Genomic DNA, 257,589 nt, shown 5'->3' with positions numbered 1-257,589 from the left:
GACAAATGACCGATTTATGTGGATCATCATATGATACATGATCCTTATTTAGACCCCCCAATTGTACCCCTCCGGCCGGGGTCGTGGTAGTAGTCTTAGTACATGTGTATATCGCCTAAGAAACTATAATGGCTGTGTATTATCGTACATGTGTGTCCAGTAACTACACTTCTATTGAAGAAACCGCCACCCTCCTCCTAAAAAAAAACAAATAAAAAAGGCAAAATATGCCGATGAATAGCTTTTCGTTGTTTTCACGGAATTTAATTGGACCCTAATTACCGAGCCAGAAAACGGTATTTTTTCGGCATTTTGATACTGACAACGTTTTATTTTGGTGGGTTAATTTTTGGCGATCTCATGCCAGGCACCAAATCAACTAAAATATGACCACAGCCGAAATATCCCAAAGTGTGGTAATCATTTTGAATTACTACGATATGGAACGGGGTTACAACAAGTTCGCATATCCGGCAACATCAGCATAATGTTATAATAGACAGTTGGATCTACAAAGATTTTTTCGATGTGAAATTCTGATAAACTTATAACACGATTGACTGTCGTATAACTTAAGACCGTCATTGACATTTTAATATATCACCATGTTCGTCCACACTTTGTTGTATTATTTCCCGAAATATCGACTTCTGTCCTGAACAATACACACAAGTAAAACTCCTCTCCATATTGCATAATTATCTGGAATGAGAAAGAAATAACAAGTTTGATAATTCTGCAAAACGCCGTACAGTATTTTATGAGATTGTTGCAAAATGCCGTACAAATTTTAACAATATGCCGTACACCGACTTTTTGATTGTTTTGACAATATCTCAGTTAAAACACCGCAGATAGGTCTCAAAATGTCTTCTGTCAATAAAAAGCACAAACTGATTAATTTTGACACAGATTATATGACACAACATGTTCACCAGTGACATTTCGATTGCTTTAGGCGATATATTTTTTTCGTCAAAACGACATTTGGATTGTAATCAAGGCTCTATCGTTAATACATAGTAAAGGTGAAACTCTTATATATACACACAAATAATATTAACTTGCAAGAACAATAGTTTATAGGGGAAATCTATGAAACCTTACCATCAACAAAGACGCCCGCTTCAACTTTATCGCTTCAGCTAATGCAATATCCGGTGGCGATGCATTGGAGATGATACACAGTGATTAAGTACTTTTTTTTCGAAAACCAAACAAAGATAATTCTGGATAAGTACATGTACATTATAGCACTGCCTGTCTATAACTTACTTAATATCACACTGTTGTAAGTGATTGACAGCTATGTATACTAATTGTGGTGACGCTGACATGGGCTATTGTTAACTGACTGGGTTGTCAATACTCCACTGGGCCTCAAGCACACTACATGTGGTAAGGCCCTGGGGAGTCCACACGGTATATCGGTATCATAAACTGTCATGATGTGACCATATACATATTGGAGAAGTATCATCCGATAAAACAGGCAGAATGGCGGGCCGAAATAGACACGAACAAATAACGTGTGTCTGTGTGATGTTGGTGTGTCTGTGTGTGATACATGTTTCAGGTGAAGCATTAGATACCGATATTTACAAAGTGTATTCTAAGGGGAAAACTGCTTACAAGAAAGAGAAGTGGAGCTCGTGTGTTAAATATATAGGAACAACAATCAGTGTCTATAATCGTTACAAACAAACACTTCTAGAGTGTGCTGTCAAATGTAAACAGGACCATCTTTATACAGATGTGCGGAGCGAGTCCCCGATGGACTATATCCTAAAAGGGAGTCTATTATCAAAACGAGACTGTTTCGTCCCGTGTCAACAAGCTACCACCACCAATATAAAGGACGGTAGACACAAATCTTATTTTCCTAAAGAATTCGAACGTATGAAACCATACTACTACCTTCAATACTGCCTAAATAAGGTAATATAATCATATATTCATACGTCAAAGTAATATCATTATATATAAGAACCAAATAAGTTAATATCATTATAAATTTATACCTTCAAATGTAATATCATCATACCAAATAAGGTAATGTAATTAGTAAATCACATGTTTATATTTACAGTATACCTAAAAAGGTAATATGATTATATATAGATACCAAATAAGGTAATACCATTATATATAAATGCTAAATAATTACATGATTATACATAAGTACTAAATAATTAAGGCAATATTCTTCTATGATTATGAAATAAAATACGGTAATATGATTAAAATGTATACATAAATACCAAAATCAGGAAAGATAATTATATAAATACCAAATAAGGAAATATGGTTATATAGATATCACACCAGGGTATTTATAATAATAGACATTTGTCTGTAAAACATTCAGCTTGGACAGTAGAACACTTCAGTACCATAAAACTTATATATTGATCAGAAATTACATTATCTCTCTCCCCCTAACGTATATAATTTGTTTTCGTCACAGAATATATCAAATGTTACGTTAACTCTGTATCGTACGTGAATACCTACACTTTATCTGACGTTAATACAGGTGTGACAGGTAACTCAAATTGTTCACGTACGCGTTAACAAATTGTAAAAGGCATTGGAATAAATGACAGCTCCGTCTCACACCAGCAGGTAACAACAGTGTGATAGACTATACAGTTGGAAGTTCGTTTCGGATTTGTGATATCGATGCGAAATTTAATGCGAAATTCTGCAGAACATCGCGACCTAAGATCATACATAGGTATACCATATATAGGTATAACATATATAGATATAACATATAGATATAACATATATAGATATAACATATATAGGTATAATATATAACATATATAGGTATAACATATATAGGTACAACATATATTGGTATAACATATATAGGTATAATATATATAGGTATACCATATATAGGTATAACATATATATATACAACATATACAGGTATAACATATATAGGTATAACATATATAGGTATAACATATATAGGTATACCATATATAGGTATAACATATATTGGTATAACATATATAGATATAACATATATAGATATAGCATATATAGGTATAACATATATATATATATATATAACATATAGGTATAGCATATATAGGTATAACTTATATAGGTATAATATATATAGATATAACATATACAGGTATAACATATATAGGTATACCATATATAGGTATAATATATAACATATATAGATATAACATATATAGGTATAACATATATAGGTATACCATATACAGGTATAATATATAACATATATAGGTATACCATATATAGGTATAATATATAACATATATAGGTATAACATATATAGGTATAACATATATAGGTATACCATATACAGGTATAACATATATAGATATAACATATATAGATACAACATATATAGGTATAATATATAACATATATAGGTATAATATATAACATATATAGGTATAACTTATATAGGTATAATATATATAGATATAACATATATAGGTATACCATATATAGGTACAACATATAGGTATAACATATATAGGTATAGCATATGTAGGTATAACTTATATAGGTATAACATATATAGGTATAACAAGGTATAACATATATAGGTATAACATATATAGGAATAATATATAACATATATAGGTATAACTTATATAGGTATACTATATATAGGTATAACATATATAGATACAACATATATAGGTATAACAAGGTATAACATATATAGATATAGCATATATAGGTATACCATATATAGGTATACCATATATAGGTATAATATATAGGTATAACATATATAGGTATAACATATATAGGTATAACATATATAGATACAACATATATAGGTATAACATATATAGGTATAACATATATAGGTATAACATAATTATATAGATATAACATATATAGATATAGCATATATAGGTATACCATATATAGGTATAATATATAACATATATAGATATAACATATATAGGTATAACATATATAGGTATAACATATATAGGTATACCATATACAGGTATAACATATATAGATATAACATATATAGGTATACCATATATAGATACAACATATATAGATATAACATATACAGGTATAACATATACAGGTATAACATATACAGGTATAATATATATAGGTATGACATATATAGGTATAACATATATAGGTATAACATATATAGGTATACCATATACAGGTATAACATATATAGATATAACATATATAGATACAACATATATAGGTATAATATATAACATATATAGGTATAATATATATAGGTATAACATATATAGGTAAAACAAGGTTTAATATGTTTAATCATGTTACAAATATTATCCCTACTTATGTTAAAGAAATCCTCTTGATCTCCTATCTTATGTTTCAGAACTGCTCTCCTAACCCTAACTTAGAGAATTCGTCTGATAACTTATGTTACACAGACATAAACCCCGTACAGCACTCCATGCTATACCACACATACACGTTTGAGCTGTCAATCTGTCAATAACCAAAACAGATAACCTTCGTACTGTTGTTCAAAGCCTGGTTAGCTTCGACTCTAACATTCCCCCGTGTAAAATATGAGTTCTATGAACATCTTATTTTAGTGTTTACTTCCTCGATGTGATAACGTTTGGCGATATAAACCTGGCTAATCCCTTACCATCATACACATCCTACTGTTGACAAGCTAACTATGTAGTTATTCTAATGATCATATATGTGAACGACACTATCAGACAACCGAGAGTTAGGTGTGTAATAAGTGCGTCTGCAGCCTGTGGCCATTCTCCATATACTTACACAACATGCGTTAATATTATATGCAAAACGTCTCTTGATCATGATCCATCATGTGGGAAAACAATGTATCTACCGTAACAATGTATCTACCGTAACAAAACAATGTATCTATCGTAACAATGTATCTACCGTAACAAAACAATGTATCTACCGTAACAAAACAATGTATCTATCGTAACAATGTATCTACCGAAACAAAACAATGTATCTACCGTAACAAAACAATGTATCTACCGTAACAAAACAATGTATCTATCGTAACAATGTATCTACCGTAACAAAACAATGTATCTACCGTAACAAAACAATGTATCTATCGTAACAATGTATCTACCGAAACAAAACAATGTATCTACCGTAACAAAACAATGTATCTACCGTAACAAAACAATGTATCTATCGTAACAATGTATCTACCGTAACAAAACAATGTATCTACCGTAACAAAACAATGTATCTACCGTAACAAAACAATGTATCTACCGTAACAAAGTATCTACCGTAACAAAGTATCTACCGTAACAAACAATGTATCTACCGTAACAAAACAAAGTATCTACAATTTATTTATCTATAAATGTAATCATCACAAGCAAAATTACACCTCCCTGTTGTAAGTATACATGTATCTTTATACCCGAACTTTTCACCCTTTTCAAATTGAAGACAGAAACTCATTAATACATCGTAAATGGGTAGGATATATTCAAATGAAAAAGAAAACAACATCAACATGATAAAAACCTGATAAAACCCCAAAAAAGGGCTGAGTGGAGAGTAGATGATTTACGACAATAACATGCTATCCATCCGCCCAAGTGAAATGTTTCACGTGAGTACCATATTTTATTTGTAACAAAGAAAAAAACAACAGAGAACACAGACAAGCAAATAAACAGCAATTCTTACTAAAAAATTATTAAAACGAGGACAAAAACAACAAACAATACCAAAATAATAACGAAACCATAATTGCAACTCGAAAACGAGGACAAACTGTAAACAAAAATAAAGATTGTGCATGGAGACTCCTGTAAGGTACATAGAGAATAAGACCATATTCTCCGGAAGAGTAAGCATCTTCCGCTTCATCCACGATACCTGCCATACAAATCTAGGTCACGGCGACACCCGCTATACAAATCTAGGTCACGGCGACACCCGCTATACAAATCTAGGTCACGACGACACCCGCCATACAAATCTAGGTTACGGCGACACCCGCGATACAAATCAGTTCATATCCGGGTTAAGAAACATTCTTAAAATGAGAACTAGCATGGTAACAACGGAATCACTGGGCAAATCATCAGGCATCAAACATGTCTGACTTAACGTCGTACAAGGAAATATGTTTCTGTAAAGAGATCATGATGTCGACCAGGAATTAATTTCCCGATGTTCTGGAAAAACATGGATATTATACAACTAATGTACAATCATTTGGTAATTGATTTAAAGGTTTATGCGTTAACAATCTGTACTCAGTAACGAGTCGTTATTTTAATTGACAGGTTACACAGGTCTACAATGCAGCCTCAGCGGCGTACACGTTCCTGGTGAGGAACCCTGGGTATGATGACGTCCTGTCTACGTTAGGAGTATATCAATACGAACATAACATTCCAGACTACGCCATCATGGACTTGGAGGAGCGACCCTATATGGTAACTTAGTCATAAATGATGTACTTAATACTGTAAACGTGGAAATGTATGCTTTCTTATTGAAAACCATGGGATAAGGAACATCCTGAAGTAAAGGAACAGTAATGAAACCGGTTAAGACAGTTGCAAATTAAATAAACTGTTTGTAGTTTTTGTGACTTTAGATTTCTATACAGTCCATATACTGATATAATGTTTTTTGTGTTCGTATAAATCTTTCTGAAATAAGTCAGTATACTGACAATAGGTACACGTCTATTGTGACAGTTAGTACCTTATACGACATACTCATTTCAGAAATAAGGCAAACTATGTACAAAGGTCGACATGCCCTTATTACTTTGAACAAAAACATTGAGTTAGGCATCTTCAAAATCAAAGGTGTTCACCTTAGCTTTCTGATGTGTAGAGATCAAACGTGAAATCAACACCTGGAATTTCGAAGATGGGAGTCAAGGAGGGCATGTTGAAGCATGTCAGAGAAAACATACTTATTTAAAACACTTGCATGTGGCTTTCGTGTTAAACATAACACAACGGTCAATTTGGTTCCAGTTCAAATTAGATTCATGAAAATAAATCCTCTTCCATTCAATGAAGCACGATTCTGAGAATGAAGCACGATTCTGAAATAAAATGCAAATAAATATAAAACCCTTAGATATAAAGTTGGTTAGGTGGACGAAATGGATCAAATACATATAAAACCCTTATGCCCCTGTCAAACTTGACCGGATTGGTGTACCGGACAACAACGGATAGAAATTTTTGTTATCCGGTGGTATACGGTGGCAAAGTTGTCAGTCCGGTAGAAAAATCCAAACTGACGACGTACTTGCACCGAATATGGAACGGATAAAACGTACCAATAACGAACATGTAACGTACGGCTACCGTACTACCAACCGGGTGTCTCCGAATGAGTAACGAACAACAAACGAACATGAACCGGTGAATCAGGACGTGTACAGGATGCATTCCGGACAAACCGAACAACTAACGGACATTAACGCGCGCGTGCAGAAAAAAACAAGATATATGCATTTCTCCGGCGATCAGTTGTCAAAAGTGCTGACTGTCTCTCCGGGCTCAGCCATGACCTCGACCAATAACGTCTTCGCTGTTGCCTGCGGTGCCTTCTTCTCCTGTGGAAAAGGTACTGGTGAAGGTCCATCTGATCATTGTTCATATGCATTTCTGCCTGCAGCAAGGCGGCCCCAAACTGCACAGAAACTTTAGTCTGACATTCCATGCTGACAACTGTCTGTGAATCTAATTTGGAAGCTTCCAAGAACCTTTTTATATGCCTGCGATAATTAATCAGTTTCTGTCGGTAATCAGTTCCTCCCCCTGTAGGTATCCTGTAGGTATTCTGTATTCATCCGTTCTGTGCGTGTTATCCGTTTTCAATCCGTTTGTCTATTCGTCGTGTCCGGTGTTAATCCTGCAAGCATCCTGTGTTTGTCCGTTATGTGTCCGTTATGTGTTCGTTATGTGTCCGCTGAAGGTCCGGTTTATGCGTGGCGTATGCGTTCAAGTTCCATCAACGGACTGGGTAACGCATGCCCCCCGTACACCTACCGCATATAAACGAACAATGACAGGATATATACAGGACAAAACGGACATGCACAGGACAGCCAACGAATATTCTTATCCGTTACTGTCCGTTTCAAGTTTTGTGCATGCACAAAACTTTCCAACGGATACCACCGGTCGCACCGTACATCACCTGATATGAAACGAATGAACCGAACATAAAACGGACATGAAACGGATATTGACGAACATCACCGGATATCTAAAAATGTTATCCGTTTCACGTCCGGTGGCCCAATCCGGTAAAGTGTGACAGGGGCATTAGGTATAAAGTTGGTTATGTTGACGAAATGGATCATATAAAAATAAAACCCTTAGATATAATGTTGGTTAGGTTGACGTAATGGATCAAATAAATATAAAACCCTTAGATATAAAGTTGGTTAGGTTGACGTAATGGATCAATTTCTATTCCAAACATTGATATAATCAGAAACACCGAAGGGAGGGAGAAACGGCCTATCGATACAGAAAATGGGGCGATGTCATCAAACATATGGAATCGGCACTGAAGGAGTATTACCAGGAGGAGGAGAAATGTCACGTTCAGTGTGACCTGGGTTACACCAGTAATTCGTCTGGACTTACACAGATCATTGTAGGTACTGTACACATTTCCTCATTACATGTGTAACAAACGATGTAAAATCTATCAAACATTCAATCAGAATTTTATAGTTATTTTTACCTTTAATGGAATCACTAAAAATGTAAAGGTCTAAACGTGAATGTGAACATGAAAACCTTATTGAATGATAATAAGGTTACCAATTAAAACTACCTTTAGATATTGTACGTCAAAATATGTTTTTACGTCGTCTTTTTGGTCTTTAACAAACAAAATGACAATGAAAGCAATTGTAGAAGTAACATATGTTTCTTTATAATAGAGCCTAATTAACATTATATAGATGGAATATCCGCCGTCCTTGAATGTCAGCGAGACTGTCACGCCTCTCTAAGTCAGCTGTATGGCCACACGTACCCAGACTACCTCACAGACCACTACCTATATCTACAGACCGCGTACGTCCAAAGTAAGCATCATTTTCTTATCATATTTGAAGCTGATATCTTGCTGATAAAAGTGTTAAAGTCCGCCGAATGAAGTTGGAGAGTTATTGACCTTAGTCTGTTTTTTCTTTTTTTCTTTTTGTGTTTTCGGAGGAGAACATCCATGATGCCTTCCGTCTGACTAAAACAGTTTGAAACATAACGTTTGCTCGTTTTTTCCGCATTGAAATAAAACTTCATGAAAAATATTGTTAAAGAACAGAATGTTCGAAAGTCAAATTAACAAGGATATTCTCAATAAAATGGTAGTCATATTGTGACTTTTGATTCGCCCAAATGTAGATATTTTTCGATTTTGATGAAAATGGGTGTGCACATGCGGTAAATATAGTATGACACCAGATATTCCAAAGTCGTCATTTGTCGGTTACTGATGATCTTAAATATTATGAGCCTTAATTGCTTTTTTGTATTATTATTTTCCTAAAAACATTATGGCTTCTTATTTCAGTAAGCCTCATTAACAATTGTTGGGGAAGGTTTGGGGACTTGTTTATGATATATCTCGTATCCTTATATAGAACTATCCTCAGAATTATTGATAAACTTACTCAATGGTAAATACACGTGGTAGATATCACCAAAGACACAGTAATTTGCCAACATTAATATACCTAAGAAAATCAACATCAGTAGTTTTCTTCTTAATTTTCTGTAATGTATATGATACCAGAACTATCAAACGAATTAAGCAAAGCAGTAAATATATAAATCGAAATTGGTCATAAAAGTTCTGTATTTTTCTACTACCAACTTTAGCTGATGACTTCTCCAATGCCATCGAAGCTGCAAAAACATACCTTACCTTCAAGCCAGACGACGAAACTATAATACGATTGAAAAATAACTACTTAGGGAATATTCAGAAGAGTGATTCTGAATTCATGCCTAGAAAGGTATTGCTTTTACTACATTTGCACTCTGTTCTTGCTCGGCGATATCCAACTGTTTGCTGGATTTGAGATCCTATCATGGTTTTTGTTGTCACTTGCTCATCTCGGGAGAAACATAGCTTTGGACATATCATTTGCTACTAAGGGTCTGGGATTCATTAGCCGTTTGCCGATATTTAATCTAACTTTCATACCCCAATGAAACTAAAAAAAATGACACCATTGCTTAAATGTAACGGAAATTAATCTGTTTTCATTAATCACAGATTGTTAATTATTTTCTATTGGTGTGTGACACAGGACGCCGTCCGCTATATCGAAACGAGGAAACATATTACACATTTACTGGAGGAGTTCTTGGAGAGTGATCATGGTAAAACTAAATACCACAGGAAAGATGGCGACGGAGTGGAGTATACTGAGGTTAGTTTATATTGGGTAGGATTACATCTGTCTACGTACGTGATCCTATACCCTACGGCCATAATAACTTAGTGATGCTAATAGATTCGTAAATATAGATGAACCAGAATATATCAAGGTATACCATACACAAGTTTGATGTTGATAGGACTTGTCAGAGGGCTTTATATTTTGAGACCTAGGAGGGGGCAGGAAAACGAAAGACATGTCGCAATCTGTATTGGGAGATACAAGAGTCCATTAAACCAGCACATTTTAATCCTCAATCATGTTGGATTTCAAACAACGAAATGATACATTTATGTATTTATTCTGAACAGTGATTGTTAATTCGTTCATTTTCTCATGAGATAGACTGCGTACTAAGTAATCGAATATCATTACTTTTTAGGAAATACATTCTACGAAACCTGAACCCAGTGTTTTAGACGAAATTGATCACTTATCAAGGCTGTATGATCTTCAATTGTTTAACACATCTCGTATTCTGGAAAACTTGTTCAAGACATTACGTACGTATGTTAAGTTGTGTGGAGGTAATGGTTTTACATTGTATTTTCTTACATATTTATATTGTTATAGATAATTATGTCAATTCATCAATGTGAAAAAGGTTGTTGTATTGTTGTTGTTGATAATAATGGTGATGATGGTGCTGTTTTAATTCTTTAAACGTCATATTCTAACCACTACCGTTTCTATAAAGTGCCATAAGAGGACAACATTTATTTACTAAAACATGGTATACATTTAAGGATTGAGAAGAATCACAGTTACGAATTCATGTCGTTATAACGTATGCAACTTTACCGTTACCTCATACAGAACTAAATAATGTCATTATGACGTAACTATACCGTTACCTCATACAGAACTAAATAATGTCATTATAACGTAACTATACCCTTACATCATACAGAACTAAATACAGGTCATTATAACGTAACTATACCGTTACCTCATACAGAACTAAATAATGTCATTATAACGTAACTATACCGTTACCACATACAGAACTAAATACATGTCATTATAACGTAACTATACCGTTACCTCATACATAACTAAATACATGTCATTATGACGTAACTATACCGTTACCTCATACAGAACTAAATAATGTCATTATAACGTAACTATACCCTTACATCATACAGAACTAAATACATGTCATTATAACGTAACTATACCCTTACCTCATACAGAACTAAATACTGTCATTATAACGTAACTATACCCTTACCTCATACAGAACTAAATAATGTCATTATAACGTAACTATACCCTTACCTCATACAGAACTAAATAATGTCATTATAACGTAACTATACCGTTACCTCATACAGAACTAAATACATGTCATTATAACGTAACTATACCGTTACCTCATACAGAACTAAATAATGTCATTATAACGTAACTATACCGTTACCTCATACAGAACTAAATACATGTCATTATAACGTAACTATACCGTTACCTCATACAGAACTAAATACATGTCATTATAACGTATGTAACTATACCGTTACCTCATACAGAACTAAATAATGTCATTATAACGTAACTATACCGTTACCTCATACAGAACTAAATAATGTCATTATAACGTAACTATACCGTTACCTCATACAGAACTAAATAATGTCATTATAACGTAACTATACCGTTAACTCATACAGAACTAAATAATGTCATTATAACGTAACTATACTGTTACCTCATACAGAACTAAATAATGTCATTATAACGTAACTATACCGTTACCTCATACCGAACTAAATAATGTCATTATAACGTAACTATACCGTTACCTCATACAGAACTAAATACATGTCATTATAACGTAACTATACCGTTATCTCATACAGAACTAAATACAGGTCATTATAACGTAACTATACCCTTACCTCATACAGAACTAAATAATGTCATTATAACGTAACTATACCCTTACCTCATATAGAACTAAATACATGTCATTATAACGTAACTATGCCCTTACCTCATACAGAACTAAATAATGTCATTATAACGTAACTATACCCTTACCTCATTCAGAACTAAATGATGTCATTATAACTTATGTAACTATACCGTTACCTCATACAGAACTAAATACATGTCATTATAACGTAACTATACCGTTACCTCGTACAGAACTAAATACATGTCATTATAACGTAACTATACCGTTACCTCATATAGAACTAAATAATGTCATTATAACGTAACTATACCGTTACCTCATACAGAACTAAATAATGTCACTATAACGTAACTATACCGTTACCTCATACAGAATGAAATACAGGTCATTATAACGTAACTATACCCTTACCTCATACAGAACTAAATAATGTCATTATAACGTAACTATACCCTTACATCATACAGAACTAAATAATGTCATTATAACGTAACTATACCGTTACCTCATACAGAACTAAATAATGTCATTATAACGTAACTATACCGTGACCTCATACAGAACTAAATACAGGTCATTATAACGTAACTATACCGTTACCTCGTACAGAACTAAATACTTTTATTTTACATGTGATGTAGGCTTTAATGTGACAATATCGGGTGAAGCATTAAAACACGATAAACGCGTGGTTATGGACGGTGTTACTACCAAAGAGGAGTGTGATGACGTCATGCGGATATCACAGGTAAGTATATATAGCGAGACCCAGCATCCTCGAAACTCGAGGGGTAGCGTCCACTTTCGCTCTCTGCAACTCCTGGAATATAGGTTATGGTAAAAGAATTACGGCTACCCTGTGGATAAAACAAAATCTGAAGGTCGCCATACTGTTAAATGAACTGGCATTGAACTTGATTGTCGCTGCACTGTGGTTTTCAACAGAAATAAGCTAAGCGAGTGTTCAGGATTTATTACTGACACTAATCAAATAGATAGTCGTGTGGTTTTAATTTTGCCAGAAAAGTATTTCAGTTGTACAGAGAGTGACAAAAACCTGACCCCTGGAGTATGGATGTCTAGAATTCACACAAATATAGCTTCTAATAGAGCTGATGGTCAATGTGGTTTAATATGAAAAAGTACCTGCTTGAGGAGTCAAAGCTGTGAAAATAATATATCTAATGTATGATTTGATTTTAAACTCAAAATCAGTAAATCATTTTTATGTCAATTATCTTCGGTTAGGAAGATACAAAAGTCCTTAATCTTTTGTGTTAATAAAACATTTCATGAATGAAAATGTTTCAGAAAGGAATAAAAAATGCCGGTTATCATGACCATTATCCAACAGCTGTCCGACCTAACGTTGGGAAAGAATTGTTTACAGGAATCGACATAATGGAATGCTGGAATGTAAGTATGGTCTTAAGGCGGACATGTGAATTAAAAATACCCAGTATTGTTAGACACTGATATCTTTAGACGGACATGTAAAGTAATAATACCAAGTATTGTTAGACACTAATGTCGTCAGACAGACATATAAAGTAAAAATACCCAGTATTGTTAGACACTGATGTCTTTAGACGGACATGTAAAGTACAAATACCCAGTATTGTTAGACACTGATATCTTTAGACGGACATGTAAAGTAAAAATACCCAGTATTGTTAGACACTAATGTCTTCAGACGGACATATAAAGTAAAACTACCCAGTATTGTTGGACACTGATGTCTTTAGACGGACATGTAAAGTACAAATACCAAGTATTGTTGGACACTGATGTCTTCAGACGGACCAGTACTGTTTATCCACTGTAAGTCAGTCTCCTTTGTCTTCAGATGGACCTTTAAAGCCATGGTATATACATAGTTTTTATAGCAGACTCATTATTAAGAACGTTCTTTTACTTTGACCAAAATCTGTATACGTTTTCCCATTGAAGTTTACAAAAAATCCAGGTGAAGAAAGAGGTGCCAGTTTACGTTTCTAAGAGCTTTGTGTATTGGAAGGAGAATTTTTTTCAGTCACCTGTAGATAGAATGATATTCAAAACATCAATTACGTTTGGTATCAGAATATTTGGATATAAAGTTGGGGAGATTGAAGATGAAAATGAGGCTTACCAACAAGGGGCTGCGAAATGGTCCAAATTGACAATATTACTTTTCCAAACTTGCGGAATACTTCCCGATAGATTTAAAGTAAGGAGTTTCTTTAGGTTATTGGTTCTCTACCGGGAACCTGGGAGGGAGGGGAGGGGGAATATAGGGTTGCGTTGTAGCCATCCGTCCATCCATCCATCCCTCATTTCGTTCGTTCTTTCTTATCCTGTCCACGTTCCGTTTTATGCACTACTTGCTGCCGGAACTTCAGATTTGGTTTAGTTTATAACAAACTTCGTCATTTTACCATCTAGAATTTGTTTTTAACGTCTGTTTCTGATTTCTTTTCAATACTGAATACTGTACTTTTATGGTATACTTAACACATGATTGTGTTGATATCCATTGTGTGCAGTAAAATACATTCATAAAGAATAAAGGGGATTCCTTGTAAGCACAGTTCATAATACATATACATTGTATTATGGATTTTGGATAAAGAAAAGCATGTTTAACTCGTTAGATGAATATCGGTACCCACTTACTAAGCGTTGTTGAAACTTCTCCCGTTTTTCTTATTAGTTTTGAATAATGCACAACCTTCGTTTGCATTGTGTTAAAGAGGTCATGGTAAATGATAATGATTTGATGCCTCCACTAGGGATCGAACCACAGAAATATAATTGTACTTATCCAATGAGTTACCTATTTGACTGAATATCGCATAAATCAAATGTTTTCTTTAAATGTCGTCTATTTTCACTATTTTATTCTTTTTTTCATTTTCTGATTTTAGGTCGTTAAATACCCAATCAATAAAATATCAAACAATGTGTTACCTGTATAACGTAATCATTTTTACAAATAAAACTGTATATATTGATCCACCTTTAGGCTTCTTTTGCTTTCAGTTAGTATTCCAGAAACAGCTCAAAGAAAAAGACGTTGACCTCCTCACGAGATTAGCAGAAAAGGCCCGCCTACTTGTGAAACGCTGGTTCAATGAAACAGACACAGTCTACCACGACTACACACAGTTTACTTGTAGAAAAGCACTTGATGGTACATATACTCCACAGGGGCTTGACACGTTCCTAAGACCCAGAATAAGAAAAATAACCCCATGGTCAGATCCCTAGATATACTGAAAAAAAATAAGCTCAAGGTGCGGCTCAAAGATCAGACCCAGAAAAAACCATATGGTCCGGTCCCTAGATCTAATGGAAAAAACTGATCCAGAAACCGGACCCTGGTGATTTAGGGATCAGATTATAGGATTATTTTTTTCTAAATTCTCGGCCATAGGAATGTGCGAAGCCCCTGTGGTCCTTTATTCATTGGTACACTGTTACTAGATGATGTCACGACACCTTTTTATCATTCATCCGGGCCCTTTCAGCACCCCGTCTACTAAGTTCGTGGACACAACCTTTCATTAGTTTTATATTTACTTATAAATTGTATTAAAATATCAATTGTATCTCTCAGTAATGTTACAGAAATATTTCAATGGGCCTTATTCACCTCATTTTAGACAAAGTTTATATCAATACTTATAGTTTAAAATTGTTGTATTGTTCCCCTGTTATAATTGTAGTAACGTTTTGTATTTGTTTGTAAAGGTAAGCAGACGAATCGTACAAGTGAGGACCTCAGCCACCCTATTCACGGTGACAGCTGTGACTTTAACCCAGACTTAGGAGTATGTTCTAAGGAAACTGCTGCATACCCTTGGCGCACGTATAGGTATAATATAGACAATACAAGTTCAAAGGTTCAATGTGTACCAAACTTTACCTACAGAATATTTTTATTCGTGTAATTTTATGCATTAATAGGTATAATATGGACAATATAAGTTTAAAGGTTTAATGTGTACCAAACTTTACCTACAGAATATTTTTATTCGTGTAATTTTATGTATTAATAGGTATAATATGGACAATACAAATTTAAAGGTTTAATGTGTACCAAACTTTACCTACAGAATACTTTTATCCATGTAATTTTATGTATTAATCGGTAATAGACACAAGACGATCACTGACAAAGGGGAGATAATTTACATTTAAACACTACACAACATAATACAACACACCGTTCATACCAAATTAAGAAGTATGATTGTACAGTGTATTTTGTTATAGAGAGAAGGCGTTGCTATGTATTAACTTTTTTATTTCAACTTTATTTATAAACCGTAAACGCTGTATTCAATAAAACTTATTTCATGATCGTATTACATCAACATGTTTCCTTTCTTTCAGTGTCGTGGTTTATTTTAATGATAATTTCGAGGGTGGAAAATTTTTCTTCGCCAATGCAGACAAATCCGAACAGGTAAAGTGAATGTTGATTAAATGAAGCTTACGATAACAATGGAATAATTAGTTACATCAATATGAAGATTATTTTGCATGTCTTTGCCATAACGTCTATACCAGTATGTTTATTTTCTTCGTGATTAAAAATGTCTAGTTATCATATTGGTGCACATTGACGTTACTTTTGTCAGAATTAATTTTTGTATATCTAGTTGACAGAATATAGAGTAGAACTCGCTAAACTACAGATGTTGTATATAAAATGTGACTTAAATACGAAGCTAACATTATTGACCCTAAACTATCCATTCAACCATACTTGGAAAACGCCTTAGGTTTCTGGATATGTGAGCATTCATTTTTAAGAAATGAGATAGTTTTTTCAGTCCCCCAATTTTGAATTTCCTTTCTAATACTCGAGAAAACATCTGTTTCCTTAGCTCACGATGGTGACATTCACTCTCAATTCAAGATTTTCACGATAGATGTTAAATGTCAAAGGATCCGTTCTTTCAAGATGCATATATGTTCAAGGCTCGTCAGTAACCCTGATGATTTAGGATGTCCAAGCCTCGATCTTGAAATATGAGTTGTTAGTAATTCAGACCCAAATTGTCCTTTTATTCAGTTCTAGTAGATGAGTAACATATGGTAACATAGGACTTATTGTACCTGTCCAAAAGGTAATACATGTACGTACAGGATTGTATCGAAAACAAATGATATGGTATTGTATGGACTGTCGGATCGCTTATCAAGTGTAGCGTATGGTAGTGTAATGCATTCATTGGTATCCGAGGATAGTTTACCTTATATGGCTTTGAAATATATCTTTATACATTAATATTAATCTTACACTTTTGTTACGAAATTCCCTTATACAATTATTTATTGATACTTTGTTATTAATCAGCTGTATACAATGTTAGTAACCATTTTATTGTTTTATTTAATCGACAGGTATCTATTGTTCCAAAGTGTGGGCGTATGGTGGCCTTTCCGAGTGACCATATACACGGGGTGAAGGCCATCACTAAAGGACAACGTTGTGCGGCCACCATCTGGTTCACGGCCACAAAGTCCCATAAACGACACAAACCCACGTTTTCGGGCATCATCCAATAAACTATATGTACAGTTCAGCAGTCCTCTTGTTTCATCTACTTAAAGCCGGAATGCAAACATAGTATTAAATATACCATAATATATGTACTCATTTAAATGGCAAGACAAACATACGAAGGATGATTGATATGTTGTGAGCCTCGTATTTGAGGAGGTACTCAAGGATGTTCTTTTTAAGTCCTACTATTCTCTGACTATATAGGGCTGTGTACCCAAGGACTGGTCTCATTTGGTTAGTTTATATCGATGAGGTAGCTCTCTAAAGTAAACAAGACAAGCGGCTTTTGCAAAATGGACAAAATCGGTGAAAAAGCAGTGATCCAATACTTGCATAAAAAGGTTTTACACCTAAGGATATCCATAATGATATGCAAGCAACAATAGGGAAAGATGACCCTTCATATGCTATAGTGAAGGAGGATGGCGGAATTTAAGCGCGGCCGACATGCAGAGCCTTGAGGATGACTCCCGTCCTGGAAGGCCAGTCAATATTGCAACCCAAGAAATGGTCAATAAAGTTCAAGATATTGTTATGACTGACAGACGAGTCACACAAAGATATATAGCCAGTAGATTTGGCATTTCACAGGAAAGAGAACATTCCATTCTGACCGAGGATCTTGCAATGAGAAAGCTTTCGGCCAGAGGGTGCTGAGACTTCCGACAGTTGATCAGAAGCACACCAGACGCACATTATCGCGCGTTTATCTTAACATTTTTGAGGAAGATCCTGCCAACTTCGTTCCGATGTTTGTCACTATGGATGTAACATGGGTGCATAATTTTACCCCAGAGGCCAGCAACAATCAAAACAATGGAAGCACCCTTGCTCTCCACACCAAAGAAGACAAAGACTGTTCCATCAGCTGAGAAGGTTATAGCCTCGGTTATCTGGGATACAGATGGTATTCTGCTGATAGATTATCCCCAAAAGGGACAAACAATCAATAGCACATACAATGCTTCACTTCCGAGGCAGTTACGGGAAAACATTGAAATTAAGTGCCGCGGAAAGTTCACTAAAGGTGTATTATTCTATCAGGACAATGCTCCTGTTCACAAGTCTGTCATTGCTATGGCTGCCGTTCACGATTGTGGCTTTAAATTGATTGAGCATCCACCTCATTCACCTGATCTTGCTCCATCAGATTTTCATCTATTTCCAAAACTTAAAACAGCTATTTTCAGGCACCCACTTTCAGTCCGATGATGACGTCATACATGCATGGATTCTGAATAGCCAAGAAAAGGAGTTCTATAAAAGTGGCAACGAGGCCCTTAAACACCGCTGGCAAAAGTGTATAGATACTGTACTAAAGATAGGGACCGCGGTGGCCGAGTGGCTTAGGTGTCCAGACACTTTATCACTAGCCCTCCACCTCTGGGTTGCGAGTTCGAAACCTACGTGGGGCAGTTGCCAGGTACTGACCGTAGGCCGGTGGTTTTTCTCCGGGTACACCGGCTTTCCTCCACCTCCAAAACCTGGCACGTCCTGACCCTGGCTGTTAATAGGACGTTAAACAAAATAAACCAAACCAAGGTATAGATACTGAAGGGGATTATGTGGGAAAATAATGCGATATGTCCGGCAAAATTCAAATCTTTCAACATCAAGCTCACAACATATCAATCAGCCCTAATATTTAAACTAGTCTGGGTCGCATTTTCAAAACACGAACATTTAATGCTACGATATTATATATAATCAAAACTATGACACACTAATATCACCGTAAATCACCTGTTTTCCTGGCAGAACAGCGATACCCACTATTATTACCGTAAATCACCTGTTTTCTAGACAAAACAGTGACACCCACTATTATTACCATAAATCACCTGTTTTCTAAACAAAACAGTGATACATACTATTACCGTAAATCACCTGTTTTCTAGGCAGGACAATGAAACACACTATTATTACCGTAAATTACCTGTTTTGTAGGCAGAACAGTGATACACACATTTATTACCGTAAATCACCTGTTTACTAGGCAGAACAGTGATACACACTATTACCGTAAATCACCTGTTTTCAAGACAAAACTGATGCACACTATTATTACCGTAAATCACCTGTTTTCTAGACAGAACAGCGTTACACACTATTATTATCGTAAATCACCTGTTTTCTAGACAGAACAGTGACACACACTATTATTATCGTAAATCGCATGTTTTCTATACAGAACAGTGATACACACTATTGCCGTAAATCATCTGTTTTCTAGGCAGAACAGTGATACACACTATTACCGTAAGTCAACTGTTTACTTGGCAGAACAGTTATGCACACTATTTCCGTAAATCACCTGTTTTCTATATAGAACAGTGATACACACTATTATTACAGTAAATCACCCGTTTTTCGAGTAGGTAATTGGTACACACTATTATTACCGTAAATCACATGTTTCGTAGGCAGAACAGTGATACACACTATTACCGTAAATCACCTGTTTTCTATACAGAACAGTGATACACACTATTATTACCGTAAATCACCTGTTTTCCGAGCGGCTAACTGATACACACTATTATCAATACAGTAGTGGGTTTAGAATTAAGAATAAATCAAAAATTTAATAACTTAGTTACAATAAACTGTGTGAAACTTTCAAGGATGTATACATTATGTTTTTGTTTTGGATGGTTTAAAGAGGTGTATTAAAGTAATGACAATAATTACCCATTTGTTTGCTGGGTTTATAGCTCCATGAACAGCTAGAGTCATATTGAGGCTGGAGTCTCTGTGTAGTAGTTAATGACTCCCTCAATGAACAACGTGTGAAGCCCGTCACACGCCATCCAGAGCAAATTAGGGTAAATTGTCTCTCCAAATGGCACAACTACGACACAGAACGGCCCATTTCTCGGTTTCTGAGAAACACAAACCGACATGGTTAGGGTGTGTCTAACCATGTACTTCTGATCTTCACCTCACATTACGCGGCCAGCGCTCACTGACTCAGGTGTAGCGTCCTCCTTGACTAAATACTATGAAGTCATATTTAGCAGTTCATTTGTGTATCAAGCATTTGATGTTAAATATAATTACTGAAGAATCTATTATTTCATGACCAGCTCTGGTGTTCAACTTAGAAAGTACAAAGTATACACATGTGTCTTGAGATGTCTGTAGACTAGACCCCTTAAACAGATTGGTGACACATAACAAACATACCCACAGCAGTGTAATACATATCCATTTAATCTTACAATACTGATTATACATATTCATGCCCATATTATTGTATATGTACTCTGACAAGTCTATGTATACACAAGATATACAACATGGATATGGTTCATACCATTAAATTAATAACTTACTAATGAAAAATTTAAGCACCGACATAAATCAAAATCTGACAACAACTCTAACATCTAGAGTAAATGGTGCCATTTTTTAATGTCAATATTTACATGTACTTTATAATATAAGTAACAACACATTGCAAAATACATACAGCTGTACCTGTATGGCAAAATAACAACCAGAATGTCTGATCAGTATAATGTCTGGAAAACTATACATGTCTATACCATAGTAATGGTATCTTAATTAAGAATGTAAAAACTTCCATTTACACCAAACACTAACCCTAAAATTACATAATCGTTAAAAATCATTATAAAACCAGAATAAAGCTATTTATAAATTGATGTAGCATTGGTGATTGTGATTTTTTTAATGATATAGGTACAATGTATTAATTAGAGGGGTAAAAATGTGTATATCATAAATTATGTCCATATATATTTATACGTATTTATAGTGTAACATATAGTAACACAAATGATAAATAAATAAAAAAAGTTAAGGATGACAATTTCAAGAGCCATTCCCTGACTGGCCTCAAACTCACGATCTATGGCACCTAAAAATATAATCGACTGACCAGAAATACCCACAGCTTATAACACAGGCCACATCTACATTCTTAAAAAGAATGACATGATCATAGTGACAAATCGTCTATCATATATATTTGTGTATATATACATGTATAGAAAAAATAACAAAGTTCAACAACCAACTTACAAGCAGCTTTCACCCTTTTCCCGACTCTTCAGGTAAGAAATATAGACATGTATATATATATATACATTCTCTGTATATTTCACTACATAAAGCACAGCATGTACTTCAATCTCCACAAATCATAATTAATTTTATAAAATTAATTGAATGATATCCATAAATTTTATTAACTATCAATTTATACACTATCAAAATTGTTAAGTGTGTGAAAATTTAATGGAAGGCTTAAGATTATGTATAATAGATATAAACGATAAACAAGGACATTGTCGTCATGCAAGATCCCCCGCCCCTGAAAATATTGTATAAACTTAAAATGAGAGTAGGAAACATGCATAAAAACATAAAACACATGACATAGCATTTATAATTATTACATGTATTTGTGTTCAGTCATCAAGTTCCTGTGAAAGTAGTCAACATAATTAGTAACCAGTCTACCAAGCAAGTATCTTCAAACTATGATAATTCCTTCAAAAAATATATTGTGTGGAAAGCAATCGGCCATCTCTTCTATCCTCTTTTTCTCATATTTTACCTTTTGACATTTCATATTGAATTGATATAAATTCACTACCTGTTTTAGTTCTTCTGTCTCAATAATGAACACAAGTGATGAAGAAGAAACCACAAATGTCATTGGATACATTCCTTGATTAATTTCTCAGAAATTATAATTACATGTACTTTCTACAAAACAGCAGTAACATACTTGAACTGTAAAAATCCAAAATGGTGCCTGTTTTCCAATCAGTCTGAAAATTTGACATGCACAACTAAATGTAGGGACCAAGCTATAAAGTTTGGGAACATCCATTTGGTAATTTCTGAGAAATAGTGGTAACAAACTTCAACTGTCAAAACTGAAAATTGTGGCCTATCGGCCATTTTTTCCCTCTAACAGTTACCAACCGGAACCTACACATAAAATCTTAGAAATATCTGTTAATTACATAAGCATTTTAAGAAACTTCTATTGTCAAAATCCAAAAAGGTTGTTATCCAGTCATTCTCAAAATATAACATGAACGACTACAGGAACCAAGCAGAACCTACATATGGAATTTAAAAAAGATCCATTTAAATATTTGGTTAAGAATTTAATTTCATTGAAATTATGGTTACAAGGATAGTTTATGAATGGATAGCCACAGAGAAGTGTGACTTGAACAACCTACCATCTGATGAAAGTATGCAAAATATCAAAAATTCTTATACATTATAATCATTAAAGTTGATAAAAATATTGATAAAAATATACAGTGTGAACTATATAGTGTAGAAATGAAATAACAATCTCCATATATGGAGAGAAAAACAAAACATGACCTAGCTGTAAAACACTAGTAAATATACTAGTACATGTATATCATGGTGTTTTTCTAAGTTTAACATAAGGGTATATAACTTCAACAAAATACCAGGGATCTTGAAAAATACTTCTTTTTTTCCAAAGTTAATTATTACCAATTGATAAGAGATATTCACTGTGCAGCAAATCAGGTTTTTTTGTTGTTGTTTGTGACTTCACTATTTATAAAGTTGACTGTAAATGAATAACAAAATGTCTCCGTCTACACAATTCTACTGGCATTGTAGTCACTGACCATTGATTGTATACGGAAGCATATCTTAAACTGAAGCATAACTCTTCACTAAACATCAAACTGGTCATCTTCTAGAGAACACCAAAGAAATGTTAGGTAGGAGCTATGTAGGTCATTTGTGTCTGAGTAAAGTAGGTCGACGGTTTATCAGACCTCTCCACCAGATACATCTCTCTCACCGTTTTTCTGTCGTCAGTCTCTCTGTCGTCAGTATGTGTCACCAGGTGTCTCTGTAGGTTACAGGGCTGACTAAACCTCTTATCACAGATATCACATTTATACTTCTGGTCTATGGAGTGGGTTTTCATGTGTGTTTTCAGATTATTAGGCCGTTTAAACCCCCTGCTACAAACGTGACAGACATATGGTTTTGCTTCAGAATGTTTTCTCAGATGTGATGTCAGGTTGGATGTCTGTTTAAAGCCCTGGCCACAAACACCACACACGTATGGCTTCTCTCCTGTATGTCCCCGTATGTGTATCTTCAAGTCACGCGAGTCATTAAATTCTTTACCACAGAGATCACATTTGTATGGTTTTTCCCCTGTATGCATCCTCATGTGGATTTTTAGGTACTGAGACCGACTAAATCCCTTTTCACAAATACCACATATGAAAGCCTTCTCTCCTGTGTGTGACATTGAGTGTGAACTCAGGTCACCTGACGTAGAGAAACTCTTTTCACAAACATCACACTTGAAATCTTTCTCTTTCGTGTGCGTTTTGATATGTGTCTTTAAGTTGGATCTGTGATTAAATGCCTTACCACAGATATCACACTTGTAAGGCTTATCACCAGAGTGTGTCCTCAGATGGGTCTGTAGATTCTGAATCAGGCTGAAGTTTTTACCACAAACGTCACATTTGTAGGGTTTTTCTCCTGTATGTATTCTGCGATGTTTCTGACGCTGACTCGCCTGACTGAACCCCTTACCACAGAATTCACAACTGTATGGCTTCTCTCCTGTATGTGTCCTGTTGTGTCTCTGAAGGACATCAGCTCGACTAAATTCCTTACCACACGTTTCACATTTGTATGGTTTCTCGCCAGTATGAGTCCTGATGTGCGAGTGTAGACTAGAACTTGTGGTAAAACCTTTGCCACATACTTCACACCCATACATCTCTATCCCCTTATGTGTAGCGTTGTGCTTCTGAAGATTTCCCGACTCACTAAACACCTTACCACAGACATCACATTTGAACGGCTTCTCCCCTGTGTGTTGTCGGTAGTGTGTTCTCATGTGTTGTGACAGGACAAAGTCCTTACCACAGATATCACATTCAAAGGGCCGCTCTCCTGTATGGGTCCTGGTGTGTCGCAGTAGATTCGCAGTCTGGTTAAACCCCTTACCACAGACATCACATTTGTATGGCTTCTCTCCTGTATGTGTCCTGATGTGTTCCTGTAAGTGAGTAGACCTACTCAAACCTTTACCACAGATATCACATTTGTATGGTTTCTCTCCCGTATGTTTACTTACGTGTATCTGCAGTTTGTTCTCCTTGTTAAACCCCAGGCCACAGATCGGGCATTTGTACGGTTTCTCTTTCATACGTTTGTTGGGACTTTTCTGTTGGTTAGAGGTGTCACTAAACTCGTTACCATTAACACTGTCTGTAAACAGGTTTGGTATTTCCTCTGTACATGTTGGAGTTCCAAACAACTTGACATTTTCCTCTACTTCCTTTATGGCTCTTTCATACAGGTCTGACACATCCATTATGCTGCTTTAGGTTGAAGTCGATATGATTTCCTTTCTGTCAACTTTCTATCATACTGGACCCTTGGTGTTCCCTGTTGGTAGAGGTAGTATTGATATAATTTATATGTCTCTGACATTTTATATACAAAACAAATCAAATTTGATATAAAACAAGAGATCTCGGAGTGATCTTGGCAACCCCCACTGAATGAACATTATAGGTAATATGTAAGACTGATCTTTTCTCAACTCTTCCCTTCTTTCGTTTTATTACTCAATAAAATGGGGGACCAACAAGTGAAATCTTAGAGGAGTCTACATAAAAGTTTCTGTGAACAAGAAATAGATAGCAGTCTGTCTGTTGGCCATTTTGTTTTCAAATCAAACTCAAAATTAAATGGGCACATCTAGGGACCAAGTGTTGCAATACAATCACGTACTACATAAAATTTGAATTTTCAATATATATACTGTACTATTAAATGTTTGTGCCCACTGATAAGATATTTATATCTGAAACCAAGTTCATAGGATTGTGAAATATTTGATATACAACTCGGACTATTTTCTCTGTTCAGAATTTTTTTTTATAAAGATGCTCTATAGTGTACGCATACCTTGTTTTAACCCCGTGAAGTTTAAATAGAAATCTTTTTTGAAATGAAACAGAGGAATTTCAAGGAATGCTGATAATATCTAGAAATCTGAGCCCTAGTGTTGATAGAATCCCCTATCTCACCCAAAGAGGTGACCGAATGCTGTTCTTTTACCCTGCCAACATGGCTTCTCTATGCCCGAGATGTTTCTGTTACCTCAAAGCAGAACTCTGCCTTCTCTGCCATAGGGCAAGTCACAGGTGAATCTCATCACAGGAAAAGTTTAAGAAGACCTGTCCAGAAAGAAAACATATAATTAAAACATTTGTAACTATGTGAATACATTTTACATGGTTTCATCATATTTATACATAAGAACTATTGGATATTTCCATATATCTAAATAGAACTTAACATGATCTCTAGTAGACTACATTATATATAGCTAGGAAATGGAGGATTACTTGCTCGATCCCTAGTGGACTAAAGAATTGGAGCTTACTAAATGGATCCCTGGCAGGCTAGGAGCTTACTAACTTGATCTTTAATTTTGATAAAAAGAATTGGAGCTCACTACTTGGATCCCTGGTAGACTAAAGACTACTAGTTGGATCCTTGGTTGACTAAGGATAACTAGATGGATCCCCCTGATGGACGTCTGATGGTCTATAGGGATTACTAGATGGATCTCTGATGAACTAAGGACTACTAGATCGATCCCTGATGAATGTCTGGTGGACTAAGGACTAGTAGATGGACCCCTGATGGACAAAGGATTACTAGATGGATCCCTGGTGGATGTCTGATGGACTTAGAACAACTACATGGATCCCTGGTGGACTATTATAGGACTAATAGATGGATGGCTGGTGGCCTAAGGACTACCAGATGGATCCTTGATGGACTAAGGAAAATATTACTCAATGGATCCCTGATGGACTAAGGATTACTAGTTGGATCCTTGGACTAACGACCACTAGATTAATCTCAGATGGACTAGGGATTACTAGATGGATCTCTGATGGACTAGGGATTACTAGATGGATTCCTGGTGGACTAATGAATGCTAGATGGATCCCTGGTGGAATAAGGACTACTAGATGGATCCCTGGTGGACTAAGGACTACCAGATTGATCCTTGATGTACTAAGGATTACTCAATGGATCCTTGGTGGACTAGGGATTACTAGATGGATCCCTGGTGGACTAGGGATTACTAGATGGATCCCTGGTGGACTAGGACTATACTAGATTATAGACAAGGAAATGACTAATGAGGGCCGACTGGTTGGACACTGATGGCTTAAAGGATAACTGATCATGAGGCAGCCACTTTATGAAACTTCAGCTGCTTGCAAAACCATTTTTTTAGCTTCATATCGCCGCATGTGGACATGGATCTGTTCTGTATATCATACCCAGCGTCAGGGCGACTGTGATACCAGACTTTGGCCAGAAGAGGACTTTCCGAGATAGAGCGGAGCTACTGTGTCCACAAATTATATTGGCTACTAAATAAAAAGACGGAATGTGAAGGCTGTTTTACTCCCCCTTTTATTTACTAGTTGGATCTGTGGTGACTACTACATGTAGTAGGGAATGTTGGGAACTTTCCGGTTTGATCATTGGGAATAGGGGCCTAGCAGTTGGATCACTGTTGAACTGGGGTTAACATCATTTTTTAAATGAGTTAAATATGATCTATGTGTAAATATCTAATTAACAGTTACTCTATATGCTCCTTACGAAAATCCGTTTGTGTCCGAACTGATTATCATACCAGAATTTATCGTCCACCTCACTTGTTGTTATTTTTGTTGTAACGCCATATGCACGTGTTTTCTGTACGCGACCACGTGGTATTGGTCGGTAAGACTAGACGGGTGGCAAAACATCTACCATCTCTGTATGTACAATTCTGCAGGTACCATCATCGTCTTGCTGCGAAATGAGATGTCGAGATATCTCTTTTGTTGTCAACATTTCAGGGTACATACTAATGACAGCTCTGCATTAGTTGCTTCTCCCGTAAAATGATCATATCCAATTCATCCAAAATACAAGTTCAAAATGTTATATTAATTAATCGAGAAACATTATGTATGTTACGAAAATATGTAGAATTTTCCCTTCAAAATGTGTTACTTTTCTTAAGTTATATCTCTGTGCCACAATTGTCCGTAATTTAGCACTTTCCTATTTTTAAACAAGGGGGATAACTCTATTTCCATTTACAAATTACTTCCGGATTCAGGAAGCAATCGGCTGAAGCTGACAAAAGGTAAGGGAGCTACAATGTATACTTCAGTATATAACTCAGTAATTTGTAACTGGAACATTATTGATGATGACCTTTAACATATAAGTCTTATAGTGGACTGAACGTGAATACATCGCCCATTGAATGGTAGAGTAGAAACCGTAAAAAAATCAAGGGTTCGTGTTGACAGCCATAGAACGAATTTTGGATACAGAACTCAGCTGCCTACACTGCTCTCCGGCACGCGATCATCTGTCCGTCCGTCGTCCAGAGCTACGTTATTGCAGTGATTACCGCGCTAGGCCTACAGGCTACACGGAATGTTTGGGAAAACCACCAAATTGCGTATAATCCGCAAACGTGCCTATTATACGCCAATTGAGATACTACAGTACACCTTAGTGAAAATAGCCAAAACAATTTTAGCCTTAACTTTAAAAAATCGTCCAAGTTAAGAGTCAAGAAAAAAGTTGCATATTATAAAACAGGACAACATTATCACTGTAGTGCTATTCTTGCAAAGTTAGGCGAAAACATCCAATAGCAAAAGTTGCTAAAATATCATTTTTAGCTCACCTGCCCGAAGGGCAAGTGAGCTTATGCCATGGTGCGGCGTCCGTCCTTGACCTTCATTCAAGGTCACATGGGTCAAATAGGCTATAATCTTCAAACGACTTCTTCTCAATAACCAAGAGGCCCAGGGACTAGATATTGGGCCTGTAGCATGCTGGGATGAAGGGCTACCAAGTTTGTTCAAATAAATGACCTTGACCTTCATTCAAGGTCACATGGGTCAAATAGGCTATAATCTTCAAACGACTTCTTCTCAATAACCAAGAGGCCCAGGGACTAGATATTGGGCCTGTAGCATGCTGGGATGAAGGGCTACCAAGTTTGTTCAAATGAATGACCTTGACCTTCATTCAAGGTCACATGGGTCAAATAGGCTATAATCTTCAAACAACTTCTTCTCAATAACCAAGAGGCCCAGGGACTAGATATTGGGCCTGTAGCATGCTGGGGTGAAGGGATACCAAGTTTGTTCAAATAAATGACCTTGACCATCATTCAAGGTCACATGGGTCAAATAGGCTATAATCTTCAAACGACTTCTTCTCAATTACCAAGAGGCCCAGGGACTTGATATTGGGCCTGTAGCATGCTGGGGTAAAGGGCTACCAAAGTTGTTAAAATAAATGATGTTGACCTACATTCAAGGTCACATGGGTCAAATAGGCTATAATCTTCAAACGACTTCTTCTCCATAACCAAGAGGCCCAGGGACTTGATATTAGGCCTGTAGCATGCTGGGGTGAAAGGCTACCAAGTTTGTTCAAATGAATGACCTTGACCTTCATTCAAGGTCACATGGGTCAAATAGGCTATAATCTTCAAACAACTTCTTCTCAATAACCAAGAGGCCCAGGGACTAGATATTGGGCCTGTAGCATGCTGGGGTGAAAGGCTACCAAGTTTGTTCAAATGAATGACATTGACCTTCATTCAAGGTCACATGGGTCAAATAGGCTATAATCTTCAAACAACTTCTTCTCAATAACCAAGAGGCCCAGGGACTTGGTATTGGGCCTGTAGCATGCTGGGATGAAGGGCTACCAAGTTTGTTCAAATAAATGACCTTGACTATCATTAAAGGTCACATGGGTCAAATAGGCTATAATCTTCAAACGACTTCTTTTCAATAACCAAGAGGCCCAGGGACTTGATATTGGGCCTGTAGCATACTGGGGTAAAAGGCTACCAAGTTTGTTCAAATGAATGACCTTGACCTTCATTCAAGGTCACATGGGTCAAATAGGCTATAATCTTCAAACAACTTCTTTTCAATAACCAAGAGGCTCTGGGACTTGATATTGGGCCTGTAGCATGCTGGGATGAAGGGCTACCAAGTTTGTTAAAATAAATGATGTTGACCTACATTCAAGGTCACATGGGTCAAATAGGCTATAATCTTCAAACGACTTCTTCTCAATAACCAAGAGGCCCAGGGACTTGATATTGGGCCTGTAGCATGCTGGGGTGAAGGGCTACCAAGTTTGTTCAAATAGATGACCTTGACCTTCATTCAAGGTCACATGGGTCAAATAGGCTATAATATTCAAACAACTTCTTCTCAATAACCAAGAGGCCCAGGGACTTGATATTGGGCCTGTCTGTAGCATGCTTGGAGTCAAGAGTCGCCAAGAACTGATCTTAGGCCAATGGTATGCTGGAATGAAGGACTAGAATATATATTGACATGAATTAACCTGGCTTACTCTGATATTTAAATAAAGTTGTTATCAGCATAGTATCTGTAGAAATGACCTCAATCAACTGCAATTTTGTGTAGAGGCAGGTGAGCGATACAGGCCCATTGGGCCTCTTGTTTCTTTTAACAAGACAACTTTATCGTTTAGAAGCTATGAGCTATTTCTAGCACATGCATATTCTACTGATATTTGATATCTAATAAATTTGTTGATTAAAGCAGAGATCTATATACTAGTATATAGGTCTCTGATTAAAGTGTTTTTATTATGATAGAGGCAGGCATTAAAAGTGTAAATTATTTAAGATGAATTATTATTATTATTATTTTTTAAATTGGGTTACCTAAGGGTAGGCAAAAACTGTCAACCAGCAAAAATATTGTAGTGTCATTATCTGTCGTACCAAGACAATCATTTAAACTGCTGTTAAATTCATAATTGAAACAGAATACACTTGGGATTACACTTTAATAATATTATACTTTTAATAGAGCTTTTATTAAATAAACATAATTTTCAAAATGATATATTTCTTACAGTAGCAAATTTAGTTGGTAGGTTTTTTTTTTTTGAAAAATGAAATGACCGTCATTGTGATCATATTTGTAAGTCAAATTTATTTTGTCATGAAACATCATAAAAATGCAAAAATAAAAATTATAATTTGCATGCTGGAAACTACCAAAAATTGATGAATACTTTCGATAGAGTAACATCAAGTTTCTAAATAGACCACATTTTCATGATCAGTAAACATCTTTTAGTAAAATATTTTTTACCTGGTCGTAAGGTACGGTGGTGGCAGTTCATTTACTGAATAATTACTGGTATTATAACAAGGTTGTTCCATACAAAATTTATTGTATTATGCTCATTGAAACTATTTCTACCTTCCATAATTTCAGCTTGTGAAACAGATGACAATGAGATGTGATGATTGAAACCTGTTACCATGGTGAACACACCAATACCACACAGCCTGCGGTCCGAGGCAAAGAAAGCAGCCAAAATATTACGTAGTTTTACTGTTCCATCAGCAAATATTGGCCCAGATAAACTCATTCCAGGTAATTATAGCAAATATTGGCCCAGATAAACTCATTCTTGGTAACTAAAGCAAATATTTGCCCTGACAAAGTCATTCCAGGTAATTATAGAAAATTTGGAATGAATTAACTAAAGAGTCATTAAGACCATTGGTTGTGAGCTTTGTTAGTATCTTATTGGTCTTAATTTCAGCAGATCACTTTCATCAAAAGTACACATGTACAGCATGGTTCAGTTTTTGTACTCCATCTTCAACACTTATCTACCCCAAAGAAGTGCTTTATGGTAGCACATTCCTCAACTTTCAGCTGGTATCCTGCTGAAGGCTAAGGGTCTGGCCATCCTGACTGTGGTAAAGGCTGGGTTCCTGGTCACAGCGCGGGGAGGAAGTGGCATTGTCATTGCTAAGGTCGGAGATGACCTGGACGCAGGTAAGATGAAGGTCAAATCGTTAAGTATCAATCTCTTTGTCTTTTTATGACAAAATCTGACCCCAATTCTATCCTGAAGAGCTTGGATGACCTGCACCAGTTTAGACAGAATATTCTTTGTCTATATTGAAAATGGCCTGACTTTAAATTGATGGACAAGGAGCAAAAACAGTGTACAATGTATACCCGAAACGTCAAACTAAAAAGTATGATAATGAATGATGTAAATAAGTGTGATGATGGATGGACAAGACATTGCATATATATCCTGTTAACCGTTTTACAGCAGATTTTCATTATATTTTTACACAAACCCAAACTGTTCACCTATTCATATAATATTATACCCTGGGTATATATATATATATATATATATATTTATATGTAATTAAAAATATATAATGTCCTTGTGATGGATATACATAGTAATAATAATAAAAAACACAAACTAGAAATTCACACTAGCACTTTCACATGCTTTGAGAGCAAGCTCTTCAGGTGTAATGAAAGGATTTATTTGTGACGTCATCACTGTGTGTGTTTTTTATTATTATTACTATATATATGTATATATACACCTACAGGGATTTCACAGGAAAATCTTTTATATATAATTCAATAATCTTTGTTTTACTGTAACACTACTGATATCTCCTACAGAATGGTCAGCACCGTCGGCCCTGGGTATAGCTGGCCTCGGCGGGGGATTTGAAGTTGGTGCTGAGGTGTGTTCTATCTATACAATGTGATAATGGAACTCTGTATGAGAGTATTAGCACAAGGATCCCTACAACATTTTCATGTCTACAAGTTGTAATTTAGCAAATATATCGGAGTTAAATATGAATATTTTATTGGCTTCTGGCTTAGATAATAAAAAAACCCATCAGGAATTCAAGCCAAAGGTATATGTTTTAAACCATAAATGAGTTGATATCCATAGAGTGCTTTTCATTATCAACTAGTGTACATAATATCCGATGAACAATAAGTGAGATGTGGGTATTTCTCCTCACAGATCTATTCCACACTATACTTGTATGTGTTACCTGATTGTTATTGTTTATATTTACTGATTGTTATTGTTTATATTTATTGTTTATTTGAAGGTCACCGACTTTGTCATCATCCTCAACTCACGTACATCTGTTGATGCTTTCTCCAAGGGAGGTAATTTGACCCTTGGAGGTAATTTCTCAATAGCAGCTGGACCACTAGGGCGTAACCTTGAGGCGGACATAGCTCTTAGGAGCCCGGCAGCTATCTACACCTACTCCAAAACAAAGGGACTGTTCGCTGGCATTTCCATAGAAGGAAGTGCACTTATCGAGAGGAAAGATGCCAATAAAAAGTACACTTCTCATTATATACAATAAGTATCACAGTATCGGATACTCATCATATACAATAAGTATCACAGTATCGGATACTCATCATATACAATAAGTATCACAGTATCGGATACTCGTCATATACAATAAGTATCACAGTATCGGATACTCGTCATATACAATAAGTATCACAGTATCGGATACTCATCATATACAATAAGTATCACTGTGACAGATACTCATCATATACAATAAGTATCACAGTATCGGATACTCATCATATACAATAAGTATCACAGTGATCAGGATACTCATCATATACAATAAGTATCACAGTATCGGATACTCATCATATACAATAAGTATCACAGTATCGGATACTCATCATATACAATAAGTATCACAGTATCGGATACTCATCATATACAATAAGTATCACAGTATCGGATACTCATCATATACAATAAGTATCACAGTATTGGATACTCATCATATACAATAAGTATCAAAGTATTGGATACTCATCATATACAATAAGTATCACAGTATTGGATACTCATCATATACAATAAGTATCACTGTGACAGATACTCATCATATACAATAAGTATCACAGTATCGGATACTCATCATATACAATAAGTATCACTGTGACCGATACTCATCATATACAATAAGTATCACTGTGACAGATACTCATCATATACAATAAGTATCACTGTGACAGATACTCATCATATACAATAAGTATCACAGTATCCGATACTCATCATATACAATAAGTATCACTGTGACAGATACTGATCATATACAATAAGTATCACAGTATCGGATACTCATCATATACAATAAGTATCACTGTGACAGATACTCATCATATACAATAAGTATCACTGTGACAGATACTCATCATATACAATAAGTAGCACAGTATCGGATACTCATCATATACAATAAGTATCCAGTATCAGATACCCGTCATATACAATAAGTATCACAGTATCGGATACTCGTCATATACAATAAGTATCACAGTATCGGATACTCATCATATACAATAAGTATCACTGACAGATACTCATCATATACAATAAGTATCACTGTGACAGATACTCATCATATACAATAAGTATCCAGTATCAGATACTCATCATATACAATAAGTATCACTGTGACAGATACTCGTCATATACAATAAGTATCACAGTATCGGATACTCATCATATACAATAAGTATCACTGTGACAGATACTCATCATATACAATAAGTATCACAGTATCGGATACTCATCATATACAATAAGTATCACAGTATCGGATACTCATCATATACAATAAGTATCACAGTATCGGGTACTCATCATATACAATAAGTATCACAGTATCGGATACTCATCATATACAATAAGTATCACTGTGACAGATACTCATCATATAGAATAAGTATGACAGTATCGGATACTCATCATATACAATAAATATCACAGTATCGGATACTCGTCATATACAATAAGTATCACTGTGACAGATACTCATCATATACAATAAGTATCACAGTATTGGATACTCATCATATACAATAAGTATGACAGTATCGGATACTCATCATATACATTAAGTATCACAGTATCGGATACTCATCATATACAATAAGTATCACTGTGACAGATACTCATCATATACAATAAGTATCACAGTATCGGATACTCATCATATACAATAAGTATCACAGTATCGGATACTCATCATATACAATAAGTATCACTGTGACAGATACTCATCATATACAATAAGTATCACTGTGACAGATACTCATCATATACAATAAGTATCACAGTATCGGATACTCATCATATACAATAAGTATCACTGTGACAGATACTCATCATATACAATAAGTATCACAGTAACAGATACTCATCATATACAATAAGTATCACAGTATCGGATACTCATCATATACAATAAGTATCACTGTGACAGATACTCATCATATACAATAAGTATCACAGTATCGGATACTCGTCATATACAATAAGTATCACAGTATCGGATACTCGTCATATACAATAAGTATCACAGTATCGGATACTCGTCATATACAATAAGTATCACAGTAATGGATACTCATCATATACAATAAGTATCACAGTATCGGATACTCATCATATACAATAAGTATCACAGTATCGGATACTCATCATATACAATAAGTATCACTGTGACGGATACTCATCATATACAATAAGTATCCAGTATCGGATACTCATCATATACAATAAGTATCACAGTATCGGATACCCGTCATATACAATAAGTATCACTGTGACAGATACTCATCATATACAATAAGTATCACTGTGACAGATACTCGTCATATACAATAAGTATCACAGTATCCGATACTCATCATATACAATAAGTATCATAGTATCAGATACTCATCATATACAATAAGTATCACTGTGACAGATACTCATCATATACAATAAGTATCACAGTATCGGATACCCGTCATATACAATAAGTATCACAGTATCGGATACTCATCATATACAATAAGTATCACTGTGACAGATACTCATCATATACAATAAGTATCACTGTGACAGATACTCGTCATATACAATAAGTATCACAGTATCCGATACTCATCATATACAATAAGTATCACAGTATCAGATACTCATCATATACAATAAGTATCACTGTGACAGATACTCATCATATACAATAAGTATCACAGTATCGGATACCCGTCATATACAATAAGTATCACAGTATCGGATACTCATCATATACAATAAGTATCACAGTATCGGATACTCATCATATACAATAAGTATCACAGTGACAGATACTCATCATATACAATAAGTATCACAGTATCGGATACTCATCATATACAATAAGTATCACAGTATCGGATACTCATCATATACAATAAGTATCACAGTATCGGATACTCGTCATATACAATAAGTATCACTGTGACAGATACTCATCATATACAATAAGTATCACAGTATCGGATACTCGTCATATACAATAAGTATCACTGTGACAGATACTCATCATATACAATAAGTATCACAGTATCGGATACCCGTCATATACAATAAGTATCACAGTATCGGATACTCATCATATACAATAAGTATCACAGTATCGGATACTCGTCATATACAATAAGTATCACAGTATCAGATACTCATCATATACAATAAGTATCACAATATCGGATACTCATCATATACAATAAGTATCACAGTATCGGATACCCATCATATACAATAAGCAGCACTGTGACAGATACTCATCATATACAATAAGTATCACAGTATCGGATACTCATCATATACAATAAGTATCACAGTGACAGATACTCATCATATACAATAAGAATCACAGTATCGGATACTCGTCATATACAATAAGTATCACAGTATCGGATACTCATCATATACAATAAGTATCACTGTGACAGATACTCATCATATACAATAAATATCACAGTAACAGATACTCATCATATACAATAAGTATCACATTATCGGATACTCATCATATACAATAAGTATCACTGTGACAGATACTCATCATATACAATAAGTATCACAGTATCGGATACTCATCATATACAATAAGTATCACAGTATCGGATACTCATCATATACAATAAGTATCACAGTATCGGATACTCGTCATATACAATAAGTATCACTGTGACAGATACTCATCATATACAATAAGTATCACAGTATCGGATACTCATCATATACAATAAGTATCACTGTGACAGATACTCATCATATACAATAAGTATCACAGTATCGGATACTCATCATATACAATAAGTATCACAGTATCGGATACTCATCATATACAATAAGTATCACAGTATCGGATACTCATCATATACAATAAGTATCACAGTGACAGATACTCATCATATACAATAAGTATCACAGTATCGGATACTCATCATATACAATAAGTATCACAGTATCGGATACTCATCATATACAATAAGTATCACAGTATCGGATACTCGTCATATACAATAAGTATCACTGTGACAGATACTCATATACAATAAGTATCACAGTATCGGATACTCGTCATATACAATAAGTATCACTGTGACAGATACTCATCATATACAATAAGTATCACAGTATCGGATACCCGTCATATACAATAAGTATCACAGTATCGGATACTCATCATATACAATAAGTATCACAGTATCGGATACTCGTCATATACAATAAGTATCACAGTATCAGATACTCATCATATACAATAAGTATCACATTATCGGATACTCATCATATACAATAAGTATCACAGTATCGGATACCCATCATATACAATAAGCAGCACTGTGACAGATACTCATCATATACAATAAGTATCACAGTATCGGATACTCATCATATACAATAAGTATCACAGTGACAGATACTCATCATATACAATAAGTATCACAGTATCGGATACTCGTCATATACAATAAGTATCACAGTATCGGATACTCATCATATACAATAAGTATCACTGTGACAGATACTCATCATATACAATAAGTATCACAGTAACAGATACTCATCATATACAATAAGTATCACTGTGACAGATACTCATCATATACAATAAGTATCACAGTATCGGATACTCATCATATACAATAAGTATCACAGTATCGGATACTCATCATATACAATAAGTATCACAGTATCGGATACTCATCATATACAATAAGTATCACAGTATCGGATACTCATCATATACAATAAGTAATCAGTATCGGATACTCATCATATACAATAAGTATCACTGTGACAGATACTCATCATATACAATAAGTATCACTGTGACAGATACTCATCATATACAATAAGTATCACAGTATCGGATACTCATCATATACAATAAGTATCACAGTATCGGATACTCATCATATACAATAAGTATCACAGTATCGGATACTCGTCATATACAATAAGTATCACAGTATCGGATACTCATCATATACAATAAGTATCACAGTATCGGATACTCATCATATACAATAAGTATCACTGTGACAGATACTCATCATATACAATAAGTATCACAGTATCGGATACTCATCATATACAATAAGTATCACAGTATCGGATACTCATCATATACAATAAGCAGCACTGTGACAGATACTCATCATATACAATAAGTATCACAGTATCGGATACTCATCGTATACAATAAGTATCACAGTATCGGATACTCATCATATACAATAAGTATCACAGTATCGGATACTCATCATATACAATAAGTATCACAGTATCGGATACTCATCATATACAATAAGTATCACTGTGACAGATACTCATCATATACAATAAGTATCACTGTGACAGATACTCATCATATACAATAAGTATCACAGTATCGGATACTCATCATATACAATAAGTATCACTGTGACAGATACTCATCATATACAATAAGTATCACAGTAACAGATACTCATCATATACAATAAGTATCACAGTATCGGATACTCATCATATACAATAAGTATCACTGTGACAGATACTCATCATATACAATAAGTATCACATTATCGGATACTCATCATATACAATAAGTATCACTGTGACAGATACTCATCATATACAATAAGTATCACAGTATCGGATACTCATCATATACAATAAGTATCACAGTATCGGATACTCATCATATACAATAAGTATCACAGTATCGGATACTCGTCATATACAATAAGTATCACTGTGACAGATACTCATCATATACAATAAGTATCACAGTATCGGATACTCATCATATACAATAAGTATCACTGTGACAGATACTCATCATATACAATAAGTATCACAGTATCGGATACTCATCATATACAATAAGTATCACAGTATCGGATACTCATCATATACAATAAGTATCACAGTATCGGATACTCATCATATACAATAAGTATCACAGTGACAGATACTCATCATATACAATAAGTATCACAGTATCGGATACTCATCATATACAATAAGTATCACAGTATCGGATACTCATCATATACAATAAGTATCACAGTATCGGATACTCGTCATATACAATAAGTATCACTGTGACAGATACTCATATACAATAAGTATCACAGTATCGGATACTCGTCATATACAATAAGTATCACTGTGACAGATACTCATCATATACAATAAGTATCACATTATCGGATACTCATCATATACAATAAGTATCACTGTGACAGATACTCATCATATACAATAAGTATCACAGTATCGGATACTCATCATATACAATAAGTATCACAGTATCGGATACTCATCATATACAATAAGTATCACAGTATCGGATACTCGTCATATACAATAAGTATCACTGTGACAGATACTCATCATATACAATAAGTATCACAGTATCGGATACTCATCATATACAATAAGTATCACTGTGACAGATACTCATCATATACAATAAGTATCACAGTATCGGATACTCATCATATACAATAAGTATCACAGTATCGGATACTCATCATATACAATAAGTATCACAGTATCGGATACTCATCATATACAATAAGTATCACAGTGACAGATACTCATCATATACAATAAGTATCACAGTATCGGATACTCATCATATACAATAAGTATCACAGTATCGGATACTCATCATATACAATAAGTATCACAGTATCGGATACTCATCATATACAATAAGTATCACTGTGACAGATACTCATCATATACAATAAGTATCACAGTATCGGATACTCGTCATATACAATAAGTATCACAGTATCGGATACTCGTCATATACAATAAGTATCACAGTATCGGATACTCGTCATATACAATAAGTATCACAGTATTGGATACTCATCATATATAATAAGTATCACTGTGACAGATACTCATCATATACAATAAGTATCACTGTGACAGATACAGTAAATGTACATATTTTAGTGGTAATCTTATTCTAGCACTTTCCGCTCTGCGAGCATTCCACTAAATTAATATTGCACTAATAACATTTTATTTGTGCTTTTTCTACAGAGAATAAGAGAATGCACTAATTTTGCATTGCACTGATTTGATATAATTTGGAAATGCCCAAAAATACATGTGCACGAAAATTAATATGTTTACAGTAGTCTATTGTGAAATGATGGTTACTGCACAGTTCCTTATTTTTAGGGGACTGTATTTTTGCTTTTGCTGAAAAAAGAATGAAATTTTATTTTGTGTATGTGAAATTTCCTGTCACAGAATCTTGTCTAGATTAAATATTTTAGTAATTTTAGTTATATAATTTACAACTGTGCAGATTTAAGACTTGAATTTTTCAAATTTCAGATTTTATAAACAGGATGTCCGGGCTTACCAGATCCTGTCGGGTGAATTTCCTCGTCCAGATGAATGCAGCGCACTGTACGAAACGCTTGAGATGCACAGGAAGCGGGCTGAGAAACAGATGATAGATCTTGCTAAAAAGATGGCCACCAAACAAGCTCATAGCATGGGAGAGAAACTCAAGGAACGTTTCTCTGTACGTAACTTATCCTATCAATTAAAAACAATTACAGTTTAATTTAGCTGGTTCTGGTTAGTTGAAAATTCAACAAGTTTTGGACGTCAAAATATTTAATATAGGTTTCACAAACATGAGCTAGGTCAAGGATGGCTAGATGTACTTACATTATGCAAACAGTATTTATGTACTGTAGGTTTTCAATCTTTCTTTGCTTTTAAACTCAAGTCTATATATATAATGGTGCAGCGTTTTTGTGTGTCAGCACACCTAAATATTATTTTAAAGTAAAAGAGATTGGGTAACATCAGGAAAAAATGCCTTTTGATACAAAAACTTTAAATTAGACACAAATTAAATTTTCCATCAATAAACCTTCCAAAATTGACACAAAGTAGGGGGTATAGGATTATTTCAGATGGTTATTTTAATGAATGGTGAAATAGCTAGGGTGGGCTTATGACAGGACACAGGTTTACTGTTGATAACAGTATCCCAACCACAGCGATGCTGGTAGAGCAAAAGAATCGTACCTGCTGTCCCATAGCAACTGGATTTGGTATCTTATCTTTTCTATTCTTTCTAAACAATTTTCTTCTTCCTAATGTCAACATTAATGCTTTATTTTCTTACTCCTGGTTTCACCTTGAAACCCATCTTCATGTGACCCTGACTGTTGAGGTCTCCCTTGACACCTGTCCTCATATGACCCTGGCTGTTGGTGTCCCCCCTAGACACCTGTCCTCATATGACCCTGACTGTTGGTGTCCCCCTAGACACCTGTCCTCATATGACCCTGACTGTTGGTGTCTCCCTAGACACCCGTCCTCAAATGACCCTGACTGTTTGTGTCTCCCTAGACACCTGTCCTCATATGACCCTGACTGTTGGTGTCTCCCAGACACCTGTCCTCATAGGACCCTGACTGTTTGTGTTTCCCTTGACCTCTGTCCTCATAGGACCCTGACTGTTGGTGTCTCCCTGACACCCGTCCTCATATGACCCTGACTGTTTGTGTTTCCCTTGACCCCTGTCCTCATAGGACCCTCGCTGTTGGTGTCGTCCCTGACACCTGTCCTCATATGACCCTGACTGTTGGTGTCTCCCAGACACCTGTCCTCATAGGACCCTGACTGTTTGTGTCCCCTTAGACACCCGTCCTCATATGACCCTGACTGTTGGTGTCCCCCTAGACACCCGTCCTCATATGACCCTGACTGTTTGTGTCTCCCTAGACACCTGTCCTCATATGACCCTGACTGTTGGTGTCTCCCAGACACCTGTCCTCATAGGACCCTGACTGTTTGTGTTTCCCTTGACCTCTGTCCTCATAGGACCCTGACTGTTGGTGTCTCCCTGACACCCGTCCTCATATGACCCTGACTGTTTGTGTTTCCCTTGACCCCTGTCCTCATAGGACCCTCGCTGTTGGTGTCGTCCCTGACACCTGTCCTCATATGACCCTGACTGTTGGTGTCTCCCAGACACCTGTCCTCATAGGACCCTGACTGTTTGTGTCTCCCTAGACACCTGTCCTCATATGACCCTTGCTGTTGGTGTCGTCCCTGACACCTGTCCCCATATGACCCTATCTATTGGTGTTTCCCTTGACACCTGTAATCATATAACCTTCAAATGCCTCCTCTGTTTCTCTGCAAATACCTGAATATTTTCTGTTTTTATCTTTTGTTTTAACTGTTTTAATAGTGCCAGCACATGCTGTGAGTCAGTTATTTCTATGAAGCGAAGCGTTAATTTTTTCTTCAGTTATTCCAGTCTTTGTTTTCAGTATCATTTAGTTACCTCTGGATGAAAACACTAACAGTTTTTTTGAGGTCACCTTAGACAAAATCTCAAGTGACCTATTCTGATTATTTTTTGTCCGTTGTCGTCCATCTTGCATCGTGCATGGTGGTCGTGCGTCGCCCGTCCATAAACATTTTACATGGCTTTCATGGTCAAAGGTCATAATTGTGCATTATATGGTACTCACCCCAGGGGTCTGAGGGGCAGGTCTAATAAGGGTCAAATTGACTAAAATTTCAAAAAAACTTCTTCTCAACTCTAAGATATGGTAGAATCAATTACTCTTCACAGACAGAAAGGTCTTAAGGTCCTTTACCAAAATTGTGAAGTTCATGACCCTGGGGTCTCCAAGTTTAAAATAGTTTATATAGTAAAAACACATTTTTGAGCATTGACTGCTGTCATTAAGTGTGATCGTATCCTGTTAGACTTTTTACTTAGGACGCTAATATATATCATGGAATGAAATCAGTAAATGGAAGCCTTACTGGTGTATAAGTAAATGTTATGGAATAGTTAGATGTATGTTAAAGTAATATTATATAAAGCAGAGCAGATCTATCTTTTCTTTAAAACATATATTATGTATAGTTATGTAGAAATCTGTTTCAGGATGTGTGTTAAAGTAAAATTACATAAAGTAGAGCAAACATATCTTTTCTGTAAAACATACATACATTGTATTGATATTGTAGAGCACAAGAAGAGAGAAGCCCGAATCTCCGAGACCTCGATCACATTCTGACTATGGTTTACATGGTTCTGATAATCCTATGTCTAAGTACAGCTTTGCCCGCGTCATATCAGGATAGCAGTGACGAGGATGTCTCTGATCCAAACGATCGGTACAGTCTGCCCAAGTCTCGATCTAGACACAGTGTTGGTGAGGGCGACTATACAGAGTCTAAGTACAGCCTGCCAAAATCATCTGACCCTATGGACAAATACAGCATGCCCCAGTCAAGGTCAAGGTCGCAGTATAACCTCTATGGTGGTTCTGAACTCTCCAGTCTTGACCCCATGTCTAAGTTTGACACTCCATCTGTTATGCCTCGAGCACAGTCCTGTCGATCTGTTCATACAGTTACCCAGCACACGTCGTCCACAGGAGGGTCAAGGACAGTTGTAAAACGCACAGTCCAGAGTCGCACCACTCGGACTTCTGTGACAGGTCAGTTCAATGCTAAACAATGTGCACACAGTAAAACTAACAGGTTATCTTGTTTTTTTAGCTAATAGAACTCCGCTAAATCATGATTGTGATAATTTCAGTTTTTGCATTGATTACTTACGATCTCATTGAAATCAGACTTGTAAATTCCTCTCCTCTATGATCCTCTATGATCCTCTATGGTCCTCTATGATCCTCTGTGATCCTCTGTGATCCTCTGTGGTCCTCTATGGTCCTCTATGGTCCTCTATGGTCCTCTATGATCCTCTATTATCCTCTATGATCCTCTATGGTCCTCTATGATCCTCTATGGTCCTCTATGATCCTCTATGGTCCTCTATGATCCTCTATGGTCCTCTATGATCCTCTATGGTACACTATGATCCTCTATGATCCTCTATGATCCTCTATGATCCTCTATGATCCTCTATGGTCCTCTATGGTCCTCTATGATCCTCTATGATCCTCTATGGTCCTCTATGGTACACTATGATCCTCTATGATCCTCTATGATCCTCTATGATCCTCTATGGTACACTATGATCCTCTATGATCCTCTATGATCCTCTCTATGATCCTCTATGATCCTCTATGGTACACTATGATCCTCTATGGTCCTCTATGATCCTCTATGGTACACTATGATCCTCTATGGTCCTCTATGATCCTCTATGATCCTCTATGATCCTCTATGGTACACTATGATCCTCTATGGTACACTATGATCCTCTATGGTACACTTTCAATACAAAATTATACCTGATGGAAAGAAGATGAGTAAAACAGTAGGGTGTATATCTAGGTCAGGAGGAAGGAAGGAGGGATGTAAAACAGTAGGGTGTACATCTAGGTTAGGAGGAAGGAAGGAGGGATGTAAAACAGTAGGGTGTATATCAAGGAAAGGAGGATGGGAGGAGGGATGTAAAACAGTAGGGTGTATATCTAGGTTAGGAGGAAGGAAGGAGGGATGTAAAACAGTAGGGTGTACATCAAGGAAAGAGAGGATTGGACGAGGGGCATAACATAGTAGCTATAGAGTGTACATATTATATATGAACTCTTTACTGTTGGATTGTTCTATAAATGTCTTTCATATCCTTGTCGTTTGAAAACCAGGATCTAAAAGCCCAGATGACCCTTGGGGAAAAGTGGAAGTTACTCCAAGAAAGGCCATTGCCAGTTTTGCATATGAAGCACAGCTTCCTTGTGACATTTCCTTCAGAAAAGGTAATAAACAATATTTACTTTTGTCAGTGAGTGTAGAGACACTAGTCTAATGAACATTTATTGAGTATTGTCAGTGAGTGTTCTGTCACTTGTCTGATGAACATTTATTGAATATTGTCAGTGATTGTAGTCATTTGTCTAATGAACATTTATTGAATATTGTCAGTGAGTGTTCTGTCACTTGTCTGATGAACATTTATTGAATATTGTCAGTGATTGTAGTCACTTGTCTAATGAACATTTATTGAATATTGTCAGTGAGTGTAGAGTCACTTGTCTAATTAACATTTATTGAATATTGTCAGTGATTGTAGTCATTTGTCTAATGAACATTTATTGAATATTATCAGTGAGTGTTCAGCCACTTGTCTGATGAACATTTATTGAATATTGTCAGTGAGTATTCAGCCACTTGTCTAATGAACATTTATTGAATATTGTCAGTGAGTGTTCAGCCACTGTGTATGTCCTCTTATTCTATTGACTTCCCTCTGCAACATATTACATATATAATGTTCAATTTGTTCAACAAATGTGATGACACTTGAATGAGATGTGAAATGCATAGTTAGGAAGTAATATTACATGTTGACACTTGATGTTATAGCGTTTTAATATTACATGTTGACACTTGATGTTGTGGTGTTTTAATATTACATGTTGACACTTGATGTTGTGGTGTTTTAATATTACATGTTGACACTTGATGTTATGGCGTTTTAATATTACATGTTGACACTTGATGTTATGGCGTTTTAATATTACATGTTGACACTTGATGTTGTGGTGTTTTAATATTACATGTTGACACTTGATGTTATGGCGTTTTAATATTACATGTTGACACTTGATGTTATGGCGTTTTAATATTACATGTTGACACTTGATGTTATGGCGTTTTAATATTACATGTTGACACTTGATGTTATGGCGTTTTAATATTACATGTTGACACTTGATGTTATGGCGTTTTAATATTACATGTTGACACTTGATGTTACGGCGTTTTAATATTACATGTTGACACTTGATGTTATGGCGTTTTAATATTACATGTTGACACTTGATGTTATGGCGTTACATAAGATTCCTAATTATACCTTCCTATTGAGTATTTACTTGAATAAACACAATTGATGATGATGCATTTCAGGAGAGGAAATCCTCATTTTAACTCAGACACAGTCTACCAATGACTGGTGGGAAGGAACGTGTAGGGGGCGTACTGGACTATTCCCAGCCAACTACATCACGATCAAGTAACTGGAGCGGACTGGGCTCTTCCCAGCCGACTACATCACGATCAAGTAACTAGAGCGGACTGGGCTCTTCCCAGCCAACTACATCACGATCAAGTAACTGGAGCGGACTGGGCTCTTCCCAGCCAACAACATCACGATCAAGTAACTAGAGCGGACTGGGCCGTTCCCCGCCAACTACATCACGGTCGAGTATCAGTACGTAAATTCATACCGTTTTAATGCTGGGAAGTACTGCGATGTTCCCCGCCAACTACATTACAGTCAATTAGTAACAGTACGAACAACAATACTATTTACATGTAAGGGCAGACTGGACTTTTCTCCTCCAACTACATCATCAGTGCATTCTGATCTGAGTTACTTCCCTTTGTTCCACCTGATAGCAATACATTTACTAGGATGGTCCCTTCCATTATCCTATATCTACATGTATTGGTTGTCCACTTCTTCATTGTGATACATTCCATATGTGCTTTCAAATATAATGTTTGTATTCTGTTTAATGAATAATCAGTTTGATATTACAAATTTTATATACTAGATTGGAGGGAAGTGTATTTGAACCTATCCTCATTTTCAGATGTTTGGATATGTGTTATAGACTTGAACTTGTCTAAACGGAATACAAATTTAACATTTGTGAAATTCCTTCAAATTGTGATAAAGCATTTAATATGTGCCTTCTTACATGTTTTATTTTACAATACAATGTAGACATCAGACTTTTCTATCTGGTGTATTAAATACATTATAGGGATGCCATGGGTTGTCTCCCTTATGTATTTAATGGTTTTTATCATGGATGGATTTTCGTCCGTTGTATTTTTTCACATAAATTTTGGCCGTTATCACTTGAATGTATAAAATGTTATGATGTCTATATTCCACTAATGATATTATATTCACTGATAATAATGCTTCAGAAATAATCATAACTACAATATACAAAATAACCTTACAAAGTAAAATCCATTGGATCATTTAGTATTTGTATATTAATAGCCCCTAAAACTGGGGGACTATACAATATGTTATTAATCCCCTAAAACTATACAATATGTTAATAGCCCCTAAAACTGGGGGACTATACAATATGTTATTAGTCCCTAAAACTGGGGGACTATACAATATGTTATTAGTCCCCTAAAACTGGGGGACTATACAATATGTTATTAGTCCCTAAAACTGGGGGACTATACAATATGTTATTAGTCCCTAAAACTGGGGGACTATACAATATGTTATTAGTCCCCTAAAACTGGGGGACTATACAATATGTTATTAGTCCCTAAAACTGGGGGACTATACAATATGTTATTAGTCCCCTAAAACTGGGGGACTATACAATATGTTATTAGTCCCCTAAAACTTGTGGACTATACAATATGTTATTAATCCCCTAAAACTGGGGGACTATACAATATGTTATTAGTCCCTAAAACTGGGGGACTATACAATATGTTATTAGTCCCCTAAAACTGGGGGACTATACAATATGTTATTAGTCCCTAAAACTGGGGGACTATACAATATGTTATTAGTCCCCTAAAACTGGGGGACTATACAATATGTTATTAGTCCCCTAAAACTGGGGGACTATACAATATGTTATTAGTCCCCTAAAACTGGGGGACTATACAATCTGTTATTAGCCCCCTAAAACTGGGGGACTATACAATATGTTATTAGCCCCTAAAACTTGTGGACTATACAATATGTTATTAGTCCCCTAAAACTGGGGGACTATACAATATGTTATTGGCCCCTAAAACTGGGGGACTATACAATATGTTATTAATCCCCTAAAACTGGGGGACTATACAATATGTTATTAGTCCCTAAAACTGGGGGACTATACAATATGTTATTAGTCCCTAAAACTGGGGGACTATACAATATGTTATTAGTCCCTAAAACTGGGGGACTATACAATATGGTATTAGTCCCTAAAACTGGGGGACTATACAATATGTTATTAATCCCCTAAAACTGGGGGACTATACAATATGTTATTAATCCCTAAAACTGGGGGACTATACAATATGGTATTAGTCCCTAAAACTGGGGGACTATACAATATGTTATTAGTCCCTAAAACTGGGGGACTATACAATATGTTATTTTCCTCTGTGTCTGTCACTTATGAGATCATTTCTGTGGGTTACCTGTTATGTCTACAAATAATGAGCTTCGATTTGTAGGTTTTTTGTAGTAACATGTTAAAGATCAGGTTTTAATTTACGTTGATAATTTCTCTTTTTGACTGAGTGGTAGGGTACTTTGTTTATGCTGGGGCTGCTTGTCAAAAATTAGCAAAAAATGTTTAGAAAACTGACATTTCAAATGGACTGAAACAATGAGATAAATTATTGCCTCTTACATTTTTGTAGATGGTTAAAATTGTTCCTCAGGGATAATGTCTTTATGACAAGGTTTATAGTGTGGCTTATTGTTGTTGTAACAATGGAATATTGTGTATTGTACATAGCTAATGCACCAGAACTTTCTCAGGTAGTTTAGAGTTTAAGTTTAGATTTGAAATAAAAAGTACCTGTTAGTAAATATATGTTAATATTGTAACTCAAACTACAGCAACAGCAATATAATATCTACACGTTGTCCATGACAACCTGTTGACCTATCCTAACTACAGCAAACTAGAGGTTGTCCATGACTACCTGTTGACCTGTCCTAACTACAGCAAACTAGATGTTGCCAATAGCTACCTGTTGACCAGTCCTAACTACAACAAACTAGATGTTTCCATGACTGCCAGTTGACCTGTCCTAACTACAACAAACTAGATGTTGTCCATGACTACCTGTTGACCTGTCCTAACTTCAACAAACTAGATGTTGTCCATGACTACCTGTTGACTAGCTGAGATGTCATAGCTAAGGACAACAAAGTTTTTTATGAGTAGCGTCAGCCAAGGTGTTGTCTTTTCATACCACCATGTCCTAACTACTACGTACCTAAAACTAGATGTTGCCATACAGTTTATTTACCTGAATATACTGACCTATTAAATTAATTGAAGGTTGTCTACCTACTTACCTGGTTAATGACATATTTAAAATAATTTATGGTAGGTTGATGACCTGCTTACCTGTGGTTGTACACCTATTACTTATTGTTGATTTGTTGAAACATTACTGTGCCATTCTATGTATTTGTTATTTTGCTGATTAAATGATGAATTTGAATTGTTTTGTGTTTTTCTTTTAATAAAATCTGTGAGGACGTAATAAGATTACCCTAATTACTGGTTTGAATGTTAGACTCAGTCATGTGATTCAACAGCACCTCAGGGAATGGTAGGTACCTATATGTACAGTAGGACAAAGTACTAGTCCTGAACATCCTACCTACATGTACATTAGGACAAAGTACTAGTCCGGAACATCCTACCTATATGTACATTAGGACAAAGTACTAGTCCAGAATATCCTACCTACATGTACAGTAGGACAAAGTACTAGTCCGGAATATCCTACATGAACAGTAGGACAAAGTACTAGTCCGGAATATCCTACATGTACAGTAGGACAAAGTACTAGTCCGGAACATCCTACATGTACAGTAGGACAAAGTACTAGTACGGAATATCCTATCTACATGTACAGTAGGACAAAGTACTAGTCCAGAATATCCTATCTACATGTACAGTAGGACAAAGTACTAGTCTGGAATATCCTACATGTACAGTAGGACAAAATACTAGTCCAGAATATCCTACCTACATGTAGAGTAGGACAAAATACTAGTCCAGAATATCCTACCTATACAGTAGGACAAAGTACTAGTCCGGAATATCCTACCTACATGTACAGTAGGACAAAGTACCAGTCCGGAATATCCTACATGTACAGTGGGACAAAGTACTAGTCCGGAATATCCTATATGTACAGTAGGACAAAGTACTAGTCCGGAATATCCTACCTACATGTACAGTAGGACAAAGTACTAGTCCGGAATATCCTACATGTACAGTAAGACAAAGTACTAGTCCAGAATATCCTACCTACATGAACAGTAGGACAAAGTACTAGTCCAGAATATCCTACCTACATGTACAGTAGGACCAAGTACTAGTCCGGAATATCCTACCTACATGTACAGTAGGACAAAGTACTATTCCGGAATATCCTACCTACATGTACAGTAGGACAAAGTACTATTCCGGAATATCCTACCTACATATACAGTAGGACAAAGTACTAGTCCGGAATATCCTACCTACATGTACAGTAGAACAAAGTACTAGTCCAGAATATCCTACCTACATGTACAGTAGAACAAAGTACTAGTAAGGAATATCCTACCTACATGTACAGTAGGACAAAGTACTAGTCCAGAATATCCTACCTACATGTACAGTAGGACAAAGTACTAGTCCGGAATATCCTACATGTACAGTAGGACAAAGTACTAGTCCGGAATATCCTACCTACATGTACAGTAGGACAAAGTACTAGTCCAGAATATCCTACCTACATGTACAGTAGGACAAAGTACTATTCCGGAATATCCTACCTACATGTACAGTAGGACAAAGTACTATTCCGGAATATCCTACATGTACAGTAGGACAAAGTACCAGTCCGGAATATCCTACATGTACATGTACAGTAGGACAAAGTACTAGTCTGGAATATCCTACATGTACAGTAGGACAAAGTACTAGTCTGGAATATCCTACCTACATGTACAGTAGGACAAAATACTAGTCCGGAATATCCTACCTACATGTACAGTAGGACAAAATACTAGTCCAGAATATCCTATCTACATGTACAGTAGGACAAAGTACTAGTCCGGAATATCCTACATGTACATGTACAGTAGGACAAAGTACTAGTCTGGAATATCCTACATGTACAGTAGGACAAAGTACTAGTCTGGAATATCCTACATACATGTACAGTAGGACAAAGTACTAGTCCGGAATATCCTACCTACATGTACAGTAGGACAAAGTACTAGTCCGGAACATCCTACCTACATGTACATTAGGACAAAGTACTAGTCCGGAATATCCTACATGTACAGTAAGACAAAGTACTAGTCCAGAATATCCTACATACATGTACAGTAGGACAAAGTACTAGTCCGGAACATCCTACCTACATGTACATTAGGACAAAGTACTAGTCCGGAATATCCTACCTACATGTACAGTAGGACAAAGTACTAGTCCAGAACATCCTACCTACATGTACATTAGGACAAAGTACTAGTCCGGAATATCCTACATACATGTACAGTAGGACAAAGTACAAGTCCGGAATATCCTACCTACATGTACAGTAGGACAAAGTACTAGTCCGGAATATCCTACCTACATGTACAGTAGGACAAAGTACTAGTCCAGAATATCCTACCTACATGTACAGTAGGACAAAGTACTAGTCCGGAACATCCTACATACATGTACAGTAGGACAAAGTACTAGTCCAGAATATCCTACCTACATGTACAGTAGGACAAAGTACTAGTCCGGAATATCCTACCTACATGTACAGTAGGACAAAGTACTAGTCCGGAATATCCTACATGTACAGTAGGACAAAGTACTAGTCCGGAATATCCTACATACATGTACAGTAGGACAAAGTACTAGTCCGGAATATCCTACCTACATGTACAGTAGGACAAAATACTAGTCCGGAATATCCTACCTACATGTACAGTAGGACAAAGTACTAGTCCGGAACATCCTACATACATGTACAGTAGGACAAAGTACTAGTCCGGAATATCCTACATACATGTACAGTAGAACAAAGTACTAGTCCGGAATATCCTACATACATGTACAGTAGGACAAAGTACTAGTCCGGAATATCCTACATGTACAGTAGGACAAAGTACTAGTCCGGAATATCCTACATGTACAATAGGACAAAGTACTAGTCCGGAATATCCTACATGTACAGTAGGACAAAGTACAAGTCCGGAATATCCTACCTACATGTACAGTAGGACAAAGTACTAGTCCGGAACATCCTACATACATGTACAGTAGGACAAAGTACTAGTCCGGAATATCCTACCTACATGTACAGTAGGACAAAGTATTAGTCCGAATATCCTACCTACATGTACAGTAGGACAAAGTACTAGTCCGGAATATCCTACCTACATGTACAGTAGGACAAAGTACTAGTCTGGAATATCCTACATGTACAGTAGGACAAAATACTAGTCCAGAATATCCTACCTACATGTACAGTAGGACAAAATACTAGTCCAGAATATCCTACCTATATGTACAGTAGGACAAAGTACTAGTCCGGAATATCCTACCTACATGTACAGTAGGACAAAGTACTAGTCCGGAATATCCTACATGTACAATAGGACAAAGTACTAGTCCGGAATATCCTACCTACATGTACAGTAGGACAAAGTACTATTCCGGAATATCCTACCTACATGTACAGTAGGACAAAGTACTAGTCCAGAATATCCTACCTACATGTACAGTAGGACAAAGTACTAGTCCGGAATATCCTACATGTACAATAGGACAAAGTACTAGTCCGGAATATCCTACCTAAATGTACAGTAGGACAAAGTACTATTCCGGAATATCCTACCTACATGTACAGTAGGACAAAGTACTAGTCCGGAATATCCTACATGTACAGTAGGACAAAGTACTAGTCCGGAATATCCTACATGTACAGTAGGACAAAGTACTAGTCCGGAATATCCTACATGTACAGTAGGACAAAGAACTAGTCCGGAACATCCTACCTACATGTACAGTAGGACAAAGTACTAGTCCGGAATATCCTACATGTACAGTAGGACAAAGTACTAGTCCGGAATATCCTACATGTACAGTAGGACAAAGAACTAGTCCGGAACATCCTACCTACATGTACAGTAGGACAAAGTACTAGTCCGGAATATCCTACATGTACAGTAGGACAAAGTACTAGTCCGGAACATCCTACCTACATGAACAGTAGGACAAAGTACTAGTCCGGAACATCCTACATACATGTACAGTAGGACAAAGTACTAGTCCGGAATATCCTACCTACATGTACAGTAGGACAAAGTACTAGTCCGGAATATCCTACATGTACAGTAGGACAAAGAACTAGTCCGGAACATCCTACCTACATGTACAGTAGGACAAAGTACTAGTCCGGAACATCCTACATACTTGTACAGTAGGACAAAGTACTAGTCCGGAATATCCTACATGTACAGTAGGACAAAGAACTAGTCCGGAATATCCTACCTACATGTACAGTAGGACAAAGTACTAGTCCGGAACATCCTACATACTTGTACAGTAGGACAAAGTACTAGTCCGGAACATCCTACATACATGTACAGTAGGACAAAGTACTAGTCCGGAATATCCTACCTACATGTACAGTAGGACAAATTACTAGTCCGGAATATCCTACCTACATGTACAGTAGGACAAAGTACTAGTCCGGAATATCCTACATACATGTACAGTAGAACAAAGTACTAGTCCGGAATATCCTACATGTACAGTAGGACAAAGTACTAGTCCGGAATATCCTACATACATGTACAGTAGGACAAAGTACTAGTCCGGAATATCCTACATACATGTACAGTAGGACAAAGTACTAGTCCGGAATATCCTACCTACATGTACAGTAGGACAAAGTACTAGTCCGGAATATCCTACCTACATGTACAGTAGGACAAAGTACTAGTCCGGAATATCCTACCTACATGTACAGTAGGACAAAGTACTAGTCCGGAATATCCTACCTACATGTACAGTAGGACAAAGTACTAGTCCAGAATATCCTACCTACATGTACAGTAGGACAAAGTACTAGTCCGGAATATCCTACCTACATGTACAGTAGGACAAAGTACTAGTACGGAATATCCTACCTACATGTACAGTAGGACAAAGTACTAGTCCGGAATATCCTACCTACATGTACAGTAGGACAAAGTACTAGTCCGGAATATCCTACCTACATGTACAGTAGGACAAAGTACTAGTCCGGAATATCCTACCTACATGTACAGTAGGACAAAGTACTAGTCCGGAATATCCTACCTACATGTACAGTAGGACAAAGTACTAGTCCAGAATATCCTACATGTACAGTAGAACAAAGTACTAGTCCGGAATATCCTACCTACATGTACAGTAGGACAAAGTACTAGTACGGAATATCCTACATGTACAGTAGGACAAAGAACTAGTCCGGAACATCCTACCTACATGTACAGTAGGACAAAGTACTAGTCCGGAATATCCTACCTACATGTACAGTAAGACAAAGCACTAGTCCGGAATATCCTACCTACATGTACAGTAGGACAAAGTACTAGTCCAGAATATCCCACCTACATGTACAGTAGGACAAATTACTAGTCCGGAATATCCTACATGTACAGTAGGACAAAGTACTGGTCCGGAATATCCTACCTACATGTACAGTAGAACAAAGTACTAGTCCAGAATATCCTACCTACATGTACAGTAGGACAAAGTACTAGTCCGGAATATCCTACATGTACAGTAAGACAAAGTACTAGTCCGGAATATCCTACCTACATGTACAGTAAGACAAAGTACTAGTCCGGAATATCCTACCTACATGTACAGTAAGACAAAGTACTAGTCCGGAATATCCTACCTACATGTACAGTAGGACAAAGTACTAGTCCGGAATATCCTACCTACATGTACAGTAGGACAAAGTACTAGTCCGGAATATCCTACATGTACAGTAGGACAAAGTACTAGTCCGGAATATCCTACATGAACAGTAGGACAAAGTACTAGTCCGGAATATCCTACATGTACAGTAAGACAAAGTACTAGTCCGGAATATCCTACCTACATGTACAGTAGGACAAAGTACTAGTCCGGAATATCCTACCTACATGTACAGTAGGACAAAGTACTAGTCCAGAATATCCTACCTACATGTACAGTAGGACAAAGTACTAGTCCGGAATATCCTACCTACATGTACAGTAGGACAAAGTACTAGTCCAGAATATCCTACCTACATGTACAGTAGGACAAAGTACTAGTCTGGAATATCCTACCTACATGTACAGTAGAACAAAGTAATGTAATTTATTCGGAGTCGGAATTATTTGAACTAAACAAGTACATACATACAAATAGCTCTTTTTCCTAATTACTGAAAGACAAAAAGCACATTAAGTCGAATGTGCCAAGAAGCGTCGTCTTCGAAGAGCATTATATTGTATAGAGTTATGTTTACTCGACTTTTGTTAAAGGAGCATGACTGCTTTAAATGATCCCTGTTTTCCATTGGGAATATGGTTACAACGAATTGTTTCCTTTCTACTTCGTCATCAAGAAGTTGTAATAAAAAATGTATAAACTGATTCATCGACGAGGATGATTGTCTTCAGTAGAAAAGTACACCATCTACACAGCCTCTGTATACAGGACAAGTGAAGTGGCTTGATTATGTATGTTATGGGTTAAAATCTAACACGTAAATGTTTAAATCTAAATCTTTTATTCATTCTTTAATTCTTCGCCATATATAGACAATCCACAAAACAAGCTGTTCATATTGGAGTAAAATCTTGACAATGTTACTAATTTCATTTCGAAACATTTTTATAATCATTATCACTGACATACTGTAGGTCCGTGATGTCATAGCTTTATCAAGATCTGATCCGTTAAGATAGGAACACGTACATTGATCTGTTACAGCGAATTCAGATCCTTTATACTGCCCTGACACATTAATATAGAGATGATTAAAACAGGAATCATTTCCACGTGGTACAGGCGGATGATATAAGTGCCATGACGACGGTGAGTATACTACAGAAGGACAAGACTTTCCCGCCACCCGTCACAACCTCTGTGTTGATTCTGGATTTCCTATTATCACAGGTACACACCCCGGATATCCTCGGCTCGGACACCTCCGTGCAGTTATCATCGCTCAGTTGGTCAATCAGACACACAGTCTGGAATGGATTTGAAACATTTCCAGTATTTCCACAGAGTGGACATACGGTAGCATCGACTCCGTCCGGTGATGTCCAGTTCTGAAGGCCACATGAGGTGGCTAACTTCAGAAGGTTAAGTGAGGTCCCCTCGTATGCAATGCTTTGTAATGGGTTCCTTTCGTCCCATTCAAATGTATTGTCACCCAGCCTTTTGAGCCCCACAATGACGTCCCTGCCCTGTCCATACACGGTGGGCGTGGTCGAGCAGTTGTTACGGGGCCATACGCCCTCTATCGTGATGTTGGTACTGATGGGGCGACCATCTGATCTAAAAACACAGCTGACGGCAAATATTGAATCGACCCTATCTGGAGCCACCGTGGTGTTTAGGATCTCCTGACCGTACACGACTACACCGGAAATTGACAGGAGTTCCGTCATACTGTAGTATCGCCAGAACCGAACGAAACAGCAGTCACCACGTCCCAACAAACATCAATAGGCACAACGCTATAAACCACACTGGCCTCATCATTACAAATTGTCCCTATACCAAGTCCTGACACTGCTTCTAGTCTAGTTAGGCTTAACTCCTACTGAGTATACCTGTTCCCATGAAGGACTTCTGTGGAAAATATAAGAGGTGTTCAATTTTACTCAGACTGACCACATCCAGGACAAGCCCTTAGGTTGCTCTCTCCAGACCATGGCGAGTGGCCTCTAAGAAGGGTTGTATAGGTCGGCACATCAACTTTGTTTAAAATGTTATTTGCACATTTATCCCTCACCAAGACTACCTCCCGACGGTACAGTGATGTCCCTAGACAGAGTAACACCGTTTTGGTATAAAGGTTCCGTTTGGTGGATGAGAAAATGAAGCCATTACTGTGCCAACAGCCAGAAAATACTTCTGTACGTGTTTGGTTTATTTAGCGCAGTTAGTGTTCCGTAAGCCATGTTGGTTTAAAAATATGTCATCTCAAAGTTAAAAATGAAATTAGACTGAAATGGCTTGGAATTATGTCTTTTCGAATCCTGACAGCATGGAAAAACGTTAACGGGTAAAATATGTGTGACTTTTGGTGATAAAAATAGTTTCATATTCAAATGCAGTTCAAAAATTTTGTGCATCATTTTGAATGGAAGCTGACCTGGCTTTGAAAATCTTGGATCTGAACGTTGATCTACAAACACTATATCGGTGTCACCAATGGAAAAGCCTGTAGAAAATTAAGTTGTATTAAATACGACACCTTATAAGGATTATCGGTATGACCGAGTTTACTCGCTAATCCTCCTTATGTTCTGAAAGGATTTTGACCAGCTGGCATAATCACGCTTAATAGCTGAAGTAGAAACTATGTGTACTTATAAATACAAATTATATTTGGTATTAGTATACACTTGTATAATCAGTACAATGATTTTTGAAAATGATGGTAAAATTCCTGTACTTCCGGTGGAGTTCCAATCGTTGTATGATTACATGATTACTTCCGGCGGAGGTCCAATCGATGTATGGCAGCATGCCTACTTCCGATGGACTTCTAATTGCTGTATGGTAATATACCTACTTCCGGTGGAGTTTTAATTGTGGTGACATGTCCATTTCCGGTGGAGTTCTAATTGTTGTATGGTAACATGCCTACTTCCGATGGACTTCTAATTGCTGTATGGTAACATACCTACTTCCGTCGGAGTGTTGATTCGGTGACATGTCTACTTCCGGTGGAGTTATAATTGCTGTCTGAGAAATACGACACTCATTTGTATTTGTGTACAGAGATCGGCTGGGCAATTAACAAAATTTGCCAGCAGAAAAATAGACTGTAACAGCTCCAAGTCTTGATGGTATAACAAAGAAATCCCATTGGGGAGGTTCTTGAGTGTCTGGCTCTCGACGGAGCCTCGTTTTGAACAGTTAAGAGGCTCATATCCCACGGATTGAGAATTTCTGAATTTTAAATGTGGGGTCTTATTATTAATCCGTTTACTTGATGGAATATCTTTCCTCTATATCGGCGTACAATGAGGTATAGAATTAGAAATACTGTATTTTCCGGTTCATTTAGCTAATGGTTATATGGGTAGGATATCTTGCTCTTCATTATGAACGCTCCTCTCAGTGGAAGTGATGGAAAAGTGTGTTCCATTCTGGCAGATGATTCATCCAGTCATCTGTCGGTAATATATTATTACTTTGTCTACCTCCATTCTGGGCGACCTCAAACAGACGGATTTTCATATTACGTCTATCACATTTGCATTATCTTTTCAATACACCTACATGAATCCGTCGTAAATGTAATATTGTATACTGGATATCCATCGCCCCCCACACTATCATTGAGAACAACCTCTCACCAGTCCGTCATAAGAACCACTTCTAGGTCCTAGTGATCCCACTCAAAGACAATGTGTTAGACGTATACATGTACTCTACATATCAGAAATCCAGGGCGGGTGTAAGAACCAGGCAGGGCATGTTTCATGGAGACATGATTAGCTCATTTATATAACATATTGCACTGAATAGCCATGTCGTTTCGCTCACAAGTATCTAAAGTACAGAATAGTATCATTGGTTTTACCAGATTTGACTTTATAATATCAACGTGGAAACTTCGTACAGTATACAGCTGATAATGTGGACCACAACTCTTGTACGCTTGACGGCAAAGGTACCTTTCACGACATGGGGATTATTGCTTGCACAACACCTGGAATACGGACACGAACAGTAAGTGAAAGGTGTAATGTTCAACAAGATGAAATCAAGAGCAAAGGCGACTCAACATCAAGTTTTACCAGCCACCATCAAACAAGTTCACAACGATGAAATACGGTGATCTGAAAGACCTTGTTGACAACTTAGCAAGACTTGATGCATCATCGTCTTTGCTTTGGCTGCTCCGATGTCCAATGCCCGGTTGGTCAGGAATCAGGAGTGCGAGTGACCCGTCGTGTATTTACAGTACAATGTTATTTGTGTGCGAGCATGCAAAAAGATACGACGTTTCGCCTGTTCTCACCTTTGACCAGCCACTGTTTTGGAAGGCCACCATGATAGCAGCAAATGAACCTCAGGGGAGCCCATTGCAGTCTTTAATTCTTCGACTTGGCTCATTTCACACCGAGTTTTCTCGGGTGCATCGGGCACGTTATGAGTGGATCAGGATTACGGGAACTGATTGAACTAGTGTATGCACCAAATGCAGTAAATCATATTATGAGTGGAAAGGCAGTCAGTCGTGCAGTAAGGGCACACTTCCTGGTAGATACAGCACTCCATGCCCTGCTGATGTCGAAATGTTTTGGAATATCGCTGCCTTAAACAGATTTCAACTGTGAAGAGAACGACGAGCTAGCACAGGTTTTTGATAATAGGACACATGCCTCTGACGAAGATGAACGAATTGAAGTTCTTGGAAAGATTGACTACTCTGACAGGTCTTCTTCTCGCTGGTGATATTCCGGTCGAGACATTTTGCAATCACGAGGATTTGAAAGCTCTCGTAGAGAATATCAAAGTCAGAAGAGAATCTTTGAAAGATAGCAGAACATCAAAGCTGTGGAATAGATAATCAAAAATGGTGTCTATCATGAAGGTTTTTATTAGAGCAGAGCGTACAGGGAACTGTACACTACACTTGCAATCACTTCAGGACATGCTACCTTACTTCGCCGCCACCGGACACAACCTATATGCTAAGTCAGCATACGTTTACCTCATGCGGATGCAGAACCTTCAAGTGGAACACCCAGATGTGTATATTATGTTCCTTGAAGGGCACCATGTTCTACGGAGAAGCGACCGCTTCTGGGCTGGACTATCTTCAGACAGATGATAGAACAAGTGTTGATGAGGAGCCTAAAAATGCCGGGTGGTCTCACCAGAGGTAGAGGGATGACCGACTCTCAGCGAGCGAAGTGGCTGATGTCGATGCCTGCCTGTGCAGACATCACCAACGCCATTCAAGAATTGACACAAGTTGGATTTCACATAAGCGACCAACACAAGGAAGCTTCGACAGCACGACTGGAGCGTGACAAAAAAGACATCACAGCAATCATCGGATTCCTCCGCGAACGCAGTCCTTTTACTGAGGACCACGCTCTACGAAACATAGAGACTGGAGCCATCGCTTACAAATGCACAATTTTAGACTCTGCAGAGGAAATAGGATCTCAGGTGATCAAAGCAATGTCATGAAAGGTAATTCACGAGTACAGATTAAAAAAAGCCAATCAGGTGGTAACTATGGACTCAAACATGGGTGTCAAGGTGGAAAACGACACTATACAGGTCGATCCCCAACTGCTTTTTCAACGTTTGATCACAGCTGCATTATTTGACTCTGATGATGTGTCAAACCTTTTTAAGTTCGAACTCTGCAGTGTGCCATCCTCTCTCTTTGATGTAAATTTTACTGTTATGTCAGTGTGTCAAATTTTATTGACAAGAACACTATTTGTTGAAAGGAAAACTAATGTGTACTTGAAAGCCTTAAAATGTTAATATGTTATCATAGACATGTATTGAAGTAAAGAAAACCAGAACTAATGTAGGAAAACATGCTTCAAAAGGGATAAAATCAGAGAATTGGTTAAAATTTTGTGAAAATCACGTCAAGGGAGATAAACATTTAAATTATGAGGTATTATTTGTCAAATTTACTGAAAACATTGTTAAGATATTAGTTTGACTTATTTCAAATGCAACTGTATTACATCTAAATGTTTTCTGTATTCATAGGTGGAGCTGCATCTAAACATCTACCCTTACCCTCTGGAAAATGATCATTCATAATGTGCTATATGGCTTTGAAAAATGTAAAATGCATCCACTTTCAAACAATATAAAGCTAAACTATTTTGTTAATGTATAATTTAAATGTTTTACAGGGGAAATAAATTAAAAAAACTGTAAGAAATGTATGTTTAGATAGTAAGAAAATGAACGATTTAGTTAATTCAAGTGAAAATTATTGCAACTTGAAGGTAAGGGGAGATAACCATTAAATTTTGAGCTAATTATCAGTTGAATTAATCAAAAACATTTCTGAAGTTTAAAATTAGTATCTTGCAAATGAAAACATATAACTGTGTAATATTTCTTTTATCAATAGGAGGAACAGCAATAAAATGTTTACCCCTTCCCCCTTAGAGTGGTAGTTATGTATGATGTGGTATTGGGTAAGGTTTATCACATTTATTTTGCATTTCCCGTTGAACTAGAGCTTAAAACTTTTGATATGACATACATAAAATGTTATAGAAAAATAAAAATCAGTTGGAAATTCTGTTGCAATTTTGTCAATGTTTGGTGGGTTTTTTTCAGCTAAATTGACTGAACTATTTGTATAAACAACTGCTCCTACCCTGTGCTATAGACACGTGTGAGCACAACAGCTTGGCTATTTAATCCATGCTACATATTACTATAAATTAACTCTATAGAAAATTTAAGAAACTACATGTCCAAACTAGGGATATTTATCCCGCTTAGAACAGCATGCTTATGTAGTCCTCTAAAACGTGTAAAGATGTGCTGTACATTCTAGAATACGTCCAAATAACCTAGACGGTATGAGAGAGGGACAAACACGAACCAACACAGGCTTGGCACGAATTCCCCAACCACGGTCGGGGACTTGACAAATCCTTTTGTGTCTACTAACTGTACCACCAAGAAAAAAACGTTTCTAGCTGAATTGCTACTTTTTGTGCATAAAAAATTTCGATATTGTAATAATTATTCGTACAGTAGTGCAGTAAATATTCTGATGACAAAACCCACGACATGGTACAACATAGTAGGCCAACTTTTAACAGTATTTAAAAAATATAATTTTCGTATTCTCCCGCATCATATGTATTTCACGGCAAACGAAGCTTAATTGACAGAGGTCATTTGAGCGTTTGTCTGTAAGGAAAACATTTCAAGCGTCCTGCTCACATAAGCGTCTACCGGATGTGCTCGTCTGCCCATCGGAAATACCTCCGAGGTAGAAATACATATCTCTCGGAAACATTCCTAGTCTAACTAGGTATAATTCGTCATTGCCGAGTTGTTGGTAAGTGAAGGAAGGATGGCTAAATAATTCTGTATTGGTTTGTTAATTAGATCTAGTGGGATGATTGCCATTCGGGTGTATAGGGCCTACTCCATTTTTGAAAACATTGAGCTGAGGCTATATCACAGACATCGAGCACAGGGCATGTCTACTGTTACCTGTAGTTTTAAATAGAGAAAAATAGTCAGAAATACCTAAATATGTCAATATATAAAGGTATTTATGATTATTTTTTAATATAAAACTAGACATGCCCCTGTGCACCGAGACAGGTGGAAAACTCCACAGGAACAGCAGAGCCACCTGGGCATATCTACAGTTGAGTGTAAACTAACCTTTTGTGGCTTTACACCTAGTGCACTAGACTTCTAGTAGTGCATTACGTTTAAACTACAGGTAAACTAGTAGTGCACTATACCCTAAGAGGTGATGAACAGCAAAACCCCCATACAGGTTATGGGCAGTACCCAAGGCTACCTGTGATTTTTACCTGTACTATATGCATAAGGCTATCTAGCAGTTATATTCGAAGAGTTATTAAAAAGGTTTTAGAAATTTAGTTTGATATTATATTTCAACCTTTCTATTCTTGTGAATTATACTTTTGGTACTTTATATTTTGTATTGATTAATCAGTTATATATTTTACATGTTCAATTCCAGTAATTTTGTTTTCATCACATGAAAATGTATATAACAAACATTTGAAAAACAATTATCGTTACTTGAACATTTTCAATTTGATACATTTATTTATATTGTAGCTTAATTTCATATTAAATTAGGCAGCATATTCATAATTTTATTTTTGATGTGATATTATGCTTATTAAAACCTTATTCAGCTCATAATATATGTTGTACATTTTATGTGTATACATTCAATGCTTAAAGTCAGAAATCTGAACACATAAATAAATTAACAAACATTGATTTAACATGTAAAGAAAGTGATTCTTTGAATGTACTGGTAATTAAGTGATCATAACATGTACAGTTCTACATCTAAAAATTTCAAGTTTACAAAAGGTTTATGTTACTTGGAATACACCTTCCATCTTCCTTTACTGCAATAGTTGAAATTTCTGTATCCATGTGCAGGTATCTAATACTTTGAAGATCTAACATATTGGATCTGATTCCAGGTACATGTATCAGTTACAGGTAACACAGAATGAGATAATGGCCTGAGGGAACATTAAATGTCATTTTTGTTATGAAATACATATACTGGCAAGCTTGGGGAGGGGGAGGGCAACAGATTTAAGCTTATATATAGCTCACATACATGTTCATGTATCTGCATGGAGCTGTACTTGTCATACAACACTTGAATTATACATCACTTGTATTTGTAATTTCATAATTTTCTTCTTTAAAGTTACCTGCTAACAAATATATTATATACACATGTAGATCATGTGGACCTTAAGCCAAAGTTTTTCTGCAGTTCACGCTAACATGTTTTTTGCAATATTGTGTTTAAAAAACAAAATTTTGGGATATATTTTGATCAGCATTTAAGTGTTTCCCTATTGCATTAAGAAAATGATTAATTGTTCTTTATCTTAAAATGTATAACTGATGGGGATTTTACCTCTTTTTGTAATTAAAGAAAATCAGCATATAAACTATATTTATTGAATATCTTTGTTATGAAGAAAAATGTATATAAAAATTAATTATTTTTTTGATGATTCGCCAAAAAAAAAACCACTACGTATTTTTGAAAAACATCCACAGGTAGATATGATATATGTGTAGTGTTAGATGCTTATTACAGGTAGGTAAGGCAGAGGAGCCTTGCACAGCATCATCATGCTATAAATGGACCCCTGTGGGGTAATTGGGGATCTGACAAAACTATAGCCAGGTGTTAAATCAGGTACACATTAAGACTGATCCTCATCTGATACATATACATGTATAAATAGGTAAGGTGTAATGGAGGTCCATAAGGTGGTGGTAAGGTGGGGGTAAGGTGGGGTTTGGGCCCTAGGGCCCAGGTGGCCATGGCAACAGGCATGTCCTGAGAGAATCAATTATATATACAGGTAGGTACCTGTACATAACATGTGTTTAGTTTAGTTTAGTTTAGTTTATTTTGTGTAGATATTATATGTCTCTTACAAAACATAAAGGAGTTTCATGATTATGTACTATGAAATGATTTCATGGTTGAATTAACAGATAGTGAAGTAACAATACATTGAATTTAAAAATATTTTTGTCTGATAAAATAACAAATATTAAAATATATGTACATAACAGTGTACTTGGGGGAAAAAAATCTACAAACAGTCACCAAGGCCTAAGGTAGAATTAATCATCAATATAAAATGTATATTAATTACATCTAAAAAAATAAATGAAAAGCATCAACATTTAGAAATCAGAAAGATAAACCTTAATTTTACACAGATGAAATCTTAAAAAAAAATAATGATAAAAAACCCACTACAAATCCAATTAATAGAGTTTTAATTCCTCTTGTGCAACATATCATTTAAGAACTGCAGCCAATTTTATTTAGAGTTAATATTAGATAAAATTTCATCAACATTTAAATATACCTGGTAAAGTCAGGATGACAGATATAAGACAGTCAATTTACACAGGTCCTTAAATGACCTTAGCTGTTAATATGACGTTAAACAAAATAAACCAAACCAAACCAAACTGTATATTTAACAACTACAGGTATCTAACACAGGTGTCCAGTGGCACTGTCCATTACCTGTATAGGGGGATTTGTGGTCACACCTGACTGGGTGTAGTGCACTATGAGTTTACCTGTAGCTTAAATGTAGTGCACTACTAGTCTAAATGTAGTGCACTTCTAGTTTAAATGTAGTGCACTAGGAGTGCACTAGGGTGTAAAGGTTAGCTTACACTCAACTGTATTAATATATATATATATATATAGCTATTTCTGGCTATTTAAAACTAAAAATTATATAAGACTAGACAAATCTAGACATGTTCCAGTGGTAGAACTAATCCAAAGGGTTCTGGTATTATTGTTAATATCGCCTTTAAAGCTGCATATAGGCACAGGCGTCTGCTTCATGTAAGTATTGATTGAAAACAGTTAGACAATTAGGACTTGACCACTAGGACTTGACCACTAAAGGCCTTGGTACTGTCAGAGATGTGACTATATATAAATGTAGGAATACTACTGTGTCCAGCAGGGTGCTGTTTTAGTGGTGGAAATTATTGTCAACACAAAGTCAAGTTTTAGACTTTACTAACAATATCTGACTATCTGTATTAGAACTTGAGTTTTGGTGTTTACATTAGTGTTTTAACTTACCATGTACATTGTTTTTTTATTAACTAACAGGAAATTTAAATAAGATGGGAAATGCAGGTTCCTCAGGCCCTGCAGACATGGAGTCCACAGAGGCAAAGTATATACAACAGACTGTGAAGGACAACTGTGTGGTCATCTTTTCAAAGTCATACTGCCCTTACTGTGATGATGCTGAGAAAATCTTTAAAAGACTCAATGTTGGAGCCACAAAAATTGAACTGGATGACAGAAGAGATGGAGCCAAAATACAGAATATACTTGGGCACATGACAGGTGCATTTACTGTAAGTAACAGTCAGAAAATCTAGAGATTATGTTGACTAAATGTTAATTGAGCCATGATGACCTGTATTCAAGGGCACAAAGGTTAAATTGAATGAGTAAAATGTGGAGAATTAGCTTCTTGACATTGTTGGGTGCTCCATTCATCTGTTGTCTTTAACTCATCTTTCTAAGTAGAATCCTACATCCGTTTATCTGTTGTCTCCTTCTCCTTTTTCTAATTAGAATCCTACATCCATTTATTTGTTGTCTCTAACTCCTTTTTCTAAGTAGAATCCTACATCCATTTATTTGTTGTCTCCAACTCCTTTTGTAATTTTATTGATCCTAGTATAAGTGTTCATTTTGATTTAATTTCTATATATTTATCTGATTACAGGTGCCTAGAGTGTTTGTGAATGGCAGCTGTATTGGTGGAGCTTCAGAAACCACACAGCTGCTAAAGAACGGAAAATTGCAACAACTTATTAATCAATGTGGAAATTAAATAACTGATGTGAACTAACAATGTAAACATTATAATTACATATAAAATCCTTTATAATTGATTAGTCCCCTACCAGGGGGGCTATAGGTTTTGCCTGCGTCCGTCCGGTTAAAGTTTTGGTTAAAGTTTTATAATGGCACACCATTCACTTAACAATGGTATTAGGATGCCGATTCTTTGCATAGAGAGTCTTTGGCATTACTTTGTATGGTTAAAACTGAAAAAAAGAATACCTGAATATCTTTTAGGGGCAGGAAACGTTGTTTATTCAACCCAATAGAGTTGAATTTACACATTATTTGGAATGAATTTATTTTCATAAAATGATCATGTTTCAGTTTTTGCTTAACTTTTTTACTCAAATTTGGCTAAAGTTTAGACTTGAGGGCGCCGGTAGGGGACATGTATTGGTTTAGCAATTAATACTCACAGAATGCTTGTTCAACTAGATAATTTTTGATGTGGTCCCTCAAATCACTGGGGTTGCCGTCATTTAAAAACTATTGTCTTGTTGGATAAATGAATGTAGGTTTCTTCTTTGTCGCAGGTTTGCGTGTGATGTCACTAAAATGTAGTTTGTAGGATTTCTTAAACTATTAATGATTGATAACTTAGTATAAAGTATGAATTTTTGCCTACCAGTATATGGAAAGTCACTCTCACAATAACCATATGTAGGGGAACTGGTCTGGACTGAACTTCGATGGCTAGCTGGTAGCTCCAATGGGTAGAGTTTCCGTCTATTGTTCAGAGGTCCTGGGTTTGAGTCCCAGTCTGGTTGTTTCATTTTTCCTCTTCTGTTACACATATTCTTCAGAATATTCCCAGTGAGAAATACAACATGTACCTGTAGGTCATTTGTATCTCAGTGATAGATCTGGTATTAAATAGTCATGTAGTAGATCCATATAAAATGGTCATGAATTGAATGTATAAATTATTTTTGTATTGTGCAATAAATTAACCTATTTTTTTTCAACTATTGTAGTATTTTACATATATGATGAAACTGCAGATTATCTCTTCTTGTGGTGACATTAATCGTGAGTCAAGATGTGGGTATTTGTGTCCAAGTACTGCTGTCAGTGTTTAATCACTGATTTGTACTGAAGGGCAACAGTGTTTACAATTTTCTATCGGAGTAGCAGTATATAACTAGACCCTATAGTACTCTTAAGAAGTAGAAAATGTCACTTGATCATGAATGGATGATGAACAAAAGTGATAGTAATAAGTTAATAACTTAATAGTCTTGGATCCAGGAGCTGAACAGGAACACTTATACCGAGATGTAATGAATAACTGTTCTATTGAGTGAAAACTACAAGTTTGTATTGATCACATGTTTCTAGGATTCGGGTTAGCTTGTTTGACGTCCTATTAACAGCCAGGGTCATTTAAGAACGTGCCAGGTTTTGGAGGTGGAGGAAAGCCGAAGTACCCAGAGGAAAAGCACTGCCCTTCAGTCAGTACCAGGCAACTGCCCCACGTGAGTTTCGAACTTGCAACTCGGAGCCTAAAGATGCATACATGTACTGATAGTTGTAAATTATATACTATAAATAATCAAGATCAAACAACACTTTTTCACTTCCGAGGTTTTAATGCAACATGGATTCATAAGCATATAACAAAAAAGCTATACATGGCAGTACTTGATAAAATAAAACAAATCACCCCCTACTGGATATACATGTATAAAAATCTAAAATGATGCTTCAAACTCACAAAGGCTTCAGATATGTTTAATATAACTTGTGTAGACATTCATCAACCTTTACTTACGTTTATAATATGTTCCACATCCCTTCATTTTCTAATCTTCATAGATAATTGCAATGTTTGTCGCTTGTAATACATAGGAGTTTATGATATGGATTAATGTAGAAATATTTAAAAACAAGTTTTAACTATAGAAAATAATGTAAATATTTTAAAACAAGAAATATTATGACGTACATATACATATTGTGTAATTTTGTTACATAAGTCGCATTAAAACAGCCTCCGACTATAACATAAAGCATGCAGTCAATGATAGCCAAGTTAATAACAGAAGGCTTGGTACATGTCAAGTAGAATATGGTTTAGTGCTGGCTACCTACCTGTAGTGTCTACCTGCTTGTATTGAACACCTGTTGTCTAATTTGTACCTGACATGTAGTTTTATGTTAATGTTTACTGTCAACAAAAAACCTCCCGATAATCAGGGCTGTATATCATAAGCTTTACTGCCAGTGCAGAATATTGGTTTATACCAAGAATCAGGGCTGTATATTGTTAGCTTTACTGCCAGTGCTGAATATTGGTTTGTTCTATATCTCTTTAATAAATATAGATCACACAGTTCTATCACATTACTATTTTAGATAGTATTTAATATATTACGTGTGATACATACAGTACAATAAAACTGGAAGTTTTTTCTGGGATCATTGAAAATCAGCCATGGGTTTTTATATTGTTTACAGTTTGACAATGGTGTCTTAATTATTCACAGCAACATTACCGCAAATGATTGATATAGTGAATTGATCCTAGGCTGTATTGGACAATTTTGTTTGAAGGCTTTGAACAATACAATATATCCTAAAAGTGTTACCAGGGACCTAGAAATAACTTATAACAACTGTACAATTTGAAATGGATACAAATGAATTGGCCAAAATAAAATGAACTAAATGAAAATTTGGAAAATTGGCCTCATGGTTTAAACCTCCCTAATCACTGATGTATTTAACATGTTGTACCAGTAAAAAAACATGCCTTACGATCATTAATGAAGACTGAATGCACCGAAGGGTAGTAACTCAATGATATAGAAACGAGGATTTCTACTCGGGTTATAATAACATTTACAACTACTATATATATCGGACGAGTATAGAAGACTATAAGGGCTATTGCACTTTTTGTGTAGAATAGGAATTTTAAAAACAATTCTTTATAAAATCTCTATATACACCACAATCCATGGGATCCTATATACTAATTTATACACTATTTATGTGTGATATGCATGTAATAAAGAAAAATGAATCCAAATTTTGTATAGGATTGGTGCATTATAACACAGTTCTGTAAAATACATTATGTGTAGCACAACTATGTGTTACATATCTGTAAACAAAACATGCTGATGGTGTAAAATTACACCTGATAATATATTGGTGTAGATACGACTACACTGATGGAACAACTCAAGTTACATACAAGTATATATATACTGTTACAACCAATTTGTTCAGTTAACTCCCAATTAATTCTGAATATAAGCATTTGAAAAGAACCTTTCAGAATGAGAAATGTTAAATGCTGACAATAAAGACATTTATATCAGGAATTTATCTGAGTTGTCTTATAAAACAATCCTGGAGAAAAGATATCTGATATTAAGCATTCAAGGTATGCTCCTAATAGAAGGGAAATAAAGGGAAATAACTCTGCATTATTTGGGCCCCCAGACCTGATGTATATAACGGACACACTCAAGATAATGATACTCCATACAAAATCTCGCATTTTGGTGTAACATAAAAATAAAATTGTCCTTGTGTACAAACATTGACGGTTTTCATGATCGACAATTTATGTAGGAACCATAAAAATACAGCAACTTCACTTGAAATTTAATTTTCGTGGACTATTGATGAAAATTTGTACCATGAAACTGTTAAAATAGATTGAAACAATGAAAGATATAATGCCCATAAAGATTTGTGTGACACTCCACCATCCTAAGGTTAAAGAGTATTAGAGATATGATGGTAATGTGTGGACTGATAGATTTGGAGTAATTGTTTGATACAGAAGAACCCGTAGGGACTTGCAAACTATGTAAAAAATATCTTTCATTTAAACATTAACACTTCATCTGTTCTATAAGGAAAATGTAATACGATTATAATATATAAGGGATCATTGGATATATTCAAAGGAATACTTTGGTAATAACATATATGATCTTAAATAGTAAAGGTATATACTTAATGAACAGTAATAAATTTTGATAAATATATTTGGTTTCCTCATGTTCCATCAGCATTGTCAGTGATACACAATGAGACAAGACAATGCACGGCTAGAACTGGTGATATACTGTAGTACATCATGTTTTTGGAATGTTGACAACTTTGGAATGTCAACAACTTTTAACTAAATGAAAATAACTATACATATATATACATATACATCTTTATGAAGTAACATTTAAAGTTTGGTCATATGAAGCAACAATAAGATATTTGATAAAATTTGTAATAATAAAACTTAAAAACAACAATAAGTCTATGTATTATAATCAACAATGGTCCGTTTCCATGGTAAACAGGAATCACATAAGGTTTTCTGGAATTCACTTCAGACTCTAACATTCTCTTTGTTAAATTGTTTTACTTGCAACACTTTTTCTTCTCCACATCATCATCCTTTAGTTGTAGAGCTTTCTCCAACTCCTCGTCCTCCTTATCCTTCAGCAGGCTGTAAATAAAAGGGATCAATAACACACAAGGGATCAATAACACACAAGTTCTACAGGAAAAGCAACATCATACAAGTAGCTAAAATATATTTTATCGTAAAATTGTCAAAGTTAGTTCCTCTCAGCAAACCTGTTTTGAAAACTTGCAGTACTATTCAGAGTTTCATTTTGTATATGAATCATATTAATCAGGGTTTCCATACATGGGCTACAGTGGTATACAATCTCTGAATCCGTATATCATCTAAACATGTGTTCATGACTGATAACGGCTTTTAAATCTCCTAGCAAAAAAATATGTTAATTCCCAAAATGAAGAAATTTTCCTTAAACTACTACTAACAGTATATTTTCCTAATTTATGCTGGAAAAAACAACTAAAACTTTGATTAAAATGCTCCTTAACTAATTTTATAAATGATTGATTCGTGAACACATGCGATAGGTTTAGTATGTTTGTTATTTGACCTCTGACTCTGTTGTACTTACTCAGCCATGGCAGCCATACTCTTGTATGTTATATGTTTGTTATTTGACCTCTGACCATGTTGTACTTACTCAGCCATGGCAGCCATACTCTTGTATGTTATATGTTTATTATTTGACCTCTGACCTTGTTGTACTTACTCAGCCATGGCAGCCATACTCTTGTATGTTATATGTTTGTTATTTGACCTCTGACCTTGTTGTACTTACTCAGCCATGGCAGCCATACTCTTGTATGTTATATGTTTGTTATTTGACCTCTGACCTTGTTGTACTTACTCGGCCATGGCAGCCATACTCTCCTGTATGTTATATGTTTGTTATTTGACCTCTGACCTTGTTGTACTTACTCAGCCATGGCAGTCATACTCTTGTATGTTATATGTTTGTTATTTGACCTCTGACCTCTGTTGTACTTACTCAGCCATGGCAGCCATACTCTCCTGTATATTCATCCCAGACTGGGCACTGCACTCAAAATACAAGGCTTCATATTCCTGGAAAGGACGGCATATATCATTCTGTCAGCTAAAGTTTAAAGTTTTAAGAATGGAAAAGTGCATAGAGCCTGGCCTATCAACCAAAGTTACATTATGTACAATTACATATGCTTCTGACAAGTTAAATGTGGAAACATTTTGCTTATAGTTTCATTTGCCTATAGTATCAAAACATGCTACACAGAATAGCATTAGCTAGTAGGAAAGTGTCCCTTTAATTGTCATTAAAAATTGAAAATAGTTGCTAGAAAGGCTTAAGACACCGGAAAGATGGATACAGATAATTGCAATGATATATACGGATTAGATAAAAGAAATTGATGAAAATCTGGATTTTTATTAGAACAGCTGACGGAGGATTCTGTTAACGCACAAAGTTTCCAACATGGTTAACTCACCATGGAGAGCTTTTTGCCATCGTTCATCCGTACAACTCTGTGATCATCACCCTCTGCTAAGTCTGCTTTGTTTCCCAGTATTTCAATCACTGCATTTTCATCCACATGATCCTGAAACAAAAAAAAAACAAAAACCCTTCAGTATTTCGATAGGACAAGTGTTGTAACTGTAATACAACACTCAATAACTCTATTTCTGGTCAATCTTTAAATGGCATTATTGTAAACTTTCTAGTAGTTCTCAGTTTTGAGATGCAACACTCGTGCGTTATACAATGGATATGTATTATTAAATTCTGATATCATGACCAACATTCACACTGTCTAGGACTTCACACTCGACAGCAATGATGACTGACATCAACTCAGCTGACATCCAGCCTCACCACAAAACATTCACACAATCCTAGGACTTCACACTTGACAGCGTTGATGACAGATATCAGCTCAGCTGACATCCAGCTGTAGTGAACTGTGAGGTTGGTTGGGGACTCGCTGATTTACATTCCAGATATTATAGTTAGGCAATGAACAATAAACACGTCTTCCCTGTTCCAAATCTTTCTGTATTCTAACAATTATAATCTTTTATCACAAGAGATTTACAAAAGGGGAAATAACTCTGATACATACTGGAGTTTTATTATCTCCCTTAGACCACAAAACATTCACACTGTCCTAGGACTTCACACTTGACAGCTTACCTTTATACTGGTCATCCAGTTCCTGACGTTGATGAACGAGGCCTCAGATGTCACGTCGTACATCACAACCACCCCATCAGCCTTACGGAAATACTGTTTGGTGATACTGCGAAATCTGCAGATACAAATGTGAGAGATGTTGTACCTAGCTAAATTACCTCTGGTATACAACTGCTGATCTTATTATTATTACAACATATTAAATATATAATTATAAACTGATATTTATCACTCTTGATAGCTAAGATGGTACACATGAGGGGTCTAACTGTGGGAGGAGAGTACCCTGAGAAAACCCACGTGGCTGGAGAGGTGTGGAATCGAAGCCTGGTATTATGACATGGAGATTGAAGTACAGTCAAACCTGCTCTAACGACCGCCTGTAGATAACGACCACCTGTCTATAACAACCCGATTTTAAGTGTCCCCCATAATATTTTACTATATAATGACCCCCTGTATAGCGACCACCTGTCTAATGTGACTAACGACCAGTGATTTCGGAACGGCAGTCGCTCGTTTGTTTTCTATAGCGACCAATTTCTGTCTGCTATCTTCCGCTCTCAGCTGTACTGTATTATATTCTGGAGAGAGACATGAGGTGAGTAAGGACTTTTAAAGATCTGTTTTCAGCCCATGTATTGTTTTTATGATGTATTGGAGGCTGACCTTTCCTGCCCGGCAGTGTCCCACAACTGTAGCACGATGACCGTATCCTTTAGCTGGATCGTCTTCACCTGGAAATCCACACCTGTACAAAACACATGTATTTTAAGCTACATCGTATCGAAAATATAAGTATTGTTATAGCGATCCAGATCACAGATGGTTTTAATTATATTCAAATATAGTGAAATGAGCAAGTGTTACTGTGTTCAATCCCAAATTTGACTACAACAAACATTTTTTTTTATCTTTGATGATATCTGAAAGACATCTTTTTTTAACAATTTAAATTCTGGCAAATCTAATTTACTGTACCTGTTGTAATATTGGACCATACTTACCTATGGTGGCACTGAAGGAAGGGTTGAACGAGTTGTTACAGAAACGATGGATGAAGCTACTCTTTCCAACACCAGAGTCCCCTACAAACACGACCTTGAACACTCGCTGTGAGGTCAACACAGGCTCGATGGTCTACAATCATACAGACTAGTTTTTATTACCTTTCCTAACAAAAGACATATACATACTCGGAAAATTCTACAAAGGTACACCGAGTTAATATTGTAATTTGTTCTCCCCACAATCAATGGGTAGCTATAGGGATTCAATTGAGGCAATATACATTTTATCATAATTTTATTGTTCCAAGGAAAATATCTATCTTACTAAGGGTAAAACAAAACTATCAGGAAATATCAAACTGATTTTCATGATTGATAGTTTCAAAGTTTATTAAATTTCTCAGATTTTTTTCAAAATAACACTTGGTCTAAAAGCTTGTCAACATAGCGTTATAACTGACAACAGAAGTAATTTCACGTATATGTAGACCTGATTCAGAAATGCTATACTAATTTTTGTGATTAATAAATATTTCAAAATTAATTGAATTGCATTTTTTCAAAAAATATCACAAATCCTTGATTATAAAACATAAATTGATCAGTTTTCTGTGACGGTATATGTAGTCAGTTGTCTCCCCTTAGTTTCATACCTCTCCATCAGATTCCACAGCACCGACAGGCTGTCCTCGTGGACCATTGGTCACGTCCTGGTCGGGGCTCCTACAAATCATATACAGTCCAGGTTATGGTCAATTCTTAGGTTAAGGTCAGAATAATTAAAACCACAGTACTTAGTCAAATGTACGTTTCCTTCCATTAGTGTCCGACAGGGTTTAAACAGTCTGGATTTTGTTATATTACTGCATACAAGAAATAGCTCAAACAAATGAATTCGCGCAGTTAAAAAGAGTTCATCCTTTAGAACTGTGTAACAGTGAACATTATTGATACAGCAATCCAAAATTACCTAATGAATTCTACACTCTGCCATTAATTGTTAAATAATTCTATTGCTGATTTGTTGTATACGACTAGTAATTATATATATAGTAGCATGTTACAGTATTAGTGGTTAGTAGAGTATATATTGATAAGAAGGTAAATCTACAGTTGTAGTATAGACAGAAGCATCTCTCACCTTCACCTAGCGTGGTGACAAGCCATGCTGACTGACGTCCCAATCTCCTGAACCACCTACAGTAATGTGATTGTATACATTTAGAAAACCATACCACCACCATCCATCACCATAGTTACTACAGATTATATAAATGTATTCTGTTAGGGTTGACCTGTTTAGTGGTACATCATTCGTATCTACTTGGTCACCAAGACAGTACCTTCTAATATAGTACATGTCCTATTTTGCATTCATCTCTGTCAAACTGAATTGTCCATTCCATGTTCTGATGAGATTTCATGCAAAGAGGACAAAGATTGTATTAAAGTGCAATAAGATGATTTATCACATTCAGGATGACCTCCCACAGACAGTAAATATACACGTGTAAAATAGCCACATATACGAGACAAATGTCCGAGTGATAGTGTCTGATTATACAGGCTGCACCAGGCCTTATACACAGCCAGTTACAAAGCATTGACATGCGTACACTTGTCAAGGAGCAAAATGCTACTTGCTCTTTTGATCGTGTTCCAGAATCGGCCGCCTCATCGCCATCGTCAACGATGTCACCCAGCTCACCGCGAAATGTGACCTCTTCTCCCTCCCATGTATCCACATTGATTCCACGGGCAAAGGGGACACTGGGTAAAATATAAGACAGACTCGAGAGAATGGATTTCTTTTTCTTTTTTTGAGTAACACCTGGTTTTTCTTCACTCATAGTTTCAACTCTTGTTTCAGAAATTTGTGTTGTAATAGCATCTGCTTCATTTTGTTCTTCAAGGCCTTGTTTAACCAAATGTAGCTTCTGATTTAGACTCTGAACTCCCGATTCTGTGCTGACGTTTGATTCCTCGACACTACTGTGAGAGGTTACAGTGTGTGGTGGTGTGTAGATAGTGCCATCACTATCCTGGAAATGGACAGACTTGTTTCCTCTTCTGTCCACAATCTTACCATGGGATTCGTCGGGTATAGAGTCGACACGGGATGAGAGACTCCCATCAAACTCTCCTGCTTTGGCTGTCAGCCGAGGAGATCTGAACATAGACTCTGATGACAGGTCCTGGCCTGTAGGTGTACGGCCCTGCAGTCCAGACGTTGTAAGCGTGCCATATAGAGGCTTTGATTTGCTGTGTGGCATGAAGCTGTAGTACTTTGGCTCTGGGTAAGACAAGACTGTACTCTCTAAGGCTTCTCGTGTCTCTTCCATCCTAGTCTGCTCATCACAACCCTCAAATTTGTTGGTGTAGATGATCATTGTTGTAGAAAACGTATCATCTTCCTCATCAGTACCTGGAACATCAGAACTGTTATCTGGCTTTCTTTTAGATGAAGCCACTTCAGTCTTTCCTTGTTGGTCTTTGATGGAAATGTCTATGGAAATTCCTTCATCTGTGGACTTTGTTACATTCTTATCCCCATTAGTTTTACCTTTGTCTGCACTACCCGGGGTAGTCTGGTCTTGTTCACCGACGTCTGATAATATGTCTGTACCTCCCCCCTGGACCACCTCGTCTGTGATAATTTCTGACAAAACTTCTGTGTCCCTGCCCATGATCAACTTGGTCTGCTCACTGACATCTGGTAAATCCTTCCCTGTACCTTTGACATCTGGATAACATAATATGTCACCATGAACAGTTTCTGATGTATCAATTTCTGTAGTAGCTCTGATACTTGAATCACTTTCCACCACTACATCCTTATCAGCACCTGCTGTCTGTAGATCTTCAACAACAGGTGCTGTTGCTTGGAGATACTCAACCACGGGTGCTGCTATCTGCAAATCCTCAACAATGGGTGCCGCTGTCTGAAGGTCCTCAACGACAGGTGCTGCTATCTGTAGATCCTCAGCAACAGGTGCTGCTATCTGTAGATCCTCAGCAACAGGTGCTGCTATCTGTAGATCCTCAGCAACAGGTGCTGCTATCTGTAGATCCTCAGCAACAGGTGATGCTATCTGTAGATCCTCAACAACAGGTGTTGTTATTTGCAGATCCTCAGCAACAAGTGCTGTTGTCTGTAGATCCTCAACGACAGTTGCTGTTGTTTGTAGATTCTCAACAACAGGTGCTGTTGTCTGTAGATTCTCAACAATGGGTGCTGTTGTCTGTAGATCCTCAACAACAGGTGCTGTTGTCTGTAGATTCTCAACAACAGGTGCTGTTGTCTGTAGATTCTCAACAACAGATGCTGTTGTCTGTAGATCCTCAACGACAAGTGCTGTTGTCTGTAGATTCTCAACAACAGATGCTGTTGCCTGTAGATCCTCAACGACAAGTGCTGTTGTCTGTAGATTCCCAACGACGGGTGCTGTTGTCTGTAGATTCTCAACAGATGCTGTTGTCCGTAGATTCTCAACGACAAGTGCTGTTGTCTGTAGATTCTCAACGACAAGTGCTGTTGTCTGTAGATTCTCAACAACAGATGCTGTTGCCTGTAGATCCTCAACGACAAGTGCTGTTGTCTGTAGATCCTCAACGACAAGTGCTGTTGTCTGTAGATTCTCAACAGATGCTGTTGTCTGTAGATCCTCAACGACGGGTGCTGCTATCTGAAGATCCTCAACAACAGGTGTTACTGTCTGCAGATCTTCAGCAATGAGCACTCTTGTTTGTAGATCCTCAGCAATGGTGGCTGCTGTCTGCAGATCCTTGGTAACGATTACTGATGTTTGTAAATTTTCAGCAAAGGATGCTGCTGTCTGCAGATCAACAGTAATGTTTGCTGCGGTCTGCATATCAATAGGAACAGGTGCTACTGTTTGCTGATCTTCAGGAATGGGTGCTGTCGTTTTTAGATCTACAGCAGCAGATGCAGCTGTCTGCAGGTCCTCAGTAACGGGTGTTGCTTTCTGCAAATCTTCAGCAACAGGTGCTGTTGTTTTAATATCCGAAACAATTGGTGCTGCTGTCTGCAGATTCTCAGCAACAAGTGCTGCTGTTTGCAGATCCTTGGCAACATGTACTGTTGTTTGTAGAGCCTCAGTAACGACAGCTGTTGTTTGTAGAACCTCAGTAATGGGAGCTGTTGTTTGCAGAACTTCGGTAACGGGAACTGTTGTTTGTAGAACCTCAGTTACGGGAGCTGTTGTCTGTAGAACCTCAGTAACGGGAGCTGTTGTTTGTAGAACCTCAGTTACGGGAGCTGTTGTTTGTAGAACCTCGATAACAGGAGCTGTTGTTTGTAGAGCCTCAGTAACGACAGCTGTTGTTTGTAGAACCTCAGTAATGGGAGCTGTTGTTTGCAGAACTTCGGTAACGGGAACTGTTGTTTGTAGAACCTCAGTTACGGGAGCTGTTGTCTGTAGAACCTCAGTAACGGGAGCTGTTGTTTGTAGAACCTCAGTTACGGGAGCTGTTGTTTGTTGAACATCAGTTACGGAAGCTGTTGTCTGTAGAACCTCAGTAATGGGAGCTGTTGTTTGTAGAACCTCAGTTATGGCAGCTGTTGTCTGTAGAACCTCAGTAACGGGAGCTGTTGTTTGTAGAACCTCAGTAACGGGAGCTGTTGTCTTTAGAACCTCAGTAACGGGATCTGTTGTTTGAAGAACCTCAGTTACGGGAGCGGTTGTTTGTTCAACCTCAGTAACGGGAGCTGTTGTTTGTTGAACATCAGTTACGGGAGCTGTTATTTGTAGAACCTCGGTAACGGGATCTGTTGTTTGTAGAACCTCAGTTATGGGAACTGTTGTTTGTAAAACCTTAGTAACGGGAGCTGTTGTCTGTACACCATCAGTAACGGAAGCTCCTGTTTGTGAAACTTCAGTTACAAGAGCTGTTGTTTGTAGAACCTCAGTAACGGGAGCTGTTGTCTGTAGAACCTCAGTAACGGAAGCTGTTGTTTGTAGAACCTCAGAAACGGAAGCTGTTGTTTGTAGAACCTCAGTAACGGAAACTGCTGTTTGTAAAACCTCAGTAACGGGAGCTGTTGTCTGTAGAACCTCAGTAACGGGAGCTACTGTTTGTAGAACATCGGTAACAGGAGCTGTTGTTTGAAGAACCTCGGTAACGGGAGCTCTTGTTTGTAGACCCTCAGTAACGGAAGCTGTTGTTTGTAAAACCTCAGTAACGGGAGCTGTTGTTTGCAGAACCTCAGTTACGGGAGCTGATGTTTGTAGAACATCAGTAACGGGAGCTGTTGTATGTAGAACCTCAGTTATGGGAGCTGTTGTTTGTAGAACCTCAGTTACGGGAGCTGTTGTTTGTAGAACCTCAGTCAAAGAAGCTGTTGTTTGTAGAACCTCGGTAACGGGAGCTGTTGTTTTTAGAACCTCAGTAACAGGAGCTGTTGTTTGTAGAACCTCAGTTACGGGAGCTGTTGTTTGTAGAACCTCAGTTACGGGAGCTGTTGTTTGTACAACCTCAGTTACGGCTGTTGTTTTTAGAACCTCGGTAACGGGAGCTGTTGTTTGTACAACCTCAGTAACGGGAGCTGTTGTCTGTGGAACCTCAGTAACTGGAGCTGTTGTCTGTAGAACCTCGGTAACGGGAGCTGTTGTTTGTACAACCTCAGTAACGGAAGCTGTTGTCTGTGGAACCTCAGTAACGGAAGCTGTTGTCTGTAGAACCTCGGTAACGGGAGCTGTTGTTTGTACAACCTCAGTAACGGAAGCTGTTGTCTGTGGAACCTCAGTAACTGGAGCTGTTGTCTGTAGAACCTCGGTAACGGGAGCTGTTGTTTGTACAACCTCAGTAACGGAAGCTGTTGTCTGTGGAACCTCAGTAACTGGAGCTGTTGTTTTTAGAACCTCAGTAACTGGAGCTGTTGTTTTTAGAACCTCAGTAACAGGAGCTGTTGTTTGTAGAACCTCAGTAACGGAAGCTGTTGTTTGTAGAGCCTCAGTAACGGGAGCTGTTGTTTGTAGAACCTCGGTAACGGGAGCTGTTGTTTGTACAACCTCGGTAACGGAAGCTGTTGTTTGTAGAACCTCAGTAACTGGAGCTGTTGTCTGTAGAACCTCAGTCACAGAAGCTGTTGTCTGTAGAACCTCAGTAACGGAAGCTGTTGTTTGTAGAACCTCAGTAACGGGAGCTGTTGTTTGTAGAACCTCGGTAACGGGAGCTGTTGTTTGTAGAACCTCAGTAACTGGAGCTGTTGTTGGTAGAACCTTAGTAACGGAAGCTGTTGTTTTTTGGACCTCAGTAACGGAAACTGTTGTCTGTTGAACCTCAGTAACGGGAGCTGTTTGTAGAACCTCAGTAATGGGAGCTGTTGTTTGTAGAACCTCAGTTACGGCAGCTGTTGTTTGCAGAACCTCAGTTACGGGAGCTGTTCTTTGTAGAACCTCAGTTACAGGAGCTGTTGTCTGTAGAACCTCAGTAATGGGAGCTGTTGTTTGTAGAACCTCAGTAACGGAAGCTGTTGTTTGTAGAACCTTAGTAACGGGAGCTGTTGTTTGGAGAACCTCAGTTACGGGAGCTGATGGTTGTAAAACCTCAGTAACGGGAGCTGTTGTTTGTAGAACCTCAGTTACGGGAGCTGTTGTTTGTAGAACCTCAGTCACAGAAGCTGTTGTCTGTAGAACCTCAGTAACGGGAGCTGTTGTTTGTAGAACCTCAGTTACGGGAGCTGTTGTTTGTAGAACCTCAGTCACAGAAGCTGTTGTTTGTAGAACCTCAGTTACGGGAGCTGTTGTTTGTAGAACCTCAGTTACGGGAGCAGTTGTTTGTAGAACCTCAGTAACGGGAGCTGTTGTTTGTAGAACCTCAGTTACGGGAGCTGTTGTTTGTAGAACCTCGGTAACGGGAGCCTTTGTTTGTAGAACCTCAGTTACAGAAGCTGTTGTTTGTAAAACCTCAGTAATGGGAGCTGTTGTCTGTAGAACCTCAGTAATGGGAGCTGTTGTTTGTAGAACCTCAGTTACGGGAGCTGTTGTTTTTAGAACCTCAGTAACGGAAGCTGTTGTCTGTGGAACCTCAGTAACGGAAGCTGTTGTCTGTGGAACCTCAGTAACGGAAGCTGTTGTCTGTGGAACCTCAGTAACGGAAGCTGTTGTCTGTGGAACCTCAGTAACGGAAGCTGTTGTCTGTGGAACCTCAGTAACGGAAGCCGTTGTTTGCAGAACCTCAGTAACAGGAGCTGTTGTTTGTAGAACCTCGGTAACGGGAGCTCTTGTTTGTAGAACCTCGGTAACGGGAGCGGTTGTTTGTAGAACCTCAGTAACGGGAGCTGTTGTTTGTAGAACCTCAGTAACATGTGTAGCTGTCTGCACATCCACGGGAACGGGTGCTGCTGACTGCATAACTTCAGCAATTGTCAGCTGAGTTGTTGCTGTGTCTTTTGTTTCTTTTGAAGTTTGATTCATTGAAACAATAACGGTTTCATTTTGAGCATTCAAGGTCTGATTGGTCACTTTTGATTCCTGAAGCTCAACCTTCTTTTCGTTACTGCCAATCTCTTCAGGTTTTAAATCATTGCTTATCAAGCCTGCCTCTGTTGCTCCATTATTTACTTGATCTACCATGTGGATGCTTTGTTTGACCAGATCATTGATGTCCACTTGATCATCTATGACCGAGTCCTTGTAGTTGAGCTCCACAGTTGTATCAATTTCCACATCCTCTTTTTCCTTTTCTCCTTCATTCTCCTTCTCTTTTGAATATAACACCAATATTTCTTTGTCTAAAGTTTCTGATTCTTTCCCATATTTCTCCTTTTCCACACTTCCTTGAACTTTCTGAGATACATTCTGTGAATCTCCCTGTTCCTGAGACTTCATCAAGACATGTGTCACAGTTTGGGGTACATTCTGTAAATCTCCCTGTTCCTGGGACTTCACCACGACACGTGTCACTCCCTGTTCCTGAGACTTCATCAAGACACGTGTCACAGTTTGAGATACATTCTGTGAATCTCCCTGTTCCTGAGTCTTCTCCAGGACATTTGTCACAGTTTGAGATGCATTCTGTGAATCTCCCTGTTCCTGGGACTTCATCAAGACACGTGTCACCGTTTGAGGTACATTCTGTAAATCTCCCTGTTCCTGGGACTTCATCAAGACACGTGTCACAGTTTGGGGTACATTCTGTGAATCTCCCTGTTCCTGAGTCTTCACCAAGACATTTGTCACAGTTTGGGGTACATTCTGTGAGTCTCCCTGTTCCTGAGACTTCATCATGACACGTGTCACAGTTTGAGATGCATTCTGTAAATCTCCTTGTTCCTGAGACTTCTCCAAGACATTTGTCACAGTTTGAGACACATTCTGTGAATCTCCCTGTTCCTGAGACTTCATCAAGACACGTGTCACAGTTTGAGATGCATTCTGTAAATCTCCCTGTTCCTGAGACTTCATCAAGACACGTGTCACTCCTTGTTCGTGAGACTTCTCCACGACACGTGTCACAGTTCGAGACACATTCTCATTAGCTTCAACAGTTGTCAATACAGTTCCCTCAGATTTTTTATCAGTTATTTCTTTCGCCTTGACCAACCCATTTCCAGATTTATCCATTGGTTTCCTTTCCAATGTCACCCTTTGTTTCACCTCTATAAGTTCCTCAGTTTTTTCAACAAATTTCTCCTTTGATTCCGCCCCCAGTGTTTGCTTAGTTTTTCCCTGTTCTGCTGCTAATTGGTCAGATTTTCCTTTTGTCTCCAACTCCTTGGGTTTTTCCTGGATTATTTTTCTAACCAATGTCACCTTTGGTTTCATCACCATAAGCTCCTCAGTTTTTTCAATAAAATGCTCCTTTAATTCTACCTGTAGTTTTTGTTCAGTTTCCTGATCTCTGGCGGACTTTTCCACTTCAGAAGTACTATCTATGTTAGATCTGGGTAAGCTAGGAGAGAAACAGTAAGGTGTTAGAAACAACAAGGACATTTTGTTAATGATGTTAGTAACATTCAGGGAGTTTTGATTGCGATCTGTATAACGTTTTAACATATCTCCAAAACGTTCAGCTTCGTTAGCCTTTCAGATTTTCAGTTAATAAATAATTACTTCCATCTTAAATCTATTATGTTCTGTCTGTCTAGTATTTCTGACCAATAGGTAATTATTTTTAGAATTCGGTAATTAGTTTTTTTATTTCTTAGATTTAACAATGAAATACATTAAACATACAAGTATTTTTTTTTCTGTACCGTGGTGATCTTTTATACTTGTTTTGTGATGAGCAGTGTAAACGTACACTGACGGTGATGTAGTATCTTTGATCACATTATTAAGTGTTACTTTGAAAAGTCAAGGTTAAATTTCTATTTGTATATGATTTCATTATTAAAGGTACCCTGCCGCAAAATGAGTTTTAACATAAAAGAATATCCTACTCTTCATTTTCCAATTCAATATAAATTAACAAATTAAGAAAAGTTTAAAAATATTAAAACATCATAAATATATTCATATGCCTATTTCCGATTATCCCAAAATAGTAAGTTCTGTTCAATAATTAAATCAAAGTCACTCCGGTAATCTATACGGTCCTCAAAATGTCTTATCCATAATTTTCTCAAGATCGATGTCTAAATTTTCCAATATTTTTTAAGATATCCAGATATCCAGATATTCAGAGTTCCCCAGATATCCATGTTACACAAGAATCCCGGTTTCCTATGATATCCACATTTCCCATGTTTGCATTAGTCAAAGTTGGCTGACAAGGTAACACTACACGTTAAATTGTTATCCAGAACAAAGATTATTATCATTATTTATTCAGGTTAAATTCTAAATATATATGTTTCTAATATTTACTGGTTTCTATTGTTTGTATTTGGATTTACAAGATATGCAGGTTCAACAGAAATTTTGGCTAAAAAACCTCAACTATTATCTCATTGTTAAACAGTTAATTATTACTAACTACCATTAACCAAACAATCATGCAGCAAGTTAAGTTATCACATAACTGACATGTTCTGTCATCGGGTAATATGTCAGTATGATAAGACATGTGTAGTGAGACCAATATATCACACACCATTGTTTCGTGATAGAAACTTTGTTCTTTAATCAGCCAGTCTCATAGGTAAATAGATTTGAGAGTTTTCCTTTATTTTCCCTCAAACATGAGTTATGTGATAAATAGTATCTTACGTGAGAGCCAATACCATACTGAGTTTATTTAACTCATTAAATAATTGACTGTGATGTCATATCAAATTATTGAACTCGTTTAATAAGTTCAGTATGACATGGACATTCATGTAAGATGTCCACTCTGATTCCAGTTAAGTCCACAACCTTCATCTGATATAATTATATTGATGATCCAATAGTTGTTTTCTTTCCCTTCATTTTTGTGAGGGTTTGTGAAATTATTGTATCTATTGTAATTTTTACCCAGCAATTAGAGCACAAAGAAAATGTTTATCATTAACACCTGATAAAATTTTGTAAGTCGTTTTCCTTACTCAATCAAAGAACACAATATAATTTCAGATCAAGGTGGCTCTCCCTCACCCCAGGTATTCTCCAACACTTCCAAAATGCCCCATCACCTATCCTGAAAAATGACATACCTGTCGTCTGCTCCTGGCTGGCCTGCTGTCATTTCAGGGAGCAGCCTCCGTTTGGGTTTGCGTACTTTACGACTCCTTCCTGTCGACATGTCATTCTCGTCTGTGTCGCCCTCAGTCACTTGTGTTGCCTTGGTTACCAATTACCTTTTGTGATTCACTATTTTGACCATTTTGATGATAAGACAAATTTCTAGATTCTACTAAGTCTGATAATTCACTACGATTACTACTTAAAATCTGACCATCATGGTCATCGTCAACTTCTATATCGTCGTCCTCCTCTACATCTGGTGTGTCCTCAGATACCGACTCCCCAAATGGTGGCCCCCTAAAACGAAAACATAGTATCAACGAGGCTGGCAAAGTAGCAAAACTCTTGCCCTAAAATTATCCTATATAACGATTAATATACATAATAATATACAACTGTGAAAAAGTACAGTAAGACTGACCATATACAATATAACATTACCCTCACAGTAACTTCTATCCCCCTACACAATGTGGGCATACATTGCCCACCCCGAAAGCTAATAGTTACAGTTACCTTGACCATGACCAAAAAAACCTTAAAACTTTAAGTTGTCAGAGATACGATGGTCCTTTATTATTGTGTCAAGTTTGATCAAAATCCCTCTGGGAACAAAGTAAAGCCACTAAATTTCTGACAAACTTTAGTGCTATGTATATACAATGTACATATATGTACAAGAAAGACAGAGGGGAACCCTATAGCCCCCTTGGTTTCTTAATTAGGGGACTAAAGTAGTTCTCTAATCTGGGCCATCTCACCTGCTGCTGGGGAAGTAATTGCCGAGGATGGAGCCCTGTTTGGAAAGTTGGTCCCGGCGCCGGGACGCTGGCGGCTTTGATCCTGCTTCTGTTTCAAGAATCTGCATGAAACACAACATGTGATGTAAGACTAGTGTAACTTTCTACATGTGTGGTGGCTATCCTCAACTAATGCTGAAGAATTCTTTATACTATCACTAAACTACTACATTTGCCTTTGGAACACAAACAGGACTTAATAATCAGATCGATAAAGAAATTGATGAAATGCTATCTAGATTATCTGTTGTGGTAAAGACGCGGAACGTTATATACTGTTTCTTTGTGACTACATAAATCTACCATATTTATCCATCAATAAGCCAATGTAGTACTGTACTAGTAGTATTTTTTTAATTGGTCAAACCAAACATCTATTGCAGTTCAATAAAGATACAGAACATTGTCCTGTAATAAGCCCACTCCCAACTGTGTTCTGTTGAGTCAGACCTGTATGGGCTTATTTCAAGATGAATATGGTATATTCTACTATAAATTTAATTGTTATTTATAACTGTCAATACATTTGAATTCTCAGATTTAATGACCATATTTAACTATTGCAGACATTTTCACCTCAGATTTGCATCTTGAAGCTGTGGATTAAGTGTTTACATTAAGCAACCCATTCAAATCTATACTACATATGATAAACAACACCTATTCCAGGAATACTAATTCATATGATAAACAACACCTACTCCAGGAGTACCACTTCATATGATAAACAACACCTATTCCTTAAATACTACTTCATATGATAGCCAATACCTTTTCTAGGAATACTACTTTATATGATAAACAACACCTACTCCATGAGTACCACTTCACATGACAAACAACACCTATTCCAGTAGTACTACTTCATATGATAAACAACACCTATTCTAGGAATACTACTTCATATGATAAACAACACCTATTCCAGTAGTACTACTTCATATGATAAACAACACCTATTCTATGAATACTACTTCATATGATAAACAACATCTATCCCAGTAGTACTACTTCATATGACAAACAACACCTATTCCAGTAGTACTACTTCATATTATAAACAACACCTATATATTCCAGTAGTACTACTTCATATGATAAACAACACCTATATATTCCAGTAGTACTACTTCATATGATAAACAACACCTATTCCAGCAGTACTACTTCATATGATAAACAACACCTTTATATTCCAGTAGTACTACTTCATATGATAAACAACACCTATATATTCCAGTAGTACTACTTCATATGATAAACAACACCTATATATTCCAGTAGTACTACTTACTATGATAAACAACACCTATTCCAGTAGTACTACTTACTATGATAAACAACACCTATTCTATGAATACTACTTCATATGATAAACAACACCTATTCCAGTAGAACTACTTCATATGATAAACAACACCTATTTTAGGAATACTACTTCAAATGATAAACAACACCTATTTTAGGAATACCACTTCATATAATAAACAACACCTATTCCAGTAGTACTACTTCAAATGATAAACAACACCTATGCCTGGAATATTACTTCATATGATAAACAACACCTATTTTAGGAATACTACTTCATATGATAAACAACACCTATGCCTGGAATACTACTTCATAACAACACCTATTCCTGGAATACTACTTCATATAATAAACACCTATTCCAGGAATGTCTTGAGGTGTTTTAGTCTATAACTAACAAAATATTGGAATAATACCAGGCAAGATAAACTAAAACAAAGGTTTAATCTGTAACAATGAATGCAAAACAAAGGTTTAATCTGTAACAATGAATGCAAAACAAAGGTTAAATTTAGCACTTGATCTAATCTAAACTAAACCATGTACTTAGCCATGTATAACATTTTAAGAGAAAGAAAAAGATTGTGTTAAATTGGTTCATCAAAAATCTGACAGCGTCTCTTGGTATGCTGTGAAGGTCAAACAATTGACACAGAAAAATGTGAAGTAGGGAAGTACATGACCTAGTTTTGCTTAGATTGCAAATAAACATAACCTGAAATAGCTGGAAGCATGCAATTCTGGTGCTATCAGCTTTATAACACTGTCCTTACCAACATTATAGACAATTTTTTAAGGTTAACAAAAACAAGAGGCCCAGAGGGCCTGTATCGCTCCACTGGTTGGATTTGACCAAAAGTCAAAATATGTTCATGCCAATTTGTTAATAGCTTTATTTGTTGATGTCAAACAATGCTATATATGTATATGGTTATATGGTCAAGAGGAAACCCACAAACAAATTCCGGACTCCCTAGGAAAGACCCCAGCCGCACCATCTTTACAATTGTGAATTCCTTCCCCAAACGGATGCTACCAGTCAAATACAATGTATGAGCGATATCTATTGCTTAGTTTCAGAGAAGAAGTCATTTATATCAATTTAGCTGAATTGACCCCTTTTGGACCAGCCCTCAGCTCCCTGGGGGTCAGCCACTTCATTTGTACAATTTTGAATGCCTACCCCAAAGGGATGCTACCATTCAAATATGAGCAATATCTATCATATGGCTTAGTTTCAGAGATGAAGTTGTTTATATCAATCTAGTCAAATACCCCTTTTTGAATCTCTGCCCCATAACGATGCTACCAGTCAAATTTTGTTTGATTCCAATCAGCGGTTATGAAAAAGAAGTCAATTGTTGACGGACGGACGACAGATGACGGACACCACGGTATGGCACATAAGCTCACCTTGGTCCTTTGGACCAGATGAGCTAACAACCTGATAATTTGTAATCTTACACAATTACAGAGTTTCGTTAGTTATCTACGGAAAATCTATTACTTTGAAATTTTATAAGAAGATATTATGATAGATTAATGACAGAGTTTGAATTTGAATTATATACATCTTTTTGATACCTCTATGCATTTGAACAATTGATAATAATTGAAATTTCAGGAGAATAAGTTATATAGTATTAACCCATACCTAGTAAGGCATGTTGATAAGTAACTTTTACCTAAATCCTTAGTTTTAGGTCTGTAGATATGTATAAATCCTTAGTTTTAGGTCTGTAGATATGTATAAATCCTTAGTTTTAGGTATGTAGATAGGTATAAATCAATTGTAATTATTAATCAATACAGTCTATTGTTCTAACAACAAGTAACATGTGACAACAGCCAAGCCCCCTCCACATATCTATCGAAAAACTTAATCTTTACACTATCTAAAATATTCCCTGTTTTAAGAAAAAGTTTCCAAGCAAGAAAGCACATCTCTATTGAAATCATTAGGACTTTGTTATAACCACTATTTCCTCTGTCAGCACCATTTTCAAGGTATCAGACATTGTAATTTATTTTCTATTCTCGAAAAAATCAAAACACATAAACCCTTTACAATGGTCAGAGGCTACTGGTCTGGAATGTATAGATTCAGTAATACCTGATAACACGGGAATACCAGTAGATATTTATATCGGTCGGGTTTGGAGTACAATTTCTGCATGTGCAAGAAGCTTGGCTGTAAATATGGGTATACAACAAAATAAAACAAGCATGCAAAACTTCTTAACAAAGAACCATAGATATCCCAACTAAGTCAGTTCAGACAGGAGACGAGTGGGTAGGGACAGAGGGGATCAGAAATACCTGATGGAGGTCGTCACTCATAGAGGAACCGTTTAGATCCTCCTGGTTTAGGATTGGTCAAAATACAAACACACAATATCGTCAGTCAAGTTACAGAAAATACCAACACTTCCAGAAATCAAACATTTTCAATTCAACATATTGAATAAACAAGTATTTTCTTTGAAAGAAATCACTTGAATCAATTGAACTTAACAAAATGAAATTTGATAAATAACTCTCATAATTTCTTTTTTATCATGAACAGCCTGCCCTTGATAAGAACAGATTGTAGGCCATAAAATCCTCCAGGAAATGTTGTGTCGCCATGGAAACACTGTTTAGTGTTAGTGTAATGAGAACCTAATGATTGGTTAATTCACTTTTAGAGAGGAAACACCACAGACACTTCATTAAGAAATAGTGTATTAAATGTAGTCGAATTATAGAAAGATTACAAAATGTGTGAAATATCAATACTAGCCAATATTGGTAGACAGTAAGTTTGTGCAACCAAAGTAAAGAATATCCAGGTTTATAATAGAGGTTCTTCAGGGTTAACGATGTAGTCAGTTACCGCTACAAACGTGAGAAGTGTAGGATGCTAAGCTGATGTATATACCACCTAGATACTGTGTTAGTTAGATACATCTGTGTCCTAGATGTTAATCAAGCTTTCTAAGTTTTCAGCTCAGTGTTCTGTTTCATTTCCTTTAAAGATCTGACAACATTTTATTTAATCTTTATGTGTTTCTTGTCCTCAGATGAATAATAATGCAGATTTGTATAGTCTCATTACTTTTATGAGATCCTAAAATTATCAACTGCAAGATATTAAAGAGTATAATGATATAAATGGACTAGTTATGAGACATTACATGGTAGTGGGTATTCCATGAATGCTTTAATGATCAACAATTATCTCTAATTTTTTATTTTTTTTTTTCACTTTATTTATTTTTTTTGTAAAATGTGGGATCATTGTTAAAACTATACATATGTTTGGGTTTTAAATAACACACGGAAGACAAGAAACAGTATAATGTGAAAACATTTTCCTTAGAAAATAAAACACTTCAATTAGTACCCAGTAAAATGAAGTTAATAAATTGTCCCTGTGTATGATTAACGTGTTTAAGTGTGGTATTAAATCTGCCAATACAATAGATTGCATGTTTACAGTGCCAGTTATACACAAAGCTTGATAATATTTCTTTGAAAAGCTAAATAATTCATGAATAACAGACCCAAAATTTTGAAAAAAAACAAGTTAATTTTTTTCTGATGACTACTTAAAGCCTTTGAGGATAACAATAGTTAATGGCTGGACACAAATCACAATGTAATTGGGTGTTATCAGTAGGTAAGGGCCAGCATTGTGATCTATTACTGGGATTTGCGAGCTCTCCTGTCTGAAGGTGACAAAGTGGTCTGTACCCGCCTTGTCTCCGCTTCATCCTTGTCATCTCGAAGCTGTTGGTTAATGTCCCTGTAGAGAGAAACATGTTGTTAAATATTCAACGGCTTTGTATTGTATAATATACAATGGACTGTATTGTATAATAAACAATGGCTTGTATTGTATAATGTGCAATTGGTTGTATTTTATAATATGCAATGGATTTGTATTGTACATGTATAATATACAATGACTTGTATTGTATAATATACAAAGGATTTGTATCGTATAATAATATACAATAGCATATATAGTATAATATACAATGACTTGAATTGTATAATATACAATAGCTTGTATTGTATAATATACAGTGCGTACAATAGTTTTAATTGTATTGTAAAATATACAATGACTTATATACTGTATGTATATCTACAAATTTATTTGTTGTTATCAGAGACATATATAGAGAGATTGGCAGCTCTCTATTTGCCCTTATGTCTACATGGTGGCCCCTGACCTTCCCACAATCCTTTGCGGTCGCTCGGTTCAGTCTTCACTAGATGCCATAGTGGAGAAAACTTGAAAACCAGACACATAATTATTGATAATTTCTATTTGAAATCATCACCAAGATCCAATGATGTGCTTTAATTTTATTAATATCAAAGTGCAGAAGTGTCATCAATATGAAATATATCACAATTTGCTGTCCAAGTGTTTGTATTTTGAGTATGAAAGTCAAGCACACCCATTTTGAGTATGAAAGTCAAGCACACCGCAGGAAAGATCGGCAGGAATCTCCAATTTTCGAAAAGTCCCTATGGGGTTTTCGAGAATACGGATAAATGACAACAATGTGCATGATAAACAAGACCACATTCCATAAGTATGATAGTTTATGGTTAATGTGGTAACTTTTGTAGTGGCCAAAATAAAACAATGTGCTTTTTGTGTGTATTTAAAATGACGATGTTTTGGTCTGACGTAATGGCGGATTAACCAGAACATGTCGAATAAGTTCCAGTACATCGATACACACATGCGCAAAGCCCGATTTACCTGTGCTCGCATGTGTTTGATAGGGGACAGAGCGCTCTCGATAAGGGATATGCTTGAGTGGTCACGAATAAAGGGAGCCACCACTTGTACGGGAAAATAGCGATGTTACTTATCTCTCTATATATGTCTCTGTTGTTATCAAGTAGCACTACAGATCAAAATTTAGTGTCAAACAAAATTTCAATTTTTAAAGACAAATAAATAAGCATTAATTACATGAAATTTAGTGTTAATTTTACGATTACGATATTATGATATTATCAATAAAAATAATTTACATTGATTTCTATAGTGAAACAGTCTGGCCATTGAAATTAGAGGATGAGTCTATTGAGACAAGAAAATTTACCTCAGAGAATCCAGCTGTTTAACAAGGCTCTCTCTCTCCAGTGCAATGCCCTCTGTCACTTTCAGAGCTGACCTGTAACAGAATCTCCTTGTTGTAATCAAGGTAAAACAACTTCTTTATAAATAAGTCTGACTGCTTAACTACAGCCCTGAAAGTATGGTAGGGAGTGAGAGCGCAGCATAATCTTAAATATTTAGTTGCATCCCCTACTAGAGTTCGGGATGACAGAATCAAATACAGTAAACATCTACACATCATGCAGTTTTACAACTACAGTCTCAGAGCCCAAATCTACAAACCAGTTTTATAATTACAGCCTTGGAGCCAAAGTCTATAAACCAGTTTTATGATTACAGCCTCGGTGCCCAAATCTACAAACCAGTTTTATAATTACAGCCTCGGAGCCAAAATCTATAAACCAGTTTTATAATTACAGCCTCGGTGCCCAAATCTACAAACCAGTTTTATAATTACAGCCTCGGAGCCAAAATCTATAAACCAGTTTTATAATTACAGCCTCGGTGCCCAAATCTACAAACCAGTTTTACAACTAGTCTCCGAGCCTTAAATCTACAAACCAGTTTTATAATTACAGCCTCGGTGCCCAAATCTACAAACCAGTTTTATAATTACAGCCTCGGAGCCAAAATCTATAAACCAGTTTTATAATTACAGCCTCGGTGCCCAAATCTACAAACCAGTTTTATAATTACAGCCTCGGAGCCAAAATCTATAAACCAGTTTTATAATTACAGCCTCGGTGCCCAAATCTACAAACCAGTTTTATAATTACAGCCTCGGAGCCAAAATCTATAAACCAGTTTTATAATTACAGCCTCGGTGCCCAAATCTACAAACCAGTTTTATAATTACAGCCTTGGAGCCAAAATCTATAAACCAGTTTTATAATTACAGCCTCGGTGCCCAAATCTACAAAAAAGTTTTATAATTACAGCCTCGGAGCCCAAATCTATAAACCAGTTTTATAATTACAGTCTCAGAGCCCAAATCTACAAACCAGTTTTATAATTACAGCCTCGGTGCCCAAATCTACAAACCAGTTTTATAATTACAGCCTCGGAGCCCAAATCTATAAACCAGTTTTATAATTACAGCCTCTGTACCCTGCAATTCTATAAACCATGCAGCTTTATAATTACATTCTTGGAGACCAAATCTACAAACCAGTTTTACAGTGACAGCCTCTGAGCCCAAATCTACAAAATATTTTGATAATTGCAGCCTTAGTGACCAAATCTATAAACCAGTTTTATAATTACAGACTCGGTGCCCAATTCTACAAACCAGTTTTAAGATTATACAAGTACGAAGTAACTAATAGGCTGAAACATGGGGTCCCCATCCCATGTCTGGAGAAATAGAATCCCTGAGCCAAGAAACTCAAAAATTATCAATCATGAATTTAGAAAAAAGCTACTAAAATAATAGATATAAAAAAAAAGATTAATAAATCGCACAAGAATGCCAGTAGTACTCAGATAGATATTGTGTTATCAAACATAACTATGTAATTATTATAGAACATCACCATTTTAACAATTACATGTATTTTTTTTTTTTAATTTTGTTCTAAGGATAATACCGTGAACACAAGGAAAGTGACCTACCGCGCCCTTTCTCGTTTCTCGTCCTTGGACTGGTTACGGAGCTGGTCTATATAGGATTTAGATTCCTCCAGTCCGTCCTCAGACTTACTCAGTTGAATCTGGAGGTCCTCCTTCTCCTACAAAACAGTAAAACAACAAAAGGTATTCTGGGCCTGTAGTCTCTCCTCGGTTTTCAGTAGTAAGATTATTTGCCCTACACTTGGACTAATGAATGGTTTCTGGTGACAGAATTGCTTCCTCAGTTATCAGATTTCATTATTCTACATCAACAGAACCATATTGGGCACTTCCATATTGATGTATGTATACTTACCCTTTGAAGTTTTTCATTTTCCTGTTTTGTTTCACTTTCAGCCATATTCAACTTTGAAAGTTTTTCTTCCATCTGAAAATAAACTTTCAAAGTGTAAGGTGTCTGACCACACACAACGTTAACATTAACCAATGTACTAGCTACTGGTAAACCTGTCCCTATTGGCATGTCTCCAAAATGACATCATGATGTATAAAACAAAGTATAAAGTATATAAAGTATATAAAGTGCAGATTTGATCTGTGATTCCTGGAGTGGTCATGTACTTAACTAAATGGCCTATGGTCCTTGACCTATATAGGTACTTATGAACTTTGACCTACCTCCTGTTGTTTAAGAAAGTCCTGGTGGTGTCAGAATAGCCTTTCACCTTAGGATATTTTGACTTTTGTCCTAAAAGTACAATGACTTTGACCTACCTCCTGGTGTTTAAGAAAGTCCTGTTGGTGTCAGACTAGCCTTTGACCTTAGGGTATTTTAACCTTGGTCCTAAGAGTATACACTGACTTTGACCTACCTCCTGGTGTTTAAGCAACAGTTCTTGGAGTTGTCTGTCCTTTTCTTTAATCTCTGTCTCCATACTGTCTTTGATTTGTTGTTCCTTCAATTGTTCCTGAAACAGAGATGAACGGTAACAATTGATCTATCGATCTCGCTAATTACTGGTGATCTGTGTTGTCAGCCAAACCATACACTCTCTCGCTGATTACTGGTGATCTGTGTTGTCAGCCAAACCATACACTCTCTCGCTGATTACTGGTGATCTGTGTTGACAGCCAAACCATACACTCTCTCGCTGATTACTGGTGATCTGTGTTGACAGCCAAACCATACACTCTCTCGCTGATTACTGGTGATCTGTGTTGTCAGCCAAACCATACACTCTCTCGCTGATTACTGGTGATCTGTGTTGACAGCCAAACCATACACTCTCTCGCTGATTACTGGTGATCTGTGTTGACAGCCAAACCATACACTCTCTCGCTGATTACTGGTGATCTGTGTTGACAGCCAAACCATACACTCTATCGCTGATTACTGGTGATCTGTGTTGACAGCCAAACTATACAAACTATTAAAGGTCAGTTCAGGAGTTCAAAACGGAATTGTCAAGATAGTGCTGGAATGGCGAGGTGGCACTGCCATCACAGCTGGGATAAAATAAGAAATGGCGGTACAGTTATCCATAAGGACTTTTTCTGTGATGCGTTTTCATGATGAGATATATATAGACATAAAGAAGATCTGATGCGATGTTCTGATTGAACGATGGCTAATTACACCTTCAGTATTTATTTTATCGTCAGCTGATAGACAAACAGACTCCACCTCTTTTAATAATAACCAGCCACCCAAGATGGACATCAGAACAGGCCACCCTGACGGAACTCTGCCATACAATGTAGAAACCTGTTTATTTCCATTTTACTGTCATTGTTATTCCAGGCATATAAGAAACAGTTTTATCAGCTGTTAAAATTAACCTATTTAAGTATACTTCTTATTAAAGAAAATCTTCTATAAACTGTGGGAATCCTATTTACTGATATTTTACTGTCATTATTATTCCAGACATACAACAGATGGTTCTATTTCCAGATAAAATTAACTTCTCAAAGAAAATTTCTGATCAAAGAAACCCTTCCAAACAATCTGGAAATGGTTTTATTCACATTTAACTGTCATTATTATTCCAGACATACAAGAGATGTGTATAAGCAGATAAAAATAACGCTGTCAAGCTTATTTGGATGCACTCCAACAAAGAATATCAAGTAATTACTTATCAAATATAGATCAAATTTTACAAACATTAATACGTGTCTAGCATCTGCAACATCAGTGACACACATTATAGTATCTGTCTGGTCAGTGACACACTTTGTAGTGTCAATATCTGTGTGGTCAGTGACACACAGGACTGTAGTGTCAATATCTGTCTGGTCAGTGACACACAGGACTGTAGTGTCTATATCTGTCTGGTCAGACGTCACACAGGACTGTAGTGTCTATATCTGTCTGGTCAGTGACACACAGGACTGTAGTGTCTATATCTGTCTGGTCAGTGACACACAGGACTGTAGTGTCTATATCTGTCTGGTCAGTGACACACAGGGCTGTAGTGTGTATATCTGTCTGGTCAGTGACACACAGGACTGTAGTGTCTATATCTGTCTGGTCAGTGACACACAGGACTGTAGTGTCTATATCTGTCTGGTCAGTGACACACAGGACTGTAGTGTCTATATCTGTCTGGTCAGTGACACACAGGACTGTAGTGTCTATATCTGTCTTGTCAGTGTTACACAGGACTGTAGTGTCCATATCTGTCTGGTCAGTGACACACAGGACTGTAGTGTCTATATCTGTCTGGTCAGTGACACACAGGACTGTAGTGTCTATATCTGTGTGGTCAGTGACACAGGACTGTAGTGTCTATATCTGTGTGGTCAGTGACACACAGGACTGTAGTGTCTATATCTGTCTGGTCAGTGACACACAGGACTGTAGTGTCTATATCTGTCTGGTCAGTGACACACAGGACTGTAATGTCTATATCTGTCTGGTCAGACGTCACACAGGACTGTAGTGTCTATATCTGTCTGGTCAGTGACACATAAGACTGTAGTGTCTATATCTGTCTGGTCAGTGACACACAGGACTGTAGTGTCTATATCTGTCTGGTCAGACGTCACACAGGACTGTAGTGTCTATATCTGTCTGGTCAGTGACACACAGGACTGTAGTGTCTATATCTGTCTGGTCAGTGACACACAGGACTGTAGTGTCTATATCTGTCTGGTCAGTGACGTCACACAGGACTGTAGTGTCTATATCTGTCTGGTCAGTGACACATAGGACTGTAGTGTCTATATCTGTCTGGTCAGTGACACACAGGACTGTAGTGTCTATATCTGTGTGGTCAGTGACACACAGGACTGTAGTGTCTATATCTGTCTGGTCAGTGACACACAGGACTGTAGTGTCTATATCTGTGTGGTCAGTGACACACAGGACTGTAGTGTCTATATCTGTGTGGTCAGTGACACACAGGACTGTAGTGTCTATATCTGTCGGTCAGTGACACACAGGACTGTAGTGTCTATATCTGTGTGGTCAGTGACACACAGGACTGTAGTGTCTATATCTGTCTGGTCAGTGACACACAGGACTGTAGTGTCTATATCTGTCTGGTCAGTGACACACAGGACTGTAGTGTCTATATCTGTCTGGTCAGTGACACACAGGACTGTAGTGTCTATATCTGTCTGGTCAGTGACACACAGGACTGTAGTGTCTATATCTGTCTGGTCAGTGACACACAGGACTGTAGTGTCTATATCTGTCTGGTCAGTGACACACAGGACTGTAGTGTGTATATCTGTCTGGTCAGTGACACACAGGACTGTAGTGTCTATATCTGTCTGGTCAGTGACACACAGGACTGTAGTGTCTATATCTGTCTGGTCAGTGACACACAGGACTGTAGTGTCTATATCTGTCTGGTCAGTGACACACAGGACTGTAGTGTGTATATCTGTCTGGTCAGTGACACACAGGACTGTAGTGTCTATATCTGTGTGGTCAGTGACACACAGGGCTGTAGTGTCTATATCTGTCTGGTCAGTGACACACAGGACTGTAGTGTCTATATCTGTCTGGTCAGTGACACACAGGACTGTAGTGTCTATATCTGTCTGGTCAGTGACACACAGGACTGTAGTGTCTATATCTGTGTGGTCAGTGACACACAGGACTGTAGTGTCTATATCTGTCTGGTCAGTGACACACAGGACTGTAGTGTCTATATCTGTGTGGTCAGTGACACACAGGACTGTAGTGTCTATATCTGTGTGGTCAGTGACACACAGGACTGTAGTGTCTATATCTGTCTGGTCAGTGACACACAGGACTGTAGTGTCTATATCTGTGTGGTCAGTGACACACAGGACTGTAGTGTCTATATCTGTGTGGTCAGTGACACACAGGACTGTAGTGTCTATATCTGTGTGGTCAGTGACACACAGGACTGTAGTGTCTATATCTGTCTGGTCAGTGACACACAGGACTGTAGTGTCTATATCTGTGTGGTCAGTGACACACAGGACTGTAGTGTCTATATCTGTGTGGTCAGTGACACACAGGACTGTAGTGTCTATATCTGTGTGGTCAGTGACACACAGGACTGTAGTGTCTATATCTGTCTGGTCAGTGACACACAGGACTGTAGTGTCTATATCTGTCTGGTCAGTGACACACAGGACTGTAGTGTCTATATCTGTCTGGTCAGTGACACACAGGACTGTAGTGTCTATATCTGTCTGGTCAGTGACACACAGGACTGTAGTGTCTATATCTGTCTGGTCAGTGACACACAGGACTGTAGTGTCTATATCTGTCTGGTCAGTGACACACAGGACTGTAGTGTCTATATCTGTGTGGTCAGTGACACACAGGACTGTAGTGTCTATATCTGTGTGGTCAGTGACACACAGGACTGTAGTGTCTATATCTGTCTGGTCAGTGACACACAGGACTGTAGTGTCTATATCTGTCTGGTCAGTGACACACAGGACTGTAGTGTCTATATCTGTCTGGTCAGTGACACACAGGACTGTAGTGTCTATATCTGTCTGGTCAGTGACACACAGGAACTGTAGTGTGTATATCTGTCTGGTCAGTGACACACAGGACTGTAGTGTCTATATCTGTCTGGTCAGTGACACACAGGACTGTAGTGTCTATATCTGTCTGGTCAGTGACACACAGGACTGTAGTGTCTATATCTGTCTGGTCAGTGACACACAGGACTGTAGTGTCTATATCTGTCTGGTCAGTGACACACAGGACTGTAGTGTCTATATCTGTCTGGTCAGTGACACACAGGACTGTAGTGTCTATATCTGTCTGGTCAGTGACACACAGGACTGTAGTGTCTATATCTGTGTGGTCAGTGACACACAGGACTGTAGTGTCTATATCTGTGCTGGTCAGTGACACACAGGACTGTAGTGTCTATATCTGTCTGGTCAGTGACACACAGGACTGTAGTGTCTATATCTGTGTGGTCAGTGACACACAGGACTGTAGTGTCTATATCTGTCTGGTCAGTGAACACAGGACTGTAGTGTCTATATCTGTGTGGTCAGTGACACACAGGACTGTAGTGTCTATATCTGTCTGGTCAGTGACACACAGGACTGTAGTGTCTATATCTGTCTGGTCAGTGACACACACGACTGTAGTGTCTATATATGTCAGTGACACACAGGACTGTAGTGTCTATATCTGTGTGGTCAGTGACACACATGACTTTAGTGTCTATATCTGTCTGGTCAGTGACACACAGGACTGTAGTGTCTATATATGTCAGTGACACACAGGACTGTAGTGTCTATATCTGTGTGGTCAGTGACACACATGACTTTAGTGTCTATATCTGTCTGGTCAGTGACACACAGGACTGTAGTGTCTATATCTGTCTGGTCAGTGACACACAGGACTGTAGTGTCTATATCTGTCTGGTCAGTGACACACAGGACTGTAGTGTCTATATCTGTCTGGTCAGTGACACACAGGACTGTAGTGTCTATATCTGTCTGGTCAGTGACACACAGGACTGTAGTGTCTATATCTGTCTGGTCAGTGACACACAGGACTGTAGTGTCTATATCTGTCTGGTCAGTGACACACAGGACTGTAGTGTCTATATCTGTCTGGTCAGTGACACACAGGACTGTAGTGTCTATATCTGTCTGGTCAGTGACACACAGGACTGTAGTGTCTATATCTGTGTGGTCAGTGACACACAGGACTGTAGTGTCTATATCTGTCTGGTCAGTGACACACAGGACTGTAGTGTCTATATCTGTCTGGTCAGTGACACACAGGACTGTAGTGTCTATATCTGTCTGGTCAGTGACACACAGGACTGTAGTGTCTATATCTGTCTGGTCAGTGACACACAGGACTGTAGTGTGTATATCTGTCTGGTCAGTGACACACAGGACTGTAGTGTCTATATCTGTGCTGGTCAGTGACACACAGGACTGTAGTGTCTATATCTGTCTGGTCAGTGACACACAGGACTGTAGTGTCTATATCTGTCTGGTCAGTGACACACAGGACTGTAGTGTCTATATCTGTGCTGGTCAGTGACACACAGGACTGTAGTGTCTATATCTGTCTGGTCAGTGACACACAGGACTGTAGTGTCTATATCTGTCTGGTCAGTGACACACAGGACTGTAGTGTCTATATCTGTGTGGTCAGTGACACACAGGACTGTAGTGTCTATATCTGTCTGGTCAGTGACACACAGGACTGTAGTGTCTATATCTGTCTGGTCAGTGACACACAGGACTGTAGTGTCTATATCTGTGTGGTCAGTGACACACAGGACTGTAGTGTCTATATCTGTGTGGTCAGTGACACACATGACTGTAGTGTCTATATCTGTCTGGTCAGTGACACACAGGACTGTAGTGTCTATATCTGTCTGGTCAGTGACACACAGGACTGTAGTGTCTATATCTGTCTGGTCAGTGACACACAGGACTGTAGTGTCTATATCTGTGTGGTCAGTGACACACAGGACTGTAGTGTCTATATCTGTGTGGTCAGTGACACACAGGACTGTAGTGTCTATATCTGTCTGGTCAGTGACACACAGGACTGTAGTGTCTATATCTGTGTGGTCAGTGACACACAGGACTGTAGTGTCTATATCTGTTGGGTCAGTGACACACAGGACTGTAGTGTCTATATCTGTCTGGTCAGTGACACACAGGACTGTAGTGTCTATATCTGTCTGGTCAGTGACACACAGGACTGTAGTGTCTATATCTGTGTGGTCAGTGACACACAGGACTGTAGTGTGTCAATATCTGTGTGGTCAGTGACACACAGGACTGTAGTGTCTATATCTGTGTGGTCAGTGACACACAGGACTGTAGTGTCTATATCTGTCTGGTCAGTGACACACAGGACTGTAGTGTCTATATCTGTGTGGTCAGTGACACACAGGACTGTAGTGTCTATATCTGTCTGGTCAGTGACACACAGGACTGTAGTGTCTATATCTGTGTGGTCAGTGACACACAGGACTGTAGTGTCTATATCTGTCTGGTCAGTGACACACAGGACTGTAGTGTCTATATCTGTCTGGTCAGTGACACACAGGACTGTAGTGTCTATATCTGTCTGGTCAGTGACACACAGGACTGTAGTGTCTATATCTGTGTGGTCAGTGACACACAGGACTGTAGTGTCTATATCTGTCTGGTCAGTGACACACAGGACTGTAGTGTCTATATCTGTGTGGTCAGTGACACACAGGACTGTAGTGTATATATCTGTGTGGTCAGTGACACACAGGACTGTAGTGTCTATATCTGTCTGGTCAGTGACACACAGGACTGTAGTGTCTTTATCTGTGTGGTCAGTGACACACAGGACGGTAGTGTCTATATCTGTGTGGTCAGTGACACACAGGACTGTAGTGTCTATATCTGTGTGGTCAGTGACACACAGGACGGTAGTGTCTATATCTGTCTGGTCAGTGACACACAGGACTGTAGTGTATATATCTGTCTGGTCAGTGACACACAGGACTGTAGTGTCTATATCTGTGTGGTCAGTGACACACAGGACTGTAGTGTCTATATCTGTTGGTCAGTGACACACAGACTGTAGTGGCATATATCTGTCTGGTCAGTGACACACAGGACTGTAGTGTCTATATCTGTGTGGTCAGTGACACACAGGACTGTAGTGTCTATATCTGTGTGGTCAGTGACACACAGGACTGTAGTGTCTATATCTGTGTGGTCAGTGACACACAGGACTGTAGTGTCTATATCTGTGTGGTCAGTGACACACAGGACTGTAGTGTCTATATCTGTCTGGTCAGTGACACACAGGACTGTAGTGTCTATATCTGTCAGTGACACACAGGACTGTAGTGTCTATATCTGTGTGGTCAGTGACACACATGACTTTAGTGTCTATATCTGTCTGGTCAGTGACACACAGGACTGTAGTGTCTATATCTGTGTCAGTGACACACAGGACTGTAGTGTCTATATCTGTCTGGTCAGTGACACACAGGACTGTAGTGTCTATATCTGTCTGGTCAGTGACACACAGGACTGTAGTGTCTATATCTGTCTGGTCAGTGACACACAGGACTGTAGTGTCTATATCTGTCTGGTCAGTGACACACAGGACTGTAGTGTCTATATCTGTCTGGTCAGTGACACACAGGACTGTAGTGTCTATATCTGTGTGGTCAGTGACACACAGGACTGTAGTGTCTATATCTGTCTGGTCAGTGACACACAGGACTGTAGTGTCTATATCTGTCTGGTCAGTGACACACAGGACTGTAGTGTCTATATCTGTCTGGTCAGTGACACACAGGACTGTAGTGTCTATATCTGTTGGTCAGTGACACACAGGACTGTAGTGTCATATCTGTGTGGTCAGTGACACACAGGACTGTAGTGTCTATATCTGTCTGGTCAGTGACACACAGGACTGTAGTGTCTATATCTGTGTGGTCAGTGACACACAGGACTGTAGTGTCTATCTGTGACAGGACTGAGTGTCTATATCTGTCTGGTCAGTGACACACAGGACTGTAGTGTCTATATCTGTGCTGGATCAGTGACACACAGGACTGTAGTGTCTATATCTGTCTGGTCAGTGACACACAGGACTGTAGTGTCTATATCTGTCTGGTCAGTGACACACAGGACTGTAGTGTCTATATCTGTCTGGTCAGTGACACACAGGACTGTAGTGTCTATATCTGTCTGGTCAGTGACATACTTTGTAGTGTCTATATCTGTGTGGTCAGTGACACACAGGACTGTAGTGTCTATATCTGTCTGGTCAGTGACATACAGGACTGTAGTGTCTATATCTGTCTGGTCAGTGACACACAGGACTGTAGTGTCTATATCTGTGTGGTCAGTGACACACAGGACTGTAGTGTCTATATCTGTCTGGTCAGTGACACACAGGACTGTAGTGTCTATATCTGTCTGGTCCGTGACACACAGGACTGTAGTGTCTATATCTGTGTGGTCAGTGACACACAGGACTGTAGTGTCTATATCTGTCTGGTCAGTGACACACAGGACTGTAGTGTCTATATCTGTCTGGTCAGTGACACACAGGACTGTAGTGTCTATATCTGTGTGGTCAGTGACACACAGGACTGTAGTGTCTATATCTGTCTGGTCAGTGACACACAGGACTGTAGTGTCTATATCTGTCTGGTCAGTGACACACAGGACTGTAGTGTCTATATCTGTGTGGTCAGTGACACACAGGACTGTAGTGTCTATATCTGTCTGGTCAGTGACACACAGGACTGTAGTGTGTATATCTGTCTGGTCAGTGACACACAGGACTGTAGTGTCTATATCTGTCTGGTCAGTGACACACAGGACTGTAGTGTCTATATCTGTCTGGTCAGTGACACACAGGACTGTAGTGTCTATATCTGTCTGGTCAGTGACACACAGGACTGTAGTGTCTATATCTGTGTGGTCAGTGACACACAGGACTGTAGTGTCTATATCTGTCTGGTCAGTGACACACAGGGCTGTAGTGTCTATATCTGTGCTGGTCAGTGACACACAGGACTGTAGTGTCTATATCTGTGTGGTCAGTGACCACAGGACTGTAGTGTCTATATCTGTCTGGTCAGTGAACACAGACTGTAGTGTCTATATCTGTCTGGTCAGTGACACACAGGACTGTAGTGTGTATATCTGTCTGGTCAGTGACACACAGGACTGTAGTGTCTATATCTGTCTGGTCAGTGACACACAGGACTGTAGTGTCTATATCTGTGTGGTCAGTGACACACAGGACTGTAGTGTCTATATCTGTGTGGTCAGTGACACACAGGACTGTAGTGTCTATATCTGTCTGGTCAGTGACACACAGGACTGTAGTGTCTATATCTGTGTGGTCAGTGACACACAGGACTGTAGTGTCTATATCTGTCTGGTCAGTGACACACAGGACTGTAGTGTCTATATCTGTCTGGCATGACACACAGGACTGTTTGGTTATATCTGTGTGGGGCAGGGACACACAGGGCTGTGTGTCTATATCGTTTGGTCAGTGACACACAGGACGTAGTGTTTATCGGCTGGTCAGTGACCAACAGGACTGTAGTAGTGTCATATTGTGTGGTCAGGGACACACAGGACTGAGTGGTTATATTGTGTGGTAGTGCAACAGGACGTGTGTTAATCTGTTGGTCGTGACACACAGGGGTAGGTTTATTGTGTGGTCAGGACACAAGGAGTAGTGTCTAATCGCTGGCCCTGACCAAAACAGGAGTAGTGTCTTATCTGTGTGGTCGTGACACACAGGACGGTAGTGTCTATATCGTGTGGTCGTGACACACAGGACTGTGTGTGTATATCTGGGTGGTCAGGACACACAGGACGTAGTGTCTATATCTTCTGTCAGTGACACACAGGACTGAGTGTCTAATCTGTGTGTCAGTGACACACAGGACGTAGGTCTTTCTGCTGGTCTGGTCAGTGACACACAGGACTGTAGTGTCTATATCTGTGCTGGTCAGTGACACACAGGACTGTAGTGTCTATATCTGTCTGGTCAGTGACACACAGGACTGTAGTGTCCTATATCTGTGTGGTCAGTGACACACAGGACTGTAGTGTCTATATCTGTGTGGTCAGTGACACAAAAGACTGTAGTGTCTATATCTGTGTGGTCAGTGACACACAGGACTGTAGTGTCTATATCTGTCGTGGTCAGTGACACACAGGACTGTAGTGTCTATATGTCTGGTCAGTGACACACAGGACTGTAGTGTCTATATCTGTGCTGGTCAGTGACACACAGGACTGTAGTGTCTATATCTGTTGGTCAGTGACACACAGGACTGTAGTGTGTATATCTGTCTGGTCAGTGACACACAGGACTGTAGTGTCTATATCTGTCTGGTCAGTGACACACAGGACTGTAGTGTGTATATCTGTCTGGTCAGTGACACACAGGACTGTAGTGTCTATATCTGTCTGGTCAGTGACACACAGGACTGTAGTGTCTATATCTGTCTGGTCAGTGACACACAGGACTGTAGTGTCTATATCTGTCTGGTCAGTGACACACAGGACTGTAGTGTGTATATCTGTCTGGTCAGTGACACACAGGACTGTAGTGTCTATATCTGTGTGGTCAGTGACACACAGGACTGTAGTGTCTATATCTGTGTGGTCAGTGACACACAGGACTGTAGTGTCTATATCTGTGTGGTCAGTGACACACAGGACTTGTAGTGTCTATATCTGTCTGGTCAGTGACACACAGGACTGTAGTGTCTATATCTGTCTGGTCAGTGACACACAGGACTGTAGTGTCTATATCTGTGTGGTCAGTGACACACAGGACTGTAGTGTCTATATCTGTGTGGTCAGTGACACACAGGACTGTAGTGTCTATATCTGTGTGGTCAGTGACACACAGGACTGTAGTGTCTATATATGTCTGGTCAGTGACACACAGGACTGTAGTGTCTATATATGTCAGTGACACACAGGACTGTAGTGTCTATATCTGTGTGGTCAGTGACACACATGACTTTAGTGTCTATATCTGTCTGGTCAGTGACACACAGGACTGTAGTGTCTATATATGTCAGTGACACACAGGACTGTAGTGTCTATATCTGTGTGGTCAGTGACACACATGACTTTAGTGTCTATATCTGTCTGGTCAGTGACACACAGGACTGTAGTGTCTATATCTGTCTGGTCAGTGACACACAGGACTGTAGTGTCTATATCTGTCTGGTCAGTGACACACAGGACTGTAGTGTCTATATCTGTCTGGTCAGTGACACACAGGACTGTAGTGTCTATATCTGTCTGGTCAGTGACACACAGGACTGTAGTGTCTATATCTGTCTGGTCAGTGACACACAGGACTGTAGTGTCTATATCTGTCTGGTCAGTGACACACAGGACTGTTGTGTCTTTATCTGTGTGGTCAGTGACACACAGGACTGTAGTGTCTATATCTGTCTGGTCAGTGACACACTTTGTAGTGTCAATATCTGTCTGGTCAGTGACACACAGGACTGTAGTGTGTATATCTGTGTGGTCAGTGACACACAGGACTGTAGTGTCTATATCTGTGTGGTCAGTGACACACAGGACTGTAGTGTCTATCTGTCTGGTCAGTGACACACAGGACTGTAGTGTCTATATCTGTGTGGTCAGTGACACACAGGACTGTAGTGTCTATATCTGTGTGGTCAGTGACACACAGGACTGTAGTGTCTATATCTGTCTGGTCAGTGACACACAGGACTGTAGTGTCTATATCTGTTCGGTCAGTTACACACAGGACTGTAGTGTCTATATCTGTCTGGTCAGTGACACACATGACTGTAGTGTCTATATCTGTGTGGTCAGTGACACACAGGACTGTAGTGTCTATATCTGTCTGATCACTTACACATGTGACTGTATATTGTAATTATTTAACCAGTATATATGAGTGTTGACTGTTAAATGACAGTGCCTTAATGTCCCCAGTACAATCTTGTTCCCTGGCCTGTTTAACAGATCCAGTTAAAGGCAACTATATATAAGTATTTAGTATGGCGATAAGCTATAAATTTGGCAGTTATAATCAGAACTGAAAGCTTGCTAATAGAGATTTAATGTGCAAGCTAATTATGAGGGCATTAGAGTCAGGTTGGTTAAATACAGGTACCCTGGCCAGGTATTACTGCTGGACATACAGGCCTCGATTCTGGAGAACAGGGCAACCAGGTAAGGCTGGATCACCGACAATGGTCTGGAGTCTCATTAATCTTCTTGTAATACTTTCTTACGATAAAGGAAATCTGGGCAGGTTGTTTTCGAATTTACCCGGCTAATCTTTCTTAACATATGCGACTGACATTTTCAGTTCAACTATAATAGCTAGCCACAATTATTTTTTAACAGCCTCATAAATCCAGCCACCAATTATACTGTAGTGTCCAACCATTATCGATAAGGGGGCAGAATTAGCCGGACTATCAAGGCTCCATAGCATGTGTCACAGAATTAATTCATCACAAAAGTAACTTTTAACCAAATAATTTCAATATTATGATAAATAACCCCTGGATCTCTACTAGTGATAAGTGACTTTTTTGGGGGATATATAACAATCCACATTTAAATCTTAGTTAAGGTATTTCCCTTTCCAATCGGTCATAAAATTGACCATAGCGATAACAACAACATGCTGCTTTATCAAACAATATTCTGGACAGGAATATTGTGACAGGAATGAGTGAGGTTCTTGTTACTTAGAGGTAATATTTACTTTTTCTTTATACATGATGTTTGGATTGGAGTTACACATCAATGACCATCAGAAACCTGTATAAGTCCTAGCTGGGTTTATTATGTGACATTACATGCATTATAAATCTGTATAAATGCTGGGTTTATTTTAAGTTAAATATGTAATGTTACATGCATTATAAATTTGTATAAGTGCTGGGTTTATTTTAAGTTAAATATGTAATGTTACATGCATTATAAATTTGTATAAGTGCTGGGTTTATTTTAAGTTAAATATGTAATGTTACATGCATTATAAATCTGTATAAATGCTGGGTTTATTTTAAGTTAAATATGTGACTGATTACATACCTCTGTTAAGATGCGTTCTTTCTCCTGTTTAATCTGTAATTCCATTTCTTCATACAACTTTCTCACTTCTTCATCATGTGCCAAAGATTTACTGCAAGCAAAAAATTAACCGGTATTAATATGTTGATAAAAGTAAAAAAAGCACCTCTATATGTCTGTATTCTAACACACAGAGTTCAGTTTCCAAACATTCAGTACTCACACAGATAAAATGTAAACATTCCATTAGTTAAGGCAGGAAACTCCCTGTCCACACTGGTGTGGTGTACATAATGTGCACATTTTTAACTGTCCCTCTATACATGCATATCAACAATCACTGCATAGGAGATGATAAGAAATGACAGCCCTATACATGTATATATCAAATACATGTACATCACTGTATGGTTATCATGTATCTATCACTGTATGGGAGATGGTACACAGAGAAATGACAGTAAAGTCATATACATGTATATCACTGTATGGGAGATGGTACACAGAGACATGACAGTAAAGTCATATACATGTATATCACTGTATGGGAGATGGTACACAGAGAAATGACAGTAAAGTCCTGTACATGTATATCACTGTATGGGAGATGATACATGTATATCACTGTATGGGAGATGGTACACAGAGAAATGACAGTAAAGTCATATACATGTATATCACTGTATGGGAGATGATACATGTATATCACTGTATGGGAGACGATACATGTATATCACTGTATGGGAGACGATACATGTATATCACTGTATGGGAGACGATACATGTATATCACTGTATGGGAGATGATACATGTATATCACTGTATGGGAGATGATACATGTATATATCACTGTATGGGAGATGATACATGTATCTATCACTGTATGGGAGATGATACACAGAGACATGACAGTAGTCCTGTACATGTATATCACTGTATGGGAGATGATAAGAAATGTCAGCCTCCATGTATATATTGTTAACAATTGCATAATTTCTGATCGTTTGAAAATAAAGCCGTTTTTCGGCGCAATGATATATGGTTAACATTTAGAAGTGATGCGGCGTTGAACCAGTATTGCGGAGGACAGACTCGATTCCTCGGAAACACTTAAGTTTCTAGCGACTGCATTTACGTTATTTTTGGAGAAATATCAGCTCTTAAATTCTAAATGAAAGTCATCTTTACAGTAGGTTAAAACGATTCCAAGGATATTTCTTTCAAAACCGATTCCAGTCTAACCCGTCGTATCAGAGTCGCTAACTTAGCAGACGATGTTCAATTTCACAGGGGCTCGATTTTGGAGTAAGGCAGGCCTTACCCTACATGTCAACACTGCCGATTTTTCACAAGATTGTTTTTATAAATTATGGACTTTTAATGTTGTCGTGTTAAGCATTTCTGAAAATGCGGCAACGAGCCCCTGTGTGTGTGACGAGATTGACAATTTGATTTCTTCGTATAGATCAAGAATAGAGCTTATGATAATTTTGTATCGACTTCATTTTTTTTATTATTAAATTACTCTCATAACTTATTTTGAATTTTTTTTTGTGGTGGTTTATGTAGATAAATGCCAGCATTCGAAAGCTCCCTGACCGAATGTAACTGGCGGCCATTTTAACCTACAACACCTGAAGCTGTATTCCTACACTGACTGAATCACTGTAAATTGTAGTATACAGTCTCATGAATACGATTTGGTTTACTAACGACATATAGGCAAATGCAACACAGAATGTAAATATAGAGAAATGACAGTAGTCCTGTACACTGTGTGGGAGATAGTACATGTACAGTAAAACTCGGATAAGTCGAAGTCGACGGGACCAAGCAAAATATTCGACTTATCCGATGGTTCGACTTATCCGTCTTTGTATACGGTGACAAAATACCCGACTATCATCGGTTGTATGCAGAACAAGTGCTTGCATAACATAGTCAAAAATAAGCAATAAATAATAACAAAGAAATTAATTAATGGTACATGATAACAATTATTCCTTTATCTGATAAACAATATTGTGTACAGTTATAATTACAGATCAAAACAAAGTTCATGCGTAAAATCATCTTTGACATAGACGCACGATCGATTTACACACGGAAGTCGTACAATGACAACATAATATTCTATGAAAACGTTACATACATTATAAGAATATAAATGTATATCTTGTACTCATATTATTTATGCTAAAATCCATTTACATGTATATTATTCTACAATTTAAACAATAAACAGTCCGGGAAAATTGATCGACCGTACACGTGCTGATTTTGTATCAAAGGTGAAGGCCGCGGTCAGTGTTTATCGGCTGCATAGCATATTGCCACAATCTTTTGAACAGAATAAAAACATCCCGCATATCATTGTTACTATTGGATCTTCGTATTCAGAATTTAGGCATATATAAATAAATCAATGACATACAGGTATTTTTTCTTTGTATTTTTCGATGGAAGATAATGTAGTTTATCGTTTACTTTTTCCTTATTTTTTTCGGCGGTCATGTGTATCAAAACAGTAAACAGAACACATATTGGTTTGTAGACTAAAACGTGCACATTTTATTCTTAGTTATGTATACCTGAGCGTTTTACTTCACCTGTGCACCTGTATAAACAATGGGATGGTGTGGGACCGACAGCCGGAAACTAACAATAGGCTCTGGTAACACCGTTACGGGTGATCGGTTACACTCGGTCATTGAGACGAGGCCAGCAAATTTTACCTGAGACGGTATGACGCCTCGATGTTCGACACAAAAATGGAAATTTTGGTATAGTTTAGAAGGAAGGGACCACAAAATATATTCGACACAACCGCAGTATTCGATTCAACAGTGTTCGAATCATCCGTGCTTAATTTACTAAGATAAAGAAGGGAAAAAATCGGGACCGAACGAAATGTTCGACTCATCCGATGTATTCGATTCAACCGTGTTCGACACAAGTGAGTTTTACTGTATATCACTGTATGGGAGACGATACATGTATATCACTGTACGGGAGATGGTACATGTATATCACTGTATGGGAGATGGTACATGTATCTATCACTGTATGGGAGATGGTACATGTATATCACTGTATGGGAGATGGTACATGTATATCACTGTACGGGAGATGATACATGTATATCACTGTATGGGAGATGATACACAGAGAAATGACAGTAAAGTCCTGTACATGTATCTATCACTGTATGGGAGATGATACACAGAGAAATGACAGTAAAGTCCTGTACATGTATATCACTGTATGGGAGATGGTACATGTATCTATCACTGTATGGGAGATGATACACAGAGAAATGACAGTAAAGTCCTGTACATGTATATCACTGTATGGGAGATGATACATGTATATCACTGTATGGGAGATGGTACATGTATCTATCACTGTATGGGAGATGATACACAGAGAAATGACAGTAAAGTCCTGTACATATATATCACTGTATGGGAGATGGTACATGTATATCACTGTATGGGAGACGATACATGTATATGACTGTATGGGAGATGATACATGTATATGACTGTATGGGAGATGGTACATGTATATCACTGTATGGGAGATGATACAGAAAAATGACAGTAAAGTCCTGTACATATGATGGTTAAGTCCTGTATATCACTCTATCGGAGATGATACAGAGATATGACAGTCTTGCATGTACACAGAAACTTGATACAAGTGTCAAACCAACAGTTGATGTATATATGTATTATAGTACCATGGGTAGCTACACCCAGGAAGAGAAAACTAGCTACACCCAGGAAGAGAAAACTAGTCAAGTGGTTTCATTGTTTTTTATGTTATATGTACAGGTAATTAATCCCATTTTAGTATATATCAATGTAAAGAGAAATGTTTAACCTTTCTAACCAGCATTCACAAAAACGAATTCAGCATTGGTTAGTGATATAAAGGGTTTATAGTAGGAAGTCATGAAATTAGCCTTCAAAAGAGAACAGAAATTCATTGTTACAAGCTACTAAAATGTTAGTGACGTAAAATCTTACTGATCATGACATATACGGCAGGGTACATTATACTAGTAACACCTATTCACCAATTATACATTATACTATAGATATATAATTAGATAATGATGTTAATGGACATTATATTGTAGGTATATGACCTAACATACATTATATTGTAGGTATATGACCAGTAACATACAGTATATTGTAGGTATATGACCTAACATACAGTATATTGTAACATTACCAAACATCAGCAGGCAGGGACAAGTGTATCTGTAAGGATTTCAACACGGAGCTAAATAAACTCACAATCATAAGTAACTGGACAATAAATATGACTACTTATATAGGTTAATCTGCTTCCTGTATATCACAAGGTCTGGCTCGAGGACATAAAATGTTGACAAGGTTGCTCCTATCTGGCTCGAGGACATAAAATGTTGACATGGGTGCTCCTATCTGTTTAATTACAGTCTTAGGGGATCTATCAGAGCATCCAATTAACATGTCATGAGGATGTCACCAACTTTAATTATATATAATTAAAACAATAATTACAAATAATTTCATGTCTTGTCTGTCCCGCTTTGTTACTCATAAGTTTTAAGCTAACTTCAAAATTCACTTAAACTTTCAGAATTGTTTTCCAAAACAAACCAAATACTTTTCCCATAATAGTATTGGACTAGCACTCTGTAATAGATATATACATAACAGACATGTGTAAATATTGATGCATAAAGATCAACTTTCGCAAAATCGCTTATTCTCAAAAATCGCTTATTCTCAAAACTCATCAGAATGTCGATCATTTTACCCCAAAAATCATTCTGTCTGAAAAGCGAGAGGAAAACAATGCGATAATATATGATAGAATTCAATCCTATTTGGCTATAAACTAATTTGTAAACTAATCAGAGAAGCAATCAAGATTTTATCAGAATTTCTCAAAATCTGTAGTTTTTAAAAACTATAATTCATGTAATTTGTAGGGTATGTTGAAATATCCATACATTTGTACTACGTACAATGCAACTAAATTCAAGGTTTGGTTGAAATAATGTTGACACTTTTTGAGAATCTGAGCTAAACACAAAATTTCCAGCATCTCTTATTTCCAGAGTCACTGGACCATAAATTCAGGATGATATTCCATAAATGAAGGCAGTATTAAGATGTTCACTATATGATCTAACTATATCGATATACCCAGTTTAAAAACTTTGGCCATACTTTTTTTGAGATACATATCTAACTGTACAAAATGTAGAACTTTAAAGTGAAATGTAGACACTGTCAGGAAAAGTAACACGATAGTCTCACTTCTCGACTCCATTTCAGGTGAGATAAAAATACCTATTCATAAATCTGTTCATGATATTCATTAATGATTTCATGACAATATACCACTCAACCGATTTTCCTTATAGGTACATGTTACCTTAGATTATTACAGTACAGATAATTATCACTTTACCATTAAATATATACACAAAGTAAACATGTTCTACATCAATGATACCGCAATAATATCCTGTGTAAAGGTATTCATTTTTATGATGTGTATTGGGTGACATGCTTGCGACATGCATACCTAATTGGACCTGTAACAGGTGCTTGTTTACATCATGCTGTCCATTAATGATGAATCACTATCATTACATCACTGGCAGACTACACAGGCTAACATCAGCGACCAGGTCATACACCGTCATAACATTACATGATTCACCTGTCAATGTCCCATCAGGCTATACATACACCAGCTACGTGATTCTATACCTTGTCAGGCTGACAAATTATTTTACAAGCTGAATTCCTGTAAACATGCAATCAACCCATTTTTTTGTCTAAAATAGTATCTCTTTAAAGTGATCATTTACGGGAACCATATCAATCGGCCTAAATCGATCAAGATGAATGTTTACATTCTTTCCTGATGTTTATTGTGTGTGGAGTTAAAATATTAATGTTTCAGCAAATTCATAATTAAAACTCTTGAAACCTTCAATTGGATGTAATTATTCATTTTTCAACATAAATGCTACAAAAATGATCGCTGTACTGTTCAATCTCTAATTCATATCCAGGGATGTTTGGGGAACAGTGGGTGAAGGTCATTTATAATCCCAGGACGCTACTGGACCATACTTTAGATTTCCAGAAGTAATCTTTTCCCCCCCCAGGGAATTACATAGAAAATCTATGGAATACCATGGATTTTCCATTAAAAACCATGGAAAATATTCCATGTCCTTTTTTTCCATGTGGTTCCCTGGAACAAAATGGAAATACATGAAAAACATCGGGAATTATACATGGATTTTCAGGGAAAGATAAACTTAGACATTTTCATGACAGAAAATTACACGGAAAAAATAACTTAAGAGAATTTCCAACATGGAAATACATGAAAAAGTTTTTTTGAGTACATAAAAGTTTGACTTAGAATATTTTCAGAGACTGGCTTACTCGCCCATGCTATATCATGACCTCTGAGGCCATTTGGTTATTGAGAAGAATGTATATAGGGAAAGGATCACTATGGAAGAACTATTTCAAAGAAACATGATTTGCATGCAAATTTTGTTGCTAATTTTCCCTATTGGGGCCTTTGGTTATGAGAAGACTTTTGATCAAAGGAAAATTTGCACAAATTTTATCTTTTGGGGCACTGCTCCCAATCAAAAATCATATCCCTCGATCCCCTGGCCATTTTTTACAGCAATCTTTCTTTACTTATATAAAATCTGGTCAGGTGTATCAGAGTACTGCTTTAAAGTTGACCAAATCTGATTAAAATCCTCAGTAATGTTTTAGAGGAGTCTAGTAGTTCATTTACCATTTTAAGTCATGCTGCTCCTGACTCAAGGATTGCAAACTTTCACTTCTTCACAAATTAAAAATTATCCTGCCCCAAAGATGCTTCAGTAAATAATGACCAGCAGACATATGTACAAGAATTTGAAGCATACAACATAGAAAAGCAGTATATTCAAACTTCTACTGACATCCTATTGTACAAGGGTAACGACCTGAAGGTGTCAGAGAGGTAATTAACACCTTAACAGTGTACAAGGGTAACGACCTGAAGGTGTCAGAGAGGTAATTAACACCTTAACAGTGTACAAGGGTAGCGTCCTGAAGGTGTCAGAGGTAATTAACACCTTAACAGTGTACAAGGGTAACGACCTGAAGGTGTCAGAGGTAATTAACACCCAGTGTACAAGGGTAGCGACCTGAAGGTGTCAGAGAGGTAATTAACACCTTAACAGTGTACAAGGGTAGCGACCTGAAGGTGTCAGAGAGGTAATTAACACCTTAACAGTGTACAAGGGTAGCGTCCTGAAGGTGTCAGAGGTAATTAACACCTTAACAGTGTACAAGGGTAACGACCTGAAGGTGTCAGAGGTAATTAACACCCAGTGTACAAGGGTAGCGACCTGAAGGTGTCAGAGAGGTAATTAACACCTTAACAGTGTACAAGGGTAGCGACCTGAAGGTGTCAGAGAGGTAATTAACACCTTAACAGTGTACAAGGGTAGCGACCTGAAGGTGTCAGAGAGGTAATTAACACCTTAACAGTGTACAAGGGTAACGACCTGAAGGTGTCAGAGAGGTAATTAACACCTTAACAGTGTACAAGGGTAGCGACCTGAAGGTGTCAGAGAGGTAATTAACACCTTAACAGTGTACAAGGGTCTAACGACCTGAAGGTGTCAGAGAGGTAATTAACACCTTAACAGTGTACAAGGGTAGCGACCTGAAGGTGTCAGAGGTAATTAACACCTTAACAGTGTACAAGGGTAGCGACCTGAAGGTGTCAGAGGTAATTAACACCTTAACAGTGTACAAGGGTAGCGACCTGAGGGTGTCAGAGGTAATTAACACCTTAACAGTGTACAAGGGTAACGACCTAAAGGTGTCAGAGAGGTAATTAACGTACACCTTAACAGTGTACAAGGGTAGCGACCTGAGGGTGTCAGAGAGGTAATTAACGTACACCTTAACACTGTACAAGGGTATAACGACCTGAGGGTGTCAGAGGTAATTAACACCTTAACAGTGTACAAGGGTAGCGACCTGAAGGTGTCAGAGAGGTAATTAACACCTTAACAGTGTACAAGGGTACCGACCTGAGGGTGTCAGAGAGGTAATTAACGTACACCTTAACACTGTACAAGGGTATAACGACCTGAGGGTGTCAGAGGTAATTAACACCTTCACAGTGTACAAGGGTAGCGACCTGAAGGTGTCAGAGAGGTAATTAACACCTTAACAGTGTACAAGGGTAGCAACCTGAGGGTGTCAGAGGTAATTAACACCTTAACATTGTACAAGGGTAGCGACCTGAAGGTGTCAGAGAGGTAATTAACACCTTAACAGTGTACAAGGGTAGCAACCTGAGGGTGTCAGAGGTAATTAACACCTTAACATTGTACAAGGGTAGCGACCTGGAGGTGTCAGAGAGGTAATTAACACCTTAACAGTGTAAAAGGGTAGCGACCTGAAGGTGTCAGAGAGGTAATTAACACCTTAACAGTGTACAAGGGTAGCGACCTGAGGGTGTCAGAGGTAATTAACACCTTAACAGTATACAAGGGTAACGACCTGAAGGTATCAGAGAGGTAATTAACACCTTAACATTGTACAAGGGTAACGACCTGAAGGTGTCAGAGAGGTAATTAACACCTTAACACTGTACAAGGGTAGCGACCTGAAGGTGTCAGATAGGTAATTTACACCTTAACAGTATACAAGGATAGCGACCTGAAGGTGTTAGAGAGGTAATTAACACCTTAACAGTGTACAAGGGTAGTGACCTGAAGGTGTCAGAGAGGTAATTAACACCTTAACAGGGTACAAGGGTAGCGACCTGAAGGTGTCAGAGAGGTAATTAACACCTTAACAGTGTACAAGGGTAGCGACCTGAAGGTGTCAGAGGTAATTAACACCTTAACAGTGTACAAGGGTAACGACCTGAAGGTGTCAGAGGTAATTAACACCTTAACAGTGTACAAGGGTTACGACCTGAAGGTGTCAGAGGTAATTAACACCTTAACAGTGTACAAGGGTAGCGACCTGAAGGTGTCAGAGAGGTAATTAACACCTTAACAGTATACAAGGGTAGCGACCTGAAGGTGTCAGAGAGGTAATTAACACCTTAACAGTGTACAAGGGTAGCGACCTGAAGGTGTCAGAGGTAATTAACACCTTAACAGTGTACAAGGGTATAACGACCTGAAGGTGTCAGGGTAATTAACACCTTAACACTGTACAAGGGTAACGACCTGAAGGTGTCAGAGAGGTAATTAACACCTTAACAGTGTACAAGGGTAACGACCTGAAGGTGTCAGAGAGGTAATTAACACCTTAACACTGTACAAGGGTAACGACCTGAAGGTGTCAGAAAGGTAATTAACACCTTAACAGTGTACAAGGGTAACGACCTGAAGGTGTCAGAGAGGTAATTAACACCTTAACAGTGTACAAGGGTAGCGACCTGAAGGTGTCAGAGAGGTAATTAACACCTTAACAGTGTACAAGGGTATAACGACCTGAAGGTGTCAAAGGTAATTAACACCTTAACGGTGTACAAGGGTAGCGACCTGAAGGTGTCAGAGAGGTAATTAACACCTTAACAGTGAACAAGGGTATAACGACCTGAGGGTGTCAGAGAGGTAATTAACACCTTAACAGTATACAAGGGTAGCGACCTGAAGGTGTCAGAGAGGTAATTAACACCCAGTGTACAAGGGTAGCGACCTGAAGGTGTCAGAGGTAATTAACACCTTAACAGTGTACAAGGGTAACGACCTGAAGGTGTCAGAGAGGTAATTAACACCTTAACAGTGTACAAGTATAACGACCTGAAGGTGTCAGAGGTAATTAACACCTTAACAGTGTACAAGGGTAACGACCTGAAGGTGTCAGAGGTAATTAACACCTTAACAGTGTACAAGGGTAACGACCTGAAGGTGTCAGAGGTAATTAACACCTTAACAGTGTACAAGGGTAGCGACCTGAAGGTGTCAGAGAGGTAATTAACACCTTAACAGTATACAAGGGTAGCGACCTGAAGGTGTCAGAGAGGTAATTAACACCTTAACAGTGTACAAGGGTAGCGACCTGAAGGTGTCAGAGGTAATTAACACCTTAACAGTGTACAAGGGTATAACGACCTGAAGGTGTCAGGGTAATTAACACCTTAACACTGTACAAGGGTAACGACCTGAAGGTGTCAGAGAGGTAATTAACACCTTAACAGTGTACAAGGGTAACGACCTGAAGGTGTCAGAGAGGTAATTAACACCTTAACACTGTACAAGGGTAACGACCTGAAGGTGTCAGAAAGGTAATTAACACCTTAACAGTGTACAAGGGTAACGACCTGAAGGTGTCAGAGAGGTAATTAACACCTTAACAGTGTACAAGGGTAGCGACCTGAAGGTGTCAGAGAGGTAATTAACACCTTAACAGTGTACAAGGGTATAACGACCTGAAGGTGTCAAAGGTAATTAACACCTTAACGGTGTACAAGGGTAGCGACCTGAAGGTGTCAGAGAGGTAATTAACACCTTAACAGTGTACAAGGGTATAACGACCTGAGGGTGTCAGAGAGGTAATTAACACCTTAACAGTATACAAGGGTAGCGACCTGAAGGTGTCAGAGAGGTAATTAACACCCAGTGTACAAGGGTAACGACCTGAAGGTGTCAGAGAAGTAATTAACACCTTAACAGTGTACAAGGGTAGCGACCTGAAGGTGTCAGGGTAATTAACACCTTAACACTGTACAAGGGTAACGACCTGAAGGTGTCAGAGAGGTAATTAACACCTTAACAGTATACAAGGGTAGCGACCTGAAGGTGTCAGAGAGGTAATTAACACCTTAACAGTGTACAAGGGTAGCGACCTGAAGGTGTCAGAGGTAATTAACACCTTAACAGTGTACAAGGGTAACGACCTGAAGGTGTCAGAGAGGTAATTAACACCTTAACAGTGTACAAGTATAACGACCTGAAGGTGTCAGAGGTAATTAACACCTTAACAGTGTACAAGGGTAACGACCTGAAGGTGTCAGAGAGGTAATTAACACCTTAACAGTGTACAAGGGTACCGACCTGAAGGTGTCAGAGAGGTAATTAACACCTTAACAGTGTACAAGGGTAGCGACCTGAAGGTGTCAGAGAGGTAATTAACACCTTAACAGTGTACAAGGGTAGCGACCTGAAGGTGTCAGAGGTAATTAACACCTTAACAGTGTACAAGGGTAACGACCTGAAGGTGTCAGAGAGGTAATTAACACCTTAACAGTGTACAAGGGTAACGACCTGAAGGTGTCAGAGAGGTAATTAACACCTTTACAGTGTACAAGGGTAGCGTCCTGAAGGTGTCAGAGGTAATTAACACCTTAACAGTGTACAAGGGTAACGACCTGAAGGTGTCAGAGGTAATTAACACCCAGTGTACAAGGGTAGCGACCTGAAGGTGTCAGAGAGGTAATTAACACCTTAACAGTGTACAAGGGTAGCGACCTGAAGGTGTCAGAGAGGTAATTAACACCTTAACAGTGTACAAGGGTAGCGACCTGAAGGTGTCAGAGAGGTAATTAACACCTTAACAGTGTACAAGGGTAACGACCTGAAGGTGTCAGAGAGGTAATTAACACCTTAACAGTGTACAAGGGTATAACGACCTGAGGGTGTCAGAGGTAATTAACACCTTCACAGTGTACAAGGGTAGCGACCTGAAGGTGTCAGAGAGGTAATTAACACCTTAACAGTGTACAAGGGTAGCAACCTGAGGGTGTCAGAGGTAATTAACACCTTAACATTGTACAAGGGTAGCGACCTGAAGGTGTCAGAGAGGTAATTAACACCTTAACAGTGTACAAGGGTAGCAACCTGAGGGTGTCAGAGGTAATTAACACCTGAACATTGTACAAGGGTAGCGACCTGAAGGTGTCAGAGAGGTAATTAACACCTTAACAGTGTACAAGGGTAGCGACCTGAAGGTGTCAGAGAGGTAATTAACACCTTAACAGTGTACAAGGGTAGCGACCTGAGGGTGTCAGAGGTAATTAACACCTTAACAGTATACAAGGGTAACGACCTGAAGGTGTCAGAGAGGTAATTAACACCTTAACATTGTACAAGGGTAACGACCTGAAGGTGTCAGAGAGGTAATTAACACCTTAACACTGTACAAGGGTAGCGACCTGAAGGTGTCAGAGAGGTAATTAACACCTTAACAGTATACAAGGATAGCGACCTGAAGGTGTTAGAGAGGTAATTAACACCTTAACAGTGTACAAGGGTAGTGACCTGAAGGTGTCAGAGAGGTAATTAACACCTTAACAGGGTACAAGGGTAGCGACCTGAAGGTGTCAGAGAGGTAATTAACACCTTAACAGTGTACAAGGGTAGCGACCTGAAGGTGTCAGAGGTAATTAACACCTTAACAGTGTACAAGGGTAACGACCTGAAGGTGTCAGAGGTAATTAACACCTTAACAGTGTACAAGGGTAACGACCTGAAGGTGTCAGAGGTAATTAACACCTTAACAGTGTACAAGGGTAGCGACCTGAAGGTGTCAGAGAGGTAATTAACACCTTAACAGTATACAAGGGTAGCGACCTGAAGGTGTCAGAGGTAATTAACACCTTAACAGTGTACTAGGGTAACGACCTGAAGGTGTCAGAGGTAATTAACACCTTAACAGTGTACAAGGGTATAACAACCTGAAGGTGTCAAAGAGGTAATTAACACCTTAAAACTGTACAGGGGTAGCGACCTGAAGGTGTCAGAGGTAATTAACACCTTAACACTGTACAAGGGTAATGACCTGAAGGTGTCAGAGAGGTAATTAACACCTTAACACTGTACAAGGGTAGCGACCTGAAGGTGTCAGAGGTAATTAACACCTTAACAGTGTACAAGGGTAACGACCTGAAGGTGTCAGAGAGGTAATTAACACCTTAACAGTGTACAAGGGTAGCGACCTGAAGGTGTCAGAGAGGTAATTAACACCTTAACAGTGTACAAGGGTATAACGACCTGAAGGTGTCAAAGGTAATTAACACCTTAACGGTGTACAAGGGTAGCGACCTGAAGGTGTCAGAGAGGTAATTAACACCTTAACAGTGTACAAGGGTATAACGACATGAGGGTGTCAGAGGTAATTAACACCTTAACAGTATACAAGGGTAGCGACCTGAAGGTGTCAGAGAGGTAATTAACACCCAGTGTACAAGGGTAACGACCTGAAGGTGTCAGAGAGGTAATTAACACCTTAACAGTGTACAAGGGTAGCGACCTGAAGGTGTCAGGGTAATTAACACCTTAACACTGTACAAGGGTAACGACCTGAAGGTGTCAGAGAGGTAATTAACACCTTAACAGTATACAAGGGTAGCGACCTGAAGGTGTCAGAGAGGTAATTAACACCTTAACAGTGTACAAGGGTAGCGACCTGAAGGTGTCAGAGGTAATTAACACCTTAACAGTGTACAAGGGTAACGACCTGAAGGTGTCAGAGAGGTAATTAACACCTTAACAGTGTACAAGTATAACGACCTGAAGGTGTCAGAGGTAATTAACACCTTAACAGTGTACAAGGGTAACGACCTGAAGGTGTCAGAGAGGTAATTAACACCTTAACAGTGTACAAGGGTACCGACCTGAAGGTGTCAGAGAGGTAATTAACACCTTAACAGTGTACTAGGGTAGCGACCTGAAGGTGTCAGAGAGGTAATTAACACCTTAACAGTGTACAAGGGTAGCGACCTGAAGGTGTCAGAGGTAATTAACACCTTAACAGTGTACAAGGGTAACGACCTGAAGGTGTCAAAGAGGTAATTAACACCTTAACAGTGTACAAGGGTAACGACCTGAAGGTGTCAGAGGTAATTAACACCTTAACAGTGTACAAGGTTATAACGACCTGAAGGTGTCAGAGGTAATTAACACCTTAACACTGTACAAGGGTAGCGACCTGAAGGTGTCAGAGAGGTAATTAACACCTTAACTGTGTACAAGGGTAACGACCTGAAGGTGTCAGAGAGGTAATTAACACCTTAACAGTGTACAAGGGTCTAACGACCTGAAGGTGTCAGAGAGGTAATTAACACCTTAACAGTGTACAAGGGTAGCGACCTGAAGGTGTCAGAGGTAATTAACACCTTAACAGTGTACAAGGGTAGCGACCTGAAGGTGTCAGAGGTAATTAACACCTTAACAGTGTACAAGGGTAGCGACCTGAGGGTGTCAGAGGTAATTAACACCTTAACAGTGTACAAGGGTAACGACCTAAAGGTGTCAGAGAGGTAATTAACGTACACCTTAACAGTGTACAAGGGTAGCGACCTGAGGGTGTCAGAGAGGTAATTAACGTACACCTTAACACTGTACAAGGGTATAACGACCTGAGGGTGTCAGAGGTAATTAACACCTTAACAGTGTACAAGGGTAGCGACCTGAAGGTGTCAGAGAGGTAATTAACACCTTAACAGTGTACAAGGGTACCGACCTGAGGGTGTCAGAGAGGTAATTAACGTACACCTTAACACTGTACAAGGGTATAACGACCTGAGGGTGTCAGAGGTAATTAACACCTTCACAGTGTACAAGGGTAGCGACCTGAAGGTGTCAGAGAGGTAATTAACACCTTAACAGTGTACAAGGGTAGCAACCTGAGGGTGTCAGAGGTAATTAACACCTTAACATTGTACAAGGGTAGCGACCTGAAGGTGTCAGAGAGGTAATTAACACCTTAACAGTGTACAAGGGTAGCAACCTGAGGGTGTCAGAGGTAATTAACACCTTAACATTGTACAAGGGTAGCGACCTGGAGGTGTCAGAGAGGTAATTAACACCTTAACAGTGTAAAAGGGTAGCGACCTGAAGGTGTCAGAGAGGTAATTAACACCTTAACAGTGTACAAGGGTAGCGACCTGAGGGTGTCAGAGGTAATTAACACCTTAACAGTATACAAGGGTAACGACCTGAAGGTATCAGAGAGGTAATTAACACCTTAACATTGTACAAGGGTAACGACCTGAAGGTGTCAGAGAGGTAATTAACACCTTAACACTGTACAAGGGTAGCGACCTGAAGGTGTCAGATAGGTAATTTACACCTTAACAGTATACAAGGATAGCGACCTGAAGGTGTTAGAGAGGTAATTAACACCTTAACAGTGTACAAGGGTAGTGACCTGAAGGTGTCAGAGAGGTAATTAACACCTTAACAGGGTACAAGGGTAGCGACCTGAAGGTGTCAGAGAGGTAATTAACACCTTAACAGTGTACAAGGGTAGCGACCTGAAGGTGTCAGAGGTAATTAACACCTTAACAGTGTACAAGGGTAACGACCTGAAGGTGTCAGAGGTAATTAACACCTTAACAGTGTACAAGGGTAACGACCTGAAGGTGTCAGAGGTAATTAACACCTTAACAGTGTACAAGGGTAGCGACCTGAAGGTGTCAGAGAGGTAATTAACACCTTAACAGTATACAAGGGTAGCGACCTGAAGGTGTCAGAGAGGTAATTAACACCTTAACAGTGTACAAGGGTAGCGACCTGAAGGTGTCAGAGGTAATTAACACCTTAACAGTGTACAAGGGTATAACGACCTGAAGGTGTCAGGGTAATTAACACCTTAACACTGTACAAGGGTAACGACCTGAAGGTGTCAGAGAGGTAATTAACACCTTAACAGTGTACAAGGGTAACGACCTGAAGGTGTCAGAGAGGTAATTAACACCTTAACACTGTACAAGGGTAACGACCTGAAGGTGTCAGAAAGGTAATTAACACCTTAACAGTGTACAAGGGTAACGACCTGAAGGTGTCAGAGAGGTAATTAACACCTTAACAGTGTACAAGGGTAGCGACCTGAAGGTGTCAGAGAGGTAATTAACACCTTAACAGTGTACAAGGGTATAACGACCTGAAGGTGTCAAAGGTAATTAACACCTTAACGGTGACAAGGGTAGCGACCTGAAGGTGTCAGAGAGGTAATTAACACCTTAACAGTGTACAAGGGTATAACGACCTGAGGGTGTCAGAGAGGTAATTAACACCTTAACAGTATACAAGGGTAGCGACCTGAAGGTGTCAGAGAGGTAATTAACACCCAGTGTACAAGGGTAGCGACCTGAAGGTGTCAGAGGTAATTAACACCTTAACAGTGTACAAGGGTAACGACCTGAAGGTGTCAGAGAGGTAATTAACACCTTAACAGTGTACAAGTATAACGACCTGAAGGTGTCAGAGGTAATTAACACCTTAACAGTGTACAAGGGTAACGACCTGAAGGTGTCAGAGGTAATTAACACCTTAACAGTGTACAAGGGTAACGACCTGAAGGTGTCAGAGGTAATTAACACCTTAACAGTGTACAAGGGTAGCGACCTGAAGGTGTCAGAGAGGTAATTAACACCTTAACAGTATACAAGGGTAGCGACCTGAAGGTGTCAGAGAGGTAATTAACACCTTAACAGTGTACAAGGGTAGCGACCTGAAGGTGTCAGAGGTAATTAACACCTTAACAGTGTACAAGGGTATAACGACCTGAAGGTGTCAGGGTAATTAACACCTTAACACTGTACAAGGGTAACGACCTGAAGGTGTCAGAGAGGTAATTAACACCTTAACAGTGTACAAGGGTAACGACCTGAAGGTGTCAGAGAGGTAATTAACACCTTAACACTGTACAAGGGTAACGACCTGAAGGTGTCAGAAAGGTAATTAACACCTTAACAGTGTACAAGGGTAACGACCTGAAGGTGTCAGAGAGGTAATTAACACCTTAACAGTGTACAAGGGTAGCGACCTGAAGGTGTCAGAGAGGTAATTAACACCTTAACAGTGTACAAGGGTATAACGACCTGAAGGTGTCAAAGGTAATTAACACCTTAACGGTGTACAAGGGTAGCGACCTGAAGGTGTCAGAGAGGTAATTAACACCTTAACAGTGTACAAGGGTAGCGACCTGAAGGTGTCAGAGAGGTAATTAACACCTTAACAGTATACAAGGGTAGCGACCTGAAGGTGTCAGAGAGGTAATTAACACCCAGTGTACAAGGGTAACGACCTGAAGGTGTCAGAGAAGTAATTAACACCTTAACAGTGTACAAGGGTAGCGACCTGAAGGTGTCAGGGTAATTAACACCTTAACACTGTACAAGGGTAACGACCTGAAGGTGTCAGAGAGGTAATTAACACCTTAACAGTATACAAGGGTAGCGACCTGAAGGTGTCAGAGAGGTAATTAACACCTTAACAGTGTACAAGGGTAGCGACCTGAAGGTGTCAGAGGTAATTAACACCTTAACAGTGTACAAGGGTAACGACCTGAAGGTGTCAGAGAGGTAATTAACACCTTAACAGTGTACAAGTATAACGACCTGAAGGTGTCAGAGGTAATTAACACCTTAACAGTGTACAAGGGTAACGACCTGAAGGTGTCAGAGAGGTAATTAACACCTTAACAGTGTACAAGGGTACCGACCTGAAGGTGTCAGAGAGGTAATTAACACCTTAACAGTGTACTAGGGTAGCGACCTGAAGGTGTCAGAGAGGTAATTAACACCTTAACAGTGTACAAGGGTAGCGACCTGAAGGTGTCAGAGGTAATTAACACCTTAACAGTGTACAAGGGTAACGACCTGAAGGTGTCAGAGAGGTAATTAACACCTTAACAGTGTACAAGGGTAACGACCTGAAGGTGTCAGAGAGGTAATTAACACCTTTACAGTGTACAAGGGTAGCGTCCTGAAGGTGTCAGAGGTAATTAACACCTTAACAGTGTACAAGGGTAACGACCTGAAGGTGTCAGAGGTAATTAACACCCAGTGTACAAGGGTAGCGACCTGAAGGTGTCAGAGAGGTAATTAACACCTTAACAGTGTACAAGGGTAGCGACCTGAAGGTGTCAGAGAGGTAATTAACACCTTAACAGTGTACAAGGGTAGCGACCTGAAGGTGTCAGAGAGGTAATTAACACCTTAACAGTGTACAAGGGTAACGACCTGAAGGTGTCAGAGAGGTAATTAACACCTTAACAGTGTACAAGGGTATAACGACCTGAGGGTGTCAGAGGTAATTAACACCTTCACAGTGTACAAGGGTAGCGACCTGAAGGTGTCAGAGAGGTAATTAACACCTTAACAGTGTACAAGGGTAGCAACCTGAGGGTGTCAGAGGTAATTAACACCTTAACATTGTACAAGGGTAGCGACCTGAAGGTGTCAGAGAGGTAATTAACACCTTAACAGTGTACAAGGGTAGCAACCTGAGGGTGTCAGAGGTAATTAACACCTGAACATTGTACAAGGGTAGCGACCTGAAGGTGTCAGAGAGGTAATTAACACCTTAACAGTGTACAAGGGTAGCGACCTGAAGGTGTCAGAGAGGTAATTAACACCTTAACAGTGTACAAGGGTAGCGACCTGAGGGTGTCAGAGGTAATTAACACCTTAACAGTATACAAGGGTAACGACCTGAAGGTGTCAGAGAGGTAATTAACACCTTAACATTGTACAAGGGTAACGACCTGAAGGTGTCAGAGAGGTAATTAACACCTTAACACTGTACAAGGGTAGCGACCTGAAGGTGTCAGAGAGGTAATTAACACCTTAACAGTATACAAGGATAGCGACCTGAAGGTGTTAGAGAGGTAATTAACACCTTAACAGTGTACAAGGGTAGTGACCTGAAGGTGTCAGAGAGGTAATTAACACCTTAACAGGGTACAAGGGTAGCGACCTGAAGGTGTCAGAGAGGTAATTAACACCTTAACAGTGTACAAGGGTAGCAACCTGAAGGTGTCAGAGGTAATTAACACCTTAACAGTGTACAAGGGTAACGACCTGAAGGTGTCAGAGGTAATTAACACCTTAACAGTGTACAAGGGTAACGACCTGAAGGTGTCAGAGGTAATTAACACCTTAACAGTGTACAAGGGTAGCGACCTGAAGGTGTCAGAGAGGTAATTAACACCTTAACAGTATACAAGGGTAGCGACCTGAAGGTGTCAGAGGTAATTAACACCTTAACAGTGTACTAGGGTAACGACCTGAAGGTGTCAGAGGTAATTAACACCTTAACAGTGTACAAGGGTATAACAACCTGAAGGTGTCAGAGAGGTAATTAACACCTTAAAACTGTACAGGGGTAGCGACCTGAAGGTGTCAGAGGTAATTAACACCTTAACACTGTACAAGGGTAATGACCTGAAGGTGTCAGAGAGGTAATTAACACCTTAACACTGTACAAGGGTAGCGACCTGAAGGTGTCAGAGGTAATTAACACCTTAACAGTGTACAAGGGTAACGACCTGAAGGTGTCAGAGAGGTAATTAACACCTTAACAGTGTACAAGGGTAGCGACCTGAAGGTGTCAGAGAGGTAATTAACACCTTAACAGTGTACAAGGGTATAACGACCTGAAGGTGTCAAAGGTAATTAACACCTTAACGGTGTACAAGGGTAGCGACCTGAAGGTGTCAGAGAGGTAATTAACACCTTAACAGTGTACAAGGGTATAACGACATGAGGGTGTCAGAGGTATTTAACACCTTAACAGTATACAAGGGTAGCGACCTGAAGGTGTCAGAGAGGTAATTAACACCCAGTGTACAAGGGTAACGACCTGAAGGTGTCAGAGAGGTAATTAACACCTTAACAGTGTACAAGGGTAGCGACCTGAAGGTGTCAGGGTAATTAACACCTTAACACTGTACAAGGGTAACGACCTGAAGGTGTCAGAGAGGTAATTAACACCTTAACAGTATACAAGGGTAGCGACCTGAAGGTGTCAGAGAGGTAATTAACACCTTAACAGTGTACAAGGGTAGCGACCTGAAGGTGTCAGAGGTAATTAACACCTTAACAGTGTACAAGGGTAACGACCTGAAGGTGTCAGAGAGGTAATTAACACCTTAACAGTGTACAAGTATAACGACCTGAAGGTGTCAGAGGTAATTAACACCTTAACAGTGTACAAGGGTAACGACGACCTGAAGGTGTCAGAGAGGTAATTAACACCTTAACAGTGTACAAGGGTACCGACCTGAAGGTGTCAGAGAGGTAATTAACACCTTAACAGTGTACTAGGGTAGCGACCTGAAGGTGTCAGAGAGGTAATTAACACCTTAACAGTGTACAAGGGTAGCGACCTGAAGGTGTCAGAGGTAATTAACACCTTAACAGTGTACAAGGGTAACGACCTGAAGGTGTCAGAGAGGTAATTAACACCTTAACAGTGTACAAGGGTAACGACCTGAAGGTGTCAGAGGTAATTAACACCTTAACAGTGTACAAGGTTATAACGACCTGAAGGTGTCAGAGGTAATTAACACCTTAACACTGTACAAGGGTAGCGACCTGAAGGTGTCAGAGAGGTAATTAACACCTTAACTGTGTACAAGGGTAACGACCTGAAGGTGTCAGAGAGGTAATTAACACCTTAACAGTGTACAAGGGTAGCGACCTGAAGGTGTCAGAGGTAATTAACACCTTAACAGTGTACAAGGGTAACGACCTGAAGGTGTCAGAGAGGTAATTAACACCTTAACACTGTACAAGGGTAGCGACCTGAAGGTGTCAGAGGTAATTAACACCTTAACAGTATACAAGGGTAACGACCTGAAGGTGTCAGAGAGGTAATTAACACCTTAACTGTGTACAAGGGTAACGACCTGAAGGTGTCAGAGGTAATTAACACCTTAACAGTGTACAAGGGTACCGACCTGAGGGTGTCAGAGAGGTAATTAACACCTTATCAGTATACAAGCCTGGGTAACGACCTGAGGGTGTCAGACAGGTAATATACTGGTTATATATTAACACTTTAACAGTGTTTTTCCATCACTGAAGTGTCTCCTCATGAAATATTCATTGTGTTTGACAAAGACTACTTTCTTCTCAGCCACAGAGCATTAAATCTAAATGTGATGGTTCAAAGGAACGTCTCACAATCCAAACTTTCCTATTTCTACATCTATTGTCAGGTACAACATTAGTTTTACATTTCAGTAAGCAGTAATAATACTGCCAACACGAGTAATCTCTCTGTAATAAGGAAAACAGCTTAAATCACCTAAATTTTAAAAATACTGTGTTTACATCATCTTTTACCTGAGATATATTTTGTTTACATTTGGATGGGAAAGCCACGAAATAAACTAGAAACAAGATGGAGGATTTGCATAAATGACACTCAAATCGAGACATCATTCCATGTGTATGAGTGTATTTCATTTACCCATAATATAGTTATGCAGTCATTCAATGTTTGAAAGATTGAAATTTCAAGATATAAACCATTAAAGTTTATATATAATATTCAAACACAAAAAAATTATATCTTCTCTTCTGTGGTATGATAAGACCGTATCAAGGGATATTTACTATCTATTGCTTTGCACAGATTTGAGTGATAAGTTAAACAGACGACTCGAGTGAATGCAAACTGAAGTCTCTGAGAATGACGCAATAAGACATTTGACTGTAAAGCTCTGCCATCTAAATCAACCATTAATTCCGTCAAGACAGTTTTTGCTGATAAGAATCATCCTTATCTTATATAATCAAAGTCTATACATTTGTATCATCCTTACTTAAATGTTATACATTTGTATCATCCTTACTTAAATGTTATACATTTGTATCATCCTTAACTTAAATGTTATACATTTGTATCGTCCTTAACTTAAATGTTATACATTTGTATCATCCTTAACTTAAATGTTATACATTTGTATCATCCTTACATAAATGTTATACATTTGTATCATCCATAACATAAATGTTATACATTTGTATCATCCTTAACTTAAATGTTATACATTTGTATCGTCCTTAACTTAAATGTTATACATTTGTATCATCCTTAACTTAAATGTAATACATTTGTATCATCCTTACATAAATGTTATACATTTGTATCATCCTTAACTTAAATGTTATACATTTGTATCATCCTTACATAAATGTTATACATTTGTATCATCCTTAACATAAATGTTATACATTTGTATCATCCTTAACATAAATGTTATACATTTGTATCATCCTTACATAAATGTTATACATTTGTATCATCCTTACATAAATGTTATACATTTGTATCATCCTTAACATAAATGTTATACATTTGTATCATCCTTAACATAAATGTTATACATTTGTATCATCCTTACATAAATGTTATACATTTGTATCATCCTTAAGTTAAGTACTATACATAAGTATTGTCTTTATTTTTACACTTGTTTTTAAGTTCATATCATCTATCTTTTAAATACTATCATAATCTGTATCATATTTACCCTACGTGATATACATAATTTGTATCCTTTTTAAATGCTATAAGCACCATTGGGAATAACCATGCACCATCCAGACATTTATGGAGAATTAACAACAATAATCTTGTGGCTGCCTGGTTATCAGGGCCATCAGACCTTATTTCAATGTGTGCCACTCTTCCACTCAAAAATGTTCTTCATCATGAACAAAGGGGCCGTAACTCTGTATATAATGATGAGATCTAACTAAGGGACCGTAACTCTGTATATAATGATGAGATCTAACTAAGGGACCGTAACTCTGTATTTAATGATGAGATCTAACTAAGGGACCGTAACTCTGTATATAATGATGAGATCTAACTAAGGGACCGTAACTCTGTATTTAATGATGAGATCTAACTTAGGGGCCGTAACTCTGTATATAATGATGAGATCTAACTAAGGGGCTGTAACTCTGTATATAATGATGAGATCTAAATAAGGGACCGTAACTCTGTATATAATGATGAGATCTAACTAAGGGACCGTAACTCTGTATATAATGATGAGATCTAACTAAGGGACCGTAACTCTGTATATAACTAGAACACTGACACGTCAGAAAGGGCCCCGCTATGTGTCTGACCCTTCAGGGTAAATGTAATAATTATTGTCAGTGTTTTTCCTGCCTATATAACTGGGTGCGCCAAACGACCCCATTCTCAATGCGTTTTAGCCTGATTTTTTCCCAAAATCAACTCGAAAATTCCCAATAATTTCAACCAATCAGAAACCTCCATTTGTTACCATGGCAACAGACGGTTTCATAAGTGGTACCATTGTGTTTGGCTTCCCTAAAAACCACTATGTACCAATTTTCACCGAAATCGAACAATATAGAAATTTCAACCAATCAGAAACCTCCATTTGTTACCATGGCAACAGACGGTTTTGTAAGTGGTACCAATTTTCACCGAAATCCTTCAACTCTTGTCAATAATTTGGCGCAAAAGAAAAAAACGGACAGACGGACGGACAGACAGACAGACAACCTGATTACTATAGGGCACCACATCTTCGATGCGGGGCCCTAATAAACCAGGTTATTTATTAAACAAAATTACAGTTAACCTGGTTATTGCTACAAATTAAAATCAATCAGGTTGTAAGATTAACCAGGTTATAAGTACAAACTTCAATGGGAAATTTATATAATTAACCAGGTTATTAGTACAAACTACAGTAAGTTATATAATATTATATTCAACTTAGGTTATTAGTATAGGAGCAGTTGATGGTGATATCACGTCGGAAAACTAAGTAAGCACAAACATTTCATGTTATTAGATGATTTGTGCTGAATAAAGCCTTTTGAATAATGATAGGATTACATTCCTTTTCTAAAAAAAAAAAGTAAATGACAATTTTAGACCTTTTAAATCCTTCAAACGAATTTGAAACTGTTGAAGCAATCAAAGTTTCCAATTGAGAACAAGATCATTCATTGATAAGAAAATGTCAAAATTGTTTTGACTGCTAAAATCCAAAAGGGTCGATTACCTGGCATTTTGAAGCCGACCCAGGATGACCTTGACCGTTGACCTTTGAACTTGTGACCTTGAACTATGAGTTTGATCATTCTGTCAGTTAACTCTTGGTTTATTTCTTGACAACTTTGCATAATCGAATAGTGAACAGTTAAAAACAACAAAGATCCAGTATTTTCATGTTAATGTTAAAATCCAATATGGCCGCCTAACAGCCATTTTGAATCCGATTTGCATGAAATACTACACATCTGATCTAGGATGCATGAGGAATCATCAGTTCCAATTTGATACAAATCCTTCATCTCCTTCAATCATTTTTGTGCAGAAGAAAAAAAACGGACAGACGGACGGACGGACAGATGGACGGACAGACGGACGGACAACCTGATTACTATAGGGCACCCGCATCTCTCGATGCGGGGCCCTAATGATGAGATCTAACTAAGAGGCTGTAACTCTGTATATAATGATGAGATCTAACTAAGGGACCGTAGCTCTGTATATAATTATGAGATCTAACTTAGGGACTGTAACTCTAATTTCTATATATGGTCACTTTAAGCCATCCCAAGGGATGCTAACATTCCAGGGGGGCAGTGTTAGAAGATATACCATAGATCAAGATGACATTATACTCTCACTTGTAGGACAGAGTGCAATTCAACTGTCGACCCTCCAGTACTTTTTGGGAACTAAATGTAAGTACATTTATTTAAGTCGTCAGTACACAGATTACACTATATATATAGACTTACCTTGCCTTTATGCTCTACACAGCCTCCTGTAGGGACACTAATGGTTAGAGGTCCTCATACCTGACTGTCTTTCACCTGTACAGTATGATTTATACCTGTTCCCTTATCTCTCACCTATGGTCTCTTGATTAACGGCCCAAACTTCCCTGACTGGAGTGATCCGCCCGGTATGAACAGCTAATTCTGTCTACCTGTAGACATGTGGGGCGGTGAGGTAGACGTGACCCTCACCTGACACGACCTCTAGTTAAACCTACTGTCAGCCTCCATACGGGAGGGACAGACAATGATTCCACAGGTAAAAGGCCACGTTGACGATATGATGTAATACACCTCTTCAGGTTGTATAGCTAGGCCTCTACCGAATTCTATGTTCAATCTGTTCTTAAACAAAATAAATATAAAATTCAGACCAGGTAAAATAGGCTGGAGTAGGCAGCTCGTTTTATTTAATCAAGACACAATTAGGTAAAATCTATAGTAAGATTGAATACTTAAAATAAAATGTTCAGAAACCAGTCTGAAATTGAATTAAGTATACAATCAGGGTTTAGAAAGCATGTGTTTTATATGGTATTATATCGGTCCTATAGAACATCCTGTGGCCCATTAAATCAGCCAATATTGACAGTGAATCTTGATTTATAGAACTCTATATCTTCCTGTGTAAATGTTATAGCTGATCTGAGACAGGTAACTACCGTGTCTATATCGGCCTTCAGCTATGTCACCTTTACATCTAAAGAGAAAGCATGTCAATCAAATATGGAGCATAAATTAACACAATTTAAAATATCTTTAAGATCACAAAAATATAGACAATATCAACTAACTGTAATGTAATTGATTTATACACAAAAGGCTGGGGCTGGGTATATAGATCAATGTACATTATAACACTGCTGTTTCTGAAATAGTCTTACTGAAATAGTCTGCAACCTTAGATAAGCTAGATGCTTGAATTCCCTTGCTCCAGCTTGCAAGGGGAAATGAAGAAAACTAAACTTCTTCCCCCCCCCCCCCCCCCCCCCCCCCCCCCCCCCCCCAATCAATACACATGTAGCTCATGTATTTAAATGTAGAATCATGTGAGCTATACTAATGATCACATTTCAAATGTTAATTCATTGGTCTTAATTAACAATTCTGTGTATATATAGGTTTCTTTTCTGTATTCATCATCAAAATGTCACATTTACATAGAGTCACTCAAGTGTGCTATACTTCAATATATATGGTGATGTACAAAATTGATCCTCCTTTATTATAGTAAATTTCCAAATACCAATCTCTCTGAGTTCTGAATACCAAGCCAATTGCTTACATCATTACTTAGATATTTAAGTATATTGGGAAATCACCATTTGAAGATTGTTTAAATATTTTAGCACATTTCTCTGCAGGCGGGCGTGACCTAAGCTTGAATGTAGGTCAAGGTCATGCATTTGAACAAACTTGGTAGCCTTTCGATCCAGCATGCTAACACCTAATGTCAAGTCTGTGGGCCTCTTAGTTAGGTATTGAAAACAGAAAAGTGTAATAACCCCCTTTCAAGGAGGAAACATGAGACAATCCCAAGGTCACAAATTTCTCAATTTTGGTAAAGCACCTTAACAGTCTTAAGTCTATCTATGAAGGGTGTCTGATTTTACATAATTAGATCCTGAGAAGATTTTTGTGTCAATTTGACCCTTTATGGAACCGCCCAACATTCCCTGTCTAAAACCACATTTGTCCACAACTTAGCTTTATCAGCAACATAGAGATGGGGTGGGGTTTGATAGTAAACACATGTATACAATAACCACTCTCGACACCAAGCTACAGACACGGATACAATTTCCACTTTAGACAATACACCAAAAAATGCAAGCTACAGATATATATTTATCCTGCAACTGCCATACACACTGACCGATAATTACTGACGGACAAACGTACATTTTGTAGCTTTATCTGTCAATACAATTGCTTTATACATTAATACGATTCACGTGAATTTGTTCCACATCTAGCGTGACTACTTTCAACTTGACCTTCAACTCTGACATGAATTTGTAATGTTAACCTAAACAAGCGAGAGTAAATGCTATGTCGTAATCACCAAAACCGAATTTGTTTGTTTTGTTTATAGTTTAAAAAAGCATGATGTAAGTAAATACCAAATTCTTACAATTAGAATATCACAGTGCTAGAAAGCACCTTGTTCGATGCCATAATGTTCCACCAACAGACATAGAAAACTGCAGTTCCATCTCGGAAATACAACAAAGACCATATTTAAACATGTTGACAACTAACCTTCAGTCTTAATCAGAAAATCCATCCATGCCCAGTGTCACAAACACACGTGCCCAAGGCCAACAGTTTAACAACTCGAGCATTCCCAGCTTAAATGTTTCATGACACAACACTCCACATAAATAATTTGAACATTTATACAAGTCAAAATAATAATCCGTTGTAGTATACTTTCATGTAGACATATCCTTGACTTTCAGATGTGGCCGGGCTCCAACACCAAACAAGTTGTCATAATAAAGTTAGGCCTACGTCACAGTGTTCGAGTTGTTGTTAACGTCTGTTACGTCTTACACACAGTGACACACGTTTGTGTCTGATGTCTGCAAATTCTTAATACTTTTGTTGATTGTTGTTTTAAACATATTGTAAATCAAGTGGGTCTTCATCAGGAATAATAAGTATTTGTGTGATATTTCGATCCATGTTTAACTGAAACTGAACTCTGATTTACATAAAAAGCGTGGAACTATTTTTCAATGGTGCATTGATAGTTTCGTGGTAGTAAATACACACACAAGTGGTATCAATGAATGGGTATTTTCCGGCGCTGTTCACGTCACTAGGGGTCACTTGTTTTGAATGTCATCAACTCGTAGAAAATTGTTGCAAGATAAACAGAATACATGGTTAGTATCTTACAATACAAGGTTTATTTTTGGCAGTCCCTGGTCATTTGATTAAGTCCTCTATATTTTGTCTTTAAAACTTTAAAATAGAAGTTTTCCCAGTTATGTGATGAAAATTAAAGTACCTTATATGTTTTCATTTCATATGAGAAAATGAAACTCATCTCCAAGTTTAAATTATTGCTTGTAAATCTTCATGAAAATAAAAGCTTCTAAGACTTAATATATAACAAGTTTGATTTGTACACGAACGGAAATTAAAAACTTCATTTGCAAGCTTTTGTAAAGGTCTGTTTCCTTTGGCAAGCAAAGAATACAATAGCTGAACATCAGTGTTCTGACTCCTGAAATCAGGTCACTACCCAAAATAGGCAGAGTTAGTGAAGTCAGCTGTCAAAATCGAAGCACAACATTTTGTCCAAATGCACTGTAATACTGAAGGTAGGCAGAGGGACGTGTAAGATGTTTACCCAATCCACCCCTTATTGACTTATTTCATAAAATCTCAGTTGAAATGAAAATTCATTTAATATCATGATACGTCAGCAAAGATTTGTTTGTGTACATAACAACAAGCCAAATGGCCTATCAATATAACTATGATCTAGGTCATTAATGCAGATGCTAAGTCGATTAACACATTTTTCAAATATCTAAGGAGTCAAAGTTTATTCATTTAAATAAATTTTGTAGCCCATCATTCCAGCAACAACTAGCCAAATATCAGGTATCTGAGCCTTGTGGTTATTGAGAAGAATTCATTAAAGATTTAGCCTATTTGACCCCTGTGATCTTGAATGTAGGTCAAGGTGCAAGTCATTCATTTGAACAAACTTGGTACATGTAGCCCTTCACACCAGCATGCTACAGAACCAATATCAGGCCTTTGGGCCTCTTGTTGCTGAGATGTTGTTTACAAGAATTTAACAATGACACCAGATGGACGGACAACAGAGGCTCCACCACGGCATAAGCTCATTTGCCCTTTTGGTGGGTGAGGCAATAAAAATATTAAATGATGATATCAGGTCAAACCCACAAATAACATCAAACAGTGACAAGACACACTCATACACAATCCTTAATCAAACAACAGCTACAGACACACCCATGTCAAGAGATTGAAACACTTCACCTATCTTATACTGTCGGAACTCTCCTACTCAATGATACACCACTATATCACCTATCTATACTATTGGAATGCCAGCACGGTCCAACTGAAAATGGTCCACCACTAAATTAGATACGAAGATCAATACCATAATCAAACTTGTACAGTTACACTGAATGTATACAGGGTACCAATATTATCCTGTAATCAGTAAAACAACATGTATCAATCATATGTGATCTGATTTTCCTCAATTCTCATCGGTTAGCTAGAACATGGTCACATGGAGGTAATTTGAGATATTAACAGACCTGACGTTTCTAATTCTTAAAACACCAAGTCAAACCTGCACTTATGACATCATTATTGCGACATTAGTACAATGCTCCAATGTAAATTTCCTGATAAAATAACTATAATACAATTCCATCCTTTTTCAAACGAGTTTTATATCTACATGTTATATAGAAACTATAAGGACCTTTGATTCAGTCAGTGTGGTGTTATACTAACCGGGTTTCTGATACCCTTATATATAGCGGATATTGAATGATTTCCCGTTTAATATAACATATATTTCACGAGTATGACAGAATATCGATATTTTTATGAGTGCGAAGCACGAGTGAAAAATATCAAAATATTCTGTCATACAAGTGAAATATATGTTATATCTAGCGGGAAACCATTCAATTTTCTTTTTATTGCATTTCATAAACTTCAAAACAAAATTAAAAACATCAAAAAATTATAGTGTCAAAAAGTGCGGGAATCAGTAATGACGTCATCTCTTTGTGACGTTACTCCACGTCAACTTGACGGCGCCATTTTGAAAGGACTTATCAACGCAATTTAAGCGTTTTCTGCTGTTATAGGATATTCTGTGCATGAATAGCTAATGTCAAGTGAGTATTTTGTCAAAAAGTAGTCTGAAAATTTCAGAAATACAGCAAAATAACCAATGTTTCTATCTCTGCTTCGATTGGAAAAATCGGCAAGTTTCAACGAGGTGAATACGAAGGTCCGTTCTCATTGGTCAAAAACGGAAAACTTATATTTTCACTGCAAAATCTATTTTCACTGCAAAATCTTATATTTTCACTGCTCATCGCTGCAGTGAAAATGTAAGTTTTATTAGTTTGATAAATTTCTATATTTCACTGGCAAAAATGCAATAAATATATATATACAACACTTTTATCTTAATTACATGCCAATCAAGTCCTATTCACTGATCTACAGGTGAATTTCTTATGTTATTATTCTATTAGTAGATAGGAATTATTTCATTATACCAAGAAGAGAGGAGTTAGCTCCCTTACTTTTTAATTATTTACAAGTAAAGAGGAGTTATCTCCCTTACTACCAATTCATCACCATATATTTTGGATGGGATATGGCGCCTTATGGCTTGTGGGTGATTTTCTATCATCCTCCCTTCCTTATCAAATGTTTTTTCATAGAAAAGGATTTTTTTTGCTGCATGATGATACTAATCAATTTTAAATTATATATCTCAAGGCAGTTGGTATGTTCCTGAAGGTGAAATTTTAAAATATTCATTTTTTTCTAATTAAAATCCAAGTGAAGCTTTGATCATATCTAATAATAAGTCAGCTACTGAAAGTTGACAATTAATCTATCACACTGCACACAATAATGTTATACTTAAAATTAACAAACAAGTCACTGGTAGTGTAGTATACCAAAGTACAAATGTATTATCACTTTTGACTGACCCAAGAGTGTTGTTTGAAGTCAGTATTTGAGTAGGGTCAGCCATTTGAGGAAGAGTTTTAGCCTTCTAACAAATGTATCTATATGTCAGGGAATGAGGACAAATGTATCCACAAGTCAGGGAATGAGGTTCTAACATCTTTCTAGATGTTGATCAGAAATTTAGTAGTTCATACAGGGACTAATCAGATGATAGATTCCTTCTGGCTGATAATCACATTATTGTTGACATCAAAATATAAAGTATCAAAGGTCAGTTAAAACATCTTACCTTTTAAGAGCTGATTCCAAGGTCTCAAAGTCGACTTTTGACTTGCGAATGTCGTTAGAAACTTTGTATAGAAAATCCTCAAAGTTACAGGCCATGTCAGCGTCCTCTTTACGTAACCGAGCCCACAACCCTTGGATAGTCTTCTCACTGTAACAAACGCATGTAATCAGACATTTGTCACAGCTCAGAAAATATAATGTTCAGATATGATTATGTTTCCATTTCAGTAGACCTGATACCCCACTGGAAACATTATATAGAGCATGTGATACACATATCTATCACACCTTTGTCTCTGATACAGTACATACTGTGGTTTGCCGATATTCGATACAGGTGTCAAATGTTGCCATATCAAGTGTGGGCAGACAACACTGTGATATATACCAACCTGGGCTTATATCACATCATTATGATAAACCCAGTCTTATATCACATCATTGTGATAAACCAAGTCTTATATCACGTCATTGTGATAAACCAAGTCTTATATCACGTCATTGTGATAAACCCAGTCTTATATTACATCATTGTGATAAACCCAGTCTTATATCACGTCATTGTAATAAACCCAGTCTTATATCACGTCATTATGATAAACCCAGTCTTATATCACGTCATTGTGATAAACCCAGTCTTATATCATGTCATTGTGATAAACCCAGTCTTATATCACGTCATTGTGATAAACCAAGTCTTATATCACGTCATTGTGATAAACCCTGTCTTATATTACATCATTGTGATAAACCCTGTCTTATATTACATCATTGTGATAAACCCAGTCTTATATTACATCATTGTGATAAACCCAGTCTTATATCACGTCATTGTGATAAACCCAGTCTTATATTACATCATTGTGATAAACCCAGTCTTATATCACGTCATTGTGATAAACCCAGTCTTCTATCACATCATTGTGATAAACCCAGTCTTATATCACGTCATTGTGATAAACCCAGTCTTATATCACATCATTGTGATAAACCCAGTCTTATATCACGTCATTGTGATAAACCCAGTCTTATATCACGTCATTGTGATAAACCAAGTCTTATATTACATCATTGTGATAAACCAAGTCTTATATCACGTCATTGTGATAAACCCAGTCTTATATCACGTCATTGTGATAAACTCAGTCTTATATCAAGTCATTGTGATAAACCCAGTCTTATATCACATCATTGTGATAAACCCAGTCTTATATTACATCATTGTGATAAACCCAGTCTTATATCACGTCATTGTGATAAACCAAGTCTTATATCAAGTCATTGTGATAAACCCAGTCTTATATCACATCATTGTGATAAACCCAGTCTTATGTTACATCATTGTGATAAACCCAGTCTTATATCACGTCATTGTGATAAACCAAGTCTTATATCACGTCATTGTGATAAACCCAATCTTATATCACGTCATTGTGATAAACCCAGTCTTATATCACGTCATTGTGATAAACCCAGTCTTGTATTACATCATTGTGATAAACCCAGTCTTATATCACGTCATTGTGATAAACCCAGTCTTATATCACGTCATTGTGATAAAACCAGTCTTATATCACATCATTGTGATAAACAGAGTCTTATATCAAGTCATTGTAATAAACCCAGTCTTATATCACGTCATTGTAATAAACCCTGTCTTATATCACGTCATTATGATAAACCCAGTCTTATATCACATCATTGTGATAAACCAAGTCTTATATCACGTCATTGTGATAAACCCAGTCTTATATCACATCATTGTGATAAACCCAGTCTTATATCACGTCATTGTGATAAACCCAGTCTTATATCACGTCATTGTGATAAACCCACTCTTATATCACGTCATTGTGATAAATCAAGTCTTGTATCACGTCATTGTGATAAACCTAGTCTTATATCACATTATTGTGATAAACCCACTCTTATATCAAGTCATTGTAATAAACCGAGTCTTATATCACGTCATTGTGATAAACCCAGTCTTATATCACGTCATTGTGATAAACCCAGTCTTATATTACGTCATTGTGGTAAACCCTGTCTTATATGACGTCATTGTGATAAACCGAGTCTTATATCACGTCATTGTGATAAACCCAGTCTTATATCACGTCATTGTAATAAACCCAGTCTTATATCACGTCATTGTGATAAACCCAGTCTTATATCACGTCATTGTGATAAACCGAGTCTTATATCACGTCATTGTGATAAACCCAGTCTTATATCACATCATTATGATAAACCCAGTCTTATATCACGTCATTGTGATAAACCCAGTCTTATATCACGTCATTGTGATAAACCAAGTCTTATATCACATCATTGTAATAAACCGAGTCTTATATCAGGTCATTGTAATAAACCCAGTCTTATATCACGTCATTGTGATAAACCCAGTCTTATATCACGTCATTGTAATAAACCGAGTCTTATATCACATCATTGTGATAAACCCAGTCTTATATCACGTCATTGTGATAAACCCAGTCTTATATCACATCATTGTGATCATAACAAAAGTAGAAAGTAAATGGGGTTGATGATACGATGAGAGAGCCAGATGAAGGGTTGTAGGGGCAGGATGGGATCTAAACATCTAAAGGGACATAACTCCAACAAACCAAACAACACCATTTGTAAGTCACTGTCCATTATTACAGTTAGTGAACATTGTAATGGGACAACCATGACTACTGATGTGATATTTACCAAAATAATTTTTTTCTCAGTTCGGTACACTGTTTATTGATATGTACAATATAACACTCTGTACTTTTCAGGAAGGTTAATTTATATATGATAATTTAATCACATAATTTATACAGATATACCATTCATTGGGATACCAAAGAATTTATTTTGGAAAATAAGTGAAAAAGTGCAAATTAAAGCTGGTACATCCCACAAAAATGTATTTTGATAGTATAGGGTTCAGCTATATATAGCTAGAGTATTTTTGTCTTATTTTGAGAAAAAAATGGACTAAAAGGGATGGAAATTATTAAGGGAATAAACTGCAACTTTCGAGAATTAAGCATATGCAAGGGAATAAACTGCAACTTTCGCATATGCATATGCATATGTACTTACTCATCATATAACTTGGATGCTCCAACATTATGAAGCATTTCCTTAAAGAGGATCTCCTCTCCCCCTTCATCCACACCTTCATACACATTCTCATTGTTTACTTCTGTCTCTCCTACTTCAGTCGAGTTAAAACCAAGGTAGCTCCCTGAAACATTCAAAATCACGGGTTAAAATTACTCTTATCCCAGACCTAGGTAACTCACTTCAATAAACAACTCAAATCACAGGTTAAAATTACTCTTATCCCAGACCTAGGTAATACAACTCAAATCACAGGTTAAAATTACTCTTATCAGACCTAGGTAACTCACTTCAATAAACAATACTGAAAATACCACTCAAATCACAGGTTAAAATTACTCTTATCCCAGACCTAGGTAATACAACTCAAATCACGGGTTAAAATTACTCTTATCCCAGACCTAGGTAATACAACTCAAATCACGGGTTAAAATTACTCTTATCCCAGACCTAGGTAACTCAATAAACAATAGTGAAAATACAACTCAAATCATGGGTTAAAATTACTCTTATCCCAGACCTAGGTAACTCACTTCAATAAACAATAGTGATAATACCACTCAAATCATGGGTTAAAATGATTCTTAACAGACCTAGCTAGCTAACTCCGATCAACAATAGTAAAAATACGACTAAATTCATGGGTTAAAATGATTCATATCATAGACCTAGCTTGCTCACTCCGATAAACAATAGTAAAATTTATAATACTATAACTCAAATCATGTAGATCCCTGTGTCATCCAACATTAAGCAAACCCCAGGTAGCTCAATTTGTAACCAAAATGAGAAAGAGGGCTCAAACTCCAACAGGTTCTTTGAAACAATTAACATACACTTTTTATGTAAATTCAAATGAAACCCCAGGGTGATGACATCTATCCCTTATTATCCCTGAAACCCCAGGGTGATGACATCTATCCCTTATTATCCCTGAAACCCCAGGGTGATGACATCTATCCCTTATTATCCCTGAAACCCCAGGGTGATGACATCTATCCCTTATTATCCCTGAAATCCCAGGGTGATGACATCTATCCCTTATTATCCCTGAAACCCCAGGGTGATGACATCTATCCCTTATTATCCCTGAAACCCCAGGGTGATGACATCTATCCCTTATTATCCCTGAAATCCCAGGGTGATGACATCTATCCCTTATTATCCCTGAAACCCCAGGGTGATGACATCTATCCCTTATTATCCCTGAAACTCCAGGGTGATGACATCTATCCCTTATTATCCCTGAAACCCCAGGGTGATGACATCTATCCCTTATTATCCCTGAAATCCCAGGGTGATGACATCTATCCCTTATTATCCCTGAAAATCACTACCAGGTGATTACCAAAGCCATCTATGAATTCCTCAAGTGTAAGAAAGCCATTGCCATCCTCGTCCAGCGAGTCAAACACGGCCTCTAGCTGATCAGGATCAAGGGCGAGCTCTGACTGCAGCCTCTGCATGTCTTTCTTGTTGATGAAGCCCTTCTGTTCCTTGTCACAGACTTGGAATAGCTCCTGGGCCTTCTGTACAGCCAGCGCCTCCATGTCCTCCGCGGACACTGACTGATTCGCCTCATACATCTTGGTCACTTAGCTGGCTTACAATCTCTGTCACACTGATGTTTGATTACAATCACATCATATCTGTCCTGACGGAGGTTTTAGATATAAAACACAAGGTTACACAAAGTCTTTACCAGGATGATAAATTACTGACAATAATCATATAAACACATAAAGCTGACACACACGCCTATTTCCTGTTCCAGCTCACATGAATCTTATAGAACAATTTCATTTTCATTCCTTTTTTTTCTGAGTATCATCCTTTTATCATATTAAGCAGTTAATGTTGCAGAGTACATTATGATCCAGACAACAGCTCAGAAAATCCTTTCCTGCTCTTAATTGTCACCATGGTAACAGTCCTGAAACAGATAAAATATACATATAGATATACTAGTATATATCTATAAGCTCAACAGATTTACAAACTCTACCATGTATTAGTAATCACTTCACATCTGTCGGACAGGTTTTTTGACAGTACAGGAAACTTTGATCATGAAAATCATTTCTGGCTCACAGATAATCCCTGATAAAAATCATTCAAAATATGTAGAAATCCAGTTTTATAGCTGGCCCACTTAATGTGTAATTACAAGTTAAGAATTACCTACATTAACTGCTCCACATGATTTCTCTTAAAGACAGCTGATGATAATAACCACATTTGTATAATACTCCAAAATATAAAATTTACAAAAAATGAAGAGTACAGGGCGTATTAATGAATTAGTGTAAAAATCCATAGTATTCTCACTGCAGAATCTAATATGCATAGTCATTGTGTGTCACATGCAAAACATTAACTGGCACACATGACACAATTAATGGCCCAATTTTAATAAAAGGATTTATCTGAAAATTCATCAAAAACATTTTTATAACAAATTGACATTTATATGTGTTGTAAAAACTTGATGCATTAATTCAGTATTCAATCTAATAACAGTCCTGCCTTTCACCTTTAAAGGCACCTGGGGTTTGATTCCCCAACCAGACGTGAAATGAGCAAGGTATTACAAAAGGTCACCTGCCCGAATACATGCATTTTCTACAGGTTACTTAATTCATGATCAGTTTCCTCCCACACACTAAGACTCCTTGCTTGCTTCCATCTGGGCCAACACACAAGATCTTATTAAAGTTACATGGGGTATACTGATGTAAAATGAAATCTGGGCCAACACACAAGATCTTATTAAAGTTATATGGGGTATACTGATGTAAAATGAAATAAAAAAATAAAGTTTATATTTTTTGAGGAAAATTCTAAAATTCAAGTCGTAATGTTTCTGGAGAAAGTCAATAATTTTGTTGAAGGGTTGAGATGTGGTATAGGATAGTGTACAGGATACTAGATAAAGATCTCATATAGTTCTGGTCACTGACAAAATTGTTAAGAATAATTTGGTCGAATCATGCACAAGTTTGTTTTTGGTAAACCATTGTTTTGGTAGTGTCGTGATGTAGGTAAACCATTGTTATGGTAGTGTCGTGATGTAGGTAAACCATTGTTTTGGTAGTGTCATGATGTAGGTAAACCATTGTTATGGTAGTGTCGTGATGTAGGTAAACCATTGTTTTGGTATAGTGTCGTGATGTATCATACAATCTATGTGGTAGCTTGTGACAACACCTGGTGGAGTCCGACAGATCTGGTCCCAGATGTAGTTGATTATAAACCTGATCAGTGGTTGGTATTGACCTGACATACAAGCTGTTCTTACCTTATTACAGCACTAATGTCAAAACGAGTCACAACTGTCGTCACAACACCTACGTATGATACAAGGATTTTGTTAGAAAATAATCTGGACAAAACATCCAACCATATCTCTCTAACAAATAACCTGTTAGGATGCAGATTTCTATATTTCTGGGAGAACACGGTGATTCAGATGACGACAGATGCTGCACAATGATGTATCATATTCTAAATTACCAGTAACATAGATCAATAGCAAATCTACCAATCTAAATACTTATTCAAACATTGACTTTGAATATTGTCAGCAGTTGTATTAAATTTCATAAACACCCCATTGTCAGTGGTATTCTATTAATTTTTTAAGCATCTAGAGAGATTATCCAATCAGCAAGCGCTAGCTGCCTGCAGATATATACCATAGTGTACAAAACAGGTTGTCAAGATTTGTAACTCTTTAACAAATTGTGAGGAAATGTATCCAATTTATAAATATAAATTGTCTGAAGTTTGATATCCCCACAAACAAGTTGTCTGGAGTTGTATCTCATTAACAAGTTGTCTGGAGTTGTATCTCATTAACAAGTTGTCTGGAGTTGTATCTCATTAACAAGTTGTATGGAGTTGTATCCCATTAACATGTTGTCTGGAGTTGTATCTCATTAACAAGTTGTCTGGAGTTGTATTCCATTAACAAGTTTTCTGGAGTTGTATCTCATTACCAAGTTTTCTGGAGTTTTATATCTCATTAACAAGTTTTCTGGAGTTGTATCTCATTACCAAGTTTTCTGGAGTTTTATATCTCATTAACAAGTTTTCTGGAGTTGTATTCCATTAACAAGTTTTCTGGAGTTGTATTCCATTAACAAGTTTTCTGGAGTTGTATCTCATTAACAAGTTTTCTGGAGTTGTATTCCATTAACATGTTGTCTGGAGTTTTATATCTCATTAACAAGTTTTCTGGAGTTGTATCTCATTACCAAGTTTTCTGGAGTTTTATATCTCATTAACAAGTTTTCTGGAGTTGTATTCCATTAACAAGTTTTCTGGAGTCGTATTCCATTAACAAGTTTTCTGGAGTTTTATATCTCATTAACAAGTTTTCTGGAGTTGTATCTCATTACCAAGTTTTCTGGAGTTTTATATCTCATTAACAAGTTTTCTGGAGTTGTATTCCATTAACAAGTTTTCTGGAGTTGTATTCCATTAACAAGTTTTCTGGAGTTGTATTCCATTAACAAGTTTTCTGGAGTTGTATTCCATTAACATGTTGTCTGGAGTTGTATTCCATTAACAAGTTTTCTGGAGTTGTATCTCATTAACAAGTTGTATGGAGTTGTATCCCATTAACATGTTGTCTGGAGTTGTATCTCATTAACAAGTTTTCTGGAGTTGTATTCCATTAACATGTTGTCTGGAGTTTTATATCTCATTAACAAGTTTTCTGGAGTTGTATCTCATTACCAAGTTTTCTGGAGTTTTATATCTCATTAACAAGTTTTCTGGAGTTGTATTCCATTAACAAGTTTTCTGGAGTCGTATTCCATTAACAAGTTTTCTGGAGTTTTATATCTCATTAACAAGTTTTCTGGAGTTGTATCTCATTACCAAGTTTTCTGGAGTTTTATATCTCATTAACAAGTTTTCTGGAGTTGTATTCCATTAACAAGTTTTCTGGAGTTGTATTCCATTAACAAGTTGTCTGGAGTTGTATCTCATTAACAAGTTTTCTGGAGTTGTATTCCATTAACATGTTGTCTGGAGTTTTATATCTCATTAACAAGTTTTCTGGAGTTGAATTCCATTAACAAGTTGTCAGGGGTTATATCCCAGTAATGAGATGTCACAAAAAGTACCTGTTTATAACCAGGATCTTATATCAGGTATACTTGTTACCTGTGTAAACACTGTAAAACCCTGTAAACCCCTGTAAACCTGTAAAACTGTAAAACCCTGTAAACCCTGAAAAATCCTGTAAATCCTGTAAAATCCTGTAAACCTGTGAATCCTGTAACTCTGTAAAACCCTGTAAATCCTTGTAAACTCTGTAAAAACCTGTAAATCCTGTAAAACCCTGTAAACCTGTAAAACCCTGTAAAACCCTGTAAATCCTGTAAAACCCTGTAACTCTGTAAAACCCTGTAAATCCGTGTAAACTCTGTAAAACCCTGTAAACCTGTAAAACCCTGTAAACTCTGTAAAACCCTGTAAATCCTGTAAAACCCTGTAAATCCTGTAAATCCTTGTAAACTCTGTAAAACCCTGTAAATCCTGTAAAACCCTGTAAATCCTTGTAAACCCTGTAAATCCTGTAAAACCCTGTAAATCCTGTAAATCCTTGTAAACTCTGTAAAACCCTGTAAACTCTGTAAAACCGTGTAAAGCCATGTAAACCTGTTAAATCCTGTAAAACCCTGTAAATCCTGTAAATCCTTGTAAACTCTGTAAAACCCTGTCAACTCTGTAAAACCCTGTAAACCTGTAAAACCCTGTAAATCCTGTAAAACCCTGTAAATCCTGAAATCCCTGTAAATCCTGTAAAACCCTGTAAACCTGTAAAACCCTGTAAAACCCAGTAAACCTGTAAAACCCTGTAACTCTGTAAAACCCTGTAACTCTGTAAAACCCTGTAAATCCTGTAAAATCCTGTAAATCCTGTAATCCCTGTAAAACCCTGTAAACCTGTAAAACCCTGTAAACCCTGTAAAACCCTGTAACTCTGTAAAACCCTGTAACTCTGTAAAACCCTGTAAATCATGTAAAACCCTGTAAACCTGTAAAACCCTGTAAATCCTTGTAAACCTGTAAAACCCTGTAAATCATGTAACTCTGTAAAACCCTGTAAATCATGTAAAACCCTGTAAACCTGTAAAACCCTGTAACTCTGTAAAATCCTGTAACTCTGTAAAACCCTGTAAAGCCATGTAAAACCCTGTAAATCCTGTAAAACCCTGTAAATCCTGTAATCCCTGTAAATCCTGTAAAACCCTGTAAAACCCTGTAAATCCTGTAAAACCCTGTAAATCCTGTAAAACCCTGTACAACCCTGTAAACCTGTAAAACCCTGTAACTCTGTAAAACCCTGTAACTCTGTAAAACCCTGTAAACCTGTAAATCCTGTAATCCCTGTAAATCCTGTAAAACCCTGTAAACCTGTAAAACCCTGTAACTCTGTAAAACCCTGTAAATCATGTAAAACCCTGTAAACCTGTAAAACCCTGTAAATCCTTGTAAATCATGTAACTCTGTAAAACCCTGTAAACCTGTAAAACCCTGTAAATCCTGTAAAACCCTGTAAATCCTGTAAAACCCTGTAAACCTGTAAAACCCTGTAAACCTGTAAAACCCTGTAACTCTGTAAAACCCTGTAAAGCCATGTAAAACCCTGTAAATCCTTGTAAACCTGTTAAACCCTGTAAATCATGTAAAACCCTGTAAATCATGTAAAACCCTGTAAACCTGTAAAACCCTGTAAATCCTTGTAAACCTGTAAAACCCTGTAAACCTGTAAAACCCTGTAAATCCTGTAAAACCCTGTAAATCATGTAAAACCCTGTAACTCTGTAAAACCCTGTAAAGCCATGTAAACCTGTTAAATCCTGTAAACCCTGTCACTCTGTAAAACCCTGTAAAGCCATGTAAACCTGTTAAATCCTGTAAACCCTGTAACTCTGTAAAACCCTGTAACTCTGTAAAACCCTGTAAAGCCATGTAAACCTGTAAAACCCTGTAAATCCTGTAAACCCTGTAAACCTGTAAAACCCTGTAACTCTGTAAAACCCTGTAACTCTGTAAAACCCTGTAAATCCTGTAAAACCCTGTAAACCTGTAAAACCCTGTAAATCCTGTAAAACCCTGTAAATCCTGTAAAACCCTGTAAAACCCTGTAAAACCCTGTAACTCTGTAAAACCCTGTAACTCTGTAAAACCCTGTAAATCCTGTAATCCCTGTAAATCCTGTAAAACCCTGTAAACCTGTAAAACCCTGTAACTCTGTAAAACCCTGTAAATCATGTAAAACCCTGTAAACCTGTAAAACCCTGTAAATCCTTGTAAATCATGTAACTCTGTAAAACCCTGTAAACCTGTAAAACCCTGTAAATCATGTAAAACCCTGTAAATCATGTAACTCTGTAAAACCCTGTAAACCTGTAAAACCCTGTAAATCATGTAACTCTGTAAAACCCTGTAAATCCTGTAAAATCCTGTAAAACCTGTAAAACCCTGTAAATCCTGTAAAACCCTGTAAATCCTGTAAATTCTTGTAAACTCTGTAAAACCCTGTAAATCCTGTAAACCCTGTAAATCCTTGTAAACCCTGTAAATCCTGTAAATCCCTGTAAATCCTTGTAAACTCTGTAAAACCCTGTAAACTCTGTAAAACCGTGTAAAGCCATGTAAACCTGTTAAATCCTGTAAAACCCTGTAAATCCTGTAAATCCTTGTAAACTCTGTAAAACCCTGTCAACTCTGTAAAACCCTGTAAACCTGTAAAGCTGTAAAACCCTGTAAATCCTGTAAAACCCTGTAAATCCTGAAATCCCTGTAAATCCTGTAAAACCCTGTAAACCTGTAAAACCCTGTAAACCTGTAAAACCCTGTAACTCTGTAAAACCCTGTAACTCTGTAAAACCCTGTAAATCCTGTAAAATCCTGTAATCCCTGTAAAACCCTGTAAAACCCTGTAAAACCCTGTAAACCTGTAAAACCCTGTAACTCTGTTAAACCCTGTAACTCTGTAAAACCCTGTAAATCCTGTAAAACCCTGTAAAGCCATGTAAAACCCTGTAAATCCTTGTAAACCTGTAAAACCCTGTAAATAATGTAAAACCCTGTAAATCATGTAAAACCCTGTAAATCCTGTAAAACCCTGTAAACCTGTAAAACCCTGTAACTCTGTAAAACCCTGTAAATCATGTAAAACCCTGTAAACCTGTAAAACCCTGTAAATCCTTGTAAATCATGTAACTCTGTAAATCCCTGTAAACCTGTAAAACCCTGTAAATCCTGTAAAACCCTGTAAATCCTGTAAAACCCTGTAAACCTGTAAAACCCTGTTACTCTGTAAAACCCTGTAACTCTGTAAAACCCTGTAAAGCCATGTAAAACCCTGTAAATCCTTGTAAACCTGTAAAACCCTGTAAATCATGTAAAACCCTGTAAATCATGTAAAACCCTGTAAATCATGTAAAACCCTGTAAACCTGTAAAACCCTGTAAATCCTTGTAAACCTGTAAAACCCTGTAAACCTGTAAAACCCTGTAAATCATGTAAAACCCTGTAACTCTGTAAAACCCTGTAAAGCCATGTAAACCTGTTAAATCCTGTAAACCCTGTAAACCCTGTAACTCTGTAAAACCCTGTAAACCATGTAACTCTGTAAACCCTGTAAACCATGTAACTCTGTAAAACCCTGTAAACCATGTAAGTCCTGTAAAACTCTGTAAAACCATGTAAACCTTGTAAAACCCTATAAACCTTGTAAGTCCTGTAAAACCCTGTAAATCCTGTAAAACCATGTAAACCTTGTAAACCCTGTAAACCCTGTAACTCTGTAAACCATGTAACTCTGTAAAACTCTGTAAACCCTGTAAAACCCTATAAACCATGTAAGTCCTGTAAAACCCTGTAAATCCTGTAAAACCCTGTAAACCTTGTAAAACCCTGTAAACCCTGTAACTCTGTAAACCATGTAACTCTGTAAAACTCTGTAAAACCCTGTAAACCCTGTAAAACCCTATAAACCATGTAAGTCCTGTAAAACCGTGTAAATCCTGTAAAACCATGTAAACCTTGTAAAACCCTGTAAACCTTGTAACTCTGTAAAACCCTGTAAATCCTGTAAAACCCTGTAAATCCTGTAAAACCATGTAAACCTGTAAAACCCTGTAAACATGTAAAACCCTGTAAATCCTGTAAAACCCTGTAAACCTTGTAAAACCCTGTAACTCTGTAAAACCCTGTAAATCCTGTAAAACCCTGTAAAACCTGTAAAACCCTGTAAAACCCTGTAAACATGTAAAACCCTGTAAAACCCTGTAAAACCCTTTAAATCTGTAAAACCATGTTCTGTAAAATGTGTATTAAACCTGTAAACACGGTAAAACCTTGTAAACCCTGTAAACCCTGTAAACCCTGTAACTCTGTAACCCTGTAAAACCCTGTAACACCCTGTTACTCTGTAAAACCCTGTAAACCCTGTAATTTAACCTTAATAAACCTGTAAACCCTGTAAACCTTGTAAAACCCCATTAACCCAGTTTATAAAGACTGTGTAGAAGTCACTTATACTTACAGAGTTACTGAGTTCCTCCTAACATCGGTGAACATAGAATACACTGAGGTCCCAAAGCCTAAACACACATGAACAGTATATAGGTATCTATCAATAAATGACCTGTACAGTGTGTAATGTAGGTAATACTGGACAACAGCTGGCAGTAACCTGACTGGGTATGGCTGATACCACCACAGACTAACTACGGTATCACAGGTCATTATCATCAATCAGACACCTTACATGTCCATTTTTTATACTGTTGATATATATAGCACTTAGGTTGTTCATAAACATTTAATGTGTTGTGTAAATCCTTAGTTAGGTTATAAATGCCAAACATGCTTTTAACACAATCTATTTTATGAAGATTGTAAATGGCTACATATCTTTTACTGGAAAATATCTAATAGTTTCTGTAGAATTACAAATAAGGATATATATATATATAATTGTAACTGAATTAAAATGTTTCACCTGCTTACAACAACAAGGTAAAAACGTAACAGAAACATATTTAGGACCACACATATCAATCAAATTGTCTGTGCACAAACTGTACCACTCACAGTAAGGTAAGTATAGGTAGCCAGGCATTGTCTCAAGTATAGGTAGCCAGGTATTGTCTCAAGTATAGGTAACCAGGTATTGTCTCAAGTATAGGTAGCCAGGTATTGTCTCAAGTAGGTAACCAGGTATTGTCTCAAGTAGGTAACCAGGTATTGTCTCAAGTATAGGTAGCCAGGTATTGTCTCAAGTATAGGTAGCCAGGTATTGTCTCTAGTATAGGTAGCCAGGTATTGTCTCAAGTATAGGTAACCAGGTATTGTCTCAAGTATAGGTAACCAGGTATTGTCTCAAGTAGGTAACCAGGTATTGTCTCAAGTATAGGTAACCAGGTATTGTCTCAAGTAGGTAACCAGGTATTGTCTCAAGTATAGGTAGCCAGGTATTGTCTCAAGTATAGGTAACCAGGTATTGTCTCAAGTATAGGTAACCAGGTATTGTCTCAAGTATAGGTAACCAGGTATTGTCTCAAGTATAGGTAGCCAGGTATTGTCTCAAGTATAGGTAGCCAGGTATTGTCTCAAGTAGAGGTAACCAGGTATTGTCTCAAGTATAGGTAACCAGGTATTGTCTCAAGTAGGTAACCAGGTATTGTCTCAAGTATAGGTAGCCAGGTATTGTCTCAAGTATAGGTAGCCAGGTATTGTCTCAAGTATAGGTAACCAGGTATTGTCTCAAGTATAGGTAACCAGGTATTGTCTCAAGTATAGGTAGCCAGGTATTGTCTCAAGTAGGTAACCAGGTATTGTCTCAAGTAGGTAGCCAGGTATTGTCTCAAGTATAGGTAGCCAGGTATTGTCTCAAGTATAGGTAGCCAGGTATTGTCTCAAGTATAGGTAGCCAGGTATTGTCTCAAGTATAGGTAGCCAGGTATTGTCTCAAGTATAGGTAGCCAGGTATTGTCTCAAGTAGGTAACCAGGTATTGTCTCAAGTAGGTAACCAGGTATTGTCTCAAGTATAGGTAGCCAGGTATTGTCTCAAGTATAGGTAACCAGGTATTGTCTCAAGTATAGGTAACCAGGTATTTTCTCAAGTATATAGGTAACCAGGTATTGTCTCAAGTATAGGTAACCAGGTATTGTCTCAAGTATAGGTAGCCAGGTATTGTCTCAAGTATAGGTAACCAGGTATTGTCTCAAGTATAGGTAACCAGGTATTGTCTCAAGTATAGGTAGCCAGGTATTGTCTCAAGTATAGGTAACCAGGTATTGTCTCAAGTAGGTAACCAGGTATTGTCTCAAGTAGGTAACCAGGTATTGTCTCAAGTATAGGTAGCCAGGTATTGTCTCAAGTAAGGTAACCAGGTATTGTCTCAAGTATAGGTAGCCAGGTATTGTCTCAAGTATAGGTAGCCAGGTATTGTCAGTAGGTAACCAGGTATTGTCTCAAGTATAGGTAGCCAGGTATTGTCAGTAGGTAACCAGGTATTGTCTCAAGTAGGTATGATGTAATGTCTGACACAATGTATACTCTACCTGTAGTTTTACATTCCAAACTTGTGTATTGCTTGTTTATTTTCATATCAAAATCCTCTTTTTGTGTGTGCAATAGTTGTTTTACCCAAAGGACCAGAATTATAATCATAAGTTTGATAACAGTATCCAAGAATTCAGCTACCAGGACATACTGGAACAGGGTCAGGTCGACCCAACATTGATCATCGATCGCACACTTTTCATCTTTACAGATTTTTAATTATAGCACAATAGATTCAATACTGAAGACGCTCATTGGTACATACAGTGGATACTGTAACATTATATTGGTACATACAGTGGATACTGTAGACGCCCATTGGTACATACAGTGGATACTGTAGACGCCCATTGGTACATACAGTGGATACTGTAGACGACCATTGGTACATACAGTGGATACTGTAGACGCTCATTGGTACATACAGTGGATACTGTAGACGACCATTGGTACATACAGTGGATACTGTAACATTATATTGGTACATTCAGTGGATACTGTAGACGCTCATTGGTACATATAGTGGATACTGTAACATTATATTGGTACATACAGTGGATACTGTAGACGCTCATTGGTACATACAGTGGATACTGTAACATTATATTGGTACATACAGTGGATACTGTAGACGACCATTGGTACATACAGTGGATACTGTAACATTATATTGGTACATACAGTGGATACTGTAACATTATATTGGTACATACAGTGGATACTGTAGATGCTCATTGGTACATACAGTGGATACTGTAGACACTCATTGGTACATACAGTGGATACTGTAACATTATATTGGTACATACAGTGGATACTGTAGACGCTCATTGGTACATACAGTGGATACTGTAGACGCTCATTGGTACATACAGTGGATACTGTAGACACTCATTGGTACATACAGTGGATACTGTAACATAATATTGGTACATACAGTGGATACTGTAGACGCTCATTGGTACATACAGTGGATACTGTAACATTATATTGGTACATACAGTGGATACTGTAGACGCTCATTGGTACATACAGTGGATACTGTAACATTATATTGGTACATACAGTGGATACTGTAGACGCTCATTGGTACATACAGTGGATACTGTAACATTATATTGGTACATACAGTGGATACTGTAGACGCTCATTGGTACATACAGTGGATACTGTAGACACTCATTGGTACATACAGTGGATACTGTAACATAATATTGGTACATACAGTGGATACTGTAGACGCTCATTGGTACATACAGTGGATACTGTAACATTATATTGGTACATACAGTGGATACTGTAGACGCTCATTGGTACATACAGTGGATACTGTAGACACTCATTGGTACATACAGTGGATACTGTAGACGACCATTGGTACATACAGTGGATACTGTAGACACTCATTGGTACATACAGTGGATACTGTAACATAATATTGGTACATACAGTGGATACTGTAGACGCTCATTGGTACATACAGTGGATACTGTAACATTATATTGGTACATACAGTGGATACTGTAGACGCTCATTGGTACATACAGTGGATACTGTAACATTATATTGGTACATACAGTGGATACTGTAGACGCTCATTGGTACATACAGTGGATACTGTAGACACTCATTGGTACATACAGTGGATACTGTAACATAATATTGGTACATACAGTGGATACTGTAGACGCTCATTGGTACATACAGTGGATACTGTAACATTATATAATGGTACATACAGTGGATACTGTAGACGCTCATTGGTACATACAGTGGATACTGTAACATTATATTGGTACATACAGTGGATACTGTAACATTATATTGGTACATACAGTGGATACTGTAGACGCTCATTGGTACATACAGTGGATACTGTAACATTATATTGGTACATACAGTGGATACTGTAGACGCTCATTGGTACATACAGTGGATACTGTAACATTATATTGGTACATACAGTGGATACTGTAGACGACCATTGGTACATATAGTGGATACTGTAGACGCTCATTGGTACATACAGTGGATACTGTAGACGCTCATTGGTACATACAGTGGATACTGTAGACGCTCATTGGTACATACAGTGGATACTGTAACATTATATTGGTACATACCGTGGATACAGTAACATTATATTGGTACATACAGTGGCTACAGTAACATTATATTGGTACATACAGTGGATACTGTAGACGACCATTGGTACATACAGTGGATACTGTAGATGCTCATTGGTACATACAGTGGATACTGTAGACGCTCATTGGTACATACAGTGGATACTGTAGACGCTCATTGGTACATACAGTGGATACTGTAGACGCTCATTGGTACATACAGTGGATACTGTAGACACTCATTGGTACATACAGTGGATACTGTAGACGCTCATTGGTACATACAGTGGATACTGTAACATTATATTGGTACATACAGTGGATACTGTAGACGCTCATTGGTACATACAGTGGATACTGTAGACGCTCATTGGTACATACAGTGGATACTGTAACATTATATTGGTACATACAGTGGATACTGTAGACGCTCATTGGTACATACAGTGGATACTGTAACATTATATTGGTACATACAGTGGATACTGTAGACGCTCATTGGTACATACAGTGGATACTGTAGACGCTCATTGGTACATACAGTGGATACTGTAGACGACTATTGGTACATACAGTGGATACTGTAGACGCTCATTGGTACATACAGTGGATACTGTAGACGCTCATTGGTACATACAGTGGATACTGTAGACGCTCATTGGTACATACAGTGGATACTGTAGACACTCATTGGTACGTACCGTGGATACTGTAACATTATATTGGTACATACAGTGGATACTGTAGACACTCATTGGTACATACAGTGGATACTGTAACATTATATTGGTACATAGTGGATACTGAAGACGCTCATTGGTACATACAGTGGATACTGTAGACGCTCATTGGTACATACAGTGGATACTGTAGACGCTCATCGGTACATACAGTGGATACTGTAGACGCTCATCGGTACATACAGTGGATACTGTAACATTATATTGGTACATACAGTGGATACTGTAGACGCTCATTGGTACATACAGTGGATACTGTAGACGCTCATTGGTACATACAGTGGATACTGTAGACGCTCATTGGTACATACAGTGGATACTGTAGACGCTCATTGGTACATACAGTGGATACTGTAGACACTCATTGGTACATACAGTGGATACTGTAACATTATATTGGTACATACAGTGGATACTGTAGACACTCATTGGTAGATACAGTGGATACTGTAGACGCTCATTGGTACATACAGTGGATACTGTAGACGCTCATTGGTACATACAGTGGATACTGTAGACGCTCATTGGTACATACAGTGGATACTGTAGACACTCATTGGTACATATAGTGGATACTGTAACATTATATTGGTACATACAGTGGATACTGTAGACGCTCATTGGTAGATACAGTGGATACTGTAGACACTCATTGGTACATACAGTGGATACTGTAGACGTTCATTGGTACATACACTGGATACTGTAACACTATTATCTGAGGAGGACTTAACCTCATCAGCCATTGGATTGGAGTCAGAGTATATACCAGACCAGACTAATGGAATAGATGATACTTTATCCAATCATAACTCATGAATTTAGGGTGTGATATGTACTGTATATATTTATATATATGTTTACACCCGAAGTAATAAAAAATTACTCACACACAGGTACTTAAGTCTTCAGATATCTCTCAATGTTATCCAGTGTGGTCCTCATATCAGAGATATGTCTGACCTCAACTATTGACAAGTTGAAAAAAACATGATATAATCCTACATCCACTACAACATCTACTCGATAGCCACGTCAGCACTATAATGTGTTAAACAGGCAATCTGTCAGCACTCCGGTGACAAAAACCTATATACCCACATCACTCTCCCTGATCTCCACAAAAAGGTCACCTTTAAAAGCTGTCCTATACACCCGACTTGTGGTCCCCCAACAATAGCAGACTTTTCATTAGTGTACACCTACGACTGTATACAACCTTTTGTGTAGACTTTGTAAGACTGTGTGTACAAATTTTAATTTAATATCTCAACCCATGAATAAAATTATTTTTGTTTACTCTGACTATTACAAGTGAATATCATCATTAAGATATGTACTCAGTGTACTAAACAGATTATACTGCTGTACATATTTACATATAATTACTGGAGCAACAATTTTTATAAGGAGGCAGTGACTGGTTATCAATTGAATTATCGGGGGAGTATACATTTGTACTTTAACAGTCGGTCATGGTATTCAAATAAAAAACAATTCTTACGTTTTGATATATATTTTTTCATTTTTTTTCTTTAGTTTTTCAGTTGATTGATTAGATCAATAAACATCTGCCGGATAATTGTGCAGCTTTATTGAAACTTTTACATCTTATTAACAAGAAGGCTAGGATGATATGTTGGCCTCGCTAGTCGCCATTTCAGCAACCAGAGTAAAATATTAATTAAACTTCTGTTAACCTTTTCCTGGCAAACAGATGTTTGTGACAAGTTTTCCAAAAGCTTTTTATTTCCGTTAGGGTTCTAATTAGAAGTACTAATACACCAAATATTTCCCCATTTTATTACGTAGGGCTATCTCTCCTGTTCCAGTAATAGCTAATGACCGGTGAGATCCATACATAGTATATATATATGTGTATGGTTATAGGGTTGGGATTTTTAATATATTTCGTTTTATGATCATGAGACAAAAGTCTGTGAGTACAGAGACCGATAGGACCAGATTCAGCACGGTCAATCTTCAGATAAAATATATTTCATTCACATTCCATGTTATCCCAGAAATGTCCCAGTTAGTAGCTAAGTCTCAGATATGTCCCAGTAGTATCCGTCTCAGATGTCCCAGTAGTATACTGTACACCATTGGTACATACAGTGGATACTGTAGACGCTCATTGGTACATACAGTGGATACTGTAGACGCTCATTGGTACATACAGTGGATACTGTAACATTATATTGGTACATACAGTGGATACTGTAGACGCTCATTGGTACATACAGTGGATACTGTAGACGCTCATTGGTACATACAGTGGATACTGTAAACACTCATTGGTACATACAGTGGATACTGTAGACACTCATCGGTACATACAGTGGATACTGTAGACGCTCATTGGTACATACAGTGGATACTGTAGACGCTCATTGGTACATACCGTGGATACTGTAGACGCCCATTGGTACATACCGTGGATACTGTAGACGCTCATTGGTACATACAGTGGATACTGTAGACACTCATTGGTACATACAGTGGATACTGTAGACGCTCATTGGTACATACCGTGGATACTGTAGACGCTCATTGGTACATACAGTGGATACTGTAGACGCTCATTGGTACATACAGTGGATACTGTAGACGCTCATTGGTACATACAGTGGATACTGTAACATTATATTGGTACATACAGTGGATACTGTAACATTATATTGGTACATACAGTGGATACTGTAGACGCTCATTGGTACATACAGTGGATACTGTAGACGCTCATTGGTACATACAGTGGATACTGTAACATTATATTGGTACATACAGTGGATACTGTAGACGCTCATTGGTACATACAGTGGATACTGTAACATTATATTGGTACATACAGTGGATACTGTAGACGCTCATTGGTACATACAGTGGATAATGTAGATGCTCATTGGTACATACAGTGGATACTGTAACATTATATTGGTACATACAGTGGATACTGTAACACTAACATCTGAGGAGGACTTAACCTCATCAGCCATTGGATTGGAGTCAGAGTATATACCAGACCAGACTAATTGAACAGATGATACTTTATCCAATCATAACTCATGAATTTAGCCTGTGATATGTACTGTATATATTTATATATATGTTTACACCCAAAGTAATAAAAACGTACTCACACACAGGTACTTAGGTCTTCAGATATCTCTCAATGTTATCCAGTGTGGTCCTCATATCGGAGATATGTCTGACCTCAACTATTGACAAGTTGAAAAAAACATGATATAATCCTACATCCACTACAACAGCTACTCGATAGCCACGTCAGCACTATAATGTGTTAAACAGGCAATCTGTCAGCACTCCGGCGACAAAAACCTATACCCACATCACTCTCCCTGATCTCCACAAAAAGGTCACCTTTAAAAGCTGCCCTATACACCCGACTTATGGTCCCCCAACAATAGCAGACTTTCCATTAGTGTACACCTACGACTGTATACAACCTTTGTGTAGACTTTGTAAGACTGTGTGTACAAATTTTAATTTAATATCTCAACTCATGAATAAAATTATTTTTGTTTACTCTATTACAAGTGAATATCATCATTAAAATATGTATGCTGTACTATGCAGATTATACACTAGTGTACACGTTAACTGGAACAACAATTTTTATAAGGAGGCAGTGACTGGTTATCAATTGAATTATCATGGGAGTATACATTTGTACTTTAACAGTCGGTCATGGTATTCAAATAAAAAACAATTCTTACGTTCTGATATATATTTTTTCATTTTTTTTCTTTTGTTTTTCAGTTGATTGATTAGATCAATAAACATCTGCCGGATAATTGTGAAGCTTTATTGAAACTTTTACATCTTATTAACAAGAAGGCTAGGATGATATGTTGGCCTCATTAGTCGCCATTTCAGCAACAAGAGTAAAATATTAATTAAACTTCTGTTAACCTTTTCCTGGCAAACAGATGTTTGTGACAAGTTTTCCGAAAGCTTTTTATTTCCGTTAGGGTTCTAATTAGAAGTACTAATACACCAAATATTTCCCCATTTTATTACGTAGGGCTATCTCTCCTGTTCCAGTAATAGCTAATGACCGGTGAGATCCATACATTGTATATATATATGTGTATGGTTATAGGGTTGGGATTTTTAATATATTTCGTTTTATGATCATGAGACAAAAGTCTGTGAGTACAGAGACCGATAGGACCAGATTCAGCAGGGTCAATCTTCAGATAAAATATATTTCATTCACATTCCATGTTATCCCAGAAAGGTCCCAGTTAGTAGTTAAGTCTCAGATATGTCCAAGTAAGTACCAGTCCCATATGTCCCAGTAGTATCCGTCTCAGATGTCCCAGTAGTATCAGTGTCAGATGTCCCAGTACTATCAGTATCAGATGTCCCAGTATTATCAGTGTCAGATGTCCCAGTAGTATCAGTCTCAGATGTCCCAGTAGTATCAGTCCCAGTAGTATCAGATGTCCCAGTAGTATCAGTCCCAGATGTCCCAGTAGTATCAGTCCCAGTAGTATCAGTCTCGGATGTCCCAGTAGTATCAGTCTCAGATGTCCCAGTAGTATCAGTCCCAGTAGTATCAGTCTCGGATGTCCCAGTAGTATCAGTGTCAGATGTCCCAGTACTATCAGATGTCCCAGTAGTATCAGTGTCAGATGTCCCAGTAGTATCAGTGTCAGATGTCCCAGTAGTATCAGATGTCCCAGTAGTATCAGTCCCAGATGTCCCAGTAGTACCAGTACCAGATGTCCCAGTAGTATCAGTCTCAGATGTCCCAGTAGTATCAGTATCAGATGTCCCAGTAGTATCAGTCCCAGATGTCCCAGTAGTATCAGATGTCTCAGTAGTATCAGATGTCCCAGTAGTATCAGTGTCAGATGTGCCAGTAGTATCAGTCTCAGATGTGCCAGTTGTATCAGTCTCAGATGTCCCAGTAGTATCAGATGTCCCAGTAGTACCAGTCCCAGATGTCCCAGTAGTATCAGTCCCAGATGTCCCAGTAGTATCAGTCCCAGATGTCCTAGTAGTATCAGTCTCAGATGTCCCAGTAGTATCAGTTTCAGATGTGCCAGTTGTATCAGTCCCAGATGTCCCAGTAGTACCAGTACCAGATGTCCCAGTAGTATCAGTGTCAGATGTCCCCGTAGTATCAGTGTCAGATGTTCCAGTAGTATCAGTGTCAGATGTCCCAGTAGTACCAGTACCAGATGTCCCAGTAGTATCAGTCCCAGATGTCCCAGTAGTACCAGTACCAGATGTCCCAGTAGTATCAGTCTCAGATGTCCCAGTAGTATCAGTACCAGATGTCCCAGTAGTACCAGTACCAGATGTCCCAGTAGTATCAGTATCAGATGTCCCAGTAGTACCAGTACCAGATGTCCCAGTAGTATCAGTGTCAGATGTCCCAGTAGTATCAGTGTCAGATGTCCCAGTAGTATCAGTGTCAGATGTCCCAGTAGTATCAGTCTCAGATGTCCCAGTAGTATCAGTACCAGATGTCCCAGTAGTATCAGTACCAGATGTCCCAGTAGTATCAGTACCAGATGTCCCAGTAGTACCAGTACCAGATGTCCCAGTAGTATCAGTCTCAGATGTCCCAGTAGTACCAGTACCAGATGTCCCAGTAGTATCAGTCTCAGATGTCCCAGTAGTATCAGTACCAGATGTCCCAGTAGTACCAGTACCAGATGTCCCAGTAGTATCAGTCTCTCAGAGTCCCAGTAGTAGCCAGTATCCAGATGTCCCGTAGTATCGTATCAGATGTCCCAGTAGTATCAGATGTCCCATAAGTAATCAAGTGTCAGAATGTCCCAGTAGTCCCAGTAAGTATCAGATGTCCCAGTAGTATCAGTGTCAGATGTCCCGTAGTATCAGTGTCAGATGTCCCAGTAGTATCAGTCAGATGTCCCATCAGTAGTCAGTCCCAGATGTCCCAGTAGTATAGTCTCAGATGTCCAGTAGTATCAGTTCCCAGATGTCCAAGTACGTCATCCCAGATGTCAGTAGTATAGCCAGGTCTAATGTTAGTAAGATATGTCATCTTGAATTGACAGTGTCCCAAGATCATGAACACTGGTCCAGAGTTCTAGACTTTTTGTAATTTAAGACTGAGTGAGTGACCCTGTGGCGGTTAAAAGTGCTATAAGATTTACCTGTGGATACTAATTAAAACAAGGTCAATACTGGATTGTACTGGAGGCCTGACGGGTCAGATCATTTTAATATCATCAGCTGATTTATATCATGCAGTGGTTGTTAATTAAAAACTTACCTGTTAATGTTTCCTATTGGGGAGGGGGGATTAATTATGAAACCTTTCATATCTCTGATAGTGAAGTTAAATTAGTGTATAAAACAACTAGCTCATGGAACAAACACGTCATACAATTGTACATCATCTGTATGTCAGGACAGTACATACCTTATATGTACATCATCTGTATGTCAGGACGGTACATACCTCATATGATTCTACACCATCTGTATGTCAGGACGGTACATACCTCATATGTACATCATCTGTATGTCAGGACAGTACATACCTCCTATGATTGTACATCATCTGTATGTCAGGACAGTACATACCTCATATGTACATCATCTGTATGTCAGGAAAGTACATACCTCATATGTACATCATCTGTATGTCAGGACGGTACATACCTCATATGATTGTACATCATGTGTATGTCAGGACAGTACATACCTCATATGTACATCATGTGTATGTCAGGATGGTACATACCTCATATGTACATCATCTGTATGTCAGGACAGTACATACCTCATATGTACATCATCTGTATGTCAGGACGGTACATACCTCATATGTACATCATCTGTATGTCAGGACGGTACATACCTCATATGTACATCATCTGTATGTCAGGACAGTACATACCTCATATGTACATCATCTGTATGTCAGGACGGTACATACCTCATATGTACATCATCTGTATGTCAGGATGGTACATACCTCATATGTACATCATCTGTATGTCAGTACAGTACATACCTCATATGTACATCATCTGTATGTCAGGACATGTACAGTACATACCTCATATGTACATCATCTGTATGTCAGGACGGTACATACCTCATATGTACATCATCTGTATGTCAGGACGGTACATACCTCATATGTACATCATCTGTATGTCAGGACGGTACATACCTCATATGTACATCATCTGTATGTCAGGATGGTACATACCTCATATGTACATCATCTGTATGTCAGTACAGTACATACCTCATATGTACATCATCTGTATGTCAGGACAGTACATACCTCATATGTACATCATCTGTATGTCAGGACAGTACATACCTCATATGTACATCATCTGTACCATCATATGTACATCATCTGTATGTCAGGACAGTACATACCTCATATGTACATCATCTGTATGTCAGGAAGGTACATACCTCATATGATTGTACATCATCTGTATGTCAGGACGGTACATACCTCATATGTACATCATCTGTATGTCAGGACAGGTACATACCTCATATGTACATCATCTGTATGTCAGGACAGTACATACCTCAAATGATTGTACATCATCTGTATGTCAGGACAGTACATACCTCATATGTACATCATCTGTATGTCAGGACAGGTACATACCTCATATGTACATCATCTGTATGTCAGGACAGTACATACCTCATATGTACATCATCTGTATGTCAGTACAGTACATACCTCATATGTACATCATCTGTATGTCAGGAAGGTACATACCTCATATGTACATCATCTGTATGTCAGGAAGGTACATACCTCATATGTACATCATCTGTATGTCAGGACAGGTACATACCTCATATGTACATCATCTGTATGTCAGGACAGTACATACCTCTGTGTACATCATCTGTATGCCAGGACGGTACATACCTCATATGTACATCATCTGTATGTCAGTACAGTACATACCTCAATCCTATTTGCAGGGTCTGAAGACAATATTAATGCTTTAGCTCTTTCTCCTCCATTTCTATTTTGAAGAACTGACAGGACTGATGTAAATATCCTACCTGTCTATAAAGGACGTACATCAGGTAAAAAGTAAGCCTTCAATAAACCGCATTGTGTGGTCACTTTCACTAGTGGTACGTACATGTAGTTATAAAGGATGTACGTCCACTCCAGGAGAGCAAGATCAGGTCCATAACCGTTGTATTCACTTCGATCCTATGATGTTCTATCAAGACTAGAACTGTACAATACTCATGATCAGTTACCTGGAGTTTTGAATGGTGTTACATAACATAATTAAAGTGTTTCACCAGGTAGGTATGAGTAGACTAGATGTGTAGGGTTAAGTAGGGAGCCCTGGGGTTCCAGGTTTCACAAAGACCTATATATAACAGGTAATTTATAGTTTAAACCTTCATTTAATACCCACACACTTCCCAATACAAACTAAACCCTCACAATGGTATAGAATCACCAAGAGCTGTGACATTTACAATGGATAGCATTGGGGTAGCATTTATTGACTTATCTTATTGGGCCTTTATCACAATGACACATTCATTTGTTTTGAATGATTTAAAAGGCATTTTTTTTCTTTTCGCAAGATAACACAATTAAACGACTTAAATTCCTATTTACTCAATGCTTGGCCGATAACATTTGCAAGTTCAACTCCTGATTCAGTACATTTACATTAAATATCCTCTAAGAAACTGGTAACAAATCTGTTTTCTTGCAGAAATGATGTATAGGTGATATAGTGCCTTAATTAGCAAACATTACCTGTAAGAATAGCTTAGCTGATTCAATTACTGGATCAATATGTTCTGATCTCAGACTATAAATAGCTTGTATTCTATCTCATCACATTTTACAACAAAAGATGTTGATACGAAACAAGTGGTCCTTATTTGGTCAACATTTATTTTGATCCCCAATATCTAGAGATGCTGTCGAATGTTGTAGGTCCCTAGCTGCAGATTTCCTTATAAGCATGTTGTTTCTGGATGATTTTTATGATAAGGATTTTTGGATGATGTCATTGCTATGGTCTAATAACATTCTAAACTTACTGATAATTTCAGAGTCAATATTATATTATACCCTTATATTAAGTGTCAATATTGTTCTTACACTTTACTCTATGTGAGAGCTACACGTATTATTGTATTGTACACCTGATGGTATATAGTTACAGGTTGTTTCTGAGTTCCACTGGATTATAAACAGGTAATGTTACCTTATAGTCCGAGCACCACTAAATGCTTAAAAATTATAATTGGTCCTTGTGGTTCCTATATACAGAAGTTGGTATTATTGGACATATGCTACAAAATGTACTATCCCTTTAATCCAGTAGGATTTCTGGGACATGTCACCAGCATATGTTTGTGTCATTAGAGAGAACATCTGGTACATCAGGATTATCAATTTTACAATAGATACAGCTACAGGGCAGTGGATGGAGTAGTTACCAACAATGCGGCTCTGACTTACAGATTTTTATCAGGTCTGATGTTCTGTGTTGTACACTGGTAGAGATATGGTTGGATAAGATATACATTGTTTTACAGATTTTTATCTGATGTTGTGTGTTGTACACTGGTAGAGATATGGTTGGATAAGATATACATTGTTCTTTTCTCATTGTTTTGGGATGGGACCTTTGTGACTCATTTTGGGAAGAAAATTGATGAATCGGGAAATATTTTTTCTGGGATAAACTGCAAATTTTGGGAATTTGGCCTAAATAAGGTTGGAATTCATGCCAATCATGGGTATGGGGTCCATTAACAGCCCCAAAAAAACTATAAAAAAAAACCCTGATATAATATCATAAAGATGAATGCAATGTTGTGTTAGTACATTAACTACATCTATATGTGTAAAAGAGAGAATATACCTACGTTTGTTTCAATACCTAGTCCTCTAGGGATCGTACCTGGGACTCTAGTCTTACACTCAACCGACTGACATTAAGAGAAGTTCCCTCTAATCTAGAACAGTATATTGTGGTTAATTAATTACCAGGATTCCAGCCACAACACAGCTGAGAAAAGACCCCCCAACATTTAAAGATCAATCTCAAAAATGTGTTTGCTTTGTTTTTGTTTTAACGTCCTATTAACAGCCAGGGTCATTTAAGGACGTGCCAGGTTTGGAGGTTGAGGAAAGCCGGAATACCCGGAGAAAAACCACCGGCCTACCGTCAGTACCTGGCAACTGCCCCACGTAGGTTTCGAACTCACAACCCAGAGGTGGAGGGCTAGTGTTAAAGTGTCGGGACACCTTAACCACTCGGCCACTGCGGCCCCGAGGTGGAGGGCTAGTGTTAAAGTGTCGGGACATCTTAACCACTTGGCCACCGCGGCCCCTCAAAAATGTGATTTCCCAATATAACCTATATAGTAAAGTTAGTTATCCCCTTGGCATCCAGCAATAAGAATTTACATTGCGGTGTCTTCCTCATTTCATAGCTGCACATTTTTGTTTCGAAAGTGATGAGACCTCTCATGAATTAATTTTCCAGATACTGACAGAGGCACAAATCTGTTGTCTTTGATGTCACATACGTCACATAATTTAACAGGCCATGGAAGGGATATTTGAACTTAATAATTTTTCAAAAATATTATCCGTAATTGTATTAATGAATTGGTGGATTTGTACATCAGTTTTTTTTTTTTTTTTGTTGTAATTTACAAGTTAATTATAAACATCAATGAAAATATTATTTAGTTTCATCAGAGACCTATATATAGTATATAGGTCTCTGGTTTCATGCTCAGGTATGTATGAAAGAAAAAACTGAATTGCTAACATGAATGTGCATAGCTTAAATAATGCTTTAGTTGTTTACAACAAGATAAATAATATATTACTAAAAGATATTTGCTGAAAACATGGTCTATATCCAAGAAAAAATCACTCTGTCTTGACACAAAAAACATTGCTGTCATCCCTATATAACTCACATAGCAAGTTCTTCCCCTGGGGGTATTGTGCACATTTCCTATCATTTAACGTTACAACTTACATTTAAAAATACTGTAATTTGTAACTACTTTCCGCTATACCGACTCGACTGGTACATCGATTCTATATATTTTTATATATAAAAATCACTAGGCCTAATTAATTTTCTTTAGCTTATTCAGTAGAGCGTGACTAATAATAAACCAAACTAGGCCTTATATTGTCTCGGGTTCGTAGCCTAACTGTTACCTGTTTTCACGTGCATCGAGCTGAGCAGTATTGGAGTGGGCGTCACTTGTCCACAAATTCATATAATTACTTCCCTGTGGCTTCAAACTTTCGGGAATTTGACCACGCACGTGTATGACTTACAGTTACATGTTTAAATAGAAAGCGAGTAGATTTAATCTTACCTGCACGAGTTGGACGCACTCCCGAGGGGAGACCAATCAGCTAACCCGAGTCTGATGCTGAACGTCAACACTAGACCACCTGTCACCAAAGTTGTCAACACAGGAAGAACTTAATACAAGGGAGATAACTTCCATGTGAACGTAGACATTAGACAAACATGACAGGTGAGTGTTCCCGACTAAACCAAGATGTTTCCGACATATACAGGCGTAGATAATGGATTTTATATAGGATTAATGAATGATATAAAATACGTATACAGTACAGCATACATATCCGACGTTTTCTTTACAATGAAGATTGTAAGAATGTGCGTCAATTTGTAAATCAATCAAAGTACTGAAAGTACTGTGACAGCGCGAATGGAAGGGATTTCAAATAAATAATGATTTGGAAATGTATGTAACGCTATATAGGCCTGCATAACCGTCTCAAAGCGGTTCACAAATTATTGTCCGTGGTTATTGCGTCTTTAGCAACCAACCTATGTCTTTCTTAACACTTTGCACTTGAATGCACACAGCCGGAGCTGCCATTTTCACACGGCTTTTCATGACAAGTAGCAATTTTCAGGAAAAGTTACCGGACGATGGACGCCGCTCCATGTCATAAGTCCTTTAGACAAGGTGAGCTAATAAAAATGACAGATCAACGCGAATTGAACCTCGGGCGCTCTAGCGGAAACAAATTCCCTTTATACGACACATGTCCCTTACATCAATAAGGATGGTTATTTAAGGATTGAATGATGTTATGTTGAGGTGTATGGGGGTATAAACCTCAATAGGTCTTGAGACAAATTTTATGAACTGCGATATGCAATATTTTGTCTTTGACAAATAGGGACTTGTGCAAGTCTACCACGGAACTTACCGAAATGTACGTCATTACTCTTCGTCTACATATGGTTAATACTTTCAGGATTTCTTTCGTGAACAAACTTAATAGCGAATTAAAACAAATATTAGTTTTAAAGGAATTTATTTCATATAAATATGATCACTTTTGAAAAGGAATTAAAAAAAATATAGTCCAAGCTCGACAAATGTATTCCTACGCCGGACTTGATATAGTTCATTGAAAAATGACTCGAGCTAACTGTGGTAGGTTCATTGAGTCTGAATTGAGTGGAAATATAAATATAACACCTTAAATCTACTTCAATATTGCCGATATCTAAAAGAATTTGTCACGATAACTAACCATGATAATATCAATTCAGATGAGGCTTCTGCTTCTTCTCACTATCGCTGGGTTTCAATTTTGTTATCATATGTAGACACACTGTAAAATCTCATCTGTAATCGAACTGCTGTACGTGTACAATGTATTTAGACACAATAGTATATTTCACATGCAATATAACTGATATACGTGTATGTAGGTAGTGATATATCTCACCTCTAGTCGAACGGATGCTGCATTGCACATGCAAAAATAACGATAGCAAAAACATAAGTTTAGGGAAATTTAATTTAATACTTTTTTTTCTCATTACAATAACAAATGTAATAAAATATCGAGATTGAAGCAGCCACAGTTTGTATAACAATAATTAGAACAACACTGCTTCATCGGTCTCCGAACATCTACAGATTATATATATATACATGTATGTTTACAATTGTATAAATACATATACAGTGTATAAATACATTTATATCATTCATCTTGCAACTACATTTGTAGCACCGGAAATAACAACTCGCTGAATAGAGGAACATTTCTGACAGTAGGTATGATGGCCCAATGCTTCTACAAACTACTGACCAAATAACCTAAAACGTTGTGAAATGTTAGCCATGATAATAATATGTAATACTGAAACAAAAACAAATTGAATACTGTACAAATACGTCTGGAGGGAGTTTGTTTCAACTACAATGATGTCTATTCGACCAATCAAGGGTATTGCTAAGCTTGCTTTTGACAATCTCGTTAAGTAAATAATGAACTGAAAGATTGCAAATCATGTGATATTTATGTACAAGAGAAAATATTTATCCGGGCTAAATGATATCCAACTAATTGCATTGAATAATTACTTGTTCGATACTCATGTGTTGTGTACATATCCAACCAAATACTATAGGTCAGTATTTCGATCGATTCTATGTAGTGGATTTTGAAACGAAGAAGCTAACATTTTGTTAAATTATATGTTTCATTTTTCAGTTTTCCTTGAGCTAGAGAGAAAAACGAAGATAAGAGACAAATAATGTGCGGTCGTTCATTCTCTAAGCCAGAAATAAACGGCTTGTTATGAATAACTACATTTGTATCTGTGCTGTAAGATTCTAACCACGCATTCATTGCACAATGTGTACCTCAATCGAATGTTTATTGGAACATATTTACGGAAAATGTTCACGAGTATAGCATGCCTTATTATTTCGACGCAATAAGATTTAACACAATTTAGTTGAACAGATTGGCGATAGATACATTGTCGAATTTAGGATAATTGCCGCGAAAAACAATACAGGAACTACATCTAGCGCAATCATTTAGCACAAGTTTTATCATGAAAAGCACTTAAAACAAAATAACCGTGAGGACGTGTACATTTGTAGTGTTTAAATAGCCCTTCCATACATAACTATGAAAACAGTGACAGGATACGCAGAACAATTTAATAATTAGTTGAACGGCAAAGTATTGCATTTAACATTAAAAACGGTTAATGAATGACAATTTTTTTCTCATTGTCACTAAAAGGTAACAGAATTATCTACTTAAGTGCAAATTTCGGTGATTTATAGGGAACACTGAGAAACGTCACCAATACCCATTAACTAGATTCCAGTTAAAGACCAGAATACTGTTTCGTTTGGAATGGAACTAGTACTTATGCAATTCGATACATCAACTGATTTTTAGAAATTTGATGTATAGTGTGTTTACGAATAGTTTAAATAGTTTATTTACATGACTTCTGTAAATGTAGAGGAGTCGACCTTCAGTTTTGGATAAGGTTATCTAAAGCAAATCAAGCGATACAGGCTAAATTATACCTATATTCTGTAAAATTCTTCTTAAAACATTTCTAAAATGCAAACTGATAGTGCACAAACACATAAATAAATGCGGAAATATATATGTAACCAATAACAAATATCGAACAGCTTGTTATTCTGTTATATCGTCCAGTCTTGTTTCCAACTTTCGTTTTTTCGTGGAACCACACGATTTAGCTGCAGCCTGTCTACATCCCTCCAGGAGAGGTTCTAGGACATCAGGCTCCCCCTTTCCCCTTCCTATGTAACCATGTTGCCAGGCAGGCGCTGGAATGGTCTCCTCCTCGTGGACAAGGGCGTTCACCGTCATAGGACTGCACTGTATTAGGGCATTCAGACGTCTACTTGGGGACATTTCTACCGTCCGTTCTAGAATGTTCACATAAAATGATAGCATCCAATATCTGTTTGTTATTTGTCTAAAAGTAAATGTATATAAATAAATATACCTAATGCAAAGGCGTTTTCTAGTATATACATACGTCAATTTATTGAGAATATATTTTCAATAATCAGAAGTAGCGTAATGGTATTAAAGGATGTAAAACCACATTCATAGAATCGCTTAGTGATAAATTAGTGACCTGGTCTGAATTTCTCTCCTTCTCACAAACGCTTTATGTTACATATAAACCTTTAGACATGGGATATCGGTCACATCTTGGAAATATGCAGCATTGCACCTTCGTTTTTGACAATTTCATCAGATTGATCTGTCTTCACGTGCTGTTGATATTGTGTTTACAGCTATAATCCTATCAACAGACCGACCTCCAGAAACACTTTTATACAAAATGAAATGTGGCGTTAAGTTGTAGTTGCTTGACGTTACTACTAGTGGAATTTAGATATTCAAATTAAAGGTTATTAAACACTACACAGAAATGATAACTATTACAAAGCACATAACATATTCTTTGAAAGCATATCTATTCCATTTTGTACATGAAGCAACATATGATTATAATATATATATCTATGTATTGTGTCAAGTGTAATCCTACGCTGTGACATTCAGGTGCCAGTACAACCTCTGTGGCCGCAAAAAACCTTCAATATACAATTTATATATACACAATGCAATACTTTTTAATACATCAGTCCAGTATAAACTCGTGTTAGTGTTAGTACACACAAACTGTTCTTCTACAAACAAACTTCACTTATATATCGGTACCATAATTACATGCCATCTAATATATTCTTCGTAAAATCTACGTCTCACAACCTCTTAATTTATAAATGAACAAATTAGAATGTCAATTTATAACTGAAGATTACTACTTAATGTAAACTTTAAGATAAAGATCAAAATTTAATTTCATAACATTGTAGAAAGTCACTAAAAAAATGCTTAAATGCGTATACTGCTACTTCAAATTCCATTTGTTTGATATCCTTTTCCCTATTATTTGTGTACGTTGAATTGTGATTATTTTCAGGTTGTACGAGATTTGACGAGATAATGACCACCGTATGCTACATACCGTTACTATTACAGAAGGGTTAGTGTTATTTGGCCTCCTTCATGCTCTGCAACAGATCAGTCATTGTTAGTCATACAGACAGCTCACGTGACACACTAATGGACTACAAGTGGAAGTAAGGACGTAAGTTTTGTTAAGTACCAAGGCATAGTCAAAGTGTGAATGTAATGTCAAAATCGACAAAATGACAATGGATAAACTAAAAGTAAGCGATGACCATGGAAAAAAGCACAAAAGTGCGTCTTCTTATCTAAGTACCACGTTCTCAAAATGGGAGCAAAGGTAATCATTTCGTGTTAAAAAAATGTACCATTCTGGGTAATATGGGATTTGTACGAAACAATGAAATAGTTAAACTAAAAGTGGAGAATTTTTATCGTTATTTTTCAAATGCTACAAGATTAGGTTGAATACCAATTTGTTTCTACGAGGCAAAAGAAAAAAGGACCATATGTATCTAGTTCTGATCGACAAACATGTTACCTGCTAAATGTTATTTAATGACATGTCGAATATCGCATCGGACGTGTTATTTGACAATGGCATCGCGATCAAATTGCGTTCTGATACTTTCAAGTAACAAGTAGTGATTTCTTATTATTAAGATACAGTTGAACAATCAACGTTTCTCTTATAATGAGATAAGATTGCTATGAAAATATTATTCTATCCAAAAGTTATTTTACTAGACTTATATTGTAATAGTTTAATGATAAAATCCAAGTTTTGATTTTTTTGATTCTTATCTCGCATACCTACTTCAGTAAGAACGGTATTGTTTATTGATACGAGAAAATTTGGGACCAAGATATGAATCAGTATAAAATGGCGATATTTGATACCAGTATGCAAAATAAACTTTTCTTTAGTCAGATAGAAGACAGGATATAAGGAATAAAAACTTTATACAAGTATTTGTATACTGTTTGATATTGTACTCATCATGGAGGTCCAATCGACTTGTGCGTGTACCGCCTTACACAGCATATTAAGGAAGGTAAATTTTGATTTTATTCTAGTTGTGTAGTGACAGCTTGATGATTTCTGATAAAATGATACTAGACATTCCGGCAATGACAAGGGATGACATACAGCGGAAGTAATGGTGTGATTTCTGTGTTTAATGGCACCGATTTTTGAAAGTACTGACACGTCAGAATGGAACTAAAAAACATTAGCTTTATAAGAATTAATGAAGTCGTATAACCCGAAAACAAATCTACTAAGTTAATTAACGAATATGAAGCGGTTCAAGCTATTACTGCCTATAACCCAAATTGGAGAGCAGTTTTAGATTAGTAGACGAGTAACATTCTAGCAGAGTATAGGAATCTTATTTAGTATAAATCAAAATGCCGCCTTATATAACAATGCTTGTAGTCCATTAGATGAGGTTAAACGATATCACCAGACAAAACGTCAACATCGTCATTGTTAGTAACAGATGTATACAATATAATTTGTCAGACAGGAACGCATTATTTATAGGACAAGTCGCCTCGCCAGTCCGGACATACCAGGTCAGCTCTAATTATCTGATAAAAAACCAAGAACTCTCTCATTGGCCTCTGATTCGAGGGATTATTTAGAAGAAACTCCGATGAAAGTACCTTTTAGAGAAATACAGTGACGTAGCAAGAATGGTTGCTATGTCACCAGAATAGAGTTCATATGATGTACTACACATTTTTTCTGACCACATTTTACCTATAAATAGTATATACCGCGGATACAAATAGAACTGGATGATCTTTTGTGAATGCTGATTGGTTGTCCGTCTAACGAGGCTTCAGTGTAATTATAAAATTATATCATTCTCAATGCATGAATAAACACAATTCAGTTTCGAGCGTTCATGCTGTTAATGGCATACATATGTATGGTTCAGTTTATAGCACATGCATATTGGACAATCAGCATATTAAAACATATTTAAAGTGTACATATGAACAAATTTAATCTTTATCGCTCTGTATAGTGACAATATCACTTTAAGTACGCAATCAGATGTTAAATATTATCTAACCTCAATCTCTCGGAGTTTCAGAAATTTTCTTAAATTTAAGATATAGTACATGTAGTTTACGATAGAAAAGTAAAGGTTATGGAGTTAAGAAACGTTCGAGAACCTTGGATGGGTGCATTGTACCCAAACTAGGAACGGGAAAGGTGACAAAGACTGGTTAGGTTGGTGGATTTCAAATTAGATTAGGTCGAGAGGAAATGTGCAGTTCGATAACCAAGGTATGGTAAACACATGCAAACATTCTGAGCTAACAAAACTTGTGCAATCTGGGACACATTCTTACTATTCTAGAGTATGCAAACATAGCACATGCCCCGATCAACTGATTAGGTAGTAAAATCAATTACTTCATCTCATTAATTATTTAGTCACTTACTGCCGAAAGTTTACCAATAACACAACGGTGTCATAACAAAAGCAAGATATAGAAGAAATTCAAAATTATAATAGAGTTAATCACATTTATTTTTAGACTCCGGAGCTACACGTAAGTTAAGAAAACAAAAATAAAACAGCATATCCAGGACTTTAGAAGATACCGATACCGACCTTCAATGGATACAAACCTGATATTGAAGCCACCGTTTCGTATTTGTTGATACACGCGGACTCCTTACAGGGCGGTTTCCACCTCGGCCGCCTGCTTAGCTGACCCTCTCCAGCTTGTACGCCTTTGTCGTTCATCTGAACACAACTGTTGTCCAGCGTGCTGGTGTATCTGACAATGAGTTCAAAATCTTCTTTCTGATATAGGTATTATAAGCGTTTATGTTTCTGATATAACCGATGTACTTGTCTGAATTACTCCATTTATTCCCCAACTTGTATGGTATGTTTACTTACTTTTGGCGTCCGTATGAAAATAATGTCAGTGTACACATCGCTACAATAACCGATAGTAAGGAAGTATATTCTGTGTAATTCTTATGGTACTAATAATCATACAGATAAAGATTAGTGAGCGCTAAACTACGGGACATATGTATCATGTGTAGACAGCTATGTAGAAACATATCTTTGGATAATCTAGAATCTACAGATTATGGAGATAAAGACATATTGACTTGGTTCGAATCACAGATCACATTTTGCTCAACATTTCCAACTAGCAACTGAAAAAGAACGATTTCCCCTCCTTGTAAAATAAAATCGACATGTTAGTCGACATAAAGACTAAATACTCATTGAATCGTCTCCCCTCCAATGTCATTCCTAGATCAGTAGGAGCTTCATTTATACACGTTATATCTCAAACTCGCTTGTAATGGTTTACCCGTAATTTTCAGTTGAGGAGAAATCAATCTTGTCTGTTTCTGTGGGCCCATTCTTCACTCTACAACCGTCAGACTCTCCCGATAACTGACGCGTACCCGGTTTGTAACAGTTTGGCTTTCTAAAAATGGAAATCCGTCAAAGTATCATTTGTCTTTGGCACTGTAGACAGCAGTACTACTTATATATGTTTTGAAGCAGAAAATTTACCAAAGCCAGACTTTGCTATCTACTGACATAAATGGCACATTATACATTTCACATCATTAATGTGAAATTATATGAATAATTGTATAGGATAATAGTATTTTTAAAGTATTTTAGATAATAAAAAATCAATTTTTCATACTGTGCCCTAAAATAATGGTAAAACAAGATATCCAAGAAACTGATCAAACACACGTTATTTCCCTTTCATAGATCTAAAACAATTAAATAATTAATATATACGTACATGATTAATATTTCTTTAGCTATCGAATATTAACAATTCCAAGAGTAAATACATTTCGTGTCATAAATTGGAAGTGTCCAACATTTTGCGTCTTAACTTGAAGCTTTGTCATAACTGGGGTATTAAGTTTCCTAAATTCAATGTCTATACTTACTTGCAATTTGTTTCCGCGAGTTCCATACAGTCGGTATCGCTTCCTCCCATAGACCTATTAGATCTCAATAGGTGGCGCTGCCGGACCTGGGGTGAGTCTGTACATGTGGTGTGCGTGAAGGCACTAACATCAGAAAAACTCGACATGTGGTCCATCTCTGTCGCTGAAGACGCTTTAAAGAAACATGAAAAAATATGTTCAGGTATGCTAACTGAAAATTCCCAGTGTCAACACGGACAGTCGAGATACAATCATGGAAAAAGAATAACACAAATTTGATATAAAATACATGTAGTAGAATTATGACAACATTCATGGTTTTTACCCCTTCCAAAACTAGACAACTGATCATAATGGAATAGAATGGAACCTACAATATCGTTATACCATGACAAATCCCTCGAGATTTGTTATTAAAAACGTCTTCCGTAAATCAATGATAAAGATGTTCTGGTAAATGTTAGGTTTGGTGGTTTCGTATTGTTTAACGTCCTACGGTCATATCAGGACGACCTTCCCTGGGTGCGGGATTTATGCGCGTGGTGAGTGTGTGGGTTTTGGGAGGCCACAGTTTGTTCCTGTTTGTCTTCATGTGATAGCACAGAACCCATGATGACTTGATATTGTTAATTCACCGAAGCAAATTGCCAAAGATTACCATCAAGACACCCCACCCGGTCACAATATATAAACAGGGCAAACCGGTTGTCGCACTCCTGCAATTACCTAAAATGACAAACTTTAGGCAGGAAAAGCAACTACCATTTTTGGAGACAATGGTTCATCCCGGCAAGGGATATTACCCAACGCCACCTTACAGGGTGAACGCTCAACTAAAGACCAAAAGGCGAGGCAGTTTTAAGGGAGATATTCGGAAGAAAACAGTTGATTTTAAATAAAATAATAGAAATATATTCAATCTAATCGCTTCTCAAGAATCCTGACATGGAGTCAGCAGGTAGAATTATTACGCCTACTTTCTATAAATGGATCCACACAAGGTATATTCGGTACATATAATCAATGTTCAACAGTCTTTATACAATATTATAACGTGTAAGTAAACACGGCCTACCAGGGGAAAGATCTGACATGCGCAGCTCTATCACTTTTTTGTGTAGCTGAGGTCTGAACTCGACATCATAGGCACTGGTGTCCTCACCAAGCTGCTCCAGGAGGCTCTTGATCTCAGCACTCTTCTAACAAAAAGACAAGGGTTTGTAGCCAACACATTAAGTGCCCCGAAACGGAATTAGTTCTTTTTATTGTGGCGTTGTGTTGAGTTCCAAGTTTGATAGGGACAACATTGTAGCAACTTCATTCAGAAGCAAAATGAAAAAAAGTAATCCCAAAATCATCTGGCAGATTTTTCAGCTTTTTTTTTTGTGAGATAAGAAATCAGATCAAAAAATAATTATGCCAAATTTATTTTTTACAATGTTTTAGCTTTGAATAATATAGCAAATATGGGTTTTCCTCCCTTCAATTCGCTAATCGAACATTCTTCTACCAGCGTTTTGATCGATTTTAGTTATGGCAAGGTAAAATTTAAGTATTTATGTTTACCTGGGAACGTAACATATAATACAGGGATAAATATTAAATGCAACGCAGTTTGCACATGCAATATATGTATGCTTTTGACACGGCGTCAACGATAACAATTCAGTCCAGAGATTGTTAGTCAAATCGGCATCATGGCCCCTTAAAAATTAGCGGTTTCAATTGCACGCCAACAGTATATATGCACTGTGAAATATATCAAAATTTAAGTTATTACCTCCTTTATGATTTCCTTATATCGTTCGTTTTCCTCTATCACATCTTTGATCCGTTTCTGAAATGTTGTACCATTTTCCTGTGCTCTCTTCTTTTTTCTTCTCAGTGTTGCCCTGATACGCCGGCCCTCTCCTGCTGGATCCCGATGTAACTCAACCATCTGATATCGTCGTAAAAGAAAGATATTCGAGTCAATTCACTACGGAGAGAATATAAAAAAAAAAAAAAACAAAAAAAAAAAAACGAAAAAAAAAGTAGAAACACTCTTGGAATATAATCGAACATTAATATTATAGATTAGAATGAAATTATTGGAAGACCTTTTGATTCTCAATCACAGATCACATTCTGCTCAACATTTCCAACTAGCAACTGAAAAAGAACGATTTCCCCTCCTTGTAAAATAAAATCGACATGTTAGTCGACATAAAGACTAAATACTTATTGAATCGTCTCCCCTCCAATGTCATTCCTAGATCAGTAGGAGCTTCATTTATACACGTCATATCTCAAACTCGCTTGTAATAGTTTACCCGTAATTTTCAGTTGAGGAGAAATCAATCTTGTCTGTTTCTGTCGGCCCATTCTTCAGTCTACAACCGTCAGACTCTCCCGATAACTGACGCGTACTCGGTTTGTAACAGTTTGGCTTTCTAAAAATGGAAATCCGTCAAAGTATCATTTGTCTTTGGCACTGTAGACAGCAGTACTACTTATATATGTTTTGAAGCAGAAAATTTACCAAAGCAAGACTTTGGTATCTACTGACATCAATGGCACATTATACATTTCACATCATTAATGTGAAATTATATGAATAATTGTATAGGATAATAGTATTTTAAAGTATTTTAGATAATAAGAAATCAATTTTTCATACTGTGCCCTAAAATAATGGTAAAACAAGATATCCAAGAAACTGATCAAACACGTGTTATTTCCCTTTCATAGATCTAAAACAGTTAAATAATTAATATATACGTACATGATTAATATTTCTTTAGCTATCGAATAATAAAAGTTCCCAGAGTAAATACATTTCGTGTCATAACTTGGAAGTGTCCAACATTTTGCGTCTTAACTTGAATCTTTGTCATAACTGGGGTTATTGAGTTTCCTAAATTCAATGTCTATACTTACTTGCAATTTGTTTCCGCGAGTTCCATACAATCGGTATCGCTTCCTCCCATAGACCTATTAGATCTCAATAGGTGGCGCTGTCGGACCTGGGGTGAGTCTGTACATGTGGTGTGCGTGAAGGCACTAACATCAGAAAAACTCGACATGTGGTCCATCTCTGTCGCTGAAGACGCTTTAAAGAAATATGAAAAAATATGTTCAGGTAAGATAACTGAAAATTCCCGGTGTCAACATGGACCGTCGAGATACAATCATGAAAAAAGAATAGCACAAATTTAATAAAAAAAAAAAATCCTGTTTCAGGATTATGACAACATTCAGGTTTTTTTTCTTCCAAAACTGGACAACTGATCACTATGGAATAGAAAGGAACCTACAATACCGTTATACCACGACAAATCCCTCGAGATTTGATATTAAAACCGGCTTCCGTAAATCAATGATAAAAAGGTTCTAGTTGATGTTGGGTTTGGTGGTTTCGTATTGTTTAACGTCCTTTGGCCATATCAGGACGACCTTCCCTGGGTGCGAGATATATACGTGTGGTGAGCGTGTTGGTTTTCGGAGGCCACGGTTTGTTCGGGTTTGTCTCCATTTGATAGCATGGAACCTATTATGGCTTTATAGTGTTAATTCATTGAAGCATGTTGCCAAAAATTGTCATCGGGAAACCCCACCCGGTCACATTATAAAAACAGGGCAAACCAGTTGTCACTCCTGAAATGGCCTAAAATGACGAACTTCAAGCAGGAGTAGTAACTTTTTAGAGACAATGGTTCATCCCGGCCAGGGACATTACCCAACGTCCTCCTCACAGGATGCACGCTCAACTAAAGACCAAAAGGTGAGGCAGTGTTAAGGGAGACATTAGGAAGAAAACAGTTATTTGAAATAAAAGAATAGAAAGATACTGAATTTATTCGCCTCTCACGAATCCTAAAATGGGGCAGCAGGTAAAATTCTTATACCTACTTTCAATTAATGGAAGCACACAAGGAATAATCGGTACATAGAATCAATTATACAATATTATACCGTGTAAGTAAACACTGCCTACCAGGGGAAAGATCTGACATACGCAGCTCTATCACTTTTTTGTGTAGCTGAGGTCTGAACTCGACATCATAGGCACTGGTGTCCTCACCAAGCTGCTCCAGGAGGCTCTTGATCTCAGCACTCTTCTAACAAAAAGACAAGAGTTTGTAGCCAATACATTAAGTTATGTGCGCCGAAACAGGTGGCGGTGAAAATCACAAATAAAGAATTAATTCTATATATTGTGGCGTTGTGTTCTTTGTACATGAGTTCTGAGTTCGGTAGGGACAGCATTGTACAAACTGATTTAAAAGGCAACGGAATGAGAAAGACAGACATCTCAAAATAATATGGCATATTTTTCAGCTTTTTTGAGATATGAAATTACATTTTGCCAAATTATTTTTTTTACAATGTCTTGGCTTTGCATAATATTGCATATAACGGTGTTTCCTCCCTCGATTTTGGCACACGGGCCATTCTTCTACCAGCGTTTTGATCGATTCTGGTTGTGCCAAGGTAAAGTGAAGTTTTTGTGTTGACGTGGGAACGTAACATAAAATGCAGGGCCAATTATTAAATATCAGATGTAACGCAATTTGCAGTTGCAATATATGTGTGCTTTTTAACACTTAAACCTATGGATTTAGCAAGCTATTGTCACCGCTTTTGGTTTGACATGGCGTCAACGATAACACTTCAGTCCAGTGGTTGTATGTCAGATCTGAATCATGACTCCTTAAAAATTAGCGGTAAGAAATGCACACCAACAGTATATATGTACAGATAAATATATTAAAATTATTACCTCCTTGATGATTTCTTTATATCGTTCGTTTTCCTCTATCACATCTTTGATCCGTTTCTGAAATGTTGTACCATTTTCCTGTGCTCTCTTCTTTTTTCTTCTCAGTGTTGCCCTGATTCGGCGGCCCTCCCCTGCTGGATCCCGATGTAACTCAACCATCTGATATCGTCGTAAAAAAAAGACATTCGAGTCAATTCACTATGGAGAGAATATAAAAACCGAAAAACTCTTACGAAAATAAGCTAAAACTGACAACTCTCCAGCATTCGAGCTTCATTACAGACAAACTATCTCATCCACCATTTCAGAGAAACACGGATTAGAGGGGATTTTGTCACTTTGTATAAATGTTTGGTATTTTCATTATCGTGTCGACATATATACTCTAAATATTAAACAAAAATCCTGTAACACGGTGACTACCGACACATTTCCTCTAAATGTTTAACAAACACCTGTAACACATTCGTTACCTTTGGTACAAACACGAGACACAGCGTGATGGTCGTACAGAAAACAATGAAGAGGCTGATTATGACGAAAGCGGGCGTTGGTTGGTCCTTGATGATGAAGGAGATGGCTGCTCCGCACACACACATTATGACGACATTATACACGCTCATTCCGATATACTTCGAGTCATTCAGGGCGGATATGGTGACATTCTTCGTCTCCCAAGCAAGGAAACAACCAAATACCTAAAAGTAAAACCACAATACATTTTAAAGGCATCCTTTCTCTTTTTAAAAATCTAAACTTTATGTATTTTACAACAATTGCGAAACAAGTAATATGAACATTAATATGAATATTAATCATTCTTGATGACCTGAATGAAAGCGCGTGAGGGGTCTTACTTACATGTAATCGGGCAGATGACCCTTTATAGCTTTTCAGGTCCAATCGGGGAATCGAACCCGGGCCGCTTAGGTGATAGGCAAATGTGTTACCACTGTGCCATCGACCATTCTTTCTTTTTTGATATTATAACACGTGTTTCGAAAGGCTTTAGTCATAGAGTGTTAATATCTTATTTTCCAGTTCCCAATGGGCAAAAGTGGCCGTATGAGCCAATCCAATATTGAATTTCTTAAAATTTTCGCATATAATTTTGAAGTTTGTAGCTTCGCTCCTGACCGAACGAGACTAAAAAAATCAAAGTTTATGATCAATTGACTGATTGACGGAAGTGTTCTATTACACATACGAATGTCATGACTGTTTAACATACACACTGTAATATATTTATTGGTGCAAAACACTGCCAAATAACAATTTCACTATTGTTTTTGACGAAAGAAAAGTGTTGCCAATTAGAAATATCACATATTTTCTTTTGTACGACTTTTAAGTCAACACTAAAAAAAGAAAGAAAAACAAACAAACAAACACCCTCCCCCCCCCCCCCCCAACAAAAACCCAACAAAACCCCCCGATAGCAATGTTAAAAACAAAATCAATCAATGAAATAAAACAAAGCAGGCTGATCAGCACTGTTTTCGCAAACACTTACTAGCAGTAATCCTTTGTACGCGTACAGACTGCCAAGCCAGATCTTCATCGCGTTACTGGTGCAGTATTCTATCGTTGGAATGACTTCATATTCACCAACTACCTGTGAATGCCATTAAATCTAGGTCAAAACCATGTATACGATATTATCAGAATGAGCAGACTCAAACTGAAGTGTCATCGGGCAGAAAATACCACCATTTTAGTACGAAACATACCATACACTTTCACAGCGATGGTAAAAAGTGTACTGTCGTCAGTTACCATTTGATGTGTTCCATGTACATAATTGCTTTGGCATAACCAATTAAGGTTTGTGTCCATACTGTAATATATTATTTACTATACACATTACAGCATCACAACCTGCTGTATCCTTTATTGTATAGAGTCATGTTACAATTAATCAGAAATAGATTCCTACAAACATTTACTTGCTACAGGAAACGCGTACAACACTGGCTGAATTTTGTATTTAAAGTACATTACATATGTTAGCTTTCATCTCTGGTCATTCAGTCTTTATATAGACTCACCAGTGCAGGGTGGTCTTTTGTCGTTATATACATATATAGACTCACTAATGCAGGGATATATCTTGTCGTTATATATAAATAAAGACTCACCTGCAGGGAACTATTTGGTCTTAGTATATATAAATATAGACTAACCAGTGCCGGGAGGTATTTTGTCGTAATATATAAATAAAGAATCACCAGTGTCGTTATATATAGAGACTCACCTGCAGGAAGATTTTTTGTCGTTATATTTGCAGAGACTCACCAGAGCAGGGAGGTCTTTTGTCGTCATATATAAGTGATCCATTATCTGCCAGGCACTGAGGATTCCGGCGTCTATCAGTACCAGCACACACACCATAATAAACAACTTATAATCTTTGATTATCTGAAAGAATGGTTAAAAACACTAAAGAAACAGAATTGAATTCAGTAATATATACGCACGTACCGAATTGCTTGATTAGGATCGAAGGTGTGAAAACCCAGAAGGAGAGCTAGGAGATAGGAAATGAGGAGTAGGGGTTTGGAAGGGAGTAGGAGTATGAAGAGGAGTATATTAATGTACGTAGGAGTATGGAGGGGAGTAGGTGTATGAAGGGGAGTAGGTGTATGGAGGGGAGTAGGTGTATGGAGGGGAGTAGGTGTATGAAAGGGAGTAGGTGTATGAAGGGGAGTATGTGTATGAAGGGGAGTAGGTGAATGAAGGGGAGTATGTGTATGAAGGGGAGTAGGTGTATGAAGGGGAGTATGTGTATGAAAGGGAGTAGGTGTATGAAGGGGAGTATGTGTATGGAGGGGAATAGGTGTATGGAGGGAGTAGGTGTATGAAGGGGAGTAGGTGTATGAAGGGGAGCAGGTGTATGAAGGGGAGTATGTGTATGAAGGGGAATAGGTGTATGAAGGGGAATAGGAGTATTGAGAGGAATATGAGTATGGAGCGGAGTAGGAGTATGTAGGGGAGGGTGAGTATTAAGAGAAACATGAGTATGTAGGGGAGAGTGAGTGCTGAGGGGAGTAGGAGTATGAAGGGGAGTAGGAGTTCAAAGAAAAAATATTTTTTGCTGCGCTGTACATGGTCATGCTATATCTTATTTACTAAAAGATCTAAATTACATACACTGGTATAACACTACCCAACTGCTTGGCTATGAGGACGGACGTTATACACAATCATCGTGTGACTACAAATATAAATACCACTACAATATCCTTATTGCATGGTGATGTTGATGACGTAGGAATATTGTAACGAGGAGGCCAATGCGTGACTTTGAAAATATTTGGTTAAACGTGTAATTCTGATCTTTAATAAGGAACCTGCTCTAGATAATAACGGTCCAATCTATTTTATATTAGTGTTTATTGACCTTTGTATCTATTTTTATTTTTAATGGTTAAACGTGTTCGCAACAGCCAGGGTCATATGAGGACAGTTGTGAAGAAGACACCAACAGCCAGGGTCATATGAGGACAGTTGTGAAGGAGAAACCAACAGCCAGGGTCATATGAGGACAGTTGTGAAGAAGACACCAACAGCCAGGGTCATATGAGGACAGTTATAAAGGAGACACCAACAGCCAGGGTCATATGAGGGCAGTTGTAAAGGAGACACCAACAGCCAGGGTCATATGAGGACAGTTGTAAAGGAGACACCAACAGCCAGGGTCATATGAGAACGGTTGTGAAGGAGACACCAACAGCCAGGGTCATATGAGAACAGTTGTGAAGGAGACACCAACAGCCAGGGTCATATGAGGACAGTTGTGAAGGAGACACCAACAGCCAAGGTTATATGAGGACAGTTGTGAAGGATACACCAACAGCCAGGGTCATATGAGAACAGTTGTGAAGGAGACACCAACAACCAGGGTCATATGAGGACAGTTGTGAAGGAGACACCAACAGCCAGGGTTATATGAGAACAGTTGTGAAGGAAACGCATAAGGCCAGGGTCATATGAGGACAGTTGTGAAGAAGACAGTTGTGTTGAGAAAGAAATAAAGCACAGAAAGATTTAAGACCTCAAGTGTTAAAATGCTCTCTTCGATATCCCATCAATAGAATACACGGAAGATAATCCCCTATTCGTTATGGGGCTCACTTTAACTTGTCTTGAAATTAAGATGACACTAAACATGTATTTACGCGTAAGTTCGATAACAGTAAGTGGTATGAGACTAACATCTTTGTTAAGTTTGATGTTGTACAGTCAATGGTATTAGACTAACCTTTTTGTTAAGTTTGATGTTGGTAAAGATGGCATGAACTCTCCAGGTCTTGCTGAACATTGCTCCGAAGGCGAGTGAGAAACCTATGGACAAAACCCATGACTGTGCCTGTAAATTAGAGATATAATACACCAGGACGGAGATTTAGGTAGAACAAAGGTATAATTTAATGACAGAAACAATGGTATTTGTATTCATTATATAGTAATACGACTTAAAATGAGTACCGGTATATACACCTAGGACCGTTTAACATTTAACTCGTAAATTTGTATTGTAAATTTGTATTGTAAAATTGTATTGTAAATTTGTATTGTAAAATTGTATTGTAAAATTGCTGTTTTCGTGTGTTTTTGTACCATCCTTAATGATGCCAAAATATACCTCCCAATTATTGGTAAATGGTAAAAATAGTAAGTAGTTACAGTAAGGAATTTAGAGGAATACGGAACCTGGCTTGCCTCTGGCTTTGTACATGTAACCTGATATTATCGCATGCATCCTTATTGCAGGAGATCTGGAAGCAAATCTAAATAGAAATGTTTTAAATTAAAGTAATCTTGATTTCTTTAAAATATCATAATTATATTAAATATATTATATTATAATACCTACCACACACACGTATTTAACAATGTGTGTAGGGACCACACCGCTGTCTGTTCCTAAGAGGAATACGCTCAGGTAGCACAAGATACATCCCACTATAATTACATTGTTCATATATGGGCTGGACATCTTGATATACCTGAAAGTAAAATTAAAGTTCAAAGACATCTCGCATATAAAAGTATTCCTCATCCTAACATTTGTTTTTCTGAAAACAGCAACTAAGATTATAAGTAATTTCCGATGGTAAAAAGTAAACTTTTCACAGATAACTTTAGATCTGTCCGAAGGAATTTTTTTTTTAAAAAGGGTTATTGTTTTTTTTCTTCATTATTAAAGCCGCTCGGGTAAACCATTTTTTGTATTGCTCTCTTTATCATTGCATACATTTATCAAGTAAATTACCTTATAATGATCGGATTTCGCTGAAATATATTATGCATAAAGACTCTGATTTATAATAAAAGGGAAATATGCCGCCTTCGATCAACAGTCTACGTATGTATTTTTTTGCGTCATAACAAGCACCTCTAAACAAAAACAGCAAAAAAAAAATTTTTGTTTTTTGTTTTTGCGTCAATAACGAAAAAAAGGTGGCCAAATAAGCAAAATAAATCCCTTGAATTTCGCTTTGAAAGCAACATGCAAGCCGCAGCATTCTGGGCGATTCTGCTGCATTGCCGGTAGTGTGTATTGGCAAACGAGACAAACCGTGTGCGTCCAACATTTGGTTAGCTCTGATCGTTGTTTACAAATTTAATTTACTACAACATGCAGAATAAATTTTTACTCTTTTCATAATGGGGAATGAACTTTGAGTTATCAATCAAAACCAAATCTGATGTTTAAAACACGTGTTTACTGTGTGATCCTGTTTACAAATGACTGCCTCGTTTTCAAAATAGCCACGTCATGTTATCTGCGTTCAATTTGAGAGGGGACTTAATCGGATGGTCAAGCTGGAAATTGGAAATCTATGCTAATGGGATAGTCTGCACATGTAACCGGAAGGGTATAAAACACCTTCAGTCAATGAAAAATAACGTTTTACTTAGTGCTTGGTTGTATGAACTTTCATTATTACCTACCCATGGTTACGGAATATGATGTTAAATATGAGGAATACAGTCGCCATCACAATGCCGATACCAGCAAGAAAGCAAATGACGCTGTAGGCAGCAACAGAAACTCTCTGCACTTCCCATCGGCGCAGGTTCCGGTCACGCGGAGGCCCATTCCCTGTAACACACAGTTTTAATGAAACAATGATAATGACGACGAAGATGACGACGATAAATGACAAAGACAATGATCAAAAGGAATGCCGGTGCATTACGCCAAATATAGTTGATGACGAAACAACAACGATGAAAAAAATGAACTTCTACATTGAATTTAATTGCTCTTTATGTTAACGTACAATCTAACACTCATCGTTTCTTCACAGATAAAGGTATCGTTACGCCCTGCTATATTTGCAAGGTCAGCATTAGATATCAGCGCTTCCTACTGAATATTATGTAATTCATTTCACTAGAGCGAAGAAATGTCTGAACATGGCATCAGGATGCTAATTAGATTTAGGTCAGCTGTCACAAAAAGGAAATGTCAGAATAACAAAAATTGTATGTTAGCATGCAATGTCTTGGAATGTGTTATTGTGTTTGAAATCAATAGCTGTTTCGACTTTAACAGATTTCTACAGTGTGTCTGATGCCGTGTCACGACCGTATCTTCACTCTATAAGGTAACCTCTCCTGTTGTAGGATTTCAGCAGGTTTAGAAATGTACGTCCCTATGCTATTATTTCAATTGTTGACAAAACATGGCATTTATGAAAGTTTCAAATATAACTGACAGAGAATAAATCGTTAGAATATGTACAGTAGTTAGAGTTTCTTATGACGAGTTTACAACGTTAAGGATGCTGTACTGAAGGTATTATATATACAATGATGTATATTGGGGATATACAACCAGATACTGTATTTGGTTGATACTCAACTGTCTGGTTATATGGTAGCGCAATGTGTTCCCCATCTTTGTATAAAGGGGTTCTAAATATCTGGTTTCATCTTATGTAACAGATACCATTGTATAATTTTGTTAAAAAAGTAAAGATGAATTTTATGTCGTCTTTATATCTTTGATATTAGGCATTTTCCCCTTTTAATCTTTGATGTTTGTTATGTTTTAACCTTTATTAAAACAGAGTACATCCAAATATATTTTGATGCCTAGCTGAATACATTTCTGGATGTGTTTATACACAATTCGTGTAAACGATAAACAGACATTCCGTAGAGATTCTCAGTAGTAGTCATCTGTTAGACATTACTAAGATTTATGCTATTTTCTAACACATCAAAACTTTGTAATACGAATATTTATCACATACGCATTATTTCAGAACACGGTACTTACCCTGCCATCGTATTGTATCTAATAACATCAGGTCATCGTTAGCACGTTTGTACTCCCCAATCTTCACCATTACTCCTCCTGTAATACAACACAAGGTCGTTAGCATGTGTGTACACCACCCTAATCTTCACTATTACCCATCCTTTAATTCAACACATGTGGTAATCACGTTTGTACCCCCCAATATAAACAATTACCCCCTCCTGTAATTCATCAGAAGGTCGTTAGCACGTCTGTACCCTAAATCTTCACCATTAACCCCCAGCCCCCAACCCCACCCTGTTATACAGCAAAAGGTCATCAGCACGTGTGTACTCCCCAATCTTCACCATTAACCCCAGCCCCCAACCTCACCCCTATTATACAACAAAGGTCTCAGCAATGTGTACTATTTACTAAGAACCCCCCTGTTCGAAAGTCATTGACGTGTACCCCCATTAACCCCAGCCCCATCAACCGTCCTCACACTCTTCCAACCTCCACCCTCTGTATACACAAAAGGTCATCAGCACGTGTGTACTCCCCAATCTTCACCATTAAACCCCCAGCCCCCAACCCCACCTGTAATACAACACAAGGTCATCAGCACGTTTGTACCCCCAATCTTTACCATTACTCCTCCTTTAATTCAACACATGATCATTAGCACGTCTGTACCCAAATATTCACCATTATTCACTAGGTAATGTAACACAAGATCATTAGCACGTTTGTACTTTCGCTTATAGTCGATGCCAATGACGACTCCTGATTACTTTTAATGATTCGTTTAAACAAGTCAAGATATTTGACATTAATTTTGCATGTATTGCACAGTTAATTGCAGATGCTGAGCCCTTAACAAGGTCCATGGATTTGACGTTGCTTTTGTTACTTTTCGTAATCTGACGAATTACTAGAATCTTGTGAAAAGGTGGAAACTTGGGTCAAAATTGAAATCAGCCTTTCTAGATTGAAGTACACTGTACTATTCCAGAGAATTCCATCAACAACAATCAGAAAAAATGCATTCTAAAATAACGGCATTTAACACAGTGTCATGTGAAATCGATGTGCCAATGCTGATCACTAGACTACGCAGGAGGAAAGTTCGTAAGTAAGACACAAGTAACATACACGACTTCACAGGAAACGTTACCACGACTTTCTCGCCATTAAACGGGCAATATCTGAAATGTTAAAGCATTTCTCACTTGTGTTTTGTCATGTTTTTTTCTCGAGGGATGTTTCGAAAAACTCAGACACTATGAAAGCGTCCTCAGGGAATAGAATATTTCTTACTTATTTGCATAATCATTCTGTTATCGCAGGAATTAAGATGAATCTGCGAATTCATCCTTGATGTCTTTATTGGCATACAGATCTATCAACACCGCCAGTTGTCTCTAGTCAGTACAACTGAACATACGTATGTCTCCCAAGAGAGACATGTATTTCAATTTGGAAATGGAAATCGATAAAGGAAGAAGTCATCCTATCCATAATCCAATTTCTGTATGAATCGTTTCCTTGTTAAGAGGGTAAATGCTATTTTACACAAATCTTCGACACAATCAGATTTCCCGATATACGAAATGAAACGATGACGTTTTGCATTCAAAAGGAAAGCACTAAGCAAATGATAGAGATATAAAAAAATGTTTATTATATATTGCATAATAAACAGGTGTACATTTACATTTCAGTATATATTGTAGGTTTAAATTATTGTATAATATTCATGTGTATGCCATCGTGAAAACATTTCAAATTTTATTGTATATTGTCAGAGTCTAATATATTGTATGATAAAGATAGGTATTCCATCTTGATAACATTTTAAATTTTAGTTTATATTGTATCTGTCTTGTATAATTTATGATAAACATGTGTATTCCATGGTGATAACATTTACATTTATTATATATTGTAAGAGTTTAATATATTGTATGATATAGATGTGTATTCCATCGTGATAACATTTACATTTATTATATATATGTAAGAGTTTAATATATATTGTATGATTTACTCGTGTGTTCTAACGTGATGACATTATTTGATTACTTAGTTCTGTTTGTTTATAGCCATCAAATTTCTACTGCCATTTCAAGAGGCGACTTAATTTAGGATTCTCTATCTTTTCTAATCTTTCTTATAATTTTACCACATTATTGGATTACTTAGTTCTGTTTGTTTATAGCCATCAAATTACCACTGCCATTTCAAATGTGCTAATAAATTCTATTGAACATTAAAGAAATGCGGACAATTCTAGTAATATCATTAATAATTCCCGAAGCTATGATATCAAAGCTGGATTTAGTGACTAAATGATACCATTAACTTACCACGAGATTGATGAGATTGTCTGGGAGCAGTTTATCAATAATTAAAGAATGTCGACCAATTAATCAAAAGATTTTGGTTTCATGTAAAAGTACAACGGTTTTTGCGATCTACGATCAGTTTCCTCTGAAAGCTTTATCTAACAACTTAAGTAATAAATTCAGTAACACCTGCTCAAATAATTTATCACTGTTATGTATTAGGGTCTCATCACATGGAACCAAAGTTCTGTAGGATGTTTGGTTTAGGATTGTTTCACGTCCTATCAACAGCTGTGGTCATTATGGACGGCCTCTTTTGTGAGGGAGATGTATGCATGTAGTGAATGCGTGTGTCCTGGGAGATTGTAGAGTATGTATACGTTTGTCTGCTTGTGATAGCGCGGAACTGATGCATACGTTATAGCACTACTGAAGCATGTTGTCGACGACACCAAGCAGGACACACCACCCGATCACATTATACTGGCAACGGGCGAACCAGTCGTCCCTATTCATTGTATGAGGGCAGCTGGCATATTTCTTACACCCTACCTGCAGGGAACTTTGGGAATAGGGACGACTGGTTCGCCCGTTGTCAGTATAGTGTGACCGGGTGGTGTGTCCTGCTTGGTGTCTTCGGCAGTATGCTTCAGTGAAATAGCACTTTAAAGTCGGCATTAGTTCCGGGCAATCACAATGAGTCAAACACCAACATACTGTAACCTCCCACAACACATTCATCCACCACACGCATGCATCTCGCACACAGCGGTGACTGTCCTTAGATGACCTTAGCTGTTAATAGGACGAATATAATACTAAACCAGACTACTCCCAAATAACTGAGCGCTAAGCAAGAGCACCAACTATCATTGGAATATCTCGGCCAGATGGCAGCATTCAAAGCCTGCCTCCTCACTTAAACAAAGGCCAAAAGTGAGGCAACGTCAATGGAGACATTAAGCATTTTGGAAAGAAAGGATAAGATCCCAAATTTAGTCGCCTCTTACGATCATGCAATTGTGGAAGCTGGTACAATTCTTACTCCCTACCTGCAAAGCGAGGTAGGATGGAAGAAAACTACACAAAAGACAATTAAAACAAATGTTAGGAAACAGAACAAAAACAATGAGTCTTCACTTTTTTCAAATTATCATTACATATTTCAGAACTGAAAACGTTTTTAGGGGGAAAATGGCGAAACGAAGCAGAATCAAACGAACGATATATGTAAAGATATATTGGTACACTCATGTAGTTTAAAATGATAAAATCCTGTCTCATTAATTATAAACTCTGAAATAATACTACACACATGTACCCCTGAGTTATACGCGTGTTGTGTATTAGTGAACAAAAAACTGCCATACATTTCCGAATGTCATCAATGGATTACACTAAAGCAGTGTAAAGGAGGGTATGGAACACCTTCGCTAGCAAATTTGAAAGTAGACATTAATGTTCCACGAATATATTTCCAATCCGGATACAAATACAAACATTCATATACGGAATGTTTATGTTTATATTGCTAGATATGATGTGATACGATGGCGATAATGTTCAGATCTTGGGCTGAAATTCAAACTCTATCACAGCAGTACAATATCCACGTCCATATATGTTAACTTTCATTTTGGCAATACTTTACGTAGACTAAGACAGGCCTTCAAAACCTCACCATCTGGATTTAATATCCAATATATTCACAAACCATGCTGACAACATTGATCGGAGGCAGTCTGGGGATTATGTAAATTCACAATATCATTTGTAATTACTGTGCCCAACAACTTCCATTACATGTTCAAGAAATGTCCTATCTGCCATTAAAATTGATCAATATTGCAAAAAACCATGTTGTAATATATGTAATAGATTGACTTTGCCGTAGTGGACAGGCGTTTTAGTGAAGCAGCTTGGTGCATACATCATTATAAATCTGCCTGGGGTACGGGTAATTAAGAATAGCTATGCTAGCTACTTTATGACTTCTATCAACGAGATGAAGGATTATAATTACTTTTATACAAAGTAGAAAACTGCTTACAGTGTAAGAGGCTGCCATTAGCACTGAACACATATAAGGCATGTGTTCTATTTATTACTCAGCCTAAAGTGGTTAGGCCGAGTTGCTTCAGATACGAATTGCTGTATTTTTTTCTTTCTGAAGAACACCAGTATGCATTATGAATGCACATACTTTAAGCTGAGTCAGAGATCCTAAAACAAATGTGCCACATGAAAACAAATTGATATTGTTAATATGTACATGATGACCAGCTTTTTACCACAAAACCAGTTTTAATCTCAACTCTTACCTTGATACTGCAAAAGAAGAACGTGGCCAATTCGATCCGCGCCGTCAAATTGCACTCGTCCCTGAAGACATGCACAAAGAATATACTTTGATATATAAATTTGATACTGAGTACTATAATCAACCACCTTACAGGTATTACAGTTTGACAATTCAAACGACATTTCAAAACTGAGGTTAGATTAAATGTTGTGCCAAAATAATGTGTAAACCGACACGAAATTGTCATTTAATTCAAATCAATTATACGAGAGCAAAATATAGATTAACATGAAAATCCATGAAAGGAGCATGGCAATTTATAGGGAGGATAATTTCATTAAATTATCTCGAGAACAATACGAAGTTCAAGAATCCTAAAATATCATTAACCGTTTGACTTGTTAAATTCATCCTAAACGTACAAATAACCTCATCTTAATTTTCGGTGCACTAACATACGTCTCTCTATAACACTATCATGTTGTATGATATTCAGACATTACCTTCCTCTATAATAAAATCATTCCTGTAACATCATCCATTGTTTAACATTCCGACATTACTTTCCTCTATAATAAAATCATTCCTGTAACATCATCCGTTGTTTAACATTCCGACATTACTTTCCTCTATAATAAAATCATTCCTGTAACATCATCCATTGTGTAACATTCCGACATTACTTTCCTCTATAGTAAAGACATCCACGTAACACCTTCCTGTTGTGTAACATACCGTAATTAGATTGGAGAGCACTTTATGCTGGTGTTACGTCGTTAAATTGACATTAAGACGATGGCCATGAAAGTGTTTAAGGTGTTTGGTGATTTTTATTACTTTGTTGTGGTGTTTCTTCTTTACCGGCGCATCTTATAACCAGTTTCATTATAAAACTATAATAAGAAGAACGATACTATCTTTTCCTAAAGTTTCTTAATTCCTTATGATTTCATACAGCCTAATTAAGCTAATTGATAATTAACAAATTAATTACGTTAACCTCATATTATACCAAACTGTCATAGCGGATCGATCGATGATGTCATGTTACATTACTTCCGGTTTTAAATACGAAATATATCTCTATCCGAGCAGCTGTAATACACCAGTGGAAATTTCCGGTGCTTGTCGCTAGGGAATACGATAGGTTGCATGGTTATAACACGGTACTGACAACGGATGATCGATTGAAATATTTTTTTTCTAATCGCAGAACACGTACAGAATAAAGTGAAGTGTGCTCGAATGAAAAATCTCTCGCGAGGAAACACGCACGTCCTACAGTGGAACTTCATTCGTGTGGATAATTTTTTTTCCGACTAAAACTCAGAAAAAAAGGAGCATGACAGTTGAGTTGTTAAAATAATCAGTTTTCGAACTAACCAGGTTTTACTTAATGTAGTTATATGCTGTCATTTAGTTTAGTATATAACGAATGATGCGATTCATGAGAGATAGCGAGTATGTGTCTCGTCAGACTTTCTATATGGTATCTATAGGATTTGGTTCTCTAATCAGTGTAATTGTGATATTTTTTCTTGAGGTATGATATGTTTATATCATGTTAAATAAATACGGTTTTCCTTTAAACAATCTTCGCAAACCGACGAGACCGGCGAGTCACGATTGTAAAACCCTGTTTTGAATGTATCCATGGTTTGACACAATACATTCCTTGTTAATTGGAAAGAATATGCAGGTACAGACCATTGACTTGATTAATTTGTAATTTTTAATTTAGTTATATTGTAACAATTTATTTTAATGCCTCAGCCAGGGATCGAATCTTAACTATTAAATAGGAATAATTCACAAACACACAATACCTGTGATTATATACATACTGTAAATAACATATCTCCGCAGTAACTTACACAATGGCTGTTATTATATATATACTGTAAATAACATATCTCCGCAGTAACTTACACAAAAGCTGTGATTAAATATATACTGTAAATAACATATCTCCGCAGTAACTTACACAATAACTGTGATTATATACTATAAATGAACATATCTCCGGAGTAACTTACACAATAACTGTGATTATATATATATTGTAAATAACATATCTCCGCAGTAACTTACACAATAACTGTGATTATATATATACTGTAAATAACATATCTCCGCAGTTAGTTTAACCTTACCAATATCTGTGATTATATACTGTAAATAACATATCCCGCAGTAACTACACAATAGCTGTTGCTTATATATATACTGTAAATAAACATTATCTCGCAGTAAAACTTACACAATAGCTTGTGATTATACACTATAAATGAACATATTCTCCGCAGGTAACTTACACATATCGTCGGATTATATATATACTGTAAATAACATATCTCCGCAGTAACTTACACAATAGCTGTGATTATATACTATAAATGAACATATCTCCGCAGTAACTTACACAATAGCTGTGATTATATATATATATTGTAAATAACATATCTCCGCAGTAACTTACACAATAGCTGTGATTATATATATACTGTAAATGAACATATTTCCGCAGTAACTTACACAATAACTGTGATTATATATATACTGTAAATAACATATCTCCGCAGTAACTTACACAATAGCTGTGATTATATATATACTGTAAATAACATATCTCCGCAGTAACTTACACAATAACTGTGATTATATACTATAAATGAACATATCTCCGGAGTAACTTACACAATGGCTGTGATTATATATATACTGTAAATGAACATATCTCCGCAGTAACTTACACAATAACTGTTATTATATATACTATAAATGAACATATGTCCGCAGTAACTTACACAATAACTGTGATTATATATATACTGTAAATAAACATATCTCCGCAGTAACTTACACAATGGCTGTGATTATATATATACTGTAAATAACATATCTCCGCAGTAACTTACACAATAACTGTGATTATATATATACAATAAATGAACATATCTTCGCAGTAATTTACACAATGGCTGTGATTATATATATACTGTAAATAAACATATCTCCGCAGTAACTTACACAATGGCTGTGATTATATATATATACAATAAATGAACATATCTTCGCAGTAATTTACACAATGGCTGTGATTATATATATACTGTAAATAAACATATCTCCGCAGTAACTTACACAATGGCTGTGATTATATATATATACTATAAATGAACATATCTCCGCAGTAACTTACACAATAGCTGTGATTATATATATACTGTAAATAACATATCTCCGCATTAACTTACACAATAGCTGTGATTATATATATACTGTAAATGAACCTATCTCCGCAGTAACTTACACAATAGCTGTGATTATATACTGTAAATAACATATCTCCGCAGTAACTTATTTTAGCGGTTTCCTGGCTGGGATCATTGAGGTAAATTGTGATTGTGTTAATTATAGCTTCTACATATCATTTATATTATTAATAAATTAGATGGGCCAGTTTACCACTCATCTTTAATCTATTTACATTCGGCTAAAATTAACCTCGTCAATCTTAGAACTGGACAGGGTCAGTCATCGGTGACCAGGTAGCTCAAATGGTAGACTGGTGTTCGTAGGTCCCGGGTTCGAACCCCGGTCTGACCGCGCATTTTCCCACTACTCTTTCACTTTAATAGTGATGAGAAATAAGAATGCTAACAACAGGTCATCTGTTTGGGTATATACAACACGCCAAATACTATTCCTAACGGCCAATCAAAAATAATGTGACTATGGTTACTCAAATCTTGTGATACAGACCAACAACTTTTAAGATAGTTTTAACATACCGTGACCCCCATGAAGTTTGTTTCGTTAAGTGCCGAGGCTACCGGAGGTCCTCTGAAGGTCTCCTCCTTTATAGATGTGGGGTCAGTGTGTCGTAGGATCTGATCCATTGCTTTAGCGATGACCCAAATACCATCAAAAGCGTAACCATGGTATTTACTGAATTCTAGTCCACGAGAAGTGTTGTATAACTGGAAGTACTCGTATGCGGTCTGAAAAATTCAACATATGGTTTAAATGAGCATCGTCCGATTATAATTCTGATGACATACTATCGGTTGTATGAATAGAGAACTTACTCTTAACATGTTTGTAATAACTTCAATTTAAAATGAGAATACTAATGAACAAAACAGTGGTTCTGACACAATATCGGCCATACTAGAGCACAACCAGAACAGTGATGCTAACTTAAATCGGTCAAACAAGGACAAAATAGGAACAAGTTTTAAGGATATTTTACACGGACAACATTGGGGAAGTCCAATGGTAACTAGACAACATGTTTCGGAATGAGCAGCGTCCTCTTCATAAATAGCGCCATCCGCCGTTGAAATGTCACACCCTCAAAATGAGAACAGATTATTAACAATTAGCTCCATGTTGATAAATATCAGTATACATTTTAAATACCCCAATAGAGAGGTAGGGATTTACGGGAAATGTAAGTCAACGAGGATCAAGGGGACTAATATATATATATATATTATATAAATATCCTGATTCACAGGTAATCCTGGTTAACGTAGCTAAACTTACCAGGCCCGAAATCGTAACCTCGTCGCTGCTACTGAGGGGTAAGACCTCGGAGGACAGGTAGCCTTCGATAGCGACCTCCATCTCCTTGTTGCTGCAGTCATCAGTGTGGTTAGATCGCCACCAGTTGGGTGGGTAATCACCCATGATAATCCATTGATATTTCTGACCGTACATTCCTCGTTTGCGAGCCTTGATAACATATATATATCATGTTATTTAATTTTCTATTTAGATAAGCACAAGAGAAATGTATTAAAAAGCTCTTTTAGCATCAACATCATTCATCGTGCCGTTATTACTTCATACTTTATATTCTTTCACTGATGAAACAGCACCAGTTCATACAAGATATATTCGTGGTTTTCGTGGTAGAACAAAAACCAAAACCACGATAATAAACTAAAGTGAGCTGAAATACTTAGTTACTATTCTTTAACGAAGGTTTTGAAGTTTGATTTTTTTTTGTTATGGTTATAACGTCCACCAAACAGAGTCATATAAGGACAGGGTGTCAAGGAGATAACCAGAGTAAGAAATCAAAGCACCAAGATCCATAGTGTGTCCATGGGGCAGAAGATCTATTTTGATCTCTTCAATATCCCCTTAATAGAAGACATGTGAGAATTAATCTGATTCTTCGCCTCTTACGACATGCAGTGAGATACACCCGAAATAATAGTCTTTCCTTGACACTTTCTAAACACCTCAGTAAGGATTCTAAATACAATGATACTCTGCCAGTTCGTCTAACATAAAGTGAAAACCGAATGATGTTCAAACAAGAATTTAAATTGTTTAATTAGCAGATCTCCCTGATTGTAACGTTTAAAGTGTAAATAAATTGTTTTGGTTGACATACTCACACTACAAAACACCTTTCTCGCCATTTCATGGTCGAAAAAACCCACAATTACTCTGGCGTCATGAGCCTTAAAAGTAAGACAGTTAAATGTGATAAAGATAAATTTATTGATAATGTTAATAACTTTCTAGCATTAGAGAGTTCTTTATATTACATATCAAAGAAACGCTGTTTTTTTTGCGGCAATGGCAATAGAAAATGTTGATTAATCGTGCCCATTAACAAAGCAGGTAACATCCTCTTGTCGCGTAATTTCTATGACTGACTCTTCGGCAAGAAGTGTATAATAGAAGAATTATCTTGTTTACTGGACTATATATTTCTTACGTATATTATTTCATTATAAAGGTCGTTAAAAGAAAACATATAACCTCATAAAATGTTTGAGTACACGTTTGTTCAATATGGGATATACCACCAACAGACATATACAAGCTGTTGTTGAATGAATAAAATAAACATTTAAAATCCCAATAAATTGAATAACAATTTCTTTTCAAGAGATGCTTCGGAATTTGCCTCCTTAACGTGGTCTTGTGGTGACTATAAATGCCGATAAATTTGGACATTGTTGATTCCGACCTTTAAATGGGTAACAGCCGTGTCTGGCTCGGCTAGAAAACTCTCCACTTTCACCACGTCAATTCCAGCATCATCTAGTAACTCGATTAAGCGAGAGTGTGCCTGGAATAAAATAGTAATTCATTTACTTAATGCAATTATCCAGTCATTTTTCGTTTGAAATATCAGCGCTGATGGGGCTGTGTGGCTATTATAGGACGATAAACCGTTAAGCATCCCCGCCTAGGAACCACTCAGGAAGCCGTTCGTCAACCGACTACAGTAGTTATAAAATACTACATTTTTCAGTCCATGTTTTGTCATTATTGCATGTTATCAATATATATATCACTCAAAACTGCACCAACTTATACTCTACATTTGTATTTGAAAAAAACACAAGTTCGTTAACATGTCGATTCTGTCATTCAAATGTTATATTTTGGAGTTCGGCATGCATCAACATTCTTCATGACCAAAAGTCTGTAAGTGAAAAGCATATTCAATCTTCAGACTTCAAATAGGACGAAAAGCATTGAAGTCAAGAAGGGACATTAAAATGACATACGATATATTAAAACTGTGCACATGTTTAGGGCATTATGAAAAATTACTGGCCTACTCTTCCTAAAACATCCGTTTCGTCTCAGGTTTTTGTTTCCTTATTAGCTGTCAACATGGAATACAAAACGTATCTCCATGAGTGATCCGAAAGGACGTACAGAACCGCCCAAGTGACATTTTAGTAACATATTAGGCAGCACTATTGTGTACCTTCTCGAGCTCATCAGTGTTGCTTGGAATCAAAGTATAGATATCAAGGGGAAAAAATGAAATCTATAGCAGAATAGGTGCATAAACCCTAGAATTTCTAAAAGTAATATTAATACGTGCTCGAAGGTCGTCAATACTTTACTGGAAGGCAAACCTCTTTGTCTGAAGAGTACAACAGAGTAGTAAAGTAAATACAATAAGTACTTTATAGTGCTTAACATTGTACTCTGTCGCAACATCAACTTGTATCATTCAGTTCATTTCTCCCTGTGATATAATTAAGCCTATTTTATCTAATTTTATACTGTATACAATAAATAGATTTCAAATAGAATTCAATAGAGTTTAGAATCAAATAGAATGATATTTTTACCTGCTGGAAGAGACAAAAACCATGTTGACATAAAACGAGAATTCAATTTGATGTAAAGATATAAATTTACTATTCCGTATCTGTCTGATCCTGTAGAAGGGTCCTGGAAAATTGTCCCCACTCGAGTCCAATTGAAGTACCGGAGAATGGCGATCATGGCCGGATTAAAGTCCGTATCACTCGGAACAGTCCGGAAAAAGTTACTATAAGTTGATCTATCGGAGAGTTTGGGATCTGTATCGGCGTATGACAGCTGCTCAAAGCAAATAAAGAAAAGAGTGGGAGATTGAACAATTTATAAATTGCTGGCGACATATTATTCTTCATTTTTAATTTACAATACAGAAAGCGGGCTTTCGCACGTACGATGCTTCTGAACAATTATCAGTATCGATGATGGATTTGTGGAGTTTTGTTCGGCTCTCGTGTAATTCGATATTCATAAAAAGTCATTTGTATCTCTATACGATATCGACAAATCCAATCAATTGGAGGAAACCTTCCTCGTGGGATTTTTCAAGCACTCTTCATCGGTGCGGATACAACGACATCACATTAATTGCAGAACTGCAAGAGCTCGCGGTATCGGATATGTTGTTATTAATAAGAAGATCAATAGTTCTATTTGTTCGTTTTATTAATATATCGACCTACATGGGCAAATCATGATGGAGCTCATCGAGAACATCCATTCATTATATCTTTAGGAAGTTATATACAAGTAAAGGAACCATTCTATGTACTACAATACCCAAAGAAGCATTTTATCGATTGGCATATTTGTCTTCGTTTTAAGCAAACTATTTTCATACAAATGTTTTTTTCTTCATTTTTAATAACTAATATTGAAGATAGACTAATGAGAGAACCAGGTAATGAAAACGTTAATTGTGAAATATATATAATCTATATATACTATAGACTATCTCACTCACTGAACAGAATGATTATAATTCTGAATAATGATGAGTAAACATTTTGATGACGTAATGATTGAGGAGATCCGTACCTGCCACATATTCCACCACTTGGATATCTGCGCCATAGGCCCAGTGACGTTTAGAACAAGCATCACCGAACAACATCACTTTGGTCGTGTTCTCATCCATCATGTCAAAGAAAATCTTTGTCGCCTTTGCCATGTCACACTGAAATCATAATATACGTCACATTACAATAGATAAATTTGTTTTGTTTTTCGTGGTTTAAAGTCCTCGCAACAGCCAGGGACGTATGAGAACGGGTGTCAAGGTCACATCAACAGCCAGGTCCGTATAAGAATGGGTGTCAAGGTCAGATCAACAGCCAGGTCCGTATGAGAACAGGTATCAAGGTCACATCAACAGCCAGGGACGTATGGGAATGGTGTCAAGGTCACATCAACAAGCAGGGACGTGTGAGAACGGGTGTCAAGATCACATCAACAAGCAGGGACGTGTGAGAACGGGTGTCAAGGTCACATCAACAAGCAGGGACGTGTGAGAACGGGTGTCAAGGTCACATCAACAGCCAGGGACGTATAAGAACGGGTATCAAATAAGCACATAGAGCAAGAAAATAAAATACAGAAAGACATATCAGTGAGGGAAAAAGGAGATATTAGATCACAAAAATAGAAATAGAAAGTAATGTCAAAAAATAATACAAACAATTAAAACTTGAAATATATTAAGAAAGGAAGACGCTACAGTGATGTCACCGAGTCTGTTGATGATTTTCTATATACAGCAACTATAAGATTGGCCCTGACCTTGGAACCATGAAACGCAAAGATGTTAGTGGAATACCCATATTTGACCATTGTTTAAATTGAATCCTTTGATGATTTTCTATATATCGCAAGTGTGACCTTGGCCTTGAAGCCCTGAAACACAACGATGCCAGAAGTCTACCCATACTTAACCCTTTTATTTTGATCGCGACGTACATGGGCAACACTATATATCCTCCCAACGGACACATATACTATATGACGGGGGCATAAAGACCCCAAATACAAAACCGAATCAGGTAAGGTACAATGCATTAGACAATACTTAACCTACGTAGGTAAGGTTCTATAAAGTGCTGTTGTCTCTATGACCTCATATTGAATATATAAATAAAGCACGAACGAATTTACGACACAAATATAAGCACATTGAAATAACTGCCATAGTCACTGTATCATGATCGATTAAAAACCGAAATACGATGCTGCACATATTTAATGCTATTACCATACAGCAAACAACCTTTTTTGATAGGAAAGATTTCTGACCCCGAATCTTGCAATGGGGACAGAAGATCTATTTTGGTATCTCCAAGTTCCCCTCAAATAGATGCCCCAAAAGAAAAAGCCCAATTCTTACGACATGCAGCGAGATACACAAGTGAGAAAGGTAAAGGTTACAGGTGTATGTCAAGAGAGTAATGTTAAAGGTACAGGTGTGTGTGTCAAGGGAGAATTGTAAAAAGTATAGGTGTGTGTGTCAAGAGAGTAATGTTAAAAGTACAGTTTTGTATATCAAGAGAGAAAGATAAAAGGTACAGGTGTATGTGTGTCAAGAGAGAAAAGTAAAGGGTACAGATGTGTGTGTGTGTGTGTGTGTGTGTCAAGAGAGAAAGAATGAAAGGTACATGTGTTTATGTCAAGAGAGAAAGAAAGAATGGTACATGTGTATGTCAAGTTTTTCAACTTATGCAGCTGTTTGGTTTGATTGATGTTCCATTATCGAAACACACAGAGTCTTTATACAGTGCTTTCTTATTAAAAGTGTTTACTTGGGCCGCTTTTCTAGGTCGAGTTGGCCGATCGTACTCAAACTTCATATAGTGCTTTCTTACTGAAAGTGTATGCTTGTTCATGATAAAAGTCAACAGTGGCGATATTGGCAAATGGTTTCTTGATGGTTATGGAGGATATATAGCCACATGGCAGGGCCCTTGATGATCTTTCAATGTTCTAGCTTCCCTCACAAGGACTGTGGTATGTCTCGGCCAGGGGACAGAACCCAACGCTCTCCTTACATGGGCTGTGGTAGGTCTCGGCCAGGGTGCAGAACCCAAAGCTTTCCTTACAAGGACTGTGGTAGGTCTCGGACAGGGTGCAGAACCCAAAGCTTTCCTTACAAGGACTGGTATGTCTCGGCCAGGGGACAGAACCCAAAGCTTTCTTTACATGGGAGAACGCACCACTAAAGGCAAAATTGGGGCAACGTCGAACGACACATTTAAGAACAAAAAAAAATCGTTTATAAAGAAAAGATCATATCCAAAATTGAGCGACGTGGCTGCAGGTACAATTGAAACAAAATGGACGTCATAGGTACATTACAAAGGGTAAGCGATACAATGTTACCCTAAACTGAAATATAATACGTTATACTGAACAAACGATACAGAAAATCTCTTTCTCCTTTGTCATGCAACATAGCGATGTGCCACAGAATATTTCCTCTTCCTTGACATTACATTTCAAATGTAACATCGTATTTATAGCAATGTTTGTAGACATGTTGAAATGAAGTAAACAGTAAAAAGGGGCAGAGGATCAACATTAGACTTCGATGGAACGCCCATAGTGTCTGTGTGCTAGACATTCAAACTGTATTTACTGAATTCTCGTCTGAGATGATGCAAAGATGCGTTTTACTGTAGATCCGAGACGACTGTTATACAATGTTGATACTGTTATAAAACCCCAATGATGTTGGTAAACGTGTACGAGGCCCGGACAAGTTTGTCATTATACCCTGGCGAGTCTTTAAGTAAACGTCTTTCATGTGCCCCATGTATACTCCATAGCCGGTACAATACAAAATAGTCTATTTAGACAGTTGTTGTGATTTTTTTTCGCTTTTTGAATTCATTAAAATAAATCGTTAATTGTAAGGTTTGGACCCAAAACTGAATTGTTAACACTTTAGACTTATAATACTGGAAGCTGTTCTATCATTCGCTGTTTACAGACACACATGGGCATCGGCAATTTCCTAATATTTTTTTTTACTTTAATATTTCAGCAAAAATCGTGAGAGTTTGAAACATATAAAAAATACCCATTACATTACACTGAATGTATTTGTGTAGATAATTGGGATTTCCGTATCGATATGATGGTCCACCATGGTGCACCATGAACATCATGATACGCCGCAGCTTTAGTCCTGGAGCAGACAGATTATTTAATGTCTCCTTATCGGTCTGCAGACTTGCATGCGAATTGTTTCCTTTTGTTGAAAGATTACAGGTCAATACCCAGGAAAAGATAGGACTCTATTTATAGCCTAGATTTCAAGAAAGGTTGCGAGGCTAAATGTGTTGATGTTTAAATGTGAAATGTTATCGACGTAGCCAGTCCAGACATCGTGAGTAGGATTTGCGCTGTTTTATGATCGCTAACCACTCCATCACATAAGATGTTATTTTCTACAATAGATAAATGTACATGTATCATTGTACATGGTATATAACCGGAATGGCACTTATCGAATAGTGTTATGTAATGTTGCAATTGTCCTGTCTAATGATAGCATAGGAACATGTATTTACGAGGGATATAATCTATATATTATCTCACGTGAGTATTCTCATATTTCAAAGGCGATTTGAAGGTTACTAAGGCAGTAAGTCTACATCAGATCAAGGCGGTTTGAAGGTTATGAAGATAATAAGCCTACATCAGATAAAGGCGATTTGAAGGTTACTAAGGCAGCAAGCCTACATCAGATAAAGGCGATTTGAAGGTTACTAGGCAGTAAGCCTACATCAGATAAAGGCGATTTGAAGGTTACTAAGGCAGTAAGCCTACATCAGATAAAGGCGGTATGAAGGTTACTAAGGCAGCAAGCCTTCATCAGATAAAGGCGGTTTGAAGGTTACTAGGCAGTAAGCCTACATCAGATAAAGGCGGTTTGAAGGTTACTGAGACAGTAAGCCTACATCAGCCAAAGGCGGTTTGAAGGTTATGAAGACAGCAAGCCTACATCAGATAAAGGCGGTTTGAAGGTTATGAAGACAGTAAGCCTACATCAGATAAAGGCGATTTGAAGGTTACTAAGGCAGCAAGCCTACATCAGATAAAGGCGATTTGAAGGTTACTAGGCAGTTAGCCTACATCAGATAAAGGCGATTTGAAGGTTACTAAGGCAGTAAGCCTACATCAGATAAAGGCGGTATGAAGGTTACTAAGGCAGCAAGCCTTCATCAGATAAAGGCGGTTTGAAGGTTACTAGGCAGTAAGCCTACATCAGATAAAGGCGGTTTGAAGGTTACTGAGACAGTAAGCCTACATCAGCCAAAGGCGGTTTGAAGGTTATGAAGACAGCAAGCCTACATCAGATAAAGGCGGTTTGAAGGTTACTAAGGCAGTTAGCCTACATCAGATAAAGGCGATTTGAAGGTTATGAAGACAGCAAGTCTACATCAGATAAAGGCGGTTTGAAGGTTTTGAAGACAGCAAGCCTACATCAGATAAAGGCGGTTTGAAGGTTACTAAGGCAGTTAGCCTACATCAGATAAAGGCGATTTGAAGGTTATGAAGACAACAAGCCTACATCAGATAAAGGCGGTTAGAAGGTTATGAAGACAGTCAGCCTACATCAGATAAAGGTGGTTTGAAGGCTATGAAGACAGCAAGCCTACATCAGATAAAGGTGGTTTGAAGGTTACTAAGGCAGTAAGCCTACATCAGATAAAGGCGGTTTGAAGGTTTCTAAGGCAGTAAGCCTACATCAGATAAAGGCGGGTTGAAGGTTATGAAGACAACAAGCCTACATCAGTAAAGGCGGTTTAAAGGTTATGAAGACAGCAAGCCTACATCAGATAAAGGCGGTTTGAAGGTTACTAGGCAGTAAGCCTACATCAGATAAAGGCGGTTTGAAGGTTATGAAGACAACAAGCCTACATCAGATAAAGGCGGTTTAAAGGTTATGAAGACAGCAAGCCTACATCAGATAAAGGTGGTTTGAAGGTTACTAAGACAGTAAGCCTACATCAGCCAAAGGCAGCCCAATATTTTTCATTATAGTATTACAAAAAAGGAATTCAAGTTGTAGTACGTCATAACCCAGCTTATGAAAACATAAAAAAGATTCCCATCAGTTGTGTTTATCACAGAGATATTACCGAAAGCCACAAAATAATTACGAGATTTTAAGGTAATATACTGTGATACGTGGTAGTAGAACAACCCGGTACTGTTTGATGATTTAAATTCAAGTGAAAGTGGTAAAACAAGAAATCTGAAGTTGAATAGCTCTATCGAGCAAAACGAAAGGTCACGGGACCACAGGTGTATCCACCTAGGGAGTCTACTGAAAAAGATCATAGTGGTGGTCCCAATATTTAGGTAAATAATCGACTGCATTATTTGTTTTTGTTTTTATGGGTCTAACATCCTCCCAACAGTATGGGTCATATGAGTACAGGTGTTAAGGAGACACATCAAGAGAAAATAAATCACAGAAAGACCAGACAGATTTAAGATCCCAGGTGTAACCAGGGGTACAGAATATCTGTTTTAGTCTCTGCAGTGTCTCATAAAGCCCCGATTATTCCGGGAACCAACTTTTAGTCACTTTCTACGAAAATATGCAGTGTGGTATAGTGGGTCTTATTCTAGGGCTCTCCAATATCTTACGAACAGAATGTATTGGAGAAACCTGCCCCGGGTTCCAAACGGGTTCTCTGACGATACAGAGGGTCTTATTCTAGGGCTTCTCAATGTCTCACGAACAGAATGTATTTGAAAAACCAGCTCAGAGTCACCAACGGGTTCTCTAACGATATAGCGAGGCATGGATTTATATCATCTGTAGATATACGATACAGGATAGTTAGTGGTTGTGTTTACAGGTTCTCACTTGGGAATATGACGGAGAGCTGTATATATTCAATATTTCAGATCTAGTACCGATGAGCTTTCAGGTTTGAAAATAAATATATTTCTCATTGATTGAGGATCTGTTTAAATACACTCCAATGTTTCTTACACGTGTTTAACCTTCGCTGAAAGTGTTTGTACTGAGTTACCGAGCAGGAGGTGTACTTCTTAGTTAGAAGCTTTTGTTGTTGTTTTGACATACTCATCTATCGGCCATTAGGGAACAACCAACCAATTGAAAAAATATATTTTTGAAACAGCCCCTGTGTATAGAACGTTGAGCCAAGGATAAAATGTCTGGCAGCCACTGATTGGCCAGTATGTTATGAAGTGAGAAAATAGATATGTAGCCTGATAGGTAACTATCAATAAGAAATGTTGATATAAATTTCTTAAGCCCGATTGGTTTTTTCCCCAAAAGTTCACGTAATAATAGTAAACAGGTAAACATTTAAGATTTTTGAGAATTTTTACTGCGAAATTCACCTATTTTCAAAATGGCTACCCTGGAGAAAATTTTAGCTGAAGGACCCAACTTTTTTTTTTGATTAGGTGTTATATCAGACCCTAAACTTTTGTTATAAACCATAATCGTCATATTCAATTCAAGAATTTGAATGAAATAATCCAAAACGTTAACACTAAGGTCTATGGGAAAACAATTGGTTGTTTGGTCTCATTATACCTTTCACATAAAAAACTATTTATTTTCAGTATTACATGTTTTAGTGACCTTAAATTCCATAGATTTCGTATGGTCATTCCGTATCCGGGATTTGTTTTACTTTTATTGTTTTAAGAGAGCATGGGATTTTGAAATAGGACATGTACAAATGTTTTGTAAGTGATTTAAAGGTACAGGCCTAAAGCGGTTTAAACATATGATATATTTTTGACTTTAGAATTGATATCTGCATAAAAAGCAATATATCTATCGGGAAATTTGCAATATCTATTTTGCTCTTTTGGCTAAAATGAATAAAAACGACCGTCCACGTGGATAGGTAAAATATGTCTTCGTGAGGAGAATGGGTTCAATAAGGCCCGGGTATTCCACTATCTGTAAACTATCGCAGACAGATAATATATTACTCTCTAGGGTATATGATAGGTAAAATACAATTGATACCTCGTGGCGTGACGTATCATGTATCACTTGTTTACCACGTGACGTCTTGGGATGACAATACTTAAGTCATCCGTTTTCATTCTACATTACAGCAAGTTGATATGTATTACAGAAGTCTAAGACAAATCCTGGAGATATGTTTACATCATCCTGTGTAATTAATCTACAACCAGTAGTTGAGCTTCCATAGTCGACACCACGTCTATCGCCCGGCAATTATAGAGCAAGGGAATTCAAGTCGATTTACATCGCATCAATCACGCCACATGGGTCGGCGGAGCGGGGATCGGATGTGTACAAATGATGGTTCCAGGTCGATATCCTAATGACATGGTAACATCGACGATAAACTTATATGGCCACCAAAACCATCTGTAGAAAATCCACTCTGATGAGCCAGTCGGAATTCATCCCGCCAATCTCATTCGGTACTCCCCAGTTTCTATTCATAAATGGAGAATATATAAATAAAATTTCCTTGGTATTGGCCAACCCCTTTGTAACAGTTGAGTGATCATATCCGTGAGCGCGTAATCCACAGGCAAACAGTAAATATACAGAAAGCTGTCATATTTTGTTTGATGCTTCGAAGAGGAGCTCACGAGAATGCACAACAAATATGAAAAAAAAGAAAAAAAGAACAGTCTGTAAGGAAACTCTAATGCCGGCATCGACAATACGTTGTGTAACACAAGACGTGTATCCTAATCTCGGATTTCATGTAAATGGTCAATATGTGGCTTCAGATACAGTGAAGCAAAAGATGTAACAGGGAACATTGAATTGAAAATGTGAACTGTGAAACGTATAACTCCACTAACAGGTTTGATTTAACGAATTTCATGAATTTAGTTCTTCGAAAATTTCCAGTGATGTTCAATATATAGAAACATGTTTGGTAATTTAATGGTGACGACGATTCTCCCCGGCAATTAACACGGCCTGGTGGAAAAGCGTCGTCATTAAAAGATTTTATGGTCGCACAAAAAAGTCAGATAAAAAAAAAAAAAAAATGCACTTCAATGATCAATCGTTGTTCATGCCTTTTTCCTTGTGAAAGCGAGGATCTTACGTTAACTTTATAGTGCTACCTCACTGAAGCATACTACCGAAGACACCCAGCAGTACACCCCTATCAGTAACATTATACCGACAACTGGCGAACCAGTCGTCACTCTCCTCAAATGTCGAGTGTTAAGCAGGAGTTGAAAACTACAATTTTCGGAGGCTCTGGTTTGTAACAGCTAAGGAACAGAACTTTAAATCTCCCTCCTAATCAAATTTTAGGCAGTTCAAAATATGCTAACAGTTTTCCAAGGAACCTTAAGACTTGCTATACTTATGTAAAACATCTCTCTTGTAAGTTGTAGATCAATGCAATTCATGTTCTGATGATGCTAGTAAAAATCAGGCACCTTCAACTGAACTGCAGATAGTAAGATGGGTCTTTTGAGCACTAATTACTCACTTAGCACTGCATTAATATTAAAGTGAAAATAATAATGTGTCAAAGCGAGATACAAACGTTGGGTCGATTTCGGACCCCAAACTTGATTGATTTTTCGGGTTTTACAAATAAATTGAAGCTTTTCATCATTTGAAGATATATGCATACAAAGTTGACCAATAAGGTTTACCTGTCGAAGCAGATGTACTGTCAAGAGGACATACCTTTACGGAGAAGGTATGTACCTCTGGAATGATTGCACCAAAGGACAAAAATATATTAGCACACGTTATAATACGAAATGAGGGCCAAACAATGAATTAATCTGAAAATAAAGTTTTCCGTCCTACAAGGACTTGTCAATGATGCTCCTAAAGTGTTGATATCTAGGGACAGTAAACTCAATATTGGTCGAAGTAAAGTCTGGATGAGGCAATCATAACACGACGATTGTACTGTGAATTGATACCACAAAGTCCAACCAAAGACCCCGGGACCGTTACACAAAATAATCAAATCTTATAAAAAAGGTGTATTTTTTATTATCTAATCTACAGATTTCCATTTTGCATACATAGCCATAATTATATATATAATGCAGTCTCCTATGTTTAACAGGTAGTAATGAATCGAGTCTCGAATGAATATATTGCTTCCAGGCGTCAGTATATGCTTGCTACGAACCATCACTTGACAGTGGCGTGCCTAACACAGCATGTGTAGACGTAATTATTAGACAACAAAACACCAATATGAAAAGTAATACACGCCCGATATCCACGCCGCAGGTACTAGATATAGGATATGTCATTCGACCAATGACAAAGTGCCTTCAGTAGTGTTCAGGCACATCGTGTTTGAAACTGGGTGCTAACAGGATAGACTGGGACTCGCGTGCTCCCATAACAATTCATTACGTGAATTTTCTAGTGATCGACGACCAAGCATGTCACGTTCAAGCGTAAACGATAGAACAATAAATAAACGAAGAAAATTTTGCATGGGGACTCTCGAAAAAAAATAAGGCGAACAAGACCAGGTATTCCGGGAGACTCAGCGTCTCCTGCGTCGTCGACACCAAATGTACACATATGTATCCATGATCACTGAATCGTCAGTAACAAAGATTCCATGTTTGTACTGTTTGTTGATTGGGATTACATTTCAGATAGGTTACAGTAATATCACTGACTAAATAGACACGATTCTCGTTAAAGGACGGACAGTTCAATCATGGGGACTGTATTGTTAACTTTTCGCGGACCGTTTGATTTACCCCCGGCAATAACCTCAGCATATATGTACTGTAAATGTACTTACTTTCGGGTATCTTAGTGCATAATAACTTGAAAAGGTATGAGCTAAGTTGTTCCACCACTTGAGTTTTATCCTGGGTACTCGATACACTCCGGTTTCCATTCGGCCAAAAAATGTAATGAATATAAGCTGATATTACTTTGTTCGCAATTGTTCTAAAATCAATAAAGTTTACAATTTGGTTACACGTCATTGGTGTTAAATTTTATGTATTCATTTGCATTGTATTAATTATTTTTTTCATGTTTTCGATGTTCTGAATATTCAGTAATTAACGCTGCTAGAATTTTCGACGCAAACCTGTAATCTATGCTTCTTAGTCATTGTCTGCATTGTTAACATTAAGTCAAACCTTTAGTAGACTAGTGCAGGTCGTATCTATTTGAGAGGGACCTATATTAAAACAACAGGGAATACCGACATAGTAGCCATTCTAACGTCAGTCTTTCTCAAAATTGAGGGTAAAATAGGAACAAAAAGTATATACTTGCATAAATGCAAAGAACAAAAAGGTGAATGAAAAGGCTTCTTTTTTCCGTCGACGACAACAGACATGCCGATCTAGTTCATGTCCGGTGATGTTATCTCAAAATGCAAACTAGGACTTTGTTTGATATTACTTAACAGCTATCCATAGTCAGGAACATATGAGGATGGGAGTCCAGGAGGCACATAGAGTAAGAAAACAGGAAAGAAAGAAAAAACATTAAGATCTCAAGTGTTGTAATGGGTGCAAAAGAACAATTTTGTCTCTACAATGTCCCCTGAATAGAAGACACAGACACCCCAAAATAAGTCGCCTCTTACTACTTGCAGTGAGAAACAGCAGGCATACTCTTTTCTTTTTCAACTCCTGCATGGGTGCGAAAGTTGTTAAGAAAGAAGCGAGTAGATAAAATCACAAATTATCTCGCTTCTTACGATCATAGAATGGGCGAAGCAGATACAATTTTAAGCTCTACCTGCAGGACAAGGTAGGTCTGGTTTAGTATTGCACACTGATGCAGCAAGGAGAACTGGGTTGGTGACAACTGAACCAACGTGCATGTCAACAATCATCGACCGCCTGCCTTCATGTCGCACAAGGAAACAGAATATTTCTAAACGAGATCATGATGTTGACTCTAAAATCAATTGAATAGAATTTAAAAACTGTAATTTATTGAGCACTATAAATGCGGACTTCAGCTCGTTTGTGATCGTGTTGGAAATTGTATTCCAGCGGATCATGTAAGTGCAACGGCCATTGTAGAAATGTTCTCATGTCACAAAGAGTTGTGTATGACTTGTCTTTGGCAAATTAGCTTTGTCTGGTGACACAGCATGCGTCCATGTGTATACATGTATATAATCCTTTACACCTCCGATGCAACAAGAACCAATTCAAAACATTCAAAAAGACATTCTTGCTGATAACGATGCAATAAAAACAAAACTCATGATCACGTACAAACTACATATAAAATAAAAAAGTCACATTATCAAAAAAAGTAAGTTCAAAGTCACATCATCAAAATAACGTAAAAGAAAAGTCACATTTCATGAGGTAAAATGAAAGTCACTTTATTATAACGAAATAGCTTGTTACCTTGTTAGTACGTGTATTAGGGATCATAGTATTCGATTATTTTTGACGTACAAACGATATTTCTTCTGTGATATTTCTTGTCAGAATCATATATTTTCGGCTTTGGTAGAAATAATATCTTTGAAACTCATATCTTGAAATTTGAGAAACGCACACAATGAGTCCCACAGGTGAGTATTATATCATTATAGACAATATGTGCATGCTTTTCGTGAAATATCTGAACAAATTAAAGGACGTGGGTCTAGGGCAGACCAGGTGAAACTTGTATGTACCTATATAGTTAAGAGGCCGAGAGGGCCCGTACTACGCATCTTGATATTGCACTGATTATGACAAATACATTTCTACAGAGCAAGGATGATTTCAAAGAAAATTGCTATATATTTCTCCTATTAGGCTCTACCTTTCAGGGCCTTGGGGGTAACACACATTTTATACAAAGTTGTTTGCTTCAACCAAGATTGCGTTAGACCAAATCTATTAAGTCACTTAAGACAAGTAGCAATTCAAAGGACTTGCTTTTGTATCCCCTATTTGGCCCTGCCCTCGTGTGCTAAAGGTCCGGCCAACATTTATGCAAAATTTCCTCTACTTACCCAAGAATGCTTCTAAAGTTTGGGCACATTCAATTTAGAGGTTCATAACTAGTAGCGATTGAAAAACGTATCTCTATTTCCCCTATTGGGCTCAGTCCCTCATGCCCTAGGTGGGGAAGAGTAAACATTTACGCAAAATTTGTTTTCCTTCCAAAAAGGTAATTCTGATCAAATTCGGTCAAAGTCTATTGCCTCGTTCATGAGTAATAGCAATTTAAAGATTTAAAGTCCAGAAACAACACAAAAATGTAATATATATATATATATATATATTTTTGTACTCAGCTTTGGCTCATTGACAGTTTGGCTTGGTCAATCTTAACAATCAAATAAAATATATTTTTCTAATATTAATGATAATCTTCTATGACACTTTACTTTGAAAGTAACCAAATCATTGCAACATAGGATCAAGCTGAACCCACCTTGCAATTCAAACTCAACCTATAACACATAAGATCAAAGGTCGCCAATGGAAGCACAACACAATACCCAATAATAAAAAAACATTGAAATTCAGAATCGAGTTAAACCAACGTCACAGAGCATAATAATAATTCGAAACTCTGTTTCCCCGTCATTTTCCTTCAGGGCATTTGGATATTCGTGATTACTACGATAATAATAGGTTATTCTAAAATAAGAGATGAAACAATGCCATCGAAAATAAACAATGCATTTCCTGGTAACAGAACGCTAAATAATACTAAACCAAACCAATGCAATCCCTGTGACACTCGGATTACCAAAACGTGTACAATTCTGGTGAAAGTGAAATTTTTAGAGAGCTTCGTTAATTGAAACTCGAAGACTAAAGCAATCCCTTTAAAGCGTATACGTCAGTGGCAAAACCATATTCGGTAACTCGAGAAAATGCCATAATGCCCGTTTTATGTGACTAAGCCAGGCACAGGATCGATTTCCATGTACTGAAATGGATGCCGTCAAAAATACTCCAGGGCAACGAGAACTGTCAGAGTTCCGTGTGTTGGAATGACACTGAAACATTTTCTTTAAATTAACACTAAAGTATGACTTCAGAGTGAGGTTAGAATCAAAAACGAACAAACCAAAAAACAAACCCGTGTTACGTGGTTGTCAGTAACTTCTTTTCACAAGACTAGAGCTTGTCGTACATATATGATTGACGATCGGCGATAAATAGGAATAAGATCTTCTGGAAAGGCATAAAAAGAAGGCAGACCAATCTGCTGGAAATGTCGAGAAAAGGATAAGACGGATTCTAATTGACAATATAAGACAAAGAAAGGCATTGTTCCTTAATTAACCTTTTTATGACTGTACCATGTGCTGCCACATTTCTTACGTCGGTTACGTTGGATGAATAACCTACGCGGTCCTGCGCATCGGACAGTTCAAATGCCATGCGTGGCACATGTGCTTCTTTCGAAAAAAAAAAAAAAAAACACAGCAAAAAATAACAACCCCAAAACAAAACGAAAAATATAAAAAAAAAATACCCAAAATATAACATATTAATGTTTGGTTTTCAGAAACGTGTGATCATCAATTGAAATAAACGTAGTTGAAGTCATTTGATAGTGCCGAGACCAAATTGGTGTCGTGTAAGGATCATAATTGTGTTGCATTGAGATAAATTTGTGTCGTATTAAATCTGCGTCGTGAGGGTATCAAACCTTTGCAATTAGGGATCAAACTTACGTTTGTGTCGAAGGAACGCTTTTAATAGTTAAATAGGTAAGTAGACTTACCTTAACTCATGACATAAAGAAATATGTCGTAGATTTGTTTTGTATAAAAAAGGTCAACAAGAGGCCAAAAGCGAGACCATCGAAATAAGAGAAAAGAAAATATCTCAAATTTAGTCGCTTTCTAAGATCATGCAATGGGGACAGCAGGCACACGCTTCCTGTACATCCTCAATGTTAAGGATTGCTCTCTGTCTTCGCAAAGAAAAAATGTTTTGCTAGGTGATTTAATACTTTTAATGTCAAATCGAGGAATTGAATCATGTCGTCTTTAAAGAAAAGTTTTATCCACTGGGCAACCTGACAATCACACCAAATAATTAGTTAATTGTTGTCAATACTCCTACATTACACATTGATCAATGTCAAAGCTTTATATATGATGAAAGTCGATCATAGCACTTTAAATATCTACAATGAGGGAAAAAATCACACGGAAGAGAAAGCATGTAGGTAGGTGATAGGGGTTTAAAAGGATTTTTTATGTATTTATTTTCTTAGATTGAGATTAAACTTACCTCAGTATCATTTGACGTCATACGAAGGATATAATCCTTTAGAATGGTGGTATCGTTATTGACCATATCAAGAGCTAGTTGAACGGCTGGACGGACACCACGCCCGATAGCCCCGGCCGGAATATCACGTGAAGTGGGAAACAAACCAGCAATTACTATCTCCTTTTTGGCTACACTCTCAGAATAAATCGATGTCGTCAAAATTCCAATGAGAACGATGTACACCAACATGATTAACAGATTTCAGATCCAAACACTCCGGGCGTTTATGCCACAGTCATACAATTGTTTGACCACGATTATTTGATGAATACCGAAGTAAAAATCTCTCAAAGATATGATTCCTTGTAGATCCTCCACTGTTTCCTGCTGTGCTTGATAACACCGGACGCTGTGCAGCCGACAGCTACGTCACACTCCCCAGCTAACAAGACACCTTAATGGAGAAAAAAAAAAACTTCAAGGACTTCATCAGAATAAAAAAGATAGGTAATGGGAATACCAGACTTTCTTTCTAAGATGACGAAGATTTCTATATAGTAAACAAGTCCGTGGCGTGCTCTGTGACGCGATGTAGACCTACCCAATAGTCATATACTGCTAACGATTAGCATAGAAGAATCACCATCACATATCGTCGCTTATATTCCAAATGGAACCTAACGCTTGTTTCATTTTGAAAACACATATCTGTTAATGTTTCAGCAGAACGACGGAGAATTGCACATCCATTAACATATGAACTGTTCCTTTCACATATCAGCTTTAACAGCGACGGTTGTAACGCTCGTGTTATCCGTGTACGTGAGGCTTCGCCGCAAACTGAAAAATGATAAACGAAGAGAAACACATATTTCGCATCAATTAGTTATTGTTGATATTAATATATTTGATAAAACATTATTTAATAGCTCTAGAAACATAGAATATCAAAATGTTATTAACGGTAAATATCTTATCTAAAATTCATCATCACTTATGACAAAATACTAAGGAATTAACTATTTCATTGTATATTATCAGAAAAAAATATCTTATATTTATGATGAGTATCATTCAATACCTTTGCTGTAAAATGCCAATTATTGATACAGATAAATGAAACGTCCAGTACAGAAACGCCAGCGTGAATGTCATGATAGCCGCATGACAGATCCATGTCTGCTAATAGTATAGAAGTTTTCGACAAATCCCTCACAGGATCTATCACACGTGAATACGGAGACGACAGATTCCAATTAGTGCTATCGAGTCGGTGTTCGCCAGATCTATTAAACTGTCGTATGTATTATCAGTATTTACCTTAACGCTCCATCTAACCTCACACCAGGGTATAACGTCCACTGCTAACACTCATCCAAAAAAGGGACAGGGAAATGAATTACCAGTATGCATCGCGAGCTGTTCCCCAAACACTGCTTCTGTGGTGTAGACTTCGACTAGCACAAGCCTTCTGATAAGAGAGAAGCCTGTCGCTAAATGTCATAAGTCCAACTCGTCATAGCGACTGTCGATACAACATTTTACAAGAGGCCCACGGGACTCTGACGTTAAAGAATCTAGTACAATTGTAGTATATATACTTGGTAGCAAGTATTGTGGTGCTGTCGGTCATTGTGGCCATCTTTGATTTCTGACCAACCAAAAATGCACACTTTGTCAGGACTATCTCAGCATAATTTCGGGCAAATTTTAGCTGGATTTTAATATTGTTTGATATTGTTTAACGTCCTATCAGCAGCTAAGGACATTTAAGGACGGCCTCCGCTGCGTGCGACACGACATGCATGTGTGTGATGAGTTCGTATGTGTGTTTTGGGTTCGGGTCAGATTACCTAGTAAGAGCGATATCTGGACGCTTTTCTGGAGATTTGGAGTCAAATTTTCAGAACTGACATGTAGCTCATGTACTTGCTTTCTAAATGAACGACCACGGACAATAAGTCAGCATTCACAGCAACGCATCACTGCGGGGAATAGCTGTTTTATCAAAACATATTACTCACGAGTCCAACAAGGATTCATAAGCTTTACCAATTTTAGGTAAAACATCCTCGACAAGGCTCACCTTTTTTAAGATCAGATCTTAGAATGTAGGAAGTCTTCATTATTTACATACAAAAGTAGTTTCAAAGATGACTTCAACAATAAACATCAATGAAAGTACCAACAGTTGGTTTTTGAAGCTTGATGCGGCTGGATTGGCAATCTATCGTTGAACCATGGCATTTAATACCACTTCAGTGACAACTCTAAACCATGTTTTATCGGAAGTGCAAACAGTGCGATGGTATTGATAAGATTCACTGTTGGATTTGGTGTCGTGTTTCATGACCGCGTTGATCCTATTTCCGATTCAACATCACGGATGCTATCTCATTGATTGTGTTGTATTTCAACTGATATATTGATACCCACAAGACCGCTCGTCAGTCTCCTGCAGAGCATTTTTATCAAAATTCCTCTTTTAGTCTAATATCGCTGAACTCGTCCACGATCACCGTTATCATCCGCACATGTTTATTAATTAATTTATCTGGGACAGCCGTGGTTTCAAAATAGTATAGGAATCTGTAATGGGAATAGATGCATTGTAAAGACTGTGATTGTTATTAGTTCTTAAGTACTGGTAGAAGGCATACACGTCTCGTCGATTAACAAGCTATCGGATACTGTGTATAAGTAAAATTGATTCTTATAACCATGCATGTGAAAAAAGCCACGATGTCAAATAAAGCTATATACCACTATATTGATGTCGACTGTGTTATCACTCGTCCACCGCTACTTTAAAACCAATTTTCGTCTCGGATCGTTGTCAACTGTATCGATCACGTCTACATTAGAACCAATTTTCTACACAATATGTTGTCAGCATCATTGACCATTGGTTTATAGATTGTTTACCAGATTTCTTAGGAAACGATTGTCTTTACGATCCGTTTGACCACAAGATAAGTAGTGTTGGGGCTCTAGACCGGCCTGATCGTCTCGAGCGGAACTGAACCGTTTATTTTTAGTGGCTTAACTTCCCCGGAACAGCCTTGTTCATTATTGGACTGGACTGAATGACAACAGTGGACGACGGGGACCGGACCGGGATTAACTCCGGTGGCTAGCTTCTCAAGGTAGCTCAATGTTTTAGTTAGAATTGCCTGTGTTCTTTGTACAATCATTTGAGTTCGAAATTGGTAGTAATTGCATGGTGGACTAAAGTCTCCGAGACTTACCGTATGTGATAGACACTGCTGGTGGGCTAATGTCTCCGGACTTAACGTACAGGTGGTAGACACTACAGGTGGACTAAGGTATCCGAGACTTACCGTACAGGTGGTGGACTAAGGTCTCCGAGACTTACCGTACAGGTGGTAGACACTGCTGGTGGACTAAGGTCTCCGAGACTTACCGTATGTGATAGACACTACTGGTGGACTAAGGTATCCGAGACTTACCGTACAGGTGGTAGACACTGCTGGTGGACTAAGGTCTCCGAGACTTACCGTACAGGTGGTAGACACTACTGGTGGACTAAGGTCTCCGAGACTAACCGTATAGGTGGTAGACACTGCTGGTGGACTAAGGTCTCCGAGACTTACCGTACAGGTGGTGGACTAAGGTATCCGAGACTAGGTGGTAGACACTACTGGTGGACTAAGGTCTCCGAGACTAACCGTATAGGTGGTAGACACTGCTGGTGGACTAATGTCTCCGAGACTTTCCGTATAGGTGGTAGACACTACTGGTGGACTAAGGTCTCCGATACTTACCGCACAGGAGGTAGACATTGCATGGTGGACTAAGGTCTCCGAGACTTACCGTACAGGTGGTAGACACTACAGGTGGACTAAGGTCTCCGAGAAATACCGTACAGGTGGTAGATACTGCTGGTGGACTAAGATCTCCGAGAAATACCGTACAGGTGGCAGACACTGCTGGTGGTCAAAGTCCTCCGAGACTTACCGTACTGGTGGTAGACACTACTGGTGGACTAAGGTCTCCGAGACTTACCGTACAGGTGGTAGACACTATTGGTGGACTAAGGTCTCCGAGATTTACCGTAACCCGATTAAAACATTTCAATTTAAACCAATTTTATTGACATGAGAGAAAAATCAATAGGACTAGATTGTCATGTTATCGGTGAATAATACTAGACAATACAATATTGATATTTATATAAAATAAACTGTTGCGCATAAATATTTGGTGATATTGACTTTATCCCCCAAGTGAAAAGAGAATGATAATAACTTTCTAAGCTGCCAAAAGCCAATTACATTTAATATGTATGAAACAAATAATAGGAATAAATTTACATAGCAAAAATGAAATAGGGTAAAGGTATCTTCCCATTACATCGAGGTATACTGTGTACTGCTATATCAATGTAGTCCAGCAGGGGGTTTTAATTTAGTAGATTTAGCATGATAATATGCATATAAGTGGATATAACTTTTTATCAATATTAATGAAATCGACTTGATTACAATCTAATACTTGATACACGTGATAAGATATCTCTATTCTGCATATAATTACAACTATGACAATTATGTTATAGAACATTTATACATATATGATTATGAGTTTAATGATTCAAATTTTGTTGGAGAGTCTGGCGAATATATTTGTTACATTCTGAAAAATATTGTGAGGCCGCTTCAAAAGACCGGGTACATCCACACATTGGTGATTCAGTCAAATGATCATAGTTTATAGCACTAGCATAATTCTGAACTGCCATAGCAGTCATTTTAGATGTGAAGAAGACAGAATGTTACTAATACTTGAAGCAAGTCTTTTAATTCCATTAAACATGGACAGGAAGAAATCAATCAAAACATTTACAGTAAGACACAATGGAGGATCACATAATCTGTCCTGAGGGTATTTCTGGTTATATGACATATAGTTGTATAATTTCTCTAAGGTAATCTGGAGTTTCATGGTTCATTATTCTATACATTAAAATAAATTTATGTTTATTTCTTCTGCAACTCAATGTTTCCCATCCCAATCATCTGCATAGACCTGTAATATCCCTCCAGCTTCTGATTGTATATATTCTAATATGTATTATATATATATGTAAGATAATGTACAGTTGTCCAGCACAACATCTGTTTATTCAATAACTGGTCATATTAGGATGTATATAAAATAGATAGAATTTTTTTTATCAACATTATTTTTTGGTAATATTAAAATATTCATTTTAGATATGTGTTGATTCCATTTAGTATCGTCAGTAAGTGTACGACCCAGATTTGTATTGTATTTGCTTTCAGCTATCGGTTCATCATGAAAAGTAATGATGGAATGATTCTTGTCAGTTTTTCTTTGAGAAAATAACAGATTCAGTTTAAGAAGAATTAATGGTATAGTAAATATATTACAATTCATTTACAGTTGAATCTTTAGGTACAAAGCCAAAATGGTGTTTTGTAATTATTGTACAGTCTACCATCGACCTATCACCACCCGAATCTACCGCAACCCTCGCATACCGCGACCTAAAGTTCTGGAACGGATTTCCCTCCTATATAATTCCCACGTTAGGTTCGCCATCCTCGGATACCAACCTCCGCCATGTTTGTTAAAATACAAAGGTCCCGAACCGCTATATACTGTATTTCCTTCGACGATATCGCCTTTTTTGTATATGTTGTAATTATAAGAAATGTTTCAATTTTCTTTCTAACATTTTACTAAAACATGAAGTGACAGAGATAAATATGTAATTTGACACCTCATTGATTAATTACACTGATAAATATAACTAATATTAGCTATAATCTAACTCAGTGGAATAGTAAAATGTTTGAGTGTTCTTATTAAATAGAAGAGTAAGAGGAAATATGATAGATGGATGCAATTGTTTGATTATTCTGAGAGTCACATAATCTGGTGCAGCAGGTTTATTGGAATGCAGAAGATATAACTGATCTTTTACATTCTGTTGGGTTATAACAATATCATTTATAGAGTGAGGCTAATCGCTAGTAGTTTCAGGTATAGGTTCGATATTTTTAGAAGTAGTAGATATTGATATAATTATTTATCTAGGCATTCAGCTTTGTCTAATGTATGTTGAATAAAAGAGTTCAGCGATGGGATTAGATGTAGATTTGTTATTTATTCAGAGACATTTCTTGCAATTTTCCATCATTTGATAGGGGGAATAGATATGCTATTTAATGAGTATTGTAAATTTTCAACATATGTTTTCTTTGCATTGCGTATTTCACTGACTGTTTCGTTTCTTTTGCTTTTATAATGTTCCCAATGAATAGCAGACTTCTTAGATTTTGCTTTCCTAAGAGGCCTATTTCTTTGTCTGGTATGTTGTCTAATATCATTATTCATCCATTTTGTTTTTGTCATTTGATCTAATTTTTATACATTTAATGGGTAATCATTCATCATAATTTTAAACTCATTTGCATCGTGTATATTTTTTAGGTTTTCCAAGTCATTTTTTGATAAACATCTATTCATCTTATCATAATCTACGTCTTGATAAATAATGATTTTCTTTCGATAGATATTTTTTAACTATCAAGGAACTGTTGAATTGTATAAGAGAATGGTCACTACATATAGGAGGAAGCACAGGTACATTTTAAACAAAATGTATGTAGTTTGAAAAGACAATATCAATTAAAGTTAATTGAATTCTATCGACTCGAGTGGAGTCGGTGATAAAACTAGGAAGACTAAATTTTTAGCAAAAAAGTCTGGTTTCTCCATTTGTTTCCTGTTTCTATTCACTTGGCATTTTTCAGACTGTACATGATGGAAAATTCTGCAGGTGCTATCGTGCAATCAATTGCATCAGACTTCAATAGAAATATTCCGGTCGTTTTTTTAATGTTGCACGGAGGTTCTCTGGAGACACTGCTTTTGTGTAAGCTGTTGAAGCAATCTTGCAAACATAAAATTTTCTTATCACGGAAGATGAAGAATCTCTGATTACTTTGCAATATTCAGCATTGTAGATCCTCGTACAGAACACCAAGCATCAAGTGGCCGCAGAGCAGGACTTGTACATGCATGTGCTGGAAGAATCATTAATATTATACTTGGCCCATTCAATGATATCAGGAGAAACTTGAGTTTCATGTCAATCCATCAGTAAAAAGAATGTGTTGCCCATCACTGTTTAGCGAGCACTTGAGGAAATGCTCTGTCAGATATTATCTGAAGAACTCGCCATTGAAAAACCATTTTCGAACACCAGACTATCAGCAACTGGTTAAGTACTTTTAAATTCGGGAGGAAAATCAGCACCAACTACATCATGAGGAGGAACCTAGTTTTGTGAAATCCCCTTTTCATCCATATTTAAAATCAGGCGTGGATTTGTTTTAACATTAAACTTTTCTACCGTGTCAGTAAGTTCATCAAAATAATAACTTTAAGTTCTGACCAGTATTTCAATAATCCAGGAAACCAGCGTAGAGTAAAGGGCTTCCCTCTCTTATTCGTCCCTAACAAATTGCCAAAATCAGTGGCAATGTTCACCCCATAGTGGCCATTCCCTTCAGACTGACCAGACAAGTCTGCTGTAAAGATAATACAGGAGCCCTCTCTGTTGTAACACATTCAGTATCGAATTTTCCAAACATCCTATCCCTCAATGTCTGACTTGGGACATTGAACTGTTTTATGTATTATTTACAGACATCCCATTCCTAACGCCTTGTTAAGCATTGAAATTATCAAACACATGTTGTCTATATTCATGAAGAAGCAGTTAAAGCAGGTTTTGTCGGTGCTTTCTTAGAAAATGAAAGAAAAAACTGTACATAGTGTTAAACACCTATAATTTTATTGTTATTGCTGACAGGATCTGTTTGTTTTGTTCTATTTATTATTTATTTGGTTAAAGAATAACATCAATTAAAAACAAATTGCTGTCATTTTTACTCATGAACCTAATGTTTAGATTAAACAATATTGAATTTCTCCATTATTGACACAGTACGGTTTTATTATACACAAACAATAAGAAATGGGAAAATCTTGTATTAAACATTTCAATACAATTATCTTTTTTATTTGTACGCTTGGAACTAAAGGTAGTTTAAAGGCAAAGTAGCAAAAGTAACAGCGCATATATGGAAGAATCGTATCAATCAAATACCCATGGAGCTATAAGTCAGAAGTAAATGAACAGGATTATTTAGTGGGACTTTCCTCAGTTCCAGGGGCTGTTTAATGATTTAATTTTGTTTATTTTTGTTTAACGTCCTATTAACAGCTAAGGTCATTTAAGGACGGCCTCCCGTGCGTGCGACATGCATGCGTGTGGTGAGTGCGTATGTGTTTTGGGAGGCTGTGGTATGTTCGTGCTAAGTCTCCTTGTGATAGGCCGGAACTTTTACTCGTTAATAGTGTAACCTCACTGAAGCATACTGTCGAAGACATCCAGTAGCACACCCCACCCGGTCACATTATACTGACAACGGGCGGACCAGTCGTCCCACTCCAAATATGCTGAGCGCTCAGCAGGAGTAGCAACTACCATTTTTAAAGACTCTAGTATGTCTCGGCTAGGGAACAAAACACAAAGCCTAATCTCACAGCGGCGAACGCTCAACTAAAGGCCAAATGTGAGGCATTGTCAAGGGAGACATTAGGAAGAAGAAAGGTAGTAAGAAAGAAGAGAAAAGATAAGATCTCAAATTTAGTCGCCTCTTACGATCATGCAATGGGGGCAGCAGGTACAGTTCTTACGCCCTACCTGCAGGGCAGCTCTTTGATGTTTAATGAATAAACTAGAATCCAGTATTATGCTGCAGATTATCAGAAGACGGGAAAGGCGTCAACAAGTTAAAGTTTGCTGCCCAATTACTGACCTTTTTATAGCTGAATCTTACTGTCTTAAGCCATAGTTTTTATTCTATGATGAACCGGTACCATTAAATGCGATTCCTCCCCAAACCATTACACTTTATTTCTTCTGGGAGAAATGTTCCATCCGATTTTCCCCCCATAAAAAAACACTCTCTTGTCTTGTTCAATTTGAATTTTGGTTCTTTGAGGAAATCCTGAATTTCCTTTGAAACACAACCAAAAAAGCCACAACTTTTGAAAAAGTCGCAGTACTGTCAATTCTTATTCTTTGTAATGCCCTCTGGCATTCTTCATCTGCTGTAAAAATTGTCGTCCGTCGCGTTCCGTCAAACTTTTCTTTCTGTCCGGTTTTGACCGCGTTCCTACACAACCGTGTTTCTTTGTAAATTGGTTTAAATTGTAATTTACAGTGGATTTTGGCTTTTTTTTTTTTTACAAAACTAAACTTCCGACATGAATGTCCTCGTATACTGCCGAAGACACTCAACAGGACACCCCATCTGGTCACATTATACTTAAAATAGGCTATCCCAATTGCCGAGCGCTAAGCAGGAGTAGCAACTACTATGTTTAAAAAATATGGTACCTATATGTTTCAACCAGAGAAAAGAACCCGAAACATTCCATACTGGGGGAAACGCTCATCTCAAGGCCAATAGTGAGGCATTGTCATAAGGAAGAAGAAAGTTGTTAAGAAAGAAGAGAGAAAAGGTAAAATCTCATTTAGTAGCCTCTTACGCATCATGCAACGGGGGCAGCAGGTACAATTGCAGGGCAGTGCGTATCTTTTTTTTTTAAATCGGCTTTTTTTTCAACGGTTACCTAAACAAACATATATGCAGACATGTGTCTATGGAACGTAGAACACAAGACCTGAACCTTTTTTAAGATAATATGTGTGTCGGGTGAAATATCTACACATGGAAAAGTCGCGGTCTAAATATCGCCTATGTGTACGTGATGCTTTAACGTTATGTCAACTGTCCAAGTACCTTTGTCCACGTACTGTAAATGGACATACTCGACGGAAGAACGCAATAATAGCACATGCCCTTTTTCTTCCTTTCATCATGTACTGATATAGGTCCATATACCAGATTTGGGTATTGTGCACAAGGATCGGTTTTATAAAATTATGCATGTACAGGAAATTTTGATAATTTTTTTAGAGACTTTCCTTAAATTTACCATCTGGGTATCTTCGGACGTATGCTTCAATGAGGTAGCACTATAAAATTGTCTTCAGTTCTGTTCTGTGCTTTCACAAGGAGACTAACGCAAACATACCGCACCCTCCCAAAACACACACTGGGGAAAACATATGCTGTTAGTATGTGACCGGTGAAGGTCTGGTGTTGGATGTTGTCGGCAGTACGCTTTAATGAGCTAGCACTATAAAGTCTACATCAGATTCGGGCAATCACAAGGACATACAGTAGCCTCAAATCGCACAATGGAGAAGCCGTTCTTAAATAATCGTGTCGTAGCCACCTCAGCGGTCAGTCGGTGGGCGCCCGCTATATTTATGACAAGTTGGAGTTTCAGGGTTGCTGGATCAAGGTAATCGTTACTATTTATAGCAAATTCTTTGTCAGCGCTCCAGTGGCTTCCTTTGAGGGATTTTTCATCATATACAGACTTGATTTAGGATCACAATATCTCAGACCAGTATGAGCGTCAAGGTTTGGGATCAAGGTCACTGTCACTTTTTGTTTACAATAGTCAATGTCAACAATCTAGCCGCTTCTTTCTTGGATTTTATGAAACCTAACACACTAAATATTAATGATAATATCTTGAACGAGTTTTTAGGTTGTAAGGTCAAATCACCAATACTATTTCTTGAAAATCCCAGTTTCATTTTATATAATCCCACTGTTATAATACTTGCATTGTAATTTCCTGTATTATTACATTAATATCGGTTACAAGGTAATTGTATACATTTTCCGAAATTAACACCTACCCGGGTTATGGCACCAATCATTACAGTGAAATAGACAGCGGGGCCTGTATTGGACACGTATGGCTAAAGCAAAATAAGATATATTAATGACAACTCGTTTTCCCCGCCACATAATTCCCCATTACCTCTTCTTTATCCCTATTGGTACTTGTATCTACTCCACACAAGTAAGACATATTTTCATGCCTTCCAGATCACATCGACAACAATGCTATTGACAGCTCTTGTGAAACCTGATTTAAAGATTTCTGTTAGGAGTTTGTTTCTTTGCTCAACGTCCATTATGGCACAGTTCAGGAGTTATATTTACTTCTTATATCATTTTATATTACACCCTTAAAATATATTAACGATTCATTAAATGGTAAAGCTGAGAATGGAAAACATGGAATACGGCATTCATAACCCGATGAATGACATTTCCCTCTAATTAGGTATATCTATTTTGTGCTCTAAACATATATATACAATGTAGATAAAATAAAATTGAAAACTGCTGAAAAACTTGTCTTCCTAAATCTGGATAGCTGCCTATCTGAAAACTTACAATACGGACGGTCACATTGGATAATGCAAGATGGCGGCGCATTTTAATTTCATTCTGAAGTTGAAAATTTTAAGCTTCCGGTGTAAGGTCTGCACTTGTGCAATGCAGATAATGTTTGATATCAAATACATTTCATAATTTTCAAATTTACAACACAGCATACGGCTATATTCAGATGCATATAGTGTAGTACTGCCGAAGAAATCCAGCAGGGCACCTCATACGCTCACATAAATCGACAAAGGGGGCACCGCTACCGGTATTACCACTTCTAGTAGTAGTGTCGAGGGAAACATTATGAAGAAGAAAATTGTTTAGAAAGAAACTGTTTCTATCTTTACTTTTTAAGAGAAGTTCGTTGAAAACCCCACACAAACGTGTTGCACTAGATCGTCTAGTAATTATCATGTTATGTTAGCTAAAGAGACGAAGTCCGGATAGACATCACTTATATCAATTTTCTATATTAACAAACAATAGAATAGGAGTAAATTTACCCTACCCCTGTGATGATTATCACTGGTAACAGTGTTGTCGTAACATATCCAATCCATCATCACCAAATGCCTACTGTAACTGAAGGAAATGTTTGAACCAATGGCTTCAGTTATATTCAACTGGTCTGGGGGGAACATACTTTTAAAAGTTTGCAATCATATTTTCCAAAAACGTATCTTGACAATAACAAATAAGAATCGTGCATTAAGAGTGTCAGCGAGGATTTTAAAAACATCTTCATTTTAACACTAATATAACCTCATAAATAGATTATTGCAGTTGAATAAAGAAGGTCTTCATATGAATATAACTCTCAGGTACCCAGAAAACATCGGTAAAACCCAACCAAATCTTGCAGGATTGCCAAAATAATTGATCGCTTGCTAAAATTGCATGCAGGTTGCTAAACTAAAGTCCCCTAAAAAGAAGACGAAAAAAAAAAAAAAAATCCAGAGGTTGACAGCCCTACAGGTACGGTGTAAAATTGTACCTGTTGATCCGTTGAGTGATCGTAAAAGGCGACTAATGTTGAGATTTAACCTTTTCTAATCTTAACAACTCTCCTTGGTGTCTTTTGGCCTTTAGTTGAGCATTCGCCCCTGCAAGGAAGGCATGGTAAAGTCGGATGTCCCTTTTGGTGTCTTCAGCAGTATTCTTCAGTGAGATTTATTTTTCGGAAACAACTGTATCATCGGTGCAGTTTAATTTATTTTAGTTCTACTGTACATAAATTTCAATTTGTTTTGAATGGTGCTAATATCTTATGTGACTTCTGTACAATAATTACCAAACTAACAAGCTTAAAACAAAGTCGAAAGATAATTTGCATCAAAGTGTCACCGAGTGTAAGATATAATTGTTGATAGACCTTATCGGTAAAATGACTGACGGATCTGTCTTCTTCTGTCTTCTCTGTGCTGAGTCTATGTGTATGTCCTAATGATAACATAGTACACTTCACACTCCTCCAAGTCAATAATGACAACACACCGACGACAGCGATTAACACCAACTACCGCCCTCATCCAAGAAGTAATCTGCATGTTCTTATACAACTAAGTAACATAGCCATATATATATTGTTCATTATTGAAATGTTGTTTCTCTTATATCATATTTTTTTCTTGTCTGCCTTTTAACAATCGTAGTATCAAAATGAACACCATTTGCTTGACAAGATTTTGTGTAATCTCGTTTTTCAGGCAGTAAAGAGTCTTCCACCAGCAAAATTATATTACCATTTGCCCCATCGTATTGAACAAGCATATTCATTTTTACCATTCGATGGTGTGTTCTGTTTATTTGATGGCTAAAACATAGTAATGTCAGTCATTTAGCAGACTAAAGATCGTTTCCCAGAATCCCTCTGGACTTTCTATACCGAACTATGTCAGTCTTTTACCTCTATTAAATTATACGCTATTTACCATCAAATTAAGTATTTTTTTGTGTGTGTAAGGTACTATCGTTTTGAAGACTCATTTATCCTTTCGTTGGTGTTTTATTGCATGGAAACATTATAAACAATTATAAAAGTATAATGAATGAAATGATAAGCGTATCTAATAAGAATTATACCAGCTCGACGAAAATAACCAATAAAAACAAACATGTTCCATTACTGGAAATCAATTCGCATTTGTGTCCGAGTGCTAATTTCAACCCCTGTAAAAGGGGCCCTCTTGGTGTACCTTGGAGGTACAAAGGGGACATTTCAGAGGCCAAATCATATTTGATTTCAACGTTGTAACAATTCCCGTTCAGTCGTTATGTACTTTATCTCCTGTTGGTGTTCCCTTCATATATTGTCCCTATTATATCCGCCCTTTTTTCCCTGGCTGTTGGTGTATCTGTCCACATACGGCTGTTTTCATCAAAATATACTTGTACAGTATATTTATTTGTAGATGGAATGTATAATATGATTAATATTAATTGAATTACAGATACATTTTCCTATAGTGTTCGTAATTTACTCTGACGTTTTCCTGGTCCGTAGGGAATTCCCATGGGAAATCATTGACTTGTATTGGATAATTCCGCAAAAGCGTCCGATGAATATTGTCTATGAAATACGTATTCGATACAATTTCTGCATTGCTTATATTTGATTATTTAGGCGCAATAGTTTGATTTGTTTCTTTATATGAGCCTCCTTTTAAATTGGTTGTGTTTGGCCCTAAACGACTCAAATTGGCCATGGGCGGTACAACAAAACAATACCATTCTTCCTCAAATAAAGTGAAATAAAACAATCCGAATTTCTAAAGTGGAATGTACTGGCTTCGATTTTCAGGCATTCAGTTGTTGACTACGTTCCACATGTAGGTTCATTTGCTGACTATTCTATCTCGGCTATTTTTTTTCAATTTTGTCTTTCAGCATGACATTTCACACATCGTGTTTCCGTACATTCACCATAAAGTTCATACTACCGATTAATGGCCATAGCTGTTGATAGGACATTAAACATGGCAAAACCAAACCAAGCAAATCATACAACAGATTAATATGTTTTTGTTTTGACATAGAACAATCCATTAAAATCAGTGATGCTGCCACTGTTGATGAAATATAACTATTGTGCTGCGAACACACTCAGCCATACACAACACGCATGTTTTTCGCACACAGGGGATATCGTCCATAAATGGTCATATCTGTTGATCAATCGGGAACCTCCAGGACTCTCCGTAAACGAGAAAATGCTGCGTATATTCATCCCATATATGGAATCTATCGTAGCAAATCGACGGTAATTACATTCTTACTTAATGAGAACACTGTTTAATACGACGAAAAAAGTATTTTTTGCATTCCATTAATCATAAAATGAAATATGTTTTTCGCACAGTAAGTCAACCTCCTTATATTTTAAAAAGTACACAGCTACATAGTTTCTAATCTATCTCCAATGACGTTGTCAGTGCGAATTATAGGAGTATGGTCTGGAATGTAATCAGAGGAGCAACATTAATGGTAGAAGTACTGGTCGGGAAATCATACACTTTCTGCTTATGTACAGCAGAACAAAAAAATAACAAAAAACAGAACAACTTACGATGTTGTTTAGAATAATATTTTACTAATTCACTGAAATCCCCAGGGTATCAACACATTCATCTTATAATCTCTGTTAAACTCCCATTGTTTGCCTCTGTTATAATTGTCTCCCTCAACGAGGTTCCTCCAGAAAAAAACCCTGCTGATGTGGCAACTGTCCTTACCAAGTGTGGCCTGAAATGAGTGTAAATCTCGGATGCGATAAACACCTTAATCCACAGAGCCACTGTGAATGTGTACACCTGCAAGCCAGCTCCGAAAACACTACCAGTTTATAAATCGTGTAGAACAATTTTTTTCATTATCTAAGATCTTATTATTTTTTTTTCAATGTCGTGCACCCAACATGTACATATGTAACATGAAAACCGTAGTGCTGATAAGAAGAGAATCCTATTTTCCTAATGCTGTGTTGATTTAGCATTTGGATATATCTCTTCTCCGTAGCAGAAAATCGAGGTCACGAAACGCATCATACAAGACTTCCTGGTAAAAAAAACCCCCAAAATTCTGTCGAAATGTCAAAACATAAATAATCCTTAACTACCGGAAATTCTCACAAATCGATAGTTTTAACCGCTCACCTCCTTCTCTGTTCAGTAATAAACGTGGCCGCTCACCTCCTTCTCTGTTCAGTAATAAACGTGGCAGCTCACCTCCTTCTCTGTTCAGTAATAAACGTGGCCGCTCACCTCCTTCTCTGTTCAGTAATAAACGTGGCCGCTCACCTCCTTCTCTGTTCAGTAATAAACGTGACAGCTCACCTCCTTCTCTGTTCAGTAATAAACGTGACAGCTCACCTCCTTCTCTGTTCAGTAATAAACGCGGCAGCCAATAATGCATATACACAATCTGCTGCTATTACCTCAGCAATCATAGCTTACTAAAGTTGATCCTTCGTAAACTAGTCTCAAATATGGTAATGATATATTTTAAATAATATTGCGGCATTTGTTTTACTCTCGAAGTATTTTTCTCGGAAAGTTCCGAAGTTTCCCGATTGAGCTTTTGATAGGACGTTAAACAATACAAATCAAAACATACACTGTACAAATGATCCTGCACCTAACATATGAGTTTTGATTGACGTTTTTTTGGAGAACAAAGAAACTGTAAGTTCTGATTATTTAAGGACAGAAAATGTGATATCTGAATTGTTCTGTTTTTTGGTAGTTGTAAAACTGCAGAAGTCATAGAATCCAACAACAGATCGGAAGTGCATACCCCTCATATGGATATAAATGGTCTGTCGACAGATTACTCAAAATCTAACAATAATATAGTCTATGAAGGATTGGTTGATGTGAACCCAATGATATATTAGCTTTGTAACAGTGTGTCACATCGATCTACAGACTTTTGATACATAGTTTGTGAATGATTGAGTAGAATAAATATATAAGGCGTCTTGTATTTGGAGCAATATAAACATTCCAACACAAGTTGACCTTGGCACTAAGAGTCTATACATGTATAATGCGACACGCAACCCTATGCAGTTTGTTATGGCCCAGTGTGCACAGAACGTTTGGAAAACAACATTAAATGCAACATTGTTAGAACGTTTTTCATAGGTGTGTCTGCGATGTTACCTTATGCCTTTGTAACAACGTTTTGATATGGTTTTGATGCAAATTTTGTGTATGGTTGTTTTTCAAAGAGGACTTCTGATGTACACATACTGCGAATACGTATCGAGCGAAAATGTCAGATTTTATACGATAATACATTTGACAAGAGATTATTTTTATCAATAATGAATCGGATTACATTAGTTCAAAAACCGAAATCGCCTGATAATTTGCTAATTTTAAGTATAATCTTTGATAACGACTTGCTCTAATTAAATATCACAACAACCATATACACCAATACAACAACCATATACACCAATACAACAACCATATACACCAATACAACAACCATATACACCAATACAACAACCATATACACCAATACAACAACCATATACACCAATACCAATGGTATGTATACAATCTGTTTAGCTCTCTTTGTATTGTAGAAGATGTCCGTTAGGGCCAACAATTATATTTGCATACTTTTTATAGTATACATTTGTGTAGGTGAATTTATACTCCTTTTTAATCAATTGGAATATGATTAATTATTTATTTTCGATTATTTTTCTCCGGTGACTTGACTCGTATTCCCACGCGTATTATGATAATCGTATACATGCCGTGCTTTGTCATTTTATTGTATTGGAAACAACATTTAAAACCAGATTACTTCCCCAACAGATATAAATAATTCAAGGTAACCTAACTACATCCGTGCCTTAGTTATATTGAGTTTGTTTTTGACGTATTTGCTTAGAAACAGATTGACCATTTTGACGGTTTCATTTCAACCTGTGTTTGTTTACATACAGAGCGTGTTATGATTCATCGCCTGACATATGAATATGCTGTATTACTGATCAATGTTTAAACTTTGATTTTTACAAGTTTAATGACGAAATATATGTCACCGATCTAGTGGCAGATACAGCGATATCAGCTGTATTCTAGAGAGTGTTGAAGGCACCTGACCTCGTGGAAATAGTGACACCATTAACAAACGTTGGAAAAAAAGCTTTCGTTGTATATTATAAACGATATTATATGTATATTTAAGCATTGAACGGCTTTCAGTTGGCATTCATATTGACTATGAATGCCAACTGAAAGCCGTTCAATGCTTATATTTACCATCTGCGATTTTTTATTTGTCGTGCGATTTTTTTTTTGAAATTTTCAAATTCAAATTTCAGTTGGTAGTTCATAAGCTGGTGAACTCGCAACTGAATTGGTAGGGTTATATAGTGGCAGTGCCATGCAATGGTAAATATACATGTACGATATCCATTAAAATAGTGTATAATGAGATACAATCTGTGTCATACCAACGGACGTTCGGACGAACTGATGGACAGCGTGCTCGTACGTTAATTGCAGATAGAAGAGTCTGATGTATACCACTATAGGTATTCGTTTCCGTGTGGCAGCTTAACTTGTATTCTATTTCAGCACACATCTTATTTTTTAAAAAACAAAAGCAATTAATTAAAACCATGCAATAATTTGTACTGATATTGAGGAAAGCCAAGATATCTAGTTTTCCAAAAGTTTTTCAGTAACATATCGTATCCATTAATTTTTTTTTTCAATGATGAGGCTTAGTGTTATTATAAACTAATTATTTAGTTCAAATGAGTTCCTCATGTGATGCTGGATTTATCTACACTTATACATAGACCCAATGCTTCCGGTTTGATGTTGAAATCAGCTATATTGTTGCCATTTGTTATTGGGTTTTTTCAAAACTTTCATTGTCGATACAAAGTTTCCGTTTTATCGGTTTATGTTAGCACAAGTAGACATATTTGTTATCATTAAACAAAAACCTGGTGCAATGTGGTTACCACTTAAAAGCTTGAAGTAATGTGTATCAATGTTTTGATTATAAATATAGGACCTCTACATGGTAAGGTCAATGACAGACAGCTACTTAATCTACCGTCTACTTCTTTCATTAACGAAATCAACACAACACTGGTTCGTCAGAGACGCGACGCAATTTTATAACAATTTTCTGGAGGAGCAGTCCATTACACGCGTGAGAAAACATCAGTTATCTCTATCAATAGTGACAGATTCTTCAATGTCAAACCTAATGATACAGGACCAGAAATGACGGACTAGGAAAAGTCAGAATAAGTTAATATACATGCCAGATATCTGTTTATAAAATAAAAACGGAGGACATTTATTTTACTCTGATTTGCAATGAAAACAACAGCGAATACCAACATAGAACAAAACTAACTCAAATTCGATAAAGCGAAGGTAAAGTACGAACTAAAAAATATATATTTGCATGTAGATGCTTAAAACGTATCATCAGAATAAGACCAATTGTTCCGAAAGGTATGCAAAAATATCATGTATTTATATACAGGATTATTATATCAAAATCAGCAATAAATTGATGAAGAGCAATGTGGCCTCGTGGCGTGTATGGTACTTGTAATATGCAGTATCAGCAGTGCAAAAACAGTGAGGGAAGAGGCACAAAAAGCGCAACAAAAGAAGATGTACCGAAATACAAGGTAACACGCACAACAGAAATAAAGAGAGAAACAACAACATTAAAAGGAACTAAGAGAAAATGATGTAATAGTCTGCAATAGAACCAGAATTGATTATAAGTACAATACATAGCTACTGGAATGAATTGGACGAGGAAAGATACTCCGACACAACTCAAAATACAAAGACCAGAAACGACACAGAGAACAACATATGGCTACTGGAACAAACTGTACACCGAAACAAAACATTAACAATAGTAACTCGAACCAATATACTGACACAAACAGGAACTGCGAGTCGCCAGAACAACACACAACAAAAGGAAATGAAGAGACATCAAAAGAATAATAACGGGAACATAAAATCCCGAAAAAAAATCACATCTCTGATCAGATTGACCTGTACGTCTAAGCGTGGAACCATTAAATGCATTGTTTTATATATCTAAAACAAAAAGCCGAGCGACAAATGACATAACTTGAGTAAGGCTGTTGTAGTAAAGACAATTGTTCCAGTAAGCTGTCGACACGATTCTCACACGTTGTTATAAATTGCTTGTTGAATAGTGTTTGCTGCGCTGTGTTGTAAATACCGAGTGTTGTGACGATCGATACAATTACTGCCATCTCGTCAGCGGACCCTGATTTATGGTGAACTGGATCATTACGGTAACATCCTGGAGATTCGTGTCTCCTGATAATTCTACAAAGACATACACGCCAATGTGTACGTGTTGGCGAAATTAGATTCACTGAATCATTTTCATAGAATAACAACTCTGTAGAAGCGTGTAATAAATGCCACAAGCAAACATTAGCCTGGCACGAAGCAGACAAGCACATAGCACCATGTAATTGGAGCTAAGAAATGGTATATCATTTCTAGGTGAATGGATGTGTCCGGATCCTAGACACGAAAGATCATGGGGAATTTCTGGCCGGATTAAGATCTGTACGAGATACTTCTGTAAGACGATCTTTATAGTTATACACATGTATTATGTTTTGTACTTCCTTTAAATCATGTCAATGTTGAATAAAATCAGTTGGAATAAATAAATTTGAATCGATGAAAAAAAAAACGTATCCCGAAGATTTTGAAGAATGCTGTTTTCAGTTTCAGTTTTTTTTTCAAAGCAGTCTGGACCAAGATTTACGAAACGTACCGGGTATAGGTTTTCTGAATCATAATGGACCTAAACCTATTTTAGAAAAGTGAAAGTACCGACATTAAATAGATATTAACATCGCATCACATTACGGAACTAAACCTATGTTAGGTAAGTGAATGTGCTGGTAGGGCGCAGCGCTAGGTGACCGAAGGATCGCTAGTTCGAGTCCCTACACGGGCGCTGCGTTGTATCTTTGAACAGGATTATCACTATGTTGTGTTCCAGTCGAATGCCAGCCCCGGCTCCCCAGCGAGTTGACAAAGACATTGGCTGGTTGCTAAAGGTCTGTTAACCACGGATAATAATTTGTGAACCATTTAGAGACAGCAATGTTGCTGTGATATAGCTGTATATAAAACTAAATCAAATTATTATTAAATTAAAGCTAAGCTAAACGATGCCTCTTTGTTTTTAACTATACATCAGGGTTCTGGTAGGTCCTCTTCGTTTGTGTAATATTGTTAGGGTACGTTAACACATGTCCTTGACAGTTTTGTTGATTTGTTGTCTGTCTTCTTTTACAATTTTACCAATTGTTTGTGGTCGGTATTTTTTTCCGTTTTACCCACCGTTTGTTGGCACTAATGAGTTTTTTTCTGTTCTGACGTGACATTTCTAAAGCTGCCCTGCAGGTAGGGCGTTAGAGTTGTACTTGCAGTCCTCACTACATAATCATGAGAGGTGACTAAATTGAGGGTCCTATCTCTTCATAAACAACTTCCTTCTGCCTTATACATCTCTTGACACTGACTTCCCTTTTGGCCTATAGTTGAGCGTTCGCCCCTGCGAGGAAGGATTTGGTTTCTGTCCCCTGGTCTTAAGTTTACCGTTCGCCCTGTGAGGAAGGGTTTGGTTTCTATCCCCTGGCCTATAGTTGAGCGTTCGCCCCTGTGAGGAAGGATTTAGTGTCTGTTCACTTGTCTTTAGTTGACCGTTCGACCCTGTGAGGAAGGATTTGGTTTTTATCCCCTGGCCTATAGTTGAGCGCTCGACCCTGTGATGAAGGATTTGGTGTCTGTTCCCTTGTCTTTAGTTGAGCGTTCGCCCCTGTGAGGAAGGATTTGGTTTCTGTCCCCTGGTCTTAAGTTGAGCGTTCGCCCCTGTGAGGAAGGATTTGGTTTCTGTCCCCTGGTCTTAAGTTTACCGTTCGCCCTGTGAGGAAGGGTTTGGTGTCTATCCCCTGGCCTATAGTTGAGCGTTCGTCCCTGTATGGAAGGATTTTGTTTCTGTCCCCTGGACTTTAGTTGAGCGTTCGCCCCTGTGAGGAAGGATTTGGGTTCTGTCCCCTGGCCTTTAGTTGAGCGTTCGCCCCTGTGAGGAAGGTTTTTGGTTCTGTCCCCTGGCCTTTAGTTGAGCGTTCGCCCCTGTGAGGAAGGAGTTGGTTTGTTCCCCTGTCTTTAGTTGAGCGTTCGCCCCTGCGAGGAAGGATTTAGGTTATGTCCCCTGGCCTTTAGTTGAGCGTTCGCCCCTGTGATGAAGGATTTGGTTTTTGTCCCATGGCCTTTAGTTGAGCGTTCGCCCCTGTGAGGAAGGAGTTGGTTTGTTCCCCTGTCTTTAGTTGAGCGTTCGCCCCTGCGAGGAAGGATTTAGGTTATGTCCCCTGGCCTTTAGTTGAGCGTTCGCCCCTGTGATGAAGGATTTGGTTTTTGTCCCCTTGTCTTTAGTTGAGTGTTTGTCCCGGTGAGGAAGGATTTAGGTTCTGTCCTCTGGCCTTTAGTTGAGCGTTCGCCCCTGTGAGGAAGGAGTTGGTTTGTTCCCCTGTCTTTAGTTGAGCGTTCGCCCCTGCGAGGAAGGTTTAGGTTATGTCCCCTGGCCTTTAGTTGAGCGTTCGCCCCTGTGATGAAGGATTTGGTTTTTGTCCCCTGGCCTTTAGTTGAGCGTTCGCCCCTGTGAGGAAGGAGTTGGTTTGTTCCCCTGTCTTTAGTTGAGCGTGCGCCCCTGCGAGGAAGGATTTAGGTTATGTCCCCTGGCCTTTAGTTGAGCGTTCGCCCCTGTGATGAAGGATTTGGTTTTTGTCCCCTTGTCTTTAGTTGAGTGTTTGTCCCGGTGAGGAAGGATTTAGGTTCTGTCCTCTGGCCTTTAGTTGAGCGTTCGCCCCTGTGAGGAAGGATTTAGGTTCTGTCCCCTGGCCTTTAGTTGAGCGTTCGCCCCTGTGAGGAAGGATTTAGGTTCTGTCCCCTGGCCTTTAGTTGAGCGTTCGCCCCTGTGAGGAAGGAGTTGAGCGTTCGCCCCTGTGAGGAACAGCTCTTTACATCATTATGTCCAAACCCCATTTATTGACGTGAATCCTAAAAAAAGGTAAAGTCAGAACATCCTGCTGTCAGAATGCTACTATTGAAACGCAAGTGAAATAATAGAACATCTCACTGACGGCTACAAATAAATCAGATACCAAAGAAGTAGAAGTGATACTTCATCAGGTGTCTAGTGATACTTCATCAGGTGTCTAGTGATACTTCATCAGGTGCCTAGTGATACTTCATCAGGTGTCTAGCGATACTTCATCAGGTGCCTAGTGATACTTCATCAGGTGTCTAGAGATACTTCATCAGGTGTCTAGTGATACTTCATCAGGTGTCTAGAGATACTTCATCAGGTGTCTAGTGATACTTCATCAGGTGTCTAGTGATACTTCATCATCAGGTGTCTAGTGATACTTCATCAGGTGCCTAGTGATACTTCATCAGGTGTCTAGCGATACTTCATCAGGTGTCTAGCGATACTTCATCAGGTGTCTAGTGATACTTCATCAGGTGTCTAGTGATACTTCATCATCAGGTGTCTAGTGATACTTCATCAGGTGTCTAGTGATACTTCATCATCAGGTGTCTAGTGATACTTCATCATCAGGTGTCTAGTGATACTTCACCATCAGGTGTCTAGTGATACTTCATCATCAGGTGTCTAGTGATACTTCATCATCAGGTGTATAGAGATACTTCATCAGGTGCCTAGTGATACTTCATCAGGCGCCTAGAGATACTTCATCAGGTGACTAGAGATACTTCATCAGGTGACTAGTGATACTTCATCAGGTGCCTAGTGATACTTCATCATCAGGTGCCTAGTGATACTTCATCATCAGGTGTCTAGTGATACTTCATCAGGTGCCTAGTGATACTTCATCAGGCGCCTAGAGATACTTCATCAGGTGCCTAGTGATACTTCATCATCAGGTGCCTAGTGATACTTCATCAGGTGCCTAGTGATACTTCATCAGGTGTCTAGTGATACTTCATCATCAGGTGCCTAGTGATACTTCATCAGGCGCCTAGTGATACTTCATCAGGCGCCTAGAGATACTTCATCAGGTGTCTAGTGATACTTCATCATCAGGTGTCTAGTGATACTTCATCATCAGGTGCCTAGTGATACTTCATCAGGTGACTAGAGATACTTCATCAGGTGCCTAGTGATACTTCATCATCAGGTGTCTAGTGATACTTCATCATCAGGTGCCTAGTGATACTTCATCAGGTGACTAGAGATACTTCATCAGGTGCCTAGTGATACTTCATCAGGTGTCTAGTGATACTTCATCATCAGGTGTCTAGTGATACTTCATCAGGTGCCTAGTGATACTTCATCAGGCGCCTAGAGATACTTCATCAGGTGTCTAGTGATACTTCATCATCAGGTGCCTAGTGATACTTCATCAGGCGCCTAGTGATACTTCATCAGGTGTCTAGTGATACTTCATCATCAGGTGCCTAGTGATACTTCATCAGGTGTCTAGTGATACTTCATCAGGTGCCTAGTGATACTTCATCAGGTGTCTAGTGATACTTCATCAGGTGCCTAGTGATACTTCATCATCAGGTGTCTAGTGATACTTCATCAGGTGTCTAGTGATACTTCATCAGGTGCCTAGTGATACTTCATCAGGTGCCTAGTGATACTTCATCAGGTGTCTAGTGATACTTCATCAGGTGTCTAGTGATACTTCATCAGGTGCCTAGAGATACTTCATCAGGTGTCTAGTGATACTTCATCAGGTGCCTAGTGATACTTCATCAGGTGCCTAGTGATACTTCATCATTATGTGTGTGTAACCAGTAAACTTGTTCGACAAATCCCTCTCCGTCACACAAGAAACATTCTCCTATAGCAATATCTCGGCAGTTTTCCATCAACACGATACCTCGACCAGGATAGATGGACGGACGTGCCTGTAAACACCGAAATCTTACAACGACAGACGAGTAAATAGAAACGCCATTTTAGGCTGCTCTCCTAACTATGTACGCCGACAGAATGTCATAAAGCTTCATCAATATCCGGACAAAGCCATACTAAACACAGTCGATCTCAGTACGTTGTAAAATAGTGAGTGGATTTCTTCATGTGTTTTTGAGATTAATTGTTAAGTACAGTTTGATTATTTGTAAAAGCAGTTTAAGATACATGGCTGATTGAGAATTGACTTCTCAAGACCAATTAGTTGGTATCCGATAGAGACGGAACATTCCCTTACTGTAGAAATGTCATTGTTCCTTTCATTTGTCTCGTTTGTCAAGTAATCAATTTATTTTAGATCTATAAATCTTCATGTTTCAAGTGTTTATCAATGGGTATAAGATCTTCCACCGGTTTGGTCTGTAGGACATATTGTGGTCGGAAATATTTACTACCTGTTCCCATGATTTAAGGGATCTAAGTTGATCAGAATTATCTGAGTGATCTAAATGATACTGATTTTAATAGTAGAACCATAACTAAAATAAAAAGATATTTCCTTTGATTAGTTAAAAAAAAAATAACGAAACTAATGATAATACCAACGATTTTACGTCGCTTTCCACTGATTTGTATTTCAAAATTAGATTTTCGTTTTGCTTTTATCATCCCGTATATTTTCAATTTATCTTTTAGGAGTATGTATTATATGTACACGTTTATACATGGCCCAGATGGAAATGGCCCCCCGTATTTTTACTCTGTATCTGCCCGGAGTATATACATATACACATTTATAAATTGACTCCAGTGTTTTCACATCATTCAACGTTGTACTTTAGTATATCTATGAGAGTTAATCCTAGCCTGCCCATGTCTACTATTTGACTGTTCTTGTATTTAAGACACAATGTCTTGGCTGAACAGTTAAATTTAAAATCAATATTGTGTACCCACGTATTAGTTTCCAGACTACAGTGTGAGTGTCGTCATCCCCTTAGCCCGAAAGAGATGTGGACTAGTTATAATGGTTAACAGTTGTAGGGATGACGCAGTCGTTGACCTTGTCTGCTAATTTGCGACACCTGGTCACAAATCATATTGGGGCTTTTAGCAGAGCATTTGAGCAGTAATGCTGACGAAAATTTTACAAGAAAAGTTTAATGTAATCATCAAGCATTGGGTGATAATATTTTCTATATGATTGCTGACTAGGAAAATGTTCATTAAAACGCTGTAGCCATTCCAGGTTTTAAGTCCTCGCATAAATAGAAATGAACATAGATTTACTGGCGAGTGCTGAGTAGAACAGTGCTCATCATGATAGAAGTGGAACGACTGGTTCGCCTGTTATCAGTATAATGTGACCAGGTGGAGTGTCCTGCTGGGTGTCTTCGTTAGTATGCTTCAGTCAGGTCGCACTATAACTAAGACGTTTAATTATACTAAACCAAACCACCAAATTACCCTTCCGGAACACCTGATTCAAGTTCCATCAAAGTTCCTAAAATAAAACAAACCCTTTAGCTAATTATGTTCCATATTGTTGAAGTTCAGTTAAAAATCTTATTATTGAACGTTGATGAAACAAGGGGGCATGCTGTATTATTATAAGGCTCTCCGTTTAAATCGTCCTTGCCCTCAGTCTTTATATTACATTTCTTATTTATTGTGTTTTCTGGTCCTAATTCTTATTACTTCGTCTTAAACTCGCTTGTATTCAAAGAAGTAAAAAAAACCTACAACACACTGTATATAAACACCGGAAGTCCTCTAAACACACTGTATGATCATTACTATGATAAACACCGGAAGTCCTCACAACACACTGTACGATCATCACTATGATAAACACCGGAAGTCCTCTAAACACACTGTATGATCATTACTATGATAAACACCGGAAGTCCTCTAAACACACTGTATGATCATTACTATGATAAACACCGGAAGTCCTCTCAACACACTGTATGATCATTACTATGATAAACACCGGAAGTCCTCTAAACACACTGTATGATCATTACTATGATAAACACCGGAAGTCCTCTCAACACACTGTATGATCATTACTATGATAAACACCGGAAGTCCTCTACACACACGGTATGATCATTACTATGATAAACACCGGAAGGCCTCTCAACACACTGTATGATCATTACTATGATAAACACCGGATGTACTCTCAACACACGGTATGATCATTACTATGATAAACACCGGAATTCCTCCCAACACACTGTATGATCATTACTATGATAAACACCGGAAGTCCTCTCAACACACTGTATGATCATTACTATGATAAACACCGGAAGTCCTCCCAACACACTGTATGATCATTACTATGATAAACACCGGAAGTCCTCTCAACACACTGTATGATCATTACTATGATAAACACCGGAAGTCCTCCCAAAACACTGTATGATTATTACTATGATAAACACCGGAAGTCCTCCCAACACACTGTATGATCATTACTATGATAAACACCGGAAGTCCTCCCAACACACTGTATGATCATTACTATGATAAACACCGGAAGTCCTCTCAACACATTGTATGATTATTACTATGATAAACACCGGAAGTCCTCTCAACACATTGTATGATTATTACTATGATAAACACCGGAAGTACTCTCAACACACTGTATGATCATTACTATGATAAACACCGGAAGTTCTCCCAACACACTGTATGATCATTACTATGATAAACACCGGAAGTCCTTTCAACACATCATTGATTTTGTAAGAGCCACGCTTTCCTAGACATGTACTACATCGGCTAAATCGTCTAGAGAGTCCATTAAGATAATAAGATGTCGTCTGCTCTGATATACTTGTAGAATCAAGACTAAAATGAACTTCACAGTAATTTCCTATCAGAGAGAAATTATCGGACTTGTTCTGCTTCGTTGTCTTGGTGTTATAAACTAGCACCGTTTTGGTGTGTGGATACGCGACCTTTGTGACCTCGACGCTAATGGCTTCCTCTGTGAAGGCAGTTCTCTATTTAAATGTTGTCTAGGATTAAGCCAGACACACCGATTTAAGGTCTTTACAAATGGCCTGCTCCATACTTGATGGAATACATGATAGAGAGAGGCGGAGAAGACTTAACACACAGGACTCATTTCATTTGAATTTGGCAATCGACTGTGAGGGTTTGTCCTTTTAGCGAACTTGTTGTGAGAATTTCCTCATCAGGTTTTCACTAAGCACATTTGAAATGGAAATAATGTATAATGTATATATAAAAAAAGCCTCAGAAAAAAAGAATAGTTTTTGCATTTTTTGCACATAGTTTTTCTTTTCTTTAGTGACATAAACCTTTATTGTAAGTTAGTGACATTATAATAACACCAATTGAAGGCTACTGGCAATCACATTTTGTTAATTTTAAAGCATACATCAACTTAATACGTTTAAAATTGGTAAATTACCAAATTTAAATAAGTTATATTATCAGTTCAAATACGCACAATTGATTTTAGATATCATCTATTAAATTATTCACATCGCCTCTTTGAATTTTGTCGATTTCACATCTGCATCCTAATACAAAATAAATGGTATTATACTAAACGTCATTTCACTAAATGCAATCAAATAATATATCATCAGTGTCATTGTCATAACCACATTAAACACTCTTCACCTGAAGTCATTTTAAAGAGCGACAATTTAAATTTTTTTCGTTGGTTTAAAGATCAAAGATATGTTTACTATTGACTCTGTGACTCAATCCCGTTTCAATCTGTTACCGCCCCATAGCATCCTGTATTAGTCCATTATCGAGCTACTCTCTTTCAGTCCATTACCGAGTTACCTCCCCTTAACATCCTCTTTCAGTCTGTTACCGCTTTATACCCTATTTAGTGAACTTCCTTCTCGGACCTGTTGTAGGACGTCGATCGTTTCCATGATATCATGCAATATTGTGTGTAGTTCCAAACACGTGCTGTCTATCTAATAATACTTGGGTGCGGACAGAGAAATCCGGAAGTGGCAAAACGACGGACAATCCTGTTGAAGGCGGGAGTCTCGTGTATCACGCCATGTTTCCGTTGAAGTGACAGTTCCTACTTCATTAATCCCTAAATACGGACGTTCGATTATCGGCTCCTACAGTGTTTACTGGTTATCATAAATACCTTAGTCTGTTTCCGCGATCTACATTGAGTTCAATATATTCCATCTTGCCTTTTGTATACGTCTTTATGTACATTTTCCGACTGGAACTTGGGCGGTATTTAACTTGTGCTACATCTGTTTGCTCGTCATATGTAAATTCTTATTGTAGATTCTAAGTTAACAACATTTCCATAGTACTTTAATTATCACGGCTGGTATAAAACAACGTCTAATTTTTTTCGTCTCAGCTACAATGTTCTCTTGTCATTTTTTGAAAACTACCACGTATGAATTATTGGTGCCGACGACATATTGAATATTTATAGGAGAGCGCTAAGCACCACTGCTGAAACCCAACACGGAAAGACATTGTTTATGGTAGTTTTCAGACATGTATGTCAGGAAAATATATTCCGTCTGAAAGTAAACGGACATTCAATTCAATAAACATCTAGTGTGCGTTTTGTCTGGGGAGATGTAACGCTTCAGAACTGGTTTGATAAAATTGTCACTTCTATGGTCGATAATTGTGATAAAGGCCTGTTTCCACCGTGAAACGCTTCGTTGACATGTTACCTGTTTTGTGTTTCGATGTATATATTTCATGTACACTATATACAACAATAAATGGTTGTTTTGTGTGTTTGATTATCATCAGCTTTGTGTCGTAGTAATTTTCACACCCAATATCCACATTGTATTGTAACTGTCTAATCATGATTTTTTGTTTGATATTTTTCTCTCGGTCTTGTTATTATTTAAACACAAGTTGAACATTACTTTGTCTACATTTTAGTGGTGAATTCCGTATGTACATCTATGCTATCCTCCTGGTTTTGTATATGTCGTCGTTTTATTTTTATATGTGTTTTTGGAATTAATTAGTGTCAATTTGTCCTTCAGATGGTCATAGTTGTTGATAGGGCGTTCAGCAATACAAACCAATCTTTACCAAAGCTTTTAAATTTCACCTAAAATGGCTATATTCAGCTTTCCGTCTGAAGTACTTGGCAAGAGCATAACATCAAACAAATCAAAACACCGACTGTCTGCAGTTTGATTTGTTTTCAGGGGTATGATGTCCTCGCAACAATGAGGGTCATGCGGGCTGGTGTCAAGGGGACACCTAGAATTATAAAACAATGAGGGTCATGCGGGCTGGTGTTAACGGGACACCTAGAATTATAAAACAATGAGGGTCATACGGGCTGGTGTCAAGGGGACACATAGAATTATACAACAATGAGGGTCATGCGGGCTGGTGTCAAGGGGACACCACCTAGAATTATAAAACAATGAGGGTCATGCGGGCGGGTGTCAAGGGGGCACCTAGAATTATAAAACAATGAGGGCCATGCGGGCTGGTGTGGAGGGGACACCTAGAATTATAAAACAATGAGGGTCATGCGGGCTGGTGCCAAGGGGACACCTAGAATTACAAAACAATGAGGGTCATGCTGGCTGGTGTCGAGGGGGCACCTAGAATTATAAAACAATGAGGGTCATGCGGGCTGGTGCCAAGGGGACACCTAGAATTACAAAACAATGAGGGTCATGCGGGCTGGTGTCGAGGGGACACCTAGAATTACAAAACAATGAGGGTCATGCTGGCTGGTGTCGAGGGGGCACCTAGAATCATAGAACAATGAGGGTCATGCGGGCTGGTGTCGAGGGGACACCTAGAATTATAAAACAATGAGGGTCATGCGGGCTGGTGCCAAGGGGACACCTAGAATTATAAAACAATGAGGGTCATGCGGGCTGGTGTCGAGGGGGCACCTAGAATTATAGAACAATGAGGGTCATGCGGGCTGGTGTCAAGGGGGCACCTAGAATTATAAAACAATGAGGGTCATGCGGGCTGGTGTCGAGGGGACACCTAGAATAATAAAACAATGAGGGTCATGCGGGCTGGTGTCGAGGGGACACCTAGAATAATAAAACAATGAGGGTCATGCGGGCTGGTGTCGAGGGGACACCTAGAATTATAAACAATGAGGGTCATGCGGGCGGGTGTCAAGGGGACACCTAGAATTATAAAACAATGAGGGTCACACGGGCTGGTGTCGAGGGGACACCTAGAATTATAAACAATGAGGGTCATGCGGGCGGGTGTCAAGGGGACACCTAGAATAATAAAACAATGAGGGTCATGCGGGCTGGTGTCGAGGGGACACCTAGAATTATAAACAATTAGGGTCATGCGGGCTGGTGTCAAGGGGACACCTAGAATAATAAAACAATGAGGGTCATGCGGGCTGGTGTCAAGGGGACACCTAGAATAATAAAACAATGAGGGTCATGCGGGCTGGTGTCGAGGGGACACCTAGAATTATAAACAATTAGGGTCATGCGGGCTGGTGTCAAGGGGGCACCTAGAATTATAAAACAATGAGGGTCATGCGGGCTGGTGTCAAGGGGACACCTAGAATAATAAAACAATGAGGGTCATGCGGGCTGGTGTCGAGGGGACACCTAGAATTATAAAACAATGAGGGTCATGCGGGCGGGTGTCAAGGGGACACCTAGAATTATAAAACAATGAGGGTCATGCGGGCGGGTGTGGAGGGGACACCTAGAATAATAAAACAATGAGGGTCATGCGGGCTGGTGTCAAGGGGGCACCTAGAATTATAAAACTATGAGGGTCATGCGGGCTGGTGTAGAGGGGGCACCTAGAATTATAAAACAATGAGGGTCATGCGGGCTGGTGTCAAGGGGACACCTAGAATTATAAAACAATGAGGGTCATGCGGGCTGGTGTCGAGGGGACACCTAGAATTATAAAACAATGAGGGTCACACGGGCTGGTGTCGAGGGGGCACCTAGAATTATAAAACAATGAGGGTCATGCGGGCTGGTGTGGAGGGGACACCTAGAATTATAAAACAATGAGGGTCATGCGGGCGGGTGTCAAGGGGACACCTAGAATTATAAAACAATGAGGGTCATGCGGGCTGGTGTCAAGGGGACACCTAGAATTATAAAACAATGAGGGTCACACGGGCTGGTGTCAAGGGGACACCTAGAATTATAAAACAATGAGGGTCATGCGGGCGGGTGTCAAGGGGACACCTAGAATTATAGAACAATGAGGGTCATGCGGGCGGGTGTCAAGGGGACACCTATAATTATAAAACAATGAGGGTCATGCGGGCTGGTGTGGAGGGGACACCTAGAATTATAAAACAATGAGGGCCATGCGGGCTGGTGTAGAGGGGGCACCTAGAATTATAAAACAATGAGGGTCATGCGGGCTGGTGTGGAGGGGACACCTAGAATTATAAAACAATGAGGGTCATGCGGGCTGGTGTCGAGGGGACACCTAGAATTATAAAACAATGAGGGTCATGCGGGCTGGTGTCAAGGGGGCACCTAGAATTATAAAACAATGAGGGCCATGCGGGCTGGTGTAGAGGGGGCACCTAGAATTATAAAACAATGAGGGTCATGCGGGCTGGTGTCGAGGGGACACCTAGAATGATAAAACAATGAGGGTCACACGGGCTGGTGTCGAGGGGGCACCTAGAATTATAAAACAATGAGGGTCATGCGGGCTGGTGTGGAGGGGGCACCTAGAATTATAAAACAATGAGGGTCATGCGGGCTGGTGTGGAGGGGACACCTAGAATTATAAAACAATGAGGGCCATGCGGGCTGGTGTCGAGGGGACACCTAAAATTATAAAACAATGAGGGCCATGCGGGCTGGTGTCAAGGGGGCACCTAGAATAATAAAACAATGAGGGTCATGCGAGCTGGTGTGGAGGGGGCACCTAGAATTATAAAACAATGAGGGTCATGCGGGCTGGTGTCAAGTGGACACCTAGAATTATAAAACAATGAGGGTCATGCGGGCTGGTGTCAAGGGGGCACCTAGAATTATAGAACAATGAGGGTCATGCGGGCTGGTGTCGAGGGGACACATAGAATTATAAAACAATGAGGGTCATGCGGGCTGGTGTCAAGGGGACACCTAGAATTATAAAACAATGAGGGTCATGTGGGCTGGTGTCAAGGGACACCTTGAATTATAAAACAATGAGGGTCACACGGGCTGGTGTCAAGGGGACACCTAGAATAATAAAACAATGAGGGTCACGCGGGCTGGTGTCAAGGGACACCTAGAATTATAAAACAATGAGGGTCACACGGGCTGGTGTCAAGGGGACACCTAGAATAATAAAACAATGAGGGTCACGCGGGCTGGTGTCAAGGGGGCACCTAGAATTATAAAACAATGAGGGCCATGCGGGCTGGTGTCGAGGGGACACCTAGAATTATAAAACAATGAGGGTCATGCGGGCTGGTGTCAAGGGGACACCTAGAATTATAAAACAATGAGGGTCACACGGGCTGGTGTCGAGGGGACACCTAGAATTATAGAACAATGAGGGTCATGCGGGCTTGTGTCAAGGGGACACCTAGAATTATAAAACAATGAGGGTCATGCGGGCTGGTGTCAAGGGGACACCTAGAATAATAAAACAATGAGGGTCATGCGGGCTGGTGTCGAGGGGCCACCTAGAATTATAAAACAATGAGGGTCATGCTGGCTGGTGTCAAGGGGGCACCTAGAATTATAAAACAATGAGGGCCATGCGGGCTGGTGTCGAGGGGACACCTAGAATTATAAACAATGAGGGTCACACGGGCTGGTGTCAAGGGGACACCTAGAATTATAAACAATGAGGGTCATGCGGGCTGGTGTCAAGGGGACACCTAGAATTATAAAACAATTAGGGTCATGCGGGCTGGTGTCAAGGGGACACCTAGAATTATAAAACAATGAGGGTCATGCGGGCGGGTGTCCAGGGGACACCTAGAATTATAAAACAATGAGGGTCATGCGGGCTGGTGTCCAGGGGACACCTAGAATTATAAAACAATGAGGGTCATGTGGGCGGGTGTCGAGGGGGCACCTAGAATTATAAAACAATGAGGGTCATGCGGGCTGGTGTCGAGGGGACACCTAGAATTATAAAACAATGAGGGTCATGCGGGCTGGTGTCAAGGGGACACCTAGAATTATAGAACAAAGCACAGAAAGACAGAGTAGTGAGGAAAAAAAGAAGAGATTTAAGATACCACGTGTTACATTAGGGACAGAAGATCTATATTGGTCTCTCCATTGTCCCCTTAAATAGAAGACACAAGAAAAATCCCCGATTCATCAGAGGTCCACATTCAGTCGCCTCTCACGGCATACAGTGACTCTTTTACCGCTCATTCACGGGAAGGCTGTCTGATGTCTGTTAATTGTAATGTTCAGTCACGTGACATTACAATATGTACATTACTGTAGTAAAACAGCTATGTGTCACAAAAGCATATATTATTTGTAGTATATACATTAAATTATAATACGGACACTATTTGTAGTGTAAAGTCACGTGATATAGCATGTGCAATATTTGTAGTATATACAAAAATGTAGTCACATGTCAATACATGCGCATTGCAGTATTATCAATTCACGTGCTGGCGCGTAGCTAGGCCTGTTTGGAAGTGTACGCCGACGTGATGCCGAAGGCATCACTCGAAGCGCGCAGCGCGAGGAGGGGTTGGGTACGGGAGGGGGATACTTCCCACTCCCGTTAGGGGGTCTGGGGGTATCCCCCAGGAAAAATTTGATTTATAGAAGGCCTTAGGAGTAATCTCCAGTATTCTGGTGACAGTTTCATTAGTCCAACTAAACAAGGAATACGTCTATTTTGTGAGTTATAATCGGTTTTTATTCAACTTTCAATTTCCATGAGATATTGTGTCAATTCATTCATTAATTTTCATTCATTCATTGAAATATGAAACCCAGTCGGCGGGCTTTGGTTTCAGCAAACCTGGACACCACCAAGTCAAGGTCAACATCAAAATCTCCATATGCATGCAACAATGCAAGCGACGACATCCGGTCACATCGCATGGTAGACCTCAGATAGGTTTTTACCCTGCGCATGATGCTGAACGACATAAGTATATAATTGCTGAATCGGAATGCCTGGCAGGGATTTCAACAATCCGGAAGAAATAAAAACAAACAAAACAAAAACAAAAACAAAACAAAAAAATAAATAAATAAACGGGATACACGCTTGACCTGGGGCGTAAAAAGACTATTTCTAAAAAAATGAGGTGGACGCCCGGGCGTACGAGCGTACGCCTGGCTAAGCGCCTGACGTGTCATAACATTGTGATAGCAACATGCACATTATTTTACACTATGTAACATTAACAATTATGAATATGCAAGGATCAACTTGTTCACGTAAAGGGAAGTTACTCTTGAAGAATTAGCCATTTGAAGACGATGTATTGATTAACCAATTGAATGTATTATATATATATAAGTATAATACATTGCATCAAATCGTCGACTTAGTAGACGTGTAAAATGTATGTGATATCCGTTAACAGTCACGTAGTAAATTGAACAGAAAGACAGGCGACAGATATAAAGTACATGTTAGTTAATGTTTCATAGAAAGTAGTCATACATCATATTGCGGTTTCTATAGTTACGTACGCAGTGTGATGTAAATTAAGCAAAAGGATGGATGGAGTCCATAACGATAAATTTGGGTTATAAAGAAAGAGAAGGCCTTAAGTACACAGACATACTTTTTTCTGCACAACTGTCTGATGATTTCTAGGATTAACGGCTCATGCAATAGTCATCAATCTTTTAAACCATTTTTCCCCCCTTTCAACATTTGTCACGTTCCAGAATAAACAAATGATTGAATGTATATATCCCAGGTCGCTTTGTGAAACTTTAAATATACCTATTGTTAATTTTGTTATTATTGTTTATCTATTTGATACCGAAGGGCACATTGTTTGATAATTGCTATAATTGCCTCTACTTCTAGTTTCAGAGACGATGATAAGACATGTACCAACAAATAAAAGTTTACAGGACAGGTAACATTATATTATTTGTCCGTTGCAATATCATGTATATAGGCAGTGCCAAGGCTATTTACGGTCACTAAAGGACGACCTCCCCTATGTATTGTTTTACGTCAAGTCAACAGCGAAGGTCACTTGTCCTTTCAACAGCTACAGTCATTTAAGGACGGCCTCCTCTGTTTACGAGATGCTTGCATGTTGTAATTGTGTGTGTGTTTTGGGAGGCTGTGGTACGTTCGCACGTGGGCATTTGTAATAGGCTGGATCTGATGCCGACTTTATAGTGCTACCTCACTGAATTATACTCCCGAAAACATGGTGATATCTTTGCACATTTACCATTTCTTCTACTTATATTTACCGACTATAGAAGCGCCATACATTATCAACTGTTATACAGGTAGATATGTCCTTGTAAAATGTTCTATCCGTCATTAAGAATTGTTTTCCAATCTGTACACGGATTCATACAGTTTGCAAACAAAATTTGTTTCATACCCCGATGAAACAAAAAAAAAAAAAAAAATGACATCAATGCTTAAATGAATGTCGTTTCTATGGATATACAGTTAAATTATAAGCATTATATGTATATTCAATAAACGAAAAGAAAAATATACTATGGGTCACATATATTAATATAGGCCGGGCCGGTGTTACTCATTGGGCGTCATTTTCTTAAAATTTCGATGAATGGTTTCATGACTTTGTCCTTCTGTCTGTAATCAATTCTTGTTACGGCTGTTTCTCAGAGAGTATTAATAGTTTTTTTTCAAATTTCATATGTAGGTTTCCCGTGCTCCGTCGTTGTGCATGTTAAATTTTGAGAAGGATCAGAAAACGAATGGCCGACAGGCAGCCATCTTGGATTTTTGCAGTTGATGTTTGTTATCGTTATTTCATGGGATGTACTGGAAGGATGTTTCTCAAGCTTAACGTGTAGGTTCCCTTTGTGACATAGCTGTGTTCATTCAATTTTGTGTTTGAATGGGAGAACGGAATAGACGACAGACGGCCATTTTGGATTTTGACAGTTGAATTTTGTAATCGTTATTTAAATTTTTTTTTTTTTTTTTTAAATGCCGGAGAGATATTTCTCAAACTTCATATATAGGTTCTCTTTGGTCCTTAGTTGTGTCCATTTGATTTTGAATATGTCTGGGAAGATTAAATTGCCAAAAGATAGCCATCATGGATTTTGACCGTTGAAATTCGACATCCATGTAATATTATTTCACTAACTTCTTAGATCTTTCATAGACATTAAATGTAGGTTCCCCGTGTTATCAAATGATCAATAGGAAGAGGGGAAAGAAGAAAAAACAGAAAATATCAATCCTTTATATGACCAACGAAGATCATTCAATGGTAGCACCACGATTCCTCTGTTATCTTGTTATCGACTAGTTAGTTCTGGGACTAGTGATTTACTTGTTTAGATCAGAACTATACTTGACCAAAATGAGGATATTTTTTAATTTAACTTTCAAATCAAAAAAAGGTTACAAAATCAAACTGTAATCGTATCTAGATCTTGGATCTTTGGGATGGTGTCCTTCTAAAAACATCTTCCCACAAATGACTTCTATGACGTAATTGCAACGATAAATGGATTACCAATGCGGATGTTCTCCCTATTTTTAGTCAATTTTGAGTGATAACGGTTTTAAAACCCTATTATTTATTCAATAATGGGGAACTACTTTATCAGAATGATATGGAGTATTATACAACGTATCAGCTAGGTATACGTCATTAATGTTAAACATTTAAGTATTTATAAATTGAGTGTCATAGCTATTTGTTTGATTACACCAGACATTTTAACTTTACGTTGTGAAATAACCGCAGCTCAATAGATCATTCTCTTTATTTATTCTGATTACTTAAAGAGATTAAAGGAAATTAAATTACAACCCAGGCTGATATTCTCTACAGACGCCAATGTTATTTACCTGACATTGGACACGTTAGAGCTAACAAAGATACGACGCCAATGTTATCTACCTCACCATTGGACACGTTAGAGATAACAAAGATACGACGCCAATGTTATCTACCTCACCATTGGACACGTTAGAGCTAACAAAGATACGACGCCAATGTTATCTACCTCACCATTGGTCACGTTAGAGATAATTAGATTTATTCTCTAATGAATAAATCAATTTATGAAAGTAGGACCGCCTTTGGGCTACTTAGGGGTTGTCTGTTATATTTTGGTGTTAATCCTTTGAAAATTACCGGAACATAACTTTCAACATCAGCCCGGAAATACGTTTTCGCATAGAGCATGCGCACAAGTCTTTTCTGTCACGGCCTGATCACAGTTATCAACGAAAACCCTCCCTCCCTTCCCTTTTATAAGTATTTGTGTATTTGTGGGTGTTTCGTGGACATGCTGTTGCTCCCCTCTTTTTTGTTTATTTTTTTCAGGTTCTTTTTCATGATCAGCTACAGATGGGGGTACAAATCAACATTTGCACAATTGGAAAATTATTCGTAGTCGGAACTCTTGACTTGTGAATTTATTCTTCTAGGATTGTCTGCTGGTTACCCTCTGGCACATATTCGGTATATTGATTGACGGTTCAAGTGTTATTTACACAAATTCTCCAAGTTATCGCGGAACTTCGACAAACACTAAAGTTATTGGGCCTGTTGGAGAACCTCAGGCAGTTATTGGGCCTGTTGATGAACCTCAGGCAAGTTATTGGATTGGGCCTGTTGGAGAACCTCAGGCAAGTTATTGGATTGGGCCTGTTGGAGAACCTCAGGCAAGTTATCAGAGCATAAAGAATTAAATAATACTTTATAATTTAAATAAGTAAATATTCAAGTTTAAATTTAGCGGAAATGATGTCATATTATTCCGGTTGTAAACCGGAAGTGGAAATTTAAGAGTAAACTTGGTGACTATATTGAAATTTGACACTATTGTGAAATTTGAGTCTTAATGATATTGATGTATAAAATTGGATTTTGTAAATTGGACATTGCCATTATGCCTATGAGGCGTGCATGTCAATAAAGCCGTGGCCTTGAATTGTCTATTTGCGAGTCTGTTATCTTTTATAACACAGATACGACGCCAATGTTATCTACCTCACCATTGGACACGTTAGAGCTAACAAAGACACGACGCCAATGTTATCTACCTCACCATTGGTCACGTTAGAGCTAACAAAGATACATATGTACGACAGCAGAGATCGGACTATCGACTTACAGTCCCAGCAATAGAAATATGGGAACAAAACATACTAATTTAACTACGTTACTTCCTGAAATGTTCATGTGATATTTTGCAGGGTTCGTGGACATACAGGAATGCCTGGCCATGAAAAAGCATATCATGCCGCAAAAGCGGTATTATCACTTCCGCAATCTGCTATTGATCTTAATTTGACCGATATTATAGTATCACAGTGGGAAAAGTGGCCGAGACTGTCCTGGCATTCTTAGAATTGGTCAAGGGTATATAACGAATTAATACCGTCACATTATTTAAGGGTTAACTGTGTGAAGCGGTTTATTCAGAGTACACCCCAGTTTTTTGTGTTATTGCTCAATAACGTAAAAACATATTACAGTTAACCCTTATAATTTAATTAACAACGATAAGAAACATTTTCATTAAGTTTAACATGTTTATTTTGCTCCAGATATTTAAAAACACATCGATAAATACAAAATCCCGTGAACAACGATTACTCCGCTGACGTCACAGTTTATTTTGTTTATGTTATGAGATGATAACATAATTGTTTGAGCCAATGAAAATGCTTGTTACAAGCAAAATTAAATTATATAACTATTTAATATGATTTAAACTCGAGAACCCGCCTTAGTAATGAACATGTTACTATTAAACACACTTTATTGTATAGGATTGATCTACATGATGTACAGCATCAAGGTTTTTATAGAAGCATATCATAAAAAAAAGTTAAAAATGTCTGAAAGCTGAATGTCTTTACCACAGGATATTAATAACCATAGCCATATTTATCATTTTAATATATATATGTACATATATATTTGAGTGGACTAATATACTTTTACATTTTTTAACTCAAATCGGTTGTTTGATATTGCTTCGTTTCATACATATTTTTACTCAGCATATTTTGGACCATTTCAGTGTTAATGGGGCTTTTATAATGTAATAACTAACTAACTCAAAGTGCAAACAAGGATCAATAAATGTAAATAAGTTTTTTTTTTTTTTTTTTTATTAAATATTGAGTAGTTAATCACAATAAAGTGGTGAAAACATTTTTAAATATTTGATGTACAAATCTTACATTTATAATTCTATAACATTAAATGTCTTCGTTGGACAATTCATGAATTGATTTACCCAACAAAGTATTAGATAGATACTAGTCTGGTAAGTCGCGTTAATAGACAAGGCATTGAAATTGATAACCAACTCACTCATTAAAAGGCTCCATAATTCACCTCGAGCTTCTAATTTCTATACAGTGAGGAGTATGTGTTATGGTATCATTGCATAACGTACCACAGTAATAACATAATTCCAGATGGCTCAACACGAACTTACACGTATTCTAATAATACATTGTATACGTTTATCATACTGGGGTTATTTAACAGCTTATGTTGCCTTCTGAAGTAACCGCAGCTTCATAGGTTGTGTGTTATATAAATACATCACTTGTCTAAATACATCATTTGTCCAAATACATCACTTGTCCAAATACATCATTTGTCCAAATACATCACTTGTCCAAATACATCACTTGTCCAGTATGACTCGTTTGATATTCTTTATATACCATGAACAGTATAAGGACCATATTTACAAATCGGTTTAGGGTAAACTATTCAACATATATTATACGATAACATATATCGCACATACGCACTCACCACACGCATGCATGTCGCACGCACGGGAGGCCGTCCTTAAATGACCTTAGCTGTTAATAGGACGTTAAACAAAATAAACCAAGCCAAACCAAACCAAACCAAACCAAACATATATCGATATATTTTTTAATCATTTATCAATATCTGCGTCCAAGCCGTCGTAGTCGGTGTTTTGTTGGCGTTTATTACCTTTTTCTTACTACTCCATAATCCTAACATAGATAAAAATCTGTAAGGCAAGTGTCGTTACTATTATATATGTGTGTTCCTCACAAATTGTAGTTTTCCATGTGTTATTTCAAAATATCTCCTTTGAGTAAGTAAGATATAACAGTATATATACATTTATGTATATGTCAATAAGATGAAGGTACAAAGTAAACATCAATTTAAAATTCAGGTTAGTATCCACATCTCATTGTTTTTTTGACTACTTGTGAATCTGTCAATCTGTTTAGGTAGTTTGATGTTGATGAATATATTAACTAGATGTTTAACACGTCACAGGTCAATCCCCTTGACGTATGTGGCAGCACCTCAAAGTAATAGTGACGAGATTTTTTTGTTTATGTTTTTCAAATCGCCATCTAATAGAGTACCTACATCAATCTAATGAATCCGGGGTCTCGGTACTGAGAATTTATATGGACTGACCTATATCTTACATAAACATGTTTCCACACACGTAGGGATTTTAAGTACCACGTGATACGATACACGTGCACCAGCCTAATTCATATCTCTTGTAGTACATTTGTATTGTATCGTATCCAGAGTTAACGTCCATGTAAACAAAGAATGAAGAGAATGATATCATAAACATAAATTTACGATTGTTTTAGGAATTGTATATATTATACATTTAAAAGTTATCACGATGTGTATAGTGAGATAAGAGTTTATACAGAAATTACAAATAAGGCATGTGGTCTTGATGGAATTTTAAAGAATATCTGATTAAATTAAAGACGGGTTTGATGCCGTGCTTCGTTCTTTTATTTAATAATGTACTTACATCCGGGCATATTCCGAAAACATGGTCAAAAGATAATAGTGTGCCTGTCTTTAAGAAGGGAGATACTGATAATGTCAATAATTACAGAGGTTTTACTTTAGTTAGCTGTTTGGGAAAACTTTTCAGTTCAACTATTATCAATAGCCTAATGTCATTTGATAAGAGGTATAATAAAACTACTGATGCTCAATTTGGCTATAGAAAAAAATTCTTAACGATTGACGCTATATTTGCATTACAGTCCCTAATTAATCGGAGTCTACAACATAAGAAACGATTATATTGCTGTTTTATTGATTACACAAAGGCATTTTATTTTATTAATCGAAAAACATATGGTTCCAATTGGTTACAGATTGGATTAGTGGAAAGTTGTTAGTGTTAATTAGGTCATTGTATAACAATGTAAAATGTTGTGTCAAGCATAATGGCTAATTATCTAATTATTTCAATTGTGATAACGGATTTTTTCAATGGGAAATTTTATCGCCTTTATTGTTCGTGTTATGTGTACACTGTAAATGATTGCGAGATGCATCTTTTAAAAGACAACTGTCCATTGATAAATTTCAAACTTTCAAACTGCTTCTACTGATGTACGCAGATGACATGGCGATTTTTTTTCAGAAACACCAGAGGGCTTACAAGATATGTTAAATTCTTTAGAGATATATACGAAAAAGTAGGATTTAATAGTCAATACGAATAAAACATCAGTGCTTATATTTAGGATCGGCAGTATTTTGAGGAACGACGAAAATTTGACATAGAACGGATGTCATTTGGAAATCGTAAATGAATTCAATTATTTAGATATTTTGCTAAATTACAATGGAACTTTTAGAAAAACACAGCAAAAAGTAGCAGCTCAAGGGAGAAAAGCTTTATTTTCAGTTTTGAATGTTTGTCGTACAAATTATCTTAATATTGAAACCCAACTATCAGTTTTTGATAAATGTATGTTGACAGTATTTGAAGTTATGGTTCAGAATTATGGGGCTTTCATTAAGCGCCTGATGTTGAAAAAGTACATACATAATGTACTAAATTCTGTAAACAATTACTAGGTGTACGTAAAAATACTTGTTATACTAAGGATTATTTAGAAATTAGTAGATATCCATTAACATTGTTAAGGAAATTCAGAATTGCTAAGTATTGAATACAGATATTAATACTGATAAGTCTATTTTAAGATCATGTTATAAAGACATGCTGGAGAATAACGATAAATGGCTGTTAATTATCAAGAATTAATTATATAGAATAGGCCTAGGCTATATATGGGAAACAGAAAATATCGACAATATCTCTTATATTATAATTGAAGACTGACTTTAAGATGTTTACGAACACCGTCAAAGTCTTTTTTATAGATGTCTTAACAATGAATTAAGCATGCACGGCTATTTCAAAAAACCATTAAGGAAAGGGTACTTCAAAGAAATTACTAAAATTCAGTTGTCAGCTCACGATTTTAATGTAGAAAAATGTCATTATCAAAATATTCAGCGACACTTGAGAATTTGTACTGTATGCAATCTAAATAATGATTAAGCTGAATTTAATTTCATTCTAAAATGTTCATGTTATTCTGATATGCGTAAGGAAATTTGGAAAAGTTACTATTTTAAAATATGTCTTAATTGATATAGTTATTTAACAGACAAAACACAAAATAATTTTGTACAATTTATCAAAGAATTTCATTAACTTAGTTATTATCTCTTGCACGTATTTATTATTCTTTGTCAATATTATTTAAAT

At 37.5% G+C, this 257,589-nt stretch overlaps 7 protein-coding genes across 7 annotated transcripts; 4 read left to right on the top strand and 3 right to left on the bottom strand.

Annotated features, from left to right (window-relative positions):
* The first annotated feature begins 1,383 nt into the window (after nt 1-1,383).
* On the top strand, nt 1,384-17,965 carry LOC117336334 (prolyl 3-hydroxylase 2-like). The gene is made up of 13 exons (XM_033896824.1): nt 1,384-1,938; nt 6,318-6,470; nt 8,503-8,671; nt 8,981-9,106; nt 9,903-10,039; nt 10,337-10,459; nt 10,851-10,971; nt 13,031-13,137; nt 13,701-13,805; nt 15,411-15,561; nt 16,122-16,245; nt 16,767-16,839; nt 17,784-17,965. The coding sequence occupies exons 1-13, from the start codon at nt 1,498-1,500 to the stop codon at nt 17,946-17,948; spliced, it is 1,995 nt and encodes a 664-aa protein (XP_033752715.1). The 5' UTR covers nt 1,384-1,497; the 3' UTR covers nt 17,949-17,965.
* Nucleotides 17,966-21,137: 3,172 nt separating this feature from the next.
* On the bottom strand, nt 21,138-27,911 carry LOC117336076 (zinc finger protein 227-like). Its single transcript, XM_033896444.1, has 3 exons — nt 27,683-27,911; nt 26,119-26,195; nt 21,138-25,398 (listed from the first exon to the last, which is right to left on the bottom strand). Exon 3 carries the CDS (start codon nt 25,322-25,324, stop codon nt 23,693-23,695), a length of 1,632 nt encoding a protein of 543 aa, XP_033752335.1. The 5' UTR covers nt 25,325-25,398; nt 26,119-26,195; nt 27,683-27,911; the 3' UTR covers nt 21,138-23,692.
* A 227-nt stretch (nt 27,912-28,138) lies between these two features.
* LOC117336054 (SH3 domain-containing YSC84-like protein 1) lies at nt 28,139-47,320 on the top strand. Its single transcript, XM_033896404.1, is given in 10 exon segments — nt 28,139-28,183; nt 31,338-31,499; nt 31,788-31,910; nt 32,571-32,635; nt 33,020-33,261; nt 40,636-40,828; nt 43,312-43,422; nt 43,424-43,787; nt 44,904-45,014; nt 46,168-47,320. Coding segments are annotated over 9 exon segments (1,434 nt in total). The 5' UTR covers nt 28,139-28,183; nt 31,338-31,384; the 3' UTR covers nt 46,278-47,320.
* A 14,885-nt stretch (nt 47,321-62,205) lies between these two features.
* Nucleotides 62,206-67,385, top strand: LOC117336115 (glutaredoxin-2, mitochondrial-like). Its single transcript, XM_033896493.1, has 3 exons — nt 62,206-62,322; nt 65,668-65,921; nt 66,299-67,385. The coding sequence occupies exons 2-3, from the start codon at nt 65,682-65,684 to the stop codon at nt 66,404-66,406; spliced, it is 348 nt and encodes a 115-aa protein (XP_033752384.1). The 5' UTR covers nt 62,206-62,322; nt 65,668-65,681; the 3' UTR covers nt 66,407-67,385.
* Nucleotides 67,386-67,989: 604 nt separating this feature from the next.
* On the bottom strand, nt 67,990-167,185 carry LOC117335914 (mucin-17-like). The gene is given in 22 exon segments (XM_033896195.1): nt 67,990-70,885; nt 71,793-71,869; nt 72,271-72,381; nt 72,975-73,089; nt 73,644-73,725; nt 73,982-74,114; nt 74,638-74,707; nt 75,629-82,900; nt 84,585-84,694; nt 84,696-84,912; nt 85,377-85,519; nt 89,010-89,090; nt 90,465-90,516; nt 91,841-91,912; nt 93,469-93,584; nt 93,782-93,853; nt 94,299-94,394; nt 107,488-107,578; nt 138,120-138,266; nt 141,218-141,362; nt 142,587-143,171; nt 167,093-167,185. Coding segments are annotated over 21 exon segments (9,528 nt in total). The 5' UTR covers nt 142,825-143,171; nt 167,093-167,185; the 3' UTR covers nt 67,990-70,797.
* LOC117335910 (protein PELPK1-like) lies at nt 159,862-161,456 on the top strand. Its single transcript, XM_033896190.1, has 2 exons — nt 159,862-160,000; nt 160,309-161,456. The coding sequence occupies exons 1-2, from the start codon at nt 159,862-159,864 to the stop codon at nt 161,454-161,456; spliced, it is 1,287 nt and encodes a 428-aa protein (XP_033752081.1).
* A 1,363-nt stretch (nt 167,186-168,548) lies between the features above and the next one.
* LOC117335905 (gamma-aminobutyric acid type B receptor subunit 2-like) lies at nt 168,549-214,715 on the bottom strand. Its single transcript, XM_033896174.1, is given in 22 exon segments — nt 168,549-170,479; nt 174,190-174,341; nt 177,816-177,935; nt 178,423-178,594; nt 179,480-179,603; nt 180,266-180,424; nt 180,739-180,963; nt 181,779-181,880; nt 182,561-182,683; nt 184,527-184,634; nt 185,142-185,274; nt 186,224-186,374; nt 187,560-187,637; nt 192,190-192,250; nt 195,965-196,174; nt 196,722-196,910; nt 197,585-197,650; nt 198,166-198,267; nt 199,362-199,544; nt 200,301-200,351; nt 200,353-200,439; nt 214,485-214,715. Coding segments are annotated over 22 exon segments (3,084 nt in total). The 3' UTR covers nt 168,549-170,222.
* Nucleotides 214,716-257,589: the final 42,874 nt, after the last annotated feature.

This window comes from Pecten maximus, chromosome 10 (assembly GCF_902652985.1).
Source record: "Pecten maximus chromosome 10, xPecMax1.1, whole genome shotgun sequence".
In the NCBI taxonomy this organism is placed as follows: domain Eukaryota; kingdom Metazoa; phylum Mollusca; class Bivalvia; order Pectinida; family Pectinidae; genus Pecten; species Pecten maximus.
Note: the sequence above shows the minus strand (reverse complement) of the source record. Positions and strands in the feature narration are given on the sequence as shown.

Bases quoted from the DNA above. Each gene is read 5' to 3' on its own strand.
- LOC117335910 (XM_033896190.1), top strand. From the start codon at position 159,862: ATGAGACAAAAGTCTGTGAGTACAGAGACCGATAGGACCAGATTCAGC. The intron at 160,001-160,308 runs GTAAGTACCAGT...ATGTCCCAGTAG, and splicing joins TAAGTCTCAGATATGTCCAA to TATCAGTGTCAGATGTCCCA.
- LOC117336115 (XM_033896493.1), top strand. From the start codon at position 65,682: ATGGGAAATGCAGGTTCCTCAGGCCCTGCAGACATGGAGTCCACAGAG. The intron at 65,922-66,298 runs GTAAGTAACAGT...ATCTGATTACAG, and splicing joins ACATGACAGGTGCATTTACT to GTGCCTAGAGTGTTTGTGAA.
- LOC117336334 (XM_033896824.1), top strand. From the start codon at position 1,498: ATGGCGGGCCGAAATAGACACGAACAAATAACGTGTGTCTGTGTGATG. The intron at 1,939-6,317 runs GTAATATAATCA...TTTAATTGACAG, and splicing joins TTCAATACTGCCTAAATAAG to GTTACACAGGTCTACAATGC. The intron at 16,840-17,783 runs GTAAAGTGAATG...TTTAATCGACAG, and splicing joins ATGCAGACAAATCCGAACAG to GTATCTATTGTTCCAAAGTG.
- LOC117336076 (XM_033896444.1), bottom strand. From the start codon at position 25,324: ATGGATGTGTCAGACCTGTATGAAAGAGCCATAAAGGAAGTAGAGGAA.